Raw genomic sequence first — 288,358 nt, 5'->3', positions numbered from 1 at the left:
CTCTCTATCAAAGTCAGTGTCCAATGTTATTTTCCTCCTTGGTCAGAATAAATGACCTATGTGACCCCAAGGAAAGGCAGGATACAGTAGATAAGCAGCAGCATGCATTGCACTAAGCTGAATCAGATGATCCAACTGGTTTGCAATGCTTCCCTTTTTATAACATCCTTGTCCATGCAGCTGAGAGAATTGATATAATTGGTCTTTCAATAAAAAATAAAAGCAAAAGAGAGAATTTATACTTATTGAGCTTATGGAAGACAAAGGAATATAATATCCGTTCTAGAAATAATATTTAGCATTGGAAAAGTGTTTGGTATGGAACTATAATTCTGCTGGATGAAGGCCTTCATCGGTCTCTTTCACAGTAAATTGTGACAGGCATAGACCCCAACTGTTTTAATATCCAGTTGAACCCCTCCACCTGAAAAACTAAACCCCTGTATACAATTATCCCATTTATCACCATTTCTGAGAAATGAAAAAACAACATGAGTTTGTAATTTAAGTGCTGCCCAGACTTAATAAATGGCTTTTGCACCAATGGCAGAAAAACATTATGAACCGTAGATTTCTATATTACACCAGGCTACATCTGATGCATAGTACAACTTCAGAATTTTCAACCACATAAAAGTTACTTGGGAGGCAAAATCCAATTTCAAGTTATTTAGCCACTTAGTACAGCTGTATGCATCCAGTTTCATCCTCACACACGGCAAGGGACATGGCCAAAGGAGTTTAGAATCACAAGTGCCAGACTTCTACACTTTGCAACTGACTTTTTCAAGAATAGGATCACAAAGACTTTCTTGCTTATCATGAAAAGAAAACGTCATGGAAAGACCAGTCTGAAGTGAAGTTTCACAAGGGTGTTAACAACACTCTTGGGATCTTCAGAGCCACCCAGTTAGTGTCTATGAAGTGAAGTAAGTTCAGTATACTATTTTCAAATACTTGATTTGGTGTAAAAGTAATTTTCAAGTGTTGTGCCAATAATCAACAGGGAAAGTCAACATCTACCCAAGACCACTTCAGTTGATTTGTTCCTCATCTGGATTTTCTTTCAAGTACCTTTTCCTTTTAGAAATCAGTACCCTAACACTTATGCAAGAGGTAGAATACCTAAAAACCAAAATCTACAGTAGTTTCCCACTGATATAATTCAGTACTCTGGAATTATGCAGAAAATTGTGGCACTGGGCTGCTAATTTTACTTATGTCACCAGAACAAAATAAGGAAAAGCATGATGTTGTTTCTTTTTCCCCACGGTGTAGAACAGGATGTAGGTGGGGAGTATAATTGACACTAATTATTTGTAGGAAAGGTCAGGGTTACCTTTTACCAGCTGCCTGAGGCAGCTGATTATCTGTCACATCTCTGGAGCACAGTCACGAAACCATCAGTGACTAAAGGATAAACAGGCCTTGGCTAGCAATCAAACTTGGCAACGTTCAACAACACAGCACAGCAGATGTCTTTTTAAAATAGGTAAATTGTAAGACATTAGATAGTGTAACACTAGATATCTGCAATGCTGAAAAAAGCATCAATAAAGACCTCTGTTTAAGTACCTAATAGGCAACTGGGTAGTACGATCTTCTCTGCATCTGAATAGTTAAAAAAAGCACCTGCATCACAAAATTCCAACTCAGTTTTGAACTCCCTCAGAAAGTCTTCAGTTTCTAGAGGACACGTATTTTAAATTTTTTGATACAATAAACCCCAGTTTGAACAAAAACTGCATATAGAATGTGTAAGACAGACAGCTGTGTCAAAATATCTGGAAAACAGAGAACAGACTGTGTAGTTTCAGAAACTAAAATACCTCAAAAATTTGGGAATTTGCTTGCAAGCTTCAGGAAACACCCCTTTAAAAGATTAAAACTGTCATATCATATTGTAATTATTATTGTTGCTGAAAATTTCAAACTGAGATCAGATACATCTTGTTTGATAACTGATTTGTTACCAGGATACTCAGTGTTCCAAGAAAAAAGAATTGTTTGCTATTTAGTATGTCCCTTGAGGATTTTGCTGTGCATTAAGTGAAATGAAAATTCCACCCCCTGAGATCCACTTACTGGCTTTCCAGAAAGTGGAATTTACAGGGATGAGGCAACTCAATTCCAAATAGCATTGGCTTCAGTTTTAATTTCAGAACTATGCAAATGGAAGAAATCCCTGTGCCTATATACCCTTACTTAACAAGTTAGCTTTTCCTAACAAAATCCTTAAATGAAACAGCATAAGAAATTAAGTGTGATTTGCATTTGTGTAATTTTGGACATATACATTATAATACATGCAAAACTCATTGCAAAATGAATTTTTTTGCAGTTTTCTAGTCAGTTATTAAGGTACTGCAGAAAGTTTATGTATAGACTGAATTTTGTTTTGGAGCATAAACAGTTAATTTGCAGTTATGCTAGACAGTTCTGCAGCAGTTAGTTTAAATGCTGTCAGCTCCAGCTTTTGCCTATACATACCTTCAGTACTCAAACAATACTGAGAGACTACAGTGGAGAATCCTGACACCACCACTCTTCCTGATGCTGAGGAGTGGTGTGTCCAGGGAATTATAACAGCCATCTGGGCATTTCCATTCTCTGAAATTCTTTAAGTAATACTACAAAAGTTTCATGCCACAGCAGCAGCTCTGGGGAAAATTTCTAGTTTCCTCAAATGTTTTAGTGCCACATTTCTAAAAATACCTTTTGCTAGGGAAAAATCAAAGACTTGGGCCCTCCAGATAACAAAGATGGTTTTGATTAGCAAGACTTCAGGCTAGTGAAACAGGGAGAAAAATAATTATGCACACTAGTAGTCCTGGTGCATAATGGTTGTCAACTTCCCTTCCTTTCTTGCTCAAGTACACCGCGTAATTGCGCTGCTCAGACTTCACAAAGCACACTGAACTCCGGCTCCTGTTTTTGCAGAAGTTAGTAAGCAGCAGTTTGCAAAATGATACTCCTGAAAGGAAACACTACATCTTTTCTTAGTTCTCCTCAGCAGAGACTCAAAGATATTTGTGAATCAATCCACAAGCATTTTTAAGTGCAAATCTCAATAACTGCAACAGCAAACTGAAAAAAACTATGCTCCTTTTAATTTACAACTGACCACATGTGGCTAGAACATTTTCATTGCTGATTGGAAGCTACAGCACTCTCATGCTTATTAAGTAGAGTAACTACTTTTAATTCCAATATAGCAATGTTAAAGGTTAAAAGGCAAAAAGGTTAATTCTTTCTGGCTCTGACTATAGGACAGTGGCACAGCATGCACTACCGTTTTGCAACAGGCCTGTAACTTCACCCATAAAAATACGAAATTGGCAATGAGTTATCTGGTTTCTATGGAATGTATCAGAACAAGGAGGAAGTTAGTACACCTCCTCTTCACGGGGGGCCACAAAACAGAAAATCTTGGTATCCTTTCTCAATAGCTTGTCTTTCATTCAGGAACAGAGAGAAAGAGATGTCGCAGTGCCAGAAATGAACAGAAAAGCTTGACTTTAAATTTTATAGCAAGAGATGACAATCAGGATGAAGGTACAAGGTTTCTATAACATTTCTTAAATTACAAAGCCAGCTGTTAAGTATGCAATTCACCAGAGCCAGGCTAAACTTAGTAGCACTCAATTTACCAATCCTATGTAAGAGTTTCACTAGATGTGAAAATACATTCTGTATGAATGTATCTAATCTAGAACATACCTATACCTTAAGATATCATTTTCAGACTAGCTATCACTGTCTGGAACTCAATTTTAACGTATTCAGCCTGGTTTTGTAGCTAGCTAGTATTAGTACAGCTCAAGATTTCTACAGACAGAGATTTTCAGTAACTTCAAAATACCTGAAGCTGAAAAAAATTTGAACAATGTTTTCATCTTAGGTGCTTTGCATCTTTAGCACAATGGAGAAGCACTTCAAAGACAACAAATACTGACACTTTTGAGGCAGGTAAGCAAGGGTAGACAAGCAATGTGCCCCAAAATCATCTTATGGGTCAATGACTGCCACATTGAAAAATCTCAGCTTCCTGCATCTTTTACCATTTTTCTGTCCACCTCCCCAGATAGTTCCTATGATCTGACATTATACCAGTGCCCACCTCAGGTCCCTCCATCAGTCTACACGGTGAGATACATGACTTGCACTATTACCTCTTTCAGCCAGCAGACCTCTCCATCCTGGCCAAGGCCTTAATCAATAGTCCCAGTTGCTTGCCTCTAAAACCATCGCTGCTTCCAGTGGCAGCTCTTTGTATTTCAACTTCCAACCTGAAAGCTCTGATGTACAGTCAATAAACCCGACTTTATATTCAACATGACTAAAGTAAGTATGCAACAGATGGAGACATCTTATTAAATTTTAGTCTGGAGGAGAATTCCTGATATTTTCCTCCTTTTTAATTATTTATTGAGTTATCAGAAAGCTTGATGACTTATCTCCTCCTCCCAGTGGTGTACTTTTTTAAATAGAGAAACTCTGAATACACTATCACTTTTACAAGTACCAAGTTTTTTTTCATTGGCCAAGGTCAAAACCGAAGAAATGTTCAAGCTTCTAAATGAAACAAGAGCTTAGAGTTTTGAAAATGTGTGAGGAGATGGAACTATAGTATTTTCAGTATACTGGTCCAAACCGAAACAGAATTCAGTTCCCCAGTTAGGAGCACATAGCCACTTTGCACTTATACAGTTAACCATAGGCTGCACTCCCAGTTCCCATTCCAATGTGCAAATCCTCAAACTGACTCTAAATTCAGGGATACAGAAGGAAAACATAGGGCATATTATCTCTCTCCACCTCTAACCTGTACAAGTCCTTTTCCCATGCACAGGAACCACTTATTTTCTCCACCCCTTCTCAGCATTCCAGAAAGGGAAGGAGAAAAGCATTGTACAGTCACTGCTCACCTTCAATTTGGCAGCAGAGTGCAAACCCAAATACTGACTCTTCTGTTAATGGCAGCAGCAAAGCACATGACAGTACTCCATCACACTGCCACCTTTTCACTGCAAAGGCAAAAGTAATTATCAAGTTAAGAGGAGGTCAGCCATATTACAGCTTTAGGACTTGAACCACGCTGTATAGTTCCAGATCATTTACTGTTATGCCAGGAAAGCTCTAAAAGGTTGGGGACCACAGCCAGAGTCACTCTTGAAGAAGGCAGTCTAGCATTCAGGATGCACATGTTCTACCCAGGCTTATTAATCTCTTCCCACTGATTAAACACCACTCTATCAACATGGTCTAAGCCAGGCTAGATCATCTGATTTTTGTGCATTTACAGAACAGTAAAGCTGATACATAAGGCCTGTAAGCTTATTTTATTTCTCTCTGTGTCCATCAAGAACTTATTTGCAAATTAAAATATTTACTTACAACCATGTGAAACAAGCTGTAACAGTTCAGAAAAACTAAAACACTCTGCTGCTTTTAAAAAAAACATTTTGTAGCCTTGTTGGTGCAGAGTGGCCAAGGCTTTGTCAGCATAAAAAGACAGCAGTGGAAGTTGAACTTTCCCCCAACATCTAGTATTCCCAACTAGAATAATCTGATACACAATTGGAAAGTGAGACTTCATAATTAGTGCTACGAAGAACAAGGGATGCAAATAGATATGAAAATAAAATTCAAGGAGAATGAAAATTTTACTGCCTATGGAATGACTCACAGGCTTTGAATAAAGACAAATCTCAGTCGCCTGTTTACACATTGTTTCTTGTCAGACAATTTACTTTTAAGAACTGTGGTATCAAGAAAACAAGTGGCAGTGACACATTCTTAAGAAAACACAAAAAGAGAATTTCAGTTTCATCCTTTGTTCAGCATATTTTTGTAGATTGCAAAGAAAAACACATTCCACAGCCAATTATTTTCAGTGCTTCTGCACTAGAAGTTCACTTACAGCTAATTACTACTATAGTTTATTTTTAACAAGTACTTAAGGTACGCTTGAGGTTTTTGTTCTGACTGTAATCACGGAGTCCCCAAAGTAAATGTAGGTGAATCTAATTTTTTTATTGAAAGGAAAAGAATTTCTTGAAAGGAAAAGAATATGAAAAGCATGATTCACAGCATAGAGAAGAATCTGAAAGTGATAGTATGGTGATGATTTTTTCCCTATGAGAAAAGCATTTTCCAAGAGCCTGTGGAAGGCAGATGTTCACTGCATAAAGCTGAAAGTTTACCTTTTTCAGATTTAGAATTTAGGCAGAAGTTAGAAATTTGAGGAGGAAAAAAAATCATTCGAAAGCTGTGCATTGCCATGAGGTCCTTGTTTTAAGTAAGTCCTCCTACTGAAATAAAAATTTAAAGCAGCAAAGGTTTAAAGGGTACCTCGTTAAATAATCAGACAGGCTTGGTTTTGGCTTTTTTGTTTGTTTGTTTTGTTTTCCAAAACTTTTCATTAAAGCCCTTAAGTTCTAGTCATTTCATCTCCTGAGTAATAGTATAATTAATTTTCAAAGTGCCAAGAAACCTCAGGACAACATTCAGTAACCACATAGCTAAATTTTAAACAGCAAACCCTTTTACTACTTCATAGACATTCATTTTCCAAAGAAATGGCTACAGTTAGTAAGTGAACAGGTGAACATACATGTCTCACTATGAAGTGATATGTGAAAAAATTTAAGTGATTTAGAAGTGGACATAATTTTCACAATTCTTCTCCAGTTTTTTATATTTTGCTTTACATTTTATATACCTTTATTAATAAGAGCTGGTAGCAGAAATAGGTGAAGCAATAGAGACAGAAGTTACACTGATAGTCATATCTGATGTATGTATTAAAAGAAAGGTCAAGACCTTATGCATTACAGATGTTTTCATAAGGCATCAGGATTTGTGTTAAGAGTACTAAGTGTGATCTCTGCTCAACTAGAGTAGCTGTGTGAACATTCATAGCTCATGATAAAAACCTTTAATTGTAATTAGCAGCTACAATTGAATTACTGATAACAACTCTGAACAGAGCAGTTACTCTGATTCTGGACAGTTAACAGCTTTCAAGGGAATACTAGGTGGATAAACGTGCGTTCCCAAGGCTCCAACTAAAACTTGGTCTAGCGTTCAATAGCGATGCAAGATAATTTTCAAAATGCTGAGAACTTGCACTTAGCTCTTGTGCAGTAACTGAAAACCTAAGTTTACAAGAGAATTAACTATCTTTGAGGCAGTTGCAAGCATTTTGCCAGAGGATCCTCTAGACAATTGCACTACAGTTATCAGGACTCTTTAACTACTACCCTGAAGCATATGAATTGCTATGGATAAAGCCACATCAAAATGATTTGTTGTCTATGCATCAGCAATACCCTATCACATCGGACAGGCGAATGATAGGAGAAAGATCATGTACCAAACAACTAGATTAAGTTGAAGATAAATTCTGTTGGAAAGAGATAAAGCTTTTTGTCTCAGATGCACTCGTAGGAAGGCCAAGGAAATCACTGTACCTCCTAACATGAGCTCTTTGCTCCTTATTTCCTGAATAGGGACAGCTAGCAGACCCTGCACAAAATGTATGGAGTGTGAATATAGCCATACCATCTCTACGCTTTCATATTCTACGAATAACACGATTGTGCCCTAGATTCCACCAGCAGGACCCCAGTGACCAAGTCTGCCTATAAGCATCTGCTCTGAGAACTTGAAGATTTACACAGCAGTAATATATACACTTTGAGAACACCGCTGAGAGTCAGAAACGCAGAAACACAGCACCCGGCTGCCCTTCTAACACTTCCAGTGAGAGCTGGAAAATATTCAGAGCTAGTTTCTTGGCTTAAGGACTCCAACAGGCATTCTACAAGGAAGGTATAAAGTTTGAGTGATAATGCATGCCCTCCTCATAAGGAACTCTGAATCTGTTACTGTGGTCCTTGAACAAGTGGAAAGCTGTAGTGTTTAGAAGGTTAAGTAAGTGACAGCAGCAAGAAATTTAGTGAAAAAAATAAGGAATTTTCAAGGAAACCAAAGTCTGTCGAATCAAATTCCAAGCTTTTGAAGAGCTGGCTTTACTGAATAATTTATTTTCTTATCACTTACTGTAGCTTGCCCACACTGATGTTCTTTTAGAACACTAGATGTTTAAGAAAAGCATCCATTCATTACTAGCCACATCTTGAGGAACATGTGTCCATTACACATCAGCTGAGCTAAAAGATGATACTGCTTTCAAGCGCTCAGACTCTTGAAAAATTTTCCTACCTTTTCCTCTTGAAATTCTTCTGCAGTCAGAACTTAGTGTCAAAACTTTATAGCACTTTTGCTGCCAGAATCAGAAGTATTCAAAAACACTAAGGCAGTTAATGTTGATAATACTACCATAAAAACACTAAGCCAAATGTATAGTCTCATCTTTGATGGAATACTTGGAATACTACAAATAGAAACCAAAGTCAAAAGTGTAGTTTTTTGGATTGGTCATCAGTGGTGTCACCTGTTCAGCAAGTTATATAATCACTTACTGTACATTCCAAACAAATGAACAGACTCCGAGTTTTTTAGATGAAAAGTTCCAATTTCACACTTTGTCAATGATTTAGCATTCATTGAAGGTCTACAGACAAAGTGATATGTACATTTCTGAGACTCATCAGCTTAATTTATATATAGTCTGTTGAAAGACTGGCTTGCTAAGAGCATACTTTGGAAGAGAACAGAAAAACAACTCAGCCTCTTCTACTGCTAGGGCTCCCACCTACAGGAGATGCCAGAATTAGCACAAACATTTGTTTAAGTGGTAGGTAGGAGCCCTAACTGGGTAAGTAGCTAGATCAGTGTATAGAAAACTGTATCATGAGAAGTCAGTGTTTGATATGCTAAACTCAAAAGGACTTATTCTGAATTTCTGCAGAAGCCCTGCACTAGTTTTAGTACCTTCAAGTTTCACACACTTCAGAATTGTGTTAATTGATGTTTATCATTAACCTCTCACAAAATTCATCTGAGCACCATTTCAGCAAGATAAATCAGTGTTTCCTTTTACATTCACCTGTAAGTCTTCCAATTACTGTAAAAGGATACCATCATATCGGCCTTTCATAATTTCATGCTGATTTACATAGCGCTATAAGGATGCTTAGACTATAGCTGAATAGCTGATGATGCGGTCAAAATCCCTTCTGCCAGTTATTAGAAGCTATTGAAGAGTCTCTGCTCTCCTTAATGGCATCTTCCTATAGAGAATTGATGGTCAAAAGTAAATTCAAGTGCAGAAAAGCACTTTAAAAAGAAGATTAGCCATAACAAAATCTTCTCATAGTGCCTTGTCTGTTTTAACAAGAAGTTGGTTCCGTCCTAATAAACTGTCTATAAAGTTATATTCTTACACTTACATTTTTAGCATCTCAAAGCTTGCAGCGAATACAGAAATATAACCAGATATCTTACCAATTTGACAAGTTTTGCCTGTTGGTTTCTTTTGGTTGGGAAGGGGTGCGAAACAGGACAGGACAGACTTCAGAGTAGCAGTCAGCCTGAAGAACTGGTAACAGCACGGTAACCTTTCCCCATCTATGTCAACTTAAAGTAGGCTAACAGGAGTCAGCCAAAGGGACAGTAGTTCAAGATCTCTAAAGCCATTTACCTGCTTTAAAGGAGTTATCCAGATCTCAGTGTACCAATTCTAAAATTTCTCTTTACAAATAAATTTGTCCAGTCTTTTCCCTCTCAGGGGAGCCCTGCTATCCTTGAAAGCAGGACTGCTTCTCTTATCTGCACTATATATGGTCTGTGGAGAGAAGTCTGGTGGTATTTTTGGTCATGTTGTCTGTATTGGATCTGTCTCACTTGTTTTTAAGTGTTATGAATAACAAAACACAGATTTTTTTTTCTAAAGAAGTTGTACACAGCCTTATTATGACACTTTCCAATGATTTTTTTTTTTTTTTTAAATCAGATTATCATCCTATTCTAGTTATTTGGTTGTATAAGGTATGACAAAGCACAGGGTGGCAACTTCTTGCACTGCTGTTAATTTTAACCACCATATCAGTTATGAGCTGCCAGTCAAGTTAATCAAGGGATTCCATTATTATTATCATCAGGTTAAGAGAATGAGATCATTAGCACTAGTCAAGCTATAAAAAGCTGTGGCATAACTGAAAGCTGATGCAATCCTAAAACATACTTAGAAATAAGTTTGCCTTTTTCCAAACAGATAATTTAATTATCTTAAATATCATTACGTACACACTTGAAACACTTACAGTTCCATTAAAGAAATCTGGATTATTAGTACAATGAAAAGCATTCACTGGGTACCCAGCATTCATAATGTTAATGTTATACAGGTGGGAGTTATGAAAGATACTTGTAAAAGTAATATTGTAAGGTTCCATTTTTATTCTGGATCACTTCCACATTTTACCAGGATATTTGTTTTCTAAAAATGTGAGGTGTTATGCCATAATGAGATTGAAAGCTACAGTTACGGTCAGATTTGCATGATGACAGCAAACATCCCACAGGTCTAATATCATCCCAGTTCCTATCTGTGCAAAATCCTATCTGTCCTTAGCCAGTGCAAGCATTTACCCTTTTTCTCAATAGTATATAACAAGAGGTACAACTTAAAGTAGTGGGGCTGGCCTAGGTATTACTGCAGTTAAATACATTGATTGACTGAAGATGTAGAAAAAAAATTCATTCCCTCACAGCACTTGTAGCTCAAGAACTAACCGTAAATGGGGAGAGTATTTGGTCTGTGTAACAATTGCATATTAAGTCTTTGTTATAAAAAAAGGATGCCATTGCACTCTGTACTGTATGAATCCATTAGACTATCTGAAATAACTCAATCTAAACGTATTAATAAAGCAATGATGACATGAACTGAAATATCATAAAACCAGATTAACTTAATCACTTCAAATCAGTGAGTGAATTTGGATTTGTATTTTTCATCACTTACCTACTGTATAAGGAATCACCACCTCATTTTTGGGAGAGTTTGTACACTTAGAATGAGCTGAAAATTAATATTAAACTTCAGCTCTGAATTTAATTCTTCTCTTTAAAGCAATTAACTCACTTTCTTGCCCCCCTGCTCCCCTCAAGAGGTAGGACCCAAGACAAATATGTTTAGTTGTAAGAAATTACAGAGAATTTTAACTATAATTCCTTTTTTTGAGGTAGTGCAGCAGCTGTTAAGGGTAAGAAAACTAAGATGCAACAAAGCTTTTACTATTATGATTTCTAGCACTCCAAATGGTTTTGCCGAGCATCATTAATACATAGCATTTCTCTTGTATGCACTGTACCTTTCTGTGCTTCAGGGAACAGAATATGCTTGGGAAAGTCTAGCAAAAAATCTTTGATCTTTGAACAACTTGCAGCATAAAGGTAAGTCACCCCCTCACTGATTATTTCAACCTAGCCAGTCTTGAGTCTGAGTTAAAATAGTCTGATAATAGTTAAAATAATCTGAAAGTTAAAAAATACATGTAAAACATCACTAGAAAAATCCTGAAGTGTGTAGCTAAACTTAGTCCTGCTTAACAGGAGCTCCCCTCAGGAGCTCTGTGTTGCCAGTGTAAAGTAATAAAGCAACAACATCATGAGAAAAAAGCTCAATCTTCTACAGACTTGAGGCAACAGGGTTCCCAATATTATGATTACAGATACACACACCGGTACAGTCCATCACAAAGCTGTCTACTTATGATTTTTCATTAATTAATTTTATGTCAAAAGCCATAGAAATTGGAAAAGCCTTTCCTCAGTTGGAAACAGCCCTGACCATGGATTCTTATCTCCACTCACGTAATTGGATTACTGAAGTCCTAGTTTATGACAGGTAGCTCTGACCAGTGATCACCAGAAATCAAGGCCAAGACTCCTTTGTCTATGGCTTAGCATTGTAAACCAGAATCCTGACATAGCAGGTGTTAAGCAGTTTCCTCAGTCAAGATGGATCATTGTGGCTCCCCTCCAATCACGTTAATATTTTAAGAATTAGTGCTGAGATGCACATGGAAATTAAGCAATCCTGAAGGTTTTCAACAATTGCTACCACACAGTGACATTATACCATTCAAACCATATTTTTAAAAGAATATACGCATTTCAGAACACTGAAATACTAATATTAAGTGCACTAAAATCTGTGTTTGTTTATGCTCAAATGATGACTCATATGAACACAGATAGAGCCTATTTTGCCTTGCATAGCGTCAGGCTATTTGGATGTTTGACTTAAGACAAATATCCTTTATACCTAGTGAAGTTAACATGAATTGAGGGAAGTCAGCATGTGTAGAGAAATACCCAGCAACTTTGTAGGACTGAAATTTAACTGTGTAGGTCCGAAAGGTCCATAATCATGTCAGACCTTTTGACACACCAGCTTCTTTTCACTTTTCACTGTTTTATTTTGACTATGCAAACTGTGTTGCATTTTCATGTGATAAATATTTAAGTGAATAACTGACAACTGATATTAGATGGCTTACTAAAAATTCTTATCTGTGTTAATCTGCATCCCTTAAACAAAGGCAGCTTTTCTAGGGAGTATATCACTATGCTGGGCAAATCAGCATTCCTGGCTGAGCAGCTCATTCCTGCCATTCTCAGAAGCACAGTTTTTACAGAAGCAGTTCCAAGAATGAAGGCAAATGCATGCCAGGTTTCACAGCAGGTAGTCACTGGCATGGCAGCAGCTCTGCTTCTCCACTCCCAATCCTGAAAACACCACCCATGTCTGAAAAGGTGGGTGTATTTCTGTGTGCGATTGCCTCACTGATAATGTGAGAAATCCAACGAAGTTAGTTGGAATAACACAAGATGAAGTGGACTGCATTTTTCAGAAGGCCAAATTGCACTGTTCCTTCAGCCTTCATACATATTAAATCTTAATTCTCTTTACTTAGTTTTTGGATGTGATATACAACATTCACTTGCACCAAAACAGCAAGTTAGATTTCAGGGACAAAATACATCACTACACCAGCACACCCATTTTAAGATTTGCTAGGTCCATCTCTAAGGTTTCCTGGGGTGATACAAGGTTTCTGTTGGCTTTTAGGTTTTTGTTGTTATTTTTTATACAGTGTGTAATCTCAAACATAAAATTTAGAGTCCCTATCTTGAAAGTCAGTAGAAGAGAATGCATTGTAACTGCCTACCAGCTCTACCATAAGCAAATATATCCAATATTCTTGCTAAAACAATTTGAAATCAGTTTACTAAATACAGTTTTTCAATTTTAAAAGGAACTTTCTTAATAGCATTTTGTATTCCACTTACTTACACTTTTGTTCTACTGTTGGTTCTTAATATGCTGAAGCCACTTAGATGTTAGCCACACACTAAAAGGAACACATACTGCACACAGATGTAAATTAGTCACCTATAGTATCTGTTGGTTTCAGTGTACTCATTATTGTAGAAAATTTTAAGGTTAGAAATACATGTTAATTTTCACCATTTACTTTGTTTATTTGTATAAAGTGTTCTCTTCCAGATTGAAAATTGCAGGCTACAGGATTCAGCCAAAGCTCGCATAAAAGCCTAGTTTACATATTGTGCCCATAGGTAGCTAGACAGGAGCATTGCAATCTTGCTAACTGTAAAGAACTCTATAGTTCAGGACCCTACCATGAGAAAACAGTTTCATGACATGCACAAGTATCTACATCCTAGACTCTGCACTAGAAAACGTAGTAACGGTCTTCGCTATGACATTGGGTGAACGAATTCTTCTGCATTACAGCACAGGCATTGCTCTTGATAAAAACTGAAGACAGTTACCAAATTTAAGCAGGTGTTTCATTATAAAGATGAAGCCTGCATCACTGGGATAAAATGGTCAGTTGAGTCTACAAGACAGATAGCACTGCACTGGAAGTATTTAAGACATTAAAAATTGCTTTTGTAAATGACCAATAAGATGCATAAATGTAACAAGCATGGTTTTGAAGAATAACAAAGCTAACCTGGCTGAGTACATGGTTGCAGAGAATATGACTAGTGAAAGCACAGAGGTTGAAAGTCATCTCAGTCTCCCTTTCCCTTGCCTTCTCAGTGGTATCCCAGTGAAAGAACAATAAAGCAATAGGCACAAATTGAAACACAGGAAATTCCATTTAAATATAACAAAACTTTATTGTGATTGAACACTGGAGGAGGTTGCCCAGAGAGGTTGTGGAATCTCCAACCTTGGAGATGCTCAAAATCTGTCTGGCCATGGTTCTGAGCAACCTGCTTTAGCTCAACCTGCTTTGAGCAGGATGAATTGGACTAGACAGTCTCCAGAGGTCCTTTTAAACATCAATTATGTTGCAATCCTGTGATTCTTCAGGTTGGGTTACTGCAGCACTGACAGAAACTAAACAGAAGTTACTTTGGCATCTGCTGTACTAATCAAGTTGTATGGAATGTCCAATGCCCTGGAAAGCCCTGAATGACTGGTATCCCAACAACAGCGATAGCCTTAACGGAGTGCCATTTTCTAAGGGCAAGCAAGAGGGCAGACAAGGCATGACAAATAACAGAGTGACTATGTGTTGTTGACAGTAAAACGATTCCTCATTTCCTTTAAGAAGCAATCAACCAAGCAAATCCAGCGAGTCAATAAAGTTCATGACCTATGTTCTATGCAGAAAAAAAAAGAAATAAACAAACCAGACCTACTAAACACTCAAGATGCACTCTTGATTTTCCAAAACATTAATACCACTGTCCCATTATGTAGTGTTAAGCATTCTAAGACAACTGTTTTGAGATGTGGGGGGAGAAGAAATGCCCTTATATTTGAAGAAGCAGACAGCAATTTAACCAAAGTGATAATAAACAAAGATAAAAACTAAATTTACTACATCTGTTGCAAATGTTTGTGATCTGCAGGTGGTTATCTTAATTGCCAAAGCAAGCATATAATCCACAGAGATAATCTAGAAAAAGTAAGACTGCCTTTAATATTCCACAGCAGTCCTAGCCAGATTTTCCTTTTGTGTAATCAGTTAATACAATATTAAGTACTAAAAACTGCTTCTGTGAAGCTAACACTATTTACACTTCTATTTTTATTTACATTAGACAGAAAACCAAAGATAGGCCTCTTTCAGAGAATGAAATGTTTGTCAAGATTGACTATAAGTCAAATTCAGGGGAAGTTTCAGACAGTTCTTCTCTCCACTTTCTACTAAACCAGAATCCCCAGTATTAACCCACTGTGCTGCTAACTTTTTTGTATCACAAAGTCAAGTTCTAAACACTTCTTGATTAATCTGTACAAGTATGTTAAAAGCCTTTTAAGAAGAAAAAAAATATTGCAGTCCCTAGCATAGCAAATAGGATGTGCCTAAGGAAAAAAAACCCTTAAGGGGTCATCTGATGTTGAAGCAGTGCCTTCACCTTTTTTTTTTAAGTAATTCTGAACCTGAAGTACTAAAAAAATTAATTAAAAATTTGTGATCACATACATGGGGTGAAGCTTGATATTGAAACAAGTATTTTTGCCCTTCATAGTCTTAAAAAGATAAATTAGCTATTTTCACATGAGATAGTAGGATATTTCAAGACACAATACAAGCAATAGGGCCCCATCCCACTCCCTTGCTCAGGTGGAAGGCATTCCAAGTAGTTTAGAATAAGCAAGTGGGATTTGTGCCATACATTCAGAGGGCAGTTTCTAGCTCAAGCTGTACCAGAATCTTCACTTGGATTAATAAAAAGTAGTTTCTGAATTGTGATAATGCACAGGACACAAATCAGGCAACTATACCAGAAAGTTGTTGCTAAATGTCACCAAGGAAGACAGATGAAATTGTCATTTTAGTTGCAGGCATGGGAAGAGGTGCTCAGTGCATTTGAGCAACCACAGTTAAAATCACCTTTCAGGCTAATGGATACCCAGTATAATTGCAGAAAACATAAGTATTTCCTCAGTAGAGGGATTCTTCATTGTAGGAATATAATTCCAGTTCTGAGATAAACAGTTCATTAGGCCTTGTAACTCCTGTGACTCAAAAATAAAGAGCACAACCTTTAACAACTCTAGCCCTCCCTGAAAGTATTCTTTTCTTCATGCTCATATGGTATGCTCAAATGTTACTGGAAACTGGTAAAATGTCAATTACTACTCCACAGGAATCCACATTAATATTAAAGTCCCTATGATAAATGACTTCTGAGTATGGGAATAAGGCACTCAGCATCTTCATAATTTACACCCTTCCTGTATTTTCACAATGTCACAAACTACTCAGCTCAACAGAAGATTTGGTCTAGTTACCTTAACCCAATTTAGGGAAGAAAAAGAGAGAAAACCAAGAGCATGTCTGAATTCTAGAAACCAGAGACAGGAGGTTTTTTCCCTAAGGGAGCTTGAATGGTTTGTTTTCACAATGTTGAGGCTCTACAGAACTTTAGGATATGACTGAAAGGCAAAAGATTTTTGTTTTGAACCTCAGGATTATTTTTTTTCTTACTTTCTTCCCCCCAACTCCTAGACCCAAGCAAATATTTGGAAATTTCAAAAGGGTCCTCATGTTCTAGAATCAGTTGGTTGTTCACACAGCTTATACAATATATAGGCCAGATAAGGAACCTTAAAACAGGGTTCACAAAAACAGGGTACTCTGAGGTACTAGGGATAACCCTTACCCTTGTGAAAAATCCTGATATTCTTTGTTGCTACCAATTGCCACTGGCCCTTACTCAGGAGAGAAAATATGCTTAGATTACATACTGCAGACCAGCACAAATTTACTCATCTCACGATTCAAGCTGTGAAAAAAAGCTCTGATTGTAGTAGCATAGCCTGAACCTAAGCTAATCAGATTCAGTCTCTGTGAGTTTTACTTGTTTAGGCTAGTGATTAACTAACCTGCTTATCTCACTGACGCTAGAAGACATTCTTCAGCTTGTACTACGTCTGTCATTCCTTAAGAGCACAACTTGAGGTTCATCATAAGTTCGTGACAAATGCTATATTGACCTGAAATACATGACACTGGATAACTAGATGCTTTCACTCAACAGCTTAATGACCTAAAATTACACATAAAATCAGTTCCTATGGTAAGTACACTGCAGAGTGACAGCCAACCTGGAAATAAGTGTCCTTTAAGAAATCCCTACCATAAGTAGCACAAAGATCATTCCAACTATGTTTCAGAGGGAACCCAATGGATTCACTTAAGACCAAACAACTGTTGTCAGTTCTCCACATAGAATTAGCAAGGCTTAAAGCAGTTCAAAGCTTCAGTACATATCTGGTATCTTGTGCTATCCAGTTCCTTTTAATTACAACTAAATAAAACAAAAAGGAAATAACCTTGGAACTAATTATACTACCAATAATTCTAGCTGCAGTACTCAAAACTCAGTTTTACAAAGTCACTTTGTTTCTTAGTAATTTGTATTTTGTATTTTCTAGGTCTCATTTTAAGCTCCGCCACAAAGAACAGAAAGGAAAAAATTGAATTTCTTTTCCAAATGAACACTGGTATTCTTACAATCACCACAGATAAGAATACAGAAACTTAAAAAAAAAATCTAAACACTAAGTTTCAGAAGAAAATCAGAGTTAGCACTACACTAGGAAACTTAGAAAAGAGGTCTTTAAAAAAAATCAAAGGACTCTTCATAGAACATAATGAACAAAACTGCATCATACAATGGAATTGTCTCCAGATATTAATAATTTGTAGAATTCAGGCACATTAATCAAAGCTTCAGAAGCCTTTATAGTTATTTACATAATATGTAAATCACAACTCTATTGTGTTTATCAAAACAGCTGTAAAAGTCTCTGGTACTTGAAATTGCCTCCACGAAAGCAGCAACATTTGCTAATATAGTTTGTCATAAACAGGCAACTTGCTTTTTTCATCTAAATGCTGAATGTTACCCTTCTCAAAAATATGATTCGTAATATCTAGGTTTTAAAAATGAATTAATGTATATTGACTTCCAAATTAATTGGTTTTAAAATAAACTAATTATCTTTACAGTTAAAAACAAATACTTGCTGTATTACAAGGAAATAATCGTAATAGCTCTGTTGAAAAGATTTCTCCTCATCTCCTCTTTCTGCTGTTGCTCCTTAGCTTTTATGACTGGATGCAGTTGAGCCCTATGTCAAATACTAAAGGACCAGTAACTCAGATGCCAGTATTCGACTTTAGACCTTGATCAAGTGTATGGAGATGGACTACCTGCACACATTCCATTTATTTTGAAATACATCCATGAACAGAAACAGCATTTTACGCTGAAGAAAACTAACAGCAAGCTATGATTAGAGCGTGTACACACAATTTACCACATTTCCCCTGCCTTGGCTTTGTACATAGAACATGGACTAAACCACCCCTGTATTCAACTGCTCAATCTTACAATATTTACTAAACTTCTAGCGGTGATTATTATAAACTACAGATCTGGTCCAAAGAGCTAAAGTATCTGTTTCCGGGTTTAACAATTAAAGCCTCTGTTACCCATAAAAGCTTACTAATTATTATACTCCCTTATTTTTATTAAGAAATCGTGTTCTTGAGCATATTGATGAGGTAGATGCTCACTAAAATGGTATTGCTTACTACAAAAGCTTTAGGGCTTTTGAGTTCATAACTGAAAACACTAAGTTGACGTAACTGATTAATGAACTGAGAAAAGGAAAATCAGTTTTTTTTGTGAAAAATAAGCTCAGGTCACTAACAGGAATTCCAATTATCTACACTAATCAGCATGAACAGTAGAAATGAAAGATTCTCTGAACTATGGAAATAATTCAGACAAATAACCATAACGATGTGCCTCAGAGGAGGTACCATCCAAGTCTGAGCAAGCACCTGCCTACTCACAGACTATCAAGAGTAGGGTATGGACAGTCAGTATTCTCCTGTACCCCTGTGCAAATGTATGCAATAGCCTATATAGAATCTGTACTGGAATATGGGTAAACAGGATGGCACTAGCTGCCTCACTTGGGAACCATTTCAGCCATACTCAAACAGAAACAACATTTGATAATTACATTTTTAAAGCATGGTGCACACTCACTAAAGGACTTATGCTTTATGAACTAGAGGCAGAGCTTTCCTGGAAGGAATGCATATTGTACCAGTGAATTCTTCAGTCTATAACTATATTCTTTCAGATAATCAGTGCAGAAAATCCCATTTCTGGTAATTCCTGAAAAACTGATTTTATTTCATTAGAAGCAGGAATATAACTGACATGTGATATACTTCCATTTTCTTGAAAAGTCTTGCAAGAATTATCATAGTTAAACCAGATTTAGTTTTTATATTTTTAAAGTTGTCACAACTAAGCAATATAATCAGACCTCATATATTAGGAGATAGCAACCCAAGAGAAGAAAGTCATGACAGAAAAAACCTGCAAGGCATGAGGGTCCTTATATCCTTCCCTATTTCATGCACCAGTATTTTCTTCCTAGCTGTTACAGAAGCTTCAGAGTCCACACAGGAATTACTGCTTATGCATAGGCTGTTACATTTCGTCTTTTGGGAACTGAGAAATGCTTATTCTTTTAAGCACAGCCTAGATGAAAACAACACAGAATCATAGAATCGTTTAGGTTGGAAAAGACCTTTAGGATCATCGAGTCCAACCGTTAACCTAGCACTGCCAAGTCCACCACTAAACCATGTCTCTAAGCACCACATCTAACATGTCTGTCAAATATCTCCAGGGATGGTGACTCCACCACTTCCATGGGCAGCCTGTTCCAATGTGTGACAACCCTTTTAGAGAAGACATTTTTCCTAATATCCAATCTAAACCTCCCCTGGCACAACTTGAGGCCATTTCCTCTCATCCTATGGCTTGTTACTTGGGAGAAGAGACCAACATCCACCTTGCTACAACCTCCTTTCAGGCAGTTGTAGACAGCGATAAGGTCTCCCCTCAGCCTCCTTTTCTCCAGACTAAACAACCCCAGTTCCCTCAGCTGCTCTTCATAAGACTTGTGCTCTAGACCCTTCACCAGCTTCGTTGCCCTTCTTTGGACATGCTCCAGCACCTCAATGTATTTCTTGTGGTGAGGGGCCCAAAACTGAGCATAGTTAACAGTCAGGAGTTAAAATAATTTTACATAATTACTCAGTAGCAAAAATGAGAAATCTAGACTCTCTTTCCTGGAAAATGAGAGGGAAGTCAGGTCCCTAAGAGCTCAACTTTAGTGGAAAAACAACTTAATTGCGTAAAGACACACTGTAATCAATAAACAAAAAAATAATTAGTATGTTAAGTCAACCTATAGACTGGCCACATCAGGAACAATACATGTCCAGAATCCTGCCTACAGAAGTTTGTCATGAAGAAATGAGTACCAGCACCTTCTAAGTGAAAAAACCCACAGCAGCATTTGTTTTCTCTGAATGATAGCGTAGATGGTGATTACAACTTACTATAAAAGCAGAGTGCTAGAGAACTAATCAGTAAGTCAACATCCAGTGGCTAGCAATGTTTTAGAATTAGAGCAGAGTTCATAAAAATATATTATACTTGACCAGAGCAGGAAGGAGTGAAGTGACATGTCTTTGGTACTTAGTCTGATTCATGTTACTATCAGAAGAAAAAAAAAAGTTTTTGAAGTCCAGAAAGACTTGAGTATAAACTTGACACAAAACTTTATTATATTGTTTGGAACATTTAGCAATGTCCCATCTCTATATGGCTGTAAGGTGTTCCAAAACAGCTAATACCATTTGTGTCATTTTCTCAGGTGCAACATGAAAGCACAGCTCATTTGTATTTAAAAATGCATGTGGAATAATCTCCGAACAAGAAGGGAAATGAAAAAAAGCAGTGAGGCAAGCCATACATGCAATGCAAAGATGTTGTAAAATTCCAGGTGGAAGTCCACCCCTCTTTTGGAAAATGGAATTCATTCTTTCGTCCCTACTAATCTTCTCCTTTCATTAAATGGCTGCTTTAGGTTGAGATTCTGATGATTTAGTGTATTTGAGAAACGCTAATACCTTTGAAAGCTATTTGAAGTGGTAAGTTTACAAATGTTTTCACATCAGAAATTGACTAGTACCACTGAAGGACAATCAAGTGTCAGACAAGTTTTTAAGGTTTATGAACCCAAATCAAATATGTACCAAATCAAAATCATAAAATGGGAACAGAGCCATGGCAAGGTACAATCTTTTATATTGGGTTCTATGAAAACGTACAATGACATTTGACCTATCCAAGTGGATGCCCAAATAAATCCCAGAAAGGTAGTAAATGGAAGTTACATAAAAGTGCCAAGCAGTTGGCAGTGTATGATGGCTGCTGAGTACTATTGTTCTGAGTTGTTCAAGTTCTTGAAGTATTTTTACTGACTCAAATGTTTGAGCTCAGGATTCTTCTGGACTGATAAACCTCATTTTCAGGATAGGTTACTTGAACATGGGATGTAACCACTGAGGCTATTACTTCTAAGTAAAGACATTTTTTCATTTTGTTTAAGAATGAAGTCTTAAGTATTCTTTTAACCTGCAAATACTCAGTTAGTATAGCTCTAGCACTGAAAGAAGTTTAATGCTTAAGACGACAGACATCTGTTAGAGTTAGTAAGTTAGAACCTTAATCAACATATGCACTTCTGAAAGCTGTAGAGAAATAAGTTCCTCAAGAAGCCCTACTTAAACTGGGTAAAATTCGGTCCAGTCATTTAGATATGAACAAGTAAATTGTTTAAATTAAAATAATTTTGGTTCTGTTTTAATCAGTCTTGAGTATAATTAAGACAACAAGTTTTGCAATGAATTATTTAATTTAGCATATATAAAATACTGACTTTAAGACAATTAGAAATTCAAATATAATTTGATTTAGTAGGTTAATGCTCCCCCATAAATATGCTTTCACATACTTCAAAGAAATAGCTATGGTCACAGTATTTCACTAGTCCAAACCCTTTTGTGGGTAGGGTGGGCGTATTTCACTAAGACAACTGGTTTTTTGCTGTTAGAGCCCAAATAAAAGAATTTCTCAAGTGACCAAAAAGAATCAAACAGCAGCGTCACCGTACAGTAATCTATACCCAGCTACATTTGTAAACACATAAATACCTTTAAAATTGTACTCTGTAAAGTTAGGACCTACTTAAAGAGCGCAGTTGTTGTGCTAAGCACATTTGCTATACAGAAGGTAAATTCAAATTATTTCTATTCACAGAACTCTAGAGTGATTCCAGTAGGAACCAACATAACTAGATCTGAAATTTGTCTCTATATACACTAAAATGAATAGTTTAAAAATGGCTGACCATGTAATGTAATTTAGATGAAGTACTAACATAATACATCAAACACATTGTCAAAAATACATAGTAGTATCACATTTTAAAGTTTGGTGCATAAATAAAATTCCATAATTGCCTTTAGAAACTGGAGGCAACACAGACAATAACTGCTTGAAATTCATATGCAACAAAATAGCTAGAAAAAACAAGACTACATGATTTGAAAATATGAGCTCAAAGGAGTAGAAAACTGAAGAGTGGTTTAATTAATTTCATTTCCTGTGCACCAGTTTTACTATTGAATATTCCCTCCAGTAAGCCCACAGCTTGTTTGAGCTGGAAAAAATTATCCTGGAGCATACTTTCCTATTACAATTCAAAACATACATTGCATCCCCTGAGGTTTTAAGGATTATCTTTGATATCTTTAAGTTGTCAAATTCCAACATAATATGCAATGTCGGTGTAGAAATTTTCCTGCAATGCCCAAGAGTGTTGTAGGTCCAGTGATGTTTGGTGGCTACAAGTTTTAAAGCTGTTATTCCTAATGTTTAATAGTGTTGTCTGCTCAGGAAAAAAAAAAATCAGTATCTGGAAGATCATATGCTGTATTTTTCTGTCAAACATTACCATATAATTCATCCCCAGGTGAAGATACTGCAGTATTTGCTTTATTCCCACATCAGCTGTACTCATTTTTTTTCTAGCACTACTAAGGTTTTGAGCAAAAACAACTACAGGAGCAACTAGATGAAAGAACTGCATTTCTTTGATGCACTTTATTCTTTTTTAGTTCTCTTCTGCTCCTTCAGCCCTGAAGATCCCTGTAATGTATTCATGGAATCACAGCAACAATGAGGTTGAAAGGGACTTCTGGAGCTCATCTAGAGCAACACGCCGCTCAAGCAGGATCCGCTAAAGCAGGTTGCCCAGGCCTACATCCAGTTGGGTCTAACAGCTACAAGGATGGAGATTTTACAGCCTCTCTGGGCAGCCTTTTTCAGTGTTCAATCACTCTCGTTAAATAAGTCTTCTTGAGTTCAGACAGAATTTCGCACATATCTGCTCATGCCCACTGCCTCTTGCCCTGTCAGTGAACATGACTAGGAAGAATTTTTACTTACTCCATTAGTTATTTACACATCCTTTCCTGGCTAAACAGTCCCAGCTCTCTCAGCCTCTCCTTACATGAAAAATGCTCCAGTTCCTTAATCTTCATGGACTAGCTCTAGCAAGTCCATACCTTTCATGTAACTGAGGAGCCCAGAACTGGACCCAATACTCCAGGTGTGGCCTCACCAGTGCTGAGTGAAAGGATCACCTCCCTCCATCTGCTAACAAAACTCCTCCTAATGCAGCCAAGAATGCTGTTTGTATCCAAAAGCCAAGGCTTTCTTTGCTGTGAGTGCACACTGCTGGCTCATGGTCAGCTTGCTGACTACCAGGATCCCAAGGTCTTTCTCTGCAGAGCTGCTCTCCAGCTGTTTGGCCCCCACTGTGTACTGGCATGTGCAGTTATTCCTCCACAGGTGCAGGACTTTGCATTTCCCTTTGTTGAACTTCATGAGGTTCCTCCTTTGCCCAGTTCTCCAGCCTCTCCAGGTTCCTTAGAGCTTTTCCCATGGCCAGCTCTCGTTCTAGACTGAGTTTCTGAAACTGTTGTAATACTTAGTGTAGCTCTGACGTAACACGTAATACTGAAGTAAACTTTCTTGTTGTAAACTATACCAAAGCTGGGGGTACAGTATGCATATGACAAGTCAAATGGCTTAACTCAAAACAAAGAGTGGGCAAAATTTAATTGTGACCAGAACTGTCATCCTTACCTGCCATCTAAGCCTAGGGGAACCTGAATTATCTAATAATCTTAGGTTTTGCTAATTAAAAACTCACAGGCACCTAATACACCTCTGGAATTGATCAGAAATCTTGGCAGCTGAACAACACAGCATTTATTTCACAACGGAGTTCGGTCAGGATTCAGTAACCTGTTTATTATACCTGAGTATACCTGTTTCAGTATTCCTGTTTATTACTTGTGGGGTAGAGACAGGAGCGTTTCAGAGTGTGCGAACACAGCTAGCTGAGGCCCAAAGTGCAGCACAATAGCACTACCTTCTGAGGTGTCAGCCTTTTATAGAACAGCTCAATGGTTAGACACAGGCTATGGGACACTCCTGCTTATATGTTCAGTTACTGAAGTAGTAAAGGCTACAATATTTACATAGCCCTTTAAGCAGACTGAAACCCAGGACTGGCCCTCCCAGATAAGTACCCTTGTTCTTGTTCCTTCACTGGCCTGTGGAAATGTGAAAGGCCATCTTAAGGGATACAGAAAGGTGCACTTATCCTGAAGCAGGCAAAACTCAATCATTAGATTTTAAGACAAAACACCGGATTAAAACCCATGGCAAGGTGAGACTGAATCCAGTTCTTTCATTTCCTGATATTTTATCATGCTGCTGCACAAGAAGGAAAAATTCTATTATTTAACTGCATTTAGTTAAATGTCCACTACCAGAAAAACCTCAGAGTTACAAGCCTTGAATGTGTCCCTGCTCAGAATTGCAGGGAAGCAAGCATGGCCCTGCCTTCAGCATTCTCCATTGGGCAGCTCTCCCTCATTGAAGAAAACTATATCCAATTCTTTGGCTCGTAAGTATCTGTTCTAGCACGTACTGTAGAATTGACTTCTGCACATGCTTAGAAATTGAATTGTTTCAAGTTTTACTGTTTATTTGGCCTTAGAGGTCTGTCTTGTTTTACTCACCCTGCTGATTGCCCTCATTCACATTAAAAGCTAAGGAGAAGCTGCCTTTCCAAAGGCCTAGCTAGAACAAAGACACAGCAAATGCTTCTATTATTGGCTCTGTTGAGTAAATAACTGAACTGGAAAGGCTATTTTAAGAAGGGATGTGGATTACCTTATAGAAGTGATCTCATCTTGAGTACTATCAAGATGAGATTCAAATTAACTGAATTTTTAGATTTTATATACAGATTGTTTTCTGTTCTTCCCTGTGTAGCTAAAAGCAGAGGGCTGTGACATCTGTAAAATAAATGTGCAGTAAGCAGGATATATTTAATACTTGGGTTTCAGGCAAGTTAGTGTTAAGTGTACAGAAAATATAGCAAACAGCACGCAAGTATCTTGTAACACTGATGGTTTAGCAAAACAAAAACACTTTATGTAATTATAAGCAATTATGTAATTACCATCAAAAGGGTAAAGAAAATTATGTAGTTGCATTTCGGAGGCATTAGAGTAAAAATTGCAAGATAGAGAACGTAAGCACAAAGGACTGTAGAGAAGCAGGACATCCCACCAAATATCTAAGATGAGTGACAAAAGCATAAACAAGACAAACAGTACTGAAGGAGGTGAGATCCTCCTTTTTGGAAGGGTGGCAAGAAGTTTAAAACCAAGAATTAAGAGATGAAAAAGAAATTCACTTTAGTTTTGAATTTTCTCAGAGTTAAAGCCTGATCACCTCGACCTCCCTGACTAAGAGCACCAAGGACCACAGCTACCAGTTCTAGCTACAGAGCTCAAATTCTCAGATCTTGTATACTTGTAGCTAGCACAAGATATGATTAAAGACCAGTGTGGTGCGTGTAGTGATTACATTATAATTACAGGCAAGAACTAACCCTATGCCATTTTGTTAAAAATTGACTTCAGTAAAGTTTTGTTCTAGAGTTTGAAGCTGGTCTCACTAAACAGTTTCTAAATTCTCCTACCACAACTGTGCCACCTATCTCCAGCTGACACAACTATATACATATTTCAGTTCTAATATTAAATTTCACACTTTCCTAAATAAAAACAGGCTCTCTCCAGTGTCCAACTGTATCCATAAAAAGGATAGTCTGAAAAGAGGGATGTTAGTTTATTGTAGAACCTGATCTACATCTCATCCAGAGATCCTGTTGATTTTTCCTCACTACTTCGTGCTTTCCTGTCAGTATCATGAGTACAGGAATCTGAACTGGTCAAACGCTGCATATAGGCAGACTTCTCTCGCAAGGCCAGGGGCTTTGCTTGTCTTTCCATCACAAAACTTAAGTCTACTTCAAAGCAGAGGACAAGACTACTGAGAATCAGTCTAATACACTTAATTAAGTCTCTGCCAAAAAGCAAGTTCAATGCTATGTTACAAAACATATGCCCTTCATGGTGCTCATGGAGAAGCTACAAAAGCTGCTATTTTATAATTAAAGTAGGATGAAGAGATCAGCATTTTCCATATTTTTACCTTTGTCTTTTTTTTATTTTTAGCTTTTATTTTTAGAAGATCTTTTTAACAATGAGAACTGCATTTATGAGTGTGAGCCTTCTGCTGTGACTTTTTGTTACCTTTGCTAGTACATTGCTATACTTTGCACAGTACATCCAAATCAATTTTGCAACAGTGCTCTGGTCCCCAGTGTTTTCCAGGATTCATTAAGAGCTGAACTGCTAACAAATATCAGCCCTTGTCAAGAAACAGTAAATCTCAGCTCAGGATGTGGTCTCCAGTCTTGGGTACTAACAGACACACAAGACTGTGCCACACATCTGAGGCAAAAGACTTTTTCACTACACTTTATACTGTATCTTTTCTAGAATCTGTCCATTCTAGTTTAAGAGCTATATGAAATAGTTTGTGACTGCCCTTGGAAAATCACCTGAGGTATGATTAGATAAAAGTATCTCAGCCCATGTGTTCACACACTTAAAATAATTACAGATCAAAGTCCACCTCCTTAGTTTTTCAGAAACTAACCTGTATTTTGACGTTATGAATCATTCTACTATTCTGCTATTTGAACTCTCATAATTCTGTTCAACTATAGACCCACATATCATACAAGGCATAGTCATGCTATAGGTGGAGACTATTCTGACTGCCTACACACCAGAAATGTTACTGGCTTTTCTTGGATAGTAACTCAGGTTTGTAAAGCATGTTTTTCAGAAACTACAGATAAAATTTTACATGAAACGAAGTTTAGAAAGCCTTCACCACCACAGAAATCATCAGCAACTCAAGTTTCCATGTTGACCACTGATACTATCTTTAAAAAGCTGTTGACATGAACTGTACAATTTATGAAACTCAAATCAGCACCAAGAAAAAGAACAGTGAGCAAATGTTTTACTCAAATACCAATAGTACAGCTTTCATATTACTTTCCCAGAGATTTTAGGACAAATAAGAATAAATTGAAGTGATAGCCAAAGAACTGGTGGGTAAAAATTTAGCCTTCTAAAGTTAATTAAAAAAGCCAAAGGGAATATTATAGTAGTGTAGAAACCACAGATGAAAAGAAAGTTCTCCCACTTATTTAAATAAATGGGAGGAGAAAGGCATAGAGTGGAATACACACTGTTGAGGCTGGAATAAAAAAGCTACACATTGCCAGAAGCAGAGATGTTTGACTTATGATAAAGAACAAAGTGTAACTTTGCAAAGTTTAGTAAATACAAAGAATTAATTCTTCAGAAAGAAAACTGGGACAAACTATAAAGTGAAAGTTTTTAATACAACTAGCTTTAAAGCAATTAATTGAAATTCAGGGTAGTCAAGCATAAGGCATGATAAAAAGAACAAGAGTCATGCTTAATGTAATAATTTCTGAAGAATTCATATATGAATACTTGAATCAATTGTTCTACATTCCAGTACATTTTCCAGTTAGTGATGCACTTAATATTCTCCTCCTGTCTTTGTTGTATTAACCATTTATACTTCATCATAAAAGTTAACCTGACCAGTACTATCCCATCCCTTGAAACATCATTCCCCATTAATCACAAAACTCAGTGAAGATATTTTGTCATGTGCTCTGAATGTCAAGATGCATAAGCTATTTTGGATCAAGACAGCAACAACATTCAAAATTGCTTTTTGTGAAACATCCTTTTAAAAGAATTTTTACCAGGTTAGAATCAGCTCAGTGTTTATTAATCAGCCAGATATCCACCACTTGAAGAATGAAATAAAATACAAAGGTCTTTCACTATTTCATTTTCCAGCCACTTTCCCCAATCCGCTTCACTTTTAGTTATATCTTCAGCCAGTAAACCCTCTTATAGAGTCAATAAACCAGGCACAAAATTGAAATAGTTCATCATTAAGCAAATGGTGCAATACTGCAATACAGTAGAGTTTGAGTGCACAGAGGAAAGAGCACTTGTACTTGCTCCATTTATTTTTTTAAGTATTTACAACTGCACACCAAGTCTGATTTCTGTAATAAGCAAGCCCTCTGCTCAAGCTTGCATCTGCCAAGATTAAGGGCATAGGAAGATAAAAGGGGACATACAAATTAGAGGAAAAGGGAATGCACATGGCGGTAAGGTATTGAGGGTTAGAAGCTTGCAGATAGAAGGGGAGCCCAATACCTCCAGAAGGCATCCAAGTTACCCAGTGTTGCTGTGCCCAGAGACAGGACAATGAGGGATGGAAACAGGTCCTGTACTCCTCACTGAGCTTGTTCTGTTCGTGGTGTGAATGGAGGTTGGTGGGGACATCTTGTGACTATCGACAGACCTTGGATGGAAAGGCAGTGGGAAAGTACAGCCAGGATGGTCTGCCACACTAAGCAGCTGGATACTAGACTAGGTACATTTTTGGTTTGATCAAGTATGCTACATAAACCCCTTTAACTCATCCACACATTAAAGCACAGGAATATAAAAGCACATAGGAGAAGCATACAGAATAAAAATACAAGCACATATAACCATCTGCTTGCATGCATACCTTCCAGAACAATGAACATTTGCCTAAAGCAACTCTCCACCTTTAACTTCCTTGCTTTAGCTAAGCACAAATAGTTGAAAAGCCTGTGTGAAGGCCAGTAACAAAACATCTGAAGCTTTGTGTTGACGTGGGGTTTTTTTTGTACTCAGTTTAACAACCACTTAGGAACTGTTTGCTCTCCCCCAAAATCCCTTTCTAGCAGTTGACAAAGCAGGTAAAATTGTATCTGTGTTTGTGCATGCTATACAGAGAACCTACTCAACCGCTTCCTGCTCCATAAAAACAGCAGCCCTTCCAGGACAGGATCTACAGCTCCACATTTCCTACATTTATATTTTTCATCAGCCAAAGAAGGTTATCCAAGTCTTCGGTACTAATTCCTCTTTGGGCAAAGGGAGCATGTTAATCTGACCTGGATGATTACGATACTACAGCACAAAGTTAGCTGAAATGTTCTGAGTCCAGAGTAGCTAAAATATTTTCCTGTAGCAGGTGACTAATATCACAGAAAAACTGCAAAGTCCTACATCAGATTTTGTAGGTGTGGAATAGCAATATCAGACAATTTTATGAAGCCATTTATCTTCTCAGGGAAGTATGCTGCCTCCCTGGGGCCTGGGTTAAAGAAGTGAAGAGAAAACTTCCTACCCTGGTATGGCCATCAGATTATTATCCATTACTGGTTTTTCAGGTAGGCAGCGATGAAGTTGCAACAAAAAGTCTGAGGGCAATCAAGAGAGACTTCAGGACCTTGGGATGACTGGTTAAGGGATCAGGCGCACAAGTAGCGTTCTTGTCTATCCTTCCAGTTGCAGGGAATGATGAGGGAAGGAACAGGAAGAGCCAGCAGATCAATATTTAGCTCTGAGCCTGGTGTCACCAGCGGAATTTTCATTTTTTTGATCATGGGTTGTTTTACACAACACCAGGCCTGCTGGCAACAGACAGGGTACACCTGTCTCAAAGGGGGAAAAGAATCTTTGCACGGGAGTCAGCAGAGCTCATAATTGAAAGAGCTTTACACTAGATTTGAAGGGGAAAAGAGGTAAAACCAGGCTCACTAGAGATAAGCCTGGGGGTGGCATGCCAGTGTTTGAGGGACAGTGTGCTAGGAAGGAAAAGCTACAGATGAGTTAGCAATAACAAAGCCAATTGAGATTGCTTTGTAAGAATTGTGCAAAAATACAGCAGAAAAATCTTTCAGACAATACTCAGATGAGGTCAAAGAAAACTGACAGACATAAAAGACATGCTCACTGTCATGTAAGACCAGGTCATAAACATCAAGCTCATCCAAGGATAACCAAAGTCACAGAGGACAGCAAAGATGGAACAGAGTAGTGAAAGCATTAAAGCCAACAGAAAACACTGCTTGAGGTTGATCATAAATTGGAAGATTCAGGAAAAGGATACCTATTTAGCAGTACCTATCGGCTAGTTAATCCCTGAAGCAATGTACTATTGATGATACATTTTCTTTTATGACTATTTATGGATCCCAGTTTGCTCAGTGTTACGCAAGATAGAGAGGAAATCGTAAATTTGTTGAAAAAGTGCAAGTTATACAAGAAAATAAAACCCCTTCCCTCCTTTTCCCAACATTTCCATGTTAGTATATTATGGTTACAACTCTCCCAGCCTTTTATCTTCTGGGACTTGTTCACACTAGGAAGAAGGGGCAGGTTCCAACTAATTAGGAAACATCCGAACTGGGGAACTGACTTTCAACTATCTGCCTGCCAACTTGTGTTAAAATGGCAACCTGCCCAATTTCCACTAGGAATTTAGCTTATATTGAAATCACTGCATGAAAATTAACTGCAAAGGTAGAAGACCATACAGGTGGCTGCCATGGTCTCTATTTGTTTTCATGGAGTCTGCTGTGTTTTCATTATCATCAGTAGCAAAACCCAACATAATCCTGATCCTGAACTAAGTTACTAATGACATTAAAAGTCACTATCTTTAACAGAAGCGTTTTCCAATTAGTGCGTTTGAAGGGTCATCATCATCATAATCATGTAACCCTTCTGGAGGGAACATCCTGGGGAAATCATCTCATGACACCATTGATTCCAGCCTCCTTTAAAGCCCACTCCCCCTAATTAGTGCTTCAGAATTCTGAATTTGATTCTGCTATATTCATCTTTTGCATGTAATTATGAAGGTACACGCCATGCCCTTGGCCCCTGAAGTAGAAAGAATGAAAAGTAGAAAAAGTAGAAAAGTATAAAGTGTATTTGTATGTAGATTTTCTGCCCTTTGCAGGAAAAAACCTCAGCACAAATAATACATACTTTCAGTTTCATGTTTGGTTTTTTTTGTTGTTTTTTTTTTTTTTTTTTTTTTAAATAAACTCCTTTAAGAATGTTAGGATTTATAAAGAAAATCCAAATCCCATTAGATTTCAGCACAAACCATTCTGAAAAACAGATGTAAATTATCATCACAGCTTTCTTGGTCACACCCCTCATGTTGAAATTCTGTAAAGATTTACAGTATTGTAACTTATATCAACATATGCTCTGTTCCTTTGTTCTCTGAAGATACACAACTATATAGATACTGCTTCCTTTTTGAACATTAAAGCCTGTGTAAGACTTTATTATAGAAGAAATTGAGGTGTACTGTATCTTGACACTGAGGTGTGGTACTGCACTTAACTCAGTACAGGGATGTTATTCAGAAACTAGCAAATGCATGGCTGCTACAATATGAGCTAATTAATATTGCTGGAATTAAGCCAAGAAATAGCTACCAAACAGCCATGCCAGGTGTACGGCATACCAGATTACAAAATAATCAACACTCCTAGCACAATTCACACCAATAAATCTCATGGTAAATACAGATTTCCTACAGTACCCTAAATCTAATAAACATTTGCTAACATAAGCACCATTATTGCTAGAGTCAAAGTTGTAAATAGTCATGTTGATACAGTGAGAGCAAAATGCAATGCCTTAACATCTCTAGCTAAAAACTATTCTGAAGATGTCTTCCTTCTAGAGGAATCCAACTCATCAAAGCAAACCCATCACATGTAAATACATAAGTCTGCTTAAGACAGCAGACTCAGGTTAGCATTATATCTACCTCTTTGATTTTACACACATGTAAAGTTACCTGCTGGTTTAAATAATTTTAATGAATTCATACAAGCATTTGTGAAACATCATTTTTATTGCTTTCTTTGCATGACAAAATGGCTCACTTGCTAAAGTGTCTGGAAGTTTTTCATGCTCCAAACTAAGACTATTAGTCAGCTACAATGACTACTTTTAGCAGTTGTCAGCAAGTAAAACCTCAAATTATTTCCCACTCCAGGAGGAAAATAGTTGGTTTTGATCTGATTAATGTTAGATCTTAAAGACAAGCAGCAAATAATTGAAAACTAGTATCTCCACAGTACTCCTTTCAAATACTCACCTATCCCCTGACAGATACTCCTATCTGAGAAAGGGATACTTGACATCCTTACCCCTGATACACATCCTAACCAGTATATTAAAGTAAAACCGTCTCGAAGCTTGGAATGCTTCTGGAACAGATGGGCATACCTACCATCTTCTGCAGTTTCTCTGTATTCTATTGAAGAAATAAATGCCAAACTTAAGCAGACTGATTCACTTTGAAGACTACCAAGTTCTTTCAAACAGCAGCAAAGTCAACAGCAAAGACAAGTACCATAGTTGGGCAGGCTATCTACAGGTCTCTGGATGTTCTCACCTTTTAAGAAGTGTATCATGCAGACAGGACTTTCTCAAGAATGTAGGCATTTAAGTTCCAGGAAGGCAGCTAAGTTCAGCAGACTTGAATAGTGGTAAGAGCAGCAGGTACAGAGACTCCGTCATAGGCTCACATTCATATGTGAAGTACCTTCTCATCCACTCCCGTTCATACTACTCTTGTATAATAACAGTGGCATCACCAGTTCCTGTCAGTCCACACATGACAGAGCAAGTTTATTTGCTCAGATGGCATGTGCTGTGCTCTGCATAAACTACATTTCAGCATACTGTTCAGTCTGAACCAAATCTTTAAATCCTTCCTGCTTTTCAGGCAGGTCTCTATCTAAAGCAACTCCTCATTTGGGTTCTCAACACCAGATGCAGAATTTCACATTACATAGGCCAATTAAAAAAATATGCACACACACCTATTTTCTACATCTTAGGAATATGATACTCAAACTGAAGTGATATTGATAGGAATATTTCTGCAGTGCTTCTGATTTAATTTAGTTGTGGAGTGACATACAGAACTCCTGGCTCACCTGTCCAGATGCCTGTAATAAATACTTAAGTTATTGTATATAACTAAGCTTTCTATGTACAACTTCAACAGGCCAGGATTAGACACTATTTATACATCTTCACAAACCACAGAGCTATTACATACCACCTAATATAATCTGAAGCCTGAAAAGCAGTTATTTCCATGGGCTAAAAATATCTTGCTCATCCAGCTCCATGAATAGCCTAGCCACTAGGTCAAGCTATTTAACTGTTTGAATTAGCTTCTAAGACTTACACATGCAACTGATATGCTGTTCCTATCAACCCCCCCCCCCAGAGGCTGTGCTTAAAGAGATATTACTGCACTACAACTTTTCACCTATGGGACACCTTTTTGACACATTCTGTGGGCTCCAATAATAACAACTGTATTTCTACACATTGTTACGTGTGAAAAAAGTCAGTACAATCAGAATCCAGTATCATTAAAGATTCCTTTCAGAAAACCTATTGTGAGAAAACTATTTTCCGACATTGAAATTATTTTCTTTGTGGAGCAATGTATTACATAAGACAAAGGTAAAAATGCAAATGTATTGGGTTTATGTAGCAAGGTTTTGGTAGCCAAGGGGCTGCAGGGGTGGCTTCTGTGAGCAGACACCAGAGGCCACCCCCATGTCAGACAGAGCCAGTTCCAGCCAGCTCCAAAATGGACGCACCACTGCCCAAAGTGGAGCCCATCAGCAACGCTGGTGGCATCCCTGTGATAACTTATTTAAGAAAAGGGAAAAATTGCTGCGCAGCAGCTGTGAGAGAGGAATGAGGAAGTGTGAGAGAAACAACCCCGCAGACACCAAGGTCTGTGAACAAGGATGGGGAGGAGATGGTCCAGGCACTGTGAACAGAAATTCCCCTGCAGCTTGTGGAAGACCTTGATGAAGCAGGTTGTCCCCCTGCAGCCCATGGAGGACTATGTCAGAACATAAATCCATACTGCAGGCCATGGAGGACCCCATACCACAGCAGGTGGATGTACCCTGAAGGGAGCTGCAGCCCATGGAGAGCTCATGTTCTACCTCAGAAGGCAAAAATCAGGAGTGAAGCTGAGCCTGGGAAGATGGGGGGTCGGGGTGAAGATGTTTTTTGTTTTGTTTTCATTTCTCAGTATCTTACTCAGTTATTAATTGGCAATAAATTAATTTTCCCCAAGTCAAGTCTGTTTTGCCCATGACACTAACTGGTGAGTGATCTCCCTGTCCTTATCTCAACCCATGAGCTTTTCATCTTATTTTCTCCCCCATCTTGCTGAGAAGGAGGAGTGAGAGAGCAGCTTGGTGGGCATCTGGCAGCCAGACAAGGTTAACCCACTCCAGCAAAGCACAAAGTCAGTCCATTAAAAAGTAATCTCAGAAAGATCTGGCAATAGAACTAGGGTTTTCCTGCTCCTGTTTTGTCATGGACACATCCCTTAATGTGTCTGGGTGACCATAAAGGGACACACACCTGCATGGATGTCAGCTCCACAGAAGGACTGTTTGATTGTGCTTGCACACTGAATGTGGTGACAGCTATGTTCTACCAAAGATCTACCAAACCCTAGAAGCCTTCTTGGCCTCACTCTAAAGCAAGCTGTTCCAAATAAGAAAAATTGCTCTCAAGCTCATTTCAGTTGAGTTGGGTAACACATTCTTCCCCTTTGGGGGGATATTCAATGTCCTATGCTCATTATCTTTATAAACGTTGTTTGTCACCCCAGATAACTTGGAAAAAATCGGTTTATGCAAACCAAAATATATAAATGTTTCATACAGCTTTTAATTTCGTGTTCAACATGATCACCCAATACTGCTAGTTTTACAAATCAGATAAGCTTAGTATTCAATTTAAGGTGATTTTTCTCTTTAGAAAGTGTCAGGTTTCTAACACTTCCTTTTCCTTTTTCACTCCCACTGTTGAGGGGAACTCAGAAACTATTCCATCCCACAAGTAGTTGTGGCTTTGACAAGTCAGTAGACAGGTCACATATCAAATAACTGCTAATTAATATAAGGAACTGGTGTAACAGCATTTAAAGGGTTTTAGCTTGTCATTCAGGTAAAAGCTAAGCACTTATTTGAGATGAATTCAGAGCCACAGCACGGTTAAGGGACAGAAGTCTAATTTGCTACAGGTTTCAGTAGCACCCAAACTAGCTGATCATAAAAGTCTCAGCACCAGATGGAAACTCATATGACTGTCTGTGCATCCAGTTTAGACTATAAAATGTCAATAGTTAATTCTGCTTGAAAGAATCTTAACAAGAATTCACTTACAGTAATAGAACTGGTCTCACTATTAAAATAATTTCATGGCTTGTCTTAAGAATGCTGCATTGAAGAGGGCTGTGCAGAAAAATATCGTTAGAAATACCCAAAGCAAAATAAACGGTTCTCAGAGGTCACACATTCATGGACTGGATGCAATCTGATGGTGTCAATAAAACTAATTAGCCTAGCAACAGTACAGCATAAATTCTGTTTAAGGTCTTCTAGTCCTGTGTTAGCTTGTATGAAGCTAGGTCAGTTCTCTGAGTGTATCTGAATGCTAACCTAAGGCTAGAAGATGCTTATGACTATCAGTCTCAAAAGCACATGTATTTTCACTCAGTCATCTCAATTCAATAAATCTTTATTCATGTTTTCATACCTTCTCAGTAAACCATTACACTGAGTACAAAAGAGTTTTTCTCAATCCATCCCTTTTCACAAAATATGAATAGACCAGAACAAAACCCTGAATGCAAGCCAGTTCCCACCATTTCTGATGTTAGCTCAGGTCTTTTCAGGGGAGTAGTTTAATAGAAGCTGGAGAATATCAGTTTACTTCAGCACACAGTATCTTCTGTCCTGGAATCTGTGTATTCATTAGCACTCCACCTTTGCAACATATTACATAGCTACTTAACGTAATCTGAATCCAACAATTCACCATGCATTGAAAGCAGCAAATTCTTTTCAGCCTCAGCTTTCCAATATGCCCTTTCTCATTTAATAGCAGCCTGCAAAATATTATTTCTGTCCCGTCTTTTAAAGTGAAATAACCATAGGAAATTACAGCAGTTACAATCACTCTAATTTAAAGCAGCAAGTGTGAAATTTTAGGAGATCAAAAATCTGAGAGCAACAGCTATGTTAAAGCTTAAGTTCTAAAAATAATACTTCTTTTTTTAAAAAACACCGAAACTGAGTTACTGAGAACTGTTTAAAATAGTAAGCATTACAATCCAGTATGTACATATTAATGGACATTATTGGTGCTCCTAGTCACCAATACCCTTAAGCTTCAGCCATTTGTGTATTTCTACATTTCTGGTCAAAAAATCCTAATCAGTTTTACATGATGTTTATGATGTGTTTACATCACTAACATATTGGCAGGATGCCAAGGATATTTCACTTAGATAAAACCATTTCTATTAGGCCTTCAGAAAAGGTTTCCCCCCACCCCGTAGTTCTCACAATTCTAAACCAGCTTTTTTGGGGCATGCCTTAGTTCATGAGTCAAGATACCCTCCTATCATCCTCGGAAATGCTTAACTAGTAGTTCCAGGCAACAACTCAATGTATTGTCTAATTTTAGATCTACTTGTAAGGCCCCAAAGTGTTTCTTATACACTGTGAAGTAAGACTAAGCACAGAGCACTAAATGTAATGGCGTTAGAGTAAATACTAGGGTGTTTAGTGTTAAGTAACAATGTCCTTTGTGGGATTTTAATCCTAAATGGCTTTAGGTCCAAAATTCTGTGGTGGAGGTGGAACCGAGCTCTATATTCTTCTACGGGATTATTCTAACCAAAACTGTCATCTAACTTGATCTTACAGAATCCTTGAACAGGCAGTTTAGGGTAGTTGGTTAACATGCATTCTTTACTCCATCAGAAAAACTGAGCATTATAGTCATATGCATTTGTTTATAATTATCTATAAAGTTTTTTACAAGCAAAACTACCAAATTCTAGATAAATCAGTGTACATGTACATAGCATATTCTATTTCCTTTATGTTCTGATTTAGTGTCTTGGCCAAATTCTTCACTGAAGACATCCAAGCATTAATCCTGAAATATGTAAAACAATCTACAGTGCAAAAAACCCTTATACTAAAAGGCATGGTGACATTAGGGAAGAGCAAGAACTTAGAACTTCAGTGCCTGTGTACAGCCTGCACATGGCCAACGCACACTACATAAAATGTATATGTACATAGATAACGGAACTCAGCATATGTATGAACACCACACTGAATCACTTTGATGTTGGTATATCTAACAATGTGGCTGAGATGACAAGACATTACTACTTAGTTAGTCTACCTATACTTCACAGCAACTGGTAATAGGCCCCTGCCACAGCAGGATTTGTATGTTTAGCACAGCATAAGGAAAAAAATATCTTCTGGAGAAATGCAAAATAAAGAGTATCTTCTCAGGAAATGCAAAATAAACAATAAACAACCTGGATATTAGGATATTGCAGAAAAGCATTTACCATTAATTTGACAAGATGTGATTATATTCAGCGTACAGCAAATGAACTGTAAAATGTATTATAATTACACGGTACAGGTTCAGTATATTTTAACTTTTCTCAGCAATACTGCAAGGATTGTGACTATTTCAGTAAAATACTCATTTCAGTTATTTCAAGAGTCTGAGCTAACGAAGCAAGCTAACTCAAATGGTATCTCCTCATTTTAGTGGAGATTGGTTAGAGTTTTCTTGTTGCAGAGAATTGAGGTGCTTATTGAAGGAATACACCTCTCCTCCAAATCCTTGAAATCTAGTATAAGCAGTAGCTTTTCTTTTTCACCAAGTTTTGGCAACAACTTATGACACATTTGAATCATTCTCCACATCACTTATGGCTCAGGATAAACTCATCAACTTTCACATCAGAAAACTGAATGAACTGCCACACCATTCATCAAGAACACCATTCATTCACTGCTCCCCCCCCAAATATACTTTTACCTAACCACTCCAATAGAGCAAAGTGATCCAACAATTGAGAAATATTTTGAGAATCCCTAGACACAGATCATTTTCTGACCAATACTGGCAAGCTTCCTCATGGTTTTATCTCAAGTAGGACACAGCTCTTGCATGGACTACTAAAGCAGATTTTGCACTTAGCCTTGTTGAACCTCATACAATTGGCCCCAGCCCATCGATCCAGCCTGTCCAGATCCCTCTGTAGAGCCTTCCTAGCCTCAAGCAGATCAACACTCCCACACAACTTGGTGTCATCCGCAAACTTACTGAGGGTGCACTCGATCCCTTCGTCCAGATCATTGATAAAGATATTAAACAGGAGTGGCCCCAACACAGAGCCCTGGGGGACACCACTTGTGACTGGCCGCCAACTGGAGTAAACTCCATTCACCACCCCTCTTTGGGCCTGGCCATCCAGCCAGTTCTTTACCCAGCGAAGAGTACACCTGTCCAAGCCATGAGCAGCCAGTTTCTCCAGGAGAATTCTGTGGGAGACAGTGTCAAAGGCTTTACTGAAGTCTGGGTAGACAACATCCACAGCCTTCCCCTCATCCACTAGGTGGGTCACCTTGTCGTAGAAGGAGATCAGGTTAGTCAAGCAGGACCTGCCTTTCCTAAACCCATGCTGGCTGGGCTTGATCCCTTGGTTATCCTCTACATGCCATGTGATGGCACTCAGGATGATCTGCTCCATAACCTTCCCTGGCACCGAGGTCAGGCTGACAGGCCTGTAGTTCCCTGGGTCCTCCTTCCAGCCCTTCTTGTAGATGGGTGGAGGCTGAGGGGAGACCTTATTGCTCTCTACAACTACCTGAAAGGAGGTTGTAGAGAGGTGGGGGTCGGTCTCTTCTCCCAAGTAACAAATGATAGGACAAGAGGAAATGGCCTCAAGTTGTGCCAGGGGAGGTTTAGACTGGATATTAGGAAATCTTACTTCACTGAAAGGGTTGTCCAGCATTGGAACAGGCTGCCCAGTGAAGTGGTTGAGTCACCATCCCTGGAGGCATTTAAAAGACGTTTGGATGAGGTGCTTATGAACATGGTGTAGTGGTGGTCTTGGTAGTGTTAGGTTTATGGCTGGACTCAATGATCTTAAAGGTCTTTTCCAACCTATACAATTCTGTGATTCTGTGATTCCAGATTATGTCTATATCTTCACGATGCATCTAAGTTTTCATCTGTACAGCGGAGAGTGATATTAATATTTGTACATTATTCCTAATATTTATTCCATAAACTGATCTTGAGGATTAATTCCTTGATATCTATATGCTCTTTTGACACTGACACCACTACAGGATCACTAGTGCCAAACGCAAACAGCATTTTATGAAAGGACTCCCTGAAGCACTAGAATTCTAGGTCTATATAAATATTATTCACATACTTTTGTGAAGTTATTTGGTATGTTTCACAGACTTTGGCAAGAGCTACAAACCTCTGCTTCCCCATGTCTGTTGCCATGAAACACAGGGCCCAGTTTTCAAGCTTTTACAGCACAGTTGTAAGCACTACCTTCATACAAAAACAGCTTGGCACATTTTGTATGCCATACCAGTCAGACTTGCAAGCAATCACATTTCTACAGAAAGAGAACATGTGTTCAATATCCAAATAAGGATACACAAAATGTGTATATGTCTTTCAAAAACACTTTCTGATTTTAAATCTAACAAGCACAAGAAATTAACATGAAAATTTTATAGAAATTCAGCTTCATCTTAACTGAGGTCATGTATTTATGTGATAGCCTTGAGGCATTTGTGATTATGTCAATTGATCCTTCAGTGCTCTGTCATAAAGATTAATCTTCCCTTCCTGACATTATCCTTTCTCCTAACTAGTAATAGTACAAATTACTGAAATACTGTATATTGTTCAAGCAAGGCATTTAATAGAAACACTGTATCTGATAGCTGGCTACTCAAACAGCTGAAATCCAGTAAATATGAAGAACTAACAGATAAAGTAGTTATTTTGTTCACTTATTTCTATACATCGTCTATTAGTATCTCCTCTCAAACAATATAGCTACCACAACTAAACCGAGATCACCAATTAGCTGTTTTTAATTTGGTTACACAAAGACTTGCCAGTATTTCTTTTTAGCTAGTATTCTAGTTTATTTATTTTAAATAATTGACATTATAAACTGACTTTAATCTCTGATACATCAGCTTTTACGTATAAAGCTAGAGATACGACTAATAATAAAACTGAGCACAAGCACTGAGCACAAGCTTGAGTCTACACAAACAAGAAAACATACAGAAATCTGAAAAGCCTAACTTCTTACCAGAACTAAGATTACCTAGTATGTGATATGCTCTGAAGTCCGAATTTTATCTTTTTATTAGCTAATATTGGTAAGTATCTCTCTCAATAACACCAATTACACCATTTGCTAGGTAGGTAAACCATCTTGGTTTATTTTTTCCTGAAAAGACAGTTTCTTCAGTTTGTTACTAGATTTATTATGCAAAGATATAAATTGCTAACTTACCACAATACAAGGAACACTTTTGGAGAAAAAGATGCAAGTGAACTATTGAATGGAAATCTAAGGTCTAAGTGTAATCCAAGTTTCATAAATTTGTAAGTAGGGAAATACAGAATGTAACAACTGCTAAGGAAACTGATTTTTAAACATATCCATGGGGCATTGGTCCCATTGATCCTATGGCACACCACACTGGACTAGGTATAGGGTCACTAAAGTACTCCACACCTTTCATCAACACTCAGTTCAGGCTAACTTTAGCATGATCCTGTGAAGTATTTCCACTCTAAGTACAGTGTGGATAACAGGTCCATGGCATCATGTATTTTATTCTACAGATCCATCTTGTCTAGCTGCATTACTTGTTAATGGTAACATAGCCAAAGCCTCTCTATAAATTATTTTTTATGTACCATTAATAGAGGGATCTTAAATTTGTATTGATATTCACTAGAGCTATAAAGAAACAGTGTTGGTCTTAGTATTTACTTTACAGATGAAATAGGAACAGCTGCCTCAAGCTTCTTTTCTAATGGAGTCTGTTAACAAGGTTTTCATAAAGATGTTCCCACACTTCCTGCCTCACTCCATGACTGGAGTCCTATGGCTCTCTATCTTCTTGTAGACCTATAGAAAAAGAAGGCCCTTTTTATGCTCAGTTATCCCATTTAACTAAATATACATTAATGGCAGAATATTTGTGCCTTTTAAATGAAGTCATATGCTACGACTGATACAATTAATGCATCATACCTAGCATTAAGTATTAAAGATGGAAAGGCAAGGCCATACTAAAGGAGAAGAGTAGGGACAAGACAAATGCGAAATTGACACAATTGATAAAAAATAGATATAGAGACACATTCATTTAGTTCCATTCAAAAGATATATTCAAAGTTAAAAGTTATTAGCAAGAATATTTGTAGCTTACACATGAATCCTTAAAAACAGAAAGTTCAATATAAGACCAAGTCAAACTGGAAAATAGACAGATACTCTGATTTGCAGGAACTTCAGCAACTGTTGGTTGTTGGTTTTTTTTTAATTATAATATTCCATTTCTTTTAATATGAAAACCCAGAAGAAAGTTATCTTGCACTGAAGTACTCAGACAAACTGGAATATTTCTATGAGTTACAAATTATTTTCTACCTTTAAATTTCAGAAATGAAATACCACTTGTTGCCAGCCTCCAGAGATAAGATGACGCATCAATCACTACCCTCTGAGCCCAGTCAGGCAGGTTTGTTTGATTTTTTTTTTTAACCTTGTTTCCATCCATCTTGATCACAACATCCTAACTTGGATATGAGCATACACACTGTGTGAGACATGTAAAAAGTCCTCGTAAAGTGAAGGTAAGTTACTTTCATCCACCCCATCCATAATATGGCCATTTAATCCTAGGAGACAATCAGGTTAGTCAGGCAAGACTTACCCTTGGTAAGTCTATGCTGACTCTTCCCAATCACTGCCTTCATGTGCTCAGAAATGTGCTCCAAGAGGAGTTGTTCTGTGATATTCCCAGGGACCAAAGCTAAGTTGACCAGTCTGTACTTCACAAGATTGAACCTTCATGTCTTTTTTAGAGAGGGGTATAAGATTTGCCCTTCTCTAGTTATCAGGAACTTCTCCTGATCCGTAACATTTCAAAGACTAAAGAGATCAGCCTCGAAAGGACAGCAGGCAGTTGTCTCAGCATACATACACACAGCCCATCAAGACCTCTGTCCATGCTGAATTCTCTGAAGAAACCTTTAATGCAAGTCTCATCCAGTTGCTGCTGTAGCTCTTCTCCTTGAAACTTTTCACTAAGGAGAGAGGCCTGGGAGTCTTTGTTGGTGAAACCTACAGTAGCAAGTACTTCAGTCTTATCCACGTGTACTGTCACTCGATGATGCACACCACTCAGCAGCAGTTGCATTTCTCATGTTCAGCCTACTAATGGAGCCGCAGCCTTTCTTGTTGTCCCTTTCAAGTCTCAATTCCAGTTGAGCTATGGCTTTCTTGACATTTATGGCTTATGTGGCCAGTATTTCCAAATTCCTCTTCTGCACTATGTCCCTCCTACTTCCTCCAGTATACTTTTTGCACTGGAATTTGTTGTAAGTTCCTGTTGAGCCAAACCAGCCTCCAGTACATCTGTTTTCCTGATCATCAGGATGGCCTGTTCCTGCACTTACACAGTCCTTAATTTGTCAGCTTTTCCCAATGCCTTTGGGTTTCAGAGTTACCTGCCATGATATCCCACCTACCAGTTTCCTGAATAAGCTGAAGGTTACAGGCCTGAAGTATATCTTAGAGTAATGCAGATTCCAGGATCAGGACTTTAGATAGGTATAACACACAAGCCTAAGCATTAATTTGAGCATGTATAGTAAAGACCTGTTTTTACAAGTTTGGTAATGGAACTAAGCTCCTGAATCATCAGCCTCATTTTCAAGGTGCTGAGTTGGATGACCACCTGATTTCTCAAGGACAAAAAAAATCTTCACAAAAACCCAAGCTATTCTAAGCTGATAGCCTCTTCTATGTCCAGATTTAGGCATACCAAGCAAGTGAGCATTTGAACTGCATTGCAGCTTAACTCGTACTTCTGTGGATAGAAGCTTTGGATGAATTCTCTCACAGGATGTAGCACTTCAACATAGAACTTGCATGTCCACAATGTCTGGGGGTTCAGCTTCAGCAGTGAAGTCTGGGAACCCATTTAAGGCATTTGTATTCCTATAAAGGACACAAATGTTTAAAAAAAAAAAAAAAATCAATCTAAAGCAACCAGCATGCTGAGAACAAAGCTGCCCAGAAGCAGTCAACTGTGAGAAGAGTTGCATTTTATACTCAGAAAAGGATTAATTTTAGCCATCTTTGAACAGAACCAGAATTTTAGGAAATTTACTTCCCCCCTCCAAAATGAGTAGGTACACCTCGGTATAAGTTATTTCTGCAGAATCTTTAGAAGATATATGCATAGTCAGCATAAATACATAGCGTGAGAATGCCCATGGCATTACCTTTAAAGGAAAGTTGGCATTTTAATTCCAGAGAAAGATAAAGCTTTGCTATGCCAGACATCTAAAGAAAACCCATTGTAGTACAATTAAGATCTGATCAGCAGCTTGCATATATGTGGGAGACTGTCATTTCAGAAAACAGATATTTTACAAGGCTATAGTCACTCTACAGCATGTGCCCTAGGAAGTGAATGAAGACTAAATACATGAAGCTATCCCAAGGAAGTGATCCTTGTGAACTGGCAGAGACAGGAAGAAGAAAGTAAAAATAAAAAAATCCATCCCATTATTTCTTTACAGGCCCAGAAACAAGTGCCTGAAGGAGTACAGGCAAGAAAAATAGCTTAACAAAGCTCACTAGAATGAAAGGAGATGGTTGACTGATGAAGCTGTTGCATTCTCACTCTGAGGGGCAGGTTCAAAAAAAATTTAGTCAAGACAGTCACCCAAGAAAGTACTTTGTGGAATCCCAACCATACAGGAACAACCTATGAACTGAAGAAGCTGTACCTAGAAACACACATCCATAGGAGGACTATGAAACAATCACTAGTTTTACGGAGTCTCCTTCATTAACAAGGAGAGGTATGTCAAGCTCCTTGCCTAAGCTCACCTACAATCTATCAGGCTTCTGGACCTTCCCAGAAGTAGCTTCCCATGAACCTTGTCCCCTTGCCAAGAAAAACATTTGAAGAGAAATACAATTACAAAATTAAGTGCATTAAGTTTTTTACATAGTATTGGTACTTTTGTTTATTTTCTCCCCTTTGTTCCTCTAAATAATTCATCTTCACCCTTACTGCATCCACCCTGGAGAATCAGTTTTCGCACTCATGCGTAGTTTTGCTCAGTGTTTATTTAAGATCAGGTTCTCCATTTTGCACAGTGCCAAAGGCACTTGGTCCTTAGACAAAGCTGAACGTTCCTCTAAGAAGAAAAGTATCAGGATTTATTTAAATAAAATGCTTTTCTTTCACATAAATATGCAGTTCAGAGTTACTTAACCTCAATAAATCCCCTTCAAGCACTGCTTTTCTGAACTGTAAATTATTGATAACTTTTCTTAATTTGGTACAAAAAAAATAGAAAAGCTAAGGTACTTGCCCAGTCTTTTTGTTACTTGAATGTCTCCAATATATATATTTTCATATATTGGGGAAACTGAAATACTCAAAAGTGCTACAGAACAGCTGGAAAAACATTGAGACTCCTTTTTTTTTTTTTACAATTAAAGATGTCTGAAGTCAAGTAATTGAACATTTAGGTTTCACCAACTCAGTTTGATAACCTAGTTCTTAGATATCCTATCTATCTCTAATTCTTCCTACCTTTACTGTCATCATGAGAAGTTCATATTTATTTTTCTGTAGAGAATCCACAAATCAAAATATGTACAAAGCATAAAGTATTTGAACATGAGGAAATGGATAGGTAGCAAAAGCAAAGCAAGGTAACAAAAAGATGTGATCAGAGCATTGGCCAGGAAATAAATGGAATTGTCTGTGTTTAACAGTTCAGCTGAGAACACATTATTTGTAGACTGCATGGCTATATTTTAGGGAGAATACTTTAGCTTTTTTGGAAGCCTTTAAAAGAAAAATTGGCATTTGAAACTGGAAATCTATTGTAGTGATTGGTGAGCTTCTGACAGAAGAGGTGTTTCAACCAGTAACACAAGGTATAACCTGCATCCATTGAACTTCAGAGATGCCAGCGCTGTGGCAAGAATACGGAGTAGTTTAGAGAATTATAGATAAAAGCAGTTAAGCAATTTATTCTTGCATGTCATATATCCATAAAACAGACTAGATTAATAGTAGGCTTATTAAATTGTTCTATATCTTGGTTCTACAGCCTCAATACTGCAAGTTTTGCTGTTTATACAAAGAATACCTTATTTCCTCATCTTTGCTAAGCCGTTCTATAAATCATTCACTAATCGGAGCCTCTACTGAGGGAACTGGAGGATACAAACCTAGATGAGCTTAGAAGATGCAATCATAGCAAGTTAGCAAAGATCAGAACTCTGATTCGTCCCTATCATTTCAGAACATGCCATCAGTTTCTGTATTATACCTACGTTTGCTACCCACAACCCCATGCAGTGGCACATGTGTGCTGACTCAACATAATTAAACATATACCACATTTTATTTACGAACACTTACATTAAGCTAATTGTTATTGCTTTCCAGTATTGCAACAACAAAACTATCAGAATAAGAAATACCAGCCCCAGTTTAAAAGTACTGTATTTATTCAAATGCACTACACTTACCTGTGCTGATAGATGGATGCTACAGACAGAAGACAAAAGATGACATTCACAGAGAAAAAACACCCTGTAGCGCTCCTGGTCAAACAAATTTCTGCGGATCTTTAGCTTCAGCTCATTGAATTGTCTTTTAAATTGTCCTGGAATTAACAAAACTATTCAACATGCTTGCTCATTATAACTGGGCAACAATACTATGACAGTCCTCGTGCCCCTACTCAATGTTACCATTGTGCATATTTAAAGCAGTCCACTTCCACAGAACTTCCATTTGCATTATTGCAATCCACTGCATAATCATGATGCTTCAACTCAGCTGTCAGTCCACAGTTTACAGTCCCCCTTTCACCATTCCTTAAATACACTCACCTAGATTAGCAGCAAGATATGCCTTTTCGCACCCAGCAGCAGTTTCTTTTTGATTCTGCTTATGCATTGAAGTGCCACTTGTCTCACAGCAATACACAAAACCAAGTTACAGAAGCAGCAGAAACAAGAAACTTTTGTGATTAGCCAGCTCTTCCAGCTTTATTTTAAATCAAGAGATAAAATATTCAATGGAGAACAGTTAGCAATACATGTAATTTAGCCATTTAAAAAAATGATCGTTTACATGACAGAAGTGCTTCCTTGAAATACATCACTTAACCTAATGCATCAATACTATGGCAATCCCTGTAATTCTTCTATTTTCAATGAAGCATTCAATTGTGATGAAAATATCAATACCTTGAAATGAGAACACCCCAGCACAGAAATGTTGCAGTCTGCTTGCCAGATACTGTATAGGGCTATAATACAGCATATTCTTGCACCCCTCCAGTGTTGTCCTTTCTTCTCTGATCTGCATGGAGGCCTTTACTACCACATAAGGCATTTACAACATGCGTGTTGCATTCATGCACAATGAAGAAGCATCATCAAATCTGTTACTTGTTGGGAAGCATCAAACCTTTACCTCCTTGCAAGTCTGACTGGATGGCTGCTGAGCTCACTGCTCCCACCTTACTCTTCAGCTGGGCTCAGTTACTTCCCAGGGGACACATTCAGAAAGCTGACAGTTACAAGAACAGTAGCAGGTTAGCAAGAGCTGGTTTGGGGGAGGGGAAATTCCAAACCAAGAAAAGCTTCTCAAAAAAAGGTTAAGAGCTTTCCAAGCTTACATGTAGACAAAACAAGGACAAGCCTAATAAAATGAATTAGCTTCACAATAGCAAGCTTTGTGTTTATATTCTGAAAATACTATAAGCTGTGTCTGCTTAAAACAATATTGAATGGTCAGGTGGTTTCCAGTTTTAACACGTTACCATAATCAGCCTTAAATTAAAACAGATGGGAATGACAGATATGTTAAGGTTACTAAAGACCTCTAGAGGATAGAGTTAAATAAGGTTACCTAATCCATCTTAGAAGGGTATTATGAATTGCATCACTTAAACAAGAATAGCATTCTTCCATCTATTTTAGATTTTACAAGACTAAATAAAATTACCAACACAATGTAACTAATGGAATGCACATAACATGTATTTACTAGTCTTAGTTTGAGAGAGAAACAACCAGAATGTGTTTCCTGATGTTAACAGGCATTCATACAGCTCTTTTAACAATAAAGATGATAATTCTCCTGATGTTGCAGTACATAGTGAATGCTCACCAATAAGCACTATATATCAGCATATTGTATCTATTTAGAGAGATTGAGAATTCTGCCACGAAAAACCATAAGTATTCTGGTGTAGACTTCTCAGAGGTTCCTTTAAACCAAACTCAAAAAACCCCAAGCCCTTCAAAGCTTGCAACACATTGATATTGGGCACCTGTGTAACGTAATCCAAATTTAGGTTAATAATCTCATCTTCATACATGCAACAATTATTAGCACACCTTTTAAGGGCTCACCCTTGCCACAGTAACTATGAAAAAATCATCTATGACAGCCATTAGCTGAGGTACACAACAAGCGGAGTAGGAACCAGGACTCAAGTCTCCAGTCCTGTACCGATACAGTTTCCTGTTTGCGAAATATTTTTCAGCTCAGTAAAGAGTTCTCAACAAGCATCCAAAACAGCTTGTAGCCTGCTAGAGCATGGAATCATGCTCAAATGAAGTAGGAAACATGGTTAAGAGCTTCCTCACATTAGAGGGAGAAAAACCTCAACCCATACACACTAGGTAAATGCTTAGCACCAGGATATCTTGCAAAGGCACCTTTATTTGCCTTTCCCTATGGAAGACAACTGGATGTTTAGAAACACAACCAGGTAGCACTGTTAAACATGCTTTCAGAGCAGAGATGCCAGAACCAGCTTCCAGGCAGAGAAACAAATATGAATCCTGTTTGGGTTTTGGTGTGAATTGGCTCTAAACTGCTGAGCCTTGACAAAGCTACAATGCTTTCTCAGTATGTATAAAAGCCATATGATAACCTTTTTTAACCCTTCCCCCCTCCACTTTATAATCCCCAGACTAACAAATCCCAGTTCCCAAGGTTAACGGAAGATCAAGTAACAGCTGAGCTCTGGCTCCCAGAATCACTTTTCTGATTTTAGATGCCTATACTCAAATAAATCCTGTTTTGCAGCCAGCTTTAGGAAATTACTTTCAAGGATTCCCAACATCAAGGTGAAAGGTACATGGACAACTTAATCCAGTGGGAGCAGTAACACCTAAAGTTCTGTGCTTGTAAACATCAGTTTTGAAGTGAGACTGAGGCTCTTCAAAATTCTCCAACATCTACATTTTTGAAAGTAAATGACCCAACACCTATCTTTAACGTACAATTTATAAGTAACTTCGACATCTTTACTACATTTGCTATACTGGAAAATGCAAAGTGACCAGGGATCAATTTGTTTACTTCCTTGCCTTTTTAAGATTAAGCAAACCATTTTACTCAACTACAGGTTACATTCAGCCATTTACAAAATTGAAGTTTTCATTGTGCATTTCTGTGTAACAAAGCTGTGCTAGGTCAACCATCACCACTTTAAAACTTTGGCTACATTTGCCCAAGTGCAAGGCACTGACAATAGCTGGGCACATTCTAACCATCCAGCAGGATTAAAAGTAACCAATCTGAAATCTAACAGCAGTACAATTCACTAAGACTAAATTCAATCAGCACTCAGAGGGAAGGGGATTAGAATTAGCATTCTAAATCTGTGTTTGGTAGATTACATACACACTTTCTTTCCTGTTCAGTAGAGAAAGTTGCGTGCAGAATATGAAGTGGAACCTTCACCAGTGATAAAACACAATGCCAAAGCAAGTACATTAAGTGAAATTAAAATGCATAGCTCAGATAACATCAACAGCTATAGAATCAGAAGAAAACGTTACTCACAGGTTCATTAGAGAGATCAAACACCAAGACAAAAGACCTTTACCTATAAAAACCCCACCATAAGCTTTAACATAGAGGAGCTAGTATATTAATCTCAGTGCATTGCTACTTTCCATTATTCTAGTTAAAGATGTTTTTCAAGCAGTTTCACATATGCTAGAAGTTTTGGCACAGGTATTCTCTAGGCATGACAGATTATACTAGTTTGCAAATATCCTAAACTGACCGATAAGTGACTTCTGACAAGCTATGCCAGTCTTCCTCATGAAGTTCCCTTAAACAAGAACAGTATCTTTCCTTAAACTTGCCTTGTACAAAAGGAATATAAAAAGTTCCACAGAAAGCTATTTTTTTTAGAGCAATAGCTTGGAGAACAGCATGAAGTGAAGAGGAGCCTGTAATCATAAAAGATTCTGGAAGCACACAGGAAACATCTCTCAAGTCACAACAAATGTATAGCAGAAACAAGGAAGACCAGGTGCTGCAATTCAATTTTCTTGGATTATTAAATCAAAATCTCAACATTAAAACCAAAGTTCAGCTATTTCTCTTTGCCAAATAGGTCAAGTTAATAGGTCAACTGGGGTGCAATAACCCAGCAAGTCTTTACACCACGTTTACGGTGCACTTTGGTTCATGTTTTCAGTGTATCCATAAAACTAGAAACTCCTTTTTAAGATAGAAAACAAGAGTGTCAAGTATCTCATGATTCTAGCAGCTTTGGCTGTTAAAAAAATAATTGCTTCCAGCTAAGCAAGATTTATCATAAGTTAGCAGGTTGCTGAGTTGAAACAAGCATCGATCAAGTAAATGTTACAAATATTTAACAGAGTAAAAATGAGGTAATTTTCCCCATTCCACTATTTTTGTGGACTCAACTCTTTTTTCTGTTAAAAATGTTAAATGCTACTTGAAGGACACTTGAACAGTACCAGCTAGTGTGTTAACAGGCTAAAAGCTAGTGGCACCAACATGCTGCTGGTATCCGAATCATCAGTCCTACGGCAGACTCAATTCTGCATAGGTAGTAGCCCCCTTTGCAGACCTGGAGCACTACCAGAGCTAGGAGGGAAAGAGACAGTTGGGCTTCAGGAAAGCATAGATATATTTATCTGTGCTGCATTTGTAGGGGAGAATTAGTTCCCTCCTTTCTCTGCTGTAGTCTTCTCTTGCAAGCTCAGTCCCACAAACAAGTTTTTCTCCCATACTCTTAGGCTGCTGAATACTGAGTTGTGTAGTTCTTAAATGGCAAGCTCTTCTAAACAATTCTCACTTATTTTCATAGCACCTACCATTCAAAAAATTAAATAGCTACTGGAACTAGCACCCTACTACTAAATAGAGTGTTTCTGTACATTATCCATAGGACCCAGCCTCAAAGTACACAATATACATAGCAGACAGATTTCAACACTGCTGGAATGCAAACCTTGAGCAGAGGTGTGTGTTAGTATCCTACACGCAAAAGTGAAATATCAGAAGAAACAGCACCTACTTCAATGAATGAAGCAAAAGGGCAAGTTTGAGATTAAGGAAAAAACCTAAGAGGTGCTCACACCCTCAGGGGGCTGCCATTTTCTCCAATCTGAGAGACTCTCATTAGCACATTCAAGTACAACATGTGGGCCTATGCAAGGCTACGCCGTAGAAAGCAAAGTTGACAAAGATTTTAATCTCCATTAAAAAAGCTTAAGAGCACAACATCCACTTATTTAATCTAATATGCCAGGGTTTTAAAAGTCACAATAAAGAGGGCTTTCAAAGTCTACCAGCCAATCTGGAAGGCTGCTAGGGAATTACGATAGCATTAAATATATTTGAGTTTCTATTGGCAATAACACACTGGTTTGAATAACATTATTGTGCAAGCTTCCAGTTGTTCATGATATCCCACCACTTACTATTAGTCACAGCTCAGTACTGTGAGGCACAAGGCAAGCAGTTGCCTAGGGCTGAAAAAGCACCAATATCTTCACTGCCTACTTCAGATTTGACAGAGCCTTGGAAGGACTTGCAAGCTGTTGTTGTCTCTGAGCGGAAAAGGAAAAAAAAGTCTGGAAGAGAAAGTTACACAAGAATAAAACTGTGTCCTGCCTCAGAAACATCTTTACCTCTCAATTCACCTGGCGGAAGCACCAGACCTGACACTTGCTCTCCTCCCAGCTTTGCTTCTGCTACATCAGTTTTTCCCTTATCACTAAGAAGCTTTGGGGGTCACTCTAGATAAAAATGCCCCGGAGTTAACAAGGAATGTAACTGCATAGTGATTAACTACAGGAACAGGAGATAAGACTAATTGTAGCACTTCATCCCGGTTAAGAACACCTTGGTAGCAAGTCAGCTGAGGCTTGTGGCCAGTTGTGTTGAAATACCATTTTATACTACAAAAGACACTTGGCATTTCTTTTGCCCAGAACTGTATTTCCTGACTTAAGAGCAGGAACATTGTTCCATTTCTTCTCTCCCCAACAATGTCTTAAATGGGAAGTTCCTAGGAGACAAGTGATGTTCAAGGGATTAATGAAAGCTGTATATTAGAAAGAATTATTAGTAATATTTAGTTACATTATTAAACTGACATGGACTACCTGAGGCTACCAGGACTACAAAGTATGCTTTTGTCTCCATCTTTACCTGTCAGCAGATACTATGGCAGATTCCAAGACTTAACAGTAACTGTTTATCCTATCACATCTAATTTGGAATTATTTTACCAGTGTAGTTTTAATCCTTGCTGTCTCCAGTCCTCACTGTGAATTGTACCAAGACAATTGTAACTCCAAGACTGTACCCCCAAGAAGTGCAAAGCAGGCAGCTAACTCACTTTGTTACAGCAGTATGACTGAATCAGTATTCCAGCGAAGAGTTAGACAATCTTTAGTTACGCCACATGCACCTAGAAATGTCTAAAAATACCTACTCTAAGTGCTACTACAGAGGCTTTTCACTTGTCAGTTGGTTTTTGAAAGGTCACTTTTACATTTCTTGCAGTAGATGCTGTTGTAACTATAGTTTAGCTTGGCATCTAGTTGGTATTTGATATTTTTACACATACACAACGCTTCAAAATCTGCACTGGAACAGTTCACTGTTTCCTCAAAACTGAAAATATTAAAGGTGTAAGACTTTCTCCAGAAATTCAAGAACAGTTCTGTACCTCTGCCAAAGCTGATAGAGTTTCCATGAAAAGCAAACTCCTCTTTAGCCTTGGGCCCATAAGATTGTGCAAATAACTCCAGCTCATTCTCCACTCCACTAGGATTTAGCTACTTCATAACAAATGGGCTACACCCTAACTCTTGTGCCTTGCTCAGCAGCACTAGGCAGAGGAGTTACGGTGAGATCAATCCGGACAGCTAACTTCTGCCTTAATTCATGGGCCAAGCATAGCTCACATTTTCACTAACTTGCCACAGTAAGAGAGTTAGTGCTCTGCTAGTTTTCCCTCACTTTTGTTATAAGCATCACAAATGCATAAAACATTCTCTCAACTACTCAATAGCCACAGGCACTAAGAGCACTTTACTAGCAATAATCAGCTAGTTTTTAAAACACATTTGCCACAGAATATACAGCTAGTTCATAGCAGCAAAACTAAACTCTGTCTACAGATGCTTTATCCAGGGTCAAGTCAACTGTAGTTCTTACTACGACTTTGACTATTTCTTGACAGATTACAGTGATTTTATCTGTACTAAATTCTTATTAGTGTGAAGCCTAGCCTTCTTCTGTGCAATAGTTTTTTCTTCAGTATTTAGATTACTGTATTTTGGTAAGCATCCAATTAGTGGTATTTTACTTGACTCTGCTGTCTTTAACCCAATATTATGACAGCAATAAAAGGCTTGGAAAAAGTCTAGAAGAGATAGTGACACAGTTCTTGTCCTCAATAGCAAGCATACAAGCCACACTTTTTTTTTTTAAAAAGACATCTTGACTATGTTCTCAACTCAGCTCAAAGCTTGTGTCACTAATTCAATTCAGCACTGAAATGAAAACTCACAGAAATAAATTTCTCAATGATTGACTTCAATAAAGCACTTGAAAGTTAAGTAGGTGACAAATTACCAGGGCAGGAAAATTAAAAACTTAATATGGTATACATTTAACTTCTGATTTGTAAAGGGTTTGCTCCTTCTGAGGAACAATTAGACTCTATTCAAGCTCATCAGCAACATAATTAAGAAGGTGTGGTAAAAAAAACAAGGTAAAATCACACAGCTGCATAACTTGAAAAATCAGGAAATAGGAGGAAACTGGGCAGAAACAAGCTTGTCTCATTCACACCACAGAATTCACTTTTAGCAACAGCAAAAGTTACATTTTTAATCACACCCATAATTCAGTCACAAGGTCCAGAGTTTTTATGGTTTGAAAGCAAGATTTCATAGCTATTAGTGCTCTGGAACTCGTGCACTATTGGGTGGATATTACAGCAAACAGTTGAACTCATTTCCACAAGAAACAAATATCAACATATTAAATGCTCTACTTTATGGTAGACTAGAACAGGTGCTCTATTGTAACACTGCAGCAACACCCACCAAGTTCTCACTGAGAAATTCGATTTTGCTAGGGGTCAAAATGTTTCACCTTTCCTTAAAGATACCACAAATTCACTTCCCTCATTTTGCAGGAAGTAGAGGATACAGTTAGAGTATAGAAATTGGTTTAGCCCTTTTGTCTCAAGCAACAGCTGTATGCTATCTTTCTCCATATTTAAGTTTCTCATAATCTTAGCCCCTCATACCACTACTAGATTCAAACTTTTAAGAAAAGGATAAAAGGTTAGAAAATTAATGTTTTTTGACAGAAGCCAATGTTTTAGCCGTGGCACATGACTGCTAAAGAAACAGTCAAAAAGTTGACAAGAAGAGACAAGCTGTAAAGTAAAGCAGTGTTGGAACCTTTCTATGAAGTAAGATAAAGTACTCTCCAAAACAAGCCCTTACTGTCTATCCTGATTGCTCCTTATAGCTATTATCATACCTAGTAAAGCAACGGTTTAGTAACAGTCATCAAGGAGCTACTCATTCCACTCTGAAGTTCTCAAGCCTATATTAAAAGTTTTTAAGGGGGAGGTATGACACTTTAAGAATTAATCATTAGCACCCCAAGAAAAGCTGAGAATAAACAGTTGCATCACTTCTTGTGCTTTTTGTAGCTAGAATTATTTTGCAACTGCACACGTAGAAAGAAACAACAAAAAAGCCCCACACAACTATTTTGCATTCAAGCAGCTCCTTGATATCTTCAACAATTTGGGCATTAAGTCTGGGGACCAAACAGGAAAAAAAATAATGAAAAATAGCTGTCCATTTAAGTCAACAGTTCAGTTTTTTAATTATTATTTTAAGTTAGATCAGAGCTACAGTCATAGGGCTGTAACATTAAGGTAGCTATAAGAAGCATCTCTCCAACAACCATAAACATTTTTTACCAAAAACAGTTGGTCTCCCTTTTCATATGCAAAAAAAAAAGAAGGGAGAGAAAAAACCCTCAAAAAACCCCAAACTATTTTTAAGTGAAAACACCACGGACTCCCATGCCTTTTACTGCCATACTATACTAAACATAAAACGCCCTACACAATTAAAACCACATCACATAGCAGCAAAAGCTCCTCGAGAGTCAGGCGGCCATGAGGAAGCCCACCAGTGGCCGGGAGGGCAGCCTTTGACAGAATGGTGGAGCAGGCAGCAGTAGTTTGCATATCGACTCCTGCGAGGGTGGTAGTTGTGGGTCTGTGTATTGTGGTCCTCTCAGAAATTTAGGGGGGAGAGTTAAGCCTGATACAGAGGTGCTTGTTACAAGCAAGGAGCTAGGAGCAGGTGGTGGGACTGCTCTTTGGGGCTGAGCATAGTACTGTTGTCAATGGCTTTGCTGAGGGTTGCACTCTGTTAGGAGGGAGGCTTGTTGAGGGGGTGAGGGTGTGAGATGGAGCTAGAAGCATACGATGTTGTTTGTAACCTAAGTGCCTTGTGTATGGCCACTGTCCGGGTGGCACAGGGCCTTCTGCAAAGTGCCTCAAGGCATGAGGAGCCTTCATAGAAGTGGTAGGTGACTTTAAGCCTGGTGCCAGCGGTGCTGGCAGAAGGAGTATGTTATAGGGATGGTGTGTGTAAGTAAAGGCCCTTGTCTTGGGAGACATGGGTGTGGGCTTGTGGCTCTATGAGAAGCTATCCTTGGTAGTGGTGGGTGGGGTGGGCACCTGTGCCTGATCCTGCTTGGTTGGTGGGAGAGTGTGAGGGTCTTGCCTGGCTGAATGAAGTACTTTCAGAAGGTCTAGTAATAATGCAAAAAGGGAACATATTGTGGAGGGAAGCTATGCCCAGGCTTGGTGGGTGCTTAGAGCTCTGCCTCTGTTTGCTGGGGAAGTGGCAGAGTTGTATTTGTGTGAGTTTATAGCCCTGACAGGAGGGTGCAGGACTGCTTGTGACGCCTGCAGTTGGGCTTATGGAAACGGACCAGGTAAGGGGTGGTATGAGGGGAGGCCCTCCTTATGGAGGGTCAGATGCATGTGGGCATCTCCTGTATTCTGTGAAGGTGGTGGGATAGTGGGAGTGGTGTTCACAAACAGCATGCCTTGTGTTTAGGAGGTGTCTTGGCAGCTAGGATCCTTGCAAAAAGGGCCCTATGGTAGCGGGAGCCTTTCCCAGGAGTGGTCATCAACTTTGAGAGTGGTGCTGGCAGAAACAGTGTGATGGAGGGCCTGTGTTCTTGAGCTAAGGTCCTCTTGTTGGGAGGCATTGGTGTGGGCATGTGTTATGGGAGAAGGGAACCCTAAGGGTGGAAGGTGTTACCCGGGGTGGAGAGCTGTGTGTGACCTGAGTTTGTTGTGGGGGTGGCAGGAGGGTGTGATGGTGTTCACAATTAAAATAAACTGTGGAGTTATAGGAATATGAAAAGAGAATGGAGAAACGGAGCCTTGCTGAGGAGTGGTGGGTATGTGAGGGTGATACAAGAGGCAGGAGTGTGCAGTAGTGACAGCAGCTTGTAGAGTGTTGGGGTTGTAGAAGGGAAGGTGGGGGAAATCTCTGCAAGCAGTGGCACACATCTGTGCACAGCTTCCATGTGCTGTGGAAGGTGCAGGGTTATGCAATGTCATTCTAAATTAAGTGCTTCAAGTCTGGTGGGGCATACAGTCCAGTGAAAAGGAACTTGTGGGGGAGCAGTGCCTTGCTGGGCAGGAACAGATGCCCAATACGCAGTTCATTTGCTGTAGAGGTGGCAGGAGTGTCTAAATCCCTTTTGTGCTAAAGGGCTCATGGCCTTTTTAAAAGAAACCCTCCTGGGTAGGGTGTAGCCTCCCCAGAGAGCGACAGTGCCTGTGTGCAGCTTTTGTATACTGTGAAGATGACATGAACAGGAGGAGAGTGTGGTGGCAATGACCTTTATGAGCTTAAATGCCTTGTCTTTGAGGGGAGCTTACAGTCTAGGGAAAAGTGATGTGCAGTGGGGGAGAATCCTTCTTAAGGATTGGCAGATGCTTGTGTGGGCGTCACAGGTGGAAAGAGTGCGTGGTGGTATTCTTAAGGTAAGGCACTAGTTTTTGGGCAGGCTTGCACTCTTGTGAGAAGTGAGGTGCTAGTGAGGAGTGCAGCCTTGCCCAAGAGTGGCACATGCTTGTGAGCGGTTTTCAGTTGCTGTGGAACCAGTAGGAGTGTGGCTGCAGTAGTGTTCAGAGGCTGAGTGTCTCCTGTTTGAAGCAGACTTGTGGGATTGTGGAGAAGGTACCCACTGGAGGATGATGGGGAAGCTTGCACAGGAAGGGCGCACACTGTTATATGCCTTCCATTGCCGGGGGGGGGGGGGCTGGGGGAGCAGAGGGTATGACGGTGTTTCCAAATGAAGTTTCTCAAGTTTGAGAGGTGTTTGGAAGGGCTTAGTCTCCCAAGGTGGGAACTGCTTAGGGGAGGGGGAAAGCCTTGCCCAGGAATGGCAGATGCCTGTGTGGCTTCCACGTGCGGTGAGGGTGATGGGACTGGCAGGAGCATGCAGTTGCATTTGCAGGCTGAATGTCTCATGTTTGGGTGGCCGCACGTGAGCAGAAGGGACCTGTTGCAGGGGTTGGAGCCTTAGCTGGGGTGGGGGCAGAAGCCTGTGTGCTGCTGCCATTTGTGGAAGTAGCAGGAGTTTGGCTGCAATCATGTTTGTGAACTAAACAGTGTTTGTATGGGCTTGTACTGTGGAAGTGTCCACTGCAGAAAAGATTAGCGTCCCCAAGGAGGGGCAGATGCCTGTGTGATGTTTACATGGTCTGTGAGGGCAGCAGAGCTGGCAGGAATGTGCAGTGGGGATGGTGTTTGCTAGCAAAGTGCCTTGTATGAGAGGCATTTGGGTGGGCTTGCAGTCACAGAAAAAGGATTGGGGGGTGGAGATTTGTGCAGAAAGAGCAGATGCCTTTGAGGGTGGCATAGTGAAGTGTGCTGTGGCAGCATGGGTTCATGGGCTGAGATGTTCAGGCAGGCTTGCAGTCTTGTGAGAAGGGATTTGCTGGGGGGAGGGCAGCCTTCTCTAAGACTCACACACGCATGTGCGTAGCTTCCATATGGTGTGAGGGCGGTGGGGGTGGCAGGAGAGTGCAGTGATGATATTCATGAGCTGAGTGCTTCATGTTTGGGTCCAAGGCAGGACCTGTTATGTGGGGAGTCCTTATCCATGAGCTAAGTGACTCATGTTTGAGCAGGCTTGTAATCTTGTGAAAAGTGGTCCTTTGGTGGGGGGTAGCCACCCCTAGGTGGGGCAGAAGCCTGTTTGTAGCTTCTGTGTTCTGTGAAGGTGACATAAGTGGCAGAAATGTGTGGCAGCGCTGGCACTGAGGAGCAAAGGGAGTGGTGTTTGTGGGAGCTCATACTCTCAACAGGGGACCCTCTGTCAAGGGCCAAATCTTCCCCCAGGAACAGTAGATCTGAGGGAGAGGAGGGAATCCAGAGCATGCACTGGCAGTGGTGTTCACAAGCAAAGTGCTTCATGTCCAATTGTGTTTGAAGTTTTTTCTGAGAAGGGAACCACTGAGGGAGATCCTCGTCCAGGTGTGAATGCCCATGCATAGCTTCCACTTGCTGTGGCCATGGTGTGGTAGCAACAGTGTTCACAAGCTTGAATGCTTTCTGTTTGAGCAGGCTTGTAGTCCTATGAAAAGGAGCCCTCAGGTGGGGGTAGCCTCCTCAAGGAAGGGCTGGGGATGTGTTGGGAGGAGCCTTGTCTAGGGGTGGCAGGGGATTGTGAGGTGAGATATTGGGGGCAAGAGCTTGCTGTGGTGATGGCATCATGAGCAAAGTGAAGCCTGTTTGGGCAGGCTTGTAGCTATGCAAAAAGGCATGCTCTGTGGGGTAAGGAGAAAGCCTTGTCCTGGAGGAACCACTGGCTTTGGCCAGCTTCCATTTGCTGTGGGGGCCTTGTAGGCAGCAGGAGTGTGATAAGTGTAGTGCTTTATGTTTGAGGGGGTCATATTGAAAAAAGGCCGTTCCAGCAAGTGGGGATGGGTGGCGGATAGACCCTTGCCTGTGAGTGGTGGATGCCTGCAATGGTGGCATAAGCTGCGGGAGGGATGACTTGAACTTCTGTGCTTGACCTTCTTACTAAGGGGTAGTTAACTTCCCACCTACCTTTCACACATTTTAGGTTTATTTACAGGGAGAAGTAAAGTAAGCAACAACCTTAGCAACACTTAACATCCCATGTTATCTTATCCTCTATGGGCTTTTTCAGTGCTGCTTTTCTTAGCTGCCTCTTAGACCGAAGCAGCTTTTCCTGGAGCCTTCCACCCACTTGAGCCCCTCTTTAAAACAAGTTCACAGCAAACTATTGTAGCCCACCTCAGGCTTTAGTTTCTACTCTGACTATTCTCTTCTGACTCCCTGCTTTAGAATGGCTGGTTTTAGGACTATTACACTTTGATTTGTCACTTATCTTCCCATCTTTCCATCGTTCTCTGTTACTGCCTAGCAGAGGCACAAGCTCTACATAGCCCAGCCATCTTGCATCCCCTCTCAGCACCTACCTGTTTCCAGTCTCTTCAACTCAGCAGGGATTTCTGTTTGCTGTTGCTTTTATGCCATATCCAGATGGAACCAGGAGGATGAACTTGAGCGGTTAGGCTTTTGCAAGCTGATTCTCTGAAGCTGCAAGTCCTTGTGGTGCCTGGAACGCTCTACTGGTGTACTATGGCTGGCTGTAATTCCCAGTTTAGGAATCCCTGACTTTGTTCTGTCTAATGCTGGTGGTCTTTTTAGAATTTGGATTGAGGTTAGTCTGGGTTATAATTTAACTTGATTGGTATGAAGCTACTTTCATTCCAAATATTGCCCATTGTGCCAAGCATACTGTTATACTTGGGATATTCACAATCAGGGCAAAGGTGACTGATTAATGTCCAAATTTGTTTGCTGTAGAGGAAAGAGGTAATGTGCAAAAGTTGAAATGAAGAGAAGGGGACTTCTGACAAGTAAGTGTGGTACTTTAACACCTAAATCCTCTTTACACAAAGTATCTTTATGCTGAAAGCTGCAATTCATAATTGTATGAATTTATTAGTTTTGAAAGATACTGCGTATGCTGTTATAACAGTTACCTTAAAATATAATATTGTTTTACATTAAGTTATTTTTCATGGCTGTTTAGAATTCTCTTAGACATAATTACAAAAGTATGCTGCAGCAACAGGTAAAGATGTGATCTGTCTACTGTCACAATCACTGATTTTTAAGAAATAAGTTTCAGTGTTCTTGTCTTAACAGTACTATTTTGAAGACTTCTCTCAGCTATGCTGAGTTTGTAGATCTAGATTCTGAATTGCAGGTACTGACCCAGTTTATTGAAGGACTCCACTGTCCTGTGAGGTGCTAAGCTTGATTCTGCCTGGTGTTGTACACTCTGGACTGCTGTGATGTTGGCATGCACCGCTAAATTTCTGTTCCACCAAAACCCGGTTTATCTTTAAATGCCTTAAGGTAGTACTTCTGGGAGCTGTAATTGCTATGGTAATTTTGCTCATGCAGTAGGCCTGTGAGTACACCTACACTCATATCTACTCAGGCAACTTTAGTGGCTGCAGATACAGTTCATGATACAGCAATCAGTAGGAAGATATGCAATGGTTTTGTTTAACTGAGAAATTTTCTTATGGGAACAGATTGCTTTCCTCATCCAGAGTTTTATATCTGATAAGGAGGAGAGTGAACAATCTGTTGCCTTCCTTATAGACTTACGGGTTTCACTGAGTCAGGTCGAAAGCTGTGAGCCAGCTGTTGAGGGTCTACCCTTGCCTGTTAGGAAGATAGCAGTCTGCGAATGACTCAATTGGAACCACAGCAAAGAGGAGCTTATGAAAAGGAGATGTTGCTGCCATCAGCAGTCCTGTCTCAGTGAACAGTTCAGAAGTGAGGTAAATGTGTAGTGCTGGAGATGCCCAAATGCTGCCTTAATCTGTTCCTAAATAGCAATCAATGACTTGCAACAAATACCCCTTCTTCCTGCCCCAGCACAAAAATGCAGAAGCTTTTACCTTTTTACTGTGGCTAGGATGAAGCCTAAGGTGCGGAGGGCAGCTTTTAAACTGCTTTGAGGCAACTGAGAAATCTATGCCATCTTTTAAAGGTGTCTTTCCTTCTCAAAGCAGCACATTTTCTTATTTTTCTTGGGCTACCATTTTCTTTGTATGAAAGTAGGCTCTGTTTTGTCTTTCTCTGAAGCTTTTTTGGTTTTGTTGATACCAAATAAGATTAAAAGAATCCTTTCTGAATTGGGTAATGTAGACTTTGAGATTCTTTACATTTGCAGTCATATAGCTTCCATAGAAAGCTGCATTTGGGCATCTTCTATTTTAACTGAGAAGTCTCTTGTGTTCTGTCCTGCTTAATCTTTTAGCAGCATTTGGACAAAAAGGATGATTGTCCTCAAATATATCATGTCTTACTTTTAGCTTGACCTTTTCATACCACAATTAGTGACTCACCTAAAGAGCAATGACTGATTGTATTGCACTGTGACAAAGTTTTTTTGCTAGCATGACACTGTACCTACTGAAAGGCCTTATACACACAGGATTTCAGGAGCCAATAGAATCAACAAGTGAGAGACTAAATTTGGTGTTCATACTTAAAAGTGTTTGTGCTTGATTAAAAATCTTTACATTGCAATTAAATAATATTCTGTGTAAGTTTCATAACAGAAAGGAAGGATGCAGTGATGTGTTATAATTAGAGATAAAATCTGTAGACTGTATTTACTTACACATTTAGAAAGCAATGGACCGTTTGCCTAGACTTCCAGATTACTTTTCTTGCCTTTGCTAGTAACTGCTACCTAGTGTGAGCAGTAATAGGAGAGATACCAAAGGTACTGTGCTGGTTTTGGCTGGGATAATTTTCTTTATAGTAGCTAGTATGGGGCTATGTTTTGGATTTGTGCTGAAAACAGTGTTGATAACACACTGATGTTTTAGCTGTTGCTAAGTAATGTTTACACCAGTCAAGGACTTTTCAGCTCCCCATGCTCTGCCAGGTGCACAAGAAGCTGGGAGGGGGCACAGCCGGGACAGCTGACCCAAACTGGCCAGAGGGCTATTCCATACCATATGACATCATGCTCAGTATATAAAGCTGGGGAAGAAGAAGGAAGGGGCGGGACATTCAGAGTGATGGCATTTGTCTTCCCAAGTAACAATTACGCATGATGGAGCCCTGCTTTCCTGGAGATGGCTGACCACCTGCCTGCCCATGGGAAGGAGTGAAGGAATTCCTTGCTTTGCTTTACTTGCATGCACGGCTTTTGCTTTCCCTATTAAACTGTCTTTATCTGAACCCACGAGTTTTCTCACTTTTACTCTTCTGATTCTCTTCCCCATCCCACCAGGGTGGAGTGAGCGAGCGGCTGTGTGGTGCTCAGTTGCTGGCTGGGGTTAAACCATGACAGGTAGACAAGGGGAAAAAGCTGAGTAAAGCACACATTGATTTAACCATTGTGTTGCTATCCTTTTTCTTTACCAGGACTCCTTTAGTTGTACGTTGCCTTTCAAAGACAGGCTAAACTCTAAAACAGACAATGTTTGCTTAACAGTTGGAGTGCTGTGTTTTGCTGAGGTGTATCTGAAAATGTGGTACTTGGCAACAAGGTTCAGGGATTTTTAGACTAATAACATGAGTGACTGGTGGTGATGTATTTGAAGACAATTGACTTTCTCACCATGAAAGATAAAGGTGACTTCGCTATAAGCGCTTGTCTCAATAAAGCCTTTCTGTTGATGATGGATTAATCTTGAGTGGTGGCTCACAAATGTCCCACTAAAGAATAACAGGACACTTTTAGTTCTTTTTTGTGATAAATTACACTATAATTTTACGTTTTGTCCATATTGACTCAATTTAGAAGCTTCATTTTCTTTCTTTAGAAAACCTAGTGGGGCTTCCATATTTGACTCCTTCAATTCTATGAAGTATGCCCTTAGGCATGACTCACAATATCATTTGAGAACAGTATCTCAAATTATTATCTAACACACAGCTGGGCATATTATCCTCAAAATATTTTCCAGAATAATTGTTGGCATAGAACAAAACCAGATTAAGTGTCGTTCATAATCTGTTGCTTCAAACCTGTTTTGGCTTTTTCAGTGTTTTGTCTTATTTTTAAAGTCAAGTCATCTACCCAATGAGAACTGAGATGAATTTCACTAAATAAAACAGTTCTTAAGACTTGCTTCTGGATGCAGTTGAATATCCTGAGACTTAGAGCAAGTATGTACAGTTCTGGTTGGGTGAGATACCCTGTAATGTATATCCCTATGCATGAGCAATCTGTTTGCATGAAACTCTTCTTGGGCAAGATTTGACCTGACATCAAGCACTCTGAATGAAATTCTGAATGAAGTGTAATCATCTTCAAAGATAGAAGTAGCAGGTGAAATATGACAATTCAGTAACTTTATGTTCATATGTTTTGTATAGGAAAGTATTTTTTGGTCTTTTTTGCACAACACTTTTAGTTTGGTAGATGCTATTTTAGAAGGAAAAATTGAAATGCCTTAAGAGTAATGGACAGCAAAAGCCTTTTCATAAGCTTTAGTACTGAAATCTGGAGTATTGTAAATAGTTTGGGTAATGGAAAAATACGAAAGCTCTGAGTACAGCAAAAAGTGAAAGATCGTGTTAGCCTTTACCAGGCTTTATCTGTGCACAGGTGTTTGCTTGCAATCCCTGCATAACATTACACTTGCACAAATATAGTGATGTAATAGTCTGTGGGCCATACCTCAGGCTGCCAAGGCAATTCACCTGGCCTGCACCCTGCTTTTGACCATCCAAGAATTTCTTGTCCTGGCAAAGGAATGAGCCACAGGCCAGATCAATATTCTGATGGTAGCTGCTTATTTTCAACTACCATTTTGAAAGAGTGTTGGTCTTCTCTCCCTGCCCAAGCGTAAAAGGAAATTGCTGAGAGTTTTGTGATATGTGCAGTAAGTGCATTGCTTCTGAAAAGTATTACGTCTACTGTACCTACCTCAGTTTATGCCATAATGGGAGACAAACTGAGGTATATGACTCTGATCTCCATAAATGGCAAACTTAGCAGGAAGGAGGGTGCTCTGATGGAACTCTTAACACATTGAAAGTGTGTTCACAATAAGGGAATGTACCTACACAGTCCTCTTGGGGTGGGGAGTTTATACACACCTGACAGTGAAATAACTAACATTAAAAATTTCCTGCTTAGACTAGTGTGTTATTCTGAACTATATTTTTAATCTGCTTGTAACCCGATACAAAACCTTTTGAGGATCAGTGTCTGAATTGCACCATAAACTAGAAGCATTTTTCTTAATCAGGATTACAAAAAGATAGATGCCAGTGAAAGGACTGTTACACTAATGAAGATGCGAAGAAGCTTTAAGGCCAAGGAAGCTGCCACTGCCTTTCACATAGATCCATGAGCCTAGCATGTTCTATTGGACATATCTAGAGACTGCAAGCCAGACAGCAGGGAGCACTAAGTCACAGAGATGGTAGTGGAATTTAGCCTTGGTGACATTGTTCACATATTGGAGTGACTGGAGAAATAGCGCATTGAAAAAGAAACTTCATCTGGTACCTTGCAACAGCACTTTTCCTCATGGCATGGAAGACCATATTCAAAATACGGAGTGGGTGGAATGTTTTGCACAAGGAAGAATAGTTCCAGGAGAAGATGTAGGAAGAAACCCTAGCCAAGTGTGATGCATGGGATCATCCTACTTTGTGGAAGGCACAGGTTGCTGTCCTGGGTGATGCAAAAATGGAAGGAAGGCTGCTTCTCTCCCCATTTCTTCTGGTTTAAACCCCCTTTCCCCAAAAGACTGAAAGTCTGACTTATGCTTGTGCTTAATGAGAAGTTTTGGAATATGAAATACATAGACATGACCTTGAGGGTTAATGTTTGACAGCATCCCCTGTTACTGTGAGGATTAGCATGAAAAATTACTTCTACTGAAATCCTCTGCGGTACTATTTTTAAGCAAAAATTTGTCAATTTTCCAGACATACTTTTCATATCCACCTGGCTTGTAATATTGTACTTGATAACACATACCGAAACATTTGTCAGGCTTATTAGGGTCTTGGTTGGTTTCAAACCAATACAGCTAACTATTTATAAACCTTCTTGCAAATGAAAAGTGAATGGTGTTATATGTGCACCATAATACCATTGCTGCATTACTGGTCATCAGTTCTCTCTGTGCTTAGAAGTGTGTGCATTTCTTGAACATGCTGTAACTCATCGCTATTCTATATTGGTGCAAATTCCTGAAAGTCAAGCAAGCATGCTTTTTAAACAGAATTCTTGGCAACAAGAAGAAAGGAAAAAAAATCCAAAGGGCTTGTATTTCTAAAGATTGACAGAGGCTACAAGTTGAGAGGTGAATCAAGTAAGCTGGATAATGGCCAGAAAGTGAGATTAAGAAGAAAGAAAAGAATCTTATGCTCAGGCAGCAGAATGATAGAGTAATTTTCTAGGACTTAACAGTGTGACACCAGTGAGCCTTTTAGGCCTGTCTGCCAGTGTCTTTGTTATTTCGTTTCTAACTTAAGTTGAGTTTGCTTTACTTTTAATGCTGTTCCCAGCAAAAGAACGAGTCCCCTCTTGCAAGTAGATCTGTGTTCCAGAACAGTGCAAGTTTTTATACATGAACTGAACAGTTTTCAAAGTCAGGAGAATGCAAAACAGGTTCTTTAGGACATACTTGAACTGCTGTTGATCGCTAAATAGTTGCAGCCAGATCCTTTGCTTATGCAAACAGGCATAACCTCCATTGATTCCAATAGGGCTGTGTTGAGCCTTTACAATATGATAAGATATTGGGTAGGGAGCTGTTACCACCCTATTTTCAGGTTTTATTGTAAAGGGTTCTTGCAATATCTTCTCTTGAGTAGCTGTCATATCATTGCTTGCAACAGGCTTTAGATGCTGAATAAATTACATTGTTTTCATTTTCCTCTGCTCAGTAAGTATTGCCAACCTGGTCAATACTGCCAGTCATTTGAAATGAGGTTCTTCATTTGCTGGAGCATCTGTGAAGTTCTAAATCACCAGGGCCCAAGGAAGGCTCTGTTTCCTGTATTTTTATTCCCAGGTCCAGTGTACAGAGTCAGTAGCTAATATCAGCTCAGAAAAGATGTAACAGGAGATGTCCCGGCTCTAGGACTGAAGAGAAAGCAAGTGTCAGATGTCTTATGCTCACGTTGGCTGCTTAGTCCTGTGTGGTCAGAGTTAAAAAAAATTGCCGTTGACAAAGAAGGCACCATATTATGGTTGCCTGTGAATGAGTTACTTTATCACTTTCTTCAGAAGGAATAAAAGCATTTGGAAGTAAGGAAAAGTTTATAGTAAACATGATTACTTCTATTGAAAAATCAGGTGTCTAAAGTTCATTAATTTTTTTAGCTTTGCCAATATAGAGAACTTTATTCAGTCACATGATCATATCCTACTTTTCCCATATGTGTATCATTCAGGATATATAATGAGAATATGGAGAAGAGTGTCAAAATTAAAGGTATTGCTCATAATTTACTTGAATATATTTGCAACCAAAGAATTTTCTAATTTTCTATTTTTACCTACATAAAAGTAATAAATCCAAGAGTCTTCTAATTCTATAATGTTGATTTACATATACTAATTTTATTGCTTTTGCTATATATAGTATTATTTTCCCTGTATTTCAGGTGAAAGCTAAAATGATGAGGAAAAATTACAGTGGAGGAAACCCTCCTGCCCCCTCACCTTTCCAGTACAAAAGCATTTAAAGCAAGAAAATGACAGCAGTTATTTTCTTTTAGTGATATTAACTTTTATTTCTTAAACATGTAAATACTTGGAATTTCTTTATTGATGAGATTGAAGACCTCAACATGACGGATAGTATAAGGTAAAAAAAGTTAATGAGTTCAGGCACTTGTACTCACAGCAATGCCCACTGAATAGAAGCTGTTCTAGGCAAAGTAACCTTGGCTCCAGCACTTCTAACAGAACAGACAGCAGAAACTCATTTCAGCACCTTTAAACATCTTTGGCTAATGAAACTCCAGCACTATAACTTATTCGCTCTTCTGGTCCATTGAGAGCTCTGTGAAGCAGAGAATGCCATACTCTAGGTCATGTTTCTGGTTCTTACCTACTGACAGGCACTGGAAGGAGTATTTATTTTCCCACTCTAGGCCACCAGAACAGTACAATACAAATGGCTACAGCAAAATGTCAGGCTCCTTTGGAGAAGATGATCACCCTTGGTTTCAAAGGAGCAATTCTACCTTATTCCTGCTGGAATACAACCAACTGCATTTGAAGTCTAAAGTTTGAATATACGGAGATAGCCTGCCTCTCTGCACCAGTTCCTTTTAGTCTGCTGCAGTATTTCGTAGTCTACACTAACTCTGCTTAAATGCATGCTTGTTGACATAGGGTGTTTCAGCTTCCTCTTAGCACTGTATAAAGATCTGCAGTTAAGGCTCATGGCTCTCCAACAATATTATCAATGAATGTTTTCCAGTATCATATACAATGCTATATAATGTAAAGGGAAGCCTGAAATTGGCTTTCATTGAAAGTGGTACATTTGATGCTTTCCTTTAATCAGACTCAGATGTGACCATGTGAAAACCCATTAGGAAGAAGGTAGGTTGGCCTGAACTCTTTGAAATGGATGATGTGAAGTCTCATTGATTCTTTGTAGAAACATAGAGTAGCTGAGGATTGAGGAAAGGACCTCTGGAGACTGTTTAGTCAACCCCCTGCACAAAGCAGGGTCACCTAGAGCGGGTTGATATGGGCCATGTCCAGTCTGGTTTTGAATATCCCCAAGGATGGAGACTTACAACCTCTGAGCAACCTATTCCAGTGTTTCATCACCCTTAGAGTAAAAATTTTTTGTTTAAACAATTCCTAGTGTTTTACTTTGTGCCCATTGCCTCATCCTTTCACTGGGTATCACTGAGAAGAGTGTGGCTCGGACTCTTTACACCCTCCCATCAGATACTTATACGCACAGAGATCCTCCCTGATTGTTCTCTTCTCTAGGCTGAACAATTGTAATGCTTTCAGCCTCTTATATGAAAAACACTCCAATCCCTTAAGTGCTTTCACTGGTCTATATCTGTCTCGTACCCAGGGAGCCCAGAATTGTACACAGTGGTCCAGATGTGGTGTCAGCAGTGTAGGGAAAGAACTGCGTCCATCAGCCTGCTGGCTAATGCAGCCCAAGATGTTGGCTTTTTTGCTGCACGGGTGCACGTCTGGCTTGTGTTCAACTTGTTTTCCACTAGGAACTCCAGGTTTTCTCCTGCCATGCCACTTTCCATCCAAATGGACCCCTGTGTGTTTAGGTATGTAGGGTTATTCCTCCTCAGGTGCAGTATTTTTGCAATTCCCTTGCACCAGGTTTGTCAGGATTAGCCTTAAAAAGTGCTTCTACTGAAAACCTCTGTTTTTCTTTGATTTTACATTAGGCTTCATTGACAAAATGTGCTGGATCTGGGCAAGGCTATGAAAACTGGAAAAATATATCATGGCCTTGCCAACTCTGAATACTGCAACCTTAAATCAAAGCTTGTGGGTAAGTACAGATGTAAAATGAGTTTATACAGGCTTATAAGCAGTCACTTTGTCCTAACTTTGCCATACCTTTGCCTATTACTTCCTAGAAAATGTGGGTTTCATGTGAGGGCTGGTAGTTTTGTACTAAGTGCCTCTTCCAGATTTTATTTTCTGAAGCCTTATTTGTGCAGTGCTGTAAGTGGATGGCATTGGTGGTATGTACTGTTGGATTCTTGCCTTGATCCTGACAAAATCCATTCAAGCAATGATCTTTGACTACTTCTTTCCAACCCATATGATGGGCTTTTGGCTTCTGCAAAGGTTATATTTATCCAAATGCCACCTTTAAATTTCCCTCCCCTAAAATCAATTTCTCATGCAGGGTGTCTGCTTCTAAACAGACGAAGCTTTGAACATCTAGAAATGCACTGGTTGGGTATGCCCTAAAGACTCTTTCTTGTTACGATTGGCTGCAGAGATTGGTTTCCTGTGTTATATAGCATATAAAATTATGTAACTTTATAAAAAAGTTCCTCCAACTTTTGTATAATCATGTTTTATTTCCAAGCTGGTGGAATAATGTATGTTGTATTTAGACTTTTTCATTTGGAACAGCCTGGGGATTTTTATGCAGATGTTGGTCATGAAGTTAGGCTATGCTTCCACTCTGAATTATTAGTTGGATGTCACTGTTCTCCTATCTTTGCTTGCCACATTTTTACTTAGGCCTGCTGAAAATTTTTCTTGTGTATGTGCGTCTGTAGAGTTTATTTTTTTCCCTTTACTAATGCTTGGTACAGGGTAGTGTTTCAATTGCCTAGTAGCAAAAAAATCAGAAGTTGCTTTATAGTCATAAGTGAAAGCATTCTTTGCTGTATCTCACTGCAAGAGCATCTGTAGTATCAAAATTGAAGATAAGAGTTTAAAAGCCAGCTAGTTAAGCAGGTTGCATTTGACACAACATATGTATTTGTTGCAATGGCAGATTTGCACAGGAATTTTGAGTAGATGGAGAAGACTTAATATGGCCACATTGCTATTAAGAAATGAGATGGCTGTTATTATCTAGGGCCCTAAATTCTTTTCAATGGGCTACCCATTGAAAAAAGTATGAAAAGTTTGATTAAGTAGCTATTCCTGTGGAAAAACTTGTTGATTGATTAAAAAAAATGCAGCCCCATTTCCTGTAGTCCAACAAAAATCCATGGAACACTGTACAAGCTGCAAAGAAGTTGATTCTGCTATGTGGCTCTGTCATCTGCAGGCAAATGTGGTCTCGCAACCTTTGTGAAAGTATCTTTCTAGACATTCTAAAGTCAAAAATACCAATGGTACCAAGAAAATTGAAATGTTCAAGCAGTGTCTTAGATGCAGAGGAAAAACTTCCACATTTTTAATACGCTAATGAGCTATATTTACTTCAGTTATAAACTCATTTACAGCATAAGGCTTACTATGATGATTTTCCGAAGTGGACTAACTTAAAGGTGCTATGCTTTGAAGTTAAGGATGTGTAGTTCCATCCCTCTTGATCTCTGGTTGCAGAAGGGTTTGTTACAGCACAACACGGTTGATAGTGAATAGAGGTGATGGCAGGAGTCTCTCTTCAGCATGTCTCAGGGGCTTGCCAGAGATGGCTGCATGCATTCCTCACCACACTTGTGGATACTAGAAAGGTTCACCGCTCCTGGTGCTTGGCAGGCCAGTGCAGTGAGACAGCACTGAATGCCTGCAGGGCCTCTTTGATACAGCCTTACAGCCTGCAGTGTCCTGAACCTTCTTTCCCTTAGGCATGTTCAGTTGCCCCTTAGCAAAGGCGCATATCTTCCACTCTCCTTCCAAAGGATTCTGCGTTGGTATGTGTAAGGGATACAAACATAATGGCTCACACAAGAAGTAAAAAAGTATGTCAAAAGCAAAAAAATAAAACGTCATAAAACTTTTTTTTCATAAAATAAAATAAATCAAATAATATTTATAAAATAAAACCCCATAAAACATCAAACCCTGGAAGAAGATACCCTGGATGTGTACATTGCAGTAAAAAGTGAGTTATACCCAACCAATGTCTTTAGTGCCTACCTCGTTTGCTTGTCTCTCTTGCTGAACCTGAAAAGCCATAGCATTGCATTAGCTTTTCCATTCAATATCATTTGACTTGATCCAAGTGAACACTTCTGCCATAATTTATGTGTATTCCTTAAACTAGCATTTAAAAGTAATTTCATATGGATGAGTGATTTAAGTTGATAGCTTAGTGACTTCCCATGATTCAATTAATGAATTTGTTATGCAATGAAATAAGGAATATAATGTGAATACTGAAGGGTCACAGTCAAATCTATTTTTGCTCAGTTCCAGCTACAAGAGCAGGCTTTGTACTAGAGCACTGAATAACAAGTGTGTGCAGGGGAATACCCAGGGCTGCCCTGCATTCTCTGCAGTGTTATCACTATTTCCTATTTCACAGATATAAAGTCTGCTTTTTGTCTTGGCAAATAAACATTTGGCTGGTTTTCATTACTTACGTTTATCAGAGCCCTTATGCTTTTGCATAAATCATTAGGATTAATTTTTAATGTAACCTAGATAAACAGAATCTCATTGTACGTTGTAAGAAATTTCAGGTTAACTTCCTGTTTCATTAATACCTGTGTTCATAAGCTACACGAATATAGCGCTGATGTGTCACACTCACTGCTTTCATGCTTTCAAAGACAAGTTTGGAAAGGTATGCATGAGAAACCCACTGCTGAGACCTGGGGTAGCAAGTTTCCCATAGCATTCCTAGAATACCAGAGGAAGAAATATGCAAATCACTTCAAACCCAGACACTTTGGGCACAGCTTACAAATTAGTCTTTTCGGCATAAATCCTAGTTCAATAGCTTAATTATTCAACTGTAGTTTTGCACTCCTGCTACAAAAGGAAGGAATTTCAAGCACATTGTTTGTGAGCTGCTTACAAGCCCTCCCCTATGAACCTTGGACCTTTTTCTTAACTGCAGCAAAGCAGGCTGAGAACATACCACAGAGCAGTATGCTGGAATAGTTTTAAAATGTTAATGAATAATATGATCACTTTATTAGAGAACCAGTCTGTGATGTGTTTCCAGGCACTGTAGAGGAATGTATTTGTGCACACAATGTTTTATTTGCTTAAGAGAACAAATCACTTTTTTGATATCCTTTGACCTTCTTTTTTCCCCTTTTCAACTTTTAAAGTTGTTGATGTAAAACTTCTGTGAAACAGGGCAGGGTAACTGGCAGAGAACAGTGTTCTAATGTCTACTATAAGTATTTTTAAAGAGCCATGATCTAATCTGTATCCAAATGATTAAGGAGATCCTTTCTATGCAGCAGCATTAATCACTCCTTCAGTTATGTCCCTGAACTCCTTTCAGAGCTCTGATATATCTTATTTCTTCATCTCATATTTCATGTGATGGGAACGAAAAGTGGCTGTAATTGTATAAAGTGGGCACTACTTCCCATTTTAGTTCGCGGGATATATAAAACCACAATCCTCTTTGTATCTGGCATTAAAAATCTGGGTAACATCCTCACTTATGGAGAGGATACGACAAAATTGATGGCAATAATTCAGGTGTTTTTCCTTAAAGCAGGATGGCAACTTGAAAAAAAGTGCTGTAAATTAAAACTGCTCATCCAAGCAGCTGTAAATTGCATGACTAGCACTTACTCAGCAAATGACTTCCTGTGGACCTCACTGACCTTGTCAATATTGTGAGGAGCATGGCTTCAGATGGAGAGAAATTGCTTTTGAATAGTTGCTCTGAGAATGTGCAAACAGGCATCTCTGTAACAGGAGGCATGAGAAATTAAACATAGAGAAGTTTTAAAACATAGGAAAAACATACAAAAATTTTTTGTATATTTGGTGTTCCTGATTCACAGCTTTCTTACTTGTCTCACTATTTTGTGTTTAAAGCTATAGCTTCAGGAGTCATTCTTTTTTAAAAACAATCTCAGCTTGTTTGGAGGTAAGGTCCTTAGCTGTCATACTTATGTAAGAGCTTCCAGTTGTCAACTTAATTGAACTAACATGCAAAAGTAATAAGGCTTTCTTACCCCAAAGTTTTACTCTTGATGTAAGGTCAATTTAAAGCCAAGTTCAGGTTTTCTGGGAATCCAAATCATGTGTGTGTAATGGTTGCAATCGGCAATACTGGTGAAATGTGCTGCTCTGCAGCAGCTTCTTTTTTGTGCTTGTTTAATTTATAGTGAAAATTATCTATTCAAAAGACATTATTTAAAGGCATAACATTCATTTTAGTTTTAAATCCCTAGATTCTGTAAAATTTATCCTTTTTTTGCTGATAACTATTTGTAGAAAAAATCATCCAGGTGACTTAATAGACAATTAAAAGAAGATTTGAACCCCTTTATTTTTAAGTTTATAAATAGTTTCTGCCTCTCATTGTTTATTTTTTGCAATTCACCTCTGACTTGATCTACGAGGTAGACAAGTTAACAGAACTGTACTGTGCATTGTCTTGCTTCTTGATAGAAGTGATTTTATTTGCAATTTGAAAGATTTGTCTTTTCCCTATTGTTTCCTGAGTATCTACAGTAATGACCTTGGTAGCAGAAATGATTTGGAGGATAAACAGTGTAGCTCAAAGAAGCACCATTTGCTTCAGACAGTTTTGTTATGTACTTAGATATGGCCAACTATTCTAACTTAGGTAAACCAGAGCAGTGCTTTTGTACACCTTGAAGTGTTCTTGGACTCAATGACTATAGAACTTGCCCTCTGGATCTTTTGCAGATTTTTTAAAAAATTTCAAATTTGAATCTTTCAACCAGCACTAACACTATGGTAATGTCCAGAGTTTAAGGTTGTCAGGTGCTATATAAATTCAGATATTGTCTGTGCTAAAGGACTTAAAACCTATTTCACACAATACCTAACTGCCTGTAACAGCCATTTCAGTGGAACAAGAGAGAATAGAGAAAACAGCAATATAGTAATCTGCTTAGGGAAGCTGTTGAGGCTATGAATGTCATGGTCAGTTCATTTTCAATACAGGTGGCAAAAAATCTCATAGCAAGAACCAATCTGAAAAACTAGTGAGATCCTAGGCTGTTGATTCCTGATTGCATGCTCAAATGCAGCTGATAATATGCAGTATATTTCATCTGCAGATGTCCAGGTTTTCTCTGAAAATGAAAAACAAGTTTCACCTCCACCTAAAGGACAGGGAAAGTGATAAAAGGGTAGTGTAATAGCCTGCCCATGCTTACACTGTAGGGGAACATCAAAGGATACAATTCCTTCTGATTTGCATACTGACTATTTGCAACACCCTTTGCTGTTACCCTCAGCTGCAATCAAACTAATAACAAGGATCTCCTGCTGACATTGCTTGGGATGAAAGCATTAACCCAGAATTATTCACCACTGCTCCCTTCAATCCGTGTCCTCTTAAAGACAGAAATCTGTCTTGAAATCCAAGTCCAACAAATGTTCCACTAACTATACTGCAAATTCAAAACAACTTACTACCATGTGCAAATTGACTTCATAAATTGCTTTGAGGAGTAGTGTAAAAGTTTAGATTCCAATACCAGTGTTCCTACATTGGGGACTTTTATATTTGGTGTTCAGACCTGCCTGCTTCTACAAATAAGTGCAACAATTCAGAAAGAAAAACAGGTCAAAGGCATTTTAGTAAGGCGTTTATCCCCATGGCAGTAAGCAAAATAAGCAGATAGAAGAGACACTTAACTGAATCAGGAGAGAAATTCAATTCTCAAATATTTTGTCAGTTGCCAAAAAAAATCTTCAAGTGCTTGCAGCTTTCTGGTTTTTTGCGTAATTTTAATGAATCAGCCACCAGAAAAACATATCATAAATACCTTGTGGGCAGCCTTGGGGAAGGTTAAGGCTTGTGTCTTAGGAGTAATAAGCCATGTTTGTTAGGTATCTCACCACTGTCATAATGATGCAACTCACGTTTGCAGGAATTACTCTGTTACATAGCTGTTAAAATGCAATTAGGTCCATATGTTACTCCTTATGTTATTTAGATAAAATTCTGGTAAATTCAGTAGCAGCAGCAGGCTTGTAAGTAGCGATTGCAGTACACATAAGAGATTCTTTAAGGCTGTGGGCTCGGCTTTCCTAGCTGCAGCTGAATAAAATGATTTATCTTATGTGTATTAAATGTCCACTTATTCAGAATATGAATGTGGAATTTCTTTGTAATTCGAAATTTCGTTCCACGAACTGAGCTGTGCCAGCCACCTAGCCCTGATGCTGAACCAGTTGCAGGATCAATCTTTGGGTTAAACGTTTCCCTTAAGGGACTTCGGACTCCTGAGCTCCCTCACGGGTTGGTCGTTATCCCGGGCCGGGTCGTTATCCCGTTATCCCGGATTCCCAGGCAGAACCGAAACGGCGGGGCTGTATTTTGCAGGCGGTTAATGCTGACATCTAGTGCTGCCTTTTTGCATGTACAAAAAACCCGACACATTTGGTGACCTGGTGAATAAGTGTCTGCTAACCTGATACTTTGATGCCGCCTTTTCAAGATATGATAAAGTGTGACATTTTCTGTTAAACTGCTTTATTGTGGGGCAAAAAACTACCAATAACAATTCTAAGCTTTTCAGATGCTTTTACTGTCTTATGTAGAAAAGATAAATTGGTGATTCAATGCATTTCCCCTAACTCTTATAATTTTAAGTACCTAAAATACAGCATTTCTCATAGTTCTGTTATTAGGTCAATTGCTAAGTAATGTAGTGCAAAAACATTTTAAAATGTTCTGAATACATTATTTTTGTATCAAGTTATTTTTATTTCAACTATTAGCCATAATAAAGCAGAGACTAATAGTCACAGGTCTCAAAAGGTAAAGGAATTTCAATGAACCTATTCAGTATTTTATTCCTGTATTTGGCCGTGTAGTACCATATATAATCGAATCTGTTCTCCTTGTTGCCTCCTATAGTTTCTCCAAATGAAAACTTCATTTTTGTTTCAGTGCTTTTAATTGAAGGTTTTTCAATTGTGTTAACACAAGGAATTCATATCAGAAGAGATGCATAGTATCTGCTGCCTGTTTACAAAGTATAGTAAGGGAGATCACTTCCAAAGTAGATACTTTAGTTGTATAGTTTGGGGGATACAAATAACTTTTGAGACACTTCAGCTGATTCTGTATACACATGCATCTGTCGTCATTATAGGCACAGGCATTAGGCAGATAGATTAAAGGTGCTGAACTTCACTTGAAGAGAAATGAATTTGACTTTTGTGGTCATGTTTATGTAGATAGGTGACCCTCATTTTACAAAGGGTTTCCCAGTGTGGTCAGGAACAACCTGGCACAAAGAACATCTTACAATATCTAACCTTCATGGTGTAATTAAAAGGGAAAGTCAATGAGAGGTCAATTCTTTAGGCAACACAACACTTGTGCTTTACTTTCCCAATATGCGTTATACCTTATGCTCGACATAAGCCATCCATGCTGAACTTAAGTAGGTTACTCAGATGTACTGAAGTTGCATTTTTCATCCAAATTCCTGGATGTCCAAATAGTTGGAGCTATTAGCTAGACAGATGCATACAATGACAGATTTATAATTATGGATTCAATCTTTGGACAATTGGTAAGAAATTCCCGACTTGTTTTGCTTATTGGATTGGCCACTATTAGAGCAAAGATGTAAAATGCTCCTACTGCCTAAGATAAAACCTTTAGAAGCTCAGCATATGTTGTAAATTTAGACTCCCAATAGTCTTGCATGCAATTAGTGTCTCAGAATCCCATTTTCACATATGTACGTGATCAGGATCAGTACAAACATGGGAGCCCAGCATTGCAGAGAAATTGCACAAAAGTGAAGGTAAAGAAAAAGGCAGTATTCCAAAGGGAGGGGCCCAAGCAAGCTAGAACATAGGTCCGGTGTTTTGGCTAAACACCTGTTCTGGAGTTACTTTTCTTATCTTCATTACTTACATTGTCTTATGTAAGAGCAATGAGCTGCAGGCTGGTGAAACCCAGTATGTTCTCAAATCTTTTAGCATGCAAGACACATGTAGAAGCTGCTACTTCAGAGGCTTCTAGACAGTCCAGGAAGCATTGCTTGTGAACCTGCACTTTTTCCAATGTGATATTGTTTCTATAGGCTGCAATGCAAACACTAATATGACCATTTTCCCCAGAACTTTTTAAAGCTTTTCTCATAATTTCCTCTTGCTGTCTGTCTCCTTATCTTCACTTTCTCCTTAAGGGACTTCCAAATGAGTGGCCCTGCTTTCATCACCAAATAACCAGAAAACAGAATTGAATCCTTAACAACAACAAAAAAACCCCACAAACCACCCTAAATCTGTGGATTGAGGCTCTTTTTCAGGCTATCTTCACATCCAGGAAAATATCAGAATGCTAATTTTTACTTGTTTTATATTGATCCAATTACAAGAAGTCTATAAACTTGTCTCTAAAAGACAAGTTTAGACTGAGTATAATGTGAATAACATGAATACAACTAATAGGCTAACATGTTTACATTTTCCTTTCTGGAGAAATAGTAGTACAGGGTTGGTTATGCAAATGTAGAAAACATTAACATCTCTGGTCTCAGTCATGTTAAAAGATGTTGAGAAGAAAATGAGAACCCACGGAAAGATTTCTGCATCTGAAGAGAATGGAAAACTAGCGAAGGCTACTGGTAAATATTTGATACAGAAATGATCACTTTGTCCTGTGGTAGGCAGCCTGACCTTCTAGTCCTAAATTTTTTTTGGAGAGGGGTTTTGGGTTTGACCTAAGACTGTGTGATTGTATATGTTGAATTTTTGATGGGAACTTGGAGAGACTGACATGTTTAAAAGAAAAAATCCAACTCTAAAATGGGTTACCCCTGTTCAAGGCTACAGTCATATTTTAGTTCTGCCTGAGGTCTGTGTGATATCAAGAAGAAACACTGATACAAGTATCGACTTGTAATAAAATGAAATTCTTAGTGAGTTGATGGAAATTACGTCCTTTGAGGCCAAATTTTTACCCACTGAATTTTTACTCAAACTCAGAACTCTTTCTGGGTTTCTCTTTTATGTAGCAAAGTGGCAGTACTTCACATCAAAAGAACAATTTTCAAATTGGATTGCCCCCTTGCTATATGCAGACATCATCAATATAAAGCTAATAACTATGAATATATGCACAGGCATATGTGGTTCAATATTTACATATCTTTCTAAAATCTGTTATACTTCTGTCAAACAACTTTATTTTTAGCTCAGAATTCGTATTTTTTTAAAAAAGTAACACACTAATCTTTGTGTTAAGCAACCCAGCAATTCAGATTTCATCCAGTTTTGACATCTGATGTGTGTAAGTGTGTGGTGCAACATCTGTAAACCGTAAGAAGGCTATCCTATACAGGAGTCAATATCTTGTTTCATGTGGCATTTTCCAATATATTTTCACGTAGTTCAAAATAACTTTCAATATAAGATATATGTGTGGAATCAGTACTACAGCTGAGTGGAAGCTTTTTACAAATGGAATTATTTTCAAGCGTATCTTTAAACACTTGCAAACAGACTGGTTTTGTAGTAAATCGAGATGATTTAATGATTCTGACTGTATCACACATTTGTGAACAGTTGAAAACATTAGTACGCAAGACTTGAGCTGCTTTGAGCAAAGATCGCACAACACACTGCCACACAGACTAGTTTCCAGCACAGGTATTCAGGTGACATGAAACTGAATCTTTAAACAAAATAAACACAAACTTAATTGTCTGCTTACAAATGTTTCTACCAGTGAGCTTTAACATTCAGTGTAAGGAATGTGAAAGCAAGCTGCTCAGCAATCACTGAGAGCTGGGGAATCTGAGGCCTCCTTTCTTCAGTTTCTGGGTCTTAACATTTGTATACTGAACTATGGGGTCTTCTCATTTCACTTTGGAGAGGAACGTTAAGAGTTTTAACTGAACGTTAGGGCTTTTTCCTTTCTTTTGAAGCCTTGTGGATTTGTCACTCCTGGTGTCCAGACCAGGATGCACTGCTTTCATTATATAAAGCGCTCTCAGGTATCAGGCTGGGCTATACTACTCATGTGCTCCAAGCAAAGCCATGTGGTGAGATGATTGGCTTTTTTGCCCTTCTTTGCCCTGGAGATGTTATAGACAGTCCCATAACAAGTTTTCTAATTGCAGGAAACTATCACTGGCAGTGTTCTCACTCCTGTCCTTTTCCTGTGTAATATTCTGCTTGTTTTTCAATTTGTACTCCAGGTTCCTTGCACTTAGTGTTTTGTGGTCAGTGACAGTGGCATGTGCAGACGTTCTGCAGATCCTCCTGCTCTAGACTGCTTTTGAACAGTCTGTAAAAGCAGGAAGCAGGTCTCAATGACATGGACTGCCACTTTCAGTTTTATTTGGCTGTATTGCTTGGCAGGATTCTCTGCAGGATGTAAAATCATCTCTTGCAGAATCTTTCTAGCTCTCAGTATCTTTTTAAATTAAGTGATCAGCAATTGGTTGCATAATACAAAGTTTAAATGGATATTAACAACTCATTAGACACATTTAAATAGTCCCTGTGGTGCCCTTCATTGTCAAGTCATCTTGCACCTTCCCTGTGTTACTCTCAGTGAATGATAAAACCTTCCTTCTGGCAAATTCGGTCAGAATTCAGCCAATGTAACCTGCTGTGGGGCAAGATGGTAGTCTTAGATGGGATTTGTCCATATGCTCCATTCTGATCCCTGGTCCTTATGCTTCCTAGGTTTGTCTGCCTGAGGTGAAGTCTCATTACTGCAGAAAGGACCCATATTTTAAGTGTGTAATTTCTGTATCTCATTTTCCATTGTTTGCATAGATGCCCAACACACCACACACTGGAAGATTTTTTTTGTCTTCTCTGCCTGTTTATATTATCCTCAAGTGCCCCCTGATACTTGAGAACATAGAAACCCAACTGAAAACCAGTTTTCAATGTTACAGGAATGCTGTTTTAGTTGTGCTGAACAGAGTGGTAATCCATACTTTCTTAATATTGTTCTGCAGTTTTAACTTTTCCTAGTTCAAATCAGTCTGCATGTCATACTATTTTTCTGTTCAATTCCGCACTGGGTGAAAATTATAGCCAAGTCTCTGGGGCACAAGGTAATTAAATCCCCTTATCAGTATGGCTAATGGAGAACAGCACAGCTATTACCAAGCATGGGATCATATCATTTGTGTGCAAATGCCTATTTGTATTTTCAAACAAATGTTTCCAAATGCATTTTGTATGCTCAAAGCACTAAGCAGTAGGCAAAAAAACTGGCCCCAGGGAATGCTTTTTGTGCAATATAGAAAAAATTGTAATAGTCTCTAATTTCAATCCATTGAATCAGGCACACTGCTTTACATTTTGTTTATAAAATGTTTTCTTTGATTTCAGCTTTTCATAGATATAATTGTCTGAAAGTAATATTTCCAATACTTACATAAAACTTGCCTTACAAATTAAATGAAAATGGAAATGTGTATCAACTGTTAAACCTAGTATTTTTTAATCTAGTTACAATAAGACATACTTCTCTATTTTTTGGTGCCTTTGTTCTGGCTAGGAGGAGGAATTGAAAGATATTGTTCCACACTTTATTTATAGATAAAAGCTTTCACAATCTTAATCTTTGAATAGCAACAGATGTTCTTTAAGCTCTGCAGGTGAATTTAGTAATGATCTAATGCACTGTGTTGGGATTTAGTCCTCAGATTTTAATCTAACAAGATTATAATTAAAGCCCAATAGTTTTAATACCAGTTATCATTGACCTTTCTTGGTTTTCTTCTCTCTAAATGTTTTCCTAACTTTCACTGTTCCTCTTACTTGTAGAGAGTGTGTGCTACATAACGGCACTGTTGATGGGCCTAAAAGAGCCATTGATTGGATTCAAATGGCTGTTGTGTTCATTCCAATTCCAAATGAAAAATTGAAATTCAAAACACCTGTAGAGCAGAAGTTTTGTTTCAACAATGTTGAATCATGTTACTTCATCCTATACTTTTATTCAGCTTCATCATTTTTGGGTTATGTTTGTTACATTTAAAATGAGTCATGTTTACCATTACTAAAATAAGCTATTTTCTAGCATGTCAAAATTGAATGAGAACATTGAAATGATTTGGTATTTCTTACTCAAAAGCTTTGTCCAAGTAGTTGTTCCCATAAAACATCTGGTTTTCTAAAGATCGTTACAATTTCTTTGGCTATCCTGCTAAGCAAACCAAAAGCTATAGCTACTGAAAGCAACATAATACAATTTTAGTTAAGCTAAGACAAGTTAAAAAAAAATCCTGTTGGGAGCAATGCATAACTAGCCTTGGATCCTTCACAATAAAACAAAGCATTGCCAGAAATCCCACATGATTAGGCAGAATATACAGAAGCAGGATCATTTGTCTGAGGTCCACTGGCACCATGTAAGCAGTGATATTTCTGGAAGGCTCACAATGAATATTCACTGCATTTAAAAGCATGTTGATGATTTGTAAGTGAAGTTAGATGCAGCAACTTGTATGTATGGCTGTTGTGATACACCTTAGAAACATTTAATACCTGGCAGCTGATGGGGTCTTCTTTCATACCACTGAAATTTGGTAGGGTTGAAAATATTTTGGTGAGAAAAAAATAACCTGAAGAAAAACTTAGTGCCACTGTTTCCATAGTTTTATGAGAGACAATAGAGAACAGGTATGGACAAGAGATGTACCAGGGCCATTGTAAAGAAGTAATTTTGAATTTGAAGTCAGTGGTCAGCACAGCCAAATATTTCTTGGGGGTGGCAAAGAAAAAAGGGGTGAACTATGCAGGTGTGTTTGCATGTTTATTCACTTCTGTGCATCTTGCCTTCTGTGAGCTCTAAGTGAATCTGAGCATTTAGGGCTTTCAGGACACAGTGACTACTGAGGAAAAGATGCAATGCAAAAAGATACTGGGTATAACTGCATAGAGACTTTAGTAAATGGAAAGATCAAATGCAGCTGTGACTCTTTTAAACACAACTTAACTTTGGAAGCTAGAGATTACATTGCTTTCAAAGGCATAGTCTTCAGTGGGAAAGTATTTCTAAGAGTGGTAGACTTGTACTAGTGTTTGCTATCCGTGGTGTGAGCATGAGGGTAAATCAAATACTGGCATTTCTACTTTATCATTAAAGTTTGCTGTGTTCACAGTGAAATCACTTGGTGTGGGGGCAAGTCTGCATTGGGATATAGATTTTCTGTTGGAAATATACTGTGAAAACAAACATGAAAATGTGCCAGAAAAAAGGGGAACAGCAAAAAAGGAAGGGATTCTGAAACCAGACAATTAAATACTGTGGGGAGATGCTGGGAAAGAGAAACTATGGTAAATAAAAAATATTTAATATGCATGCTTAATTGAGAAAGCTGAATAAGAACAAGATTTTAAGAAAGCTGTCACCTTTTGGAGAGAGTTCTTAGAGGTAGAAATTGCCAAGAAAATATTTCCACAACATGAGAATACCCAAGTCCTAAATTTCAGCCTCTTTACTACTACTTCAGTATGTAAAAAGCTAAAACATTTAATAGCAAAATATATATATACATAAATCTAGTGGTGCAAACATGAAACATTGTGATACCTCTTTAAAAAAAAAAAAAGTTGAAATAATGAAGTGAAGCATTTTGACCTTCTCTAACCCTGACTAAATGGTTAACTTAAAAGTGACTGACTTCTAATTTCTCTAGCTCCAGGGTTCTGTCTTCGGGATTAGAATTCCCTGGATGAAAAGTAAAGGCATTAACATAGCACACATACTGATAGTGATGCATCCTTGTTCTTGCTGGAGCAGTGGAAGATGCAGAGAAAAGGGTTGCAAAGGCTGGCTTTGTAACTGTCCCAGTATGGAGGGGAGAGGTGGTTTTGAACAGGAATCCATCCTGGAGTTGGTTTCTTAGTTCTCTGAACTGCCTCCTGGCTAGGCTAAGTAAAGCAACCTAATTGTACCGAAATGAGCTTTTGTGAATGCTCTTACTGTGCCAGAATTTTTCAGATAATGTGACTTGTTCTGCCGTTGCAGTTGATCTTTACAGTCAGCACAACACATCAGGAAAGTGTAATCCACAGTGTCAAAGCTGGTGAGTAAATGCTGTAGAGTTTATCTGTGCGTGTCCAGTGGCATTTTGCATGTTATTTCCAAGCGACAAACAGTTTAGCCAAAGCTACTGCTCATGGCTGGCTACTAGATACCTTAAATCCCAAACGCTGGCCGGAGTTCTCAGCTACCTGCCCAGGCCATGTTTTCAGCTAGGAAAAAAAAAAAAGAAGAAATGCATGGAACCAAGTTATCCTGTCTTTGATAAGCACCCAGAAGTTTGGGAGAATGCTAATGAACATAATCTGCCTTACCTCATTGATCTGCATGGCAGTCCTCAGATGTCCCTTTCCACTTTTGTGTCCACAAAAAGCTAATGTTGTAATTCAATTTTTACAACCTGTATATTAGCAGTGATGAGTGAGCAGCCTTAAAGGAACTCAAAGGCACCCAAAAGGCTCATGACCTGTTAGATTTTTCAACAGCATGATTGAACTTAGCTGAATTCATGTAAGCACAACACAGGAAAAGCATCTATTCTCCTGTCTCAGGAGGTAGATACAAGATTACTCAGTCTGCCACACCATCCTCCCTTCTAGTTGCCTTGATGTTGCAGGATGTCCCTTGTCAAGACTTGCTTCAGATCTTAACTGTTCACCTCTCTGCTCTTTCCTGCTTTCTTTCTCCTGGTAGCTTGGCTCACTTTCAGACCTCTTTACAATCTGTTTGTGTGAACCCATTCATTGCTGCATGGGATGTCTAAATCCAACCACAATATATGGTGCTTCCACCATTTGAGTGACTGATAATCACGGGAAGCATCTGCATGTGTTCTGTAATTTTGGGTCTTCCCTCTAATGCTTGCAGTCTGACTTGCAGTTTATAGAAAGACTGAATTTCAATTAGCCATGTGCTAAGTTAATACACTTGTATGTATTTGAAGATCAGGTTAAGATCAGTAGATTTCCTTTTTGCTTTTTTCTAGGCTAAGTTTTGGTGGCATGTTTGCTCTGGGAGTGTTCTGTGAGATACTGCACTTCTGTCCCCACCCTTCTGTGCTAATAGCCTGGATAAGCTTAAACTACTAGGTCTGTGCAGCAATGGGTTACTCTGCTGTTAAAGAGATATGTGAAATGGCTACATCTCCAGAATTTTGCCTGACTGCCTTTTGTCACCATTCAGAACCAACTGACTCGAGCGGCTTTCCTTGACCACCATGTGGGAGCATTGCCCAGTTTTGTGCTTCTTTTCTCCTAAATTATTGTCTATACATGTGAAGGGCTTGACTTTCCCCTCCATTATGAGTTTGCCATGTCTTTCCAGCACTTGAAAACATAAGTACAGTTTAAAGTAAGCTACAGTGGAGTTGCGGCAACTTGAGAGCCTCGTGATTTCACACCACTGAAATAAGCACAGATGTGTCCACTTTGTCCTCTGCCTCAAATACCATACTTGCTGAAGCTGCACTTGTTGTGTATGCCCCAGAGTCTACCTTGCACAGTAATATCTTCTGGTTCTTGTAAATCATGCTGCAAAATGTCTACAAGAGCTTTATTGCTTTGACACTTTCTGTAATAAAATAAATGTTCTTGCCCCCAGTGCATGTGCCCCACAAAAGAGTGGAAGTTTTGAGCACCCTTGTGCTGTCATCTCCCTGAGCCACTGACATTATTCTAAGGCTATATGTTGGAAAGGCATTATTGATAAAATTAGCAGCTTCATCAGCATCAGATGGTTTTCCTCCATTGTGCCTGAAACAACTCCAGCTTCCTAATAGTCCCCTACGTGTACAGGGAAGAGAGGATTGAGAGGGAATAAACTGTGAGGTGAGATCAAAGAGCAGATTTTATCTGTAGTATGAGTATGGTGTAGGGAGACATGAGAGGCAAAATACCTGATGGTACTGCTACGCTAGAATATTGATCTGCAAAGGTTGTTAATTATTATGTTTCTTTAACATCAATGTGATCTCTTCTGTTCCAAAGCAGCAGAGTTAAAAAACACAAAAGAAAAATCCTCTTCAGAGTAACTTAATGTGACTTCAGGTGGCTGTGCCTGTGACCAAATGACCTTATCCAGTGCAGAAGCACACAGGGCAGCAGGGAAGAGAAATGTGTTCCTCCCATAGCAAGATGAAAGGGAGGATCAAGGTTTAACTGTGAAATGGGAATGAAACTGGCTTTTTAGAGCCTTTCAGCTCCAAAGGAGCTTGGCTCTGGTCTCACTTTCAGTGTCCTAACTCCAAGAATAAATATTAATTTATATTAGGTAGTTGCTGAAAGAATTCAGAGTGTGGGAATAGGAAGTAAGGGCCCTAACCTCTTTGGTAGACAGCCTACCTCCCTGGGCTCCACAGCAAATCTGTCAGTGGTCCCAGATTTAACAGAATATAGGGTAGAAACCAGCACAGTCTCCCCTCCCTCCCCAGAGCTCCTGGTGGGCAGGCAGTTACACATTCCTGCAGGCTGCAATTTCAAACACTTTGAATGAAGAATTAGAGCTTTGAATGAAGAATTCCGGGTGAGTCTGCAGCTACCCACTCTCTATGCAATAGGGACAGCACTACTACCTAAAAGTTTAAGCTGAACTCAGTGCTGTGGTTGTGTCCGAAGCAGGGCTGGATGAGCCCTGCAGAGCGTTCACCAGTGGCAATGCAGCTGAAGCGGCAGGACCTTTTGTCACCTCCAGGAAACCGGTGGTCAGGTCCCTGGGAAAGGGACGTGGGAATTCACAAACAGTATGAAAAGGACACACATCTAAGAACTGTCCCTAAAACTTTTACTTGGACTTTTGAAAGCAATTCCTTATTTTTAATAAATAGAAAATATTTTATTATCTCTCTTAAAAATGTACCATATTACTCTCTCACATAAACAAATTCCCTTTTAAAAAGGGATGACTTTATGTGGCTCTGTAGGAACCTCTTGGTGCTTTGTTTCTACATTCAAAGAGTAATATTCCTATGTCAGTAATCTGTCAGCGTATCGGCTTTTGGGATATGTCCTGCAGGATTTTCAGAGACACTGGAATTAGCTAGGAACAAATTGTAACTGAGTTACGAGTAGGCCCCTGCGATGCCGCTCATCTGTGACACAGCCGTGTGCTTAAACCGCTTTCCCTCGGCAAACGGCCAGTGCCAGCGCGGCTCTGAGCTCGGGGGCGATCTCCGCCCTCGGCACCTCTGGGACGTTTCGGCGCAGGGAAATTCGGTGCGGAAGGGAGAGCAGCGCCTGCCGCGGCTCGGGGGATGCTCGCCGCGGCTCGGGGGATGCTCGCCCCGCTCGCCCCGCCGGCTGCCGGCTCCGCCGCTCGCCCCGGCTTCCCAGGGCGCGGTGCGCCCGTCCCCGCTTGCGGTTTCGCTTCTTCCGGCTCCGGGCAGCGTGTTTCCTCATGGCTGTCGTGTGCTGAGAAACGTGCGCAGTCCCGGGATGACCCCAGACTGAAGGAGGTAAAGCCCGCAGCGGTAAGTGGATGCCGTTCTTCCCTTAGTAATAAATGCAGATACCAGCGGTACAAAGCCGAAGTACTGCGCAGGAGTTGGGGCGAGTTCCTTGCTCTTGGATTTCTCTTAACTTGCAAGTTGGCAAGTCGGCGCCGCTGCCGTTTGCTTCATGAGCGTGCTTTTGTGCTCGGGCCCGGATGTGGTGTCCCCAGCTGGCAGGAGGTATTTTTGTGTTTTAAAAAAAGGAAAGGCAATGCAGGTGAAGTGGGAATGCCCCCTCCCTGGGAGATGCTGGAGGCTCCCCAGCTAAATTCTCCAGTTTTCTAAAGTTCTTGCTCATAATATTAAAACTGTAGTTCTTTCTTTTGTCTGTTAAATATTATTCTGTAACACTGTCCCTTAAGTCTGATAATGGGTGTGTGCTTTCTTCACTGGATCCCCAACCAAAGCATAAACCACCTAAAGCTGACTCCAGACTTCCTGCGATGAAAAAAGCAGAAAAAGGCAGCCCTTCAGGCCTCACTGGAAGTCGGCCAAAGAGCTTGGTTTGTGTTTGTGCAGTATGTTTTTTGTGCCTTTCAAACTTAAAGATGAGCTGGCAACAACTACAGAGGAGCCTGGCAGCTATCTGATCTCCCAAAAACAAACCCTGAGAAGGATGCAGGCCAGAGGTAAAGTTTTTTTAACAGACAAGCTCCCCCTCTGTTTTTCTTAGCTCTTCCAGCAGCTGGGGTGCAGAGGAATGAGGCAGGACAAGTGGTCCTTTATTTTCCTCAGCTACAAGGATCCGGGTGCTGTGTGCAGCTGCAGCAGGTCAGGCTGTCTGCAGGACTATCAGGGTCAGTTATTTGCTGTCTCTGTCCCTTCCCTGTTTGCCAGTGGCAGGTGAGTGGAGAGCCAGGCTGTGTGAGCTGCAGGAGGTGGGTCAGACCCGCATGCAGTGCCCAGCAGTTTTTTCATTAAGGTTTGTTTTAAATCGCCTTTTGCAGTCCTTTGTGTACACCTTTGCAATGCTTTAGGTCCCTCTTTCCCTTGCTTGTATCTCCACTCCCATTGGATTTTACTTGTGTCTCTCCCCTAGATGGCCAAGTTGCTCTCACAGAGGCACTCACAGGGTTCCCCCCTGGCCACCGTAACATGGCTTTTTGTCACTGGCGCAGTCCTAATGTGTGCCCTCTGAAAAGGCAGGTCACCTACGGAGCCAAACTCTGCTGGGCTCTGACCTGCTAAACTCCTGTTGGGCTGCAGGTTGCAGTGTCAGTTCCTCAGAGTGTTTTGTGACGGTAGTGAAAACTCTTACATTTAAATAACATCAGTTCCGAAGGCTTTTTCTTTTTCTGTGCAAATGTGCTGGTTTAATTTCTTGTTTCATTGTTTGCTATTGAGCAATAATCTAATGCGCTCAAAGCTAGATCACGTTAATTAAACACAGGTTCCAAGCAAAGGAAAATGTGAGCTGCAAAACTAAGAAAGCTCATATTCCTGGGAGTTAAGTCTTTTGAGAAGCTCTTCTAGATTCCTGTTAAGTCTAGTAAGGTTAAATTCCCTTCTATAGCCTGTTCTGTAGTGGGGCACAGATCGTCTTCTCTACCTGGGAGCCCGTCATGCAGAGACTTAACTCATTGGTAAATTGAGGGTGGCAGGTGGGTTCCAAGTTTGTTGGCAGAAGGCCATACAGATACGTGTATATGGAGATTGTGGAGATACTCAAAGCTTCAGGGGTGAAAGGGGTGGGTGGGGTGGTCGTAAGCCCCTTCCTCAGAGAAACTCTGTGTGACCTCTGGCCCTATATGGCAAGGCGTTATGTAAGGTAGAGCAGAACCCGGAACTGTGCATCCTCCGACACGCTCTCCATGTCCCGTGCTAACCCACCCCTGCCGCCGCCATGCAAACCACGACTCGCCTTGCCGCGATGTTTGAGACGTTAACTCTTTCATTCTCTCACAACCTTTCTATAGCCTGGTATTCCTTCTTCTGCTATGAGGTGGAAAGGCGGTTAGAATTTTGTGTGGCTGGCTCGTAAAACAAAAACTGGCAAGAAGTGTAAAATAAAGAAGTGGTATATTAGGCATTCTTACTGCATATAACTAAATATTTTGAGTGCAGTTAAGCTCAGAGCATAGTGATTAACATTGAGAGGCCTGTGTATAAATATTGATCAGTGTGGTAAAGGTCTAAGCTCGGTGATTACAGAGGGGCCTGTGTATAATTCTCATATTTATTGTATTTTATGCATGTTAACACAATGCAAAATTAATCAGAAAAGGGAAAATGGTTGAAAATTTGCATTGATGATAGATAAAGGGTCGGTAGCTTTTTGAGTGTAACTTTTTACATAAGACAATACTATTGTTTTTAAAGAAAAAAATCTTAATTTAGAGAGATTTAGACATACCTTTTCTGCAGAAAGGAATGCTACTTCATGGGTGAAAAATGCTGAGTGTTTGCTCAGTATAAAACTACATTTTTTTGAGCCTGGCTTGCTTAGCCTTCAGTTTAAGATATAAGTTGTGTCAAAATGATTGTAATTTGTACTGTGTTCATTTTGCCTTTGCAGACAAAACAATGGGAAGTGCTATTCTTTGGTGGAGCAGCTTATCTGTCAGATTGGTGTCTGTCTGCTTGCTGTGTGCATCAGTTGGAAAGCAATGTCAGATCCGAAATGAAATGGCTGACTGCAGTCACCTAAAGCTGACTCAAATTCCTTCTGATCTCCCAAACAATATAACGGGTTTGGACATTTCTCATAATCAGCTAAGACAGCTAGGTCCTGCAAATTTGACCAAGTACAGCCAGCTGGTTTACTTGAACGCAGGCTACAACAGCATCTCTAAACTGCAACCAGAATTGTGCCAAAATGTGCCCCTGTTGCAGGTTCTGAAGTTAGAACACAATGAATTGTATAAGCTCCCTGACAGAGTCTTTGCTTCCTGCACCAACCTGACTGAGCTCAATCTAGGATACAACAGAATAGATATAAAAAACGATCCCTTCAAAACCCTGGAGGTAAGCTTTAGAAATGCACCTTTTCATGTAAGTAAAGTACAAATGGGGAATTTACTGTATTTTCCTATGTGTGTACAGAACAGCTGGCTGTTTGCATCTGCAAATGCCCAGCATATAATCTTCCTTCATTGTTTTTCTAAAGAAAAGGCCTAGTGGCTTCTTGTGTTAGAGCACACTGGAGTCTCAGCCATCCTTACGAGTCAATGCTCTCCATCCCCTTTTCCCTGTTGCATCCCATTGAGGCACCTCTCCGTACAGGATTTGTGCTGAGAGACAGCAGCAGCAGGTGACGTATAGGGCGAAGTGCATGGTGTGGAATCGGAGTTGCCTGGGGTCTAAAAATGGTAGCTAGCCTAAATTATCAAGGTCAAGTAATTACAATTTGTCAGACCGTGAAGGCCAGTGCTTAGGCTGAATGTAGTGTCTCCCAGGACTTTGAGGATTGAGAAATGTAGAGTAAAAAGGTTTTTACTCTTTGTTTTTCCTTGTAGTTTACACGTAGTTAAATGTTCTTCTCTGTAGCATCTATGAGGTTGGGGTACCAGCACAGGAGGCAGGAAAAGACTATTCCATTGTCTTTGCACCAAGCAGAGAATCATGCAAAAGGAAGGGCCTAAGGACAAAAGAAAATAGAGACAATGTGTGGGTACTAATTGTTGTAAAATGTTCTAATGAGTGTGCATGCTGTTTTGAACAAGTCTGAACTTTCCTGCTAAACTCAGTATTCCAGTTCAGTTACATAAAATGTACTTGCTTGCATTGTAGGACTGCTGACTCACAACTAAGTACAAATGAGTACAGCCAGCTTTGGTGCTGGGAACAGAACTGCAGTTCTGGCCTTTCTTGCTTTGCTGCTGCCCTGTTACTGATGGAGGCCAGGCTTGGGGCACCTCAAGGCACAATCTGTGGAGTCACCTTTAGGGTAGCATCTCCTCCCCTGCAGGTGCAGGAGGAGTCTGAGCACCTGGGCATGAGCTGGAGTATTACAAGCTGTACAGCATTGATCTTTGTAGGCTGCTACTGCACTCCCCTTCCTCGCTTCCATTAATGGGGGTGGACCACAGTGAAGAGGGTGGAATGCAAGGTTTGATGCTGCAGTAGTTGTAACTGCAGCCAGCTGTAGGCTTTTGCTTTTATCACTTTATCTGGAGCAGGAGGGCTTTCAGTAAGTTAAGGAGTTATAGATAAAGTAGTTCTTTGGTTTGCAGTAGATATTTTAGCACGTTAAGACCATGAACACAAATTACAGGTGGGGAAGATACAGAAGGCTTCTTCCTTCAGGAGCTTGAAAGCTGCCATTTCTCTATTACAAATTTTGTTTAATTGTAGTATTGCAACTAATTTCTAATCAATTAGACTCAAAATGGTTTTGTATTATATAAAATAGAAAGAATTTTATACTTTTCTGTTTGCATCTTCTCCCCAGAACTTGAATATTTTGGACCTATCTCATAACTTTTTGAAGTCAGCAAACTTAGGATTGCAGCAACAGTTGAAGAACCTTCGTGAACTCATGTTGGATAGCAACCAAATCACTGAGTTAAAAAAGGAAGACTTCAGTTTTCTTAGCAACACCTCATTGAATAGTCTTGATTTGTCATCAAATCCACTGAAAGAGGTAGGGAGCATTTCAACAGAAATTCAACAGGTGTAAGTATGAAATGGAACTATCCTGATTTGTCCTTTATGATTGTATGGCATTTACATTACATTTTTGATCCACTGAGGTCAAAGATAAAACCATTCTATTGTATACAGCATTACACCTGACCTCTGGTAGTATACACACAATTATTTTTCTCCCACTGAAATCAGCAAGAGGTGGTTCCATGTAGATCAGAGGTCTCAAGCAAGACCTAGATCAAGTAGCTCTGTGAACCCTTACCAGGTATTTTCTATGCAGGATTTTCTTTTGTATGTGCTGAAGGTGAACAGCTGACATACTTTCTAAGTGGGGAAAAAGTGCAATATTATGCAAGGCTGGTTATACAATCTAGGTCTCACTTCCTAGTTAATCAAAGAGAATGTTCATTTGTGCCTGTGGGGTACCCCAGAGAAAGAATCATTGCAGAAAAGTATACTCAGTCTTTTAAAAAACCAAGTGGGTGTTTTCTCTGCCACCTACCTCACTGTTCTCTGACCCGCTTCTCAGTGTTGCAGTATGATTCTTTGAAGAGTGGTGCTAAGTGTTGCAGTTCTAAAGTGGTTGACCCTCAGCATATGAATACTGAATTTGCATTGAATTTACTTGGGTTTTTTCCCCAGTTGATTGATCTGGAAAGAACATATATATTGAAATTACAAGAATATTTTGAAGTGGCATAAGCTTGTACCACTGCGGAGAGGCAATCCCACTGTCCTCTTTCCCTCGGCCACTTCATCCCTCCCTCTTCCTGGTACAAGCTTTAATGAGGACATACACTGGGTCACTGGAGAAGCTCTACAGATTTTTTTTGGCTTGGTTAGCTTGTAGTCCCTATCTGGTTCACCACGTGACTGCATGTATGGCCATATTAGCACAAGGGTACAGGGTGTGGATAAGTAGATGGGACTGCTCCTTTCTTGGGCGGTGCTACTTTATGCTAGTTTTACCTGCTCCGATTTTGCAGTACTGCTGTCTGAAAAGCAGCCTTATGCGTTTGAATCATTCTGAAAAATTGAGTATTTAATCATTCAGCTGATCTGAATCAAAGTGAGGGACCAGCACTATGATGGAGGCTTTTGATTTGTATTGTGGAAGCAAGTGTGTACTATCACATTTCATGAGTGTAGCTTCTGCTCACAGAGAGAAACTGGGTTTCTTCTTGGCTATCTGAAGGCCTAAATAACTTTTTTACAGTATATCTGGTTTTGCACTAGTGTATTGGTATCCCTACCAGATACCAATAAAAGAAAGCTGAAAAAAGAGATTATCTCAATTTCTAAGGTACTTCTAGTGAAAGAGTTTTACTAGTTGGATACAAAATGGTAATTAACTTGCATCTCACTAAGCAACTTTCTATCTTCTTCTAAAAGAGTACTACTCAGAATTATGATAATCAAGTTACAAATTTTAGAACTGTTACCACAAGAAGTGTAAACTTCAAGAAGTGTTTGTCTGAACTTGGCTGTGGAAAAATCTGAGTGTAGGAGTTATATTCTGCTTGAAAATCTAATTTGAAAACCTTTCCAAATTTTAGCTTTATGGGGCTATTTTCTTACATAATCTCCTTGTGTAGGTCAAAACTCTTTTTTTTTTTATTTTTTCTTTTCAGTTTCACATAGGGTGTTTACATGCAATTGGAAATCTCTTTGGCCTCACACTGAACAACGTTGAACTTGGTGAAAATCGCACAAAGAAACTTTGTACAGAATTATCAAACACAGCGATTCAGAACCTCTCACTGAGCCATGTGAAGCTTTCATACATTGGCAAGTCAACTTTCCAGGGACTGCAAGGAACAAATCTTACAGTTTTAAACCTTTCCCAAAATTCTCTGTCTGTGACAGAAGATGACTCATTTCAGTGGCTTTCAAGTTTACAATACTTAAACCTGAAGCATAACAATATTCATGTATCTTCACGTTTATTTTATGGATTATCCAGCCTCAAACATCTGAATCTAATAAATTCACTTAATGGGAAAATTGAAGATTTTTCCTTTCGTTGGTTATACCACCTGGAGTACCTTATAATGGATAATAACAATTTCCCAGGAATTACTGCTAATATGTTCACAGGTCTGAGCAACCTGAAATACCTGAGTCTCTGTAACTGCAACATAAACTTACAAAGAATAACTAATAAAACATTTTCATCACTTGCTAATTCCAGTTTGCAGGTTCTCAACCTCACAAAAACAAGAATCTCTACAATAGAAAGTGGGGCATTTTCCTCCTTGGGACACCTGAAAATTCTCGATCTTGGTCTCAATGAAATTAGTCAAGAGCTAACAGGTCATGAGTTTAAAGGTCTCAATAATATACAAGATATTTATCTTTCCTATAATAAAAACTTGACTTTACGAAGTGAATCATTCATTTTTGTCCCTACCCTTAGAAAACTGATGCTGAGGAAGGTAGGTTGCAGTAATCTAGCAGTTTTTCCTTCACCTTTTCATCCTCTACAAAATCTGACTGTCCTGGACATCAGTAATAACAACATAGCAAACATAAAAGAAGACTTGTTTGATGGACTTCACAAACTTGACATTCTGGATTTGCAGCACAATAATTTAGCCCGACTTTGGAAACATGCAAATCCAGGTGGCCCTGTTCTTTTTTTAAAAGATCTTCCCAACTTGCATATTCTTAATTTAAAATCAAATGGGCTTGATGAGATTCCAGTTCAGGTTTTCAAGGGTCTGTTTCAATTAAAAAACTTGGATTTAGGATCAAATAATTTGAATTTGCTTCCAGCAACTCTGTTTGATGACCAAGCCTCTCTGAATTCATTGAACCTTCAGAAAAATCTGATAACCTCAGTTGAAGAAAAAGTGTTTGGCCCAGCTTTCAAGAGCTTGAGAATACTAGAGATGGATTCCAATCCATTTGATTGCACCTGTGAAAGCATTGCTTGGTTTGCCGATTGGCTTAATGTGACCCGAGCATATATACCTGGATTGAGGTCCCAGTACATTTGCAACACCCCACCTAAATATCATGGTAGTCTGGTGTTGCATTTTGATAGCTCAGCCTGCAAAGACAGTGCTCCATTTAAACTTCTGTTTGTGATCACTACCACTATTGTGATGCTAGTAATTTTTATTGTTCTTATCATCCATTTTGAAGGCTGGAGAATAGCTTTCTACTGGAATATTTCAGTAAATCGAATACTTGGTTTTAAAGAACTTGACAGACAACAGGAAGAGTTTGATTATGATGCCTATGTTATTCATGCAAGACGGGACAAGAATTGGGTGTCTAAGAATTTCATGTCTCTGGAAAAAAATGACCACTTTCAAATTAGGTTTTGTTTAGAAGAACGGGACTTTGAAGCGGGCATATCTGAATTTGAAGCCACAATTAACAGTATAAAAATGAGCAGGAAGATTATTTTTGTTGTGACTGAACACCTCTTACAGGATCCCTGGTGCAAAAAGTGAGTAGGATATAAAATTTTATATGTAAGGGAGAAAATTTCTTAACAGACTTTTTTTTTTAACAAGGTAATCTTTTCTGCTGTGTAATTTAATTAAAAATACCATTTAATAAAAAATACCAGGCAAATTCTACTTTAATATATTTACTTAATATATTGTAACTTCAGAATTATTCTGAAGTTAATAAAGTTACCTGCTCCACATGTACACTAGTGGAAATTTGAATCTCTCAGTCAATATACTTTTTTTCAAAAAGTCAAGCTGTTACCTGCGCAGATTGCTTTCCTTAAAATTACATGTTTGATAAAGAGCAATAACGGGTGAGATCACTAGCATCCAAACATGATTTTTGTCTTTAAATGAGTCTTTTCACCTTTCTTATGTAGTGATCTTGAAAAGAAAGGAACTTCGCTAAACAAGGCTATATCAAGACAGTAGACTTAGGTTATATTTTTAGATGATGATTTTTTTCTTTAGTTAGAAGGTAACTGATTTAACATAAGTAATGACAATTTTATATCACAGAATTAAGACCCCTATTTGGGTCCAGTCCTTGAGTTTGCAATGTGCTATTATGTGAGCTATTAAAATAACTGTCATTTTTCCCCTCCACATGAAAGAAAACATGAATTTTTGTCTTATTTTTGTTTCAGTTTTAAGGTGTATCATGCTCTTCAGCAAGCTATTGAACAAAGTCGGGACTCCATCATATTGATCTTTCTTCATGATATCCAAGATTACAAGTTGTACCATGCACTTCACCTGAGAAGAGGAATGTTCAAATCTCGCTGCATCTTGAACTGGCCAGCCCAGAAAGAACGAGTCAGTGCATTTCACCAGCAATTAGTGATGGCACTTAAATCTAATAGTAAAGTGCACTGAATTTTGAAAGTAGAGATTTGAATTATGGGGTCATTTTATTGCATATTTTCTATCACTGGAAAACTATCAAGCCTTCAGGAAAACCTGAAAAAAGTTTGTCATGCTGGAAAGATACGTAAGAGTCACTATAATTTAAATTTACTTGTCTGTATTCATGTTCTTGCTGATAGTTTAATTCACCTGCACTGAAGTGACATGTTAAAATGGATCATTATTGATAGTCATTTCTGTGTGACAGTCTGTGTATCAAAAATCTGGTAGAAATTCTGAAAAGCAGTGAGAATGACTGATGTCCTAGGAAAAACATCCTGCTGATGTAGTGCAGAAAAGACTCTCTACTTTAAAGGCATATGTAAAAGAGGATGCAATAATGACAAAACAGCAAATTCTATGTAGAAGGTAGAGTGGACACTACTGCTTGCTTTCATAACACAGGGGGAGATTAAGTGAAATTAAAATTGGAAAGCTTTCCATGTGAAGTACAGTAAGTAGTGTGGAAAACTATTTCTGTAGTTGAAACCAAGAAACATAGGAGAGTTTCAAAGTGAGTTTTAAAACCTTTGTTTTAAGAGAAAGCCACAGAAAGAGACTTGACCCTGTGAGCAGCCTGTTCAGAACACACAGTGAAGGATTGCTTATGCCTTCTGGGTGGGGCTTAAAAACAGATGGGGATTCAAAAACTGGTGACTCTCAAAAACAGATGTTTTTGAGAAAAAACTTCAAACTTCAAAAGTAGATTAATTTCAAATCTTTTGTTTCTTTTTTCTTTATAACTGTATGTAGTTTTGCCTTTGATAGCTAAAAAGAAAATTGTAAAGAAATCAGGTAGACTTCTGTAGTTTAATTTCTTATATATTAATCTAGTTTGTTTTTTCTGCAACATACTTTACAGAAACACAGACTAGTTGGCAATTGCCAGAGCATTAAGTTTCAAACAAATGGGCTAGTAGCTTGATCTGGAGAGAGCTGAGAACCAGCAAAGTGTGCTCTGAAAGGATGTTCATAATGTTTGAGACTGGTTGCAACTTTATGGAGTGTTTGAGCACAATTTATTGTAAATTAGACACTAGAGAGTCATTTGTATGTTTTTAATATTTAATTGCTGTTCCAAGGACCTTATAAAACATTGTCAATTTTTAGTAGGCGTGTGGTCCTTCAATAGCTCAGGAATATTTTTAAATTGCTTTTTTCCCCTAGCATTTCCCTCATCAATGTCAATACCACCATTACTCAAAGAATGCTGCTTTACTGCTTTAGAAAGCAGCTTTCAGATAGTTCAATACTTAACATTTTAAGCAGCTTTTCTCATCATTTGTTATATGCATAGATGAAAAACGTTGGTCTTTAATATGTTTGTATGTCCCATGATGACAAAAAACTTAAAATGAGAAAAATAATTAATGAAGTAGATTTTGCATGCACCAGAAGAGTGAAGGGGGGGTAGACTGTCTTCACTTGCTCAGGAAGTCCTGAGTGAAAACAAAAAAGGCTTTGTTTACAGTTGAAGTGATAGGTGATGATTCCCTAATTACAGTAATAGGATTATCCCCATTGTGATGCTTTCATCTCATCTTTCTGACCTTTTCAGGCGAAGTGAGAAATTCTTTCTACGTGCTTAGGCCATGAAAGTTGAGGAGGCAAGTCGGTAAGGATGGGGTGCCAGGTATGCACCATGTCAATCGTTCTTCTCTTATTTAAAGACTAACATGTGAAAGGGTTCCTATATTTCCTAAATCTGTAATAACACATAGTAGCAGAATTTCTCATTCCATATCAATATAAATAGTTTAGAAAATGTTAGCAGTTCACATGTATATTAAACATGACATAGAGGTGCAGAGAATACATGGAGAAATGCCGAGGTGAAATGTGATACCAGAGGTCAGACTAGATGATCAAATGGTCTTTTCTGGCCCTTAAACCCTGACAAATGACATTGTGTCTAAATAATTCTATAAAGATTTTTCTTGTTACTACAAATGCCCCCAGAATCAGTCTCAGAACCTCGAGAAAATGTTATGGATGCTTAGTTTTGTAAAATAGCTAAGAATACAAACTAAAAGTACTTGCTGATGAGTGAAAATAATGTGTTCACTGAACACATGTATTCATATGTATTCATAGAACACATATGATGTGTTCTAAACAGTTATTTTAGTACCTACATTCAGTTTAAAATAATTTACAGCAGAAAGACATTATAAAGGCTCACAATGAGAATTAGACTACTGTAAAAAAAAAAAGGCACAAAAGCAATAAGCGCAGGGCCAATGGTAATCATCAATTATACTTGACAAAATTTTCATATAAATTTTCCCTGTTTGTCTGAAAGTTACCTGCTTCTGCTTTGCTCCTGTACGTTTGTTTGACAATATTATTGAGAGTAAATAAATGGACTTACCATGGTGAAGAGTAGTAAGTGCTTTCAGCATTAACAGTCTATATCTGAGCTGGGTAATTTCTTTGCAGTGGGCAGCATCAGACTATATTATGCTGATTTGCTGAGGAGTTGGATACCAAATAGATGAAAAATAGATCCAAACTTGTAGTGTCAAAGATATTACCTAGGACTAAAGGGGAATCACCTGTATTGAAAGCAGAATATCTAAAGGACTTGAGCGAGGCAGAATGCTCAAGTCCATGGATTTGGGGTGCAACCTGACTGTTTCTGTGGTTCTTGAATGACAGGGAGTAATGAACAAGTTAGACAGTGATGTTCATAACAGGTTCTATTCCAGGTCTTCATGGAGGGTTGCTTCGGGGCTGCAGCTGAGATAAATATACTACACACCAATGTGCTCAGTTGTGCTGCTTCCACTGTGGCTCAGTCAAGGGTTTTTGGGATCACGAGAAATAAACGCAGATTGTGCTGCTGTTAGGTTTATGTGGGCCTATTCCATAAGGTTTGGTCAGAACATACTTATTTCAGTTTGTAAGAAAAAGGCCAAGAATATCCCAATTTCAAATCTCAGTCCTGTACTTGGTGTCCTGCGTGCCCCACCCTGCCAGCTCATTGCACTCCTTGATGTGCTAGGAAGACAAGGCAGGGATAAAATTCCCCCCTTTGTATCCTTGGTTGTCATCTACTACCAGATGCCAGCTTTAAGTTGATAGCGCAACTAGTTGCTTGGTATATGATCCTGGGCTCGTACGTATAAAGGAACTGTAGTATCTTTCAGCCTGTGCTGTTCTTTCAGATGCTGCCAAGGGCCATGCTACCTGCCATGTTCTGAGCTGACACGATGTTTGCTCTATCTGTAATACCCGCCATTACAGTGTCCCCAAACTGCTGCTGGCAGGACCACTCTTCTCTCCATCCAGACAGACAACCCAATGTTACAGAGCTAGTTGGTGTGCCTCCAGCTGCCTGGTAGTTGTAGCAAAAGAGAGAAAGGTCTTTGATCCTGACGCCCTCCGCTGCTCTCCAGGCTGCCTGCTTTGCACGGGGGCTGTTGCTTCTCACGGCTCCCTTCTGCCGTTGCCTGATGCGGTATAAAAAGGTGCACGGGAGTGGGTCCCTCTCGCTCCCCGTTTCTGTTAAACCCCTTCTGCGCACAAACGCGTGCACCGCACAAAGGAAGGGTGCGAAGCGGGGCCCTGCGGCCCTGGTGGATGGAGCGGGTTTCTGCCCCTTCGTGTCAGGTGGGATTTTAATCGGAGGGAAAATGCCAGGCTTTATTTCCTCCGCTCACAGGCTGCAACAGGTTACTGCCCCACGCTTCCATGTGCCTCCCCGGCGCGGAGGCTGGCGGCGGCCCGCAGGCTCCGTGCCCCCCGCCGAGGGCGGTGCGTGCCTCGGCGCCGTTTGTTTAGCCTAGCAACGCCCGCCGGGCCGGGCAGCCCCGGCCGGGAGAGCCGCCGGCCGCGCCCGCCCGGGCCTGCGGGGGCGGGAAGGGGCTCCCGCCCCGCCGCCACGAAGGTGGCGGCGCTGGACCCGGGCGCCCGCCTCGCCAGGCTGCGCCGCGCCCCCGCCGCGCCCGGCCCCCGCGCCCCGCCGCCCCCCAGCCCGCGCCCCCCGTGCGGCGGGGGCTGCGCCCCGGGCAGGGCGGTGCCGGCGGGGGGAGCGGGCGGCCGCCCCCCGCGCCCGGCAGCCGCCGCGGCGGACAAGGAGCCCGGGGGGCGGGCGGGCGCCAAGGCCCTGCTCATCGCCCTGCCCGACATCGGGGAGGAGGCGGCGGCGGCGAGCGACGGGGAGGCAGCCGGCAGCCCGCGGCGCCCCGCGTGAGTGCGCACCCCCTGAAACGGGGCGGGGGGGGGTGGGGTGTGTGCGCCCCTCTCTCCTGTGGGGTCCGTCCCCCCCGCCCTTTCCGCCTGTGCGTGTCCTGAGAGGTACTGAACGTCTCTCTAGGCTGGAGTTCCCTTCCCCCAGGGGTGTGCTGGGGCTGGGAAAGAGCCCCTGCAAGAGCAGAAGCCATGGCTTGCACGAGGGCTGTTTCTGGCGCCTGTAAGAAGCAAAGAGCTGGGCTGTGCTCGGGGTCCCGCTTGTAAGGCGGGCGGCTGTGTGCCGGGGGAACGGAGGTCAGAGCCCGGCCCCGCGTGGGCGGGAGAAAACTGCCCCTTCCCCGCGGGGAGCAACGCCCCAGGCTCGTAGGAGAGGCCGAGCGGGGAGAGCGGTCGAAGTCCAGAGGGAGCGGAGCGGGTGCTGAGCTCGAGCAGGGGTCGCAAAGATACCCCATGCAGGTGTAGGAGGTGTATCAAAGCCTGCCCCGAAGGTGCAGCTGTGCGTCAAAGCACACATCTCAGTCACTGCCTTGTAAAAATCTGTAAGCATCAATAACGGGCATGAAACTTTGTTCGGACGCCTCTGTGTTTAATCTTCAAGCTCAACCTTGGAAACGTTTAGGTTTTGCTGAAGATAAAGACACCTCTTAAGTATGTGTGCTGTAGGATTCAGTTGGTGATATTTTGCTGAAGCAGAGGGATAGTAAAGCAGAAAGTGGTTTCTTAGCATATGCGAAGCAGAAGAGCTTGCTAAAGTCAGAAATAGTTGTATTACTGTATTGGTGGAGTATTTTGTACTCTTACAAAAAAAAAGGCTACTGTATATATTACATGAACATCTATAATTGCTGCCTCTGTAGTACTAAACTATCCTAGTCTTTGATGTTACTGACAATCAGAAAAACAGTATTTTGTCAGATGTCAACAGGAATGAATATATTTTGGAAAGTTAAGTTTTTAACTCCTTAGGACTGAAATATCTTTAGTACTCTCTTAAACTTTCAGATGGGTTTTAGAACCTCTACTTTTAGCTTGGTTTCCATGTAGTATAATATTTAAATGGTAGTCCTCTGGCTTTCTGAATTAGTCTCTAGCTCTTCCCTGGCAGAGAAGTTGTGCTTATTCCCCAGCGTCCACGGTCGTTAAAGTAGGTGTGTTAGAAGGTAGGCACCTATTTAGTCCTTTTGGAATGAGTTTACGGGCCTGATGTCCGTGAATGTGGCTGATCTGTTTTTGAATGTGCTGGTAGCATTTCCTTCTGTAAGCTTTAGGAGCAACAATGTCTTGAAAGTCACTGCCTGCTCTGTTCTGGGGAAAAAACCCCAACCAAACAAACCAAAAAAGGAAGTGTTTTTCTTTTATGCCTGTTTTAAACTGATCTACTGGTTTCAGGAGTGTCTCTAGTTCTTGTGTTGCAAGGTATAGTAATCATTCATTCATCTTCTAATTTATCTACCTCTTCTATGATTTTGTAAACCTTGAGCACATCATCTCTTAGCCTTCTCCAAGAGTCCCAGCCTTTTTAGCCTTCCTTCTGAAGGAGGCTCTCTATTCCCTTAATCATGTTTGTAGCTCTTCTCTTACTCCAGTACGTCTTTCTTGAGATGCAGGGATGGGAGCTGCACATAGTATTCTGTTTGTGGACACAATAAGGTTTTACACAGCAGCAAAGTGATGCTTTCCATTTCTGTCTCAGTATCCTTCCTGATGTGGACCAGTGTTTTGTTGGTGGCTTTGGTTGTCACTGTATATTGAGTCCATGATGATTCCAGGATTGCTTTCTGAACTCTAACTGCAAGGCCCAGTGTCAGCATCATGTAAAGGTGCTTTAGATGGCTTTTTCCTGGATAACCATTGACAATACATATTTGTAAATACATACTTTTGTCTAGATATTTATAAATTTATTTTAGCAAATAGTAAATGCATTGAAATATTATAATTGCCAGGTAACTAAGCTATGTAACACTGTGAAAATAATACAAGTAAGAAGACAAACCCTCCCTGATGTACTGCTTTTTTTCCCCCTGCTCCCATCTAAGGCATTTGGTTTTGTTTCGGAATAAATTGTAAGCTCTTTCAGGCTTAAACTTTTTCTGTATTTGTTTAGCAAATAGTAAATGCATTGAAATATTATAATTGCCAGGTAACTAAGCTATGTAACACTGTGAAAATAATACAAGTAAGAAGACAAACCCTCCCTGATGTACTGCTTTTTTCCCCCTGCTCCCATCTAAGGCATTTGGTTTTGTTTCGGAATAAATTGTAAGCTCTTTCAGGCTTAAACTTTTTCTGTATTTGTGTAGAATAGTAGCCTTTCTGGCATAGGGCAGTTAATCTGGTTTGAAGTGTATCGACAGAGTTCTGTTTAGAAGGTATTTGATGCTTTATATAAACAATACCAGAACCAAATCAGTGTTGTTTGCCTAGAATTTCCCACTAGTTGTTTCTTTTTTTAATACCAAAAATGAAGCCAAGTATAATGCTGTATGAGCCGGTAGTCCTGTTGAAGGGCTGATGACTTTTATCATTAAAAGAAAAAAGGATGAAATTAACTTTTAAGACAATCTAATTGGTTCTATTGGGATGAAGGGTAAACCCTATTACACTAAAACTGGTTGTGTGCAGTAAAATGCTTATTTCGGCTTGCTATTGAAACACTTCTAACTGATATCCCCTAATTATCCCCTAACTGTTATACTTTTGTATGCATGGTGGCATTTCAAATATTTTATTCATAGCAGTCAAGCTTATTCTGATAAGGTATTGTCTGTCTTCAAAAAAACAAAACCAAACCAGAAAGATGTAGAAGAAGGAATAAGATACATCACTTTGACAAGGAAAGTCTATACCTTCACATTAGCATTTTTTAATTAGATGGTTCCACTTAAGCTTTTAGAAGAAGCATCTTAATTAAATATTGAAAACTTTAGTATTCCTTGCCTAGAGTTCAGATTTGAATTTGTGAGTTACAGAATACGATATTATATTGTTGGTAGTTACACATAGGAAGCTTTTGCTTACCCAAATGAAGCTTCTTTGTGACAAGTTTTACTGCTGTTTAAAATGTCTTAGAAGACATTGTCAATGGCCGGTGTACTTTCATTAATAGCAATTTCATAGAATCATAGAATAGTTTAGGTTGGAAGGGACCTTTAAAGGCCACCTAGTCCAACCCCCCTGCAATGAGCAGGGACATCTTCAACTAGATCAGGTTACTCAAAGCCCCGTCCAACCTGACCTTGAATGTTTCCAGGGATGGGGCATCTACCACCTCTCTGGGCAACCTGTTCCAGTGTTTCACCACCCTCATGGTAAAAGATTTCCTCCTTATATCTAGTCTGAATCTACCCTCTTTTAGTTTAAAACCGTTACCCCTTGTCCTGTTGCAACAGGCCCTACTAAAAAGTCTGTCCCCATCTTTCTTACAAGCCCCCTTTAAGTACTGGAAGGCCACAATAAGGTCTCCCTGGAGCCTTCTCTTCTCTAGGCTGAACAACCCCACCTCTCTCAGCCTGTCTTCATAGGAGAGGTGTTCCATCCCTCTGCTCATTTTTGTGGCCCTCCTCTGGACCCACTCCAATAGGTCCATGTCCTTCCTGTGCTGAGGGCCCCAGAGCTGGACGCAGTACTCCAGGTGGGGTCTTCACCAGAGCAGAGCAGAGGGGGAGAATCACCTCCCTCGACCTGCTGGCCACGCTTCTTTTGACGCAGCCCAGGATACGGTTGGCCTTCTGGGCTCCGAGCGCACATTGCCGGCTCATGTCAACTTAACTAGGAGTAATTGTTTAATAAACTAAAGGACCCATTTTATGTCTTAGTATTTTTTTCTTAGGTGCTGACAAGTTGATAGCAATCAAAATGCCCTGAGAGCGCAAAATAGTGAAAATCTGTCACTGATTTCTTCCTATCTTTCCCAGGTACTCTGAATTTTCTGTGCTCCGCAACTACCAGCAACTGCTCCTAATACCGTGTAGGGCTAAACTATAGCAGTACTTTGTAGGATTTTACATTTTCTGTTTATTTACATAGTGATTTCATATCCTTCTAATCAAATTGAAGGAGCGGTAATGAATAAATCTCCTTTTCTTCAAATAGAGGAAAAAAATCCACTTTTATTACTATTGTTTGAAAAAATATATTCTGCTGTATAAGATAATGAAATTTCTTGGAAGGATAAGAAGATGTTTTATGCTACACTAACCACAATGTGCTGGTGACACCAAGATACACAGATTCCTTTTTTAAGAAACATTATTATTGCTATCCTAACATGTTGCAATAACTAGAGGAGACAACAGCCCATAGCTGACCTGAAGATAAATTGGGCAAGGCTTAAGTTATATTGTTTAGGAGTGGTAATATTTTGTAGAAATTAATTGCACTGCTCCACATTTTCAGGATAGTTCTAACACATGGAAAATGTGTTTGTGAACATGGTATGAGAAGAGTATCTTTATCTGCAATGTGAAAATGTCACTGTCTACTGACAGCTTTTATTTCTCAGTAGCTCAAGCTTTGGCCTTCAAAATGATTAACTTTGAAAATGTGGGTGTAAGTAACTTGATGAACTGCAGAAGAGGATGGAAACTCGGATTCCCTGTCTCCTGTTTTAACCACTAAAAGCAATAGATCTCTTTCATGCTGTAATGCATACTAACCTAGATAGAGCATTGCAGTGTTACTTAGCTGCTCGTATCCATTGTTGTACTGATCTAAAAGAGTAAATGTAGTAATGTGGTGGTTTGCCATGGTCTATTTTTTGCATTGCAAATAAGTGTAAAAGAGCTTAGAGGTACATTTTAATTTTACATGGTACTATGGAAGTCAATATTCCTCTAGATGGATGGAACTAAAAATAATTCCTAACATGTTATAATATTATATGTAACGTAAGGGTTTTGGTAAAGTCGCATGAAGTTTCCAGCAAGTAGCTAATCAGCTAGAGAATAAATGTCAAAAAAAAAAAAAGGCTAAAACCAAAGAATCCCAATTTTCCTCAAAGTGCTTTTATTGCTTTCAGATGCTAAGAACTTATTGCAATATTGGTCTGTGTTGTTTATAGGAAACTAAGGTGGTACGTTTACAACCAAGCATTTTATTTCTGATCCAGTGCTCGGTGAGCAGGATCACTAGCGTTAGCCATGGAAAGGAGAAGAGGAAGGGCCCTGGGCCCATGTTGTTACACTTAACTGTGACTGAGATTTCCTCTAAAATCTGGTGAGTTGGGGGCTAGAAATGCATTCTACTTTATAATGTCTATAATTTTTTTTTATTGCTTGTCAGTGTAGAGTTCAGTGTGCAATTGTTTGTGGGGTTACACTTTTTAGTTTCTCCTTGGCCCATAGTGGCACAAGATCAATTTTTTTTTTTCCCCAATATTTCTGGCAAGGTAGAAGATTCTTGGATCCTACAGTAGTTTGTTGGAAGTTCATGGTCTTTTCAGTGGTGAAATCGCTCCTGTCAGCTTGATCAAGTTCTAAAGGAATTAGAGATTTCTTGTCTTGACAAAATACTGAACTTGGGACTGAATGAACCAGTCTTTTCTAGCTGTTGCCAGAATCTTGTTGGAAAATTCTTGAACTGGTGTGTATGTGTACTTGTGCATGTGTGTATGTGTACGTTATATGGATAATAGGGTGGGGACTTCTGTGCTGTTTTGACTCCTTCACTTGAAAACACATCTGCATAAAGTACACAAGTTGGCACACAACTATTTTTACCAGATAATTTCTTCTGAAGGGGAAGTCTTAAGTAACCAATACAGGAAGCAATTGCTAAAAACATTGTCTTTTTCTTACCCCTGTATTTTTTACAAAAGCACATTCTAAATAGGTCTTAAAAGCCCTGGAACTAGGCTTTAGGATTAACATGTAAAGCTTGTTAGCATTTTTGCTAAAAATATATATATATACAAACTTTATACTCCATTCAGAGAGTGTGGAATGCTTTTATTCTATAAGCTGTAAGGGATAAATCCTAAATAGTATGCTTTGAACAGTGCAATGAGTATCTTGCAATGAGACAGTTTAACAGTCTCTGAGAGTATCATTACAGTGTTTTCATCCAGACAGAAATCTTCATAGTGAGGCAAAATGAAACACAGCATTCAGTTGTATGGTCAGCAAATAACTGTCCATTGGTAAATAAAACAGAAGCACATATAAAAGTGTTTCACCGTTTCAGTAGATTAAAAATATGGGTTACATATGTCAAGGTTGAACAAGTTCCACCTCAATAACCTGTACTTGTCACTCACTAAAATGTGTCCCAGCTGCCTAAGCAGTGCAGGAGTAAAACATTAAATAACACATGGCTGCTGAGACAGGGTACAAGCAAGCCACATGTACAGTTTTAGAGAACACGTTTAGAGTTCAACATATATTTACAAAGTATGTCTGGTTTGTAACCAAGGAGGACACATTCCAGTAGAAATATTCAATGTGACCAATTGCCCAAAGTCATACTGATTGACTATTTTAATATATGTGATGACATGACTGTGTTCCTCTTTACAAAGAGCATACTGGGAACTTTAATTTTCTTCACCAAAATGTAAATTCCTGTGGATTGTTTATTACAGGTTATTATGCTACAAGAGGTAATATAGGAGAACTAAAACATGACACGAAGAATCCAAACCCTTTGTCTTGCTTTCTGTTTTGCAACCTATTTCTAGTGGCTTTCATGTTCTCTCCATTGTTTTCATCTCCTTTTCATGTTATTCCCCCTCTTCCTCCTGCTCATTGCCTTTCACAACACTTTCTGAATGACTGATCGTTTTTACATCCTTACTCTTCTCGCTCCTGACTAGGTGTGCTGAATGCCTAATAGTCTTCAAAATACGTCCTCTTTTGGCCGTGTAGATTTTTCTGAATAGATTGGTTACTGTCTTTCTATCTACTATCTAAAACCATCTTCTTATCTCAACAGTCACCAGAGGTTTTAATGCATTGTTCAACAGTTGAATTTAATTTTGGTTTCTTTATTACCTTTCTATAACCTGAAATTAAAGTGTATATCATTTTTTTTCCCCTATGTTAAAAAGAAATACCTTTGTCTGTTGGCCTGTGTATGGACACACAGCTTGAGCGCTGCTGTGCATGCTTGTTCAGTTCATAGGTGCTAAGGTGAGGTGAAAGCTGGTGAGCTGCTGGGTGATGTAGTGGCATCGTGTCCCACAGGCTGCAGCCAGCGAGGAACAGAGGATTAGCACAGTGACTTGATGGCTCTTTTAATAATCAGAAGGCAGCTGTGTGCATGAGGGATTTCTCATAGTTGTGCAGCAGGAGATTACCTAATTGAACACTGTCCATCATCAGCATGTAATCCCTGCTCTGGCTGATACACCTTTATTTCAGCATATTTACATAGTGAGCACTTGTGCTTTAAAATGTGTGAAATGTGCTCTTTAATGCCTCCTGATATGAAAGAAAAGCATTGAAATAAGGACATGCTGCTCTGGGAACTTATTGCAAGATTGATTAGTACTTGAGATAAGCCTTGGAAGAGATGGGTACACAGTACTGGCAGTATTTTAATTGTATCCTTATTTTTGTTACTAATGGCTACAGAATTGGAGGGAGAGGCTTCTGCAGTGTAGTATTTTGCAAGAGTATTGGAGCACTTGCTGAAGTTTGATACTGAGTGTTATTGGCAACCTAGTAGATTAAATAGTGTATTGAATATTGTCTGGTAGTTTAAGTGAACAAAAGTGAAAGTACAGCTTTCACTGTGTGAAAAGCAGACTAGATGCAGTAGGTATATATATATATATTTTTTTTTTTTAACATTATAAACTCGATGTCTTGACCTCACTGCAAAATTTTGTAAGGTATTTAAAACAGAGACTTAAATAACTTCATTGCTTGAAATGAAAGTGATCTCTTTGATGTTACGCTGATGAAAGAAGTTGTCCTGGTTTCGGCTGGGATAGAGTCAATTTTCTTCCTAGTAGCTGGTATAGTGCTGTGCTTTGGATTTTAGTATGAGAATAATATTGATAACACGCTGATGTTTTGGCTGTCGCTAAGCGGTGTTTACACTGGTCAAGGACTTTTTTTTTTTTCCCTTCAGCTCCCCATGCTCTGCCAGGTGCCCAAGAAGCTGGGAGGGGGCACAGCCAGGATAGTTGATCCAAGCTGGCCAAACAGCTATTCCATACCATATGATGTCATGCCCAGTGTATAAACTGGGGGAGTTGGCCGGGGGGTAGCGATCGCTGCTTGGGGACTGGCTGGGTGTCGGTCGGCGGGTGGTGAGCGGTTGTATCATTTTTTTTATTATTATTATTTCCCCCCCCCCCCTTTTTTCCCTCCCTTGGGTTTTGTTCCTCTTTCTCTCTCTCTCGTTGTTTTCCTTCTCATTACAATTCATTATTATGATTACTATTATTCTGTTCCAATTATTAAACTGTTCTTATCTCAACCCACGAGTTTTCTTACTCTTGCTCTTCCGATTCTCTCCCCCATCCCACTGGGGGGGGAGTGAGCGAGCGGCTGCGTGGTGCTTAGTTGCCGGCCGGGGCTAAACCACGACAGTCCTTTTTGGCACCCAACGTGGGGCTCAAAGGGTTTGAGATGATAACAGATTAACCAGAACGTATTAAGGAATTTAGATGTTAGTAGTTGTGGGACGTGATATTGATCCATCTGTTCCTAGCATTGGTTTACCTGATCTGCACCATGCTCATTTTTTTGCTGTACATGTTAAAGATTGGTGTTGGTTTTTGCAGTTTGTTGTGCTCTGCTTTAATTGGTGATGTTTTGCCCGTGAGATTTGTTATTAAAGCAGTGACCTTGGGTTTATTTAGGTATCTAAGTTCTGTACTGAAACCATTATTGTATGTCGGGTATCATCTTATGGAGACAATTCGCAATTATACCTCTTCCTCTGAGAGGTTTTTTATGGAGGAAATGCAGAATTGTACCTTCACTACTTTCTTCTACAATGCTTCCTCCTTCATTACAATAACTTTTCAGTATTTTGAACAACCTTGGGTAGTTAAGATACTTCTATTGGTATTGCTTGGGAATATTGTTTCGATCTTGTCCAAGGTTAGTAAGCAATTTAAGAATATCATCCAGAGATCTGCCCCAAGGCTGGATAGTTATGAGTGGCAGGGTGTGTGGAATAGCATGGGCAAATGCCTAAGTTATTGGGCACCTCCAGTGTTTTGGAACTTCACCCCTGAACAAGTGCAGAATCCTGAAAAATTAGTAGAATATTTGGAAAAAGTATGTCGTCACCCTGCCAATTCTAGGGAGACACAAATCACTGCAATGTGCTGGGGTCTGGCCCAGGCCTACCGAGCCCTGTTCAACACTATTCAGAACCCTCAAGGATCTGGTGACAAAATGCCAGGCACTGTGGCTGCTCCAGCCCCCCCTGCGACAGGCACTGCGGCTGTTCCAGTCACCCCTGTGACAGGCACTGCGGCTGCAGCTGCTCCGGACAACTCCGTTACAAGCATTGCGGTTCAAACAGGGAACGAACCCGTGTCAGTATCAGTCACCCCTATACATAAAAAGAAATCCTGGAAGCAAAAGTCAGCTCGTTTAGAAAGGGAAGATGAAAGAGCAGGGCCATCACAGGGAGAGGAAGAGGAAGAGGGAGAACTCGTAAATGAGACGGAAACCACCCAATCCCTATCCCTGAGTGAGCTGCGAGATATGCGAAAAGATTTCAGCCATTGTCCAGGCAAGCACATTGTCACCTGGCTGCTCCAATGCTGGGATAGTGGGGCCAGTAGGCTGGAATTAGAAGGTAAGGAAGTCAAGCAGCTGGGATCTATTTCTAGGGAAGGGGGCATTGACAAAGCGATTGGAAAAGGGGAACCAGCCCGCAGCCTCTGGAGGCGACTCCTGTCAGCTATAAAAGAAAGATATCCCTTCAAAGAAGATGTTGTATATCGCCCCGGGAAATGGACCACCATGGAGAAAGGTATCCAGTACCTGAGGACATTAGCTGTGCTGGAAGTGATTTATGGTGACCTGGACGACGTGCGGTCACCCACAGATCCAGACGAGGTCCAGTGCACAAGACCTGTGTGGCAGAAGTTGGTACGAAACGCACCACCATCGTGTGCCAAGTCATTGGCAATACTGACCTGGAAAGACGGAGACGGTCCAACAGTGAATGAAGCTGCTAGTAACCTCCGGGAATATGAATAAAGTATCTCTTCCTCCCTTGTCTCAGCTGTGGAGAAACTGTCCTGGAAGGTCCAGCGACTCGAAGAAGATATGTCCTACTCCCCACCTATACGGACCAGTGTCTCAGCTATTAGGAGTCAGCATTCCTCTGCTCAAGGGAGAGGATATAGAGGGTACACACCACGGGGCACCCTATGGTTTTACTTGCGTGACCACGGAGAGGACATGAGGAAGTGGGATGGAAAACCTACCTCAACCCTAGAGGCATGGGTACGTGAGTTGCAAGGAAAAACAATCACCAAAGGGGGTTCTTCCAGGAAAATTGCTGCTCCCGTTTCCAGTGGACAGTTCCCCAGACAGAGTAAAAGGGCTGATCTTACTTCTGATCTTAATGAAGAAACTCCTGACTCATATACACAAGAAATGGGTAATGAATCTTATGGCCAGGATTAGGGGGGCCCTGCCTCCAGCCAGGTGGAGGAAAGGGACAACTGGGTTTACTGGACTGTGTGGATTTGATGGCCTGGGACATCAGACCCACAGGAGTATAAGGCTCTAGTAGACACCGGTGCACAGTGTACCCTAATGCCATCAAGCTATACAGGGGCAGAACCCATCTGTATTTGTGGAGTGACAGGGGGGTCCCAACAGCTAACTGTACTGGAGGACAAAGAGAGCCTAACTGGGAATGAGTGGCAAAAGCACCCCATTGGGACTGGCCCAGAGGCTCCGTGCATCCTTGGCATCGACTACCTCAGGAGAGGTTATTCCAAGGACCCAAAAGGGTACCGGTGGGCTTTTGGTATAGCTGCCTTGGAGATGGAGGAAATTAAACAGCTGTCTACCTTGCCCGGTCTCTCGGAGGACCCTTCTGTTGTGGGGTTGCTGAGGGTCTAAGAACAACAGGTGCCAGTCGCTACCACAACAGTGCACCGGAGGCAATATCGTACCAACCGAGAGTCCCTGATTCCCATCCATGAGCTGATTCATCGACTGGAGAGCCAAGGAGTGATCAGCAAGACTCGCTCACCTTTTAACAGTCCCATATGGCCAGTGAGAAAGTCTAATGGAGAGTGGAGACTGACAGTAGACTATCGTGGCCTGAATGAAGTCACGCCACCCCTGAGTGCTGCCGTGCCGGACATGCTGGAACTGCAATACGAACTGGAGTAAAAAGCAGCCAAATGGTATGCTACAATTGATATTGCTAATGTGTTTTTCTCAATCCCTTTGGCAGCAGAGTGCAGGCCACAGTTTGCTTTCACTTGGAGGGGTGTCCAGTACCCCTGGAATCGACTGCCCCGGGGTGGGAACACAGCCCTACCATTTGCCAGGGACTGATCCAGACTGCACTGGAACAGGGCGAAGCTCCAGAACATCTGCAATACATTGATGACATTATCGTGTGGGGCAATACAGCAGAGGAAGGTTTTGAGAAAGGGAAGAAAATAGTCCAGATCCTCCTGAAAGCCGGTTTTGCCATAAAACAAAGTAAGGTCAAGGGACCTGCACAGGAGATCCAGTTTTTAGGAATAAAATGGCAAGATGGATGTCGTCAGATCCCAATGGATGTGATGAACAAAATAACAGCCATGTTTCCACCAACTAGCAAAAAGGAAACGCAAGCTTTCTTAGGTGTTGTGGGTTTTTGGAGAATGCATATTCCAAATTACAGTCTGATTGTAAGCCCTCTCTACCAAGTGACCCTGAAGAAGAACAATTTCAAATGGGGCCCTGAGCAACGACAAGCCTTTGAACAAATTAAAGGGGAGATAGTTCATGCAGTAGCCCTTGGGCCAGTCTGGGCAGGGCCATATGTGAAAAATGTGCTCTACACCACAGCCGGGGAGAATGGCCCTACCTGGAGCCTCTGGCAGAAAGCACCAGGGGAGACTCGAGGTTGACCCCTAGGGTTTTGGAGTCGGGGATACAGAGGATCCGAGGCCCACCATACTCCAACTGAGAAAGAGATATTGGCAGCACATGAAGGGTTTGAGCTGCTTCAGAAGTGGTTGGTACTGAAGCGTAGCTCCCCTTGGCACCTCGACTGCCAGTGCTGGGCTGGATGTTCAAAGGGAGGGTCCCCTCTACACATCACGCAACTGATGCTACGTGGAGTAAGTGGGTTGCACTGATCACACAACAGGCTCGGATAGGAAACCCCATTCGCCCAGGTATCTTGGAAGTAATTATGGACTGGCCAGAAGGCAAAGATTTTGGAATATCACCAGAGGAGGAGGTGACGCATGCTGAGGAGGCCCCACTGTACAATAAACTACCAGAAAATGAGAAGCAATATGCCCTGTTCAATGATGGGTCCTGTCATATTGTAGGAAAGCATCAGAGGTGGAAGGCTGCTGTATGGAGTCCTATAGGACAAGTTGTAGAAACTGCTGAAGGAGAAGGTGAATCGAGCCATTTGCAGAAGTAAAAGCCATTCAGCTGGCTTTAGACATTGCTCACCAAAAGAAGTGGCCAGTGCTCTATCTCTACACTGACTCATGGATGGTGGCAAATGCCCTGTGGGGGTGGTTACAGCAATGGAAGCAGAGCAACTGGCAGCGCAGAGGTAAACCCATCTGGGCTGCCGCACCGTGGCAAAATATTGCTGCCTGGGTAGAGAACCTGGTTGTAAAAGTACACCATGTAGATGCTCATGTACCCAAGGGTAAGGCCACTGAAGAACATCAAAACAGCCAGCAGGTGGATCAGGCTGCTAAGATTGAAGTGGCTCAGGTGGATCTGGACTGGCAACATAAGGGTGAATTATTTATAGCTTAGTGGGCCCATGACACCTCAGGCCATCAAGGAAGAGATGCAACATATAGATGGGCTCGTGATCGAGGGGTGGGCTTGACCATGGACACTATTGCACAGGTTATCCATGAATGTGAAACATGCGCTGCAATCAAACAAGTCAAGCGGTTAAAACCTCTGTGGTATGGAGGGCGATGGCTGAAATATAAATATGGGGAGGCCTGGCAGATCGATTATATCACGCTCCCACAAACCCGCCAAGGCAAGCGCTATGTGCTTACAATGGTGGAAGCAACCACTGGATGGCTGGAAACATATCCCGTATCCCATGCCACTGCCTGGAACACTATCCTGGGCCTTGAAAAACAAGTCCTATGGTGACATAGCACCCCAGAGAGAATTGAGTCAGACAACAGGACACATTTTCGAAACAGTCTCATAGACACCTGGCCCAAAGAGCACGGCATTGAGTGGGTATATCACATCCCCTATCATGCAACAGCCTCTGGGAAAATTGGACGATACAATGGACTGTTAAAGACTACACTGAGAGCAATGGGTGCTGGGACGTTTAAACACTGGGATACACATTTAGCAAAGGCCACCTGGTTAGTCAACACTAGAGGATCTGTCAATCGATCTGGCCCTGCTCAATCAAAACTTTTACGCACTGTAGAAGGGGATAAGGTCCCTGTAGCACACATAAAAAATATGCTGGGGAAGACAGTCTGGGTTACTCCTGCCTCAGGCAAAGGCAAGCCCATTTGTGGCATTGCTTTTGCTCAAGGACCCGGGTGTACTTGGTGGGTAATGCGAAAGGATGGGGAAGTCTGATGTGTACCTCAAGGGGATTTGATTTTGGGTGAGAATAGCCAATGAACTAAATGGTATGATGTTAACTGCTATATAATACTGTGTGTCATCACTTTTATGGTTACTATACACCATATCAATGGTATTTCAATAAGGATCACCCAGATTAGTGAAGAATGAACTTCAATGAAAGCAAGCAAAGTGCAGTGATGATGGAACCAGAACTGGCTTCAGCATGCAACAATCCAACACCACATACCATCTCTTCTGCCATGAGGGACTATTATGACAGGTGGAGCCCAGGGTCATGGACTAAATGAACTTAATAAACATTTAAGAAGGATGGCCCATGGACCAAGGGAATGATAACTGTGTGTACATATATATATATATATATATATATCAAGAGACAGGAAAAGTGGTGGTGATTAATTGTATTAGAAAGGGTAGAACCTGGGCATGACATAAATGGTATAGAATAAGGGGTGGATACTGTCCTGGTTTCGGCTGGGATAGAGTTAATTTTCTTCCTAGTAGCTGGTATAGTGCTGTGTTTTGGATTTTAGTATGAGAATAATATTGATAACATGCTGATGTTTTGGCTGTCGCTAAGCGGTGTTTACACTGGTCAAGGACTTTTTTTTTTCCCTTCAGCTCCGCATGCTCTGCCAGGTGCTCAAGAAGCTGGGAGGGGGCACAGCCAGGATAGTTGATCCAAACTGGCCAAAGGGCTATTCCATACCATAATATGTCATGCTCAGTATATAAACTGGGGGAGTTGGCCGGGGGGTAGCGATCGCTGCTCGGGAACTGGCTGGGCGTCGGTCGGTGGGTGGTGAGCGGTTGTATAATTTTTTAAAATTATTATTGTTATTACTATTATTATTTTTTTCCCTTTTTTCCCTCCCTTGGGTTTTGTTCCTCTCTCTCTCTCGTTGTTTTCCTTCTCATTACAATTCATTATTATGATTACTATTATTCTGTTCCAATTATTAAACTGTTCTTATCTCAACCCATGAGTTTTCTTACTCTTGCTCTTCCGATTCTCTCCCCCATCCCACCGGGGGGGAGTGAGCGAGCGGCTGCGTGGTGCTTAGCTGCCGGCTGGGGCTAAACCACGACATGCTATGAAAATATATTAACTGAATTTCCAAATGTACATCCGTAACAAGAATATAAAGGGCAAGTCTTGTGGACCACTTCCACATGTTTTTTTAGGGTGCTACTCCCTCCCTGTCTGTTCACGGACACTTGATCCTGCAGCAGTAAATGCCTCCTATCAGATCCAAAGAAATAAAACACCTTCTCTAAGACACTAATTAGCATTCTTTATTATTGCAGTTAATTAAGATGATAGTATTTTTCTTAATGTTAATTCATAATATATATTAAAAAGTCAGATTTACTTCTATAAATAGAAGAGGTACTTAATACGCATATCTTGTTCTCAGAAATTGTTTATATTTCCTAGAACCAAGTATTATAGCTGTGTTTCCATTTTCACAGTGAACCAAGATTAGGAATAGATTAAAAAATACATATAATACTCAGCAAGCTCATGCCATCTTAAAGGCTTTATAATTTTGAAATACATTAAAAATTTGTAGAAGAATAAATTTACTATATAGTAAATTTACTACTTATAGTTTAAAGAACTGAGCCTAGCTTTAAAATCAGAACAGTTTATTGTTACTCTGTCTTGTAAAGATAGGAAGCAGAACTCAACACAGATCATGGTTGCAAAAGCCTTAAATCTATTTCAGGATTCAATTCGAAAATGCCTAATATTAGGCATTGCACTTAAGTCTGTGCAGTACAAATATCCACCTAAGATGCTATGTTGTATGTACAGGGTATTATTCTTAGAATCATAGAATATCTCAAGTTGGAAGGGACTCATAAGGATCATCAAGTCCAACTCCCTGCTCCTCGCAGGACTACCGAAAATTAAATCATATGACTAAGAGCATCGTCCAGATGCTCCTTGAACTCTCATAGGCTTGGTGCCATGACCACTTCCCTGGGGAGCCTGTTCCACCAACCTGTGACTGACCACCCTCTCAGTGAAGAACCTTTTCCTAATGTGTGATCTGAACTTCCCCTGACACAGCTTCATACTATTTCCACGTGTCCTGTCACTCATCACCAGAGAGAGGAGATCGGCACCTCCCCCTCCACTGCCTGCCTTGAGGAAATTGTAGACTGTGCTGAGGTCACCCCTCAGCCTTCTCTTCTCCAAGCTGAACAGACCAAGTGACTTCAGCTGCTCCTCCTAAGTGTTGCTCTCAAGCCCTTTCACCATCTTGATCGCCCTCCTCTGGACACACTCTGATAGTTGGATGTCCTTCTTATATTGGGGCACACAAAACTGCACACAGCACTTGAGGTGGGGCTTTGCCAGTGCAGTGTAGAGTCTTATTTGTGTATTAAAAATTATGGCCTATTTTTCCCTTATTCCACCTCTTTACAAGTAGCCCTGAAGATGCAGGGGGATACTATATGTGCACTGCTATAGGTGTGGTCAGTAGTTTAAAAGAAAGTTATGTTCACTTATTTTTGATTTTTCTTCCCTCCAGATGCAATATCAAGTGGAGACCTTAACCCTAAGGAGAAACAGATCTTGGTAAAAGAGGTGATTTTGAGTGGTGGTTCTGAGCTGCGGTGGGATCTTCTGCTGGCCAAGATTTTTTTTTTTTTCCTCTAGCCATTATGCAATTGCTGCCCAAAACTGAGATACAAGATCAAATCACAGCCTTCTTGGAGGCCATTTGCCTACCTACTCTATAGTCATTGCCATGTTATCATGAGATAATGAGGATGTATATTCATCAGCTGCGTTGCACTGATGAGCAATGACATTCCTTTGGCAGTCTTTCAAGATTACCTCCTCTCTGGAGCTGAAGGCAGTGTATTCTAAAGCTATTTTCTTTTAGAACCAAGTGTGTCTTTTATGATTATTTAGGAAAAGATTTTTAGCTACATATGAAGGACTTTACATTGTGGCAAATTATGTTAATTTGCTCAGATCACAAAGATTGTCACCTGAAAACTCACTAAAAGTTCAACTGTATGAACACTCCCAGGGTAGTCTAATCATCAAAGCATCAGTAACCCATATATAGATTAAAAGATATTAAGTGCCAGTTCTGAAAAAGGAAGGGCCCAATCAGGTGGTACGATAAAAGGCTAACAGTAGAAAAACTCTGATAAAGGTTCTTATTTTCAAGCTTCAGATGAAGTCAATACTTCCTTGAAAAATGAGCAAGCTGACTGAAAGCACTGAAATGCTTGTGACAATGCTCATTAATAGATAAGAGAGCAAAATGAAAATAATCTCTGGGTCTGGAGTGACGCTCATCAACAAAGACGTGTGCTATCATTTTTTTGGGTGTATCTTTGCTAGTTGTCAAGTCTGCTACGCAGCCTCTGGCATGTTCAGTAATGATTATGATAAAGATGATGTGTTGCTGGAAGCTCAGAAGGTAAATGTTTGCTATACCTCATTCCACGGCAGATTTCTTTTTCCCCTCATTGAGCCATGTCATTTGTAAGCAAACAGGCAAAACGGATATTATAGCTGTCTTAAAATAATTTTCTGCCGAAGGCTAGATCAAAGATCTATTAAATTTCTCATGATTCTGCTTCATTTGCTGTGCACCTACTGGGGTTACCTCGGCTAAACTATTCCAGAGGTGACTTTTCAAGATATGCCACAATTGTCGTAACTTTGAGAAAGCTGAAGAATTAGGGATTGTAAGCAGGAACAGGCATTGTTGTCATCTACCTTGATTTCCTTTGTATTGCTGCAATGAGTAATTAAAGGCTGAGCCAAACTGAGTGCTTTCAACAGTTGTAAAAGTCACTGGATCTGTCTCGTAAAAGGTCCGGACTGCTGAAGGAAGATTCGGTGCTGTTGTATTAACCACATGTGAGTATGCTCAGCCCTGAGCACTGTTGCTACAGCACAGTCTTCAGATACACCTCCTCTAGCATCTGCCAACGATGTTAAGTACTATCTGACATACTTGGCAGTTTGTGGTCACTGAAGTTGAGGGTGAAAATGCTCTTATCTTCTTAGAGGTCCTCTGAGTCTGTTTGGAAAAAAAGTAAACAAACACCTGTCTTGTCAAGCAATACAGGGAGAGTGTACCACAGTTGACCGCAACCAAGTTGGACAGATGACCACCTCACCTAGAGGGAAGAGGGTGTGTGTATTTCCTATGAGCTTTGTACTTTCTGTGGTATAAATGTTCCACTATAATGCTGCATTGCATGCCTGGAATATTTTTCATCATTGATGCAGAAAGCAGCTGGGGGACATGTAGAAGGGCCTTTTTGTGCAGTGATGGTAACTCAGTGTTGTTTGTAATGAAGTTTGTATGTTCTGCTCTGTGAACAAGATAGTGACCAGGAGTGGTCTATTCACTTCCATGAAACTGCTCCTGAAGGGTGGGCACTGCATTGGCAGTAACCCTTTACAGAGGAATATTTAAGCAGCGTAGATTTGTGGAGTAACAACTTCTGTTCATTATATCACTTCAAAGAAGAATAAGAAATAGGCTCCCATAGTGATAGTCCCAAACCAGTGTAAGAAAGGATAGTGTGATTTCAAAATCAATTCCTTCCCATAGATCTATACATTTATGCTAAAGAGAGCTTATATTTTTATTTTTTAATAGTCTCATATTGAAGTTTTCTATAAATCTGTCATACAAATAATAGTGGTCTCTTGGTTTTACAAACTAAGTGTGGGATGGAACAACCAGCAGAAAGTGAGAAAATGAATGAAATTAATAATGTATGATGAATTATGAGAGTATGATGTATTTAGTATATTTACATTTGTTACAAATCATGCTTCCAAAATAGAAAAGAATATGTAAAGAAAGAATATGTAAAGAATATGTGAAGAAGATGGGAGATCTAAGAAAATGAATTCTCTTAGACAACAAGGCAGCAGCTTTATTAGAGATTAGGATATTATATGTTGTTGGCAATGGAGCAATGTGTAATAAATATTTTTATCAGAGGCTGTGGCTACAAAATAGACTTTTACTCATCTGTTAGAGAGATCTCGTGCATGTTTCATAGATAGTAAAGTTAGTATTTTTCTCTGTTCATTGACTTTTCTGAACTCCTCTGGTTGAATGCCTTTTGGCATCTCCTTTTGTAACACTCTCCAGTTCCAAATTAGGGTGGCGGAAGTAGTAGTAGTAATAATAGACTCCTTCTCAATTAATTATCCATAGAATTATCATTGCCTTGTTGGGAAGGGAGGAAGAAAGGGCTTGGTTTAGAGTAATGCAGTTGCTATTGTGTTTTTTCCTATTAAGATTTTTTGTATAACTTGGTGGTAGGGTGTGAGGGGTGACCCGTGACTATTTCTTGCAGTTGCAGTGACAAACAAGCCTTCCAAAAAGCAAAAAGGTTACACAAAATCTAACTCTTGGTCTCAGTCTTTACACTGAGCGAACGTAGGAAAAGGCGGGAGATGAGCTTAAGTGTGGATAAATGAAAAGAATGTATTTAGGGGAATAATAATCAAAACCTACCTTACATAATGCTGACCTCAAAACTAGCAGTTATGACTCAGGAATGAGATCTTGGCAGTGTCTTTGATAGTCTGTGAATGATTGCCTCTGCGCACAGTGGTATCCAGAAAAAGCAATAAAATCTTGTTCCTCACCAGGCACAGAGTGGAAAGCACCATTTCACTGCAGCGTACTACATCTTGTGTGCTGCGTGCAGTTCTGGTTTCGCATCTAAAGACAGGCAGCTGGGATGTTTTGGGGGGGAATAACTACCTGCCTTCAGAAAAGAGATTATGAAGTCAAACTCGCCAGTTTTGAGAGGTGAAGGCTCAGGATGTGGTTGCTACAGATGTGTTGCTTACAGAACTGTGGACGTAGTGTGATGCACAACAGGATGAGAACCTGTTACTCATGAGATGCTGCAATACTAGAATTTGAGGGCATGCATGGAAAGCTAGTAGATTAGTCAGAACAATTTAGGGGAAAAGATACACTTTGGGGGGAGGGGGGTTGTTTGTTGGTTTGTTTGGTTGGTTTTTTACAGAATGGGCAGTAATTTCTGGAATTTGTTGCAACAGGATGTTGTAGAGGCAAAGAGTATCAGCAGATTCAGAAACGTTTTCAGAATGATGGACAAGAAGTCCTAAAAGGATGTGAAAGGACTGGGCAGGGATGTACTTTCTTAACATCTGTTAACCCATGACAGTGTATACTGCTGGAGAAGGATGATGGCCAGATTTACGTGCTTCCCTTAAATAGTATGTCCTGCTGCTGCTGTCACACAAAATATTGCAGTGAATGGAATATCGTTTTGATCCAGTAGGACATTTCTTATGCTTTTGCATTACTTGGGTAACTATTACAGCTAGTAGTGACCAAAATAGAGTTTGTATGTGCATTTGAGTACATAGAGGGGGCGGAAGGAGCTCCCAAGGCTAAAACCTGTGTTTCAAGGCCAAAAGTTGTAAAACATGAGGTAAACCTGTGCAAAACATGAGATGTTTTACGTCCTCTTCTTTTTAGAGGGGAGACATGAGGTCAGTTGCACACCACACTTGAAGGATGCCCCACTGCAGGGCTTGTGGAGCAGAAAGGAGAGGGCTTTCAAAGTCTGTTGTCTATTTCCATTTCAACTTTTCTTCCTGACTTTGGAGGACACCTTTCTATCTAGCATTTCTGATTTTCATCCTTTTTAATTATGTTTCAAATTAGCTGTGAAAATAATCTGCTACTGATGACATCATACATCCTATCCCCCTGCAGAACTCTGACCTCACGTACCACCTTCCAGCTCTTTGTCTTTAAAACCACATGCAAGGTAATGGCATGTGCATCTTATGTTAGGTCTCTTCCTTCATATCCTCATCTTCCTTTTTTTTCAATTAATCTCAAAACATTTCTCCTTCCATATTCATAATTTCTCTTGCATTTGTGTTCTCCTAAGCCTGGAACTTCTCTTTTAAATTTCTGTTATGCCTTCATATCAAGCCCTTCATGTGTGATGGGACATGTTTTTCCTGACTTATAATGGGAAAGGAAACCTAAAGTTCTAATTTTGTTTTTTTTTTAAAGGTAAGCTTTTTGTCCCTACAGACTCACTTTTTCTTCTTGTTTAATCTATGTTTCCTTGTATCTGATGCCCCCTTCTTTTCTTCTTAATGTAGACCCAAGGGCTCTCTTACCTCTGTATAGCATTCTGAGGTTGATGGTGTAAACGCTTCTGGAGCACAATTTGACCTTCAAATGCAACTGTGAAACTTCTGTGCTTAGCTGGCTTATTATATTTATCCCTTTTTGATCTACGTAACTAGACAAATTTTGTGTGTTGCTTCAGGAAAGAGGGGAGAAAAATCAAATGTTTCTTGCATGTCTTGCAATGAATATATAAATGTAAGATGGACCAAATTGAAGACTGTTTTACTGCCCGTGAGGCTCTACCCCCGCCATGCCCCTTTACAATAAACAAATACAAAACAAAGATCTTAACATTTGACTGAAGACACAAGCTGCTTCATTTACTCAGGCCTTCTCTCTTCCTGTTTTGTGTCCTTATTTTGCTCTATTTCAGTCAAGGTTGTTTTTTCACATCATTCAAACTCGCGAGCAGCCTTGTATTTTCCTTTGTTTTGACATGGTTTTGTTTGAGACTATTATTTTCTCTCCTGTAAGGAAATGTAGTGACTTAGAGCAGTCTGAAATAAACAGCAAGCCCAACAGTTTGACTGAGGTTAATACAGCCTAGTATAGGATTATTTTTGTGCATTGGCTCTGTGTTGTGAATGTTGTTTTTAAAGGAAACAAATTACATGCAGTAGAACCAGTTTAAACACACTTCATGGTTATGTTTTGTGCCTATTTATTAATAAACTGTTATTGGAAATGGCTGTCCCACAAGCTTTGGGGATGTAGGGAAAAGATCACAGGGTTTCTTTCTTCTTTTTGCTTTCAGTTGTCTGTGCTGTGGATGTGCTTCTTTTCACTTTTTCAGCTAGAAAAGGCCATCCCACTGCTGTGTTTGTGCTAACGTCTTCCCCTTCTGATACCTTTTGTTGAGCTGAAGTAACAGCCAGTGCTGCCTTCAGTGTTTTGTGCTTTGGGAGGTAACACGAAACTGGAGTGCTGCTGCTGTGGAAATGCCTTTTTTTTTTTTTTTAATGTTTTGAAGTGTAAGTTGTAAAGCATATTGAAGGGGGAGGAAGCTGAGGTGACCACAGCAGTCAGCAGGGGCACAGCCAATTGCTGTGGATGTCGGTCTTCCTCGTGGTAGTGATTTTGTAGGATAATTAGTCATGTAACACCCATAATCATTACCCTCGACACAAGGATTAAAAAAATAAGTGATTGATAACTTTCTATCTGCATTTTTGCTTGCCATCCTCTGCTACTTGCATTGTGAACAAGAATACGCGTTGTCCCTGGACTGATAGTGTAAATCTCTGCAGCAAAGCTTGCCTGCTTGGACTTGATGTAGGGCTGCATGGTCTTGGCCCTTTGTTAGGCAGTGTGTTGCCTTTCTTCTGATTTGTTCTAGCAGATTAGAAAATAGAAAAAAGATAGGAAAATACTCTTAAAGACTATTTTTGTACATGTGTGGGTAGGTCTTTAGGGCAGAAGTGACCAAAAGCTAGATGATAGCAAAATCCCTTTAAAGCCTGCATAGCATTACAGCATTCAGTTCCTTTAGCTCCGAACAGGGTTTCACAATACATAGTTTGAAGTAAGATAGGGGAAATCTTCAGAAGGTTTCAGAGAAATAATTTGCTTCATGTTCTAAATATACTTGGAAGAGCAGTTGTAGTTCTCAGGAGATTTACAGTGTTCTGTTCGTAAAAGTTGCATTCCACGAACATATATATGTGCAGTGATTTAGAGTTAAAATTGTGTTTTCTTAGCCTGGGCATAGCTTGCTATTCTACATCTTCAGCTGCTTGTTGGGTATGGGTAGCTTGACAAAGAATTATGCTTTTTTCTGTGTGTGTTTGAGATTTCAGACAAACCTACTCTTACAGAAGAACGATGGCTAAAGACAAGGAGAGTTGTTACAACACATGTAAAAGTAAAATCTTTCTTAATGTTTTACTGGATCACAAGAATGTGGAACTTTTTTTTAGAGCTATGTTTGGCAAGAATTCTTTAAATATTGGAGGAAAAATGCATAGTTGTTTTCCATACACCTTTCTTACCATGTAGTATTTTTTTTGGCTATGAAACTTTAAATATCATATGAATGCTGCTGGTTGTTTTCCTGTAGCGAGAGGTTTCACGCACCATACTTTTTCAGTCTTAATTTTCAGCATTTTTAATGTTGCCTTTCTTCTCCTTTTCTACTAAGAATACTTTTCTTCTTGCTTATGAGCAGATGTACTTCCTTCTCTGAGAGGCTTTCAGCAAAATACGTAGACACCAGAATTTGTATCCTGGAGCTAGAGATGAATGGTCTAGTGTAAATCTGCAGCTGACAGCCTATACTCTGCCCTGTCACCCGTGCTCCGGGAGATGGGTGATTTGCGCAGGGATAGTTTGGAGGAGAACTCAATTAATTAACAGGGAAAACTCTTAATCAGTTGTCCAGCACCGCATAACTTTTTTATCGTCTATAAAGGCGAGGGAAACCCTCTCTGGGCAGAAGAGCCCTAAACGGGCCTTTTTTGGCTGTGTGTTCAGAGGCGAGAGGTGGGGGAGATGTGCACCCCTCCCCTTCAGGCTGAAGCTTAATTTTGCGGGCGCCCTTTTGGGTCGGGAGCCCTGGGGGGGGCCCAGCCCTTGCCCCGGGGGGTGGAGGGACCCGCTGCACAGCCACCCGGGCACTGCCCGCCCGCGGGGCGATGTCAGGGCGGGGAAGGCGAGGCGCTGCGGGGCGGGCGCTGCCGGGCCGCCTCCTCCCCCCCCCCCTTCCTCCTCCTCCTCCTCCTCCTCCTCGCCGCCCTGCAGCGGCCGGGGGCGGTGCGAGGGGCCGCCCGGGGGCCCCCGCCGCGCCGCCCCCGTCCCCCAGCGCCCCCCATGCGCAGGGCGCGGGGCTCCGGCCCGCCGGGCGGCTGCTGCAGCGGCCGGGGGCTCCTCGTCGTGGGGTGAGTGTGGGCGGCCGGGCCGGGGGGCTGCGCCCCGGCTCCTGCGTGGCTGCGGGGGGCTGCGGTCTGCCGCAGGGAGGTGGCCGGGGCCGGCTTGCTAACCCTCCCGGGGCGGCTGAAGCGCTGGCGGGGGCGGGCGGACGGCGTTCTTGTTTTGTACCGCCATCATTTAGTGCCTGCAATTGCAGAGACTTCGGTTAGGGCCGGAGAGCCGTCGGGAGCTGGCTGCTGCGGTCCCCGGTGTTGGCTTGCCGGCGCCGGGGAGGTGTGCGATGGATGTGCTGCCAGGGATTTTCCCTGTCGTTTTATTTTATTGCAGTCGTTTCCTGGCTCATCTTCTAACGGCGTGTGGTCCAGGGAGTCAGGAGGAGCAGTACGACTGCAGGCGGTGAAACGCTGTGGCAGAAACACTTTTTTGCTCCATCTCGCATCAGGTGTCATGCCACTAAGTATAATGCAAATGCTTTGTTTCACACAGAAAGTCCGTGAAATTCTGTTGGTGGTATTTCTGTTTTTTCATGTTTGTAGGTTTAGGTTTCCTTCAAAGCCACAAAAAACCCCCACCTGGGGTTCCTTGAGAAGTCAGAAAGCCTTACAGATACAGGAGATCCAATCACTGTAGTTAGCTTAGGTTGCCAAAAGTCTGTCGAGTAAATGAAGCGGCTGGAATACAAGAGGAAGGGGTTCTTGCACAGGCAAGTAACTACAGTAGGAAACAGAGGGTAGCAGTAAATGGTTTCTTCCTCCAGTGGTGTTTCACAGCGCTCTGTCCTGGGCAGATCAAGCTAGTTGACCAGAAAAAGGGGTGAGCAGTGAAGTGAGAAGGCTTGGTGGTGATATTAAGCTATGGAAAAATACTAAGGACAAGGGTCGTCTCTGAAAAAAAATCAAGAAAGACCTTATAAGACTGTCTGGGGCAATAACATGGCAAATGCAATGGCAGAGAGGGATGTACGTGAACGGAAGGAACCAGCTTTCAATGTAGAAGATGGGCTGTGAGCTCACTGTTACTGCCTAGGAGATAGATCTTGGTGTTATGACAAAATGAAGTTTTCATGGGACTGGACTGTACCACTTTTCGTAGGGCCTCTTGGTTCTGACAGTGGCCAAAAGCAGATGCCTAGGGAAAAGGGGGGAAATGTAAAGCAAACACATAGAGATGCTTTCCACTGCTGTTGTACCAGCCTCCAAGAATTTGCAATTCAAGGTCTTCCCTGATGAGAAGTTTAAACTTGTGGTAGATTTTTGGTGGTTCAAGGCATAGGATTAGGCATAGGATTAGGATGTGTGATGTGCACGTATCTTTGTAATCTGTGTAAAGGCAAGATAAATATCAGAAAGGGTAGGAAGAAGGCAGAGCAATCCTAACTGTTGCAGGGCCAATCTACGGTTCTTGGCTAAAGCAATCAAGAAAATTCTTGAACTGTGAGCTGTTTCCTTACAGTTACTCATTCACAAATGTACTTTGATGCAGTCATGCTGCTATTCACAGTTATGACCTGAGGATTTTATGGCATGAAAATAGGAACTTCCACAGGTGACGTAATCTCTTGCTGTAAAAGTGTTTTTGAGGAACACTTTGACACATCTGTATATACTCTGAAGAGGTTGGCTTACATATTAATGACAGAACTTAGTGGGATTATGGAAATGTATGTTTATAAACAGTTTCTGTTTTAAAAAAAAAAGTATCTTCCTTCATTAAAAGGTATTCTTTTTAGACTAGTAATAAAAGTGCAGGCATTCCTCTGCCTTACTGTATCTTAATATTCATCCATGTGGTTTGTAAGAGATGGTTTTAAAGTTTGAGCATGTGTTCAGGTATTTGGAGAACCAAAAAAGACAAGTTCTAGCATTTCTTATGCTGGAAAGGCATAATACTAGAAAGTTTGTGGCTTGGTTTTTAAGATTGTGTTAAGGAGTCTTTGGTACTGAAAGAACTGATGCTTTGTGGCCTGTAAATGTATTGAGAATATGCCAGTGTTTCCTGATGTACTAGTATCTCGGTTCACTTAAAACATCCAAGTTGAGAGTTCATAGTTTTAGTAAAGACCACTGTTTGCTTGGCACCATATCTGTAACTTCTTTTTATGCAGAAAGACATCTGAGAAAATGGACTCTTATGTTAATGATTGAACAGAAACACATAGCTAAATAACAACTGTATGGACAATTACTGGTTCGTGCCCTTGCTCTGTTCTGCCCTTGCAATAGTGACGTGCTGCTGCGTTTGTGTGCGCTTCGTGCAAATTTTAAAGTGCAAAATTGAAGGAGGGTGCCTGTGGAGTAAAATAAGTCTCAAACTGAATGTACGTTTTTCTGAAAAATACTTGTGTAAATAAGGTAAATAAAAACCATTTAGAAACAAGGTAGTTTGTTTCAAGCAAATGTGTTTGTGTTGATGGATAGGATTGAAAAATTCAACAAAGTTGTTGTCATCTTTCTTTTTTTTAATTTTCTCCAGTGGAGGTGTGAGTTAAGCTTGTTTAATATTATGGAATTATGTGTTTCTGTGTTTATAGGAAGGGACTGTCCAGAGGTTCCACAAATCAGTGTCTTTCTGGAAAAAGCGGAGAGTCTCTTCCAGCAGTTTTTGAGAGAAATGTGCAGGAAGCCATCGACAATTATACTTGGTATGCATTCACTTTTGAAATAGTACTTCATTAACGGACTCTTGGCTTAAATAGATATTTCAAGATTGGTATTCATTTTCACTAGTCATGCTTCCAGTCATTCTCACGGATGACAACTATTGCAGGATATAATGCAGGATATAAATTCTTAGAATCACAGAATGCTTTGGATTGGAAGGGACCTTTACAGGTCATCTAGTCCAACCCTCCTGGCAATGAGCAGGGACATCTTCAACTAGATCAGGTTGCTCAGAGCCCCATCCAACCTGACCTTGAATGTTTTCAGGGATGGGGCCTCCACTACCTCTCTGGGCAACCTGTTCCACTGCCTCACCATCCTCATTGTAAAAAATTTCTTTCTTAAATCCAGTCTAAATCTGCCCTCCCTTAGTTTAAAACCATTGCTCCTTGTCCTGTCACAACAGGCCTTGCTAAAAGGTCTGTCCCCGTCTTTCCTATAGGCCCCCTTTAAGTACTGGGAGGCTGCTATAAGGTCTCCCCACAGCCTTCTCTTCTCCAGGCTGAACAACCCCAACTCTCTCAGCCTCTCCTCGCAGGAGAGGTGCTCCAGCCCTCTGCTCATTTTTGTGTCCCTCCTCTGGACCCACTTCAACAGGTCCATGTCCTTCTTGTGCTGAGGGCTCCAGAGCTGGACGCAGTACTCCAGGTGGGGTCTCACCAGAGCAGAGCAGAGGGGCAGAATCACCTCCCTCGACCTGCTGGCCACGCTTCTTTTGACGCAGCCCAGGATAGGGTTGGCCTTCTGGGCTGCGAGCTCACGTTGTTGGCTCATGTCCAGCTTTTCATCCATCAGTACCCCCAAGTCCTTTTCTGCAGGGCTGCTCTCGATCACATCATCCCCCAGCCTGTATTGAAACCGAGGATTGCCCCGACCCAGGTGTAGGACTCTGCACTTGGCCTTGTTGAACCTCATGAGGTCCACACAGGCCCACTTCTCCAGCTTGTCCAGGTCCCTCTGGATGACATCCCGTCCTTCTGGCGTTCTGGCACCACTCAGCTTGGTGTCATCTGCAAACTTGCTGAGCGTGCACTCGATCTCGCTGTCAATGTCATTGATGAAAATATTGAACAGCGCTGGTCCCAGTACGGACCCCTGAGGGACAGCACTCATCACTGATCTCCATCTGGACATTGAGCCGTTGACCGCTACCCTCTGGATGCGACCATCCAACCAATTCCTTATCCACTGAACAGTCCACCCATCAAATGCATATCTCTCCAATTCAGAGAGAAGGATGTTGTGGGGGACTGTGTCAAAGGCTTTACAGAAGTCCAGATAGATGATGTCCATTGCTTTTCTCTTGTCCGCTGATGTGTTAATTCCATCGTAGAAAGCCACTAGGTTGGTCAGACAGGACTTGCCCTTGGTGAAGCCATGCTGGCTGTCTCGAATCACCTCCCTGTCCTCCATGTGCTCTAGCATAGCTTCTAGGAGGATCTGTTCCATGATCTTCCCAGGCACAGAGGTGAGGCTGACAGGTCGGTAGTTCCCAGGGTCATCCTTTCTACCCTTTTTAAAGATGGGCACAATGTTTCTCTTCTTCCAGTCACCAGGGACTTCACCTGACTGCCATGACTTTTCAAATATCATGGAGAGTGGCTTGGCAACTACATCAGCCAATTCCCTCAGGACTCTGGGATCCATCTCATCAGGTCCCATAGACTTATATATGTTCAGGTTCCTCAGGTGGTCACGAACCTGATCTTCCCTTACAGTGGGAGGGCCTTTACCCCCCTGGTCCCCAACATGTTGTCCATTGACTCGGGAGGGGTGAGGAGAGCAGTTGCCAGAGAAGACTGAAGCAAAAAAGTAATTGAGTACCTCAGCCTTCTCGTTGTCTGTTGATATTAGGTCACCATTTTTGTTCATCAGTGGAGGTACGCTTTCTTTAACTTTCCTTTTCTGGTTGATATACCTGTAGAAGCCCTTCTTGTTATTCTTTGCATGCCTTGCCAAGTTCAGCTCGAGCTGTGCCTTGGCCTTCCTGACCCCATCCCTACACAAGCGGGCAGCGTCCCTATACTCTTCCCAGGTTACCCATCCCTGCTTCCACTGCCTGTGCCCTCTTGCTCTTTAGTTTGACCAGCAGGTCTTGACTCAGCCGTGCTGGTCTCTTCCCTTCCTTGCCTCATTTCCTACGTCTGGGGACTGAGAGCTCTTGTGCTTTATGGAAAGGATCCTTAAAAATCTGCCAGCTCTGTTCTGCTCCCTTGTCCCTGAGGCCCGTTTCCCAGGGGGTCCTACTAACTAACTCCTTGAAGAGCTGGAAGTTTGCTTTCCTAAAATTTAGGGTCCTGACTATACTCCTTGCTGTCCCATATCCCTCAGGACTGTGTGAAGTCCACCAGTGCATGATCACTGCAGCCTAGGCTGCCTCCAGTCTTGATGTTGCTGATGAGCTCACTTGCATTGGTGACCATCAGGTCCAGTATTGCAACCCATTGGGTAGGGGTGTCTGTTACCTGGGTTAAGAGGTTATCCTCAATGCACTCCAGGAGTCTCCCAGATTGCCTACAGCTCGCCGTGCTACTTGACCTAACCCATTGTTTAGAGGGTTTGAACTTTACTCCTGGTTTGCGTTATGGTTTTGCATATTTTTAAGGCATAGTGAAGGGCACCGATTAAGCCTGGAAGGGAGGTCAGACTTCATGGTTAAACGCAAATAATGCTCACCAGCATTGCAGATCAGTTAACTTTCAAGAAGTTTCATTTGAGTTGGCACTGGTTAGGATTTTCCTGGCCTGCACATCTGACTGCCCTTGCTTTCACTGCATCCCAGCGTGGATGGTAGCTGGCAGGGACCAGCTAGAGCTTTCTGAGAGCTGGAATCCCAGAGCTCAAGGTTTAAAGCGCTAGGTCTAACAGCATAAAAGACACTGTGTACAGATATGTAATGCAATGCTGCTTGAAACATTTGTAGAGGTGTTATGGTCAGTTTTGCGTAATTTTCTTGTGATTGTTTCTAATAGAGGTAAAGAAGGCTTATGTTCTCTTTAATGTATAGTTTTGATGTGCCCATGAGCTGAACTGGAGAAATCAAAATAATTGTTACAGGCGGAAATGCTTGGTACGTGTGTGTGTATATATGTGTGGATATATTTTAGACTGCCCTTACAGTTGCAGTGACATACATATATATAAAAGCGTAATGCTGTAGAAGGAATTGTCTCTAAGGCTGTAAATGGTACAAATAGGAGCATGTACTCATTGCACTGTACTTAAAAACATACGTTGGCAACTCTTCACATTGATCCTAATAGCATGTCCTGAAAATCTTGCATCTGACAGGAATATGTATCACTGTCCATTTATGTGATAAGTTGTGTTATTTTTAAAATGTTTATACAGAAAACTATTGTGTTCTTCATTTTAATTTGTCTTCTTTTCACAGTGAAACGCTTTCATCACTTTCATCTAGTGGTCGTACAACACCGACAGAGTTGAATAATTCTTGGTCTGGAATAAACAGCTATACTACTGGTTTGTCTACTGAAAGAAGTTCAGTTTACTCCTGGAGGGATGATGTGCGTTACAGAAACTTTTACAGTATACTTTAGCTAAATATTGTAGAATAGATTAATTTTTAGAGAAAATGGACGTGCAGCACATGTCCTGTAGAAGTTAACCACTTTCATTCATTATAGCCTAATGATTAAGTATGTTAATTGAATATTTAAAAAATAGTTCTGTTTGCAAGCTGATATCAGTGCAACTGATGTGTAACAAAGAAAAATGGAATAAAAATACGAAATGATGAAATCTGGGGAAAAAACCCCTGTTTTACCAAAGAAGGTAGGCTTAGGTTTCTGAGTCCAAGAGAGTGATAAAATATGTGTTTTCAAATACTGCATAATGCAGGCAGTGTCTAAATTGAACTATTCTCAATGTTTTGAGTCATAAAATACATTCATGAGCATGCATGTAAATGTCCCAGTCTGAGTAATATTTAGTGCTTACCTAAGCTCAGTTCTGTTTTGTAGATGATGCAGAGAGAGGTTAAGCCTCCTAGGGAGGCTGACCTCTGAGGTGTGCCTGGTGCAGGGTGGCAGCGTTGAATAAATCCAAAAGCATTGTGGTCACTGCCACTTTCATTTTAAAAAGCCATCCATGGCTGGTAGTGGTAGTTCTGCCATACCTTTTGCATAATATCCTAACCTTTAGGGTACTGACCCCATCTGTCGCTTCCAGCCCTCCAGGAGAAAACCTGACCCTGGATCATACAGTAACCTGGGTGAGAGTTATTTTCCCATTCCTTTTCAGTGTGATCCCTTCTGTAGCCTGAAGTGGTTGGGGCACTCAGCTGGAAGTGAACAGATGTGATTTGGGCCCTGAGTATTATCACTTCTTCCTGTGTTTCCAAGTGTCTAATATCAAGTGGCCAAATATCATTATGAACAGTGCCCCAGCTGAGGAACCCTCAGCCAAGTGCTCATTTCCACATCACTGGATAAAGTCAGGCTCTTCCCTGCTACCTTCCCTGCACTCGCCCATTTCTGGTTGCACTGAGCTGTAGCTTCAGTGAAGAGGTGTGGAAGGCCATTTCTTACACTTAGGGTTGTTTCCTAACCACCAGACTATGTCATGCAGAGAGAAGGTGTGCCCTCTTGGCCCTCTTAGCTGTTTTACTCAGAAAGGAAAAGCGCTGCTTAAAAGAGCAGGCAGCTTTGGTGCCGTGGGTCGCAGTGGTGCAACGTGCATGCTTCACTCCATATTGGAGCAGGGAGGGAGCCAGGCATCCAGACACCTTATAACTGGTGTTTTCTGTTGTCTAATCCTAGACAGCTAGTTCCTTTTTGATAAATCACCTTGCTCAGGCCAGCTACCTGGGTTTCTTTTTGCACTGCAGCATATAAATTGTGTTTCCAAAATAGGTAACCTGAAGATCCGTTCTGAGATGCTCAGCCAAATCAGTCCAAGTTGTCCTGTTGTTTAAATATTGTGTGTTTTTTAATATAAATATGTATGCATATTTCCTAACAACTATTAATTTTATAATACGTAGGAATTTGATAAAGCCAACACACAGAGAGTGCATCAGTTATTTTGGGAGATTGATGAAATGCTGTTTGAAGGAAAAGTGACCTCCCAAACTCAGAGCCTGCAGGCAGAATGTGCAGACTGGGTTGAACAATTTCCTCATCTAAGGTAAGGAAATTTCTTGCTGGTACTAGTTTTAACCAGTTACCACTCTAATTTCAGCTTTTGGGGTACACTCGTATGAATTGCTCTTGATGTATGGTATCAGTAACATCTTTGCATTCAAATCTGGATCTCTGGGACTAAGCTGTGCCATAGTTATGCAGTAAGTCTGGGTGGTGGTGCACTAGCAGCTAATGCTCTTTATTTTGCTTAATACAATGATTGCAGATGAAGATATTTTAGCAGGATGTAATGAGAAAATAATAATGCACCATTTTCCTAATGACTTTTTCTAAATAAAGAATATATCTTGTAAAGAAATATCTTTTTATTTTTTTTACTGTAAGTAAAGACATACTGTGAAATTCCAAGAAATTCAGTGTTAATTCTGTTACTGATTCTTCTAAAAAGAAATGAAAAATGAAGGTGACCACATGCTTCACATATACTGCACAGCCATAATGTCTTCCTAGGCTATGTAAATCACTGTAAAACAATGTGTGATATTAACCTGACAATAACTAGTTGAACAGATACGAAATGCATGTGATTAATGAGAATTGTTCTGCATAGATGTGCAAAATGTCTAGGCAGCCTGATGACTGCTTCTAATAACACAGGGGACAGAAATCAGTGTTGCACTGCGTTGTACTGTCCTGCCTTCATAAATGATGGGGTGTCATTCTTAGTGAGGTGTCGTGGCTCTAAGCTGTTCTAAACATAGACACGCATGTCTCTATCTTCTAGTCAATAGTTTGTTAACACCATTAAAAAGAATGCTGTCAGTTACTGTGGTGTGCTTTCAATGCTTTTAGATAATTTGCAGAGGCTTGTTACTAGTAAATATAAACTAAAATCAAGTAACAAAGCTTGTCATACTTTGTCAGGAACAAGAGTGAATTGTTTAATAAAACTGAGGCAATTTTCCCTAGCATTAAGGCATGCTTTGCCTTTTTTAGATACTGTAAAAATGAATAGCACATGCATAAAATGGAGACAGTTTTTTGTGCTGTGTAATTCATTCAAAATATTAAGTAATTTCACTATATTTTCAGACTATTTTCACTAGGTGGAATTTTTTTAAGTAAGTGATTCCCTGTACTTAAGATTTTCTGATTCAAATCTAATGCTGGCAACACCAACCAAGTCCAAGAGGTTGAAAGTGAATTGAAGAAATCTGGGAGCTCTCTGTCATTTGGTACTAAGGGATGTGGTACATCCTGTGGTTTAAAAATGAAAATAACTTTTTTTTTTCTTATTAAGCTTAAACAAAACTCAGTTTGTGTTGACTAGCTACTTGAAATAATAGCTTCTGGGATGCCAGATTTATTTCTGAGAGTTGTGCTTCAAAGAGCTCGCTGGCTGTCCTTTTTTTTCAATTTGTAAAACAGCTGTGTTGATACATGAATACTTAGCTCAGCATGTGGGAATAAATATACTTGAGAACTGTCATCAGTAAGAGAAAGATCAGATCTGTTTAGAGAGAAAGCTTTTTGTTCTTGCCTTACAAAATAAAAAGTAAAAAAGACTATTGCTTAGAGCCTCATGTGGCATAAAGTGCTGTTTTGTGAAGGGTAGTCTCAAGAAAATGTGTTCTGGTGAGTCTAAACATTGCTGCTTGCACTACAGCTGCAACTGGCAAATTCTTTTGAGATCCCTTGTGAATTCTAGTGAAACACAGTTCAGTAAGCAGTGATTGTTAGTGAACACACCTGTAGTGTGTTCAGTAATTATTTTATAGGGTAATTTTGTGTACATTTAAATAGAGTTGCTTTTACCTTTTCTGCCTGTCTCTGTGCATTATGCATGTTGGATTTTGTGCATTTTCTGAACATTAATTCTAGTCTTAACTATCCATGTAGACATTTTGGATTAGGACTTCTCATATTGATGGATACTGGAGTTGGATAAGTGAAGTCATAGCAGATGTTGTTTGTCTTCTGCATCTATTTTTAAACATTTCTTACAGAGTTTTGATAAGAAGGGAAGTGTGTTTACTTTATCAGCCTTTAGAACAATCTAACAAGTTTGACTATTTGATCTTAAAAATTATAAGCTAGAATCTCATCTTGCGTAAATCAGCTTAACTTTAATGATTTAAATACTAGACAGTGTTAATGTATTACTCAAGGCCCTGGCCCCTCCATAAATTGCTTTTTCAAAGCAAATGTAAGGTGTGCTTTCGCATTGCCTACTGTTTTCAGGTATTTGTATTCTTGATAGGTGCATAGGGAGCCGATTTCCATCCAAGATATCACTCATTCTCTCCTTTTTATTCAGGGTTCTAGGAAAGCAGGTCCTATTGCTGAAGGATGAAGGCTTTCAGCATTTTCAGAGCAGAAGTGATACCTCTGTGGATACCAAGTGTTTACCTGGCCTCCGTGAATGCACTAGTAATATAAAAGAGTATGTTCATTTTTTTTAAGTTTTCTTTTTCGTCTTCCCTCTTCAGAAATATGTACAAATATTACTTTTGTATTACTGAAACATTCCAGTAAAATGAAATATGCATTTTCTTCTTTCTTTGAATATTTAATTCTCATTTTGTTGATTTTTTTTTTTTTCAGGCTCTGCATTTCAGGCTCTAAACTGATCCCAACAGCATCTCCAATACATAAATCACTAGATTCAAGTTCCACTAGGATTTCTGCCTCTGACTCATCCGTGTATTCATTCCTGGAAGAAGAAATCTATGATATGGATGGAAAAATAGAAGAATATCTTGCCTTTGACAACAGGGAGCTGTAAATAACAGATATATGTATTTTTGAAGAAAATAATGAAAACTTATCAGTGAGGCCAGTCAGGGTTCATAAACTGTGTTTCTCTTCTGTAAAATAGAGTTCCTTCTGTCCCTGTATTCAGTAGCACAGTGGTCAGAGCACTCACTGGGCATGTGGAAGATTAGGTATGTTGTCTTTCTAGTGGTTCAAAACTCACATCTGCCATGTGAGAGGAATGTGCCTTAACCGCTAGTTGTTTTGAGGTGTTTTGTGCACGGAGATTGGATAGAATGAATATTCAGAGACAGGGAGTAGAATGAAGGAATCCCTACTTCCCAGGTGAGTGCCTTGACCACCAGGTTGTTTAGGGTCATTCCACTGTACGTGCTCTCATTGTCTGTCCTAAGGAATCTTAAATTCTTTTTGTGCAGTGTGTAACAGCTTTGTGAGGAGAGGGGCAGGATACAACCTGCATTTAGAGCACTCTTGTGAGTGACAGGAGAAATGCAACTGTCATCTTGACTATGCAGCCTAGGTTTCCCACACCCCAGTTGAATGTTCCAGCAACTAGGCTACTGGGTAGAATAAGGACCATAATGTGCTGTTTTCTAAAAGGCCTCTATGAGGGGGAAAGTTTTGTAGGACTAGTAGGGCACAAAGCATAACTCTTTGTGCCAAAGCTTGATGCATTTACAGGAAAAAGACATGGTTCTGAGAAACTGAGAAGTCAGACTGAGACCCAGGTAGACCCTTTCAGTCCTGTTTTTGAAAGAGAGGGCCTGGGTGTCTACCGTTTTGGAAAGGATTAAGAATCCTTTTAGGAGTGAAGTATCACTTTGTTTTGCTAAGTAAGCAAACCTAATTTGGGAGAGGGACTTGACTTGAAGGTGCTCTCCTTTGTGCCTCCTTAATATGTTGTTTCTTGTTTCCTTCTCAGGATTAGATTCTGAAATATCCTATTCTCCATAACTGAAACATCAGGAGTTACAAAGCCTGATATGAAAATAGCTTGGTCATTTTGTGAGTTGGACCATTCAGCCAAGTCTCAGTTGTAGTTAAGGAGTTTGCAGTCCAGTTTGAGGAAGAAGTAAAAGAAGTGACTGAGAAGAGAAAGGGAGATAGTAGAAACCAGTATGAATTTGGGATCATCCTTGAAACCTCAAAAAAATTGCATTTCCTTAGAGGGAAATATCATGCCATTAAAAAAAAGAAAAAAGTTTAAAACTTTCTTCCTAAGAAGTGTATTAGAAGACCAACTTAGGGAATGTTGCTACACTTTGCTTCCCTAGGAAGGAAGGCGGAGGGGGGGAAGTAACTGTCCACACAGTAGTGGAAGGGAAGGAGGTGAGCATAGGGCTATGGGCTCTGCTGTTCTTGTCAGGCTGCAGAAATCCTTTAAAGTTATTTGTCTTTGATCAGTGGTGAAGTGTTGCAGACGTGTGCAGGTACACAGGATGTGATATAAAAGAAATGTTCTATGTGATAGTATAGTCCTCCTGCCAAATGCAACAGACAATAGTTCCCTTATGTTATGGTAAAAAGCATAGGATTTAGTCTCAAGTGACTAAGTGCCATGTATAAAGCTGTTCCTTCTAGAGCTGCACATACTTCTGTTGTAATGCCCTGACTGGATTTTTTAATTTTTTACCTGCAAGCAAAAGAAAAAGAAGTAATTATATGTATTTGATAAGTTCTGTTCCCATAGGTACTCTGTGTGTTTGAATTTGAATTTTTTTGAGATCTACATCTGACTTGCTTTTTTTCCATATGTATGTTTCTATTCATTCAGTGTATTAGAAGGGGGAAGAAAAAGTCAAAACCCATGGGAATTCATTTGAATTTGCTTCCTTTATTAGAGATGATGAGAGTTGGGAACAAAAGAAAACGCGTCTTGCTGAGAAGAGGAGTAAGCGTGGCATTCCTCCTGTTTCTCCCAATGCGTGTATCAAAGATGCCGTAGCTTCTGAAGTATTTGATCATATCTGGAGCAATGTACTTGCAATATTGGAGGAACTGATTAAAAAAAATTGGGAAACTAGTATCACAGGTATTTAGTATTTTTAGATATGGTATTTATCGAATCTAACTCAGGAAAGTGATTCCCCTCCCCCCTTCCCCTTAAAGCTTGGGAAATGTGGTTATTTTAAGATAGCCATGTTGGTAGTACAGCATTATAAGATATATAATGCCTTGCCATGTGCATGCGCACCTCCCCTCCCTCCACACCTAAAATAGAAACATTCCTACTACTTTTCAGGGAGTTTTGTATGAGAGGTGTTAAAAAAAAAAAAAAAAAAAAAAGGAAGAATGAAGGAAAAAAGGGAAAATGAAGACTGAAAGAGCTTCATTGCCAGAGAGCATGTTTACAAAAAAACCCAAAAACTAATCATGGGCTCGGGATGCAAATTGATGCTGTTAGCAGGGGATCATTGATGACATGATCTGAATCTGGAACCCAGGAATCAAAGTCTCCTAGTCCTCATTGTTTGAGCTTTGTTAATAAAAAGAACCCTTAGGGAGTCAGATTATTAAAGCGAGATAGACAGCCTTGCTGACAGTGCAGGAGTTCATGGATGAAGAAATGGTGATGCATGCAATTTTATTTTATTTTATGTTTTTGTATTCTAACAGACTGCAGTGAGGAAACACAAAATCTAGGAAAATTAACCAGAAGTGAAATTCTATTTAGTGTGCATGTGTTGTCTTTGGAGGCTGAGGGAAATTTCAGTTCTTCTTTTAATGTATTTTAAAAGGACAGTAACAGAAGAATACCTGGGGGTGGGTTTTGGAAACCACCTCAAATGTAAGGTACACTCAACCTCAGATAAAAGTCTACAACAAAGTAAGAAATGGCAAAATTTCCCAGAATACTTGCAGCATCAGAACTTAACATTTCAGGTGTTACTGAAATATAAAAGGGCTTTTCACACCACAGATGGATTGTTTAGCTCAATGTTATAGTTTAGGGAGGATAGCTTAGCAGTTTTGTGATAGGCGTGCTCTTTTATCTTTGTGAAGGGCATCAGCTTATGACAAATAGATAGCTAACCAAAGTATTTTGACTAGGAATGTAAAAGAATTTGGGTTTATAATAGAAATAAGATGGTGGTATATACCCAAAATGAAACAGTGTGTAGCTGCTGTCAGGCAAGGAGATAAGATCAATAGACTTTTTTTTTTTTTCCTGTTCATCTATTTTTTTTCTGCTTTAAAAAAAACCTTTTGGAAATTTTGAATAACATTCCAAGAGTATTTTCTTAAACAAACAACCCCCTCCAACTCTACTTGTATAGACCAACTTGTTTCTCAGTGTCAGAGAAGGCATAAACAAATGGGAAATGCTTTCACAAAAACATCATTTGTGGTAGATTTTTAAATATCAGGTAAACTTAAAACTGTATGAAAGTCTGTATTAACTGTGCAGTGTAATATTGTTTGAATCTCAACAAATGATGGCTGGTAAATGTACAAAAAGCAAGTTATTTCCTGTACTTTTTTTTTTTTGCTGCTGTGCAGAGAGTGACAAACAGGTGGAAAAACTGAAAGCTGTTACAGCAAAACTGCCACATTTGCCTGTCGTTCGTATTACAGCAGATGTTGGGAGCGTTCTTCTTTCCAGAGGCTCTGAAGCACGAAGTGTATCTTTTGGGTCTCATTTTGTTTCCTCACAGGTAAAAATAACTTTCTGTCAAATGGTGTTCTTTTTTCTCCTAACTTTGGACAGAGTCCTGGTTGAAGCTAGAAAAGGCTCTTCTTTTTTTACCTTTTTTTTCTTTTTTTTTCCCTTTTTTCTCTTTTTCTTTTTTCTCCTCCTCTGTTTTTCTCTTCCTCTCTTGTTTCCCCTCCTCTCTTTTTTTCCCCTCCTCTCTTTTTCAAAATCAATTAGGTATACTTAAAATAAATCATCTCATTTAAAATGAAGGTTCATTAAATGCACATTTCTTGTTTACTATCACTTTTTCTTCTTTGGTGGTTCTTAAAGGTGCCATTTACCACTAGGATATTGCTGCAGTTGGTTAAAAAAACCCCCACTTGTTAGACTGTATTCTGTCCTTATAAAATAATTCTGCTTTTATTATGGTCCAGTCATTTCCTCTTGGTAGAATTAAGAAAACAAATGAGGCTCTTCCCTGGACTGCAGGGATGTGAAGTTGCAACTTAAAGTGCTTTACTCGCAACCCTGTGAGTTTCAGACTCACTCATTCCTTTTCATTTCCTTTGCCTCTTGAAAAAGGGGACTCTGCTGTACGCCCACCAGCATGCTGGCTCTAGGCCTTACCTGTCTTTGTGGAAGCTTGTGTTTGTATTGATAAAATGCCCTTTTTTGTCCTGCCTGTTGCCTCCTCCCTCTGTCCTGTGGCTCCTGTTTTGCACATTTTTTCTTTTCCAGCCACTGATTCTGTTTTTTTCCCTCCTTGTCTCCCTCTGTTCAGTTCAAGCAACTTCATTCTATTTTGTCTCCTCTTTTTCCATGCTTGCTAGGTAGCGAGATAAGAAACATGGAAGAGATAGCACAGCAGTGTTGGTGCTCCCTGCTGGCACACCTGGTTCTGTAGTGGTCATAGAATCATAGAACCGTTTAGGTTGGAAAAGACCTTTAAGATCATAAAGTCCAGCCGTTAACCTAGCACTGCCAAGTCCACCAGTAAACCATGCCCCTAAACACCACATCTACACGTCTTTTAAATACCTCCAGGGATGATGACTCCACCGCTTCCCTGGGCAGCCTGTTCCAATGCTTGACAACCCTTTCGGTGAAGAAATTTTTCTTAATATCCAGTCTAAACCTCCCCTGGTGCAACTTGAGGCCATTTCCTCTTGTCCTGTGGCTTGTTACTTGGGAGAAGAGACTGACGCCCACCTCGCTACAACCTCCTTTCAGGTAGTTGTAGAGAGCAATAAGGTCTCCCCTCAGCCTCCTTTTCTCCAGGCTAAACAACCCCAGTTCCCTCAGCTGCTCCTCAGAAGACTTGTGCTCTAGACCCTTCACCAGCTTCGTTGCCCTTCTCTGGACATGCTCCAGCACCTCAATGTCTTTCTTGTAGTGAGGGGCCCAAAACTGAACACAGTATTTGAGGTGCGGCCTCACCAGTGCCAAGTACAGGGGCACGATCACTTCCCTAGTCCTGCTGGCCACACTATTTCTGATAGAAGCCAGGATGCTATTGGCCTTCTTGGCCACCTGGGCACACTGCTGGCTCATGTTCAGCCAGCTGTCAACTAACTGAACTGCTGAACTGTCTCGTGCCAGCAGCCAGAAGAAGTAAAATGCTTAGATAAGTAATGCTCAGAATCTGTGCCCCTGGGCTGGACTGTGCTGAGGGAAAATGGAAACTTTGGAGAATTGAACTCCGGCTTCAACTGAAACTTATATTACAAATTGAGTGGCAATTCAGTAACTAAGTTACCCAAGTTCTGTTGGTAAGAATCTGTTTAAAATAAGCAGAGCAATGTATTTGCCTTATCTACTACTGATAATTCTACTAAACCATCTTAAGAGAAACTTTTCTAAGAAACAAATGAAATATCTCCTAACTATGGGCTTTTTGAGGTCTTCCTTCCAAAAAGGTAAAGTTTAATGCATATTTGTTGCTTTTACTAGGTCCACCGTTTTTCCAGCAACTTCTGTAATGATTTGAATGGTGTGATGACAATTCAAGCAAAACCACTCCAACAGAGGCATGTTGCCACAGTAGAAAAAATACAGTAGGTGTTGGTATTGACATTTTCAAAATGCGGCGTAATTCATATTATCTAAAAGATGTTTAGCAGTTATAAAAAGGCAATAAGAAGGCAGTCATCTCCTTTGTGTGTTTCATTGATGTGACAATGATTTGTAGAGGTTGCAATGACACTCTTAAGAAATCCTTTTACCTTTTTTTTTTTTTCCCCCTTCATCCTCATTCACTGTCTCGTTCTCCTTCCTTTTTCCCTAGGAATGAGCAAGAAGACAAACAGCATAGCATTGCCTCCAGTGCTCCAAATTCAGTGCACACTAGGTTGGGGAGAATTGCTGATAACAGTGTTCTCTCATCGTCTCGGGTACTGCTGGCATCTTCTAGGAAGCTACCAAGCCATCGTAGGTTACCTTCTCTCACTTCTGACCAACTCTCCTCAAAAGCTCCTAATATGTACAATGATGAAATCCTTAGGGGGACTAAATTGTGAGTTTTTTCATTTTATTCTTTGCTTTCCTCAGAACTTTACTGCAATTTCACCAGTGAAGGATTTTGCAAAATACTTGAGAACTAACCCGAGATTTATTATTGATTCTAGAATTCAGAGAGAAAAAGAAAGCAAGCAGAACCGTGTTTTTTGAGGAGAGGCATTTGTTTTAATTTTTTGTTGCTGTATTAGGTGCTGTTACTTTCTGTAGCTGAGCTCTATTAAAAAAATGTACTGCTCAGTAATTTCATATTACTTCAATGAAGAAGTCTTTAATGTGATTTTTCCTAAAAGAGGAATCCTTAAAATTCTGTAGGGGTGCCAGCTCGGATCGTTTATCTTCTGCTTGTGCATCCACGGCCCGGAACAAGTTACCACCAATAAACTCAGAGGCTGTTGAACAATCTCTTCCAGTACCTCGATTGCAGAGCTCTGTAAGTTGTGTTCATTTTTTTACTGGTGAAGAACTTCAAGCTATTCGGAAATAAATTGCTCTGTGTCACTGTTTGAAATGAGCAATTTTACAGTTTGTGTTGGTTCGTATTTAATACGTGTTCTTTAGCATGCTAATGTTTGTTACGTTGGGGTACCATTAGAATGCAAGAGAAGCCAGTTTAAAACCTCAGGTCACAAACAGATCATGATAGTAAGACTTTCCTCTGAAAACAGAAAAAACCCTTTAAAAAGAAAAAAAAGAGAAAAACAACCAAACAACCAGATAGTAACCTTGCACTTACATGCGTCTGGATTTAAATAGCTCTTTTCAGTGTTTTGTTCACTAATGTTAGGTTATAAGAAGTAGAAAATTATGCTGACTGAAGTAGAAAAGGATACTGACTGAAAAAAAAGATAAATGTTATTGATATTGGCCTATTTTTGAAGGATCGGAAAGTAATAAATCACCACAATGAAAGTAAATTGACATTTTGATATTATTTTGCTTCTGAATAATATTTTGAATGGAGACACATGTAAAGTCTATTATTGTTATTATTTTAATTAATATAAACCTTTGGGGATTGTAGACTAATATTAGGGAACAGTCTCAAATCTCTTTGAAAAACCTGAGTTACCCTTAAGTTACCTTAAATTGGTGCTTTTGGTTAGTGAAAATGTATTTTTCTTTTCTCCTTCTCTTGTGTTTTTTTTTGTACGGCAACGGAAAAATTGTTATTTTAACCAATTCAATTGCTGCATTTGCTCAGTGCTCTTTTTAATTCTCTCAGCATCGAGGACGATATGCTCATAGCAGAGTGTCAAGTGCAATGCCTGGCAGTACAGAGCAACGGCCACTCAGAGAAAGAACTGTTATTATTGATCAATTTTCAAGGCCCAGCACAACTCATACGGTCAGGGTATGTTACAATGTAAGTAGAGAGACATGGAAAAATAAAGAAGCTTCTGTTCATGCCCGCTGTTGATCTACAGAAGGTCTCATTTACTGGGTCTCTCCTGATTTCTGATGTAGAGGGATTCCTGCTACCTGTAGAGAGGAGGATGGTAAAAGGCTTTGGGAGGGTGTGGGACCTTGAAAAGCAGGACTAGTGTATGAGGAACAGATATTTTTCCAAGTCTGTGCATCAAACAGTACCTTTGAGGGTGCTTGTGCACTAGAAGCTTACAGGTTTAGACTGCTTGGAGCTTTGCAGCTTGGTAGGACTCCCTCTGCTGAAACAGATCGTAAAAATTGTTATCAAACGATTTCAGTAGATAAGCATACCATACTAGCTAATAGTACATATTTCCTTTTTACAGACAGACACACCTCAGAAGAGATCACTGACTCCCATGGATTTTGCTAACCACAGAGGGACAGGTCAAGGATTTTTAATAGGTAAGCAAAGTAGGAATCGCTTGGAAGGCAAAAGGCCAACAAAACCTATTAACCCATAGTGCAGTCAAGAAGTAAAGTGCTTGGGGAGAGCCATCTTGGCATAAAAGAACAGGTGTGCTTGGCAGGATCTTTTGAGTTTGGTTTTGAAGTTTCTTCTCACTTGGTCTGAGATAGCCCTAACTCTGACTATTAGGAACCCTGCAAAGCTTCTTTTCGTTGTTGTGATGTGGAAGGAAAAGGATTCCCCTTCATCTTAATTTTTTTTTTTTTTGTTAAGATTTCAGCATATTTACAATTATGGCAAGAGTATATGGTGTACAGGCTAGATGTTTTGCAGCTGCTAGAGTAGCAACACAAATACATGCTTGTGAACTGTTTCATGACATAAATTTTATTTTAGCCCCCATATACAATCACCAAATTAGTAAACCTTTTATGTGGGGAAAAATAAAATTGAAAATGTGCATTTTTAACATAAGTATAAAGCTCTCTTAAATAAAAAAATCAATATTGATTTGCAGTTATATCTTCCATTTATAACACTGAAAAAGAGAGCAGCCCTACGTGGCTTATTTAGTTCTGTTGTTACAATAAAGCTGACTAGGTAGTGCCTGAGGTACTTGTACCTAACCTTTATTTGTTTGGAAGTTCCTTGAGTTTAAATAATTATATGATAGGCATAATTATATAAAAGGTGATGTAAGAATAAGGGCAGGTTAGCAAACATGGATCTGAGCAGGCTGATGGAAGTAACTCATATGTAATCGTGGAGTGTCTTTCAGATTCTACCACAATTAACAAACAATGTTTTATCTTTTCTAGGCTCACAGCATTACTACAGATCCTTTCAGAGAAATCCTCCAACCTCAAGGAAGAGATTTCAGATTGCTTCTTAACCCAGCTTAGGGAGAAACTGAAACTCCCTGCACTGAATGGAAGACTGAAGTGCTAAGTTTGCCAGCTAGTATCTTGTGTAACAAAGAACACGTGCAGTATGCGGGTTTCTGCTGAGCCTTGCAATCCTCAGGATGCCTGCATTGCCTTCTTTTAAAGTTGTCTGACCAGAGGTTGGATTAAAAATTAGAGCAAAATGAAATAAATGGTTGAGGTGTCTGTCCTGTTTGCATAGTCAAGATGGCTGCTGCTGCACTTTCTTCTCAGGCATTCCTCCTTTTTCCATCTTTCCTTAGGGAATTGTTATTCTACCTATAGAAGCAAGTAAGTTAAGTTTAGGCCATGATGTCCTGTTCCCACTTTTTCATGTTTCCTCAGTGTTAAAGATGTTCTAGTCTATCCAAACCTCAGTCATATATAAAATTTATACTTTTAAACAGGAGTTTGTGGTATCTCCTCTTTAACTGCTGTTTTAACATTTCTCAGTTTTTCAGTCTGTCTGGTTATTGCAGTTGCTCTCTTGTAAATGTTGTCTGTCCCTACTTTTTCTTCTTCCTTTAATTCTTTTGAGATGGAATTAATTCATTACTTCTACTTACACTGTTCTAATCGTCAGTAACTATGGGAACTTCTGGGATAAACTTTGTTTACAGGAAGCAATGTTTTCCCTGCCAGGCCAAACATGTTTATGGTTGCTGAGCAATTGAACCTGCGTGCTAACAAGTTGGTAAGACCGTTCCCACTTCTTGAGATTTCTTATAAAATATTGCCTGTTATTGTACAAATTAATCATATTTTGAAATATCCAAGCCTTCAAAGTTTTAACATGAAAATATGTACTTAACTGATGAAAACATTATTTCATACCTCTTTGTGTAGGCCCAAATGGGAAGATCAAAGAGGCGATTGGGATTGTATTCTGCCCAGAGATCACAGCCCTGATCAGGTCCCTGGCTATTAGTACTGTGTGCATTTGCAGTCAGGGATTCCTCCTTCCATCAGAGAGCCAGCAGTTTAAGTAGATGTGGTTGAAGAGCTGTTGAAGGGGAAAGGGAGGAGGAAAAAAACTTAATTATTTGCCCAAATTGTGCAGTTAAGAATAAAATCAGTTTAGTCTACTTGGGAACTAATACCAGTTCTCCTCACTTCTTTTTATGAATGTTCAAGGATTGGTAATCCAAGGCAAAGCATTTGTAATGTATATTTTATATCTGTACTGTTAATCAGACTTCTGGTTTTTGTAAATGGTCATCAAGCACTGCATTCTTTTTAGTAAATGAAAGCATTTTTAAATTATTTCCTGGCTTAGTATTTTTCTCCTTTGGCTACACTAAGTTTACTCACTGGTGATATTATGGTACAGTTATCTGAGAAAGCACAATGCTTTTGCTTTGGAGTTGCACATCGATTTCATACAGTTGCAGGTCAATTTGATGCAGTTTTTTCAGAAATCTCAGGTCAAAGATGACATAACGTTCACAATTCACATTTAAGTCTTCTTCAGTGGTGTGTCCAAAATATACTTTTGCTCTCGTGAGTGCTCCCTCCTGTACTATATAGACATTGACAAGAATGCAGAGAAATGGTGGCAAAATGTGTCCCTTCCCATCATGTGGCACTTCACGGCAACCCAGATCTTACATTGTGGACTAAATGAAAAGATGAATATGCGCTGGTTTGGTTCTGTAATGGCAGAAGCAGGAACCACACAGTGAAGAGTGGTTCATCATCTGGCACTTTGTGAAAGACGGAAGATTGCTGACCTCTGCGAAGCGATGGAGCTCAGTCACGGGATTTCTGAATGGAGAGAAGAGCAGAGCGACAAGCATCTGCTTCTGCAGCTTGAAAGGAAAGGAAAGATCTGCTAAGTACTAGAGCAGATCTTTCTGCTGCTCTAGTGGCAGAGGAACGCTCTCAGGTGGCAGAGGAGAGGGCAGAGGGATATTTGCTGGCTCCAGAAGTATTTTAACACTTTTCCCTTTCAGTCAGTTTTCAGGCACCTGACAGAATTATGGGTCATCTTACATCCTGATAATCAGCGTGTTGGATAGAGTTCTTCACTCTTGATTTTTGTTTTTCTCGTGGTCATGGGACTAATAAGTCTCACTTTCCACACTACCTGCACACCTGAGTATTTACAAAGCCTACTTGTGCACAGGAATGGTGTTGAGGTGAATGTCTTTGTACATCTGGACCTCTAGGGCCACGATGCAACAGCAGCTGCTGTGAACTGGGCCCTGTATTTAATTGGATGTAATCCTGAAGCCCAGAAGGAGAAGGTTCACAGAGAACTGGACGAGGTGTTTGGTACGTTTTCCATTCCTCCTTTCTCAGGGTTGAAGAAGTGGAGGTAGGAATGTGTCTTGTGGCCATTCTGGAGCTTTAAATAGCTAGAGGTGATTGGGATGGGTGCTGGAAAGTCTGCAGGAGAGAGTACTGAGAAGGTTTCCCAAGTAAAGGGCAGGGTATTTTTCTTTTTTACTGTGAAGCAGTTTATAGGAAGTCACTTACTTGCTGTTGTTTTGACCCTTCTCTTCTCTTTCCCTTTTCTCCTCAGGAGGATATCAAGTATCAAAAGGCACAAATATTCTAGTCATAACTTATGCCCTGCACAGAGACCCTGAGATCTTCCCCGGAGGCGTCCAGGCTTGAGCAATTCTTCCCTGAAAATTGTAAGGGAAGGCACCTGTATGCTTTCCAGATATTTAATGTTGTTGATAGTTTGCGTGTATCCATCCCTTTGTAGCTGACATCTCTGGACTTACTAGGGAGTGATGTGGAGGAAATTTCACCCCCATTTTCCCCTTCAGTCTTGCAATGGTTTAATGGTAGGCTTTTCAGCTGGGTGTAGGTGTCAAGGTGTTGGCAGCAGGGGTGCTGCTGGGGTGGCCTCTGTGAGAAGAGGCCAGAGAAGAGAACACAGCCGGTTCCTGCCGGCTCCATAATGGATCCACTGCAGGACATAGCTGAGCCCAGCAGCCAAGCTGGTGGCGCCTCTGCGAAAATGCATTTAAGAAAGGGTACAAAAAAAGACAGGAGGGGGAAAAGAGAGAGAGCGAAACAGCAGTGCAAACGCCAAGGTCAGTGAAGGAGGAGGAGTTGGTGCTCCAGGCACCAGAGCGGGGGTTCCCCAGCAGCCCATGGAGAAACCACGCTGGAGCAGGTTTATCCTCAAGAGCTGCAGCCCATGGAGGGGACCCATGCTGGAGCAGGAGAAAAGTGTCAGGAAGAGGAGTAGGGAGTGGCAGAGAGGAACTTTTTTGTCTTTGTTTCTCACTTCCCAACTCTCTATTTTTAATTGGCAAGAAATTAAACTAAATTTCCCCGAGTTGAGTCTGTTTTGCCCATCATGGTAACTAGCAAGCAATCTCCCAGTCTTTATCTTGACCCTGAGCTTTTTCATCCTGTTTTCTCTCCCTGTCCTGTTGAGAAAGGGGAGTGAATGAGCAAATGCGTGGGTGTCTGGCTGCTGGCCAAGGCTAACCCACCACAGCTTCGAACAGGCTGTTCATCTATCACTGTGTATATGCATGCACATCAAATGTGGACAGTGAATTAATTTCCTAGAGCAAATGTCAGACACCACATCTTCCATGTTGCAAGAGTGCGGGTGGGCAGATTTGCCGTCTTGTGTGTTTCTGTGACCTGCCATCACAAGTTCTTCCAGATCTTAAACTGACCTTTTCATTCGTGCTCCATGACCTCTGGCTTGCTTCATGTGATGCGTAGCATGCTGCTAGATGCTTCTTTCAACTTGCTAGAATTTAGCAAGGAGGAGACCCTGTAGGATCTAGCCAAACCACAGAGCAATGGGCAGAATCTCCACCCGTGACCTTGGGGCGAGTTGTGGCCATCCAACTCAGGAATATGGTTTTTCCTTGACACATAGATGAATAAGCGTAGGGGTGATGCTTTGGTAGCTACTTAGTATTAACATCTATTAGTTATGACAACATCACTGGTACATTATCAGAATTGCTTCACAACAGTAGGCTGTGTTCTGGGGGATGGGTGGTGGCCCAAGCTGCAACCTGCTTTGTTGCAAGGCGTGTTATTGTCCTGGCATGAAAGATTTTGTTGTCTTGGATAGGAGGCAAACTTTTGTATTCTGTTGGGGATAATTCGTTCACACAAAACTTCATGTTGTGAAGGAGTCCCAAATAATGGCTACAGAACAGAGCAGTTGTTGCTGTACAGTGAACACCACGTTGCAGAAACCATAGCAAGGTATGCTTGATCGAGGTGACCATCACAGCAATCAATCTGTCTCTGAAAAACATGGCTGTGGTCTCTGTCTCTCAAATGCTGTTAATCTCCTTTACCTGTGTGAGGAAGGATAACCCACAGAAGGATTTGAAGCTGAAGTCTTTGTCAAGCTTTGGGCTTTGAAGCCTGGGGTTTTGGGATGGGGGAGATCTCTGAGCTGTTCAGCACTGACTGCATCTTTTCAAATGGAGACATGCTGTGGTGTCTTTTCTTTGTGCAGGTGATGGTTGTTGTGCACTACAAATTGACTTTTTTTTTTTTCCAGTGTGAGTAACTTTACGTAGAAAGTTTAATCATGTTGTGATCATGTATGTTGAGAAATAGGGAAACTCTTCCTAATTGCAAATGAATTGTAGTGATTGCTAAGTTAGCAACCAATTAGTCTTGCTTACTGCGGATGCTGTGTGCTTTGCAAGGGATGGCAAAAATATCAGGTATGTCTTGGCAGGAGCAAAGGACTAATGCAAAGAGCATACCACAGTTTTTCAGAATGTGTTGTGTACTTCTCTTTTGTCCTTCTGTCAAATCAGTTCCATTTTAGCCTTGCTTTGCTTTGGGTTTTTGTTTTTCTTGTTGGTAACAATGATTTTATTGATTTTCTTATCGAAGAATCCAGACCTGCATTCTAGGGACCAGCAGAAGCCTGCGTTACCATCGTGCTTGTGGGCTGACATAGCTGCCTGACAGGATGTGTGCCTTCTGTCAGCATGGCAGATAGGCTTCCACTTAGGTGTGAGGCTGAGTAAAAGCAGATTTGCACTGCATTATGAAAGCAAAGATTCACTAACCAGTAGAGTGCCTGCTGAAACCCAACACTGAGCAAATAGCTCTCCAGGTGAAAAAGGAGTGCTAAACACAATCTGGTAGGAAAATCTAATGATAGATGTGTGCCTCTCCTACAGAACATCCTCCTTTGAAACGTAAAGGTTCATAATGATTGCAAACCTTGATGACATAATTAGGCCTCAGAGATGCCAGACCTCTCATTTCTTCTTTCTTGGATATATCTTTTACATCTCCTTCCAGTGCAGCTGCTGCCTTTTGTTAGTAGCAGCATCACCATTGTCAGCTGCTGGCAGGATTTTGCAATGGTTCTTCTGCTGTGTTCCCTACTGCTTTCCCTGTGGCTTTTCACCCTGTCCCCGCTGTTCCGCTGTTTTTCAGTTTTTTCCTGCAGAAGGAGTTATCAGCAGTTAGAAAGACAGATCTTGACTCAGAATCATGATTAACCACTTCATCTAATTATTGACTCCATGAAGGCAACAAACTGCAAGGTTTTTTTATAAAGAAGAGAGCATAATTACCCTTGTAATCTCCATATTACAAAGACAAAAGGTGAGCCTCTTAATCCTGCACACTTGCTTCCTTCCTGGGATGTCACCTGAAGAAAAGAGGGGACGGATGGTTATGTAGCTTGCCTTTTGTGTTCGCAAGATAGGGTGTGTATCTGCTACTTCCTGTCACAAACAGTTACAAATAACAGCAAGAGTAGCAAAGTTCATTTCCAGCTGTTTACTGTGCAGAAGAATACAACAATCGGCATTTATGATGAAGTGTTTGCTGGGAGACTGCAGGAACAAAGTGCCAAAATTTACTCCCCTCTGCTACCAAGGGTCATCAGCCCTTCCTTAGCTTCTGATGTTCTGAGCTTTCTCTATTTGTGTTTCTTATCTTAGTTGCTTTGTTTATGCTGTTTGTTGGTTTACTAAAAATGCTGGCGCAGTCAGTGCAGTCAATTTTGGTACAAAACAGACAGGAGAAACATGACCATGGCTATAAGAAGCTTCTGTGGTATGTTCAGGGGGTGAAGTTTTGCAAATTGGGTGTAAACCATGCTGCCGTTTCACTGAACTTCTGTTTGACCACAAGGTTTCTGAGCATTGGAGGCTTTGAGGAACTGCAGCCCTGCAGCAGTGAGAAGAGACCCTGGCTCCTCCTGGGGCCAGAAGGGCAGCAGGGTTTGTGGTGGGTACGGCACCACTTCTGCCCAAGCACTTTGCAAGCTGTGACACAGGTGCTGGTGCTGCCAGTCGTGTTACTGGCACACTTTAGCCTGTGACTGAGAGTTCACCAGTGGGATCAGCAAAGGCCATTTGAGCAGAGAAGCATCCGTGTGCTTTGCAGTGCTGCTCTTAATCATGGGTCTGTATGGGCTCTGGTTTGTGTAAGCCCTTTGAGCCATTAACCCAACCTAAGAAAGGTGCTCCCCATATGAAGCACTTGAAACCCTCCAGGCATTGTGTTGGAGAGCACTGGAGCAGTTCTGTATGGAAAAATGCTGTTCCCTGAGCACGCGAAAACAGATGGAGAAAGGCGGTGTAGATTGGGCCATCCTCCACAAATCAGCAAAAAGGTGGTTTTTCTCTTGACAGCAGTTTGTGTCTCTTCCTTCTGAGGTACTGCAGGGGCCTGCAAAGAAATTCCTCACTCTTCACTTGAGTCAGAGGAGCCAAGTGAGGGCGAGGAAATGACACCATTCCCTGTGGCTGCTCTGCTGTCATGAAGTGCTTGCAGGCAGCCTCTCCGAGTGTGGTTTTTTTTTTTTTTTATATCTTTGTTTATTTTCCTGGCAGGAAGCTGCGCCTCGGGGCCGTGTGACAGCTCCACCTCCCACCCTCGTGGCCCGGGTCCTGGCACACTCGGCTTGCTGCTGCGTGGCAGTGGCGTGTACAGGCAGAGCCGGGTACAGACAGTGCCGGTTCCCCAGTAGGGATCAAGGCTTGGAGCAGGAGGCTGGGAGATGGCGATGGAGGTCGTGCAGGGAGCCACAGGACAACCCCAGCTGCTGCATTTCGGGGCTGGGGTCGCCGTTCTGCTGTTGACGGTTGTGGCCATGTGCTCCCTGCCCTCCCTGATGGATTACTGTAGGCGATGGTGGGTGATGAAGCCGATCCCGGGTATCAGCCCCTGCTATCCTGTGCTGGGAAACGCTCTACTCTTGGAGCGGGAGGGAGAAGGTAAGGGCAGCTCATGCCATAGCCCAGTTGTGAGGTCCCTGGACTGTGTGGGGCTTTGCTGGAGGAGCCAGCGCTGGTGAGGTGCTTGGGTGGTCAAGCTGTGGCTGGCTGGGGAGGCTGTACAGTGTGCCATCGCCTTGAGGTCTCTCGGGGGCTGTGGGCAACCTGCAGAGGGGAACTGTGTGAGAAGTGGGTAGTGGAGGGGAAAGGAGAGGAACTGCATAAATATGGGGTTATCATCAGTCAAAGATTAGCTGGAGGTTCAATCTGACAGTGGCTTCCAGATGCTGATGCTGGACTCGGCCCCGTTTCCAGCTGTTGGTGAGGTGGAGCGTGAATGCTGTGGAATGTGTTTCTGTGGCAGGGAGGCATGCTGGGCGCTCTCGCAGGACGTGCGGTTTCACTTCCTTCTGGGAGCACTGCCCCCGTGGCTATTAGCTGTGATCCAAGCAAAGCTTTTAGCTTACAAAGGAGAAATACTTGTTAAACAATTATCTTCCCTCAAGTGAGCATGTGCAAGGGACTTTAGCATGCTGAGTTACTGGGTCATTTTCAGAATTAGCTGTGCCTTAGATTTATGCATTAGATGCAAAAGAACTTGCTGAGTATTTGCAGTACATCCCTCAAAAGCAAACCTTTCTGTTCTTGCGTTGATCAATGGTACCTTCTTTTTGCCAGGTGCTTGAGAGAGCACTAGTATGCTACACGTTCCCTTTCCCTTTGGTACTCAGTTTTGCACAGAAGCGTATTTCTTGAGGAGTCTGCGGGGTGAAAGTGGGCCTGGCTGTGCTGTCAGTGGACCAGCAGACTCTTCTGGGTGCGTGTGTGATGCCTGCGTATGCCAGTCTGCTCTATGCACATGTGTGCCTGGCTGTGGTGCCAGAAGAGAGAGCGACTGGGTCATGGGAGCGTGGTGAAGCCAAGGACAAGTGCAGCATGGGCGCTGACACATGCTGAGATATGGTTCCTCTGTTCACAAGGGTACACACTTGCATCTTTCCTCTGGATCCAACCCCCTATCTAAGTACAGATATGAGAGATCTTTCTTTGGTGGAAGTGAGGGCAAGCAGCTTTCCCTGAAGCTGACCTTGGGGAAACAGTAGCAGGATCATAGGATGTGCATATGAGCCTGAGAGATAAATCTTTTTTTCTTTCTTTTATTCTTTTTAAATCTTCTTAAAAAACAAAACAAAAAAGAACATTGCTCTTTTCTCCAGGAAGCAATTTGATGGAGACTCTTATGTTCTGTGGAGTCTCTAATTTCCTTTGTTAGCAGGAGTCACGTACTTTAGTTAAGTCCATGACCATCCATCTTTGTTCCTGCTTGTTTATGTAAAAATGAGTGAAGCTTGTGGTTTATAATATTTTTAATTAAAAATGTGACAATTAAAAAAAGATAGTTTTTAGAAACAAGGATAAGGTTTTATAGCAGAAAGAAAAATGACTTTTCATCTGATGGTGATTTTATTTATTGATATCGGTAGACAAATGCTGGAAAATTGTGATATTTTAATCATGGTGATGTCAAGAAAATAATATAAAAAACTAGCAAAACAATCTGATGCTTTTAAGCCTTTCGGATGAGGTGTCATTAGAACTTGGCCTAGGACTAGGGAATGCTGTATTTGGGTATCTATTAGGAAACTTTTTTTTTTTTTTTCCTCTTTGATTTGGGGACCTTTGAATTTTCAACTCTGCAGAGGCCTTGATTTCTGATTTCTGAAAGGGCAAAGGCATGTTTAATCTTTGAACATCCTGATAGCAGCCACCTCCTCTAGAATTGCAGAATGAACCTGATTGCCCTCTGTGATGAGATAGCCGGATCTGTGAGCAAGGGAAGAGCAGTACATGGTATTTAATTTGATTCAGCGAGGTCTTTGATACCATCGCCCGTGCTTTCTGTATAGCAAACTGACAAGATGTGGACTGGATAAGTGGGTAATAATGTGGGTGGAGAATTGGCTGGATTGCTGAGCTCACTGGTATGAAGTCCAACTGGCAGTTGGACAATAGTGGTATCTCTCAGGTGGTCCATGGCATAAATAATCCTATGAGTCTTTGTGCCCTTAGAGAGGGGGACATCTGAATTGCCAAATCCACAGTGGCCCCATAAGTGGTCACTTACCCTTCAGTAAGGTTTCTAAAAGGACAAGAGTGGAGTTTAATCCTGGAGCAGCTAGCTGTCAAAAGCCCCTGCTAGAATTGCAAACCATCACTGATGGTTAGGGCTGCGAGAGAGTGAGAGGATTTAAGCATGTTGGAGTAAGAAGTAATTTGTTTGCGAACGGTGACGGTGTAAGGGTTCCAAAGATTTTCTTCAGGAGTCCAGCTATCAGAAACTATACTGGTTCCTGTGCAGTGCTCTGCCATTACTGTGCATGACATCCCTTGTGTGTGCACCACAAATGTAGTACCTGTCAATGAGGTCTCAGATGGGAAAAGGCTTGATGCTGTACTTGGAAAGTAAAGAAGCATCTAGGTATAGCATTTTGGCTAGTGTCAGATAAGCCAAAATGTAAGCATAGCCTTGATAAAGTTTGATTTGGCGCTAACTGTTATAAAGAGCATTGCAATACAGAAGGCCCATGCTGCAGTGCTTTGAGACTGCTTAAATCAAACTGCCTTATCTCCAGCTAGGAGGGGTTTCTCTAGAAGAGAGTGCCTTCAAGAGTGCAGCCATAAAGAAATGCTCCTGCAGTACAGCTAATAGATAGGTGCAAAATATGCTTCTTGGTCACAGTAGCAAGATAAAACTACAACAAAAACATAATTACAGGGCATATGGTGAAAAGAGTTCATTACAGAAGTCTTGCTTATTCAGCAAACCCCCCTTTTTTTAAAATTCTAATCTGCTTTTTTCATTCCAGTTTTTTTTAAACAACTACAAGTTTACCTTGAAGAGTTTAGGAGTTGGCCATTGTTCAAACTTTGGATAGGACCATTGCCTGTCGTGATTTTGTATCACCCTGACAGTGTGGAGGTGAGTGGGCTTGTCTCCTGTCTATTCTACTGTCGTGCAAAGCAGTGTCCAACCTGTTAATTTCTATTATCTCAATGTAATTTTTGCAAAAAAGGGCTTGGACTGATTTTACTTGAGATTGTCCTCTGACCCAGTGCTAAAGAAAGGCTGAAAGTGGAAGAATATAAAAAGCCTAGTCTTGGAAAAAAATAAATACTGAAGATGGCCAGCAAATGAAAGCACCAACTCAGTATGTTTTATACAAAGAAGCATCTCCTTTAGCTTTGTTTTCATGTGTGAAAGCTTCTGCTCCCAAGATCAGAATGGACAACCAGACAGCAGGGAAGATGGGACCACTGAAATAGGGATAGAACATTATGAAATGCAGGTGGCAGTGCTTGTGTCTGTTTGACTGACTTCTGCATTAGAACTTGGTGGGTCTCTCTTGATGCCTTGAAATGTAGTCATTAGTTTTGCTACTGACAATGATTGTCCCTGAACTGGGAAGACGGAGTTGTTTCTTTGTTGGAGTGTTTATTGAAGAGATGGTACTTCTTGTGAGTTTGGTTAAGGCTGGAAACTGTTGGGTTTTCTCTGAACTCTGCCTGTGACTTTGTAACACAGGTTTTTTTTTTTCAGGAAGATAAGGGGAGTGGGAGTGGTAGTTTTTGACTATTTGATTGTTTGTCAGGATTGGGATATTTACTGAAAGATATGAGGGTGTGAACTTGATGTTCCCCCTGTGTACCAGCTGGTAGTGAAATATTGTGCATTTTACTGAGGCGCAGGGCATTTTTGTGGAGGAACTGAGGTTGTATGAAGTAATCTCAGCTGCAGAAATCTCTCTCCATTTAACAAGTGGTGTTTTTTCCTCTCTTTTCATTTTTCTGACAGGTTATTCTGAGCAGTTCAAAACATATAGAAAAATCATACCTGTACAAATTCCTGCAGCCGTGGCTGGGCACTGGACTTCTGACAAGGTATAGTGAAATGCAGGTGCATTGCTGTCTTTTTGAAATTCGCAGGGTATATGATAGGAAGAGGGCTTGGTGGCAGGAATGCTGTGTGTATCTCTGGATAGAGATGTAGATGATAGATGTAGAAGTCTTATTCCTTGTGATGGTCTTGGTTGCTCTTTAGGAGCTAATATCTGATAAAAATCTTTTGGCACTATCTATTTCTTGGCAAATTTGGCCATTGCTACTTTTTTGCCCAGAGTCTTGAAATGAACGTGAGTTTCGGGAAGTTGTATCCTATGGCAAGTGGTGTCTTTTAGTTTACAGTGCTACATGCTGGATGTTTTGAATGCTGTGATGCGTGTGAAGTGGTTGGACTGTGGCAGAATTGCGACTGTGTGCATTGCTTATCTCAGCTGGTGACGCTGCAAACCAGTAGAATGGGCCTGAGCTTGGTGATGCTTTGAGGTAGGATGGGAGAGTATCTGCATCCTGTCCTTCATTTCCCTCATGAAGTGGTGGCTCATAAGAGGTGAGCCTGGGTAAGAGCACAAGTCAGGAGTGGAGAGAGGGAGGAGCAGTGATGTAAGGGTTTGGTGTTTTCTGGTCTTGGGAGGGTCAAGGAAGGTTTGATCTGGATGATGCAGATATTCAAGAGTCAAAGCGAGGCGAGTGTAGAGTGGCTCTGATGCCTTTGTGCCTCTTCTGTGTTTCTGCGAGAAGGTCGAGGTCGCCCTGTTAGCAGTGGAGCTGTGTTGCCTGTTTGGAGCCCTCAGAGGTGAACTCCTCGTGCTTCATGATGGGGCCATGGTGTTGTAAAAGGCAGCTGTGATCACGTGGTGTGGGAGGTGCAAGTTTATGTGAGAGGATGAGGAATGCCTTTTATCCTGAGTTTCATTCATGGCCCTTAAGAATGCAGTAATCAGTATCAAAGTGCAGAGACTGAGGTCCGTGGGCATCTGGCATGGTGTATCCTCACTGTTAGTCTTCTTCCTTACTGGTTGTTTTGTGTCCAGTAGACTTTTAGAGGTGTTTTGACTTCCTTGTGCTGCAGAAACATAAAGGAGGAGAATGTTCCAGTCTGCTGATTAAGGGCAGTAGTGGTAGACAGCAAGCAGATAAGCTGGCCTGAGGAGTGCCCCAATAGCAGGTTAGCAGGATAAGTGGTGTGATGGTTTACCCTTTACCCTGTAAGCAGAGCTGCCAGTTGTATGCCTGTGGGGCATGTGATTCAGAAAAAGTGAACAAGAACCCCCAGGAAGCTGGTGTCACCCACTGTGGCTCCTTGCTCTTTCACTGATACGTGGGAGGTGGTTGCCTGTCTCCAAGGAAGTACTTTGTAGCCAGACCTTGAGACAGTCATTTGTGTAATGTCTGTGGACCCTAGTTCTCTGCAATCCTCATTTCTTAGTCAACGGATGAAGGCAAGCATGGGTGGTGATTCACAGAGGCAATGTGATGAGTTGAGGCCTTGGTGCTGAATAGCTGGTTTGTACTATAGATGGCTTCTCCTCGATCCTTCTGAGCCTGCGCACTGAGCAACCACGAGGCTGTATTGCCTGAAGGCTTGTTGGCATCTCCTTTTGTTGAGAGCAGCTATAGAAATGGTGGCTTCTGCTTCGGAGAGAGCTGGAGCAAGAAATATTTCCATTTTGCTCCTTCTGGGGAGTGCTATGGACAGCTTGAAGAGTCATCTACAGGGTGTCCACCTGTGAAGGTGTTCCAGGCTGCAAGTTTTTGCTGTGTACTTCCTGTGATGGTGAGGGGTTTGTTTTTGACTTGGAGTTTTTAACCCTTCCTTCTCCCTGTTAATTTTGCAGCACTGGAGACAAGTGGCGGTCACGGAGGAAGATGATAACTCCCACGTTCCACTTCACAATCTTAACTGACTTTCTAGAGGTTATGAACGAACAAGGAGGTATTTTGTTGGAGAAACTTAAGAAGCATGTTGACAAGGAACCATTTGATGTCTTTCTGGACATCACTCTGTGTGCCCTTGATATCATCTGTGGTAAGTCCTCTTCAGTTATTGTGGCAGGGCTGTGAATGACGCAGAGGCTCATGAGTACAGCTGTGCCGTGTTGTGTGACGAGGCAGTTGAAGAGGAATGTCCCTGCATATTGCGTGAATGCATTTCCATCCTCCCAAGGCCATCCTTTCTCCTAGGGTGTCTTGTGTGCATCTGAGCAGGTGAGTTTGTGGGATGGGCAGGGCAGAGGTAGCAGTCTGAAGTGAGGTTGTGTTGAGGAGGCAGGGTTCGTGGGCATGGAAATGTAAAGTGAGCTCATCACCTGGAAAGGGATGTCTGTATTCACCTGTTGCAGGGACGGCGTGGTGACAGTCAGAAGCTGGGAGCAGTAGTGACTTACTGTGTACAGGGACTCTGCATTTCACTTTGCACTTGTGAACTGTTGATGATGTCCTCCTCCTAGAAACGGCAATGGGCAAGAATGTGGGTGCTCAGAAGAATAAGGATTCTGAGTATGTTCGTGCTATCTACAGGTAAATGGACGTTTTCCTTGGCTACTTTGGAGTTGGGCTGGAATTGATGCTGCTGATGTCAGGAGTTCATCTGCTCTGAGCTAGGAGGGAGGGCCAGGGGGTCACAGATGGAGGTAGAAAGCCAAGAAGGCAGGAGAAACCCCTGCAGATTTTGATGGGTTTTCTGGTATGAGTATATTCAATGGGAGGCTAGGACTTTGAAGAGGTGTCAGCTGCCATTCAGTTAATCCATTGGTACAGGAGTTAAAAAAAAAAATGGAGCGGCAATATTTCATATCAGCATGACTAGCAGAATTGGGAGGGTACTGTTTTAGACAGCATGTTAAAGCTGAGGCACTGTTGCTCTGCACTTCATGGCAGTATTTACACCATTCAAATTGTATGTGACTGTCCAGTGGATTAGGAAAAGCATGGTCTGTATTCCTACCACTGGTGTGTCAGCCTAGATGAGATGTAGTTGCTTGTGGCATCTCACCCCTAGCCTTTGATGGGGCTTGTTGAGACAGGTGTGTTACAAAAAAGGGGTGGAATTAGAGGGTTTGATGGTCATCGATTCCTTGGCCTTTCCCAAATTGTACTGCAGGTGGGCCCAAAGTTGGCCTAAATGTAGTAATTACTCCTCAAAGTCTCTTTCTGCAACCAAAAGCACGTGCAAGAGCTGAATAGCAATGACAGTCAGCCCTTCCAAATATAATTCAGTTGTGTTTCAGCATGCTGGAAGTCTCATTCTTTATTTTAAATACTTTTCATGTGCTATCTGGCATATATGGTATCTGGACCATCAAGTAGGAATGTGGTTGTCGTGGTTTAGCCCCAGCCAGCAACTAAGCACCACGCAGCCGCTCGCTCACTCCCCCCTGGTGGGATGGGGGAGAGAATCGGAAGAGCAAAAGTAAGAAAACTCGTGGGTTGAGATAAAGACAGTTTAATAGGTAAAGCAAAAGCCGCGCACGCAAGCAAAGCAAAGCAAGGAATTCATTCACTACTTCCCATGGGCAGGCAGGTGTTCAGCCATCTCCAGGAAAGCAGGGCTCCATCATGCGTAATGGTTACTTGGGAAGACAAACGCCATCACTCCAAATGTCCCCCCTTCCTTCTTCTTCCCCAGCTTTATATACTGAGCATGATGTCATGTGGTATGGAATAGCCCTTTGGTCAGTTTGGATCAACTATCCTGGCTGTGTCCCCTCCCAGCTTCTTCTGCACCTGGCAGAGCATGGGAAGCTGAAAAGTCCTTGGCTAGTGCAGCAACAACTAAAACATCTCTGTATTATCAACACTGTTTTCAGCACAAATCCAAAACATAGCCCCATACCAGCCACTCTAAAGAAAATTAACTCAACCTCAGCTGAAACCAGGACAGTATCCACCCCTTATTCCATACCATTTACGTCATGCTCAGGTCTCACACTATCCAATACATTCTCATTACCCACCATCACCCTTCCCATCCTTTGATATAATACACACATATCATTCCCTTAGTCTATGGACCACCCCTACAAAATATTTGTAAAATGTCCATAAATGTCCACAAAATGTCCACTGAGTTCATTTAGTCCATGACTTTGGGCTTCATCTCTTATGGTTGTTACTCAGGACAGGAGAGGTGGTGTGTTTCTTGGAGTTATTGGGCACCAAAGCCAGCTCAGGTCAGGTCACTGCTGCACTTGCACTGCTTCTTGTAAGGCTTCTCCTCCATTGGTTCAGGTGGTTCCGGCTGTAGTAATTCCTATAACATGCAACTCAAATCATGGGTTACAACAATTTAAAGGTATATCCATTACAATGTCCACCCCTGGTCCTTTTGGGCCAGGTTATAGGGTTTAACATTGCAATAAACTCCTCCCCTTGCTCCTAGCCTGGCTGGCAACAAGGGGTTCCTGCTATAGTAATTCCCACAACATGCAACTCAAATCCTGGGGTACAACAATTTAAAGGTATTTCCATTACAATCTCCACCTCTGGTCCTTTGGACAGATCATCAGGTTTAACATTGCAATGAAGTCCTCCCTTGCCCCTGCTCCAGCTTGGACTTATCCACAGAATGTAGTACCTTCAGAAGTAAACTTGCTCCAACATGGCCTCATGCACAGCCACAGATGCTTCAAGGTGTACCTGCTGCAGCATGGACTTCATCCACAGCCACAGATGCTTCGAGGTGTACCTGCTGCAGCATGGACTTTATCCACAGCCACAGATGCTTCGAGGTGTACCTGCTGCAGCATGGACTTCATCCACAGCCACAGATGCTTCGAGGTGCACCTTATCCAGCGTGGACTTATCCTTGGGCCACAATCCCTTCAGAGGGATACCTGCTGTGGCACAGACATAACCATGGCCACAGACGTTTCAAGATATACCTGCTCTGGCATGGGCTAATCCATGGGCACAGACGCTCTGGGGTGTCCTGCTCCCACGTGGATTCATCCACAGGTCACAGTCCCTTTGACTCGAGTTCACACCGGAGTTCCAGCCTGTCCAGTACAGCAGCACAGAAACAGCAGAGATGTCCTGGCCATCTGCCAGCCCAGGCGCAAGGCTATTGCTGTTATCAAAATGTTCCCAGGCACAGCACAGTAAGGTGATCAGCAGTACAGCAGCACGGCAAGCAGTGAAAGCAAAAAGCAGCCACTAACAAGCCCTAGACTCTAACATACAGTAAGGCAGGCAAGCCCTATGGCAAGCACAGAAGCCTGCCGATTAATAGCTTAACAGCAATAACAGCTATAAATTTTATCTGGCACATTCCAATCAAATCTGTCATTATCTCAAACCCTTCAAGCCCCACGTTGGGCGCCAAAAAGGACTGTCGTGGTTTAGCCCCAGCCAGCAACTAAGCACCACGCAGCCGCTCGCTCACTCCCCCCTGGTGGGATGGGGGAGAGAATCGGAAGAGCAAAAGTAAGAAAACTCGTGGGTTGAGATAAAGACAGTTTAATAGGTAAAGCAAAAGCAGCGCCGCATAAACAAAAGCAAAGCAAGGAATTCATTCACTACTTCCCATGGGCAGGCAGGTGTTCAGCCATCTCCAGGAAAGCAGGGCTCCATCATGCGTAATGGTTACTTGGGAAGACAAACGCCATCACTCCAAATGTCCCCCCTTCCTTCTTCTTCCCCAGCTTTATATACTGAGCATGATGTCATGTGGTATGGAATAGCCCTTTGGTCAGTTTGGATCAACTATCCTGGCTGTGTCCCCTCCCAGCTTCTTCTGCACCTGGCAGAGCATGGGAAGCTGAAAAGTCCTTGGCTAGTGCAGCAACAACTAAAACATCTCTGTATTATCAACACTGTTTTCAGCACAAATCCAAAACATAGCCCCATACCAGCCACTCTAAAGAAAATTAACTCAACCTCAGCTGAAACCAGGACAGTGGTGCTTTCAGATGGCTGTTTGAGGTCATGGGGCAGATATTTTGGAACCCTGGCATGAGTAGTCTTTTCAGGATGTACATGTCTTTTCAGCATAGTCAATGCTTTACTGATGTGGAGTGGGACTGGACTGGATGACTTCATATGTCTGTTTCAAGAGGATTCCCACTAAATGAGAATATGCTCTCCTTCTCAGAGATCAATGCTTAAAGATATAAATCATGGTGATGCTGGGACGGGTGACAAATTTTGAGATGGTTTAAAATCAGGAAACAAATATGAACAGCCTTCTCTTCAGGTGAATAGGTTTAAACCCACACAATATGTTAAGTTCCGCTTCACTGGGGGAGGTAGAACTTTTTTTTTGGTTCTTGAAAGTGTGCTGGAAATTTGTTTTTTGTCAAGAAATGTTACATGATGTAATTGTTGTGCCCCTAGGATGAGCGATCTAATCCAACAGCGACAGAAGAGCCCTTGGCTTTGGCCTGATCTTGTATATATGCTGTTCAAGGAAGGAAGAGAGCATGAAAGGAACCTCAAGATCCTTCACAATTTTACAGATACAGTATAGATTCTTTTTTTAATTTTTTTTTTTAATGGTACATTTTAGTTGTTGCAGCAAAGTTTTGCACTCAGTAGAGAGCTTCCAAATGGGGGTGAGGTTCAGCCCCCTTGATGTGCATCTATTAAGAGGAGAACTATCTCTCTGTTGGGATGCCAAGGAATTCCCTGAAAAGAAGACAGCAGCTGACTTCCCTGTCAGGAGCTCTGTCGTATTTAAGCAAGGGAGTTTACTACTCCAAGGGAGTAACATGACTTACAGGTCCTTGACAACCAAAACAAACAATAGGAATTCGTTGAACTTTTGTTCTGCCCCAGATGCTCCACATCTGAATCACCTGCAACAGCTCACTGCCAAGTTTGTAGCAGTAAGCACTGGGCTCTGCTTGGTGATGCCACTTGGTCCAGCTGTCAGAAATGGAAGCCTGTATTCATTTTCCCCTATTCAGAGCAGAACTGCTAAGATGAGCCAACATATGCAGGTCCCCACATCAGCAGTAAGATACTTTGACACAGAAACTATTAAGCATATGTCACTGATTTGTCATAAAACGCAGTGTTCTCTCACCATGTTAGACTGTGCAAGGAACACCCCTTTCTCTCACCAAATAGTTCCCATGCTATTCTTGCCAATGGTTGCCCTCCCAAATCTACTGTTAGGATGTTACCAGAGAGGCTGCTTTCCCTGAAATAGATGAATGTACCCCACGATGTCATTGTATCAATGCCCACGACAAAGGAAATAATCTCTTTCCATATGAAAGTGAACTTTCACTACATATAATGAGCCACATTGACTCTGCATTGTTTTTAAGTAGTTCATGTTTTGCTTCCTTTTATTGGGAATTGCAGCAGTGAGGCATGAGAGTGGCTCTTAAAGGGACCTAAGGTAACGCTCTCTTCCCATGCTGGGCTGGTGCACTGAATGTAAGAAGCCAAATCTTCGAAGATAACAAAGGAAGAGTAAATAACAATATCACCTAGTGTAGGTGCTGACAGAAAGCACTGAGACAAAAGGTGGTTCAATATGTGTCTTTATATGTGTATGTTCAGTGAGGGAAACAATGTGTGTGTATATAAACATATTTTTTTTTCCTGTTCAGTGCTTCCTCTGAACAGAATTGCATACTCTACAGCCTTTATTTTTAATTATTCTGTTGTTGTTGAGAGCAGTACCAGTTTATTGAAGGGTTCTGTTTTGCTGTTGCAACAACGGTGGTGACAGCAGGAAATCTGTCTGTCATTGGGGCTGTGCTTTGACCTAAAAAAGGGAATTTCAACCATTGCTCTCATACTGAAGAAAATTTGGGAAGCTTTAGTGCTGTGGTTCCAGCTGTGCTATGTGTAGTCTTGATGCAGGGTTGTGGGGTGCCCTGGCTTCTCTTCAGTCTCCCGTTTCCCAGAGGTTGGAGATGTGATCCTTTCCGTAGTTATTGGATAGGGTAGAGAATATCTTCTTGGTGATCAGTCTGTTCAAATTGTGGTGATGTTTCTTGATTTGCTGTCGCCATTGTTGGCATTCACGATTGGCTTGTTCCAGATATTCTGGATGTGTTTACACTTCTTGATGATCAACAAGTTGTTTGCATAGTTTGGCTATCTATTTTCTTGATCACACAAAGGCTATTCAAGATACATTTTATTGCTTGGGACAAGAGGGGTTGGTCATATTTCACCTACTAACACAAAAAGTCAGTTAAAGTTCATGAGCCAGTGCTGACAGTTATGCTAACTATTTCATGTAGAATGCTAAAGGTGGATGTTGTTTTAATAAGTTGGGACAAAACTGTGTGATGTAGACTGCGCATGTGCTGTGTGTATCTGTCCTGGTTTCGGCTGGGATAGAATTAATTTTCTTCCTAGTGGCTAATATAGTGAGTGTTTTGGATTTAGTCTGAGAATAGTGTTGATAACACACTGATGTTTTAGTTGTTGCTGAGCAGTGCTTACACTAGTCAAGGACTTTTCAGCTTCCCATGCTCTGCCAGGTGCACAAGAAGCTGGGAGGGGGCACAGCCAGGACAGCTGACCCAAACTGGCCAAAGGGCTATTCCATACCATATGACGTCATGCTCAGTATAGAAACTGTTGGAGCTGGCTGGGGGGCAGCGATTGCTGCTCAGGGACGGGCTGGGCATCGGTCAGTGGGTGGTGAGCAGTTGCATCACTTGGGTTCCCCCCCCCCCCCCCCGGGTTTTGTTCCTCTCTCTCTCTCCCTCTTTTGTTATTTTCCTTTTCATTACTTTTTTTCCCCCCAATTATTAAACTGTTCTTATCTCAACCCACAAGTTTTCTTACTTTTGTTCTTCAGATTCTCTCCCCCATCCCACTGGGGGGAAGGGTGAGCAAGCAGCTGTGTGGTGCTTAGTTGCCGACTGAGGCTAAACCATGACAGCATCATATCTAATGTAATGGTTCTAATCTCAGGTCATTGCAGAAAAAGCTGCAGAACTTGCAAACACCAAGGAGACAAAATGTGATACTGATGGCAACTGTGAAGACAGTGGCTCCAAAAAGAGAAAAGCTTTCCTGGACATGTTGCTGAGTGCAACAGATGATGAAGGGAACAAATTGAGCTACAGGGACATTCGTGAGGAAGTGGATACCTTCATGTTTGAGGTACCCAAGGAACCTGTCGGTTTGTTGTTTTTTTGTTTTGTGTTTTGTTTTGTTTTTCCCCAGAACCTGAGATTCACCATTTGCAGGTTTTCTTAGTTTAGGAGGTTGCTTATAGTATGAAGTTATTTTAGCCCTGGAAGCCTAAGAGCCCTGGAAGCCTCTGTAGGATAGAAACTACTGAAGGATAGAACCATTTGATCCAGAATTGTGTGCCCTGGCAAAATGTTGGGCAATACACGTGTGGCAGGCCCTGCCTATGTGAGCAGGCTCTGCTCATGAAAGCAGGTGAGTAATAAGAGCTTAACGGCTGACCTGGGCCATGGGCTCTCAGCTCCTGTTGCAAAACTCATTAATGCTAAAGAGAGCTCTAAATGGTTTCAGTGTTTTACCTTGCATTTTGTCAGCCCTCCTCGCATTTTGTCCCTTGCCACACTGGCTGTAACCTCCTGCTTCTGTTGTCAACTGTGCATTGGTGTACTGTCTTCTCATGTCTGGTTCCCTGTCCAATGAAGGATCTAAACATGACTTTCACAAGTTTTCCACACACCTCCATTAGGTGGACCTGAATTCTGTCTCAGAAGAGCTTAATTCGGAGTCGTATTACTGCTGTTGTAACCTAGAGAAACTTTCTTCCCATCTTACCATTCCTGTACTACTCCATGGCTGGATTTTGAAGAGGTGCAGCATCCTGAACTTCACAACAAGTGCACCGTTTTAGTACCAAAATCCTTTGTTGGTCAACTTTTCCCTTTTCTGTTCCCCTCTTTTTTGTTGTTGTTTGGGGTTTTTTTGTTCCCCTCCCCTTTGTTTCCTTTCCTTTCCAAGTTTTTATGAGGTGCTGAGAACTGTAGTAGCTGATCCCCTTCCCATCAGCTATCCCCTCCCTCCTATGGCCACTGTACTGTGTCTCCTTAGACCCTTTTTTGGATAGTTTTGTAAAGGTTACAGATTGTGTCCATTGTATCTCTCCTGTGGTAGTCGTTGGCCCCCCAGATTTTACATTGTTGACTGGACAGTAACCAAAAAGAATATACATCTGTTTCATTGTGGAGATACTGATAGTTCATGCAGCTTCCGGGAGACAGAGGAGAGGGATGTTTGCTTGGGTTATTTCAACACTTTTCCCTTTCGGTCAGTTTTCAGGCACCTGACAGAATCATGGGTTATCTTACATCCTGATAATCAGCATGTTGGATAGAGTTCTTCACTCTTGATTTTTGTTTTTCTCGTGGTCGTGGGACTAATAAATCTCACTTTCCATACTACCTGCACACCTAAGTATTTACAAAGCCTACTTGTGCACAGGAATGGTGTTGAGGTGAATGTCTTTGTACATCTGGACCTCTAGGGCCATGATACAACAGCAGCTGCTGTGAACTGGGCCCTGTACTTACTTGGGTGTAATCCTGAAGCCCAGAAGAAGGTTCACAGAGAACTGGATGAGGTGTTTGGTATGTTTCCATCCCCCTTTCATTGGGGTTGTGGTGGTGGTTGCATTTGTGAATGGGGTTGTGGTACATTATAAGCCTATAGATGTAGAAGGGAAGGTAGGAAGATGCCTTGTGGCCCTTCTGGAGCTTTCAATAGCTAGAGGTGATTGGGATGGGTGCTGGAAAGTCTGTAGGAGAGTACAGCCAACCATACATCTTTGGGGCAAGGCATGCATGTTTAATGTATGTGTAGCGCCTTCCTCTATGTGGTCTTGGTGCGTGATGAGAGTTCCTGAAGGGAGCTGGGATGAGTTTGTTTAACCAAAAATGGGAGTTTTGGTCTTGTTCATTCTCCTATTTGTTTTTGGACAGGCAACACTGAGCGTCCTGTTACAATGGACGATTTGAAGAAGCTTCGATACCTTGAGTGTGTTGTGAAAGAAGCCCTTCGGCTCTTTCCTTCAGTTCCCCTGTTTGCCCGTGCCTTGAGAGAGGATTGCTGTATTAGTAAGTAGTGTCCTGCATTTGCCACTTCCTATCCTGCTAGCATCTCCTCAGTGGAGGTGTTTCCCAAGTAAAGGGCAGCATTGTTTGGTTTTTTTTTTACTGTGCTGTTGTGTATAGAAAGTCACTTATTTGCTGTTGTTTTGATCCTTCTCCCCTTCCCTTTTCTCTTTAGGAGGATATCAGGTACCAAAAGGCACAGATGTTCTTGTCATAACTTATGCCCTGCATAGAGACCCCGAGATCTTCCCTGACCCAGAGGAGTTCAGGCCTGAGCGATTCTTCCCTGAAAATTGTAAGGCAAGGCACCCGTATGCTTACGTGCCCTTCTCAGCTGGTCCCAGGAACTGCATTGGTAGGTAGCTGAAGAGTAAGCCCTTGTAATGTGACAGTGCTGCTCTTGATGTGGTAACTGTGGCAGCAGTGAGTGTATCAGAAATTTAAGTCTTGATGTGCCTGCTCGTCATGTCCTGTCCTCCCCGCCCCCAAATTCTGGGCACTGTCTCCCCTGCAAGCCTGGTGCTTGAGCTGCCACATTTTGTTTCTTCCCAAGGGTTTCCTTTCTTCCCAGGGGCCAACGTCTCTCATGCTGGTGTTTCCTCCTCACTGCCTGTGCAGCCTGGCAGTGAGGCTGTAACATGGGAGCCTGTTAATGGGCTCCTGTGTTAGCACAGGATTGCTTCCAAATTTCTGATCCTCAGTGTCAGAAAGACAGAGCGAGAGAAAGCAAATGTCCTGCACTTGTTTTGCTCTGCAAACATCTCATCTGTCTATCTTACGATCTCAGCTGGGTGTCCCAAACACACAGTCTGCAACTGATGTACTCTTTCCCTCTTTCTGACACCATTGTTGCTCTGGTATTTTCACTGTCATCCCAGAACTTAGCTTGTCAGGTGCCACTGAGACACTTGGTGTTTATCTGTGCTCAAAGTAGAGGCATTGTTGTTTATATTCTAGAACACATGAAAAGACTGTTCCCTGCACTGATCTTAAGTGCAGATGGGGAACATTCAGCGATTGTCATGCCATTTAGAGGAACAGGAAATACAAGTTCTTCTGTGTTTTTGGTTTTGTTTGTTTTCTTTTGGGGAGGGTGGGATTGTTTTTTTTTGTTTATTTGGTTTTAATTTGTCTCATTGGGAATAGGTGCCCTTCCCATAGGAACAGCAGACTAGGTCTTCCCATGTTCCAAAGAGGAATCTAATTTAATATTACAAGTCCAGCTAGTTCCTGGGTGTACAAGAACATGTGCAGGAGACGTGGTTCATTAATATCATTGCAGAAATACATCATGTGTACAGACATCCATTTGCGCATATTATACAGAGGGGAGCACAGAAAAAGTTTTGAGCACTGGGTTTTGTGTCCTGTTCCCATTTTCACTTTAGTTTGAGTGAACTGCCTGGATTGTGATGCTTGGTTTGGTTTCCCTCATATTTCTCTGTTCTCCCCTTTCCTCCTCCACCTTTCTCTGAAATATAAATTGAACTTTGCCCTCTGTGCTACCAAATCATCAGTGTGTGTGATGCTTAGTGTTCATTGAAGGGAGGTCTGTCTGTTGTTCTCTTGCAGTTATATCTCCTTTGCTCCTCTCTGCATGTATGGAACAGTGGGATTTGCCTCTCCTCACAGTCCCTGTGCTGCATCCTCTGCTCCGGTCTGTCATCTGTTCCCCCCTGCCTAGTCCATCCAAAAGACATGACAAAGCTGTGTTTTGTATTAGTTGGGTGTAAAGCGTTGACTGTTTCCTCTTTGCTGTTTGAGTTCTGGGTACTGTGGGAAGATCATGCTGTGGATTGTCCCAGGAAGGCCAGACTTGTCATGCAGAGAAAAGTGCTAGTTTCAGTAGTATCCATATGGCCTCGATTTTGGCCTAAAGCCAGTTCTGTTCTCAAGGCAGATGCACAGTCCTTGCTGTCCTGTGTTCCTAGGGGTATCACTGTGAGCATGCAAATGCAGCAACTGTTGATGCAACCTGACAATAACATCTCTTTTTTTGCTGTCCTGTAACTCATAGGTCAGCGCTTTGCACAAATAGAGGAGAAAGCTCTTCTAGCCCTCATCCTGCGGCACTTTTGGGTGGACTCGTGTCAAAAGCCAGAAGAGCTTGGTATAAGTGGAGAACTGATTCTTCGTCCAAATAATGGCATCCGGATTAAGCTGAAGAGCAGGCCAAACGCTGGATCAGAATGAAAGGAAATTCAAGATTTTATTTTTCCAAAAACTTCCAAGCTATTTAGGCTGAGATATGTTTTTAAATCAGATAGTTTGATGGCAGTCCAGCAATTTGTTGAAACTAAAGTCATTACTGATTGTTTCATTAAAGAAGATGTTGTAATAGCCCTAAATTGCTCTACTTTTCTAGTATATGTGAACTTCATGTTCATCTTTGAAGTGCAAATCTTTAAACATCAAATCTTAGTGTCTTATCTACTTGGATAAAACTATTCTATTGCAACAATGCAAAAAACCTTAAATGATGGTAGTAACAACAGTAATGCCTGTGACGGAGTGATCTGGTTATATTCCATAGCATTTGTGGGGTAACCGATAGTCTCAAATCTTTGTATAGTTTTCAGGTTTCTTTGGTTCTGAATGGTACAAGTGATCAGTTCTTCCACTTGGCACAATTTTTTTTCTGTTTTGGTGGTGATTGCATCTAGGAAGACAAAGCAAAAATCTCTGATAATTTCACTCCTCCTTTGTAAGAATTTACAGTCGTTCTTAAGTAGTGAGTGCTCTGAATTTTTTTTTTTTGCAAAGTGTACTATAAGCATTAATCTGTATAATCATACCATGAACTAGATAGTGTGCAAATTACACACAGGATTTCATAATGACAAAAACACTGTATTATTACAAATTTTGAGAATAAACTTCTACTATGCCTCAATATGGAATGAAGTTATATCTGTAAAAATTACATGCCTGGGCACAAGTAAATTACTGATGGATAATTATTTCTTATCATCAGTTCCTCTGGGGTGAGCAATCGATCAGATTGTACTGTGTTAGTCAAAGCTGAAACAATGAGCCAGTCTACTCTTGCCTTCTAGGGTCCTGAAGGCAGCATAGAGAATTTCTTGCTAATTGATGTTAAAGAGGAATTACAGTGATGGAATGAAGCACCTGTGAAAGTTTCTGACTGTTTGTACCTTCAGGACAGGTCAAAATCTGCAACAAGCCACACAGCTGGAGAACAGACTCTCCATGACTTTTGTAAGCACTGAAGGAAAAGCTGGTGCTAGACCAAGCTGAGATCCTCTAGCTGGTCTGCCCTTTACTTCTGCCCCATGCTTTGGCACTTCTTTTGGCTGGTGTGTGTTACCCCAGCATGACCCCTGGCACCGTACAAAGGAGGGTGCACACTGATAACCGTACCTCTGTCTTTATCTGCTGATGCAGCAGTTGCTCTTGCCACCGTGGTTGGTGGTGGGGGTTTTAGGTGTGCTATCGCCTTTAGGTTGTTCTGGGGCTGTGGGCGACCTGCAGAGGGGAACTGGCTGAGAAGCTGGAGTTCAGAGCTGATACAGCTCATATGGACTGGTCCACCTCTAATGATTAATGTGTTACAGAGCAAGAAAGGAGTAATCTGTCCTTATCGGTTTTGTTGACCGTTACAGATCCTTTTCTTTTGTCTGTTTTCTTGTGCCCTTTTAACAACACTTAGTAGTTTAATACCTGGGATACTCCTGTGCTTTGTAGAACATCAGAATAGGGAGAAAATAATTCCCATGTTTTCCAAGTAAATTAGAGGTTTTCTTGAACCAGTTGAATTCTTTATATTCTGATAAACCTAGGTTTTACCATTTTCTGAGGACCTTATAAAAAGAAAGGATTTAACTGCTTAGTTTACATAAATGAAACCACAGACCTTGACAAATAGTTTATTCTAATTGCTACCTTTCTTTTGCCATTAAGAAGACAAAAGTCATGTAACTGATAAAATGGTTACATTCTTCAGCCTTCATTCTCAAAGACAGGTTTCATTGCTAGATAATAACAAGAATTTAAGTTTACAGGGCTGATTGTAAAAATTCTTGTCTTTATAATGAGATAACTTTTGAGACTACGTTCTTACATTAATACACATAAAACAAATGACATGCTTTCCAAAGAGTCTCTAAGTTAAGGAATCATTTCATGCTTTTGGGTACTTGGTAATGTGAGCTTTTCAGGTATACAAGATTTGTACCCAGAATACGTTTTCTCAGGGCATTCTGTATGTAGTTGAAACCTGGAGGGGTACCTCCATGTTTTTTGTTAAACTGTGTCCTTAAATTGAGGACTTTCAAGACAAATGAAAACTAATATTAATTCCTTTTCTTCTGTGGGATCTATTTTGTGGAAACAGTTTTTAAAATGAACCAAACTATAACAATTCTCTCCATAAGGAGATAATTTTTGTGACATCTATCTACAATGACCAGTATTTCTGCTTGCACTTTGTTTTTGTACCCTACTCTTCTCATATAATGGGATCTCAAGTAAATTGTAATTTCTTTATAATCTCTGATGGGAACAAGAAAAATAATTGAGACAAAAACTAGATAAAACTGTAATGAGAAACTCATTATTAAAAGCTCATGGGCTCAAATGCTGGCACAGAGTTACCAAAGTGGAAAATCCCTATTTAATGATGCACATAGTATCTTTGCCAAGATGAGCACTGATGTAATCCCATAGTCTTTGTGTTCGGTTCTGAAAAGGTGGTGACCTCTCGTCTTCTGTTGTGAAAACTGGTTCTGAAGCAATCTGAGGCTGCTAAGGAAATAAACATTGAGGAAATCAATTCTGGAAGAACACGAACTTTCTGCCTGCAGAGTAGATGTTAGATACCTTGTGTTGTGTAGAGTGTGTCCTTTCCTTAACCTGAGTCATGTGGTGTGTAGTTGTTGGTTGTTGTCAGCAACAGCCCTTTGGGTTTGTGTTTTGTTTTGTTTGTTTGTTTTTTTAACCATGTAGGACTTAGGAATGCAATGCAGCCTTGACAGGTTTCCTGATAAAGTAATGGGACAATAAAATACTGTGTAATACAGACTGCATGTGCATAGTAGTTGTTTGTGACTTTGTCCTGATGGCTAGGTATCTGCTGAGGGAATGAAGGTAGCGGATGAACTCTAAACCCAAATATTACTCCTGAGTAATGGTTCATATCAGGTAATCTCAATAATGCTAATCATGGGGTGGCGCTGGTCCTGGCTCTGCTTCTGAAATATGACTGCCTTGCTGTAAGAAGTTGATAGCCTTGTCTCATATAAAGACCCCTCTTGTATTGTGACAGAAAGGACACAATTTTCTACTTATAACAGAAATAGAGTGCCTGAGTGTTTCTGGATGATGGTTTACAGCTGTTACGAATAAAACTGACAACAAACCCTCTGTGTGACCTATTGGTGATGCTCCTTGAAAGCACCTCCAGGGCTGCCTCAGAGGCACTAGAAGTTTCCAGCCACCTTGACACAAACTGCTTTTTGGGCTCTGAAAGCTGCATGTTTGGGACACATGCAGGAGGTGGACTAGTGGTGCTTACTAGGCATCCGCCTGCCTTCCTGAATTTAATCCTCATGCTGCAAAAGTCAAACACTCATGTATAGATGTTAGTACGCTGCTGCATACAGATCCTCTTGCCATGCGTGATCTAACATGTCATCTCACTGATAATCCTCTTCCAGCAGGTAAAAGACTCAAAGAGCCTTTGGAGAATCATACCCCACTTTCCTTCCTAAAAGCAGTATCGGTGCCACCCCCTGGCAAACCTCCCAGTATAGTACTACCTCAGTTCATAGTCAGATCATATTTGAAGATGATCTGCATAGTTTGCATGGATTAAAACCTAAATTAACTCACTTTCTAAAAAAAAACCAAAAAACCTCACAACTGAGATTCTTCTGAAAATGGGAGTTCTCTGCTAAGTATAACTCCATCTTTTGCTCAACAAATGGGCTTTTCTGATCCATGCCTGGAGTGTAGCTTGTGGAGATGGAAAGTGTTCATTGAAAATGCAAATTATTTTGAGCGAAGAGAGGCAGTCAGTTAGCAAAAAATTATATGCCCAAACCTCCAGATCAGGGACACGTATAACTTGCTCAGGAGTTAGTGTTTGACGATTTACAGGGCCTGGTCAAGACACTGGAACCCTTCAGTAATTTGAAACATTCTGTCTTCTCTAATGTCTAACAATAACCAGCATCAGGTGTTTTAGCTGCAAGAAGCAAGGCCTTGGGCAGTTATGTTACTCTCCATTTATAAGAAAAAATCAAATCTATTTATAAGAAAAAAATCAAAGAAGACCTCTTACAAAACAAACCCAGTAATTTGTTGTTTAATATTTGCAACTGCCTTCTATTTTTATTATGATCCTGAATTTGGTCTACACTGATTTCTTATTTGACATCTGATGTGCAGTTATTTCTGGGTGTGCTGGTTTTGGCTGGGCTAGAGTTAATTATCTTCACAGTAATTAGTATGGGGCTATGTTTTGGATTTGTGCTGGAAACAGTGTTGATAACACAGGGATGGTTTAGTTCCTGCTGAGCAGTGCTTACGCAGAGTCAAGGCCTTTTCTGCTTCTCACCCCACCCCACCAGCGAGTAGGCTGGGGGTGCACAAGAAGTTGGGAGGGGGCACAGCTGGGACAGCTGAGCCCAACTGGCCAAAGGGCTATTCCATACCATGTGACATCAAGCTCAGCATATAAAGCTGGGGGAAGAAGAAGCAAGGGTGGGATGTTCAGAGTGATGGCGTTTGTCTTCCCAAGTAACCGTTACGTGTGATGGAGCCCTGCTTTCCTGGAGATGGCTGAACACCTGCCTGCCCATGGGAAGGAGTGAATGAATTCCTTGTTTTGCTTTGCTTGCGTGTGTGGCTTTTGCTTTCCCTATTAAACTGTCTTTATCTCAGCCCATGAATTTTCTCACTTTTACCCTTCCGATTCTCTCCCCCATTCCAGCAGGGGGGAGTGAGCGAGCGGCTGAGTGGGGCTTAGTTGCTGGCTGGGTTAAACCATGACACTAGGCTGTATTTCTAGGAAGACTATTGTTGACATGTAATTGCAGGATATGGAACTACTATACTGCTTTTATTTCAATACAATATGCAATCCAGCACTTTCCACAAATCAGTGAATAAGTTATTCTAACCATCTTTTTGCAGCCATTTTGGGCGGAATCAAGTCAAACACGAGAAGACTTTGGCTCAGTGAGAGAGCAGATTCTTCACTCAGATAATGTCATCTGGAGTCAGATGAGAAGGCTGCAGATTGTTCATTGTAAGAAGGAAAGATCGAGGTTTAATTTTTAGAATTTGTTTTAGCAGCATTTGGTATTTCTCTCTGTCCTTTGTCATATACATAATGATAACCATGCAGAATTAAAGATACACAGAGAATACTTTAGAATATTTGGGATTTTTTTCTACTGGAGCATCCAGAACCATGTTCATGATATTATTATACTGTCCTCATTCAGATGGAAGGATGTCCACAAAGCCCTACTGAAATGAGAACTTGTGTTGTTCCTGTCTTACTGGTACCTTCCCTCCCTCATTCCCTCTGAGATGCTCTTCCTCTTATTCCATGTAACGACTGGCACGTGTCTCATCACAGAGAGTAGATCCTCTCCCCTGTTGAAGCTGCTTTTTGAATAGGCTTGCCATAAGAAATGTGGGATTTAGTTTTGGCAGGCAGAATTAGACCTAAATCAGACTAGAGTAGTGTCCAGTCATTCATTTCCTGAGGTGAAACAATTCAGTAATTCCTGCCATGTTTGTGGATGAAGGAGATTTTGCATAAATCACAGTGGAAATCAGCAGAAAGCAGTATCAAGCCTGTAGGCAATTGCACTGCCAGGGAGAGTTCATCTTAAAGAACTTGCTGACATCTGAGGCTGAAGCAGGTTTTGGTTTTTTTAAATACCAAGTCAAAATGAAGCAGAGTCAAAACAGAAGCAAGCACTTCATTTTGTTTCAGATGATTCAGCTAAATTTTCTACTTGTATCATCAAAAAATGTTTCCACTTTATCTAAATGTTTTGATGAGCTCTTCTTTTAACCCAGCCATCTGAATTACTAAATCTTAATTACAATATCCCGATTTAGTTGCCAGAATATTATTGATAGAGAAATGAATACAATGAGGGAATTCGGAAAACAGTAACCTTACATGTGGAGTCTTCCACATGAGCCTAAGGAGTGTTAGGTGGTTTTGGTATTCTATGCACTTTGAATTTCTATCTCTTCTCCTAGTTTAAATCATGTAATCTCTTTGGAATTCAGTGAAGCTCAGTAAACTGATACCAGCCAAGAATTTGTTGCAGCATATTTTATAATTTGTCCTATAAAAATAAGTAATATAATATAATAAACTATAATTCATTCAGGAACACAGAGTTCATAACACATTCTTTTCTCTGTACAGAAGTACAACTCTTGATTTGAGCCACAGTGCAGCGGTGTAAACGGGAGGATTTCTCATGTGGGTAGCAGGCCCACTGAAAGAGAATGCATTTTTTCCAAAGTGAGCGTGCTCATGATGATTCTCTTTGAAAAGCATTGCTGCCTTATTTCTCACCTTCACCATCAAATCCAATCGATGCACATGATCTTGGTGAAATTTATGATGAATCTGCCCTGTTTTTTCTGCCGATTTGAACTGTATACCTTATTTTTCAAAAAATGTGGGGTTGGAGGTTTTATTGGGTTTTGTTTTGGTTTGGTTTTTAATAAGAGAGTAATGAACTGCAATAACACTGCCCAATATCTGAGCTGGAAAGCCCAGATGAGAAATGAAAAGTGAAGAAATTAAAAGTTCTTGGAGAGAAGTTCTAATCCCTTTGTGCCACCAAGTGAAACACACACACACAAAAAAGAAGAAAAATATTTTAATTGAATACTATTGCAGGTTGAGCAACACAAAAACTTAGAAGTTCAGCTTGTTTTGTTTATAAATATTCAGATACATGGTAGGTTTTGTAATTACTTGCAGGACTGTGAAAATTCTGTAATTTGAAGTAAAGGTGATAATTTTTCCAGAGGTGTAAAAGATTATCATCATTTTATAGATGAGAAAAGAGAGACTAAGTGACATGCCTGTGGTCACACAGGAAGGCTTCAGTGGTGTTGGCTGGAGATGGTGAAGTACACTCTCCCCGAGCTGTACTCCCATGGTACCTCTACACCCCGTGGCCGATGGAAAATCTCCTCTTCTGAGCTGAAGGTCAGAGCTGTACAGGCATCTTAGTCTCCAAACACTTCATGTTACAGGAATAAACTATCAATGTGTTTTGCAGTAAAGCCTTCTAGCACTCTCCCTTGTCACTGTTACACACTTAAAACAGAAGAGAGCCCATAAAAATGAAAGCTGCTGTACTGAAAACATTTGACTTCTCCCCTATAAGCATGTCAGGGCAAAGTAAATTGATACACAGGAGAGTATGAAGATTCTGTTTGAGACAGTTCTTCCTCTGTAAGGAGGAGCTGGAGACCTTGCTGGCCCATAAGTCATGGAGAAGGCATTTCAATCATCAGGATGCTCAAAAGGGTCACAGTTGTGTGAAATGTTTTGATCTAGATATTTTTTGAGTAGAGCATATGTATCTGTCTTTCCAGCATACTCAGTCTAAAAGAAAAGAGAAAAAAGAGTGGGGAGGAGGGAAGAGTTGTCCCTTTGGCAATTTCACTATGAAACGAAACACCTTTTTTTTTAAGATTTGAGATAATTTTTTTCATTTGAAATTTATTTTGCTTTGGTTAAACATGTTAAAAAGAATTGCAGAAATCAAACTAAGAGATTCAGATCAGCTATAAATTAAGTTTGACTTCTTCTTGTTGCATTTACATTTCATATATCTGCAAACAGGTTTGGGTTTTTTTCTGGCTTCTGGCAAACTGAAGACGCTCTTAGTTGCATCTAACGACAAAACAGGAGTGTAGAAAGGGCCACAGTAAAACTACTTGGAAGATGTAGACAGAATAATTTCTGCAGAGTGTTGAAAAGGAGGAATAAGAACTTGAACTGATGTTAAAGAAAACAGAGCACAGAATACATCACTGAAGAATATAGCTGTGTCTATTTGCCAAGGGAATGCCTCAAGAAAATGGTGTAATAATAAGAAAACATACATGACGATTCTGTCCTCGCTTACGGTAGTTTCATAATGGTGTCATTTACCTGGGTCTGAGTCACTAGTCTTACTGATTTCATGTGGATTCCGCCCCCCCACCCCAGCTCAGGATTTACTCTTGAGACGAATCTCAGTCCCTGTTTATGTAGGTTCTTCTGCTAGTAGCAGATACTCTGGCTGTTCTGAACCAGGGATTCGCCTTTTATTTTAAAGTGTCATCAAGAAGCAGATGCTCAGCTGGTGTAAAACCTGGACATCGATTTCAGTGCGGTCTGGATGATGTATGCTCTGAAAATGTGGCCCAAGGTCAGTAACAATATTGACAGAAAGAGTACCCATTCAAAGTAAATATTAAAGATACGTTAGCATTGCAGGCACAGTAATATTTAACACAAACTGTTGACTTTTTTTTTCTTTTTTTTTTTTTTAGTAGAGCATAAACTTTATCCATTCATCCAGACCTACTATATGTTCAGGTACGTAATCATTATTGCAACCGATATTCAGTGAAAGGTTTTCATAGCAACAAGATAGCGTATGTTGATCTATTTATGGATTGTGTTGTGTGGTTAATTTATTTGATTCTTTCACAGCTTAAGTTGTAGCATGTAAAAAAAAAAAAAAAGGTTTAAAATTCATATAACAGAAGCAGTGAGTGTGTCATTTGTTTGCTACGTTGATAATAGTATCCACCTAACTACTAGGACAGAGTCAGGATTACTAATGACATTTTGATGGAATATTGCTCCCAGTCTAAGCAAGAATAAAAATTCTGCTGTAAATCGAAGCAGAAATTCTCTAAGTGCTTATAAGCTTTATTGCTTCTCGCAACTATAAGTAAAGGACAAACCTTTGTTGCTCTTTTATGCTACTTTATATATGCCATAGCTGCATATCACAGCTGTAATTTATAATTCTCAATGTCGTTTTGAATTAATGATGTAACAGTGCAAGTGTAAATCAGTGATATGCCTTGCAGTACTTTATAAAACTAATTATACACCCTTTATCAAACATATCCTAAAGAATAATTTTGTGTTTTTTAGGATGATTTGGATTTATCAGACTTTTTATTTCATTTTCTTACTTGCTTCCGTTTACAGTGGTAAGTGAATATATAATTCCTAAGATAGGCACACAGAGTAACGCAACTCTTCTAGAAGGGGAGATGATTCGTAACTGCAGTCTGGTCCTGAGAGAGCTCTCTTGATTCTGCTGGGTTGTGCTCAGTTAAGTTTGGGTAACTCACATAACCCTATTGCCTGACATGGAACTTTCTAATGGGGCTTTCCTGACTTTGTCCTACCACCCCCCATGCCGTCACCTCGCCCAGCACGCACAGGACCATGCTATGGGCAGTTTTCTCTGTTGGACTGAGGCTGCATCCAGCTCGTAACTGTGAAATCAGTGTGACGTTCCGTGTCCTACACTCAACAGCAAGGTTAGCCGCTTTAGCAGCAGCTTAGGAAGGGAGCCCTTTGCGATTGATAGGGTTCCAGGAGGTGAAGTGGCACCCCGAGCTTCTCAGCTGACTTTGCTCTAACCTGGTGCCCCCCAGCACAAATTAGAGGTCTCTGAAGTTTGCAGCGATGTGTGCTGGCTGCCGGAGGCTGGGTCCGGCAGTGCTGAGGTAAGCTGCCGGCCTCTTCCCAGCCGCAGAGGAGCCTCAGCCCTTTCCCCAGCCGCTGTGCTCGGGGTAGGAGGCAGGACTGACAGCCACGGCGCAGGAGCCTCGCTGGGGGACAGCAGCTGAGCTTCAGAGCCAGCATCCTCTTTTATTTTTATAAATAAACAAACCCCACTGACCTGCAGTCTTATTCACACATTGCCTTTGCGTGAAATTACTGATTTATAAAGTATCTGTGTAACGCCTACGTACCATCATGCTTGAAAGGCTATTGCAATAAGTGCGAATAACTCCAGAACCAATTGTTTTATCGCAAATTATTTTTTAGAATTCTCTTATATGCTGGAAAATTAGTGATTGTGTACGTTTTTCAATGTCAGTCTGTGTTAATGATTTACCTTGCTCAGTTAGCAAAAGTCAAACTACAAAAGTTGCATTGCATTTCTCTGAAGTTCCCTGTGCTGATAAATTGTAACTAAGACCTAACACAGGTTTATGTTCAGTGATGTATTAACTGTTTTCCCGGAGGACAATTAGGTAACTGAGCTTTTTAGAAAAATCTGTTTGATAAATGTAGTGTTATTTAAGGAAATGTTTTACATGGATTGAAATCTCAGCAAAACTAAAATCTTGGAACATTTCTGAACCCTAGGAAACATATTTTTATTAAATTAAAGTATTCCGAACTGGCATAGTTTTACATGGTGCATAGTTTTATAGCTTAAATCAATTTTCTTTGTGTGTTAATTTACTCAAGAAGAAGGTAAATAAGATCCGAAATGTCTGATACAGCAAATAATTGCAATATTCTTTTCTTTTGACTTTAGAATTCACTTAGAGTCTTCTAAGTAATAGAAAATGCTTTTCTGTTAATGACAAAGTTGGGCGAAGAAACTCTACTGAGAATAATAAATACCAATTTTTAGAGAAAGATCTTGAAAGTATATATACCAGAAAATTTGGATGCTTATAAACAAATTCTGGATTAACAAGAAATTAACATTTAAAAGATTAATTCCTTACTTTTTCTTTTTTGGGGGTAAATTATATATTTTACCCATGTGCAGGAAACATAGAATTACCTAAGTATAGTTTATAGTCACATTAACAAATCAAATTCACTTGTAATATTCTAAAACTGTAAAATCCAATAAGATAGTTCCATTTCTTTTCATTTTAAATAGCTTTTGATACAGTACGATAGCTCTATAGTAACAGATTAAGCAGCTAGATAAAATGTTTTCAGTTGGGTTTCCTCCCATTCTGTAAAAATACAGTATTTTCTCTTTACCTTTTAGCTAAGAAACAGCCCTTTTGTAGATACATGAATAAAAATTGGCATATTTGCCCATTTGCTACCCCTTTAGAGGGCATAATACAGGAAGAGAGTGGGCTCCTCTGCAAAGCCAGCCCTCTTGTGTGTTTTAACACGGAGATCTTACAAATGCCTTCGTTCTGAAAGATGGGAACAGGTTGCTGCTTAGGTATCTTCATTGCACGGCTCTGCAGCGTGAGTGGATTTCATTACAGAGTTCGGTGTGGGATTGATGATGAATTCCTGCAGATGCGAGATGGTAGTTGACCTCATTTTTATTTTGGACGGTTCCTGAGACGCTACTCCTGTAACAGTATTTTCTTCATTGTAAAGCAACTCAGAGGGGTTCAAGGTGGAGTGTGAGGGAGCAGAAGGTTTATAAAATGCTGGGAGCCATTGAAGCATTGCACAGTGGCACTGCCTGTGACTCCAGCCTCAGAGCATCCCTAAGCAAAATCGGACTGTCTTCACATGCAACTTTCTAACTCTTTGGTCTCTGCACTTCCTTCTCCTGGTTTTCCTCTTAATGGTGCTCTGTACTGGTCTCTCTCAGAAGATGCTTCTGCCACTCCTGAGATCTGCCATGAGAAGGTCCCTTCCCTCTCTGCCGTGCAGATCTGCCTTGTGGCCCATCCTGCTGCTCGGGCTTCTGCCTCAGCTCAAGCTGCCCTGCTCCAGCATCGAGTACGAGGCAGGGGACGTGGGCAGACACCCCAGAGAGTTTTATTTCTGCTGGAGAGCAAAGACGGGACTCTCAGAGGAGCCGTGCTACTCACCCCCCCTCACCCTCTTCTCCTGCCAAAGGACTGTCTTAAAAACAAGGTCAATGACAAAGTGGCTTCACCCTCTCCTGGTGAATGGTGCGTGCTCCCATCTCTAATAATTTATGCATTTTGTTATTCTGTATCAGAATGTGTGACTCAGATCTATGAAAATACATACTTCCAAGGAGGAGACCTCGCTACAGTTTTTACACCGAGTGCCAATTACTGCCAAGTAGTGTGTACTTACCATCCTACCTGTCTGCTCTTCACCTACTTGCCAGCGGCATGGACTAAAGATCCTGCAAAAAGGTAAAATGTTCATGTTCGTGTGGCTTTTGCTGGTCTGCTGTGGTAATTTTAGGAAGTCCGTAACGTTTTGACATTTGACAGAACACAGGCACACGGGGAAAGCTACAGGGTTGCCATGGAAAACAATGTCATGTATCCTTAAAAGTGGTGATCTAAAAGAGTATTTGCTTAAATTCAAAGGATTAAATTTGGCAATGCCCAATCTTTCACACTCGCATACCAGCCCTTTCAAGGAAACAGAACTGACTGTGCATTCCCTCCTCTGTGCCACCTATTTATTGTTGAGGGACAATGTGAGCAATTTCACATCTCCAATGGTCCCCTCTACTGTCCCCCACCCTCTCGCTTTAGCATATTTTTCTCACAATTAAGAACTTCAGTAGCCTGAGAGGATGAGGTTCTCCTCACTCTCTATGCCCAGTGCCTTTCTGTCCTCCAAACCCTGGGCTCCGCTTTTCACTTTAATGAGACCTCTTGGAGCTCCCACATACACGGGGTCTTCATCTCATCTGTCACCAGTGCCAACAAAGCAGATGCAGCTGTACCCTATCTTTCTCCAAATTGCACTTGTTGTCTAAATTTTAACATTGACGGATATTGGACAGCCTGCTTTTCACCTGAAAAACAATTATAAAAGTCTGTGTTGTACTGCAAAAGCTGTGAATTGCTGCATTTTAAAACACAGGTTTTCCTGCTACTTAAAAGACAGCGATACAGAAATGCTGCCGAAAGTGGATATGGAAGGAGCTATCTCTGGACATTCCTTAAAACAGTGTAATATCCAAATCAGTGGTAAGATATAGTTATTCACAGGTATGCGTTTTATGCTATCACGTAGCAGATGTTAGAAAATTAGCATGTCAAAACCAGGAATAGAATCAGGGAAGCAGCCAAGCAGGGATTTGTATGTTCTTTGCCAGATCTCTTTCAAACACAGCTTACAAAATCTTCCACTGGTTTCACCCTTCAGCCCCAACTGTCCACCACCGAGGCTCCCCAGACGAGGGAACAGGGAGATTACGCTCCTGCAGCCACTGCTTCATTTGCTAGAGGCATGTGGGAGCACATACTTTAACTGGTAGCTCCAGTTCTAAAGGTGAATTTACTACTACAGTTCCACTCCGGCAAGCTGCTCATATGGCACATGTGACCCTGCTTTATAACTTTGTAGAGCAGATGCCCAGCAAAGCAGAAGTGCATAGTCACAAAGTGATGTTGCTACCTTCATGATTCTGTGTAATTTATTAGCAGCTCCATCTTTCAGTGTATGTATGCTATGCACAGAGTCCTAGTGTCAGCATGTCATACCTGCAAGTTATCAGCAGGCATACTTAAAGCCTATTAAGTGTGTTGTTTTAAATATGTTTTAAACTTGTACCATCATAATGATGTCATTAAGAGCAGATCAGCTTTAAGCATAGCATGGTACTGCAGAAAAACAGAATAAGGAAGAATATATTTAATCACTTGCTGATTTTGAGGCCAAACAGTGTCTTATGGATGTCAGGCTAATTCTTTAGTTTTATTGGTATAGCACCTCAATATGCCAGTCTTACTTCATGCAAGTTCTCCATTGCAGCTATTGACAAATCAGTTGTGCTTGCTTTTGCTTGCCACTTGGCTTTCAGAGCAGTCAGGACTTTTAAAAGGCGTTTCCTGCCAACATCCTGTCGCATTTATATTTCTAAGTAGCTTTGGCCCAGCAAAATAGGTTTCAGTGGGATGTTATTCTTTATGCTATATAGACTAATTGATATCACTGGAGTTACTCTAGAATCAGACTAATGTCACTAAAACGAAAATCTACCCATATATGTTTAAAAACCCCACCAAAGGTTGGCTGACTCCTGTTCTGTGAAGAGACCTCACTGACCATGAGGCAAAACCTGCACCCTGCATGGGGGAAAGCTATTTCAAACCCCACGGTCCCAATTCTCCCTCTGTGGAGGGTAAATTAAATCTTCTGACTCAAATGGGAGGTGTCTGTTGCTTATGAAGACAGAATTTGCCTTTTAAACTGCTCTATGAATTTAGAAATGGGAAAGTATGTTTTAGTATTAACCCTGAGTTCCTGCTTTGATTAATGTCATCATGGTCTCAGCCATAGTAGTTAGAGCTCCTCTCTCATGTAGGCAGAGGCCCTGTCAAAGTCTGCCCGTTTTTTCCTCTGCCATGCGGTACTATACTGTACCTACACTTCTCATTTTGTTACTAGAAGTCTACGTGAAGTAATGTAACTGAAGTGAGCATGGGATGTGACATCTGGATTATGAGGGCTGTGTCATACAAACTGCTATCTTTTGGGCAGTTTGAGGTGCGGGGTGGGGAAAAGAATAGAAACACGTTTTCAGAACTTGGTCTCTCTATTTTCACAGCTTGCAGCCCAGATGTCCACACGGGACTGGATATGGAAGGGAATATTTATGATGTTGCTATGGCTGACAGCTATCAACAGTGTCAAAAACGATGTACCAATGACAACCATTGTCATTTTTTTACATATGCCTCAGAAACATTTCACAATGCAAGCTTTCGGTAAATACAGGTTTGATCCCCTTCCTTGGACAGCGCTGTGCTTTAGTAGAGTAAATCTCAGAGCAGTCTAAGGTGCGAGAATTTATTCAAGGAAATAATTTTTCCTTGACTTGTCATCCTTGCAATCTTTATTCAAACTTACTTACAGATAGGAAAATATCTGTGGTAAATTAGCTTTCATTTGTCCATCAGTGTGAAAGACAAACTTGATTATCATAGCACTGAAAAAAATTAAAATCCTCTGGAGATATTGAAATGCAAATTATATTGGTAGGTGTGCAGCATTATTGCTCTGTTAAATCTTGCTCTGCTTATTGCTCTGATATTAGCATCATCAGAGCAGCCAGAGAAATTCTTTCATTTTTATCAGGCCTATTTTTGAGCTGTTAATCTGCTCAATTTTACAAGTTAAACATTGTTCAGCTAGCTCTGTTCCTCATTTGAAGATTGTTCTAGAGATTGGAGATTGCTCTGGCCCATGGCCAGAACATGCACCATGGTAGGAATTAATTATGGGGCCAGGAGGATGGTGTAGACCAAGGAAGATGGCCTGTTGTCTTACCACTTTCTTTATTCTTTGTCACTCAGTAAAAAATGCCTCTTGAAACATACCAGTGTAGGAACTCCAACCAGCATAAAGGTGCTTGATGAGGTTGTGTCTGGATTCTCTTTAAAGCCATGCCAGCTTTCTGAAATAGGTAACTATTTAAAATCTCTGATTCGGTTTAGTTTTAAGGGTTATGGATGACGAGGTGCAGTCTATCTCTGACATGTATAAATGTTTCATTGCGTAAAATAATTCTAATATAAACTTATTCTTGCAAATATAGCTAGTACTCTCAGGCACAAAGGAGGTTCAGATCTTTTTAATTTTTCCATTTTATAATTTGTCTTACAAAAACAGTTGCCTGCCTTGAAGTTCCAAAAATTTTTTTCATAAGATTAGCTTGATGAAATTGCATGTTATCTTTGTACTGTGGATACAAAAATGAAAGATAAAATCCCATCAAAGTCAAAGATCAGGAGGAATATAAAGCTTTCTAAATTCTGTTTGTATACCGTATATGCACTTAGAAATTTTTAATGAAGACCTGCAGCTTTCTAATAAAACTGGCTAATATGAAGGCATGTATTCTGTGTTTTGCGGGTGATTTGTGAAGAAAGCAGTGTCTGTGCTTGTTCCTGCAATCATTACTCAGGCAAAACTCTCGAGTGCAAGATCAAACTGTGTATTATACCTTGTTATTCTCAACTGAAACAACTTTCACTTTTTTTTTTTTCCTCTTTTTTAAAATCTACCTCCACCTTGCCTTACTGTATGGTATTTTCCCTTCTTAAGGTTGATGATGTTCTTCTGCTTCAATATAGCCTTATTTTAGCTCACAGATAATCTAGTTTTCCCATAGAAATCACATTTGGTAGAGACTGAATCTTTTTTTCTATATCAATACATTTTCTTCAGACTCTGCTAGTCCTACTATAGGAATAATTTTTGGAAACTATTGAAAAAGTAGTTTCGTTCAGATCTTAACAATGAAGACACTTAAAGAAAAATGAAGTGTGAAGAATAAAAAAAGGAAGAAAAAGTTTTGTAAAGAGAAGAAAACAATTTGGCTATTCCCTCACTATATGTATGAGAGAGAATGGAGGGAAGATTTTATTTTTGCAAACTCTTGCATCAAGATATACTAGAAAGACACGTGTTCATGGTTAGAAGAAAAATCACAGTACTCAGGAGGGTCCTGCTCACAGACTTTAAGAAGAATGGGGGGTCTGTAGCATATGCACAAAGAATATGATCTTATGTTAAAAAAAAATCAAAAGCCATTTGAGACTTTATCAAAGACATTTATGGTTTATGACAGTGATAACATGGCAGTAATGATCCAACACCAATTAAATATGAATTTCTGAAAGCATGTGAAGGTCAATCTTGTTCCTACCTGTCTTTCCTTGCTTTCTGTGTCTTGTGAGAAAGGCAAGAGGAGAGAAGGAGAAGGAATAATTCATGGGATCATAGAAGCCTTGACAGCACTATTGGATCAAGAGGTCATCTAAGGAGGTCATCTGTCCTAATCAAAGACAGATCAGCTATACCTGTCCAGACAGAGATTTGTCAAATGTAGTCATAAAATCTCACTACCACCATGTGCCTTGTTGTGTTGTAAATATCTGAAATGGGTTTATTTGAACATTTATTTGAGTTTTTTTCTGACTCTATTTAGGCTGACTAGTAGGCATTGTATATGTTCCAGTGTCATCATTTTAAAAAAAGATGCTTTCCCTTTCAAAGCTTTTGGAATCACAGCAACCCTTTGTGAATGCCAAAAGCTAAATTGTACCAAGAAACTTTGAGACTGCTTCAGTCAGATTCTAAGACCACTGAAATCATGAATATTATGGGATTTCTCTGTGTCCTGTTCTACCATGCCCTCTTCCCTCTGCTCAGTAATGCTAATGTTGTTGACTGTCTAACTGCAGTTTGTTTTAATGAATAAGAGAGGAAAAAAAAAAGGTAGTTCTTTAGCCATTCTTGTGTCGTTCGCCATTAGCTTTCCTTCTCCCCCGAGCAGAACCTGAGCTCCTTTCTTAATGCTAATTGAATGGTACTGTATATTTTTCTTTCAAGAGTTTGTTCCTTCCTATTTGGCCTTTCATTTTGTGCCTTTGCCTTTCTGATTTTGTCCTTATGCACACATGCTATTACACATCCATAGCAATTTGTCTGTATTTCTGCCCTTTGCAAAGTACCTTCCTTGAGGTCATAGAATATTGAACAAATGATCACTGAACATAACCATTGAGGTCATGGGTTAGCTTCCCTAAACTTCCAGATCCACATATGTGCTTTAAATATAATTTTCTTTAGAAACTATCCATTCTTCTGAACTCTATTTCCCCTTAACATGGGATCTTACCTGCTAATTGTCAGAGATAAGTCACCCTTATTTTCTAGTCTCCGGCTTCTTTTTTTTCCCCTGTTCTTATTGTGTAATTACCGTCCAGTATTGTTGTCCTTTCATGCTTATGTTTTTTGAAAGCCTCATCAAATTATCAGGAGTCACATTAAGTTCTACCTCTCCCTTTTACTGTTTTTCCGTTTCTGTAGTAAGATGTTCCCAGTATGTTTCTATAACTCATTGGGTAGTGTTGACTTGGCTGCTGTACTTTCTCAACAGCTGAAGTTCTCTGCTGCCACCAAGTCCTGCATTTTGGATCATTTCACTGTTTTTACTGTCTTTACAGCTTGATAGTTTCAAGAAACATACTCCATGCTGATGCTTCCTTTTTTCCTCTTTTTACTGTTGCACTGGGATTTTAACTAGGACTTCAAGTGTATCTTTGGAGAAGGCAACTAATTCTTCTCTTTCTAAACATGCCAGTACTTCCTGTAACTTCTATATCCATAGTCTGGTTGTGTGAATTATCCTGCCAAGCCTCTGTTATGTTATGTTCGTCATGTCAGAGGACAGACTGTACATTACTCCTGCTTATTCTGCCTACTTCGTAAATAGCATTTTATAAAGTGTTAAGATGATCATCCCATTATTTTTCTTCTAGGCTTCCCGTGATCCTCTTAGATATAATCATTACCTTAATTATTTTAGGCTTTGCCTAGATTACCATGATTTATTCCTAACCGTGGATTTGTATGCTGATGTCCACTGTTCCTAATTTAAAGCCTTCCCTATTAGATCAGCAAATCTGTATTCTAACATGTCATTTCTCTTCTTCTCTGTATGAACTTTATCCCTGCTCAGTAGTCCTCTCCATGAGTTTACACACTCACAGATCTTCTTGAGAAATGGTTTTTGGTTAAAATGTGGTGTTATCTTTTCAGCTTATCAGTCACAAAGGAAGGAAAATGTGACTAAGGATAGAAATGAATAATCTGTAAACCTTAATATTCTGACGACATAATAAAATCTTTGGAATTTTGATATTTTGTTCTTGTTTCATACAGATTGTCAAATGGACATTTTTGAAGATCAAGAATTTTCAGGAATGAATATTACAAGTTTTTTCACTCCCGATACCTCTGTTTGCCAAACTATTTGTACATATTTTCCAAAGTGCTTGTTCTTTACATTCTTTACCAGGGAATGGCAAATAGAATCCCAAAGGTGAATATGACAACTAACTTTAATTCTCTAAGTAGATTTTTTTTTAAAAAAAGCACACAGTCTTTTTTTAACCACTATTTTCTTTTACGTATGGAATTTTTTTTTAAAAGGTTATTTTCAATAAAGCACAGCTTTTAATGTTTTGTATTCATAAATTTATAATTTCCTGTGGGCATTTCATCTGTTCTCCAGTGTGATCAGGGGTTTTGTATTGCAGCTGCTTAGCTGGTGTTAATCTGAAATGTTATACACGTCAAAGAGACGGTGAGCCTCCAGATTGCTTTAATGACTTAAAGCTGAAATTTATGAAATTATCAAAAGAGTCATCTGGTTTCCTAGCAGCATTAAGTTATTTACTTGAAAAGATTTTTTATAAAGTTAACAGGTTTAAAAATGTTTCTATTGAGCTTCTTTCTTTTATACTTAGTAGTGAGAATAGTTAAAAATCTACATTCCAGACAAAACAGAATAAAGTTTCAAAGGAATTTCAGGGAGAAGCCAAGCTGAGATGGCATATATCATCTACAGTCACCTCTTCTATGTATGCATAAATACTGTACAACCTTTAGTAGTACAGTCATATGCCATTTCACAAAACTACAAAAGCCCTCACTACAAACTACAATGTAGTGTGAACTAGTGAACTTAGTAAATGCATTTGCATATGAAATACTTTTACAGACAGAGACTTGGGAGAAAAAACACATTTAAGAAAGAGCCTTCCTTTACCAGTACCTAACCAATCAATTTTAGGATGTGAGAACAGATTTAGTTATTGTAAAAAAATTTTTATTTTAGAAATCTTTGCCTTCTGAAGACATCAACAAGTGGGATACCAGAGGCACTTATATCACGAGAAAATGCTGTATCAGGCTTTGGTCTCCTAAATTGCCGAAGATCCTTTCCTGGTAAACAATAAATTACAATAAAAATACTAATTTTGAATTAATCAAATTAATAGACTTTCTGATGCTTGGAATGCACTCATTCTTACAGCCTGCAATTCTCGCACTTACATGCATATGAATTTTTTGGGAGATGAACTCAATATCACTTACACTAAAGGACACAGAACCTGTCAGCAGGTTTGCACAGACACGATCCGCTGCCAGTTTTTTACCTACTTCCCCCTCCAAGATTCATGCAATGAGGAAAGGTGAGATATATGTTTTTAAAATGCTCAAAGATTGCTGAAATAATCATTCTGCGGACTTGGTGAGGGGGTAATGTATGTGTTCTGCATAAAAAAAGTACAAACTGAATCTCTGCATTAATTCATTGGCAGAAAGTGTGAGTGTCACCTACGAATGTCCTCGAATGGATCTCCGGTGGAAATAGTACATGGGCCAGGAAGGATCTCTGGATACTCACTAAGATTATGTAAAAAAAAAGCCAGTACTGGTAAGTAAAACTTCTTTCATGTAAAAGAGACTGTGCTGATTTCAGTACAGGAAGCCAAAACCTCTTCTTTTTTTTTTTTTTTTTAAATTTTTTTTATTTGGTTGCATTGTCCCAATGGGACGCCTTGTGAAGTTAAAGAGTGTTCTGAAAAAGTGAAGTTGACCAGGTCTGCACATTGTGAACACCAACAGTAGCAGTGTGGACTTGGTTTTAATATACCTTATGATCATAAATCATAAAGGGGATACATATCATGTATCCCCTTCTTTGCAATCGATCGGTCCCTATTCAGGGATCAGCAGTAGTCTCACCTTCATCTTTCATTGGTGAGTGCAAATTATCTTTAAGCACCATTTTAAATTATTTCTATAGTATGTATGCAGCATTCTTCAAGAACTATTAGGATCGTTGGAGGGACAGACTCTTCCCCTGGTGAATGGCCGTGGCAAGTCAGCTTGCACGTGAAGTTGTCTCGTCAGAGACACTTCTGCGGGGGCTCTATCATCAGCAACCGCTGGATTCTTACAGCTGCTCACTGCGTCATGAGGTGAGGCCTAAATGTAAATGTACAAATAAAACCAAAAATTTCATCCAGCGTATGAGATAAGTTGAGATCTACCTTTCAGAGAAATAAAAACGAGGAGGAGAATAAAATAAACGGTTTTAGTGTAACCAAAAGGTGAACTTCTAAGGTAGATTATTCATATCCTTAACGTAACTGGAACTCCATACTTTGTCCCTTTGTAACATAGTATTGTACTACTGATGGTAAAATATTTTAATGCATCTAGAAGATGAAATTCTAAAGCAGACACCAGATGCCTACAGAAACTTAGACATTCTCATGTAATACAAGCTTTTTCTTACTGTAATACCATATCATCTATCAAGGAAAATCTAGGTTATTCCATTTCATAATGGAATAACTAGCTAGGTTATTCCATTTCATAAACTTCAAATGAGTTATCTTGGAGATTTCTTTGTGGCACTTAAGAAATGGTACTAGTCTGATAGCTTCAGCAGCAGGGTGCTCAGCAAGTTAACTTATCTGACCAGGACACAAAGTGAATTTCTGTGGAGGTCCTATTAGGCTGCTTTGGGTACCTGAGCTACCTATCTCTGCATTACATGAAACATCCAGATCCCAATTGTCCTGGTTTTCCTTTAACAGTTTTTTTTTTCCCAAATTCTATCAATCAGTCAATTAATACTCTATTTTTAATGCACATTTCAGCTGTAAGAACAAAATTTAAAGCAGCCAATACCTAAGACTGCTAATTTGCACTGACGCATATAGTCTGTATTGTTAATCAAATTACCATCAGATTTGGGTCATGAAATTACTTGTGTTGTGAAGAGCTGATTTAATTGTCATGCAGATGATTAATTTCCTTTGTTAGATTGTCATCACCTGTAAAGCAGGTTATCCTGTCATTTACAGAGTGAAAAGTGTAAGGCTATAATGGAGTCTGATGGGAGAAAAGGGACAGGTAACAGATAAAATGCTTCAAAGAAGAGTGAGTTGACCCAGCAACATGGTCCAAAATCAGGCATTTTTACTCATGCAGTGTAGTATGTTACCCATTATTGTTTTCGTGTGCAATAGTATTGCCAATATTTTGCCTCCACTGGCAAACTTATAAAAGAGGTTAAACTCTCTAAAAAACCCTATATAAAACGTATTCTCTACCTGCTATCCAGTGTAGAAGTTACCAGTATTATAAAAGGCAAAGGGAGAAGATATGCTTGCAAAATAAAAATAAAAAAATATAGACTTTGTTAATTGGAAATTATTAAGCCTAACTGATATTTATGAATTAATATATAAAATCTTCAAAATTTTTTGAAAGTTTATTCGAGTCAAGTTTTGCATCTTCTTCATTGCATGTACCAAAACTTCTAGGTTGCCTTAATGGCAGAATATCACAATGAAAAATCCCTTAAATTTACTCAAAGTAAAGTTGGAATCATAAAGATTAACTGGAACTTTTCATATAGGTCTATGACATTACACTTTCTAATCTATATTTACACAGCCAGTGTCATTTTCCTAACAAATAAGTGTCAGAATAGATTCTACTTGAATTTATACTCCCAATCCTATTTTCATTACTAGAAAAGCTGTTATGTTGGAATGAATGGAAAGAATCTCCTTTACTACTTGAGGGCTTGCATTAGGCCCTTGAAAATTAAAAAAAGAAAAAAGGAGAAGAGACAAAGAGAAAATAAAAGAAGGCAGAAGGGGAAGGAGGATGAAGAATGGTCAGGACATTGAGAGTCTGAACATAAAGGAGAGAGAAAACTGATGTGGGGATGAAAATGTGAATAGGGAGAGGAACATAAAGAAGAAGTGGAGGGAATGGACCAAACAAACCTTTTTTTTAGTTTTGAGAGTGTGAAAATAAAAAAATGGAAAGAATGACCTCAGTGCTATTCACTGTACACTCAGGAGTAATGGAAGATGTTGGCATCTGCACACAAACTCGAAATCAGTGCAAATCTTCTGCCACAGACTGACTGTTTGTCTTTTTCCCTCAGTCTTGAGAATCCCAACATTTGGCGTGTTTATGCTGGTATTTTAAAACAATCAGAAATAAATGAGGATACGCCCTTCTTCAAAGTGGAAGAGATTATTGTTCACCCTCAGTATAAATACGCACAGACTGGATATGACATTGCTTTAATGAAACTTGATAAGCCTATGAATTTTACTGGTATGTAGTGTATTTCAGAGAAATTCTGAAAATGTGCAGGATGACACAGGGCTGGCATTGGTACGGCAGTGCATGACACCTGGGCTGGCTTCCTTTTATATGCAGTTACTGGGGTTTGAGGAGAATCTCATTCTGTTGGCTTTGAAAAGAAAATGGGTGGCTTTTATTTATGTGACTGGAACAATATATAGTGTAAGGGACAAAGCATAACATCGAGGCTATCATCAGGGGTCTTGTAGGTGCCCACAAAACCTTAATGTTGCAGTTGTCTTTGCTGGTCAAACTAATATTTTTAATCAAATTTTAGATCTTCAACTACCTATTTGCCTGCCATCAAAAGAAGATGCTAACATACTTTATACCGACTGCTGGGTAATTGGATGGGGTTACAGAAAAGAAAAAGGTACAGATAAATATTTAAACAGTGAGTTCTTGTATTTGCAAAATTCATGTGGTTAAAAAAACCCAACCCCCCCTTTTTTAAAAAAAAAAGAAAACCCTCTTATTTTTTGGAAGAAAATTCTACTATGTTCTTGGCTACCATTATTGCTATCTGGCCAGCACTGTAATATAATTCTTAATTAGAATCTAATTCTATTAAGACATCATAAAACATATATGAAAGATGTATGAAATTATCATTAAATAACTCTGTGCTCTGACACAAAAATTAGATTTTATAAATGGTTTGATTCAATAATTTGAAATATGTAAGAATGCATCCTTAAATATATGCTGTACAGCCCTCAAATACTTTTCCTTAGATTCTAGCTTGATCTACTGGCAAACCCCAGTACATATCTGGAATGCGCACTCCTTTTTGCGCTCCCAGCTGAAAAAAGCCAACAGACTTATTACTGAACTGTGAGGTTTTGAATTGCAGTCTGCACGTAACCCATGCTTTTTTTTTTTTTACGTGATCGTATTCATATGACTTTAGAAATCAGAGATTGCAGTATGTTGCTTTTATGATTCTGAAGGTTGATTATAAACAATGCCAATGACTTTTGTGTTTTGATAGTAGATGGGATTTGAACTCCTCTGATTTTATATGGAGGTAGGCCAAATAGCTGTTAATTATCAAAGTCTGTTTTTACATGTATTTATTTATTTATATTTTTATATCTGTAATATTTATGTGTGTTTGTATATACACACACACCTATTTAAACAGTGTCCTTTCCTTTATACACCTTCTTATTTGAAGGTTAGAGTTCAATGTGAAATCTAACAGATTTAGGCAGCTATTGTATAGGCTAATTTCTTATGTTAATTTCTATAGAAAAGGCTGCTCTCAAATACTCTTATTTACTCTATGTGCAAAGTTCTCCATGCTGTAAACTACTAGGGCATGGAGCAGCACAGATTTGGCAGCTGGGAGATTCCAAACCTATTGTAACACACTACTAAGAAATAATTGTTAATAACACAGAGCAGTCCTCTTGATGGGAGGCCAGGTTCCAAGGGCCAATGTCCTGAAAGCCGTACTCATACGAGGATTCATTGCAAATCACAAGGCAGTTTCGAAGCTTGCCCAGTCATAAGAGATAAAATGACATTATAAAAACATTCAAATTAGCAGACAATTCACATTGTTTACTAACACACAAAAAGGAAAATCAGCGTCATGAACATCTAACAACACTCTAAAAGCAGTGGCCTCCAACTTTGTAATATCACTGTATGGGGATTTCTAGAGTTTAATTTTAACTTTCATTTTGCTAGAAGCAAACATTTCTCTGTTCATGCCGCCTATTACATAGGTCGTGTAGAAGATATTCTTCAGAAGGCTACTGTTCCCCTCATGTCAAAAGAGGAATGCCAGGCAAGGTACCGGAAGCACAGAATAGGTGACAAAGTGATCTGTGCTGGCTATGATCAAGGTGGAAGGGATGCTTGTAAGGTAATGAAAAGAAGTAGTGTATAGTCATATATTCCAACCATTTGCTCAAATATGTAATTGAATACGGTAATTATTTTTTAATTGCCATTAGAAAAATATGGTTATCAATAGAGCTGTTGATTAACTTGTCACTTTTGCGTGTCAAAAGCACTGAAAATCAAGGTATATGCAAAACATTTCTTATGTGACATGATAATCTTTAGCGATGGATTCCATGGATAAGAAACTCTGTGTATATATCTATCTCATCCATTTAGGGGATAAAACAGTATTCCTTCAGAGTATCAGAAATCCAAAAAGAGCAAGGATAGTACCTCAAAGCATTTGTCCAATAAAAGCAGATTTCCTATGTGTTGTTTTTATTTCTTGACATGAAATGCAGTACCTGAAATCTTATTTTAAAGCATCCACTGTGTACAAACCAGAAGGGAGGATGCTAGCAATGTTATTAAAATGCATGGGGAATGGAAGGCTAAAGACAGCCTGAGCAGGCTGGTCTGTTCATTATTAGAATTGACAATGTCACAACAGCGTGAGTTCAGTGAGCCAAATTCTCTGCTTGAGTGTAAACTCATGCACTTCCATTCATTTAAATATTCTGAGTTAATTTATGCAGGAAGAAAATAGTCTGATTAGTAAGATTAAATTCTCTACCAAATACAGTGTTTTCACTTTAAGCATTTAACAGTTAACATTTTTATGTTAAAATGGTACTATGATCGGTATTGAGTAATTAGGAATAAAAATACTTGGAGCTGGGAAGTAATTTTTCCTCTATGCCAGTTAAGCTTTCTTTACCTGATACGGTGTACCAGAATATGAAGATGCTGTTTTATAAAAACTACACACTTGCTATCGTCTCAACAACTCATAACAGCTACACTAAAGAACCTGATGTTCAGAAAAATCAGTTAGGAATAGGAAAAGAAAACAAAGAGGAGTTTTATCCTGAGGGGGACAGAGTCACTCAAACAAGATAAGCCACGTAGAGAACTGAGGTTTGCGTACTAAACCCAAGGTCATAAGAGAAAACATTGGCAAATTTACTGTTTTTCTCACTGGCACATGTAGTCTTCATTGGGTTTGAAATTAGTGTATGTAGATAAATTAAAAAAAAAAAAAGCCAGTAGTTTTGAACCTTCATGGTTCAAAAGTGGAAATTATTTGCAATGAGTGGAAAATATATAGAAGTCAATTTACTAGAAAAACAGAAAACCTGCTTCAGTACTCTGTTAATGAGTCTTAAACGAAAGTGATTGAAATCTAGGCAGTTATGCTGGTGTTAACACTGAATGACACTGATTTTAATCAAGGCTTTCTTTGAGAGAGAAATACTGACCAGAGCTCTTCCTTGCATGCTCTTTTCCTCCTGTGTCACAGGGAGATTCAGGAGGGCCGCTGTCCTGCAAGCACGAGGAGGTGTGGTATCTGGTGGGCATCACCAGCTGGGGCGAAGGCTGCGCTCGCCCCAGGCAGCCGGGTGTCTACACCAAAGTTGCGGAGTATTCAGACTGGATTCTAGAAAAAACTACGTAGCGTGAGTTACCTACTGGCTCGAAGCGGTGTCGTGGAATAATAACCCTAGGAGCAATGTGATGAAGTGTATTAGTGTTTTTTAAATGGTGTTTCTTGTTAGCCTGGAATGTAAAAGACTTGATTAAAAAAGAAGAAAAGCAGGAATGAATGAACTTTGCCATTAGTAAATAAAAAGCAGTAATAAAAATCAACTCTGTGGTCACTGATTTGGCAGAAAAGAAGAATATGTCTGAATCATTGATTTCTTCTGTCCTTGTTAGCATAAAATGGGAGTGGATGAGGTTGCAGGGCATGTATGGGACCTGGGAGCTGGGAACTGCTCCTGACTTCTGAGGTTTGGACACAGCAATAGAGGTTTCCCTCTCTTGTCCAAATTTGGTTGAAATGGGCCAACCAGTTACGAACTTACTAAGGGGCTTGGGGAAGGGAAGCTGAGGCAGGGTGAAGCCTATACAGTTGTATAAAGCTTGTTTTCTTAGGGAATTAGCCAACAAAGTGGCAGTACTAACCAAGAAAACAAAACCAGAGGCCTTGGCAAGCTCTTCAGTAACAATTTTGCAAGTATAGTAACAGCACTGTCTTTCACTTACATTATTCTAATTTCTGTGGAAAGTTTTGTGATAAGAACAATTATTTGAGTCTACGTCCCGTGAAGCAGAATATCCAGAAAGTCGATAAAAGACTCATCCTCTTTAGAGACATAATATGTCATTGGTCTTTAGCACAATATATTTTTATTTTCCAGATCCCTAGCTCTTCTTGATTAAAGAAACAGCTGTCTCGTTTTCCTTTTTCTCCTTTTTTCCTTTTATGCTTTCTCCTTATTTTGTGTCAGGTAGCAAATACGTTTTGTGGCCAAATTAACACTAGTGTGAAAAACAGCAGTCAAAAATTTATTACTTTCCCATAAAGAGGCAGCATTTCACACTGAACTAGAAAGGAAGGCACAGGACTTAGCATTGTCTTTGCCAGACTTCATGAGCTTGTTTCCTAATCATCTACACTACCTTAATTGCTGAAAATAGGTTCTAGAGCGCCGCTTATAATTGCCACACACTCACACTGGGTATGTTGTGGAGGTAAAGAGCAGGATTGATGTTACAAGTAAATGAGCTTGTTAAAATTAGAAATTAAACATGTCAAATTTATGGGAGAAAAAAATCAAGCTGCTGAAAATTACTTCTGCATTTAATTTTTTGATGCTTTATTTGCAAATAACACTGAGGAAAAATGTAAATCCACAACTACAAGCTTACAAAAAGTTGTATCTGTGCCTAAGTGTCCAAAGAGCCCCTGGGGTCAGAGTGCTTCTCGGGGTGTGCAGTGCTAAGCTGACTGCGCTCAACACACCTGAAATTCCAGAGCTGTATTCAAAGGCTGGGGGTTTGGTTTTGTTTGTTTTTAAAGAATCAAAATTCAAAGCAGGGATGAAAACAGTCCAAATGTAACAGGAGGAGAGAGGAATGGTGCTGCTGCAGGCACATCGTGGGCAAGAAGGGCACTGCCTTCCCTCCGCCCCGCAGTGGGCTGCCAGGGATGGGGGCTTGCATCGCTGGTGGTGCCCGGTGCTGAAGGTCTCCCGCTTTGGGGATCCCCATGCAGGCTGTAGATGGGCAGAGAGCCAACAGGCAAAGTCTGGCATGTGGTGAGGGGACTGCATCAAGGGGGAGAGGGAAGGCATATCGCTGTGCTGGGACTTTTTGCCAACACTGCAGAAGCAGAATAGGAGATGAAGGTGGGAGCTGATGTCCTTTTCATGCTCTGTTTAATCCACAACTGGTCTAAAATATCAGCAAACCTCAGACATGCTGTCAAAAACCTAGAGACTTAAATAAGGGACTGAGAAAGAGTAGGACAAAATAGAAAACACAGCAAACAAAGAAAGATTCCTGGCATTCAAATGTGGTTCTGTCCTCATGGGGAAGGAATGAAGACGGCTGGAAAAGAGCTGCTGAAGAAACAGGAATTGCTTCAGTATAAAAGCAGAGACTGAAACTCTCTGAAGAAGAATCATCAGGAGACTATCCAAAATACCCATCTGCCAATACTCGAGCTGTGTATTTGCTAAAGAGCATATGCAATGTGAAACTGATTGATAACCTTTAATGCTTTCTCATAATAATGCTGTCATCAGCTTCTTTTTCAAATGCACACAAAACGCATGTGTGGTTCTTTTTTTTTCCTTTTTTTTGGTGTCGTTTTGTTTTGTTTTGTTTTCTGCTACAACTTTCTAGGTTGTGGCTACCGGAGTAATGAAGAGGAATGGCAGCTCAGCAGTGCTCTGTAGACCTCTGGAGCTCCATGTTTTCTTTCTCAGAGGTATACCTGGGGACAGTAATATGCCAAAGGAAACTTAGCTGTTCCTCTGGAAAGGATAAGAGATCTCAGTGACTGCATACATCCTTCATGAGCAGCTGTTGACCAGATAAAATATTCCAACATATTTTCCAATATATTTTCACATAGAGCAGATATTCTTCAGTGAAGTTTTGCATTAGTTGTCTGTTCATTCATAAGAAATTCCTGATAGATAAAAGTGAGTAACAGGAATAGATATTATGTGGAGAATGCAGGAGTTCCTGGTAGCTATACGAAGTCCTTATGACTTCATTTAAGAAGAGGTACATGAGGGAACATCTGACCTTTCTGTGGATTTATACACCAGTATAATATGTAATTCGTTGAGACCTTTAGACTCATAGAAATAAACACATAGGTGTTATTAAGTGTTATGTTGCTTAGGCTTTCTGATATCAACAGGTAGCTTGCGCTAAATGAGAGGCAGTTTATGACCTTTATTTATTCTCCCTTCTCCACTACCTCCCTGGCGAAAAATAATTTTTAAAAACCAACAAGCACAAAACCTATCTCAATCTCATTAAAGGAAAGCCTGGCCTTATACTTTAAATCTGCCTCTGTTTATGTTGGTACAGAACATAAACATCAGTGTTTTAGTTGTTGTTTTGATTAATGGCAAGTGTCTCTGGCGGTGTCTTATATTCAGCTCTTTAGTTACACTGAAAATCAATAAAGCTCATAATCTTACTTGCACTAGATAGGCAGAAATCTTGCAAGGGGCAAGCACCACCACTGATGTATTGAATGGCTGCATTAGTCTGTCCTGAGTTTTTGTACAAATAAGGTCCCTGATCCCAGAAATTTAGTCTTGTTCAGGCACAGATGAAACACTTTATATGTGCCGTAATAGTCTGGAGAGCAATTAGTTAATCATAAAGTAAGGCATACTGTGGTGCTGCTCAAGTGGACTCTTTAACTTGTAATAGCCTTCTCTGTAGTCATTTTAATAGAACTGTAAACCAAAAAAAAGCAGCTTCCCATTAAACTGGCGATGCAGTGTGTTTCCTACCACTGCTGATGCTTTGCCTAATGTCTGAGGCTGAAGTATGTCTTCCTGAAAGTGACCTGAGCCAGGAGCAAGAAGACATGAAGCCTCTCATTTCTTCTGCCTGGGAGAATTAAAAATTCTTATAGTTAAGATGTACAGAGATTACCAAGTACATCCATTTCCTCTGCTTCCCCAGCAGAGGGGAAGGGAATAATTTGGTATAAGCTTTTCGTATAAGTTTTGTTTGTTCTGTGAAAAATTATTATTTTGCTGTGATGAAAAATGCATCTCATATGCTGAAAAATAAGGAACTGGGTGGAATGAAAATAATTCACGGGGGTGGTCTTCATAGTAGAAGAACTCACTCAGTTAAATTAAAATGTGGATTCTTATTCTCTGCCTATTTTCCAGTACATATGGAGGATTCTTTGGGAAATTATTGCTAGCTCATTTTGTTTCTGAAATATCTGCATTATAATATATTAAAGATGCATTTCCACTTCAAATAGAGGGCAACATTAATTTGCCTCTTCGAACAATAATAACAGATATGAAGTATTATGTATTTATAGTCGAGTATTTCCTGGAATAGTAAATTAATTGTTTTTCCTATGGTCTTTGTGTTGTAAATCATGTTATAGATACGTATAGATGTATTAAAGTTATTTGGAGTTATAAGTTATTAGAGTTATTAGAGTTATTAGAGTTATTAATTATGAGTTATATGAGTTATTAGAGTTATTAGAGTTATGTTGAGTATTGTATGTTACAAGAAATTTTTTCATGAGAGTTATGCAGTGGAGATGTAAAACAGTTGTTCTGCATCTTCTTAATGTTTCTTAAGTTTCATAGGATCTTAGAGAAGAGATCTGGAGAAGGTCTTTAGGGAGTAACTAGTGCACCATCCTGCCCTCATGCACAATCAAAAACCCCTATATCGTTCATGACTAGAGTTTCTCTAGCCTCTAACAACAGAGGTTCTACGGTCACCTTGTACAAGCTATTCCAGTGCTCGATGATCTTTACCACTACAAAGTTTTTCCTTGCCACAGACTTAAATAATCTTTCGTGCAGTTTAATTCTAGTACTTGCTACCTGCCATGGAAATGGAAAATGGGGAGGGGGGAGGTTGGGTTTTTGTTGTTGTTTTATTTTTTTTTTCATTTTCTGTAGTCACTCTTCATACATTTGATACTCTTTTCATATCAATATGTGATGTTAGCCAATGTTGAGTCAGTTCCTACATTTTTGTTAGCTGGTTTGTTTGTAAAGACCAGGAAAGGGGGATTCCGACGCTGAAGGAAGAGGACTAGGAGCACAGGGCATGTGAGAAGAGATTAAAAGGAGCTGATAAGAACTAAAGCTGAAGTGAAGTTATTGAGAGAAGAGTTGGGACAAACAAAACAAGAATCAGTGCAAGATGAAGACAGACCAGTCCAAATGGTACGTACTCGTCTAGGCACCTGGAACTGAAAACAGGATGGAGTACCTAGACATTCCTTCCAGGTCCACACAACTGTACTCCAGGACCTGAAGATTAATGAGGTATGGTGCAGAATTGGGCTAATTAACTCTTTGTGTGCTAGGAAGTTGTAAAGTCAGCTGAAGTGCAGTGCTGCCCTAACACGACTGTGCTGCATGCAGACCTGAGCTTATTGCCACACACCTATCTACTATGATTTGCTGCTCTGCATGTGTGTAGTGGCCCAAATTGTATCCATACTTCCACACCTTTCTCCACTGATCTTACCATCTGGTAGATTTTGTCTCCCGGTTATCTCTTCACTCATTTTTGCACCCAAAGGTCATGTACAGTGATGTGAAGAATGGTCTGATTTTAATTATCATAGGAGATCTGCAGAAATCACTATTCTGGGGTGTTAATGGGTGATGTGGCCTCCCTGAGGTTTATTGCATTGCATGTCCCTAGTACAGCATCACTTTTTCAATCATTCCTGTTGGCTGAGCGCTGCTTATGGAAAGGTGCTTCTTATGGAAACACCATGTATAGCAGTCCTGAAGCTTTTGTGTTTCTGCGCTGTGATTCCCTTGTCCTGTGCATGGTTCACCATTTAAGAACTTTAAGCATGAGTATTTTAGTTTTGAACTTGTGCCCAACACATTGAGGAGGGAACAAGACATACTCAACAGATGACCCAATGTGACTGCGGGAGAATGGAGGAGCAGTGACATCCCATGGGGGACAGGGGGAAGGTGTAGAAGGGGAAAGGCAAAGCTATGTCAGCTTTAGAGCTGCTTCTCTCTTCTGGGCTTCCTGGGATTTAGCTGTTTTGGCAGATGACTTGAAGCCATAAACTTGTGGGCGATCACTGAATGCAGCTGAATGCACTGATGCACTGAATGCACTGAATTTTTCTGAACTCTTTTGTTGGAAGAACTGTAGTGAACAGTTAATAAACAGTTAATAAAATATTTACATGGTTCATATTGGATGAGTCCACATAATTCAAAACTTTGGACTTCAAAGAGTCCAAAACTTTAAGATGGGCAGAATGGGCTGGTGAGAGCACTGAAATAACTATAACCATGAAAAAAAAAAGGGAATAAAGAGGTTTTATATTTCTTTCCAGTAAAGGTATTGTGCTCATCTACAGAAAAGTTTGTATGGCTCTCAGTAAGCCTCCGATTTCTTTAACATTCACTGCATGTTGGGCTAAAATTTCAGGGAAAAAAAGTATTTTCATATATTCTAAAATAACTTTTAGTGATTTTGTCACTAGGTGGCACTTTTGCTCTAATTTGTCTTGTGTTTAATAGCTACAGTGAGAAAAGGAACTTGTTCTTGTATAGCTTTGATAAGAGTAAGTATGATTAGTAAATCTCAAAATGATCTTTTCATTCCTATAGCTGATAAATAATAGTAAATAATTAAATTAGCATCTTCGTTGTAGAACTCTGAGAGTTCAAAGACAGTGGATATGTTTAGCACCACTTTTCTGCGTGGCACAGGGACATTAAGAGATGGTAGGACATGAAGGCTGACAAAATCAAGCCAAGCAAGTGCTATTTGCCCACAGCTCCCTGCTTATGGAACCCTATGGTATTTCACATTTTCATAAATATGCGTTGAAACTGCTGAAAGCCCCTGCCAAGGCCCCGAGCACATCTGGTCACTCTGGGGGGCTTGGCTCAACGCCAACTTGGGCACGGTGCGGTTGTCTGGCCCTGAATCAGGGAGCTCAGCTTGGGGAGCTATATGTGAGCCTGGCCGTCACACACTACTGCACGTTATAATCTGAAAGCAAATTTAGGCTGGACTTTAATAATATGTGACCAGTTCTTACCACCAAAAATATGACTAGCTGTTAAGAATTTATCCGTCAGATTTTCTTGTCTAGAAAAATCTGTAGTGAGATTGTCTGAAATGGTTAAATTGCTCAGGATTGGGCAGAGACGAAAATCTGAATTGTTAGTCTCCAGCATTTGCTCTGGACACAACCAAAGGGGACCATGCAGAATGATCTCCCAGGTAGTACAGGTTCTCATGAAGCAGAAGGGTAAATAATATCTTGCTGTTCTACTACAACTCTATCATCTCAAAGTGGTCATTGATCTTAGCAAAGCTTACACCAGTCAGGCAGGAGGAGAGAGAGGTTCTTTAGGTGCATCACTGAACTGATGACGTAAACAAACCAACAATTTAGAGATATTTGTGGATTAAAGAAGAACTAATGGCCTGAAGTTACAGCAAGAAGAATGCTGAGAAAAACTCTCTGGTGTAGAGAGAGCGAAGCAGTGGGTAGGGGACAGTCAAGGATATTGTGGAACTTCCATCATTGGAAGTATTTAGGGCTGGGTTACACCGGGGTGTAACTGGCCCTGCCTTGCTCAGGGGAGGTGGACTGGACAATCTTCTTTCCAGCTGCTGCCTGTGATCAATAATAGCAATACAAAATCATGGGTTTGTTTTCTTTCTATAATACATGTGGCTTTTTGAACTTGAAATATCATCAGAAGAATATTTGTTTGTTTTTCTTGCCCATTCTTTAGTTGGTTCAGTCCTTTTATCCTCCTGCAAACAACAGAATTCTTTGTTACGGACTTATTTTCCTTCCCTGCAGTTTTGTTTGTTTAGAAAGCTCAAGTCCATTTAAAATCACAATAAAGTGAAAGGAATCAAGAGAAATATGAGAAGATAAAATAGGCCTAAACATGACTAATATAAAGACACGAGTTAGTTGTGCCAGCCCGGTAAATGTGATTTTTGCCATTACCAGGAGAAAGCACCAGGCTTTGCACTGACCTGGCAGTGCGGGGACCAAGCACTTGTCTGTGGCTGGGCCTGAGCTGGTCGTGGCTTGGTTTAACATTGTGCAGTGGTCAGTGACTGCTGCCTGACCTGCTTTAGCCTGAGCGATGGGAAACCGCATGTGGTAAAGGCCAAAGAGCCCCAGGGAAGCTGTGTGTGACAAACAACAGGCCCTGGGGTAACAGGGCTCGGGGGGCATCTCTCAAACTTCAGCTGGGAAGCAGTGAGAATGAAGCAGACTGTGATAAAAAGCATAAAAAGATCGCTTCAAGTGGATTTTTGGGATCCCCATCATGAACATCATGATCCTGCCAGTGAAGGACTGAGGATGCTGATGGCTGCTGTACACACAACACCTCAACAGCCTCCCTCCCCCCGAGATCCTCTCAAGGAAGCCTGAACCCATTGACCTTAGGACCCAAGGGGACATGGGAAGTGTAAGCACACACCAGAGAAAAGGGGTACGTAGCAGGAAACCTATTTTCTTTCTATAGCAATTTTTCCTGTATTATTAATGAAGCTTTTCTGTGTTAATTAGGCAATGTGGATTAGCTGGACTAGCAATACATTTTGAATGTGCATGTGTGGTGCATTCCCTTCTGCCCACAAGATTTTTTTCAGTGTGACATAAAGTAAATGGAGATTTACCTTGGGTTATGGAGGCATGCAAGGAAAAAATAGAAAACCATCCCAAGGTGGTAGCAGAACTTCAGTTTGGAGTATTGTCAGCCATTGATTGAAAACCAAGAAAACCACTCCTCTTGCAACTCTTTCTGTTGCTTCTGAACTCTTATATTACTCTGCATAATACAATGGAAACTCATCTCAGTTAGCCTCCAGGCGCTACCTAATGAAAAAACATTGGTAAAATAAATAACTCATAGTGTCCTCATAAATACGGTTGATAAAAACATATAAAGGTTTTGTACTTGCTTAGTATTGATTATTTTTTAATTTTCTACAGAATGTTCTGTATTTGATATTCCTTTTAAAGCTGCAGCTACTAGATTCATAGGACTGGGTAGGAAGGTCACCTTTATACATAGAAAGTACATTTCTGTCTCTTGTGGTTGCAAGGAAAAAAGCTGAAAAACATGACCTATGGCCATCCTAGAGGCTTACAAGCTACCATTAGTATTTGTAAGCATTTTTTTCTGAACAAAAATCCTCCTGATATTAAAGCTTTTTTCATTATTTTCAGAGATCTGACTCACAGCTGTCATGCGTGTGGCACTGACAATACTATGTAAACCTTCAGACAAGATGAAGGGTAAATCTCCTGAACTAAAAATGTAGGCCAAATGTTCCACCAGATCTTAAATTCAGCAAAATCTGACCTGAACTTCTTTCATTCCCTTTTATCTATAACACAGACTTTTGTAAATGATTTAAGTCATTGACATTGGTTCCTCAAAGGTCAATGAGCACTGCTGAAATACTCTAAACCTGAGAGTGTCCTTGGTAGACAGGCCACAGGTGATACGCCAGGACTTGGTGTTACTTCTCCATTCCAGAAATGAACTTTCTGTATCAACACTATCCAGACCTACAAATCTAGATAAAATTACCCTGGGAGAAGCACACTTGGAAAAGGGATGCGTAGGGTAATCTTGCAATTAAAACTGGGATTTGAAAGAGCTGATTATTTGGAGCACATCACTTATTCTTTCTTTGCTTCAAGACTATCACTTATGATGCCTCTCTACACTTCTTTGCTCTGGCCTGACTGGGAGAAGGCTCCAAAGTAAATAATAATAATACTGTTTTATCATTAGGAAATCATAGCAATGTTTTCAGCTGCTGTTTCTGTGCTTTGATTGATGGAGAGACTCCCAATTGCGGTGTTTCACGGGCGCACTTACAACACTTTGATGGCCATCTATAATACTTTAGGGCAGACAAGATTATAGAGAGATAACTCATGTTTCCTAAATGCATTGTCTGAACACACGAGATACCCACGGCGAAATGACTCATGCCTGCCTGGTAAGTGAGACACACACTTTTCAATGAATTTCTTTCAGAACCTTATTACTTGCAGCCGTATGTGGCATCAAAGCAGCCTATTTTTTGGTGTATGTTTTGATGCAGCGCAAAAGGTTACTTTATTACACATCTAACACATACCATTTAATTTATTCAACCAAAAATCTAGACTATACCCCATGAACTTATGGAAAGGATTTAGTATGCTGTTAAGAATGTAATTTCTTGGTAGTACTAAGTGTTGCGGGATAACCAGTCATTATGAATGGACTAAGCTTAACTGTTGGACTTGACCTTATATAGGGGACATTCCCCCATATCTGAAGAAATCTAGATCTGGACCTGACTTGGGTGGTCCACGAGTAGAGCTCACTTCAATAACTCTTTATCACTTTGGTCCTTGTTTTGTTCCTCTCTAGTTACAGCATTGCAAAATGTTTTAAGGCCAGCTAGATGTGGAGTGAAGGGCTTTTGATGAGGTAAAAATGATGTTTCAAATAGAGGTGCAATTATATTTCCTTAAGATAGATTTCAGGAACAAAAGAAACAAGTAAATTTTCTAGACCATCATAAAATAAGGGATTCTATAGTAAAACAAATTATATCTATGTAGATGAGAGGGAAATGACAGATGACTGTAGAGGATAAATGAACAAGTTTTTCCTATGCATGTATTGGTTTCTTTTTCAGTAAATAAAATAACTAACCCATATATATATATATATATATATATATATATATATTTAGGAAATAGGATAAGCATGTACAGTAAACTGTCAGTGTTAAAATCAGCTGCTGGCACTTTACTGAGGTATAATGATGAGATGGACAGTGGACTTGTGTTTCAGATGCTATGATCAGTTTTGTAGATAATAGGTCTGCTGTTTTGTTCAGTGTTGCTTATGCATCTTCTTTGTAATGTACAGTCATCAAACATTTTTGACTGGTTGGGATAATTCCATTTTCCATTTCATTGATGTTTAGTGTATGAAATGTTCCCATGAATCAAAGGCTTTTCTAAGCATGGTAGAGACCGCAAAAGGGGTTATGGCAATTTGTAGAATGAATGCATAGCCCAGACAGCTTTATAACAGCTATGGACCAATTTTGCTTTGAGAGACTACCTATTAAATTTACAAGCACATGAGAAGTACAAAGAAAAAAAATCTCTAAGTAACAACTAAGTACCCAGAGAGATGTTAGTCAAATTAGTGTACCTGATAACTCTTCTAGATATGGCATTATAAGAGCTGTTGCTGTTGTGTTCTGCAGTTACACTAGTAAGGCAGAAAGTAAACAAACAAAAAACAAAGTGGATTTTTGGGTGTTCCTTATTTTTAGACTGCAAACGAAGTAAAAAGAAATTGGAATGTTTTGATTCATAAATGTGAATTTATTTTTTTTTAAATTTTGTCCATTTACTCTAGTTTTTTTGGCTGAAGCAATTGCATGGATTTGACCCTCCCACTCCATAGAAAAAAACAATGGAGCAACTGACTGTGTACTTTCTAGTGCAGGAAATATTTGACATTTTGAAAATGTCAACCAGATCTTGTTTTAAATCCACCTTGGCAAATTTCCACTATTACTCGAATATTTATTTTTCTGGTTGTATCTGTAAGGCTTAAGTGAGCACATCTGGCATACAAATGAGCCCTCTAAGGGGTAACAAAAACCCCTGAATTTTCAATCACAACATGGCATTATAAATGCCAAACATTTCTGAATGCCGTACCATGAAGCAGCTACCCACTGATGGGGGTTAGACTCTCGCTTCTGGATTATCTCACAGCCTGCTTGAGAACAGCTCTCACCCGGGGCACGGAAGGCGTAGGCAAAGATGCTATTGACAGCTGACTTCCGGCAAAAGGAAAAAAACCCCACAGCTGGGTGACGTGTGTGGAAAGTCAGATTCTCAGTGTGTCTGTCAGGTCTCAGCTTTGACTACATAGTTTATATGTGGTAAATAGGATTCTTAAGCCACTGTGGTCTCTGATAAACTCCTCCTTCACTCTTCATTGCATGCAGTTGTAGGAATACAAGCCTAGATAACCACATTAAATAACTTTTCAATCATCTTCTACGCTTTTATTTATCATCACTTTGTCTGCTGGCACCGGCACCCTCACCTCAAAGCCCATTTTTTGTGTTATCAGAAATGTTCTTTATACCAGCAAAGCTGAGTTGCTTTCCCCCCCAGTGTATGAGTTTACAGAGAAAGTAAACAGCATAGCAAAAATCTTTGTGTGAGAGGATTAAATAAGTATCTGTTGGAATAATTATTTGTTAAAGACGAAATGGGAGGTCGGCAGACCTCTTTGACATCAGGGACGGAGCTAGAAGAAACTGGAGGATGTGCTGGTGCTAAGCAGTGCCCGCAGAAAGACTGGCCCTTCCAGTGCAATTTCAAACTGTAGAAAAGATTAAAATTGATGGCTCAAGGGAAGATTGATGAAAGACCTTACACAAAAAAATTACTGATGAGAAAAAAGAACAGGGATAGACTGGGAGCTAAAAATACTTTGGCAGTCGAAGCATGCAAACATACAGTAAGGCAAGCAAGAGGAGAAAACGAAGTACTGCTGACTTTCGGACTTTTAACTATTCCACAAGCATGAGAAAAAGCAATACTTTAAAAAGAGAGGAAACACAAAGGCCTGATTCTGTCCATCAGCCCTATAAGGTAATATATGTAAATATATAATACAGAGAGAAAATGAAAGAGTAGTGGTACAAATTATATTTTGCTGATGGATGTTCAAAGTTCAAGGAAGCACAATAAAGAGCACTGCTGTTTGTGGTTACTCTGGCACTTTTCCCAAGTATACAGATGCGAACTTGAACTGTCCCAGCTATATTTCAGCCAGGGCAATATTTACATTCTCCTCATCTACCTTCTACTTGCAGCTTCTTCTGAAGAATTTTCCTTTTCTTTCCTGTCTGAAAAACAGCCTTGAGATGTTGCAAGAATGAAATGGATGTCATGGCCTCTCAACCCCGAGGGTCAGAGCATTTCAGACGTGGCTGAGATGATCCATACATATTAAGCAAAAAATTCCAGCAGGAGTGAACTCAGAGGTAAAGTCTTATGACTATAAAAGTAGCTGACGCTGAGCTGAACAGTTTGGGACTCGCTACAAGGAAAGGGAAATTCTGGCCCTCTTCAAGTCGGTGGGTAGTTCACCTCTCCCTTTAGTGAGGCCAGAGCTTCTCTCTGCAGGATGTCATCCTGTATCTTCTCTATACGGCACCTTCAGGGCTGCAAAGTTGCGTCGACGGACTGATTTGTAAAAGCTCTGCTGTATCACAGGAGAGGGCTGCAGGCTGTGTTCCTGCAAGTGATCCCTGAGCCAGGTCTGTGTGAGCCCCCTGTCCGGGTGGGGCCATGGGCTGCCAGTGTGCTGCAAAGGCCCCGCCTGGGCTCCGGGAGCAATTTAGTGCTCTTCCAGCGTAAATTAGCTCTGCTGAATAGCAAGGCTAATCAGCCTGGATTCAGCATAGTCCTAATGCAACAGAGTTCTTGGTCTTTTTGTTTTGTTTCGGTGCTTATTCGAAGCTTGGGTGCTTATTCATGGTGCTAAATTGCACCGTACGGGCATGCCTACAAAGCAGAATTTTCCCCACTGCCTACACAAGTAACCAGGAGCTGCACTTGGTAAGTGTCTCTCTTCGTTCCTCGGTGGTTTTATCAGTTGTCTTTCTCAGCACATGAACTTTCATCATTACTTATTCAGCAGAGCTTCTGTCTTTCATCTGACCTTGTCTGTGTTGGCTGAGGACGTTGGATGTTCATTTAGCTGAATGAGCATTTGTTAGCTGTTACAGTACATTTAAGTGCAAGAAACATTTTGAAGAATTCAGAGAGCATGAATTAAATCTGTTCCTGGGTGATATAGCATATGTCCTCAGATACAGATTTTTTATATCTTCTGTTCTTGATAGCCTAACTTGCCTTTGGAAATTAAGAAATTTGTATCAATGACCAGGAACCTGACCACAGGGGAACTAGTTCTATTTCACCAGGATAGATTAATAGTACTCTAAAGTAAGCTTTAAAAGTCTGTGCTAGAGTAAATACTTTACTACATATGGTATAACTTTTATCTAATGGGTATTAGCTCAAAGTCTCCACATCTTCCCAAGGTATTTTATATATCTGACCTAGGACAGCCATCTTCTCTGAAAACCCAACTTCAGAGATTTTCCTTTGTGGGTGGGATGACTGTTAAAAACTTTTCTGGCATTTAATGCATCATTAAAAGTAATGATGCATGTGTCAAGACTACCTCATCTTCAAAAGCATGAAGAAACATTGAATAAGACAAACAGAGAGTCCTTGGACTTGAGACTAGGACCAGGGCTTGAGTAGGTGGGGGGGAATGGTTGGTCCTCAGGTCTCACCCTGACACAGGTTGAACCTGGGCTGTGCTTCCTGAATGTGGGACCTTGGAAGTGCTTGTGGGTCCCTCAGCTCTGACGTAATATTTACTTTACAGGCTTATCCTTTACCCATTTTTATGCCTAAAGAAGTTTGTGCACTGAAGAGAAACAAACAAAAAATAATTATGAGACTTGTGATAATTTAATGAGATTTAGCAGCACTGAAATTAGTTTTAGAACATAAGATTGTCAAACATGGATTTTTGGAGGGCTTTTTGGTGAAATCATTTCACTAAGTATGCTTAAAGATAATTAGTAATAAAATTCAGAAATCTAACATTTATGATAGTATTAGAAAGAAATCCTAAAGGTTTATTTGGTTACAGTTGATTTGGTGTTATCAGGTGATTACTTTTTAAACTTCATTGAAACAGTGGCTTACTCTGGAAAAACTCATCACACAGGTGTTCTCATTCTATATTCTTAAAAACTACATTTTGAATAGTGTTTTCAGCACTGCTGTAAAGTCTTGTTTAAAGCTATTTTCCTTTGATAGATGCCTTGGAAATAACCACCTCAGTAAAAAGACCTGAAGCATAAATTATTGGTCTTTAAACTATTTGAATCTAGGGATCTTTCTTAAATACATTATACATTAATACCAGACTGATTTTTTAAATACCTACCAATTTTGGATGGCTTATTTATGTCTGTTTATTTTTTGAGAGTTTTTCAAAGGCTTTTTGAAGCTTTTGGGGATCCTGATTACTTTTCACAGCAAATGATTGTAAATACTTGAATAAATGTAGCAACAGCCGTGTGGCATATGATACAAGTTGCAACTTCAAGGTATGGTACATCTTACAGCTATCTAGTTTTCTCAGTGCAAGTATTTCTACCCCTCCTCCACCCTTTTTTTTTTGTCAGGGCCACACTCTTAACACCACCTAATCCCCAGCTCTGTCTCATTTATCCCCCCATCCTTCCCAGAAGCCAACCAGTTCTGCCTGCACATTTCATCTTTGGAAATTACTTCATCATTTTAAACAAAATTGTGTTTCTTGACAAAACGTTGCCATCTTTTCTCAGCCCTCCAAAGAGAGTTTTATTTTTTAAGAAAGCTCCACCACTGTAGTGCTAAAAAAGAAAATCCTTTTGAGTAACTTCTCTCCCAGAAGAATTGCAGAGGCAATCGCATGAACATTGGAAAAAAGATTGGCACCTCTCTCTCCTGATTTCCCCTCCTTCTCTGCACAATCCCGTGGCTTCCAGCATATCTGACATCCTGGTGACATTTGTACAGGCACACAGGACCCAGCAGCACAAGCACTGAGTTACCTTCCATTCTCTAGCGTCAACACGGTAATAAGTGATGTAAATGGTAGTACAAAAACTATTGGATGCCAGGACTGGAAATCAAAGTGATCCCAAAGGATGTATTTGGTTTGCTTTGTATTCTTTATATAAATCTACATGTACCAAAAGATACATAAAATCCAAACCCAGTGTTTTTCAGAACAAGCAATGGATTATATGTGTGTTGGCTGCTGTTCTTTCTGCCACATAAGACCCGTGGACAAACAGCAGTGGTATGAAGCACTGAAAAAGAGGTCCTGGATGGGTATGGGTTTTTGGTTTTGTGTTTGCTCATGTGAGTATTTTTGTAAATGAAGTCAGAGGTCTTGCATCTGCCAACCATGAGTTAAGCAGCCTGCTTTTTTCCAAAGTTTTTCTGATCATGAGAGAGGAACTCAGATGGCAATTCTTAGTGTGATAATTTAATTCTCACTACTTAGATACCTGTTTCCCTTACAAATCCCTGGGAATTCTAGATTGTGCAATTAGTCTATCTGAATCTTCCCCAGCTACACAGTACAAAAAGGTGTCCTTCTGCTAATGAATGCAAATTTTATTTGCCAAATGTGGGATCATACCTGAATTACAATTAAGCATGTTTACTTAGAAAGGACTAGTTGTGTTCACCCAGCTATCTATTTACATATACATACAGGAAGACACAAACTTTCTTTGCTTTTTACTGTCTATCGCTCCTTGGGTTCCTAAGTTTCTTTCTTTGATAGTGGAAGAAACAGACAGTTACAAATGTAAAATATCGGAGTTGTTTGTTCCTTTCTTAATCAAATCTTAATTGACAATGATAGGGACCCAATATATGAAGAACTACCTTTTTTCAGCCTTTCTCAATTTCTTTGATGTTTCTGGAGTCTGTTTTAGCTTGAAAGCGCCAAATTTCCTGAAGATGCTCTTGGGAATGTAGGAAGTCCTTGACTATTAGAACCTGGGGCAGAAAATTTAAGCTTGGATAAGCATGATTTTCAAGGCTACCACTTAAAATGATGTTTTCATAATCCTACAGAATGGCAGATTAGGGCAGACTGAAAACAGGGCAAATGATTCTCTCATTTCTTAGCACAAGGGAAAAATAACACCAAAATACTGAGGCTGGTTTTAAAATCAAATACTACTGTTTTCTCCATTTTGAATTTGGTTAATTTGCAATCTTTTTTATGTTCATGTTTATATGTTTACCTGGTAACTTTAAATGCTAAGCAGTACTTGTGCATTGTTTTCCTGGAAGCAGTTCTCACGCAGCTTTCAGAGGAACACCAAATATGGAGGCACCTGCGATTCAGGCTGTGAGAACTGCCAGTAGCAGATCACAGTTGTGGTGGGATGCATCCTGTGCTCTTATTAATGACAACTTTTTGGCTATAATTAAGATTATAATCAGACAAATCAGGCCCTGATTCTGCAGTCTCAAATTCAGTTGGATTTAATTTCTGTGGCTAGAACTGAGTGTTTCAGTTAAGTATTAGTTATCTAAACCCTTTAATCAATCCACCTTGATTGCCTTGATCAGTACACTTCTTGAAAGTGTAGCAGGCATAGGAAAGATGCATTCTTTTGCAATTGTTCACTGACAAACAAAACTTTCCTCCTATTTAGCACAATAAAAAAGGTCATTGGAGTCTTTGTGAAAGAGGTTGATGAGTTGCAAAGACAGCTGATGATTAATTAAAATTCTGAGCGCCCAGTAAAATGCTTTACAGGAAAACAAACATCGCACTGCGAAGCTCAGAATGTGAGACTTTGCACATACAAGAATACTGCCCAAATGCACATGCACAGGGATGGATGGAACTGATTTTCCATTACTTACACCTTGATAAACAAAAATGGAGTGCTTTACAAGCCCCTCTGTCCTGACTGAAGCTGAGAACCCCTCAGCAAAGCTTAGGTTTAACAACAAGTCTATGCATGTGCAACAAGACTTACATGTGCATGAGGAACTTATATCAAAGAACTGTGAAAAATTCACACTTAAAGAGCCTGCCTGTGGAGAAAAATTTCCATTAGAAATTCCCTGGTCACAAACTGGTCTTGCTGCTGCTTCTTGTAGTGGTGGTGATGGGTAACAATCTTGTGATCAGAGCACCCATCTGGAAAATGGGAAAGGGGATCCTTGTCCTCCTAGTCAGAAGGTGTTAAAAATCATGTGTCCTATTTCTGTGAGGATCATCCTAAACACGTCATGGGACAAATGCTCTCTCTTGCTCATTGCAGCTGGTCACTATGAAGCAAAGAGTGTGAAGAAGAGATGAGAAGTTTATCTCCCTAGGCCAGTGGGAGGCAGAAGGAAGTTTTTGGCTCCTGCCCCCGTCTCTTGTTTACGTGTTGTACACAATGGCAGGATAATATAAAAGAGGTAAGATTTGGAAGATGATCTGATAGACATTGCTGGATGAAGAGATGTACCTGAAAAATCTGGACAGACTTTCAGTTGCACAAGCCCTTTGTCAAATCTGACACAGAGAGACCAAATACCAAGCTAAGTAGGACCAAGTGTCCTAGTTATAACCAAACTGTGTTAAACATATACACAATTTAAGGTAGGTGGAGGAACTTAGGCTTGGGAGAGAAGGGGGTGCGTTAGTAGAAGTGAGGGAAAATGTGATGGGCATAAAACATATTTTTCCTTCTAGTTCACGCTATTTAGTTAGAAATTTTTGCTCCTAGACTTTTCTTTAAAAAGTTCTGGTAAATGTCTGTGGAGGTCCAGTTCTGTGGCTCTGGTTTGAGGTCCTGCTCTGGCTGTGCCATCCCATCTCCGTGATGGAGGGTGTGTTGTGAGCGGCATCAAGGGACAGTGATGACATGAAAACAAGAAGACAGAGGCAGAAAAAAAAAAGGTAGCAGAGGGGTCTGGGTGGGTTCAGGGTCATGTAAGTGGGGAACTGAGATCTGAGGGGTCAGAGGTGGGGTGACTGTTGTCTGAAGATTGTACTGGCTTCTGGTAATTGGCTGTTTGGTTGCTTCACTGGGCTGAAACTCTGTTATTTGTAGTATTTAGTCACTGTGTAAAACAGATGTATCTCATTAGCCTGAGAATCACTCAGGAATCAGAGATGTGCATGTTTCTCATGAAATGTGGGGGTTATGTCAGGTCTTTGGAACTGAGGGAAAAAATACTCATTTTTTTATTTTTGGAAAGTTAATCACGCGTTATGGGAACAACAGAACTGCTTTGAGTAAAGCTGTATGAATAATTGGTTTTATCCCTTGGCAGATGAACCAAACTTAAAAGAATATTCAGGTCAAACTTCAGTGCAAATTTAGCAAGTTTCTTTGGTAAATCAAATGTTTCGTTTTCATGCTATCCATTTTTAACCAAATATGGAAAAAGGCCAGTTGAAACCAAAAGGATAAGGCCCTGAAGGAAGCTGCTGACCTTTCACAGAACACGGAGGAGCAGAGACCTGACCTTGGAAGGGCTCCCATATCATTAAACATCGTCAGACTAGGGCTGTCTCTGTCACCTCAAGCATATGTTACATGATATAAATAAGGGCATTGCAGGGAGGAGTTAGAAAACCTGATTAAGGCTCTTGCCCGTGGCCTGACCTGCTATACTTTTTATGTTCTTACCTCTGAGTTTGAAGAGATAATAACACTGCACTCCCATCTTGTGTTATGTCATTTTCCTCAACTGGCTTGTGTGCAAGTGTCCTACTCTAGTGAATGAAGCTTAGAGAGAAATTGAGTATAAGCAGGAGAGGAGTTTAGGGGAAGTATTCTTTCTGTCTCATGGACTTTCTGGCTTATGGTGTTCCTGCTTGCTTTTTAGTTCAGTTTTAATAAAGTTTTAAGCTTTTCTACAGGCATTTAAGCTCCTAAATCTGTAGAATTAATAATTTCTTCTAATGAAACTGAGGAAACCTTACAGTCTCAAATAATTTTTTTTAATTGTTTTCCTGAAGTGAAAGAAACATGGTGTTATTTTTCACAAACATGTAATGGCTATAGATGCATTCAACTTAAACTGTCATCTCCTTCAAATCTATTTTATGACCAATTTCAGTTCCTTGGGAATCATGCATTCAGTATTATAACAAGTTTTGTAATTTGTGAAGTCTTTAGTTTATATTTGAACAGAAAGGAGGCATTTCATTTTGTAGTAAGAATTTTCACTTGCTTTGTGGAAAAAAAGCGCCAATGTCCTGTTAATCCTGGAAGTGCTGTTTCTGTTCACAGTCTGGTGAAACAGCTTCAGATTTATTTCATACTTCACAGGCACAGCTGAAGTGTTAAGACCAGAGGAGCTACCATCTTATTCAGCTGGGCTCAGCCTGTCTCAACTGCTATATCAGGGATGCGATGTGGCTGCTGCTTGGACTGTTTGTGTTGGGACTGAGCAAGTAACACATTTTCTCAAGCAACTGTAGCAGTTTGGATAATGAACTGATCCATTTTTGAGAATCAGCAGGGAAGGGTTTTAAATACTAGTTTTACAGTAGAGATTTTTTTGTGGAGGAAGGGTGAATGTAAAAGCTTGCATTGACTCCTTTCTTGGATTTTAGATGGAATTCCCAGTTCTGCGTCATATTGCATCTTCCATTTTTCTCACAACAAATCATGAGAGAAGGAGAAAGTGAAACCCATAACTTTTACTTTTGCAGTTTTGAGGAACCATGGCCTGGAGATTTTAGGAAAAGCAGGTTCTAAAACTCTCAGCCACTCAGCCTAGCAAATGTAAAATTGTTTGGGGTAACCTCACATTTTTCAGTCTAGCTGCTTTCAGGACTGACCACACAGTTGAGTTTCAACAGGAGTGTAACTTAAACCTTTATGAACAGCATAGCTCACAGCACACAGATTTCTGAACTTTTTCTCATTGCATTAAACACTCCTTCTCACCTCCTTTCCAAGGGTGTGGATTCAGCAGCTTTCTGCTCTATTTTATTCCTTGCTGCTTCTCTGTCTGCTTTGTAACAGAGAGGAGAGAGTCCTAACCTTTGGGGACACCTTTGTGCTACTATGAGTGTTAATAGAATGTATTTGTGGATGCATTGTGGATGTCCCATCCCTGGAAGTGTTCAAGGCCAGGTCGGATGGGGCTTTGAGCAACCTGCTCTAGTGGAAGGTGTCCCTGCCCATGGCAGGGGGGTTGGAACTAGATGATCTTTAAGGACCTTTCCAACCCAAACCATTCTATGATTCTATGATTCTATGATACCATGATTTTAAATATTGCAAAATTGCATATTGGGTGTGTCTGGATTGCTGGTCACTGACTGGAAATAATATGCAAAAGGTAGGAAAAGAAGTACATGTGTTCATAGTTTTAAATATTAGGAAGTACTTAAGCTGTAGGGCTCATCGACTTGAAGATACTGAACCATTAACATTCGCAGAATTTCTTCTGTGACAAGGGAGAAGATAGTCATGCTAGAGCTGAAATCCTACCTTCTCCTGGAGCCAGGATTTTGACTCAGGACGTTACCTGGGGAAACAGAGCGCTCTCTGTTGCAGCTCACTCTCTAACACCAGGTCAAGTGGTGCTCTGACTTCCAGCTGGGTAGAGAGAGGTGAGGATCAAAGGAAACGGAAGGGTTTGCAACAAAGATGGACAGGGTCTAGCACGTAAACCTGACACAAAGCCAGGATCAAGAGGAACCTTAAGCTTGAGGTTTTGAAATTCTTGTTTTATCTGACTGTTTTTAAGCCTTGCATGGTCTAAAACCAGCTTTAGTTGACTTTCCTGGAAAAAGAAGCTTCTTGGTTTGATCCCTAGGTGGTCAGAGTGCTACTTGCTGGATATTGGGGAGGAAAGCAAAGGTGACATTCTTCTGTGAAGATCAAAGCCTATTCAGTATATAATCCAACTTTGACAAAAGCTGGCAGAATGCATCACCTTCTAGCCAGGACTTTTTCTGTCCCTGCATCAGAGAGAAAAATAATGGAAAATGTTATGGTACCACCTCTTTTCCCTACATGAGAATTGTCTGAAACCTCCCCTGTGAAGAAGCATCATGCTGTTTTCTCAGTTACAGGCACAATGCATGAAGGATTTAACAATGACAAATTTAGCCCTCTAGGTCATTTCTGGTATGAATGCTCTAAAATTCATAAAGTGCCAGGGAAGACTTTGGCTTAGTGCTAATTTGAACCATGAATAGATGAAATATTCAAAATGTGTGTAACCCTTAAGACTGTAAGTGTTTACTCGAATGATTAAAAAACCTAAAGCAACTGTAATTAAAGTTTAATAATTGATAGGCTGCAATATAAAATTGCAAGTTGTTTCATTTTGTAACTTTCCGTTAAATTAATTGTGGTAAGAAATGGCAGTTCCCAAAAAGGTAAGTACCTGGAATTTCAGCCAGTACCGATACATGCACTTTTAATTCATCTCAAGTAATTAGGAATATTTATGCACGAGTAGGACAGTGAGGAATCGATTTAAGTAAAGCACTCTGTTGAATAACTGTGTGCTTAAGATAAAGCAGGTATCTAAACGTTGGCTGCACCCATACCAAAGGACATAAGGAGATATTTGATGCTGATCTTCAGTTTACAATCTAAGAAAGTAGCCCTTGCTGCAGGAAGAAAAAGAGGGGCTATTTTTGCACCCCACTCCCCTTCCCCAGCAGCTCAATTTTATTCAGTGCAAGTCACTTTCCAGCGCAGGCTGTTCCCTGTAGGCTTGGTGGAACTGTGACGCTCATGCTCTGTATCCTGATTAAAAAGTGGCAACGCCACCCAAAGTTTAAATCAGGGCACAATCTGATCAGTGAAAGTTATCCCAAAAGCGTAGAAGACAAAGGAAAAGAGAAAGGACTGGGAAGAGGAAGAGACAAATATAAAAAGAGTGACGTCAAGAGAGAAAGATGGGGGGGTGGGGTGGGTTTTGTAAACGGTTATTTGTGAAATACAAAGATACTTTGTAAAAGAGTCCAAGAGAAAATACTATTTCTTTAAACCTGGGTTTTGGGGTTTTTTTTTGTTTATTTCATTTTTTAAGATAAAGCTTGCTACAATTTGCGGTCAGTGGCTGAATGGATGTAATCAATTAGATTTTTTTTTTTTAAAGGTGGATAACAGATATTAATGCTACAGATGTTTATCCTATTTTCTGGGGAATTAGAAAGGAGCATGACTTTAAGAATTTACACATTAAATATATATAATTGCACGGCTCTGAGCGCAAAGAGGAAATTTTATTCTATGTTCAAAGGAATATTTTTATGCAGTAAGATACAGATAATGCAAAAAAGAGATTAATAGCCTTCAATCCCGGTGAATGAATAAGTGAGATTGTGTCTTGCAAGGCAAAGAATGACAACAGAGTACATCCATTGTATTTCCTGAGTGGATGGAGACACTTCAGTCCTTGGTAGCACTGTGTTGTTTGTTTTTCCTTTGTTTTTGCATTAAATGCTAAAAAGGCAACTGAATACCTGTGCTGGTTTTGGCTAGGGTAGAGTTAATTTTCTTCACAGTAATTAGTATGGGGCTATGTTTTGGATGTGAGCTGAAAACAGTGTTGATATAACACAGGGATGGTTTAGTTCCTGCTGAGCAGTGCTTACACAGAGTCAAGGCCTTTTCTGCTCCTCACCCCACCCCACCAGCGAGTAGGCTGGGGGGGCACAAGAAGTTGGGAGGGGACACAGCTGGGACAGCTGACCCCAACTGACCCAAGGGCTGTTCCATACCATGTGACATCATGCTCAGCATATAAAGCTGAGGGGAGAAGAAGCAAGGGTGGGACGTTCGGAGTGATGGCGTTTGTCTTCCCAAGTAACCACCACACATGATGGAGCCCTGCTTTCCTGGAGATGGCTGAACACCTGCCTGCCGATGGGAAGGAGTGAATGAATTCCTTGCTTTGCTTTGCTTGTGTGCGCAGCTTTTGCTTTCCCTATTAAACTGTCTTTATCTCAGCTCACAAATTTTCTCACTTTTACCCTTCCGATTCTCTCCCCCATCCCAGCAGGGGGGAGTGAGTGAGCGGCTGAGTGGGGCTTAGTTGCCGGCTGGGGTTAAACCACATCAATACTAGATAGCTTTGTAATGAAAAAAAAAAAAGGACTAATTTCTTATGAGAAAAATGAGAGGAACTACATTTTAGAGTATTACACTGGGTGAATGCTCAGTAAAACAGAGTTGTAATCACTGACTGAGACATCTGCATGGAAGTGCAATGGAAATCAACGTCATAATGACAGGAAATGCAGCTGATTATTCCCTTGTATTTCCCTTCTGGAACATAGGGCTGGGTTATCCTAGAGAGGCTGAAGGAAAAAGTCATTTGCAGAATGACTCATTGAAGAGTCACTTAGATGTTTCAAGTAAATGCCATATTCTGATCCGTTCAGAGGTTTGCAAAGTAAATAAACCCCTGACAAACAGGAGATTGTAAAGCCTCTGATGGTGCCAATGGAGTCAATCAAATTCTTAAGACAAAACCCCCATTTTGAGTTGGAAATATCCACTACAAAATGGATCTTCTCAATAGCTCAGTTTCCTCAGTGGAAAATTGTGGAGAGCAGCATATGCGTATGTGGAAGAGCCGTGTGCGTGTGTGAAGCAGTCAGTTTTCTTGCACGTGATTAGCATAGGTCTTAATTGCCACATGTTTCCCAAAGCTGGCAGATGAAGTGGTTTAGTTCATTGTGCATCCATCTGAAAAATATTGTTAGGCAGTCAATTTTGTCATTAGAGCTCAACTTTCCATTTTATTTTACACATTTTTACAGTTTTTTGCCTTTCAAATGCTGTTGGAGGAGATATTATACATTGTGGGTATCACTGCAGTTGTAACACAAAATTCTGAATATTCCTAATGAAGGTAGTTTTAAAGTATGCACCATTTACTTATTTGCTGTGATTAAAAAAAAAAAAAAAGTATTAATTGACTTTCAAGAATAAGCAAATGCTTATTGCTTCCTAAGTACCTATGTATCTTCATGAAACGTGTTTTGAGGCACGCCTACATATAGATGTATGTAAATAAATGCATGTATTCATTTATTTTTATGTATATATTTATGTGATGCTTTGTATTATTTTATCTAGGAGATTTATATATAATTAACTACATGGAGTGTTCAATTTCTCCTCTCAAGCAGATCAAAGACGATCAATTTAGGTACAAGTGGCCCAGTGGGAACAAGGAGACGAGGTGCACTAACTCTTCCAGGCAATATCACAGAGAACAGAATTAACATGGGCAGTCAAACAGGATTTTTCACTTTTTTCATTGATATAACAGCTAAAAAGTAATATACAGCTGTGGTTTTCTAATTTAGATCTGAGTTGTTACAAAGGTATGGATTGTATAAAGAAGATAAATCAGATGACCCTAGTCTCCTTTTTATTCTATTAAAAAGTACAAGGAAAGATCAATTCTGTAAAAAAGTGGCAATTTAAAACAAATAAATACACAAGTTAATTACATTTTAGAATTCATTGCCTCAACTAAGCTAGAAAGAAGTTAATATAAAACAAACATATGAATTTTGACTACCTCATCAGTCACTTTTGCTGAGGAGTGTTTTACATGGGATGTCTCCATTTGATACACTCTCTTCAGCAAAGAGCAAGACCTGGATTTGTAGCTGAAGGAAACAGAAACCCAATAGTGAACATTTATTCCTATTCAAAGTGACTTGGTTGACTCATGCCCTGAAGAGCGATGGTTTGTATTAGACAACAATAATTGGTTTTAACAGGTCTTTTTTTTTTTTTCAGTTTTCTTGACAGACAAAACTTCCAATATATCCCAGTCTGACAGCAGAACTTAAAACAAAGTGTGGCCAAATTAAGTTTTATGCTTTGAAAATCTAGTTTATGGGATACAAGGAAAAGATTTTTTTTCTCTTAAATGAAAACGTGTAACAGACCGTAACTGCTCATAGCTCTCAACATATAGAAATTGGCCCAGCCATCAGAAATGTGAGTCACGGACAGGTTGGGTGTTTCACTGTACTATCATGCCATTAGTAACAGCATTCAACTTTTATGTTCAGATGCCATTATGAAACAGCTATATGTTTTGAGAAATTGCTAATGTTGGATGTATTTTGATCTCGGTTTGCTAACAAAAATGCAGGAGAGTGAGAATGGCAGCTAGGGAGGAGATTGTTAGAGCTGAAATAACTTGCAAATTTCTCTGGGCTTTTGATCTGTAGGAAAGCCCCTCTCTAGAGCAGAAGCAATTTCAAATATATTAGCAGCAACAGAGATTCAAAATGAGCAGTACTGAGACTCTAATCTGTGAATTCAAAGCACAAGTATGTTTACTTCGAAATTCTGGCCCCGGATGGCAGAAATAAAAAGAAACACTGAAATAATTACCAGAAAATTTAATTTGTAATACAAATATGTTTATCAATGTGTAAAATGTATAGCAAATAGTTTTGGAGAGAGCTCTTGGACCTAAGAAACATGGCTATTTATTTTCTGTTAAGAATTATAGGGACACCCCCCTGCCAAACCCCACAGCCTTTGCTCTAAGAAGCTCAAGTGTTTTCCAGAACAGCAAAATATGATTTTTATTTTTAGTTCTGAACATACATACAAGATATGTATTAATAATTAACAGTAGCAAAATCCAATATGACTTACAGATGTGTGGCATTCTGGTTTTGACTTCTATCACTGCAACTTTTCCTCTCAAAATGCAAATGTTATGTTCACATCAATACAGAATGTCTTTTATGCTTTGATGTTTCAGACACGGAGCTGAAATTGTAGCTGTCTCCTCCCCTTCCCATCCCATCCTCCATTTTCCTCTCCTCCTCATCCCCCTGGAAAGAAAAATGAGGCAGAAACCTTGGTTTGGGCCATTTCAGTCAGAATAGTTATATCATACCACCACACATCTTACCACCAGAATTAGATGTCAAACCCACAGCAAACTGTAGGATTTTCTCTGTTAACTTAATTATTTTTTGGAATAGGCTCCAAATGATTGGTATTTATCCGTGCTTCTCATTTCTGTTCATGTTTGAACTAGCACTAGCCCTTACCCACACTGCTTGCTGGTGCAGGCATGCATGTGTACCTCCGCAGTTCCTTTTGCATAGCCTGATTAGCTATGGGAAAAGTATGGGTCATTTACCATTTTACCATTATTACGTTCTAATAATCCCTATCCAGGTGCTTTTATGTGCTTGATGGAGTCATTTTTTAATAGAAACTGAAACATACCATCTGGTAGGGCTGTGGAGAAGGTTGTCCAGGACCCTTCAGCAGTTTGACATCTGAAGACATTATTTTCTTTTAGTCATCTGCAGGGTATGGATTTTCACAGCACTCACAATCTCAGCACTCACAATCGGAAAGCTATAGTTGGCCATCATCATTTCAACTGTGATTAACATATAGTTTTAGAATTATAATGCAAAATACAAGTGAAAGTTTATTTAGACCATCACAGATAGCTTTTTTAATGTAAAACATATTGAAAGTAGTTTTCATTCAGAACCGAACAAATAAAACGTGGGAACTCTGATACAGTGGCCAAGAGCTTGAACTGATGATACGTTGGATATATGTGAATGACGCAAAGTTGCCTTACAAGTAAATCTAAGGGAGCTTGACCTAAAAAGTTAGTTATTTTCTAGTGCTGAAAAGTACTTCAGGTTTTTTTTATAGGGACCCAAACCAAATTCTCATGTGTTTGTATCGAAGAAAAAGCAGAATTATTTCTGATATGCTGTCGAGCTTTCATTAAGTTTAAAGTACTTTCACAGTATGCAACTTCTGAAGTCCTTTTTACCAAAAGAACAAGCACCACATGCAAGATGAAATATTAATTGATTTTTTTTCTTTTGAACATTTTTAGTAATGCAAGTCAGTCTTGAGGAAAAAACTTAACTGTAATGGCACATCATCCGCAGACTCTGAATGAGCAGAGTATAATGAATGATTAAATGTGAGGGCTCACTACTATGGAGGAAAATTCAGCAAACCTAATGTTAAAAATGATCCTCTTATTTTTGCAGATTTCTAATTAATAAATGAAAGCTGTAAGTCAAATATTTCTCCAGCACAAAAAGCCCTTTGTAGTTCTTGGTGGAGAGGAGAAAAACAGAAGTCATGATTTCAAATGTATTTGAAGTCGGCACATGTCCAGGCAATGTGATAATAGTGTTTGTACCCCCATCTATCTTGAAGCTGATCTATCTGCTGACAACCTGAGGAACATGAAAACCTCTGTCACCAAAGGGCTCTAAAATCCAAACAGACTTGGTGATGAGTTTGTTACTGGTGTAGCAGGGAGACAGGTACAGAAGAAACACTTGAGTACACCTGCAGTTTCAAAAGAAAACACGGCTTATAGTGCTGCTTAAGAAAACTGCCCAGTGAAATGATTGCAAGGCTGGGCATAAGGAGATTTTATGGGGAGGTTAGACAAAACAGTTCACGTACCTCATAGCTGAGGACACCTAGAACAGAGCTCCAGGAGTCACACCCCTCCCCTCCACTGTAAATTGCTAGCAATTAGTCTGCTTTATTCAGAATCAATATTATTTATTAAAAATGAATATCTAATGACTTCCAATGCTACTGTGTGATTTTTCTGCATTAATTCAATTGCAAAAAGAGATATAATATATGATAAAATTTCCACTGTCATTCAAATATGTTCTCTTTACTACTGTACCACGGGTGACCAAGGATTTTAATTACAGTGGCTCTATTACTTTTTGTTTCCTCTGAATTTCAGTTATTACAGTTGGATATCTTCTACTCAATGACAGATATTTTTGTGTTTAGACTACAGTAAGACATTTTAGATGGTTTTCTGAAGATAACATTTGGCATTTTTTACTTTGCAACATCTAGTTTGACTCTTCAGACCTCATTCATAATCAGCAACACTGTCTCTACAGTCCCAGGAATATTTTATACTTGAAAGTACACAGATTTTTTTCTTTTGGCCATCTGTCTACAACTGCTTACTCAAATCAGTGTAGCCGAGGTCATCTTACATTTCTTGTCTAAGGCTGTCAAATTTATTTTCAGCCTTGTCAAGTTCAGCCTTTGCTTTTCCTCTCTGTGCTAAGGGGACATTTAGTGCAAGTGTGCTTCTGTTGGCATTTCTTTTTCTGTCTCCCTTTTGACATATTGCTTATTGTGCCATTTATTGCCCTGTGACCATTCTTGGTTTATTTTAAAACACAGACATTTTCATTCTCTTCTTCATTGTGTCTCTTACAACCTCTAATGCAACCTTAAAACCCCTTACAGCAAAGCAGATAGTCATGGTATTTGGTTTGCTGTTCTTGTTTCATATGAACTGAACTCAGAAATCTGATCGGAGTATCTTGAAAATAAAATTACATAATTCTGGCTCAGGAGGTGGGAAAAGTTCTGTAACATCTCTGAATGCTTGTTTAAGCTCTGATTATTCTTATATTTTGAACAATAAAAAAAATCACTGAGAAAAAAAATCCTGTACTCTTAAGCATTATAGCTAGGATACTTAAAAACTCTCTAAGAAAAAAATAACCAAATCAACACTTTGTGCATCACAATATATACACGCATAATTCATCCAGTTTTTTATTAAAATGCTAGTATTTTAATACAATAAAATTTTATTAATGGGGTAATTGTGCGGGTAACCAGCACAATACGCCATTTGTGCTGGTTACCCGCAGGCAGACTGATCGACGCTTATCTATAGCACACTGGAAGTGGCTTATTACAATTTTTTCCTATACTGTGGATCCAAAATAAGGTTGGGCCCAAGTAGTCCATACGACCCCAATGACTAGCACCCAGACTTGTGTGGTGCTTGGCTGATGCTTGGGTAACCCTTAAGGAGACAAGGTGGTTGCAGCTCTTCAAGCCATGGGACAAGTAACTGATCAGAGAGTATTTTGTTTACTCCTTGCTTTGGGGAATTTTTCAGGCACATCTTCCAGGATGCTATTTCACCCTGAAAGTTTCAAATGGTGCATTCAACACAAAAGTGCTTAGTGTTTGGTAGAGCTTATTAACCCCCTTGTGATAGATTTCAATAACAGTTTTGTCCTTGTCGACACAGAGTGAATTGTGCATATTGCTACATCTTTCTTTTTCACTTTGTTTTCATAAAACAGTATTCTGAAACTTCATGACTGACCTTGAAAACATGGTTTTGCACTGAAGTATTTTTTTCCTCCTCCAGGGAGCTTTTGTCTCTACCTCAGACCATTCAAGAGGTGAAAACGTGGAGGTGTTTCAGCTGCTCCCTCCCCGGTTTGCACTGCCAGCAAGGTCAGGTACCACTTACTGCTAATGCTGTTCCTATGTAAGACCATGGAATGGAGGAGGGACACTCAGGCAGCAGTTATAGGGGTTTGAAGGCACAGTCCTGATGGCACCAAGGGGCTTTACCCACATTTCACCCCTCAAGGAGCCTCACCCACCATCTCTGTGCCCCAGGGCAGCTGCTGTCCCATCCTGCCCCACTCCCTCATGGGAATAATGTGATTTCCTACAACTTTGGGAGATTGCCCAAGGGGGGGATGAAAAGCAGAGATGCACTGAGGGGAGTGCAAGGCAAGAGGGCTGCACTGTTCCCAAAGGAAAGCAAAAACTGTGCAATGCCTTGATCAGGTGAACAGACTGCAAATCCCTGTAGAGCAGGAGAGTGAAGACTGGCAGGAAAGAGACGGCTTTGAAGTGAGTCTGGATTTTGCTGCTGGTGCCGCTCAGGTGCTGTCTTCCAGTAGCAGGCAGCCCCGGGAGGCAGGCGAGCTGCTGTGCCAGCACAGCAGGCAGCTCCGGGCTTCTCTGAGTGGATTCAGGGCAACCCGAGGCAGAGCCAGATGCCACTGAGAGCTAAAAAATGAAAAAAATCAGGTGTTTCACTCAGTTGTGCCTCTCTTATGGGAGCTTAGGCTGTTGGGGTAGGGAAGGGAAGGCTGCGTGTGCAAACCAGAACGTTCTTGTGAGGGTTGGCTTTGTGGTCTTTCCGTTGTAAGTGGTGCCGAGGCAGGCTGGTGGGATGGTGCTCTCAGAGACACGAGCCTCATCCCTAATTCCTCCTTCGCTTGAGAGAACTGACATCTACTGTCTCGCTTTCCTGAAATGGTATTTGAATGTTCAGGTTCAAAGAGCTGGAGAGAAGAAAGGAACCTGTGTGCGACTGTACCCTTGTGAGTCACTCAGATGGGAGAAGAAGTGGGAACCCTGGGGGGCATGTGACAGAAACCTGTGCCTGCGACAGGGGCTGCTTTGGTGTTTTGCATCAGTCAAGAGCTTGAATGTAACTGATCAGCTGTCCAGGCAGCAAAGCCTGAAGTTTAGGATTGCCTTCTCCTGGCTAAGCGCCTTAAAAACTAGAATGCTGGATCAGATTCATGTTTTATTTTCCAAATAACCTTTTTGGGTTCTTTTTGGTGTGGTACAATGGCCTTAATGGGAGAGAAAAACCTCCTTTACTCAAATAATCTGTAGGCATTTGCTCATTTTCCTGAGAGGAGGCTGCTCGCTGGTTTGAGGGGGATCAAGGTTCCTGCCCAAGGCTAGGTGGCCATCCGTGCCTACATTGGTCCTTTCCCCTTTCCCAGGGCAGCAGGATCCCCTGGCTGCTGTTCCAGGGTGCTAAGGGCCCCCCGAGTTGGCTGTCCAGTCATTATGTGATAGGGATTTGTTTTTGTGTCTCATGTTTTTGAATGAAATGGAGGCTTCTACAGTATGTTGCAAGTTGTGCAGTTCACCTGCTGTCTTGATTGTCTCCTGAGAGACAATCCCAGTCCCATGGGACTTGTGCTGTAGGGAATATTGGCTTTTTAGCTCTAGCTATGTTTATTTTTGTAACTAATACTGCTGAGAAAGTGTTCCTTAGCCCTGAGGGTGAGTAGCACTCTTTCCCCTCTCTGCTTCAAAACAGGATAGCCAAGTCCAAATTGCCTCTTGGGCACAACAACTGGATGTGCTGTTCCTTGAACTGTGTCCAAGCATTGTCTGTGAGCACTGTCATGGGTTAAAATTATGCCAAAGAGTATGCTAATGATTAAATAATATGGATAATTGTGGCTCAATGTCTTGATGCTGTTTAATATACTAGCATGGAGGTACTAGTACGGAGGTACTAGTATCAGTGTGACTTAGGGGCTGAGCTACTTTACCAGTATTTAATTGCTCCTGCTGGTGTGCTCTGTATCATGAAGACCATCATAGCAATTGTGATGACTTTTGGAAAAAACCAATGACACAGCATCTAGGTAATTTGAAATGAAAATATTTTCAAGTGATATGCTTTGGGGTGGAGAATAGACAACTCCCACCTTGGAAGAGCTGGAAGCACATCTATCATTTTAGGAGGAGTTCCTGAAACTGCCTGAGGGCAAAGGAAGTTTAAAACATGTTGCACCTATGCTAATGCAAAACTGGACCTAATGGTTCTACATCTCTTTGTTCACTTACTTTTAAATGAATTAAACTGTGGAAGTTATAGGACACAAGTTCATTTCCACTTAGTTCATCCCATAACTTAGTTGAATTTGTAACTTAATTATAGTCATATATGTGTTCACTCACTGATCAATAGCTCATGATACTCTTTTGTCATAAGATAAAGCATTTTGGGGCTCACTAACTGTAGTTAAACTGCTGTAGATAGAATCAATGATATTCTACCTTTGTAGAAGACAGGTTTATAAGAGCCAGAAGGCATTGAAGCAGCACATCAACAAAACTAAATGGAAATTGTAGAAATTTGTTTCAGAAATTCAGTGGTGACTGTCAACCTGCATAAAGCTTTTAAAACTCTGTCCTCTTGGTAATTTCCTATTTTAACTAAAGAATGAGTGCAGGCACTGCTAATTCATTCTGAAATCATTCTCTGCTTGCTGAACTGAAACGGGATCCAAAGGCAAGAAATTGGACCTGAAACATGTCCTTGTTTTTGATGTGAGCTCTATGATGCCATGTCTGAAGCACAGCTTAAAGATTGCCACCTGGTTGATTTAAAGCAACACTGAATTTATTTAAATTAGTAAACAAACTCTCTAAGATATTCTTCTTGTGAATGTCACATCAGCTAGTTATGTTGATTATAATAATCACTTTGCTACATCATTGTAAATAGCTTCCTTTCCATCTGTTTATATATACATCCACAAATTGATCTAGAGGGTAGAATTACACACTCCAGTGCTCGCTTGTTTCTGTGGAGACTTTTACTGATTTTTTGTATATTCACTGGAAAGCACCGAGTCCACCTGTGGCATTTAAAGTACCTAATGAAGGTAGTGGTAATGAGTGAAACACTCCTCACTTACTTAGGCTTCTGCCAGACACAGAGCGTGAGATCTTCAAAATTTGAAGTAATTTCTGTCAGAGCTGACAGCAGCCTTTTTCTGTTGATCTGCTATTTTTGCCCTCCTTTAGACATCTGCATGTTTCTCAGGTGTGTGAAAACAAGTCTCCAAAATAAGAGGGCATGGATCATCCATGAGCAGAATGTGCAGCTGTCTCAAACTGTGTTCCTGGAGCAGGTGGATCAAGAACCAATTTATGGATGCTGATTTGTTTCATACTTCTGTTAAAAGGAATGTTTTGGAGCCTGAGCAAATTTTGTGTAGGCAATCCTGAACTTTATAGATACAGGTGAGATGAGTTTTTGCACATCTTTCAGTATAATTAAGAATTGGATACACAGTTCCTCATTCACAGATATCCTGGGGATTCGTAGTTCTCGCTTGAATTTGCTGGTTTCCCAAGCACATTTCTGCCATAATTCTGTTCTGGGAGTATACTCTTTATTGGCAGTATGTAATGAAATGTGTAAATAACCCAAATCTGCAGAGACAAGTTAGAGTCATTTCTTGGAGACAATTGTGGCCAAGTCAGATACCTTTCCTCTTTTCAAAAAAATGACCAAAGAGACCTGATGTAATAAATACGCTTCCACTGAGGGAATGGGAGGTATGCCCCTCCTGCAAATGAATAAACGTCTGATTTAGAACATTTATAGATTTGATTTTCCACACTGTTGTCATATTCTTTCTCCCCTCCCATTTCATTCTGCAGTTCTGGAAGATCTGCCGTTAGTTCCCCAGTCATTACCTTAAAACTTCCTCTAGTGAGAGTCTGCTGAATGGATGGGCTTCCACAAGCCTGTCCTTGTGGGTTTGCCTTGAGATGGAGGGAGTTTTCACCCTGTTCTCTCAGCCCTGCATGTCCTGCATCTGCAGAATCTCCCCAGGGACTCTGGCAGTCATTTTGCAGTTGTACAAAGTTGGCAATTGACCTTTCTTTCTAAACCAGGGCAATCATTATTTCACGGGAGATAAGAATGCACATACGGATCCACACGTTCACAATGTTATGTCACTCCCATATTTCTACTTGTACAAAGCTCAGAACTTTGCTATTGTTTTGAGCTGTTTATTTCCAGGAATGAAAGCCAAAATTGTACAAGAGCTGATTGTTACTGTACATGATATGTTTTTATACCTGGAAAAATGTGCTTAGTGGATGGTTTTTAAACCTCTTGCGAAGCCCTTCCATGTCCAGAACACAGTCCTACTTCTCAGTTACCTCTCAGCTATATGAGCTGGCAACAAGCACTATTAAACTGAAACAGCAGTCTCTTTTCTGCGTGCTGGCAAAGGCTCAACATGCTGATGAAAATGAGACAGGCTTATCCCTAGAAGGGAGAAAGTGCTAAATTAAACACCTTCCATTTCTGAAAGGACAAAGTATTTCCCATGTTGCTCTACGGGGAAATCAGTCCATTGGTGTTCACTGGACGATCTTCAACGTTAACTTTAGAGATCAGTTAAAAATAACATATTTCACATGGTGAGGAGAATCAGTAATTTAAGCATATTCCAAGACTGATTTCTCAATCCATTTAATTACTTTTTTGTAAAATTCAGGAAATTTTTAAACTTACTGCATTTCAGGTGTGTTCTGCCAGTATTTATTAGTGAAAAAAAAATAACAAAATACATAGGGATGGCACTATTTGTCAGTATCTTTGCAGTATCAAGAGACAACTTGATCAGCTTCATATTTTCAATGTTTTGGGTTTTTTTAAATTAATGTCATAACAGAATCTCCTGGCTAATAAGCAGAACTAAATCCTGGATTATAACCTATGTTGTATCTTTACTATAGATTTTTTTAATCTGGGTACAGAATGAGGCACAATGGAGACTGATTATTAGACTGATTGGCTCTGTCTCCTATACTCTGAAATCAAACATCCATCAGAATATCATGAGCATCTTTGATGTTGGATCAAATTAAATCTAGTGGCGGGGTGATGCTTCTGTTTCTCGGGCTTACTCCCACTCATGTTATCTCTGCTTTCGTTGTCTGAAGGCTGGATTGTTGGCTAAGTGCAGTAAATTAAAATTACGGTGCTACATTTGTAAAGCCAGTTAAGTCAGTCGGGATAATGAAACTACTGTTCTACATCATATTCGACATCCACACCTTCAACTGAATGATACCGCTGATTCTTTACCCTAGATGGTAATCTCATGTGTAATGTTATAACCTAGGGCGGTATACCGTAATCTGGAGTTTAGATGTGAGAAACGTATTCTTATTACTATCAAAAACTTGAAAGAGACCATTTTGCATCATGACCAAACGTCACTTTTAAAAAAATTTTCTTTTAGCACAGAGGTTTGTTCAGAATCCTTTAATTGCAAAAAGATGTAATAGTGAGATTAACAGCTCTCACCAATTCCTTTTCTTCTCTCCAAAATGTGGATTACAGGGATTAACTCAGGGGACATTGTAAGTAAATAGTTATTCTCATAAAGTGCTCCTAACTGAGCTCTATCATAATTTACTTTCCATGAATGCTTTGCACTGTGAACTGATCACTTGGTTTTTTAGTACTGAGAGCAGAGCTTACTGAAACATGCAACTAGGTAGCCCAAAAAATGGCACTGGCAGTTTGCAATGAGAAATTTGTAGAATTAAATAATTAATTGTCAAGGGATTACCAAAACACTTGATCATAAAACTTCTATCATTTGATAAGGTGAATAACAGTAAAAAACTAGAATTTTTTGAGATAAATTAATAGTTTATATTCCAATGCTGTTCTCAGTGTTGACATTATTAACATGTTACACGTACATGTAGTGCTATTACCTGTTGCCTTAGTAACCATATATATTACACTGGTAACATAGCAACATAACTGAACATGAGTTTATGACTTTGAAGAATCTAACCCAAATATATAAATAAGTGGAGGGAGTCAGGTCTGAAGGAAAGACATTTTTTGTGCATCAATGTCATGGTTTAGCTCCAGCTGGCAACTAAGCACCACCCAGCTGCTCGCTCACTCCCCCACGGTGGGATGGGGGAGAGAATCAGAAAGGTAAAAGTGAGAAAATTTGTGAGTTGAGATAAAGACAGTTTAATAGGTAAAGCAAAAGCCGTGCATGCAAGCAAGGCAAAGCAAGTAATTCATTCACTACTTCCCATAAGCAGGCCCAAAAAATGAATTTTGGGCTTCCAGGAACTATTTAATGAAAAACAGAACTTTTTTTTCCTCTTCATAAATGGCCCCTAAGTTATTTCATAGTTTTAATTACAAATTTTTAATGCAATTATTTTCCTGGTTCATCTCCTGCCCCTCTCCTAGGATGAAAGAGCATCACCAAAAGGTACAATTTCCTGATTGCTTTCTAAAGAAACAGTACAGAGAAATCATTGGAATAAAATAGCCAAGCTATATTTTGAGCAGTTTTATCTATGGTTTTCAGTTTCCTAACAGTCTGCACTGTATCAGGATGGTGGAAGAGAACCACGTCAGAGGGGGATTGTCCATGGCAGGCTGGCTTTACAAAGCCTTAGATAACTTAAGTCAGTTTTAGGTACTGGTGATAACATACAAGACAAAATAAATTGCTGCCTACAGAATATGAACTTGTATTTCTACAATACTGTGTACTTGAGCTTTGTGGTGATCTACGAACAGTGCGTGACTTAGGCATGGACAGATCTCTGTGAGCTGTTTGTTATTTTAAAGATGGGACTAGAGTCAGGAAATCATCTCTATTTAGGACCATGCAAATTACATTTTGCAAATTCAATATTACTCAAGCATATGCTTAAAGCTAAATACATTCTTAAATGCTGATCAGAATACAGATGAACTTAAGAATACGGGGATGTCACTTCATGAACCAGAGCCAAAGACAAGAAAACTTAAGGGCGAGTCCTCTGCTCTTCTGTACAACTGTTCTCATTGGTGTCATTAATGCTTTATGCCACAAGCTCACATGTCCTATCCATGTGAGGCTGTCTAAATGAGGAAGATTAGAAGACTTGAAATAGCATGCAAAAGCCTAAGGAATGGTAAAATAACTGTGCTAGCCCACTGCTTATGCAAATTTTTATTGCTCAGTATTTTAGTGATTTAATTTCTGTACATGTAAACCACACTGGCTTTCTTTTGTTCCTCATGAGATCACTGTTATGGAGCTGTTCTTTATTAAGCTCAAACAAATTTCCATCTGTGTAAAATTACACATTCAAGTAGGTGTGAATTCCAAAGGAAATTACTTACTTTACTGCAGTCCCCTTTTGACACAATGTTCTCATTTAATTCTCTTCACTCTCTATTTTAATTCTTGATGCTGAGCAGGGTTATACATGTGGTAGAGACAATATGTGAAACTTGTTATTTGGGTAGCTGCAAAAAGTACCTATGTAGCTACAACCAATTTTTACTTCACTGGAAAAAGAGTGTGTATGACTACAAAACCCTGGCCACATCCAGAATCCCCTCATCATGATGTGTACCCAGCTGAAAGGACTTTTCATACAAATTTTATTTCAGTATTAATATTCTCAATTCTTTACATTTTATGTTGAATTTTTGTTTCATACATAGAATCATATTGGCTCTGAGATATCATAGAAACTCCTCAGCTTCTTCCCCTATAATTAGGTTTGTGGTTGCTAGGGCCTCCTGTGACTGTGGCCATAGTAGCCAGAGAAATAAAAGGCAAACAGTTTGTGGCATACAGACACATACTCACTGTATGCCCCATAAATTAATGCTGATCATCAAACTTTGGAATCTTTGCTCAGCTCTCTCCCCTGACTTCAGCTGGCATGCCATGATTTCTCAATGTGTACAGTTCATTGCAGGTCTGTTGAGTGGGGAAATATTGACCTTAGTGGAGGCAGACTCTGGAGCCAGAACACGCCAGTGCCACAGTGAATTCAAGCAGAGCTGCTTTTACATCCACTCCTGAGAAGAAGGAGAAATTGGTTTCTGAGCTTTGCAGAACACTGCAGAAGCTTGCGTTGCTCAGCCATGTTTCTTTAAAAGTTCTCTGTTATTTAAAAAATTGCCATTGCCATTTCCAGAAAGGTAAGAAAATGGTGTTTTGATCATAATGAATCGTAGCCCAAATTGTTTGGAAGACCTTGTAGCCCCTCCTGTCTTGTAAAAGCTAATGATGAGTTGTCCTCTGGGACAGGATCCATTACCTGTGCGGACCTCACAAGATGAGGTGAGGCCACCTGGCTCTTAGAGTTATGTTTATGTTTAAACTGCTACTCAGAAACCTTATTCTCACACCAAAGAGCATCAGTCAAGGGCTTAGTATTGAATACACCATTTTTAGAAAGGTAAGCTAGCGATATGATACAGCTGCATAACACCAGGGGCATCATCCATTACGAGGTTACTCTCACGTCCTCCTATATTGTATAGTGATTAACAAGGAACAGAGGTAACAAAGTTAGAGCAATGCAAACTTTGGGTTTCTTCTGTTCCTCAGTATCCTTCCAGTCATGTCTTCTGTCACTTTTTGAAATGAGCATGATTCCTGCCTATACATTCAGATTCACAAAATGGTGCATGCATAGGGAGTAAAAGCAAAAACTTTTTAGGCTGTAGGTTGGAAAGGTATAAGATGGTGCAAACAGCTATTGCACTGAAGCTCATCTTTAAATGCCTAAAAACCTGACCTTCTGTTATATGTTTGTCCTGCTAGGAGCATCCTACTGCTTTATGACACCCTCAGTGTCTCCTCTAAACAATCATCTGTTTTTAAAAAAGGCAAGATTTGTATAGCTTTCTCAACATGTCTTACCTCAGCTCAGCGCCACAGGCTAGCTGCTAGAGAGGAGCTTTCCTAGCAGTCGCGCAGCCTGAAGGAAGAAGAATTTCAGCCCTGCTAGTCTTAGTACCGCAGCCTCAGGCCAAGGAGAATTGAGCTGCTTTTTGGCAGCTACATGTCTTTCCCTTAGACAAATCTAGAATCAGGGTATGGATGACCTCAGGGACTTCCAGCACAACCCTTAAGCAAAGCTATTTTATTTTAGCTAAACGAGGAGAGAACAGTGCCCATTAAATCACACAGGTCCAGCCTGTCAAATCTGCTGTACCGCGCATATGCAGAGACATTAAGAAAACTAACCCATGTACATTATGTTGTTTGGGATTTTTTCACAAAAAAGATGAAACTGAAAAGAGTTTTCAGCAGAGTTTCAGAATTAAAGATTGTATTACTACAGGTTTCTGCTCATTTGAGTATTCTCTATTCTATTCAGTGACAAGGGTTTAACAGCTGTACATAGCTGAGTTTTACTGACTGTCATAGCGGTATTCAACTAAAGGAAGGAAACAAAGTGGGAAATTTTCACGAGATGATAGCTAGCAGCTCTGAGCAACAGTTACAGCATCAGTGAAAGATGAATAGTGGTGTCATGAATGGTAAGTTCAAGAAATGATATGTGGTTATATAGGACTTGAAAGAGGTGAGTTCAGCTCATCCTTTCCATGTGACCTTGGGCAAGGTACGCACCCTGTCGCATAGCAGACAAAGTCAGATTTACCTGCCTACCTCTTTCTATTTAATAAGCAGGGAATTGCTTTCCAAACAATTTGTCTAATTAGAGCAGGTAAAGCTTTACGGGAAGGGAATTCCTTCTTTCAGTCAGTCTGGCTGTTTCTAGACTTAGCTCTTGATGTGCACAGTGCTGCATCCTGCAGTTCCAATGCTCTGAATGTCTCACCCTCATCTCTTCTGATCTCTTTGGAGAGAAACCAGCCACATCTGAATTGTACCTAGATTTTTTTCAGCAAAACAAAGACTGATCAGCATCCCAGGGCTGTCTCTGGGAGTATGAAGGTCATGGGGGGTGGAGGTTCTTCCTCCTGGCTGTATGGTCTGCCTGGGGTTAATTTTATACATTTTCTTAACACAGTCTGCTTCTTTCACATTGCTTCTCAGCTGAAGTTTGAAAGATGTCCCCCAGCCTCCCCCAGCCCTGTTACCCCAGGGGCTGTTGTTTGTCGCACACAGCTTCCCTGGGGCTGTCAGGCCTTTACCACATACGGTTTCCCATCACTCAAGCTAAAACAGGTCAGGCAGCAGTCACTGACCACTGCACAGGTCAGTGCAAAGTTGGTGCTTTCTCCTGGTAATGGCAAAAACCACGTTTACTGGGCTACGTGGTCCTGATGCAGAGCTGGGACTCCTCCTAAGGTGTGAGCTCTGATCAGAAATTGGAAAACATTCTCAGCTGTTGTAGGTTACCCAGAGCCTCTCCGCTACCCTTCCCTCCTTTACTGGATAGCTCTGTTACAGTGATAAGTAGCAAAGACATATGAAAACTAAATGGACATGTCTTGAGTTATTTGCTAGAAGTTAAAAGGTAAATGTTAAAAGATGTATATATTTTTAAATGCTTTTAGCTGGCCTTTACTAGCAATTCATAAGTGTATATCTACCAAAGTCTGCAGTAACTTTAGCCAGACTTTATTCACTAGATATATTGGATCATTTCTGATATACTGAATATTAAACAGCAAGTACTATTTCAGCAGAAACCAAACTTTTCTTGCCAAATAATGTTCTAACAAGGAACACATGACAATTTAAGATGTTATGGGTTCAGTGGACATCACTATAATAATGTGTGTCTACATCCATAACTAATTAGGTGACCCTGAATTAGTAAATTTGCTAGGGATTGGGTTATATTACTGTGTTTCTCAGTGTATGATTTCTATAAATTCTTTTGCATTTGTAAGGGCTCTTGTGGACATCAAAGCCTTTCAAATGGTAAAATTAATCTAAAATTTGACTGCAAAAGGACTTGCTCTTTTTTTTAGCCTGATACTCAGTTAACATAAGGGAACTGTCCTTACCATTACTAAATTGACTCTTTTTTCAAGCTATATTACATCTCCAATTTGCATTTATTTATGAAGAGAAGCCAAAGGAAGTCTGTTTAATGTTACAGTGTTGTAAAGCAGAGCTCCTAGCTTGTGCCCAGGCAATCCACTGACTCACAGCCATGACAGCTGAAGCAGAAGGTCAGATCTGGTGCTGCAAGGGATTAGAGTCAGAATTTATGAATATTGTAATCTGTGTGTGTATCTCATTGAAAGCTGGGATCTTAGCCTGTGCGCTTGCTACCCTTGACCTTAGACATCCCAAATGTCTAGGCACCATTTGAACTAATTTCCCGGGATTAATTTCATTTTTGCACTCTGTCTGAGTGTGTGTGTGTCTCTTAGTCACACACCAAAGCCCTACACCTAACACTGTTGCGGTTCACTCAGAAGTGAAAATGAATGATTTCATACTTAGAAGATACAAATGATGTAATCAGGTTCAAGATACAGAAAAGCTTCTGGCTATGTTTTATATTATTATTATAAATGGCAAATGAAATTGAACCTAAAATAGACAGTACAGCCCTTCAGACATCTTGCTGTACTCTACCACTGAAACACTTAGTGTTAATAACATTTGATTACGAAAACAGTATTGGGTTTGACATGCTACTTACAGTGTTAGGAGCTCCCTGGAACATACCCAGGGAAACAGGATATTGCCAATCTCTTTTAACTCCATTTAATAAAAGAAAATTGTCTCGTGTTTCAGGCACCAGAGATGCATCAATACAGATGCCACTACAGAATAAGCTGTCACTGATTATCACTACCTTTAATCCATCTTATTAATGAAATCATTAGTTGTTTTCATGTCAGCTGAGACAGAACTATGGCAACCTTTATTATTTGACATTGATCAGGAGAGTGTTCATGTCCCAGAAATCAATGAGTAATGAGATGATTTTCTAAAAATTCTGGGTAGTGCTAAGAGCAACTAGGTATGTCAAATTTTTAACAGGCACTTGTAATGTCTGGGAAAAAAAGAAAAGCAAATAGAAAAGGAAGTAAAATACACAGAGAAGTTTGGAAGAAGATGTCATTTTCCACTGTAGTTTATGTACTTTGCTATAAATGTTCATGTATTTCAAATATTATTCTATGAACTCGTGGTAAGGCTGAATACACCATGACTCAAGCATCCCTCAGTCTAAACAACTATGCAGTCCCTATTGCAGCAAGTTAGTAAAAGACCCGAGGAACTGGAGCAAAGAATGCGTGAAAGAGCAGAAAACATAGTCATGTGCTTCTGAACTGTTTGCATACCTTTACGACTACCTGTTCTCATGAAAAATAGAATAAAAGGTCTCCCAAGTAACATTACATACAAAGATTATTGTTTCTTAGCAGATGATGACTGTGTATGATGACCTTCGCAGTTGTACTGCTCTTGCAGTGGTCAGACTTTTTGTGTGCTGTTGAGATATTTTCTCTTGGAAGACATGCTTGGAATGACATAGAAAGGTACAAACTCTGTCTAGAAACATGTAGCTTGAGAGACAAAAAACCAGATGACTATATAGGTTGTAACACACAAGAAAAAATGGTAATACACAAGAAAAAAAAAGCATTTATATCAGCTGTTCATCTATAGCATGCTTTATTCAATCGTTATATGTATGTGAGAATTATTGTCAACTGGTCCATGATTGAAGCATAGATAATTTCTTTAAAATGAGCAGGAATGGGCCTTCTGGGGAGACATAAAAGAGAACAAAGGTGAACTAAAGGTTTTCCTAAATATTCCTGGGATGTCTGTGGGAGTAATGGAAGTAATGTGTTAGTATTGCAGTACCAGTGAACATGGAAAAAGAAGTGGAGGCATAGCATTGGATGCATCATGAAGGATGATGCTGGGGGTTTTTTTGATGAAGGAAAACAACTTTGAAAGCACAAATAGCTTTTTTTGCATTTTTGATGCTCTAATCCTGTGATAAGAGATGCCACTGTCAGAAGGACTGAGAGTTTTAATCCACAGGATTTAAAGTGTTATCAGTTAAGTTTTATAAACTCTACACTGGCTTTTAGCAACACCCTGAAGTACAGTGTATGAAAGTTGCTGGAGATGCTCAAAAGGTTGCCTTTCCTTGTTTACCCCAGCTTTCAAGTGGACTGTGGAAATTTACAGCCCTCATGATGGCAGCTTGCTCATATTCCATCTCCACCATCTGGTTTATATCTGGGGAGACTGCTTTACACAGTTCCACTTTTCCTGGACACTTTAAGGAGAAATGCGATCAAAAGGCAGTTGGAAGAAGTCACTGGCCCTTGAATTAATCTGAGCTCGGGAACCAGAACTCTTCCCTTGCTTTTGCATTGACGAGTGTAATTTCCTGAGCTTTCCATCTTCTCCATTGCTTACGTACATGAATTACTTCTTTGCCTTCTTCTCCAGAGGAAAAAAAAAGTGAGCTAGCAAGAGGCTTCCGTAAAACTTGTATATAAATTAAAATTTACAGGCATATCTACTGCATGGAATGCTCTGCATTTTCATTTTCTTGAAAAAAAAAAAAAAAAAAAAGCCTTTTCTTTGCTGTGCTTAACCTGCTTTGGCAAAACCAAACCAAAACAAAAGCAAACAAAAACCAGTGCTCTCTGCACATCAAGAGTCAAATTACCATCTCAATCTCAGAATGATAAGATTTTGCATACAAAAATAGTCTTTTTTTCTTTTTGGTTCTTTGTGGGCAGAGGTGAAAACTGACCTACACAAATGCTGAAATGTGTTAACATTATTTATATATTACTCTTTCAAATATCAAGTGAAAAAGCTTTAGTCTTCAAAACACTCTAAATTACTTTTTTTGTTCTAAGCAAGTGTCAGAACATTAAAAAATTAGTAGGCTTTTTCATGTATTTTCACATCAAACTGCCAATTTCATTAATTTTCACATTTCACTGACTGGTACCTCTGGGCAGTAAAATGGCACAGATTTATGATCACCTGTTTATGGGATACCATTAACAAAGCTGTTCTGTTTCATGGGTCCCTTACTGTTAACTCACATCAGGCAAGGTAGACAAATTTCACCTTGTTTGACAGGTTATTCTTTCTTGTATGTGTTTTCAGTCATACTGGAAGAAGTAGAAGTCGAAGAGGTGTGAACTTTGGAAGAGCAAATATAACTTATATTTACATATCCTAAATGTGAGCGAGTTATACTTATACCTGTTCATTTGATGAAGGTTCCTAACAGAGGATTAGGGATCTCTTGTTGCGGAGTTAAATACAACTTCAAGATTTTCTTAGGACATATACCCAAGGCGACCACTGCCTGGCACACAGATAAAGTCATACCTGTCCTGCGGAGCCAGAGGAAGCTGGATATGTTTCCAGTGACATAATTTCCCCCTGTACCATTGACTACTGAAATTCATCTTTCTGCACCACACGGGCCCAAGCAGACCTTTGATGTTGCATAACCTAAGTGAAAGGTGGTAGCATTGTGCTTTGCCCAGCAATTCATCACATGCTTAATGGTGAACCTGAGATTAATCCCTTAGTTTCTCCTTGCTCTGCAGAGGAGTTTCTCCAACACAATCAGCAGTAACTGGTGATTGAATGTGTTGGCTCAGCTGTGCCCTGCCCAGTCCGTAAGTAGTGAAGAAGATAGACTCATAGGTAATGCCTGTGCCTTGCCTCGCTCCTCACTCAGGCTGGCCATGCTACGAAGAAAGCAAGAGGTGGCTTGGGCCTCTTATTCCCCTACAGGGAAGTGCCTGGTCTTACCTGGAAGCAAGTAGAATAAAACACTTTAAATGCATGCCACAGACAAGGCTGGAAAAAAGGGTAGTAGAGTCAATGCCGCTATAATTATTCTCATAATAGTGCCAGTGGGGGAGGCAGACGTGGACGTTGAAAGTGCAATTACGGCAGCGACTGTGGTGGTAACAAAGGCAGTGTAACAGCAGGCACACACTTGGTTTTCTCCTTCCTTTAGACTGAGACATCAAAAGAAACAAATGGCAATGTTTTTAAGGAGAAGAAAAGTATTTTGATTTTCATCACATATCTCCTTGCCTCTCTCCCCTTCCTTAAAATACACCACTGGGCAGAAAATGATGTTAAAACTAGAGAGGCTCAGTCCTCTTAGGTAATGCTGCCTGTACAGCAAATCCCACAGAAATCAATAGCATGAGGAAATATGGAAAACTTTTATTTAGTTAACCCAATTGTATCTTTTGTTTTTAAGGAGTTTAGCATGCTTAGTCAATGCACTGTCTTGATTTGGGTGAGACAGACACACAGAATGAGGCAGTCTTTGGCCGTTAATACGTTGGCTAGCGCATGTGTTTATGGCTAGCGCACTTCAGGATTTTTCTTTTAATCTCTTTCTCCAACCTTGTTTACTGTTTTAGATTGAACTGTGGGATTCTGAAACAGTTATTCCTTGGAGGGCAAACAAACCTCGGGAATAGGAATACTTAAAGTCCAAAAGCTCAAAGGAAGAATAAGAAAATACGTGAATACTTCCTATGTTCATCTTATGGAATAAGTCAGAATGAGAACTGATGTCAAAACATGCCGTAGTCACCTTCAGCAGTTTACCACAGGGCTGCTTCTGCCTTATGTTGAACATTAAGAGCAAGAACACTGTTTTCACTGGGCACCATTTTTATAGTAGAAACTCTTTAGTAAGGGATTGGTGCTTTAAAGCAGCAACTTTTACACTTGGGAAGGAGGTTAAATCAGAGAATTTGATTTTTCTAGGAAATGTGCTTTAAGAGCTGGCAGATCATTTTTCCCATTATATCTTTTTTAAGCTGAAGAACTGCTTTCTATATGCATGAAAGAGGTAACAGTCTGATTGATTTTCATTAACTATGGAAGAACTTGCAGCTTCCTTAAGGAGTCAAGAGAGAAGTTACAGCTGAGCATCTGTTATAAATAGCAGCTGAAAAGCAAGGCCTTGGCAAGCTGTGGAGAACAAGGAGAAATGTAGCAACCTATCTGGGGTAGCATGTGGTGATTGTAAATGCAGCTGGTAGAAAAATGTAAGTGAGATGATTGATTATTTTTAAGTAGTTTGACAAGAAAATTTAATGAGAGATGTTTGTGACTGCTTGATTAAATATCTTAGCACCTTGTAGGAAAGAGTTCAACGTGACTTGTTGGCCTGGATGATTAAGGATGTAGCCATGATAATGATGGGCTTCCACATCTCGATCTCTTTCTGTGGATTTTGCTAAGTCTGATTTCTCCAGCAGATCTCTAACATAACTTTGTGGTTTGTGGCTAAAACATAGAGCGTTCAGGAATCCTGCAACTCTGGAGTTTGTCCTTCTTGGGACGTCTGTAAGTCTTCATAAGCACAACCAACTTTTGAGAACTGGGCTTTTCTAACTGAAATTTGGTTGCAAATATAGTCTGAATTGCATTTAGGATTTTCTTTCTCCGTCAAAGGAAACTTACAGGTAAAAAGCAATTCAGAATAGTAAAGGATATGTTTTTCAGTTGTTAAGACTATTGATCATATGAATGTTTATTTCCATTTTGGAACATAAGTCTTGATTAACTTTTAGGATTTCTGTGCAAATGGACTGATTTTTATGATTCTGTTGTTTAATGTTAAATTCAATAAAGACACCTATGTCATAGTTTTTAAGGGGTATCTGAGAAATAATGTGCAGTATAGGTAAGAGTAGGATAAGCCAATTTTCATTCCTGATATTTTTTAAACTAATAAAAGAGTTTAAAACTTACATTTTTTTTTCCAGAGATTTTTGTCTAAGTTGCCTGTGATTTTTGTATAACAGAGAAATCTAATTTAAAAATCACTTGGTAAGAAGAGTGGGAGGAAAATACGTCATTCTGATTCTGTTTAAAATTATCTTTATTTTTAATAGCACAAAAGATAAATTGGCAGAAATAGGAGGAAAAGGAATTATACACAGCAATTTTTAAAGAAAAAGTAATGAAAATAAGGTGGAAAATTAAAAATCTATTGTTAAAGACTCCCTCTATGAGAGTCGTACATGATAGAAACACAAACCTGTTCCACTAACAGAGAATAATCAAGTAAGGATTATCCTTACTGGCATCATCCTGTGACTGGGTACATCAATGTAACTGTGATTAATTCACTAAAGTCAATAGAAGTAGTAAATGTTTAAGTGTCACAATTCATCAGCATTAACCATATGATAATTTGAAATTGATTGCAAAACCAGCAGCTTTGACACATTGTCATACTTTGTGTCAAATATAACATTTCCTCAGCATTGCAGTACTTTGACTAGTGTTGTACTTTTTAAATGTGTAAACACATGACCAGGAAATCTTATTTTAAGATCAGTGTTTATATTTACAGCATGCATTCTACTGAAGGCACTCTGCTGCACCTCTTCTTATGAACATTACAGCTAGCCCTGGGCCACAATAGGTTGAAGGTAACACAGGGACTTTCAAAGTTGAACTTCAGACACCAGAGAGACCTGGTATTCCATCTGCTCAGTCTCTCCTCTGCCTGTTCCTCTTTTTCAGAACCTTGATACACAGTGCCAATACGCAACTTCATTCTTCTTCTCTTCAGATATCTCAACATGAAATCTGTAGTATGAAATTCCAGAGATGGACATCTGGGTCTGAAGTCCCATACTTCCAAAAAAGGTGCCAGAATTCTGGAAATTCCTGAGTTCAGTGGGCTAAGGTGACATAAGCATGGTTAGGGCTGCAAAAGTACGTGTGAAGAGGGCAATGAGGAATGGGAGAGGGAGAAAGACAATTAGCTATGGATGGTACCCAAAGCTGGAGCTTGGCTGTGAGGATTTAGGGGCTAGATAATCATCCCACCTCCCTGGAGGAGGTAAGCAGTGGCCCAGATTTTGCAGAACTAGCTGGAGAAGTCTGTGTAGGCAGAAAGTGGTCCCAGGAGATAGTTCGTCCACTCCTTTATTTCAGGGGGTGCAGAAGAAGGATCAGCCTAATGTGGGATTAAATAGTTAAATTGTTCATATCACATAAATGAGCAGTAAATGACTGATAGAATTATTTTGAGAGTATTGATTAAAAAGGACTTTTTTGTGATGAAAATACAAGTACATACCTTGAACGAAATATCTGGTTGTTCTAAAGGAAAATGAAAAGCCCTTGCTGTAATTAACAGAGGGTAGCTGCTTGTTGATGTCCTTTTTTGTAACGTGGGCAGGTTTGATCCATCAGCTGAACCCCTCTGAATGGACACTCTTAAAGAGGCTCTTGCTGTGAAGAGATGGGATTCTGGTATTTGCTGTTTGTCTTTCCTCTAATTCAACCGTATTTTGAGACTTCACAGAGAACATTGCATGGTAAAGGAAAAATATAGCTGTGAACATTCACTCTTTCTTTGACCTGGATTTACATTGGTTATGTAAGGTTAGGACTTACACTGCATCTGGAGCAGGCCAGAAAGAGTTCACTTTGGTAGTAAATCTTGCAGAAGTAGCTGATTCCAGTAGCTTCCTATAAATAACCTTGTGTTACATGCTATACAGGGTAACCCTCACACATGTTTGTAAGTAGCACACCTTTTGGTCTCTTAAATGAATTAAATCTATGGAGAGGGGCACTTATCTGAGTTCCTGTAGAGAAAGCAGAGAGGAAGGCATGTTCTTAAATTCCTTATCAGCAAAAAAAAGTCTTAACCCAGTAATGAATCACATCTTCTTGTGGGGGGATCAGTCAAGATCTTCAGACACAGATTTCAACTAGGGGGCAGATCTGAGTGTAGATTTATGTGACTGTGCATGCATAACAGGAAATAATTTCCAAATGCACTTTTTTAGCTTGATTTAATTACTCCTCCTTATTGCAGGGGTGCTGTTCTGAAAGCAGACTGTGAATGCCATAGGGAAGGAAGAAGAAGGGGCAAAGTCTGTAGCTTTTGTTCTGTTCATCTGAGCCTGCCCTTTGTAGCCATTGCTGCTATATGCCAAACAAACAGTATACTTCTAAAAGCAAGGAATAATGACAAGGAGCTTTATCAGTCAGCTATATCTGTCACAGGGCTTCCCATGGTTTTCTTAGGGTAACATAGCTTATGCAAAGCAGAAGACCACAGGGCTAAATATAGAACATCGTTATTAGCCTTGCTGTGTTCGCAGCTTTTCTGGGGCTTTCCTTGCATGCTGTGTGCTAGACGAGCTTTGGGGCATATTCTGTAAGGGCTTATCTTTTCCCTTTGATTTCTTGCACAGGGAACTACTCTAACTGGACGCTGTCGCAGTAGTGAAATGGGTCTGCTGCCAATCCATGCTGTGCAAATGAAGTAAATTTTCTCTCTCAAAGACTGCCTGCATGCCCACTGAAGGTGCTCAGGCTGTATGTTTAAGGGGTGATTTTAGCTTAAGGATACAGACCAAGAGGGCAAATTAAGAGCTGACAATGTATTTCTTTCCCTACTTTCATTTCCCCCCCCAAAGAACAAACACTTCTTTCACAGTCTTCTCTGGCCCCTAATGGCCTTTCTGCATCTCTGCTAAACAGATGAGTGCACGTTAAAGAAACTTACAAGTATTTCCAGATGGCAGAAGTAAAAAGGAAAGGTGTGGGTAAAGTATAACTTATGCAGAAATCTCTAAATAATATCTACAGAGAACTAAATCAAGACATTCATGAACATAATATTTTACTGTATAAAAAAGTAGTAAGATAGAGTTCTGAGCATGTCATGCTGTGGATCAAAAATCTTCTGGTGTTATTGGTTGTAAAAAAAACCAAAAAAACAAACCACAAAAAACCCAAACCCCAACACTTCAGGAGAAATAGTGGGCATAAAAGCCCACTATCTTAAAGGGTTTGTGTCCTGAGTAGTATTTGTGCTTATATCTTGAATAAAAGTTGTTTTATAGATGCTGCCCTGAATATTTTAATTGTCCGTGTCCCCAAAGAGAGAGGGGTGTCGCTTTTCATCAAGGCTGATTGCTGACTCCTGATGACATTTGTGACCACCTTGTGGAGTCTGCCTAAAACAGGAAGTTCCCCGTAACATTTCAGGTACTGAAATGGTTGTCTGTTTTTAGAATACTATTCCTGACTCCAAAGGAATCGTTCTTTTTCTTTGTTTAAATAGAACTCATGTTATTAATCCAATCCATCTCCTCCTACCTCCTTTTTTTCTCAAGCTCCTAGACCTCCTTTCTTGCTGGCTGTGGAACTGCAGGAGGCTGAATTCTGCCTGTGCTTACTCATTTCCATAGAAAGGTGTCTGGTCCAACCTTTAGAGGAAAAGGGAGCTTAGATGAGATTGTCTAGCACCCTGTCCAGTTGTGTCTTGAAAACCTCCAGTGCTGGTGACTCCACCACATCCCTGGGGAGGTTGTTCCAGTGATCAGTTGTTCTCACTGTGAAAAACTTTCTTATATCAAGATGAAACCTCTCCCGATGCAACTTGCACACTTTGCCCCTTGTCCTCTCCATGTGGCTCTGTCCTCTTTGTAGCCACCCTTTAAGTACTGGGATATTGTGATGAGATCGCCCCTGAGCCTCCTCTGCTCCAGGGAGAAAAGACCTAACTCCTTCAGTCTTCCTCACAGGGCAGGTTCTCCAGCCCTTTGATTATCTTCATGGCCCTTCTGTAGAACCTCTCTAGTCTGTCTGTGTCTTTTTTTGAATTCTGGGGACCAGAACTGGACACAGTACTCCAGGTGTGGCCTGCCAAGTGCTGAGTAGAGTGGGATGACCACATGTCTGTCTCTGTCCCTGTGGATGCAGCCCAGCATCTGATTTGCCTTCGTTGCTGCTGTGGCACGCTGCTGACTCATGTTCAGCTTGTTGTCCACCAGGACCCCCGGGTCCCTTTCAGCAAGGCTGCTCCCTAGCCACACAGATCTGAGCCTGTACTGGGCTCTTTGGTTATTTTGTCCCAGGTGCAGGACCTTGCACTTTTCTTTGTTGAACTTCATACTATTCTTGCTAGCCCAGCTTTCCAGCCTGCCCAGGTCTCTGAGATGCACGTCCTACATGCATTGCACAAATACACTAGCATTTCTTTAAGCATGCTGGAGACAGTCTGTTCTGTTTTTCTGGGAGAAGATAAACTTCCTTCACCACTTGAAAATTCATAGGAACAGAGTTTTGTGATTTGTAAGTTTTATCCACCAATGGCAAACAATTAATTATTGGATTGTTGTAGAGTTAAGTTATATACCTTTTGTGGTCACTAGATGGAGGTAGGCAACCACGATGAGGACAGCTTTCCCTGCATCTTGTACTATGAAAGGAAAGATGATTCTGTGCTGATTTGGACAGCAGAGAGTGTATTTTATCATTAGAAATACTATTCTGGTACCAGTTTGCTTGAGGATAGGATGACACCTGCACTTGCCAATCCACAGCTTTGTATCAAAGCAAACTTTTTGACTGGAATCTGTTTTAAATGAAAAATATAGTTTGGGTATAATTTAATCTGACGTATATTTTATTATCAGTAATCCACTTCTAAATTCAGACAAGCATGAGCATTATTTAGATCATGCATTATATGTGTGTGTGTGCAGAAATTACTTTACTACATGACCTAAGAAAAAAAAGAGGAACTTAAAAACATTAATGTCTACTATACCCTGGAACCAAATACATAATATATTATGTACCCCCTTGTACTGGCAATTATGAAATGCAAAGTTGTATGCTTTACACTGTGTTTGTGTATTCCCTGTGTGCTGCATCTACATCACCATACAAGAAATAAAAATACAAACGGTCTTTTCAGTACCAGCTTTCAGACGTTTTTCACTTATAGTCACTTATAGTTATGGGACCTTTTCAGTAAGATCCCACCTCATCTTTACAGCTTAAGTTGCTGCTTCTTGTTGCTTAGTTTCTAAAGGAGGATTAATTTCTAGGGACAGTTTGCAACCAGTCAGAGATGGAGCAACTCTGTTCCTTCAGGTACTGAAGACAGCTACAAGGCTGTCCTTTAGCCTCGGACTCCTCTGCGCAGAAGTATACAGCTGTGATAATGAAACAAGGCTTGGTGTTGAAGCTGGTCTTTCGTTACCTGTCAGACAGAGGAGAGCTACAGTGCTGCATCCTGAGCTTCATTGGAGATACTAGGTTTTACTTTTCTGATTTTGTGGATGAAACTAGTTTATAGGCCTCTCTTCTTTAGCTGAAATGATGAGTTACTAAACATCCTGACCTTTCAGAAACAGTGGTGAATGCATCCAGGTAGTCTAGGTATGCATAATTACCATATGCTTACTATAAATGGAGTTAAGCAGAGCTGTGCATTGGCTGCAGGATTATTTAGAATGGGGTTTGATATACTGATCAGCAGTGCTTTTAAATACAATACCGACATCTTCATGTTCTGCCATACAGACCACTGGCTCCCACTCAGGGAGGTGTCCCTGCTAAAGAGTTAAATCTGCTTGGTACTGCTAGAGCTGGTGGCAAGAGCTTAAGGGAAACGTGTTGGCGAATGGGAGAGGGGAGGAGACAGTGGCATATAAAAAGGACTACTGGACTAGGTGAAACCACACATCAACTTATCTAGGTAGCTTGTCTCTGCTCTGTGTGTGTGTAATAACAGATACTTTGGACAAGGTTTCAGCAGTAGGACTGAGATACAGATAATTCCTCTTCAACATGATCCATCCTCTGATAATTTGTGGGGGTCCTGATTGAGAGTTGTATCCACAAGTGTGTTTAGTTCTTAATGGATTTCTCTTCCATTAATTTAAGTATTGGGGGTTTGGTGATTTTTTTTTTTTTTTTAATCTGTTTAGCCTACACAGCATCCTGTGACAATTAAGTCCATGATTCATCTATTGCTGTATGGAGAAATACTGCTTTCTTCTGATTATCCTCCAGTTCTCACATTGTAAGAAACAGTAAATTTTTTCCCCATTCACTTTCTTCATCCCATTCATTATTTAGTGTGCCTCATATTGTTCCTATGGTATGTGCATGATTATGGAAACTGAGGACTAGAGATGACTGGAATGTGGGAAATGTGGAGAGATGGAAAAAGGGTCATCAGCAGGGTTCACTCATAAATTTTGGAAAAGGGATTTAATTGGAATAACTCTTATTAGCCACTTGAGAGGTGTTGGCCATTGTAGATGCTTGTGATCTGTATTCTGAAGGACATTAAGTTGCTTACTGACTTCTCATGGGGTATAAAGTACTCTGCAGTCAGGCTGAATCCGTCTCTGCAGAGATTAATGATATGGTTGAATTGTTGACAAATGCTTGAATTGTTGACAAACTTTTTTGCTAAGATCAAGCCCTAATCTCTATAGTGGTCTGTAGGGTGCTGCTGCAGAGCAGAACTGTGAGCATGGTGCCCAGAGTTTTTCTGAACTGTCATAGAGAGGGTTTGCCTGCTTTTCCACCTACATGTGCTGCTCTGCTCAAACCCTAACGTGGTTTCACAAAGCTACAGATGTTTCTTACCAAATTTTCCATCTGCAATGCCAGCAACATGAACTCAAATGGCACTGAATGAGACTTACAGCATCTTTCTGCTCTCTTGTTGCCAGGATGTCTGAAGAATTTATGTCAGCAGCTAGCACCATCTGCTTAGGTTCTTTTGAGGAACACTGGAGGTTGGAAACTTTTTCTCTTCAGCTTTCTCCTTGAGTTTTTTAGCCATTTTGACTTTCCTGGACTTTTGTTTGCTGGCCCAGCAGAAGCATTTGGACCGGGTATTGCATTGCTTTTCTCTCTGTATAAGATGCATTTTTTTTTAGTTTGGTCTAGACCTGTGTTTCCATTCTAAAATATACACATGTATGCTTTAGACCCAAGCTACAGATTTTTATTTGGTGTCCTGGTTTCGGCTGGGATAGAGTTAATTTTCTTCCTAGTAGCTGCTATAGTGCTGTGTTTTCGATTTCAGTATGAAAACAATGTTGATAACACACTGATGTTGCAGTTGTTGCTAAGTAATGTTTACACCAGTCAAGGACTTTTCAGCTCCCCATGCTCTGCCAGGTGCACAAGAAGCTGGGAGGGGGCACAGCCAGGACAGCTGACCCAAACTGGCCAAAGGGCTATTCCATACCATATGACGTCATGCTCAGTATAGAAACTGGGGGAGTTGGCCGGAGGGTAGCGATCGCTTCTTGGGGACTGGCTGGGCGTCGGTTGGTGGGTGCTGAGCGGTTGCATAGCTTGTTTTTTTTTTTTTTTCCCTGGGTTTTGTTCCTCTCTCTTTCTCTTGTTAATTTCCTTTTCATTACAATTTATTATTATTGTTGTTTTTGTTGTTATTGTTGTTGTTATTATTTTATTTCAATTATTAAACTGTTCTTATCTCAGCCCATGAGTTTTCTTACTTGTGCTTTTCCGATTCTCTCCCCATCCCACCAGTGGTGGGGAGGGTGAGTGAGTGGCTGTGCAGTGCTTGGTTGCCAACTGGGGTTAAACCACAACAACGTGGGGTTGTTGCCAAACAACCTTTTTGGTGCCAAACGTGGGGCTCGAAGGGCTGAGATAACAACAGATCTGACCGGAGTGTGTTAAAACAAATTTGTTATAAGCATTTATTTATAAGCATTAGTTTAGTAGTCGCTGGTCACAATGTCGATTTACTTGTTCTCAGAGTTGTGTTATGTAACACCTTACTTGCCATATATACTGTGTATCAGTATTTGTATACTGTTTATCACTTCTGGGAGATGGATTAAGGCTATCGCTTTGCTGTATTGTGTGACACTGGCTTATGCTATGATAAAATTGTTGTTCGTGAAATGGATCTTGTCCTTGTCCTCAGCATTGCCGTCACCTCTGTGTTTCGGGAGCCATCTATCGGGAATTATTGATAATTACACTTTTTACTTTTTTTCCTCGGAGAGCCACCCTATTGGGGAGACACCGTCCTCCATCTTCCCTCCATCTCCAGGCTAACTACAATAGCTTTTGAGAATTTTAAATAACTTTTGGATATTTCAGCCAGTATGTTCCTATCACTATGTCTCCTGAATGTGTGTCAGGCCTTGTTTAAGGTTAAGCAACTAATTAAGAATATCATCCAGAGATCTGCCCCAAGTTATGAATGGCAGGGTGTGTGGGATAGCATGGGCAAGTACCTAGGATGGTGGGCACCTCCAATGTTTTGGAACTTCACCCCTGAACAAGTGCAGAATCCTGAAAAAAATAGTAAAATATTTGGAAAAAGTATGCTGTCACCCTGGCAATTCTAGGGAGACACAAATCACTGCAACATGCTGTGGCCTGGCCCACGCCTACCGAGCCCTGTTCAACACTATTCAGTACCCTCAAAGGGGAAAGAAGGTCTCTGGATCTGATGAAAAAATGACAGGCACAGTGGCTACTCCAGCCCCTCCAACGACAGGCACCATGGCTACTGCAACCGCCCCAGCAACAGATACTGTGGTTGAACCAGGGAACCAACCCGCCCCGGTATCAGTTGCCCCTGTACACAAGAAGAACTTTTGGAAGCAAAAGTCAGCTTGTTTAGAAAGGGAACATGGAAAAAGCAGGTCCATCATGAGGAGAGGAAGAACTCGTGGATGAGACTGAAACCACCTGATCCCTATCCCTGAGAGGGCTGCGAGATATACGAAAAGATTTCGGCCATCGTCCAGGCATTGGTCACCTGGCTGCTCCGATGCTGGGATAACAGGAATAGTCTGGAATTAGAGGGTAAGGAAGCCAAACAGCTGGGATCCCTTTCTAGGGAAGGGGGCATTGACAAAGCGATTGGAAAAAGGGCACAAGCCTTCAGCCTCTGGAGGCGACTCCTGTCAGGTGTGAGGGAAAGGTATCCCTTCAAGAAAGATGCTATATATTGCCCAGGCAAATGGAGAGAGGTATCCAGTACCTGAGGGAATTAGCCATGCTCTAGGTAGTTTATAGTGACCTGAACAACGAGTAGTTATCCAAAGATGCAGATGAAGTCCAGTGCATACGACCCATGTGGCGGAAGCTGGTACAGAGCGTACCATCATCGTATGCCAACTCATTGGCAATACTGACCTTGGAAAGACGGAGACAGTCTAATGGTGGATGAAGCAGCTAGCCAACTCCAGGAATATAAAGAAAGTATCTCTTCCTCCCTTGTCTCAGCTGTGGAGAAACTGTCCCGGGAGGTCCAACAACTCAAAGACGATAGGTCCTACTTTCCACCTATACGAACCAGTATCTCAGCTATTAGAGGTCAGTGTTTTTCTACTCAATAGAGACAATATAGAGGATACACACCACGGGGCACCCTGTGGTTTTACCTGCATGACCATGGAGAGGATACGAGAAAGTGGGATGGAAAACCTACCTTGACCCTAGAGGCACGGGTGTGTGAGTTGCAAGGAAAAAACAATCACAAAAGGGGGTTCTTCCAGGAAATTTGCTGCTTCAGTTTCCAATGGACAGTTCCCCAGAGTCCCCAGACTCCTGAAGGAACTCTTGACTTGTATGTACAAGAAATGGGCAATGGTTACTATGACCAGGACTAGAAGGGCCCTGCCTTCAGCCAGGTGGAGGAAAGGGACAACTGGGTTTACTGGACTGTGTGGACTCGATGGCCTGGGACATCAGACCCACAGGAGTATAAGGCTCTAGTAGACACCGGTGCACGGTGTACCCTAATGCCATCAAGCTATACAGAGGCAGAATCTATCTGTATTTCTGGAGTGACAGGGGGATCCCAACAGCTAGCTGTACTGGAGGCTGAAGTGAGTCTAACTGGGAATGAGTGGCAAAAGCACCCCATTGGGACTGGCCCAGAGGCTCCATGCATCCTTGGCATAGACTACCTCAGGAGACGGTATTCCAAGGACCCAAAAAGGTACTGGTGGTGGGCTTTTGGTATAGCTGCCTTGGAGACGGAGGAAATTAAACAGCTGTCCACCTTGCTGGGTCTTTCAGAGGACCCTTCTGTTGTGGGGTTGCTGAGGGTCTAAGAACAACAGGTGCCGATAGCTACCACAACAGTGCACCGGTGGCAATATCGCACCAACCGAGAGTCCCTGATTCCCATCCAAGAGCTGATTTGTCAACTGGAGAGCCAAGGAGTGATCAGCAAGACTCACTCACCCTTTAACAGTCCCATATGGCCAGTGTGAAAGTCTAATGGAGAGAGGAGACTAACAGTAGACTATCGTGGCCTGAATGAAGTCACGCCACCGTTGAGTGCTGCTGTGATGGACATGCTAGAACTTCAATACGAACTGGAGTCAAAGGCAGCCAAGTGGTACGCTACAACTGGTATCACTAATGCCTTTTTCTCAATCCCTTTGGCAGCAGAGTGCAGGCCACAGTTTGCTTTCACTTGGAGGGGTGTCCAGTACACCTGGAATCGACTGCCCCAGGAGTTGGGAACACAGCCCTACCATTTGCCAGGGACTGATCCAGACTGCACTGGAACAGGGCGAAGCTCCAGAACATCTGCAATATTTTGATGACAACATCGTGTGGGGCAATGCAGCAGAAGAAGTTTTTGAGAAAGGGAAGAAAATAATCCAAATCCTTCTGAAAGCCAGTTTTGCCATAAAACAAAGTAAGGTCAAGGGACCTGCACAGGGGATCCAGTTTTTAGAAATAAAATGGCAAGACAGATGTCGTCAGATCCCAATGGATGTGATGAACAAAATAACAGCCATGTCTCCACCAACTAGTAAAAAGGAAACACAAGCTTTCTTGGGCGTTGTGGTTTTTGGAGAATGCATATTCCAAATTACAGTCTGATCGTAAGCCCTCTCTATCAAGTGACCCTGAAGAAGAATGATTTCAAATGGGGCCCTGAGCAATGATAAGCCTTTGAACAAATTAAACAGAAGATAGTTCATGCAGTAGCCCTTGGGCCAGTCTGGGCAGGACAAGATGTGAAAAATGTGCTCTACACTGCAGCCAGGGAGAATGGTCCTACTTGCAGCCTCTGGCAGAAAGCACCAGGGGAGACTCGAGGTTGACCCTTAGGGTTTTGGAGTCGGGGATACAGAGGATCCGAGGCCCACTATACTCCAACTGAAAAAGAGATTGGCAGCATATGAAGGGTTTGAGCTGCTTCAGAAGTGGTTGGTACTGAAGCGTAGCTCCCCTTGGCACCTCGACTGCCAGTGCTGGGCTGGATGTTCAAAGGGAGGGTCCCCTCTACACATCATGCAACTGATGCTATGTGGAGTAAGTGGGTTGCACTGATCACACAACGGGCTTGGATAGGAAGCCCCAGTCGCCCAGGAAGTGATCATGCACTGCCAGAAGGCAAAGATTTTGGAATATCACCAGAGGAGGAGGTGATGCGTGCTGAGGAGGCCCCACTGTACAATAAACTACCAGAAAATGAGAAGCAATATGCCCTGTTCAATGATGGGTCCTGTCATATTGTAGGAAAGCATCGGAGATGGAAAGCTGCTGTGTGGAGTCCTATAGGACAAGTTGTAGAAACTGCTGAAGGAGAAGGTGAATCGAGCCAATTTGCAGAAGTAAAGGCCATCCAGTTGGCTTTAGACATTGCTGAACGAGAAAAGTGGCCAGTACTTTACACGGACTCATGGATGGTGGCAAATGCCTTGTGGGGGTGGTTGCAGCAATGGAAACAGAGCAACTGGCAGCACAGAGGCAAACCCATCTGGGCTGCCGCACTGTGGCAAAATATTGCTGCCTGGGTAGAGAACCTGGTTGTAAAAGTACATCATGTAGATGCTCATGTACCCAAGGGTAAGGCCACTGAAGAACATCAAAACAGCCAGCAGGTGGATCAGGCTGCTAAGATTGAAGTGGCTCAGGTGCATCTGGACTGGCAACATAAGGCTGAATTATTTATAGCTTAGTGGGCCCATGACACCTCAGGTCATCAAGGAAGAGATGCAACATACAGATGGGCTCACAATGGAGGGGTGGACTTGACCATGGACACTATTGCACAGGTTATCCATGAATGTGAAACATACGCTGCAATCAAACAAGCCAAGTGGTTAAAGCCTCTGTGGTATGGAGGGCGACGGCTGAAATAGAAATATGGGGAGGCCTGGCAGATTGCTTATATCACACACTCACAAACCCACCACGGCAAGTGCTATGTGCTTACAATGGTGGAAGCAACCACCGGATGGCTGGAAACATATCCCGTGCCCCATGCCACAGCCTGGAACACTGTTCTGGGCCTTGAAAAGCAAGTCCTATGGTGACATGGCACCCCAGAAAGAACTGAGTCAGGCAATGGGACTCATTTCCGAAACAACCTCATAGACACCTGGGCCAAAGAGCACGGCATTGAGTGGGTATATCACATCCCCTATCATGCAACAGCCTCTGGGAAAATTGGACGATACAATGGACTGTTAAAGACTACACTGAGAGCAATGGGTGCTGGGACGTTTAAACACTGGGATACACATTTAGCGAAGGCCACCTGGTTAGTCAACACTAGGGGATCTGTCAATTGATCTGGCCCTGCCCAATCAAAACTTTTATGTACTGTAGAAGGGGATAAAGTCCCTGTAGTGCATGTAAAAAAATATGCTGGGAAAGACAGTCTGGGTTATTCCTGCCTTGGGTAAAGGAAAACCCATTTGTGGCATTGCTTTTGCTCAAGGACCTGGGTGTACTTGGTGGGTAATGCAAAAAGATGGAGAAGTCCAATGTGTACCTCAAGGGGATTTGATTTGGGGTGAAAATAGCCAAGAAACTACTGTTTATTGATGTTATGGTATGTATTGGGGGTCAGTCTCTTCTCCCAGGTAATTAGTGACAGGATGAGAGGAAATGGCCTCAAGTTGCACCAGGGAAGGTTTAGATTGGATATTAGGAAATTTAACTTCACTGAAAGGGTTGTCCAGCACTGGAACAAGCTGCCCAGGGAACTGGTTGAGTCACCATCCCTGGAGGTATTTAAAAGAAGTGTAGATGTGGTGCTTAGGGACATGGTGTAGTGGTGGTCTTGGTAGTGTTAGGTTTACGGTTGGACTTGATGATCTTAAACGTCTTTTCCAACCTATACAATTCTGTGATTCTGTATGATGTTAATTACTATACAATACTGTATGTCATCACTTTTATGGTTATTATATATCATATCAACAGTATTACAGTGAGAATAGGCCAGATTAATGAAGAATGAACTTTGAAACCGAGCAAAGTGCAGCAGTGATGGAACCAGAACTGGTTTCAGCATGCAACAATCCAACACCACACACCATCTCTCCTGCTCTGAAAGACTGTTATGACAGACGGAGCCCAAAGTCATGGACTAAATGAACCCAATAGATATTTTAGAGGGATGGCCCATAGACTAAGGGAATGATATCTGTGTGTATATATCAAAAGACAGGAAAAGCAGTGGTGATTAATTGGAATGTATTAGAAAGGGTAGAACCTGGGCATGACATAAATGGTATAGAATAAGGGGTGGATACTGTCCTGGTTTCTGCTGGGGTAGAGTTAATTTTCTTCCTAGTAGCTGCTATAGTGCTGTGTTTTCGATTTAGTATTAGAATAATGCTGATAACACACTGATGCATAGGAGGAGCTGTGAGAGGAATGAAGAACATACTTGGTGCAAAAGACAGTCCCAGAGAATTTGGCTTTCCGATCTTTTACCAATTACAATGTGACACAATGTATGTACAAGGCTTCCTTCACAATGCTGAAACAATACACGTACTGCTGAAACTATACATATTTGTCTAGCTTTTAGGAACTGCAGTCAAACCAAGGACAACTTGAAAACTAAGATTTTTTCAGATTAGGAAAAAAAAAAGTTTTTCTTGCAAGTAAATGGAAGGACAGGACACTTCCAATAGGACTTTATTTGCTGGGAAGAATGTAGCACTACAAATTGTCAACAGCTACAGTGATGATGACTCTATATAAATGTAAATGAGCTCATTATTAATTGCTATGAGCTTCAACTTTTAAAGTTTTTAATGACAAAAATGGCCCATATATGAGAGTACAAGAAGAACGGATTCCATAATTACTTTCATTAACCCAGTTCCTCTCTGCAGAGCTAGCTGAGGGCCTCACTGGTGGGTGTTCTCAGCAAGAAGTCCTGCAAAAAGCTGCTAGAACGTGTGAAATGCATCTAGTGCATTATGCATGCTTAAAGACACTCTGCCAGAAAGTTTTTTTGTTCCTACCTATGACTTCTAGACTAATTCAAGAAAGGACTCCAAAGAGGAAAGCCTTTGGAGGCTTTACCTGAGGGGTCTTAAACATCAGCAGAAGTCAGCTAGTGCATCTTCATTGATTTCTATGACCCTGTGCAGAATTTGTAGCAAGTCTGGCCTTTCTCATTTAAAAACAGCATGGGATTAGAGAAGCAATGCAAATAACACATCTACATGCTATGATGACCTCTTTTAAATTCTGCCCTTGTAATCTGTGTGTGTACCATTTGTATGGTGCAGACCCAAATGCTCTTTTTAGTTTCAGTATTGAAATAGTAGAGGTATTTTGTTTCTTTAAGTAACATAGAAGTCATGCTTCTGGTGCTACTGGCCCACTGTTGTTAGTCCCTGTGTCTGCTGCTTGCTTCTGTGGGGGTGTGTGTATGTGTGTGTGTGTGCCCATGAGTTAGGAACTGTTGTGTAACACAGACTGTGTGTCAATATTAAGTTTTCAACGTAAGTTTGTTCTCTTACATACCACCCTTTAATTCTCTATTATTAAACAAATTAACAAGCTGAGTGGATCAAACCCTTTCTGACCTGCTCTTCTTGCAAGAACAGCCTCTAGACCTGCCCTGTGAGCAGGTTCCAAACTTTTTCACTGTTCAGCAGTTCTGTGCTGAGGCCAATGTGTGTGACAGCCATGGCTTCGGGTTCGACCTAGTCCCTAAAAGGGGCAGGTGGGGAGCAGTTATCCTCCCGTGCTGCTGTGGCATTTCTCATGATCTGCTGAAATCTATGGCAGCGAGTTTTGCAGTCACTGTTCTTTTCAGCATGTCGTGTTTCTTATTGTTCAGGATTTCTTCAAAGTTGGAATCATCAGACAATTTCTCTTTTAAATCTACTGTTACAATATTTTGAAACTGAGAATTGACTTTGTCTAGCTAAAATAATGTATTGCAATCTTTAGCACCTTCTGCAACTGTTGCTGGGGTTTGATTAGCTGCTGTCATGTCTCCTTCCTTATATTCTTGAAATCTGTGACAAAATATTTGTAAGCCTTCTGCTATTCCATCATTCAAATATCTAAGAAAAATATTGAGTAGAGTCAAACCAGGACAGACCTTAACACTCTCTTTGAAAAGTCTAACCCACTCTGACAGTAAGTTGTGTTTAACTGGTCCTGCAAAAATTTTTTTGTTTAGTTGTGCACTTATCCTATGATGGTTTTTGTTCACTGTATTTTCTAAGTTATTTAAGAAACTGTAATCTGGATCTGTGTCAAAACGTAGCTAATACCAGCATGTATCCCATGCACTCCTTCGTTCTTACCCAACAGGCCACTCACTCTGTTCGCCTGAAGATTCAGCTTCTTGACCAAAGTTTTAGGTTAAGGACTGAAAACTTAAATAGTTTCATGAAAAGCTTTCACACATTGTAATTTTTGTTAATGAATGTTGATTTTCTCTGTTTTATTACAAATGAAGCATATCTTTAAAAAGTCAGAATGTGTCACTTTTTTTTTTCCTTTCTGTTGTCTGTAATTGTGATTGATTCCCCCCCTCCCCCCCATTCCTTTTCTCCCTTCCTGTCCCCTAGCTTGTTACATGAAGTGTGTCTGGTCTGAAGGGAGACCAGGGAAAAAGTTGGGGAGAGAGAGGAAATTTAAAAAATGGGGGGGAAAAAAAATAATCTTGCTTTCTATCAAAACAGTATATGAAGAAAAAAAAACAATGAAAAACTTCCACTTGAAAATGTTTTAAATTAAACATTTCTCTTTTTAGTTATTCCTTCTGCCTTACTGGGCCATTACTGCCTTACTGGAGCATTACTCTCTTGCTAAGACCCAGCACTTTCCAATCCAAATTAGCCTGATCCCAACCTCTTCTGCTGCTTTTCTTTGTATCTCAGTAGTTATTCCCAGTCATCTCTGGCTGACAGTTTGCCTACGTATTACGATTTCAGTTTCACCTATACTTCTTAAAGCATCAAAAGGGTCTTTGCCCTGTTCAGACCACTTTGCAACTTTTGTGTATAGTGCTGTGTCTATTTTGTATGTCAGATTTAGAATATTTGAGGATATTTTGTTACTCATTCTTCTGGTTTGCTGTTTCTTAAATATTATAGAAATTCTCTTAGATAGGGATGTTAAGACATTTTTAAGGTGATGCATTTAATGTCAGCATCTGCATTCCCCCCCCCCAATTGCCTGATGGCCATATTCTTCCCTCATACTAGCATCTGTGCTGTTGACCTTATTCTTGTTTGGCTAGATTTTACTTTTGCTTTTTGTATTTTTTGTAAAATTCCACTTACTGTTTATCTTCTGATATTTATGTGTGGGTATTTACGCTCCTTTGAGGGCACATGTGCTTCCTTTAGGGCCCAATTAACATTTTTCCTTGAACTATAGGTTAGCCTATGAATATTGCCATATCTAAGTTTTTGTATACCATTTCATTTTCCTTTTTTTAGTAATGTATCCAAAAGCATTAGAGACCTGTTTGGTCTCTAAAACAGAAGTCTTATATTCTAAATTCAAAATGCAAACTTCTTTAGTACTCTCTATGTACCTAGAACAGCATGTCTCTAGTGTCTGCATTAGAGCTCAGATCTCTTGAACTGCAATTCCTGGATTTTCTGCTGAAACAATAGGTGAGCTAAGGCAGATGTTTTATTTTTCTGTGCCTCGGTTCCTCTATGTGTAAAATCTGGGAAAAAAAGCTGCTGTGTGCATTTGTATCCAAGATCTGCAGAAAATGTTCTAAACTAAATGTTCTAAACTAATTTTTTTGACTGTAGGAAACCAATTTTATTGTTCATGGTTTTTGTGAGTTCTTACCTTCCACAATAAACATTTCCTCTCTGGAATGCATGGTCCCTAGTGCCTCTTCACTGTTTTTTAACAGTTTCTTCCCTTTCATTGCTGTTCTGGGTTTGAAACACCTTGTATGTATTAAGACCTTGAGCACGATCAGCCTTCAAAACCAGTAAATTTTTCTCACTCATTTTCCATTTTATTGCTTCTGTGCATCTGATCTACCCTCAAAAATGCTGACAATCAAAAACGTTGTATTTTTTTTCAGTTCTCATTAGCATTCCTTGTAATGTAAGGCTGACTGGAGAGGAGGAAAGGAGATGGATGAGATGGGGTAGGAAGAAATTGTATTCATACTAGCATGAGTTTCACAACTGCCATTTTTGTTTCTTCCTGTCTCCATGTAGCCAGTGACTCTTTCACTATAATCAAGTCTGGGTCTTTTTTTATGGCCCTGTGAAACAGATGGAGAAGTTAGGTGTCATCTGTCTGTATAAGAGCTGTCCCCAACACAGAAGAGGGAGAAGACCGAAAAATACCGCTGGACGAATGACATTTTTGCTCACCAAATGGAGGTTCTTGTCTATCTGCAGTTTAATTCAGACTTATGACACACCATGAGGGTATGTATCAAAAGGACCTAGGAAATTCTGTGGTTATGAGATGTATTTTTTGTCAGTACAACATGAACCACAGAACATATAGCTTGTTAAACCTTTAAGGACACTTTACAGATAGTTAAGGGGAGGACCAGGCCTCAGGGAGAAAATAGATGAAATCAGAAAGACAATACAATTTAAAATATTAATAAGCAATAAAGGAGGAGAGGTAAACAAAGAGTATGCAATGGATACGCCAGCAGTGTTTACAGCCCGTGCATCTGTGACCTATCTCAGATCTCCACCACTTTTATCCTTGGCAACCAACTGTCAAATAATGCACTGCTTCCACCGAGAAATGTCTAATCTCATATTTGTTGGTGGGCAGAGGAGAGATCTCCACACTCATTTGTAAATGTTGTTTCTTCCTATTATTTATTTATAAATCTTTGAAGTGTGTGCAGTAAGAAAAATACATTTCTACATGGGAAGGAAAATGGAATATTTATACAGGATGGTACCTGCATCTGAAAAGAAAAATTTGAAGCATCTACCTGTTAAAGCATAGACTTCATAAATAAATGTACAGAGCATATTATGAGCGCGTATTGAGGTGAGTGGGGAGTTCTTGAGAAAGTAATTACTTTGCCATATCCTATGGAGTATTATCCAATTTACTAGCACTAATAATTCTCCTTATGAGTCATTTTATACTTATGACTTCTCAGCTATTCATATCATATAAAAACCCTGCATAAAAAGGAAAAAGAGAAAAGATTACTCTGCTGGTTCAATAAAACACATGCCAGTTAGAGAACTTTTGTCTGAACACCATAATCAATATTATAATCAATACTAGCTCATTTCTTTCTCTTTCTCTTTTAAAAAATAGTTACTGAAATAGTAATAAAAACTCAAAATGAATAATGTCATTCTCGGTCACATTATTCTTAATTTTTCAATGGGAAAATGTGTTCCAATTAATTTTAGGTTGTAGTTTTGAGAAGGATACTTTTTTTCATCTGTTCTATCTGAGTCTGTGTGCTTGTGCATGTGCCTGTGTAGGCATGGAGGTGATGGGAAGTGCATCTTTTGGCCCCAGGGATTAAGCCTCTCTCCAGAGTCTTGGTGTTGTCAGTGTTTGGGAGGTGAAAAAAGGCACAGCAGAAGGAATTTCAGAGAGAGTCAGCCTGTTGTGTTCTACAGTTCTTGTGCTTTGCAGAACTGGTCACTGAGATTTAGCATCAAACATAAATTTCTCAAGCTTCTTCCTTATCACAAATGATTCACACAGTGACATAGTGGAATACAAATTAGATTTCCCTTTGAATAGATGATTCAAATCTGGCTTGGAACAATGTTTTTTAACTTCATTTTCAGAGGCAGCCTCTTGAATGCAAGTTGATCATCTTTATGAGTTTGTAAGTGCCCCAACTGTGTCTAATTTGTAGTTAGAGTATTTTAAGACTTTTCACATAACACGTGGATATGTGAGTATGCATTTACAAAACCAGTTTGAGACAGTTTTGTTAGTCAGCTATGCAATAACTAAGGCTTCAGAAGATCATCCATAAGCCAAACCACTGTATTTTTGAAAACTTTTACTATTTACTTTCTTTTCCCATTTCTAGCCAGATACGGTGATGGGTTATTTTCTTTTTTGGCTTTTTGGCATATTTCTGTTGACTTGAAGTCCAAGTATAAGACAATCACTGCCCCAAAGTCAATAAAACAAGAAAGAGAAGCATTTTATAGTGCAAATTCATGCATTTAGGAATTAATAGCAATAATTTTTGATGTAGTTTTGGGACTAAAGATTGAAAGTGTCAGTGGGACCTTTGACTACATTAAACAATCCCATGATGAATGTAAGTCATGAGCATAATGAAGCTCTGTGAAGGCAAATATGAGCCTAGATATATGAGAGAAGATATTTCTAGTAGGAAGAAGTACTGACCACTTTTTTCTCCAGAGGTCTGCTAGTACTGGGGCTGCAGGGACCCAAGCTGCTATCACATTTTCCTTGCCTACCAGCTGATAGTAACTGCAACGCCCCACTGATGCTTTGCCCTGTTTCTTTACCACATCAGCTCAATACTGTATTTGTCATGAATATTCCTTATTTTGCCAAGCATAATGTGATAGGTATAGTGATGATCAGATAGCACACAGATGTGTCCAGCAGCATGAGACTAAGCCACGACTCCCTTTTATATACATTTAGCAATTCCTTATTTGTATTGTGTTGTATGGCAAACACTCTGAAAATCACTTCTTAAAAATCATTTTTGCTTGGTCAGTCCTTTATCTGTACACTAAATACACATGCAAGCTGCAGTCATTAACAGCACTGTGTTCAGTTCATGTTATGAATCCTTTAAGACACTATCTGATGCTTCTTGATCTGCGCATTCTCATCACTGAGTACACAGGGGTCCTCCCGAGACCTTTATTAGTTCTTTTATGGACTAGACACCCAACTCATTAATCTGTTATTTAGCTACTTATTAGTCACACTCTCAAATACCACATCACTTCTGATGGACAAGTGAAATACTTAGGCTTTCAATTTTTCATGCTTATATGGTAATACTTTAGTCTGTAATGGTAATTACCAGTGTCGGTGTATAGGATAGCAGTAAAACTACATTGGACTACTATTTATAATTCTGGTCACCCATGTACATGACCTTTATTTGGAACACTGTGAGGAAGAGCTAGTTTCTAAGGCCATAAAGAATATAGTAAGTCTACCCCATAAAAACAGACCAAAAAAAGTATTCACCTTTTTGTTACTCAGAACAAATTAGGAAAGAGCCAATAATTATTGTATCTGTCTTGCTTACACAGTGTACAAACACCGTGTGTGCATTTTTCAAAACTCCATAGCTGAATATCAATAGGGGCAGAAAATTAAATACCCTGAGAGTGTTTGACTATGACCTAATTCCACTGTAGAAAATCAATTTCTTGGTTAAGTAATGTTTGCTAGCATGACCAATAAAACTCATTAAAGAAAAAAGATTGAAATTTCTTATCTTTGCAAAGCTGTACTAAGATAAGAAAAATCAACACTTATTTAAATTAAAACAATCTTTGCTATATTTAAAATGTATTTTATTTTTAAAAAGTGAAAAATATTGAATATTTCCAGCATGTATTTTCCCATAGTTATTAATAATTAAACAAAACAAAATTAAATATGCCTTATTTTATACCCTTAATCCACATCCAATGGAAGCTCTGGTGATGTACCAAGAATAAAAAATTATCATTCTCCCACACTGGAATTTGAGTCAAGTTTTGCATTCTTCTTCTTTCACTTTTAAAGTAGCTTTTTATCTTTATGTTTCACTGAAAGAGCAACCAGCGTGCTTATGGATATGCCTGAATGGTGGGACCCAGAACCTGAGTGCATGCCTTGGCTGCATCCCAATCCTACATCGGGATGAAGACTTATCACACACCAGTCATCTTTCATGTCCTGGTTTTTGTGGAAAGGAAAACTGGGTCAAAATGTACTCTGAGAAAGGCTCCAGTAAGGATTTTCTTGCTCTCTGCAGTGAAGGCTCCAAGCCAATGCCTGTGCATCTTGTGTCAGGCAATGAAATTGTGACTGCAAGAATTTCATATGTGGCTGCCTCTGACTGGGGCTAGACGAAAAGCTAAAGACAGAGACAGGATCTACAGGAAGAGCTTTCAGAAAAGACTCAGCTTGAATGCCGAGGTGCTGTATACTCATATTTGTGTTCAGACAGTGGAAGGAATGTATCTGTCTTGGGCTGATTTACAGAAGGTGGTAGAGGCAGACATGCCAGATAGTTGGAATCTGAGGGCTGGTGATCTGTTATCAGAGAGGCCTGAATTCTGCTTAATCTTCCACTTACTTTCTACAGCCGAGCTGAAATTAGTCAGATGACCTCAGGTTATGTTAAAATGTTTGGATGTTGGCTGTGGCAGTTCAGAAGCAGACACCTTGCTCTTTCAGCCATCTCTGCTTTGCGAGTAGGAACCTTCAGAAAAGGACTAGAACCAGAAACTGAAGGCAGCACCTACTTTAGCTATTCTGTCTAAGTGGCTCCTCACCCTCGAGTCAACACTGACAGACAGGTTTCCTGGGCAGCCTGATGTTGAAGACCTGGAGGATGCTAAGGTCTTTCCTTTTGAACGTGCAAATTCCAGGTCTCTCCCTCTCTCTCTCCTCCCCCTTCCTTTCTCTTCACACAGTTTTCAGCTAAAAACTACTAAAATCTCCAGAATCAAATATTTCAGCAAATTTTAATTTTTTTAATGGTTATAACTGGACATGTACGTAGTTTTGTCTTTAATCCTTGTCCTGCATTCAAGGCAACTTGCTTATTAAATTTCTATAATGTACATATCTAGTCACATATGACAAGGAGATGAGTCCAATATCTGAATTTTGGTTTGCTTGTTCTTCTAACTTAGGCTTAGCTGTCCTGTACTTCTTTCCTCCTGGTGAACAGACTTATGCAAGCTGTCATTCTGTAAATTCTTCTGAATGTCCTTAAAACATTTGCATTGAAAAGCAGTCACAGAGCCTCTCTGTGCTGAAATCATAACCTTAAACCTTCCTGGGAATTTTCTGCCTCATGTAGGGCTGCAGGAGCTCATGGGCACCTCCACAAGTGGTGGATTCCGAAGAGGCAACAGAGACGAGAGTGCATTGAACCTGTTTGGCAGATAAAACCATCCCTTTTGTAGCTGAGCCCCTCAGGATCTGAAGTAATTCGGACAGAGATCTGTTGGACTCAAGTGGTGATATCAAATTAGGTTCTAGAGTCTTCACTCTGAAAAGTCTTTTCTCCTCTGCAGACTTTCTCCAAGTTTCTTTTACATTTTCACTTAATCCTCTTCCACCAAATAATCTTTGTCTTGCCTTCCTTTTTTCCTTGACTCCATCCCCTTCCTCTCAACAGACCTTGTCTTATTAGCTAATAAATTTCTGATACAGATCCATAAATTTAAATACCAATCTTTTGCATGAACAGCCAGGTTCTCCCTGGAACTAATTTGAAGCTTAGCAACCATTATTCTTTTCAGTCTGTTCCTGTGTTACATCCTTGTACCCCAGAGTTCCCCAGGTTACTGAGCTCTGGTATCACCATCAGAGGTTGTAATACTTTCTGGGTCTCTGCTCCTCAGATCACTAATTAATTGAACCAAGCAGTTTCTGCATTCCCCTGGGCACAGGAATTGGTGGTTGTTCCTGACAATTGTATGAACGGCAAAAGCCCATTTTGAACCTCATGTAATCCTCATAACAGCTGGGCACAATGTAACTCTTAATTTCTTCTCCCTGATGTACTATAGTTAATTAGAATGTGTGCCCTTGATTGGAGCCATGGCTTTTACATTTTAATACAAATTCACTCAGTCATAGTCATCAGCGTGTCCAGATGACAACTTTGAAATGTCAGTGGAACTCTTAACTGCCTTGTATGGACTTTTTATTAAACTTTTTTTTTTCTTTTTCATTTAAATGCACCATGGTGAATACTGATCTTTTTTTAAAAAGTGTTGCATAATTCCATAATGTAGTTTATTACACAGGTAGCTCTATCTCTGTCTTTTTCCAGGATTTTAATGTTTGAATTTGCAACCTTGGAATTTTTAATATTTATGTGTAATGCAACTACAGTTTTTATATGGTGATTATACTAACATGATGCTGAGATTGTACTCATAAGCGATAGGATCAAGAAAACCAAGACCTGACTTGGCATATGAACTGCATTTCAATGCTATTACACATATGCATTAAGATTCAATCTTTTATTGCTCAATGTAATATTGTTAAGGAGACATAATAAGAGCAACACAGTCAAATATCTTTTGGAACACCGTTCAATTTATTAAAAATTTATTTCTGATATGAGTACAGCAGGTCAAGAATAATTTTAATGATGTTGAATACAAAATGAAGAATGGGTCTCTGACTTCTCACTTGTGCTATAAGGAAAAGTCTAGGTGCAGATTAGAAATTAACTAAACTATAATATGTTATCCAGGATCTTATATTGTGTTTTGGAGTTATCTGTGTGCTGATGCTTATTTTCTTGTATTGGGCCCATGTATATATACCATACAAGTTGTGCTGCTCACTGCAAGTGTAAAATAATTCTGCTTTCTTTCAAAATTTCTATGAAATGGATGTCTTAAGTTGAAAAGGCAAAGAGACTTTTTATGCTTTGTCCCATTTTCCAAAAATATCTGTATTTAGATGATTTGTATTTGCTTTTTTGATTATATTCAAATAGTATAGTATTTTTTCAGGGCAAAAACGAATAGGGGAAAGATATTGTGACTAGTGATCTCTCAAATCTGGTCATTGAACAAGGGAACTTAAAGAAGTTTCTGTGCTTTTAGTGATATTCCATTTATACAAATATCACATCTATCACCGCTTTGATCCTGTTCTAAACATCTTCTGTGATGGGAGACTGCATGTGAAATTCAGCTGTTTGGTACTTTTAGTGATGCCTATCTCATTCTTCTAACACAAGGTCTGTTTTGCTTGGAAAATGCTTGATTCAGAAAAAGCTTTTGAGGACCTTGGTGTCTACTGCTGTTTTTTAGTCTCCGACTACAAAAATTACTATATGGTTCCATTGTGCCTGTGCAGGTGATTAACGAGTAGACCTAGCTTGCATTTATGGATGTTTATAACTTAGATCTTTCACTTCTTAAAATGTGAAATTACTTGATCTCATGTAGAGAATCTATAAAAACTTGTCTTCCTTACCGTTTGTCCTTGTCCCAAGGAAACAAAACCTTTGTTTCCTTTGGACCTCATCTTTTATGATGCATCATGTAGGCTGGTCAAAAAAGTGAGCACAGTGAACCATGGGAGAGAAGAACAAGTGACCTGAATTACAGTGTTCATTAAACCATTCAGTATTCAGATATGGCTGTGCTGTGCTTCACATGCTTCTCATCAAATCACATTTAATTTTAGATGAAGTCTTAATAATTTTCTTTCTTAGCCACAATTGACTAGGTGGGATTCAGTCTGGCAAATTCCCTGGTGTTTATTTTATTGTTTCCTTTCAGGCTGATATCTTAACATAGATTTTGTAGGAAAACAATCCCATCTTGCTACAGTTGTATTTGTCTTTATAAAAGAATTGTAAAGTTAATGGATCAGCGATTTTATCAGTCTTCTCTTTTATAAAGCCAAGGTTGTGGAGAATTCCTACACAATGGAAAGTTCATATTTCTTTTTAATTAATCCAAAGGGAGTGTATTGGTATAATATTGGAATACATTAATGCAGAGTTGGATGACTTGATATTCACTACATATTAATACTGCAAAAAAGGAAAATGTAACTTCAAGGCTGGTCTAAGAAAATAAAGTCAAATAAATAGCTAGAAAGGTTAGCCGATCTACTGAGTAGGATAAAAGATACTTTTTAATTTTCAAAGGGAATATAGCCAGGGTAAAGGTGGAACAGTTTTCAAGCAACAGAAAATACCTGTCGTACGAATAGGATTTAAATTTCACAGAAATGACTTACAGCATGTCTTTAAAATGCTTACTTTTTTTTTTCTTTGAAAAGTATGATGATTATACCAGGCTCTTTTTGAGCAAATGTACTGAAAGCCATGTTCACAGCATTCCTGCTAAGTCTTTCAGCCCAGTATTACTTAATGGATAAGTACGTCCGATGCTTGGAGCCTGCCTCTTGGCACAGGCATGCAGGTGTAATGTAGGTTAGATGAATACAATCTTCAGGCAACAGCTAAGCAAATCTGTTTCAGTCCTAATTTCACTGGTGAATATGGTACTCAGTGAGACTGAAGAACATTTGAAATATCTGATATTTTAGCCTCTTATTAGAAGAATGAAACCCAAAACATATTGTTAGCTACCAGAACGATTGGCACACTAAAGAGGAGCCACCTGGACTAAGCTGGTGGGGAATCTGAGGATGAAAGAGTGGGTAAAAGTATTCACGTGATTGTCCCACATAGCTGGAGTTGGCTGTCTGTTGTTTGGGGTCTGGTGCATTGTAGCAAGGTCTCTCCCCTCAGAAAATTATTTTCTTTCAGGGGGCACACGCAGGAGCGGGAAGCATGCTTTTCTTGAAAGGCACATCTCCTCCAGCTTTGTTGTTAGGACACTCCCTCTAAACGTGTGAGGTCTGGGCTCAGTTTTCTCCACCTGAGGAGACTCAAACCACTGCCTCTCTCTGCAGAACATCCAATGCTATTTGAAACTGGAGCAACCGGAGTAACTTCCTGCCTCCCCTGCTGAAGCAGACACACACTACAAAGATTTCACTGGGCTCAGAAAAGAGTCAGAGTAAGCCTAGTTTAAAGCAGTAGGGAAGCCTGAAACCTCACGCCTGCTTCACAGACTGTCATTGTATTTCAGACAGTGGTATTTCATTGTAAGCTCACAGTTAATAGACACTGAAGATAAAGCTCTGGATACTATAGGCAGGGCTGACACTGTCCCTTTCCTTTCCCCCTTTTTCCTGTGCCCTACCTTGTAAATAAGAACATCTGAAATTTCCCATTTTATGGCCCTGTTTAACGAGCTTGTAATTCTATCAGACTTCACCTGCACGGATTGAATTTCTTCACACAGTCAGCTTTTTGTGCTGGCGATAGGTCCTTACCTCTTCCTGTGCAAATGCTTCAAAAGTTGGCTTTCAAATTACCATGGTTTGTACATGGTCTGCAGTGGTTTTAGTCACCGATATCTCTGAACAGTCATTCCTTGGTGTCTGTGCTGGCTCCTTGCCATCCCGAGTGCCTCCTGAACATCAGACATGGGCCAGCTTCAAAGAGTGACTGAACGTGCTTCAGTCCAAGGGGCCCCACTGCAGTGGGACCACACAGTAGGACAGAAAACCGGGGCCCAGAGAGAGCAAAGACAGAAACTGCCTGACTACAGTTTAGAGGAGACAAAAGCTACACTGGTGTGAAGATCTGTGGAAGAGACATGGGCAAGAAACTTGTCAGTGGAAAACATGGTAAAAAAGGAGAAATTGCCTCTGTGGTCTGGGGTTGCTTGTGTAGGGAAGAAGGATGTGTTATGGCCGTGTATGTGAGGGTGTAGGGAAATGCTAACCCCAAAAGTTCCTGACTAGAGCTAAGCGTTAGGAACAGGAATAAAGGGGAGGCTGGGACTGGCTGGAGAAATGTGTCACAGATGGGGACTGGGAAGATTTTGCTTCAGTTTGAGGTAGAAAACCAAGTCATAGGCCTAGGGCAACTGAGACTGGATGAAAGGAGAGTCTTTCTGGCTGAGATGAACCCCGGGGAGAAAGGAAATCTGGCTTCAAGGAAGAAAATGCTTGAATTAGGAGGCAGCCATGTTAACAGGCAAGGAATGAGACATATACACCAGAAATACATGAAGGAATTGGAGCTGGGAAATTCCCTCTTGTGTTTTCATCCATGTCCTTCAGGAAGGGGTGAGGCAAGCCAGGAGAGGTTGGGAACAGTTATTTCCCTTCTCCCTTGGTGTCATGGCTAGAAGCTGCAACTGTTTATTTCTACCTCCTTTTCTCTTTCCTTTTCTCCTCTACCTTCCAGCAGAGTAAGTCATGGATCAGCCTCCTTTTAGCTTTTCTAGATTTGGTGATGCCTGTAAAGAGTTGTTATTTCCTGCTTGAACAGGGCTTTGTTGTTAATAACAGTTGTTATTTCCTGCTTGAACAGGGCCAAACAGTTTTTTGTAAGTCCAGTACCGTCATAGCCAGCAAGTCTGACTCCTGGGATGCCAGGATTATGCCTATATTTCACAAAGATAAAGTACGACACTCTTAAATAAAACCCCTTGTAGGGGTGAAATATAACTTCTTTTCATATTTATATCAGGTACCTGTTCCCTCCTGAGTAACTTCCTCCTCATCTTAAGCCAAATTATCTGAATTTTGCCACCTCAGGCAAAGGTCTCATCAAAGCAGTCTCTCTCACCTGCAGTTTTACAAAATCATCATGGAGAAGACTATGGAGAGGACAAAATGGAGTGTATCTAGCAGGACACTAGCAGGAGGCTCATGGCAAAGCTGACACGCATGGACTTTTCAAAGAGCAGCAAGACTTAGGCTGGGGATCACAGGTGTCCAGTCTTTACAGTTAAACATAACCACATGGTAAAGGAGAACCTGGATTTGCCCTTCCGTTGCAAAGATCATCCCACATTACAGTTTTTATGCTTACTTATACTTCATACAATAATATTTCGTAAAACTTAGCAAGCCAGTTGAATTTTAAATTGGTTTCTTCAGCCATAGCAGACACGTAAAATTTTGGGGGTAATATGGAAGACTCTGCATGAATGTGTACCTATGTGGCAATAGTTATATTCTTGTTGCTCTACCTGTATAGTTGTCAGTTGCAGTCCACAATACAACATAGTGATTCCCCCCCCCCCCCCGCTAAAAAAATCCCCAAACACATTTTTAATTGGTTTCAATGGAATATCATATTAGCTGAAATCATCACTTACAATGATTTATTGCCAAAGCTGATGATTTTGCATGTGAAAATTTGTTTTCACAACCCCCCAAAATTTTCTTTAAAATCAATGTTTTTGGAAAATATTCCTGTCATTCCATTCATTTTAATGTGAATATCACAGCAAGCAAATTTTAAAAATGTGAACACAACCGTACTTGAAAATACTGTAAGTGATTAATAGGGTGAATGATATAACTAGACAAATTTCAAAGGAAAAATTAGCATCATTGCTGTAAATAAAGTGCCCTGGACACTGCATTTCAATCTCAAGCAACATGCCTATGTTACACCACGGTTTTGATATTGTAATTGTACATCAACAAACACTCAGTAAGCCTACTCATTATCTTTGTACTATATTATTGCTCAGTAGTCAAAACACTTTATAAAGTGCAGTTATATACATGCCTTCAAATTTTCCAAATGTCTTTGCATCAGACCTTCTTTAATTATGTAAGTAATGTTCTGAAGTTGCTCCTAGCCTCTGGGACTTGAGTCAACAACTTGCCTCTAGTTAAGGAGGACAAAAACCAAAAAAAGATAAAATATTCTGGTTCTAATTTCTCTTTCCTAACCCTAGAGATACATATATTTTTTTTCTTGCTGAACTGCATAACAAATCCCATGTTACCACAACAAAGAGATGGAAACTTATTTCTCTCTCTCTAAATATAACATATACGTATATATTTTTTTACTCAGCCTCACTCCCTATCACAATTCAGACAAGAGTAATGCCAGTGCTTTAGTTCCCAGCTTTGATGTGCAATATAGGATTATATTGAGCAGAGTTCAAGACATATTGGCCATTCTTGAAATACCTCACTGGAATACCTCACTGTTTCGATTTTGTAGCATTTGTTTTGTGTTGGTTCTCTACTGTCTAGCTGCACATATCAAGAAGTTGAATTTTGCAAGCAAGACTTCATTATTTTTTTTAATCAATATTTCAAAAATGTCTACTGCTACCCCATGAGATGACATTCATCTTAAGTAACTTTAAAAATGAAAAGATGTTTTCACTCCTTAACTTAATGGACAGCTGATAGCACCTGGACAAGATGAGATGAATTTTACTCTGGAGGTGCCTGTCTTCCCTTACAGCTGCAGAGGGAGTCCTAACAACTGGATTAGATTTATGCAAACCAAAGCTTTTCAATAGCTAAAGTTTGGTGAACAAACCCATGTTTCTTCCCTTACACATAATTCATTTATTGCTTTTGTAGTTTTAATAAAAATAGACTTTTTTCCTGAGCTGATCCAGTTAATCTGAGCCCTGCCAAGTTAATGCAAATGTCCCTTAAGTTCTGAAATTTGGGCCAGTCATTGCTCATACTGTGTCTTCTACTTTCCTTCCTTTGTTTTGTTTAGTTTAGTTTTTCTCTTTGTAAAATGAATGCAGGTACCTTTTTGCTAAACCAGTAGCTAACATTAATTTTGTGAGAAACTATATCCAAATAGTAAGTTCTTAATATTTTTTACTGGAGGATCACACACAAAAAACCCCAAACCATTGTTCCCAAGTCACCATTTGGTATTTTTGTGCTGGCAGTTAAACTCTTGCTATAAGTCCTACTTTGTGTCTTTGTACTTCTTTTTGTCTGATATTTCAGTAGTTTTTTATAGGAATTTGTAGGTGGACACATTTAGCAGCTGTACTTTTTTAGTGATAAATGATATTTTTGTTAAATTCCATTGCTAAGAGATACTTCTAAGATGTATATGTAATAATTTGAGGATTTCGCACCTGTTGAGGCAATCTAGTTATTTCTGTGTTGTGACATAATTTTATTTTTCTTTTATTAGGCTTCTGTTGTATGATGATAATTGGAAGTAAATTCATATGAAAAATAGAAGTATTTTAGAATCAAAGACTTTTGTACTCAATATCCTCCTGTACAATACAAAAAACTATGCATTTTCTACTTACAGAGTTTGGGTTTTAACTGAAGCAGAAATCAATATGCACCAAGCTTTGCATGGTATATTATTGTGTCTCAGAAAACTTGTGTCTTGGAAGAACTGTAAAACCAAAACATTCAAATTTGTTGCTTCTGAACACTAGCCTTCTTGCTGGTTCACAGAGTCATCTCAGGCCCAGTTTGGTATTTATTTAAGATTTCGATAGCTATTTAAAATTATTAAAAGGACATTTCATTATCCTTGTTGGTTTGGTCTTGTTTAAACTTTTAATTAAATTAAATAGCTTCGTTACTGTATTCACTGTTATTCATGTTTTTGCTTGCTACCTTTGGAACTGCTATCTTTGGACCAAAGCACAGTGTGAAGACTTAGCAAGCTTACATATAAAGAAACTAAAATTTGATGATCAAAATTCCTCTGCTTCATATAAATAAATCAAGGCAGTTTAATATTTCCTCTGAAAAAAGACAATACCTGGATACAAAATGATCATATTAGATTAATTGATAAAGTATATAGCTATTACAGCTGGATTTAATTAATTAGTCCTGGATGTATTTGAATGGAAAACACTGAATTACTCTGATTCCTCTGAGAGTGCGGAACTGTCATACAAAGTGATGGCTTCCTAAGAAATTTTAGTGCTGCTCCTTATATTTGAGGAGACCAATGATTATTAATTAGATGACCACAATTTTTTTAAAGGAACAGAGTTTTTCCAGAAAACTGGAGACATCACGCGAGGTCTAAGTACACGACTTTTTGAACCTTGCAGTTGGCAATACTGATATCTTTACTATCACCTCCATTCTCTATCTCCTTCCTTTCCTTTGAATAAAAGCTGAACTGTAGGCAAATTAGTTAAGTGAACACTACACATTCTGCTTTGGTGACAGAAAATTGAGTTGAGTGGGATTAACTGAAATATAAAAATAACCACATAAAATATGGGCTCAATCTCATGTTTGGTATGCTGAGGTACATTTTAAGAATAAAAATCTGTCAGAACCATAGCTGTTACCTAACAAGAAAAGTTTGAGGTATTTCAATATTTTTCAGCTAAATTTTAGGCAAAATTAGAAGCCTGTGTTCTACAGAAACATTCTGTGTGGGACTACTTCCCTTAAGAAATTGGTCTGAATATTTCATAGACATCCCTTTGCCCCACACCTGTTTTAAGTTCGACACATTTCAGGAATCTGCTGTAGTGTTCATATGTATTTTGGCCCAAGGGTCTATATCTGAGTCTTTTTATTAGGATTTAGAAGGAAAAAAAACATGACCAAGGTGAGCTTTTGTTTACATGCGACTATTTCTCAGTCTTGCAACAGGGTCTCCCAATATCGTTATGTCAAATTAAAGGATATTATTGGTGCTTAAGAAAGAATTCACTGCTCTGCTGACAGTACCACCTGACACAAGTAGAGATATTCTCTATCCCCTTGCATCCAATCCACTCTCTTCAGCAGATGCAGATAAAAGTGTCTGAAATGAAGAAATTGTTCCTATCTTCATAAATGTCTAAATTAGGAACTGTCCTTCCTGATTCTCTGGTCTGACCTTCTTTACAGCAACAATCATAAAATTTCATCCAGTAACACCTTCCTCAGGTCTATCCTGAGCCTTTGTAACAGCAGTTAGTAGATGTCCGGATATTCAGGCAAGTAACAAAGCCTCCCTGGGCTGTCATTAAAATCACATCCTTTATTTTTCATCTAGCTATGAGGTATAACCCATCATTTCAGGAGCTCCTGTACAGTATGCAGAGAAGAGATACATGTGTAATTTTTAGAACTGACATATTAAGCAAAAACCTAGAATGCTGAAAGTTAAGAATAGAAAGGTGCTGATATTTTGAAAAGAAAAAAATTTTTTCCCTGAAGATTGTGATACAATTAAATTAAATTAAAGTGAGCATATATGGAAGATGACTGAACTATAAAATGTTTATCTTAAGCAATGCTACAAAATGTTTCCCTAAAACTAAGCTAAACCTCACCACAAGAGCTAGACAGCAGAGTTGCTGGCCAATGTAACTGTAGCAAAACCCCTCAAAATCATTGCTTTAGGTGTAGTTAATAGAGGAATGTTTTATTTAATCCAAGTCCTTTGATTTTAACGTGTGATATATCCAAGTGTTAAAAATGTAATTTAGTTATATTTATTAACTTCAGGATCACACAAGCTTTGGTTGTGCCACCTTCTGCTTATGTCATGTTCTCTCCCCTCTGATTGCTACGATACGAACATAAGAATATACTGCAGAAAATGAAAGACTCCATTTTCTGTAAATGTTGGTGCCCATACAAAACCTGAAATGGGAACATAAGTTACCTGATAGTAACTCCTAAACAGCCATGGATTTATAAGTTAAGTACTTGTTAACCAGAGTACATGTGAAATAAGAAATTCAGATGTAAATGATAATGTAATTTGTTACCAATTCTTGCTCTTTATTTTTTATTCCCTTAAATCTTTGCTGAATGCTTAGGTGTAGAAAGGAAGTCTGATGCTTAATTTAATCAAGACTGCCTTGCAATAGTTAAGTCACTGAATGTGACAGAGATAAATGTTCTAAAACCCCTATTTTTTTCTTTATAAATTTCTTAATGTAGCTGTCAAGAGGACTCCTTGGGTACTTGTATTTCAGCTGATATAAGTTGCATCTCCTATTCTGTTTCATCCCCCAAACAGCCCAGAAAATCAACACTCCAAATGCACAGTATGATAAATTGTATGGGTTAGACAGTAGAAACAGCAAAGATTCTGAAAACTTCAGTAAAAGAAAAGAAATTATAATGCACTGAAAAGTACAGAATTAATTGAATTGGGTAGCAGGAAGAGGGGTAACAGTTCTTAGCTAAATTCAAAAGAAACATTTTCTTGTGGGAATTGAAATTTCATTTATGAACTTCTGAAGTCCTTCTTTCTATGTAATTTATCCTGTTAGTCAAATTAATATTACTGGTGTATTAATATTACTGTGAGGTGAGAACTTCAGTTTACTTTTGATCTTTAACCCTATGAAAGAAAAAGACTTCTGGAAGTAAGAAGCCATGGTTTTGGGAACTGAGCTTCTTCAACATTCAGGTTGTGTTTGTTCCTTGCTTTGTGTCAGGCTCATATGAATGGTCACATAATAGAAATTAAATTACTTCTTTGTATGTGAAAGCAGGATATTGAATTTCACTTCTCAATTCTGTACTTGAAAATGAGTGAAACTTTGGACAGATTATTATTAGAGAAAGGGCTGAAAATGCCGGGAGAAGAGCCCTGCATGACTAAACTGCGGAGTGTACATGCAGGTTCTCACCTGTGTCCATGCAGTGTCAGCCAGTTAGCTTGAATAGCTTTCCATGGGCTGGCTAACCTCACCATGAAGAGAATCAAGAGCATGTGTCTGGTTTGTTCCACTGTCTCTCTTGTCAGATCAGAAACTTCCAATGAGGAGGTTGTTATGAACAAAAGGCTGGAGGCCCTAAATGACCTCAGCTACTTCTGTGATCATCATCTGAAAACATTGTTGTGCATAGCAGCTTTACAACTGGTTAATGTAAAATAGAAATTAAAGTGAAAATATATTGCCAGACAGAATGGTGCATAGTCAGGAAAGAGTGGAGATTTAATTTCAGATATGTTAGACAGTACATGGCAAAAAACTTTGTCTTTTCACTGTTCCAGAAACAGACGTGAGCCCAGGAAATGCTATACATTAAAGCTGATTGGAAAATAAGTTCTTTCAAGTTGGGACATGGTGACTTGGAAAAGAAACCCTAAATACATAGAAATAATTATCAAGGATATTGTGGTGAGAAGTTGTTTATTTTTCTACACCCACTACTATTCCATATACATTTCTGTAAAGTCTTTGATTCTTCTAATGTGACAATAACCATAGTAAAGAAATACTATAGTGTTTCTATAATAATCTGGATGGTAGATCATAAAGTGCAGCTTTTCATGAAATTATATAATTGATCTACATCTGTAGGTACTCTGTGAATGCCATCAGATTGATTCCCTCGGGGTTTGCAATACAAAGTAAAAATTTCAGTAATTGCTTTTAGAACATTCAAAGGTTTTCTTTAATTATTATTTTTCACCAGCAACGTACAGCGTAAGCAAGTACTGCATTGAAGGTCACTTACATAAGTAGTTTGCACTGACTCTGGAGCATAGAGTAACGGTACTGCTAACCAAAAAACTTTCATCTAAAAGCTGTTGCTCATGAGATTAAAATAACCAAAAGGTTAATATAAAAAAATAACAATTTATGTTGTTCAGACTATGATCATCTTTTCTTCCATTTCTGAGCTGCACGAAAGACTAGTATAAGGCTTAGTAGTTTAAGGTATTTATTAAGTCTAGATAGAGAGTATTCAGGAAATAAGTTTTTCCTTTTCTTACCAGAGAAGCCATAAATAGTTCACTTGCTACCGCCAAACAAACAAGTTTCTCAGGAATGACCCAAGTCTTTTGCTTCAGAATATAATAAAAAATGTTCTTCTTTTTCAGACAGAAAGGTGCCCGGGGCTGCAGAAGTCTGCTGAACAAATCCTAGGGATTTACATCTCTGAGGGTTTTGTACCTATTAATGGCCAAACAGAAGTTCATTGTCTCCATTTCTTTTCACTCCTCTGCCTCTGTACTACCCTGCTGTTTAAAGCCCTGTTTCCCCAGTGTGCGCCCTCCAGCAGCAGAACCACAGAGACATTATGGAAACCATGTGCTTCCTGGCGAAGAAGTTGTCCTCAGGCATTTTGTAGAGCTGAGAGCTTTATTCCCAGCAAACACTGTCAACAATGGATTTTTTGCTGCTTTGGGGATCACTCAATAGATAGTTCCTTTCAGATTTTGGGAGATTTTTCTCAGTTTACTATTTCTTTTGTTGATTCAGAACAGACTATTCTGCATTTCAGTTCCTGCTCAAAGGAGAGTTTTGTGTATTTTTATCCGCAGCAGAATCCAACCTTTATAAGACAAACAGATGGCTATGATACTTCATAGTTATTGTTGTTTAGCTGACTAGATATTGGAATGTTTGTTGAATTCACCAATTTATTGTAAACTAGATCATATCCCTATTATTTAAAATACAGCAAAGCACTGAATTTATCAGCATGAGTTTGATCTACTGTTTACCACTGTTGTAAAATAGCTGAATTTCAGATAAGTTGCTGTGCAAATATTAACTTCTACGGTATGAAATTAGGCTTCAATACTTAAACTGGCACTTCTGCTCAGACTGTTTCCTTGTATTCTCATGGTTTCATATGCCTTCTTATTTCTTTGGTTAACTAAAATTATAGAGCACACAGTAGAAATTAGCAATTGAAATGCAAATTGACAATCTTTCCTTCTCCAAGCATTTTCCCTTACCCCTACATAATTTCTTAGCACAAAACTTTTAATAAATTTTTCCTGTTAGTCCCCTTCTAGCACTGAGTATTCTTTCCTTCCCTGAGGAAAAATCCTGTCCTTCTTTGTGACCCTCAAGGCTCTGAGCACCATATATCTGTCATTTCTTTACTTTGTGGACAGGAATGAAGGTAGCTGGAAACTACAGAAAAACCTGTGCTGAACACAGCTCCGTGGTAGCTATCTGCAAAAGCAGCATGCAAACTGGGGCTTTAGTGATGGGTTTGGGATTACTTTCTTTGAGAGAAGGCACAGAGGATTAAAATTCAGAATAGGAGAGAAGTGTTTGGAAGAGGAACATGCATGTTTTGGGAACTGTAGGTAGCTAGTTAATGGTAACACAACTTGGATATCTCCTCAAAGGCACAGCCCATGAAGGTGCCCCCTAAGGAAGTAGTTTTCAAGAGTAAACATGAAACAAAAGAGTGGGGCAGTAAGGGAAGCCCAGAATACAAGATACTCGAGATCGTGGTAGCAGTCTTAAATGAGTTATTTTTATTACTTAACTGAATTTGGCAAAGGCAAAGAGCTGCAAGCTATACCTGTTATAAACTTGGACAGATAATTAGATAGGTACTGACCATTCACTGGGTTTCTCTTCACCCTCTCCTGAAAAGTAATCTGCAGTATTCAAACACAAGAAATAGAAAGGCTCATACCCTTCTGTTCCTTTACATTTCATTTTATAAGGATGCAGTTTTATAGTGTCAAGCCAATCTATATGCAGAGCAGTTAAACCACTGACTCTGGGATGCCAACTGTGACATCTACTAAGAATGCTCTTGCAAACTTCATAGCCCTTCTCACTGACATGGTGATACACCCTCCTGTATTTCATTAAAGTGGTTTTGCTGTGAGGGTCAAGTGGACAGTGTTCATGAGCTAAGTGACTCATGCTTGGCAGGCTCGTAGGCTTGCGATAAGGGACACATCCTATGCATGGCTCCTGTTAGCTCTTCACCTGGGCCTGATGACTGCCATGACCTGAAGCTGCACAAGCATGTCCTGCAATCAGGTATTTGGCAGTTCACAGGGTGGTTCATGCGGTAAGGAACATGCAGGGGACTGAGGATGCTGCTGGGGCATCTGTTTGCTTTTGGCACCTCCTGCACCAACCAGGGTTGATGCATGTCTTGCTGTTGTATGCACTAACAAGGAAGAATCTGTTGGGCATGTGTTAATCAATGGTAGCCTTGGCTGTATTGACCATGAAATAGTGGAGTCCAAGATCCTGAGGGGAATGAGGAAGGAGGGTAGCAGCGTACAGACCCTGGATTTCAGGAGAACAGATTTTAGCTTATTACAGAATCACAGAATTGTATAGGTTGGAAAAGACCTTTAAGATCATCAAGTCCAACCATTAACCTAACACTACCAAGACCACCACTATACCATGTCCCTCAGCACCTCATCCCAACATCTTTTAGATGCTTCCAGGGATGGCAACTCAACCACTTCACTGGGCAGCCTGTTCCAGTGCTGGACAACCCTTTCAGTGAAGTAAAATTTCCTAATATCCAGTCTAAACCTCCCCTGGCGCAACCTGAGGCCGTTTCCTCTTGTCCTATCACTTGTTACCTGGGAGAAGAGACTGACCCCCACCTCTCTACAACCTCCTTTCAGGTAGTTGTAGAGAGCAATAAGGTCTCCCCTCAGCCTCCGCTTCTCCAGGCTAAACAACCCCAGTTCCCTCAGCTGCTCCTCATAAGACTTGTGCTCTAGACCCTTCACCAGCTTCGTTGCCCTTCTCTGGACACTCTCCAGCACCTCAATGTCTCTCTTGTGGTGAGGGGCCCAAAACTGAATGCAGCATTCGAGGTGTGGCCTCACCAGTGCTGAGTACAGGGGCACGATCACTTCCCTAGTCCTGCTGGCCATGCTATTTCTGATACAAGCCATGATGCCATTGGCTTTCTTGGCCACCTGGGCACACTGCTGGCTCATATTCAGCTGGCTGTCAGCCAACACCCCCAGGTCCTTCTCTGCCAGGCAGCTTTCCAGCCACTCTTCCCCAAGCCTGTAGCATTGCATGGGGTTGTTGTGACCCAAGTGCAGGACCTGACACTTAGCCTTGTTGAACCTCATACAATTGGCCCCAGCCCATCGATCCAGCCTGTCCAGGTCCCTCTGTAGAGCCTTCCTACTCTCAAGCAGACCAACACTCCTGCACAACTTGGTGTCATCTGCAAACTTACTGAGGGTGCACTTGATCCCTTCATCCAGATCATTGATAAAGATATTAAACAGGAGTGGCCCCAACACAGAGCCCTGGGGGACACCACTTGTGACCGGCCACCAACTGGAGTAAACTCCATTCACCACCACTCTTTGGGCCTGGCCATCCAGCCAGTTCTTTACCCAGCGAAGAGTACACCTGTCCAAGCCATGAACAGCCAGTTTCTCCAGGAGAATTCTGTGGGAGACAGTGTCAAAGGCTTTACTGAAGTCTAAGTAGACAACATCCACAGCCTTTCCCTCATCCACTAGGCGGGTCACCTTGTCATAGAAGGAGATCAGGTTAGTCAAGCAGGACCTACCTGTCCTAAACCCATGCTGGCTGGGCTTGATCCCTTGGTTATCCTCTACATGTCGTGTGATGGCACTCAGGATGATCTGCTCCATCAGCTTTCCCGGTACCGAGGTCAGGCTGACAGGCCTATAATTCCCCGGGTCCTCCTTCCGGCCCTTCTTGTAGATGGGCGTCACATTCGCTGGACCTCCCCAGTTAGCCAGGACTGCTGGTAAATGATGGAAAGGGGCTTGGTGAGCACTTCTGCCAGCTCCTTCAGTACTCTCGGGTGGATCTCATCAGGCCCCATAGACTTTTGAGTGCCTAAGTGGTGTAGCCGGTCACCAATCATTTCCCCCTGGATTATGGGGGCTCCATTCTGGTCCCTGTCCCTATCTTCCAACTCGGGGGGCTGGGTAACCAGAGTACAATTGGCCCTACTATTAAAGACTGAAGCAAAGAAGGCATTAAGTACCTCAGCCTTTTCCTCATCCTTTGTCACTGTGTTCCCTCCCCCATCTAATAGAGGCTGAAGATTCTCCTTAGCTCTCCTTTTGCTGCTAATGTATTTGAAGAAATATTTTTTGTTGTCTTTTACGGCAGTGGCCAGATTGAGCTCTAGCTCAGCTTTGGCCCTTCTAATTTTCTCCCTGCACAGCCTAGCTACACCTTTGTAGTCCTCTTGACTTGCCTGCCCCTTCTTCCAGAGGTTGTAGACTCTCCTCTTTTTCCTGAGTTCTAGCCAAAGATCTCTATTCAGCCAGGCCAGTCTTCTTCCCCGCCGGCTCATCTTTCGGCACCTGGGGACAGCCTGCTCTTGTGCCTTTAGGACTTCCTCCTTAAAGAATGTCCAGCCTTCCTGGACTCCTTTGCCCTTTAGGGCTGCCTCCCACGGGACTCTCTCGACCAGTCTCCTAAACAGGCCAAAGTCTGCCCTCCGGAAGTCTAAGGTGGCAGTTTTGCTGACTCCCCTCCTCGCTTCTTCACGTATCAAAAACTCTATCATTTCATGATCACTCTGCCCAAGACAGCCTCCAACCATCACATGGCTCACAAGTCCTTCTCTGTTCGTGAACAAGAGGTCCAGCAGGGCACCTTCCCTAGCTGGCTCACTCACCAGCTGTGTCAGGAAGTTATCTGCCACACACTCCAGGAACCTCCTAGGCTGTTTCCTCTCTGCTGTATTGTATTTCCAGCAGACATCCGGTAGGTTGAAGTCCCCCACAAGAACAAGGGCTTGTGATCATGAGGCTTCTCCCAGCTGCTTATAGAATAGTTCATCTGTCTCCTCATCCTGGTTGGGTGGTCTATAACAGACTCCCACCATGATATCTGCCTTGTTGGCCTTCCCCCTGATTCTTACCCATAGACACTCCACCCTATCATCACCATCATTAAGCTCTAAACTATCCAAACACTCCCTAACATATAGGGCTACCCCACCTCCTCTCCTGCCTCTCCTATCCCTCCTGAAGAGTTTATAGCCATCCATCGCCGCACTCCAGTTGTGCGAGTCATCCCACCATGTTTCGGTGATGGCAACCATATCATAGTTTTTCTGATGTACAATGGCTTCCAGCTCCTCCTGCTTGTTGCCCATGCTGCGTGCATTGGTGTAGAGGCACTTCAGCTAGGCTGTCATCTGTGTCTCCTTCATAGAGGAACATCCCTTGTGTGCTATGAGGTGTTTCACTGGCATTTCCCTCTTGGCTCCTATTGCCTCAGTATCCCCTAGCTCAACTCTGTACAACTTCAACTGTGCCCCAGTGTACCCTGCACATCTCAGAGACACAGGCTGAGCGCCCTCGCTGGCACCCACTCCCTCTAACCGTGGCACGTCGTCCCTCAGCTTCCCTCGGCCAAGCCTGATATTATCCCCCTCCCCCTTCGAGTCTAGTTTAAAGCTCTGTATTCAAGGACCTGGTAGGTGGAATCCCATGGGAGGCAACTCTGAGGGGTAAAGGAGTTGGGGAAAGGTGGAAGACCTTTAAGGGCAGCTTCCTTCAAGCTCAAGAACAATTCCATCCTGATCCTCAAGCAAACAGGTTAGATTTATCAGGAGACCTGGGTGACTAAACAGCAATACAAAGGAGGTAGGGAGGTGCTACAGAGGAGGAATTTACAAACCTTGCCTATATAAGGATGTAAAGGTTGATGCTAGGAAAGCCAAGGGTAGATAATGGCTGATCAGCCTGGTTGTCTTCTAGATTGAAATGACTGGCTTCATGAATGAGGGGAAAGCAGTGAATATCATTTATCTTGACTTCACCAAGGCTTTTGATACTGTCTTCTGCAATATTCTTGGATGTGCATTAGGATGTTATGGTCTGGATGGGTGGACAACCAGATGGATAAAAAACTGGATGATTGGACTCAGAATGTGGTGCTTAACAGGTTGCACTCTATCTGGAGGCAGAGTACTGAATGGGTCTATACTATTATCTGTTCTGTTTAACATCTCTATCAATGAATGGAGGAGGTGGTGGAGTGCACACTCATGAAGTCTGCAGATAGCACTGAACTGGGGCCAGCAGTTGGTATGGTCATAAGCAGGGCTATCATCCAGAAGGACCCAGATAAGCTAGAAGAATAGGCCTGAATCTCATGAAATTCAACAAGGACAGATGCAAAAGTCTGGTGTCTGGGAAGGCAGAGCCCTTTGCAGTGGTACAGCTTAAGGACTGCCATGCTGGGAGAGCTGCTGTGTGCAAAAGGCACTAGGGTCCTCGTGGGCAGTGAGCTGAATGTGAGCCTGCAGTGCGCACTGGCTGCAGAGTAAGGCCAACAACCTCCTGGGCTGTATAAGCAGGAGCATGGCCAGTAACTGGAGGGAAGGGATTATCCCCTTTTACATGGTGCTTGTTAGAAGCACACATCTAGCATACTGCATCCAGTTTTGGGCCCTCCAACATAAAAGAGACATGTAAAATGGGAGTGAGTTCAGCAGGGGGCCACCAGGACAGTTGGGATTGGAGCGTTTGCCCTATGAAGAGAAGCGGAGGGATGGGAACCTGCTCAGCTCAGAGAAGAGATGGCTTTGGAGGTACCTAACAGCAGCCCCCCGTGGAGAGGTTATCAAGAAGATGGAGTCAGGATCTTCACTGTGGGAGGGTGAGAGGCAATAGAAATAAAGTACAAGAGAGGAGAAACTTTTTCACCATGAGGGTAGTCAGGCAGTGGAGCAGGGTGCCCAGAGAGTTTGTGCTGTCCCCATTCTTGGAGGTTTTCAAGACCAGACTGGATAAGGCCCTGAGCATCCTAACTTGATCCCATAGCTGGCCCGGCCTTGAGCAAGTTGTTGAACTACAGACCTTCTGAGGTCCCTTCCAACCTGTAATATCCTATGATCATATGGTTTTCCTTTAAATCAGATCAGGGCAAACGAAGAGCAAAGCAATAGTGAAGGACAAGAAATGTCTTAATGACATTTTTAATATTGCATAAAATCTCATACAAGTCCTAAATTTTAAAACCAGAAGATGGAAGCACTCATCTCTGTAGTAGAGATGATGTTGTAGGACATCTTTATGAACTAAAAAATCATTTAAGATTTAAAATTTTACAAAAAAATTGGTAAAAATCATTATAGGCCAAAGCACTATGTCTACTACCTTGAATTTAGTGATTTTTTTTCTGAGGCTGTCAGTATCAAAAGCTCACTCTTCCTGTCTTTTATAAAAAACAATTTCTCATCAGACTTCTTCCAACATTTTTACATTTTTACTGATGTTTTTGTGGTAGAAATTTTGAAATACCTAGTCAAGGCTTAATTATCAACATCCTCTCCATTTATAGGGGGGAAAATAACTTTTGAACAACAATGAGCTATACCATACCCTGTTTTCAGCTGCTTTGCTAGTGCAGATGTGGGTCTAGACTATTTATCTTGCCTGTGATATCAGATCACAGCAGCTTTTAAGGGGCTCCCTGCTCCTTGGTGGTATGTGCAGTTTCACCTTATTGTTCTTTTGAAAGCTGGAACCAATAGGTGGCTAGGTAAATGGTAGATTAGCCTGGATGCTGCAGTACTATCTCAGATTCTGCCTGACATAAGCCTGGCATGCTGGGCAAAGCTCTCGTCAGATGCTGTGTTAATTTAGCTTTTATTAGTGCAAGTTGGTGTGCATCTGGCTGAATATCTTTGTATAAATACTCACCATATGCTGCTCTCTATGTAATAGAATACAGTTGTTACCAGGATGAATATTCCATCATTTTACTGGAAAAGGAGTGGTGTTTTTTTTTTAACTTTTAAAAACCTCAAGGAATCCTGTTGTATAAAAGATGTTATCTGATGGGTTTTGCTTATTTCTTGAATGTTACAAACCTTGTTTTTTTCTATTTAATTAAGAATAAAATAAGATAGTAAAAAAGATACAAAGGAGCCATATCCGTACCCTCTGATGGACTTGTTTAACTTCAAATAAACAGAGAATATGGACCAATACTCTACAGAGTGGTGTAGATGTTTATGAATGTGGATAGATTTATACTTACACATAGCTTGATGCAGCTTTATAAATCTTTCATGTTGGGGACTGTATAACATCTTGATTATGAGACAAAAATAGGAATTGAATTAATACTTATGCTTTATCTGGTATCATAATGCCACTGTCATAATCACCACAGGTTCTCAGATTATTACCTAGTTTAGGTACTAAAGCTAAGGTTTTGGGTTATTTAAAGTTTTTAACATTTTATAAAATACAGTACCAAAAAGAAGACTTGAGAGAATAGGAAGAAATAATTTATTTGCCCAACTGATTTTCTGTAGTGAATTAGGTAGTCTGGAAGTGTATGTACCTTAATGAACCCTGTCAAAAGGTGGTAGCTGCCACAAAGATCATAAATTGAATGTGGATAAAACCATGTTATCTTCAAGTGTCCAAAAATGTCCAGACAATTTGGTTATTTTGGTTATAGTCTTGAGGAGTAATTATATAAAATGCTGGATTTTAATATTTCCTAAAAAGTGGAATGGCAAGGTGAAGATTTCATATGTGAGGACACCCAAATGTCACTTTAAAAAATGTGTGACACGTAAATTCTGGGTAGCAACTAGAACTGGTAGCAATTCTTAGGGTGAAAACTTAAAAGCAGATTTTTAAAAAAGGACCACTTTTATGAATATGGAAACAAAATAGTTGATTCAGTGTTCTTCGCCTTTCACCCTCTCCCATGTTTTTTATTTTTCAATGGGAGGAGCAAAAGAGAAAAGGTGCTTGCATGTGCATCTGAGTGTATAAGAATGAGGGGAAAGAGAGGTTGTTTTCAGAACTTATTTTGAGGTTTTTTACCATTACTGCAAAAAGAAGTGCCTTAAAACCTTTTTCTTTTTTTTTAACACAAGTACAAAGACTTTCATTTTTAAATAACTGAGTGTCCTTTCATTTTCAATCAACAATACCTGCCTTGCTCTTACAGTACTTACACCTTAGACATGAAAGGCTGGTAGGGCACACACAGTCAAGAGTACAAGAAGTCCTGGTTTGTGTAAGCTGAAAATGGTGCACCTCTGCAGAGAAGTGCAAGGAAGGCTTATTTCATGCTGTGCAGCTACACTAACAAGGGAAAATATTCCTCCTGGAGATGAGCATAAATACCAACACATGCTGTGTGACTATTGAATGACTTGAAAAATCCTTCTGCTTCAAATGCAGCACCTTAGCTGAAGTCAATGGGATTGCACTGATGTATGAGTGAAGAACTTGCACATGACATCCCCCGTCCCATAACATTATTCACCATTCTGCAGAGATCTGAGTCTCTTTTGACCTAAATAATGGCTGATTTTGCATGAAAATGTAAAGGGAAAACTTGGTAATGCTTTTCCTTGCCTCCCCTCTGCCCCATTCCCCTCAATGATGAAAGAGTGCCTGAGGGACAGAGTCTGAAGGTCTGGAAAACAGGAAAGGGAGTCTGATTTGTCCCAGGCTGGACTTCTCTTGACTCAGGTTTTCTGGACTGTGTCATGGAGGTGAAATCACTGAGGACGACTTGGCTGACATCCTCAGATGTGATCTTCTTAATGCCTTACAACCTTTAGCTTAAAACATTATTAGAGTTCCTCTTCTAAAAAATAATTAATTTGATAACTAGGCCATATTACTTGTTGTCCAAACTGTCATTAACAGTGTTCACCATTCCATTTGGGGACCTCTGTAAAAAGATGAAAAAGAGTAGATATTTACACCAAAATCCCTTTTAAATACAATTGTTTAATAGGAGACTGCCGTAATTTCATTTAAAGGTAAAGTTCTGATATACATTGGGGGATCTGGATTCAAGCCATGTTGCTGTACATTGACTAACTGCCTCAGGAGACAGATTTGTTGTGACAAATTTGGGGGTGCTCTGATCACCTCTCTCTAGGCTCCCTTATATTTACTACCTGCTGTTTAAGAATGTGCACAGGAAGGTATCACTGCTCTTATCAGCAAACCCATGGAGGAATAACCAGTAGAAGAGGTTTTAAGGGTAAAGTGCTACGACATTCAACTCCACAGTCCCAAAAGGTGAGGACTCAACTCCACGATGGGGAGTGGTCATGCCCCTGCCAATTCTCCCAGTCCATGACCAAGTTGCTCATTGGAGTGTTGCTCAATATCCCACTTACTGCATGGCTGTGAGTAATTTGTGCTGCATCTTTAGGACAGCCCTTCTCGCCCCTTCCTCCCCCTCCATTTGATGTTCTAGGAAGTACTGCTCTTCTCTCCTCACCTCTGTTCCACAAGCAACTGAAACAAATGGACCCATATAGAAGGTGTTCAGATAAAGGATTTCAGGACAAAAATTCTGAATGATAAGAACAGTGGGTTCACATTCTTTACTAGCCTCTTCCAGGCTTCTTCTGACAGACTGGTCCATCAAATTAAAAGCAAATTCAGACAGATTCTTTTTCTAATAAAATTTAGAGATTATCTCTTTTTTAAAAAATGTTGTTTCAAGATATTTTTAAGATGCTCTAGAGTATCACTTTAAAAATGGAGTTGATGATTGAAAGGTTTGGGGTTTTTTTTATGTGCTGGACTTCTTATGCATCTATTAAAAATGTTGCAGTGTGAATTGTGCCAAGGAACTGTAATAGGCGACCAAATGTCCATCTGATTTTCTGTAATCATCACGATTATATTTGAGTCTTGGAAGGAGGGTAGGCTCAGTTACTTTGGAGCTCTTTTCCAGTATTATTTTCTAGAAGCTGATGGCTTAGCATGATGTCATGCCTGAGCTAAATAGCCCGGCTTTTCTGCAGTTGCACGTGTCAGTTCATTCAGGATTCTGAGGCAGATTTTCTGATCTTTTTTCTTTCTTGTGTGACAATTCTGAGATGAACAACTTGTATGGAATAGCTAAATATTCCCAAAGGTGAAAGCCAGCACCTACTAGTCTTTCCATGTGCATCTAGTATTCTGTTTCTTTTCTATAAGCTGTTAATACCAGTACCAGAAGATGGTAACAGAGGCACAGAGCTGTGCTGAAAATAAAATAAAATAATAATGATAATAATTATGATGATGATGATGATGATGATGATAATAATAATAATAATAATAATAATAATAATAATAAACCTTAAGGAGGCAAATATTTTTGAAGTGCAATCTCTGAATAAACAGTTATGTTCTTAAAGCTGTATCTTTGTTTTCACTAATTACAATGTAAATTGATCTGCCTTTTTCTCTACTTGGGTCAGAAAATGCCTACTTCATGCATAGAATTATAGGACTTCTAAGAACAGAGGTACAGCTGTAAAAATATGTACATGTGTGTCCTACCTCCTGTAAAAACTGGAGCTTTTGCTATATCTGAAGCTCTGTGGTATATAGTTCTATGTACAATCAAATCACAACACACTTCACTACAGGAAAGAAGTGAGAAGTGACATTATTTAACTGCTCTCATTCACTATTTGCTATGCTAAGTGGTTTTAATTTAAGTTTTCTTAACTAGAGTGAAATATAGCCTACAATAATACCATACAGTTTAAACTTCAGAGATATTGTAATGACTTTGAAAAAGAAGGTCTCATTTAAAAACTATATTTTGATCTAAATAGTCTTCTCTTGCCTTGGCATGTATGCTCTGGTTTAATGGGTCTGAATTTTAACACTGCACAAGTATTTGATATAAAAATAGAGCCCTAATGGGTAAAAGTTTGCTGGGCTTTAGATTGTCTGGTGTTTTCTGATAGCATTAGTAATTACTGTAGAGATCTTACCAGCTCTTTTACTACATTTAGCATGAGACAAGGATATAAATAAATGATTTAACTAGAATTACTTCTATGTTTCCCAGGCAAATCTGAAATAGAAACATTACCCATGGCCAGACTCACGACCTTTTCGGCATGTCAGAATTCTCTGGTAATTAGATTTTTGAAAAAGTAGTCAATTCTTCTGTTGTTGTCTTTTAAAGATTTGGGAGTCCAATGACAAAATAAATGCAGGGGATGCTCACTCAAGGTAGGTGGAGGATGTTCCATGAGCCAGCTTTGTAACTGGAAGCAGGATACTGTCACTCAGCTGTATGGCTTTTGCACTCAAATTTGGATCTTGCCTTTGCTCTGTGAAGACATGTTGATTTGCTTAGAGCTCATCAGATTAGTTTCAAATGAATTGCTAAGCCTAGGCCTACTCTTATATGTAATTAATCAAAAAGCTGTGGATTGAATCTACTTGCTGATGGGCTGTTTTCTGTCTTTAGTCTCTAGGCATGAGACTATATCTGTTTCTACTAGAGGATGTGTTGTTTTGTGCAGTGAAATTTTTTGATTCTGTATCAGGTGAGACCAGGAAGAAGTGTGCCTGGGAGCTACCCAGACCAAGGCTGTTATAGAGAAGTAATTAACCTTTCCTTTAGAGAACAGCTGGTCTGGGTACTATTCTGTTTCTGATAGTCAAGCAGAAATTCCTTACTGGAACCAAGAGACTTAACAGAAGGTTAATGAATGTTCGAATTTTCCTGTGAAAAGTTCTGGTCCTGGGAAACTGGCAGTTTCTAAGAGAAGGTCATGATATAGAAAATTTCTTAGTAAATGCTCTTCATTGATACTTTTAGACATAATTTCCATGCTTATTTTGCAGCTGGTCCATGATTTTTTTTTTTTATAAATGCATCTGAAATTTTGATAGCTTTTTCTTATTACATTTAATTTTAACAGAAGAGTTATATGAGTGCTTCTGGTCTCCATTGAAGGCATACCAAATATTAGAAGTTTTGAGACTGCAGGAATTTGTTCTGCTGTTTAGATGGAGGATAAGCAAGAAGCGAGATTGTACTGTTTTCCTGAAGTCAGAGATAAAAAGGAACAAACAAAAAGTCCCCATCATTCATTGCAATCCATTTTTTTTAATATCATTCTTATTCAGGTCTATCCACCAATTTTTCTCTCTGTTCCACCCGCTGTGTTTCTTCCTTGTGTTTCTTTTCTATATACCATTACCTGCTCACCCTTTTCTTTTTTCACAAGCCTCTGGTTGTGATGCAGCTGACAAAGGCACCGAGCTCCAGTAGACGAGAAAGCTTCAGGATCCACAGCTTAGACACAGTTTTTTAAACTGTGTTCATCACTTGGCATAGCGGTGAGAGAGACCTTTTTCCATGGTGTGTGACATGTATCTCCATCAATAGGGAAGAAACAGATGATGGCTTTTTCATGGATCAGTAGGTCAGTATGCTAACTTGGGATCCCCAAGACGCGCCTAAATGGAATTTTTTATTTTGTCTGTATTTCTTTCATCAAAAAGGTATCTTACACTCTTTACAGATAACATTATGTGGTAATATTTAGATTTGCAAGAGTTTAGCTTCAACTTTTGAAAGAGCAGCAGATGGAACAAAGCTAGGAGACATTGGGAAATAGTGTTATTCAGGAGGTCAACAGAGAGCAGTCTCATGGTGGAGTGCAGGTGTCTGCAGGAGTAACCAGCTTGACACAGTAGGTATGCTCATCTAGAAATGTCAAGGACACAATATTATCTAGCTTCAATTTTTTTTTCCTCAGTGAAATTATTTTTTCTTACACTCTCTAAAAATAGCCAAATTTATTTCTGTAGAAATAATAACTGAGCCAAGAATAGAGATCTGGGAAACAACTGGGCTTGGTGCTCTGCACTGTGAGACAAAAGTTGATCCTTTTCCTGGTCTTCTCTTCCATACTCCACACACCCCTCACCATCACAACATCAGGCCTGGTTATACCAGCATATTTAACTCAAAATGAGAATATTTGTTGCTTGCAGAATTCTTCTGTCACCAAGTTCAGCCACATCATACGCTCCTGAGCTCAGGTGGATGCTTCACTTCTAGTGTACAGTTTGAAAATCTTGTTCCTGTGGATGCTTTGCTCTGTTCCTCTCTCCAGAAGTGCTAATTAAAAGGAAAATATTCCTACTCATGCTGATAAACCGTAAAATAACTTCTGTTATTTTTGGTATTTTTGTTATTGTACTTTATAAAATAATCAGGCTTCAATTCCTCTAGTCTCTAGAGGAATCCTCTAGCAAGAGATAGCAACAACCCCTTTTACATTTAAAAAAGATTAACAAATTTAAGTTTGGTTTCTCACAATGCACTATTTGACATTTGTGGCCATTCTTTTTTCTCCCCCCCCGCCCCCCAAACCATATAGGGAGTGCAGTTTTGAAAAAGAACCAGTTCTAAGAGGCTGTGGGCTGGAGTCACTGAAGTCAGTGTGATACAAAGCTCCTGCTGACATTCATTCAGATGGATGTGGTAGATTCAAAAGTGCCCCACTCCTAAATGACTAAGTTCCATACTGCCTGTTGAACTACTTATCTCGAACATTTATATTGCATATAAGTTTATTAGAAATACAAACCCTGAAGCTAAAGAAAAACATGGTGATGGTGCCTTGACCATGTAGTAAAAAACTTAATAATTCCTTACAGTTAAAAAAATTTATTCTTTTCAAAACAGATGTTCCTACACCAGTTCAAGTTGCTGGATGCAGGTGTGAATTATGGAAGTCCAGTAGGTCAGACCCAGGATGGTTTGAATTTACTGAGTCTCTCAGCTGCTGGAGTATTCAGTTCTAGCATTTGCTTTAACAGTGATGTTCGCTGCGCAAGACAGCAAGCTGGTCTGCACATATGCAGTGGTTCTTTGTGCATGTATTACAGACCCTTTGTGATCTGGGCTTCTGTAAATGTGAGAACTCCCATTCAAAGCAAAAGGTGATGTGTAGTAAATAAAAGCAATTGTTTCCCAGA

The 288,358-nt window shown here is 40.2% G+C and overlaps 4 protein-coding genes across 10 annotated transcripts; all 4 read left to right on the top strand.

The window, feature by feature from the left end:
- Nucleotides 1-85,762: 85,762 nt before the first annotated feature.
- Nucleotides 85,763-97,746, top strand: TLR3 (toll like receptor 3). 3 transcript variants are annotated; one of them, XM_072862267.1, is made up of 6 exons: nucleotides 85,763-86,019; nucleotides 86,714-86,837; nucleotides 88,556-89,004; nucleotides 90,431-90,622; nucleotides 92,259-94,084; nucleotides 94,739-97,746. In XM_072862267.1, the coding sequence occupies exons 1-6, from the start codon at nucleotides 85,804-85,806 to the stop codon at nucleotides 94,965-94,967; spliced, it is 3,036 nt and encodes a 1,011-aa protein (XP_072718368.1). In that variant the 5' UTR covers nucleotides 85,763-85,803; the 3' UTR covers nucleotides 94,968-97,746. The 3 variants fall into 3 exon arrangements, with proteins under 3 accessions (XP_072718368.1, XP_072718370.1, XP_072718371.1); XM_072862269.1 differs by lacking the exon at nucleotides 86,714-86,837 and having other exon boundaries at nucleotides 85,892-86,019; nucleotides 94,739-97,745; XM_072862270.1 differs by lacking the exon at nucleotides 85,763-86,019 and having other exon boundaries at nucleotides 86,773-86,883.
- Nucleotides 97,747-99,032: 1,286 nt separating this feature from the next.
- On the top strand, nucleotides 99,033-143,716 carry FAM149A (family with sequence similarity 149 member A). 4 transcript variants are annotated; one of them, XM_072862679.1, is made up of 14 exons: nucleotides 99,033-99,188; nucleotides 125,531-125,641; nucleotides 129,055-129,187; nucleotides 130,666-130,808; nucleotides 133,083-133,208; nucleotides 133,370-133,546; nucleotides 135,382-135,572; nucleotides 137,042-137,196; nucleotides 139,128-139,231; nucleotides 139,462-139,689; nucleotides 140,007-140,124; nucleotides 140,917-141,057; nucleotides 141,446-141,524; nucleotides 142,347-143,716. In XM_072862679.1, the coding sequence occupies exons 4-14, from the start codon at nucleotides 130,723-130,725 to the stop codon at nucleotides 142,418-142,420; spliced, it is 1,479 nt and encodes a 492-aa protein (XP_072718780.1). In that variant the 5' UTR covers nucleotides 99,033-99,188; nucleotides 125,531-125,641; nucleotides 129,055-129,187; nucleotides 130,666-130,722; the 3' UTR covers nucleotides 142,421-143,716. The 4 variants fall into 4 exon arrangements, with proteins under 4 accessions (XP_072718780.1, XP_072718778.1, XP_072718777.1 ...); XM_072862677.1 differs by lacking the exon at nucleotides 99,033-99,188 and adding an exon at nucleotides 122,857-123,008 and having other exon boundaries at nucleotides 140,917-141,045; XM_072862676.1 differs by lacking the exon at nucleotides 99,033-99,188 and adding an exon at nucleotides 122,857-123,008.
- A 5,708-nt stretch (nucleotides 143,717-149,424) lies between these two features.
- CYP4V2 (cytochrome P450 family 4 subfamily V member 2) lies at nucleotides 149,425-167,379 on the top strand. The gene is made up of 11 exons (XM_072861890.1): nucleotides 149,425-149,641; nucleotides 152,509-152,621; nucleotides 153,495-153,580; nucleotides 155,377-155,567; nucleotides 155,989-156,058; nucleotides 159,872-159,998; nucleotides 162,422-162,613; nucleotides 163,962-164,064; nucleotides 164,416-164,550; nucleotides 164,723-164,902; nucleotides 166,565-167,379. The coding sequence occupies exons 1-11, from the start codon at nucleotides 149,425-149,427 to the stop codon at nucleotides 166,738-166,740; spliced, it is 1,590 nt and encodes a 529-aa protein (XP_072717991.1). The 3' UTR covers nucleotides 166,741-167,379.
- An 8,336-nt stretch (nucleotides 167,380-175,715) lies between these two features.
- On the top strand, nucleotides 175,716-239,689 carry LOC140651897 (coagulation factor XI-like). Of its 2 annotated transcripts, XM_072861991.1 has the most exons (16): nucleotides 175,716-175,773; nucleotides 178,521-178,683; nucleotides 179,369-179,475; nucleotides 181,059-181,218; nucleotides 181,807-181,916; nucleotides 185,183-185,342; nucleotides 186,141-186,250; nucleotides 186,339-186,498; nucleotides 186,628-186,743; nucleotides 187,116-187,290; nucleotides 189,282-189,457; nucleotides 189,765-189,860; nucleotides 191,221-191,360; nucleotides 222,366-222,454; nucleotides 228,804-228,825; nucleotides 239,675-239,689. In XM_072861991.1, the coding sequence occupies exons 1-16, from the start codon at nucleotides 175,716-175,718 to the stop codon at nucleotides 239,687-239,689; spliced, it is 1,857 nt and encodes a 618-aa protein (XP_072718092.1). The 2 variants fall into 2 exon arrangements, with proteins under 2 accessions (XP_072718092.1, XP_072718091.1); XM_072861990.1 differs by lacking the exons at nucleotides 222,366-222,454; nucleotides 228,804-228,825; nucleotides 239,675-239,689 and adding an exon at nucleotides 192,741-193,028 and having other exon boundaries at nucleotides 186,628-186,737.
- The last annotated feature ends 48,669 nt before the right edge of the window (nucleotides 239,690-288,358 follow it).

The sequence above is a fragment of the Ciconia boyciana genome, chromosome 5, assembly GCF_034638445.1.
Source record: "Ciconia boyciana chromosome 5, ASM3463844v1, whole genome shotgun sequence".
NCBI classification, from domain to species: Eukaryota; Metazoa; Chordata; class Aves; order Ciconiiformes; family Ciconiidae; genus Ciconia; species Ciconia boyciana.
The sequence above is the reverse complement of the archived record's forward strand: the minus strand, read 5'-3'. Positions and strand labels throughout refer to the sequence as shown.

Bases quoted from the DNA above. Each gene is read 5' to 3' on its own strand.
- LOC140651897 (XM_072861990.1), top strand. From the start codon at position 175,716: ATGATTTGGATTTATCAGACTTTTTATTTCATTTTCTTACTTGCTTCC. The intron at 178,684-179,368 runs GTAAAATGTTCA...TTTAAAACACAG, and splicing joins ACTAAAGATCCTGCAAAAAG to GTTTTCCTGCTACTTAAAAG. The intron at 189,861-191,220 runs GTACAGATAAAT...CCTATTACATAG, and splicing joins GGGTTACAGAAAAGAAAAAG to GTCGTGTAGAAGATATTCTT.
- TLR3 (XM_072862267.1), top strand. From the start codon at position 85,804: ATGCTCGCCGCGGCTCGGGGGATGCTCGCCCCGCTCGCCCCGCCGGCT. The intron at 86,838-88,555 runs GTCAGTTATTTG...TTGCCTTTGCAG, and splicing joins CTGTCTGCAGGACTATCAGG to ACAAAACAATGGGAAGTGCT. The intron at 90,623-92,258 runs GTAGGGAGCATT...TTTTCTTTTCAG, and splicing joins CATCAAATCCACTGAAAGAG to TTTCACATAGGGTGTTTACA.
- CYP4V2 (XM_072861890.1), top strand. From the start codon at position 149,425: ATGGCGATGGAGGTCGTGCAGGGAGCCACAGGACAACCCCAGCTGCTG. The intron at 149,642-152,508 runs GTAAGGGCAGCT...TTTTCATTCCAG, and splicing joins CTTGGAGCGGGAGGGAGAAG to TTTTTTTTAAACAACTACAA. The intron at 152,622-153,494 runs GTGAGTGGGCTT...TTTTTCTGACAG, and splicing joins ATCACCCTGACAGTGTGGAG to GTTATTCTGAGCAGTTCAAA.
- FAM149A (XM_072862676.1), top strand. From the start codon at position 122,941: ATGCGCAGGGCGCGGGGCTCCGGCCCGCCGGGCGGCTGCTGCAGCGGC. The intron at 130,809-133,082 runs GTAAGGAAATTT...CTTTTTATTCAG, and splicing joins GAACAATTTCCTCATCTAAG to GGTTCTAGGAAAGCAGGTCC. The intron at 135,573-137,041 runs GTATTTAGTATT...GCTGCTGTGCAG, and splicing joins TTGGGAAACTAGTATCACAG to AGAGTGACAAACAGGTGGAA.